A 288,358-nucleotide genomic window follows, 5' to 3' on the forward strand; every position below is an offset into this window, starting at 1 on the left:
CAAAGGTCTAGAAAGAAAGATGATAAGATCCATAGACACCACCCTGTGCTATTTAACATCTGGAAAATCAAACAGTTTCAGAGTCTTACAGCTTTTTCTTGATCAATAGAAACAATCCTCACTTTACGACCAAACAGCTTAGAGATTTCTTAGTCAATATTATCAGAAATCAACATATCATGGAGGCTGTAGGTCTAGTTAGCATGAACATCCCAGGTTACGTATATAGTCGGAAAATGCTCCTGTGTGCCCATTGTTACATATGTAGCCTGGGACGTTCCCCTTAGGGAACTCACACTGCTTCGGAGAGCACTTTGGGAATGAGAATGCCCACACCCCCATACTGACAAATGCCTGTCTAGTCTGAAATCATGGCAAGCACAGCTAAGACAGATGCACCGGAGAGTCTGTAGTGGTACCATACTTCTCCTGGCCTCTCAGAATGAAAGAAACATGTACCAACGGGTTTTGCCCCCATTGACTGACTACTCAAAGGGACGTGATAAGCTCACCGGCTCGATGCAACATGTAAAAACACAGAATAACTCATGATAATCAGTAGTCGTATCCCTATTGGATGCAACAAATGTCTCATTTGTAATGGGTTTTATTGTTTTTCTCTTGTTCCACTGGTGTTCAAACCGGGATACGCATCACAGTATGGCAAGGGGAGTAATATTTCCGTCACATGCTTGAGGCATTTGGCCAATCACAAAGCATTAGATAGCTAGCCAATCAGAGCACACGTCACTTTCATACCGATGAGCTTTGTAAAAGACAACGTGTTTCAGAAAGGCGGGGCATAGACGAGAAACATTAGTGTACCCTGTACAGAATGTGAAAAATAATGTTTTTTTTTTTTGTTTTTTTACCTTAAAATGCATAAAACACATTTCATTACACCAAATACACAAAATAAAGTTATTTTAGCAACATCATATGACCCATTTAAAACAGCAGTTTCCAGGCCTGGAAAAGTTTTCGAAAAATAAATAAACACAGAAAGTTTTGGAAAGGTCATGAAATTCTATTTCATAATTCTCTGTATAATGGAATTATGTTTAATCATGTCCTGAATTTGAATGTTGGATTGCACATATTTCGCATTATGACTGCCCCCAAGTCCGTGAGGGAGGCATCTGTCGTTAGCGTAAGCAACGACAAGGAGATAAGTGGTTCTCTGTAGTGGAGAAAGCACACTTTCCCCTGGCACTTAGCCTTAACCCCAGCTCTTTCATATGGGCGAGAATGACATCTTAATGCCGAACCACCATACTATACGTATACCACAAAGAGCTTGTATCAACCAAACGTCGACGTCAATTTTTTTTATTTTTAGCTAATCCCATTCCTTCTGTGCAAAAACTTTTTTTTACCAGACAACATGGTATGAGCTCTAACATTAATGCAATGGAAGTAAGAATTATTTCCTTCTAGTTCCTTATGGAGCTTTCCTTATCAGCTGTTGTGCCTTAGCAGTGTGCGGGCAAGGCGTCTGATTTGTTACCTCATTTTCTATGCGGACTGCAAACCTAATTATATTGGTGATTTAAGGAGAGTTTAAGCCTGTGGAAATATTGCTAATTCTGCTCATCTGAATAAGATCACTCACAGTAGTCAACGACAGCCTTCAGCCTAAAAGGAAAAAATGTTGATTTCGTGGGGTTATTCAGACTTCTGCAGCTGTTAAAAGCAACTTGAGAAATACATGACTGGACCAAGGGCACCTTGAGTGGATGTGTGCCAAAGGAGAGGTTCCTCAACATCATCAGGAGCATTTGAGTACAGTATTTAAATGCAATATCCCTGTGAGCCAGCTTTCAGGAGATGGGCAGATTCTAAATGTCATTTTTGTGCCCTTTAAAGGCACTGTGTGAAGGGGAACCTATTTTAAGGATCGTTGGAAAACAAAAGCTAAATGACATGTTCACGAAGAGCCATCCTACAAGGTTTTTAGTGAAATGTATGGACAACAGTCACTTCAAGGTAGTTTCCTTTCTTACATTATCTTATCTTATAAACTAAGGATTATCAGTGAAATATATCACTTACATATTTTTATATTTTCATATTCATATTTCATATATATATATATATATATATATAAAAGGCTCCACACTGTGTTATGCTGCTTTATGTTGCAAACTGGCATTTGTTATCATATTATTTGAATCATAAACACACTGGTTTTTACTGGTTGCTGCACTATAATTTTAGCTATTTATCTACAGCGTCTAATGAATGTTAAGTATATGAAGTAAAATACTGTAGCCCACTGTTGGACTGAAAAATAAAAGGGAAACAGTTTATTGGGAAGTCACTGCACACAGTTGCAATTTAATTTTAAAAAACCATTGAACTGGTACTGGAAACAAAAAGTAAAGCAACTAGTAGCCAGCAATATCCTATAAATTTAGTTGGTATCTGACAGGTAAATATTAGACAGCAGTGCCCTGGACCTTCACTTTAAAGTGCTCAGGCAGAGGTAATGCTCAATTTTGGTTGAAAATCCCCTGATATTTAGGCCTCACTGCAATGTTTTTTTCACTGTAATATTTTATTGGCTTTGGCAAGAAAATAAACTTATTTTGGCTGATAACTTCAACATAACATATGGTCTAAATCAAATTCTACAAATGATTATCTGACCCTGACTGATGTACAGTAAATGACATTGTCTCCTTGAGAAAACATTATGCCAAAACTGACAACTATTTGAGTTTAGGTTTTAAACAGCAACACAGATTTGTTCATATACATTGTCTGGATTAGTAATTTGTGTACAATATATAAATAGTGTATAACTAAAAGCTGTTGCGCTTGTTTTAAAAAAAACGTATGAAATCATCATTATTTATTAATTTTATTGGCTTTAGTTTGCCTCCCTCAGCACTGAGCCCAACCCTGTGGTAGTGTACTGTTTCCGTATAAAATTTCCTCTTGCAGATATTTGTGTAAAATGTATATCTTTGACTTCCAGTAAACAAAACAAAAGTATTGCTGACTCATCTTGCATACAAGGGCAAATATTTTTGTCCAAAAAAAAAATCTTATAAATAAAAGCACCATAAAGGTGCTTTCTCACACTTTTAAAATATACTGATGATGCAACATCAGCTTTTGTTTTACTGAGGTAAAAGCCAACATATAACTATGAGTTGTTTGTTTTATAGTCGTCTATTTAACTGATGGAAAATGTAAAGGAAAACTGATTCCTCTTGTAGTAACACATAACCTTGAATGAAAACTTACTACATTTTAGGATTTTTCAAGATTATTTCCATATACAATTCCAATGTGCTATTCTCATCATATTCAGAACTTAAATATTCCTAAACGCTGTAATATTGCTACATAGCCTACAAATTTGTTTATTTTTCTTCTTCTGAAATTAAATATAACTCATTTATCAATGACAATTGTCTGCACCTTGCTACTTATTACTTTTGGTACTTGGTATGTGTTTTGAATAAGGCATTGTGAATGGAAGAGAGCTGCATAAAGATTCTTCAAAATAAACTGGGTTTTCATGGTTTGGAACAACACCAAGACTTGTAAAATAATAGCATAATGTTGGCTGAACTATTACATTAATTGGGTGATTCTCTGCCAAAGGCTCACCGTAGCCTTCATTTAAGCGCCTGGAAACGATCCGCGGCGATGTATTCAAACCCTCCTCCGAGCGGGAAATTTGCCGCCATCCAACACCAATCTGCGAGTGAGGGAAGGAGGGGGCGGGAATGTTCGTTTGAGGAGGGCAGGCTTTCCAACGTTACTAACGCTCCCCCACTACCTTCATTTCAGCATCAGAGGCAAATACTTCAAAATTCACCCATTGGACATGAAAGAATTCACTGGAAAATAAGTGGAAAGACAGAGGGGGAAATCAGCTGCCAGAGCTTAGAAAGTATCTGAAGTCCGTCGGAAGAAAAAAGGATTTATCTCTCGTGAGGTACATTTCTATTATTATGACTGAATGATGCCTAAAATGCGTGTCTCGTACATATAAAGACAGGGAAACGCCGCTAAAGAGATGTCTTCGTAAAATCCCGCAGTGTTTTATTCACGAGTAAGTGTGTTTTTCAGAGGAGCACGTCATTTGTTTCAAGGTTTAACAGGTCTCCTCTCGCCACAGATACACTGAGGTGAACCTGACCAGGAGCGAGAGCTGATCGCTGGCAAGACTGACGACTGTTACTTTGAGATGATATCACTGAAATATTTTTACAGACATTAATTTTCCCTCTATTCATTAAGATCAATTTTAGTCACGCTGTCGAACGGTAGCTAGTTTATTCACACTGTTGAAATATAGCCTACTGATGCTGCGACATAAAGCTTTTGTTTTGCTGAGGTAAAAGTCAACGTGTAACCATTAGTTGTGCGTTGTATAGTCGTCTATTTTATTTATGGAAAATGTTAAAGACAATCGATTACTCCTGTTGTAGCGCATAACCTTGAATGAAAACTTACTACATTTTAAGATTCTTCAAGATTATTTGTATTATTTCTATAATACGTGGTACTGTCGTCGTATTCGAAACTTAAATATTCTTAAATATTGTTATATTTCAACGAATAATTTCAGTGATCAAGACAAATAAATAATAAAAGAAAATACAGCTTAGCATTGGAAACTCGATCGATCGGATCCCAGTGTCTCAGAGATAACACTTGGATTGCGCGTGCGTTTTCTGTGGTTTGTTCCGTCTGCTGGTTTTCATATCGTGACAAATCATTTCAGTCAATAGATAGCCTATTATGGTCTTCATGGAGTTACTTTATTTATGAGCTCAACAGTAAAGCGCTTGCTTTCAAATGGGTGGAAGACGTCTGACTGTTTATTAAAAGAGAGCGAGAGAGAGAAAAGGGGGGTTTAGTGCGCAAACAAGCGCCTTGGGTATGTATGAATACACTTTTATCATGTAGCTGCTGGAGGTCCTGCATTTACACGGTGCTTATAAAAAATGGTTGCTGCTTGCATCAAAAAATGTTAAAGGAACATTTACCCCAAAATAAAAATGGTCATTATTTAATCATCATGATGTCACTCCTAAATAGCCATCCACCCATCTAACCCTATAGTACAAGAGGTTTGGAAAATGGATGAATGGATGTTGTACCATTTATTTATTTATTATTATTTTTATCTGATGTCCATGCAGTATATTTCAAATATCATAGTTATAATAGTAATATCATATATTTTTGTGAGGGACAGAATGGAAATGTTAAATTCTTCCTGTTTGCAGTTATTATTATTTTTTATTTGTATTTCTTTTTTTTAATCTTATTCACACTTGTGAGTCAAGAAAGTTTCATTGTGAATGTTCATTAGACGTTAAAACCAATCAGCTCTGCAATGGATGTGTTTTACAATGCCATGTTTGACAAAAGTGAGATTTATTTATTTATGGGTCCTCTGGCTTTTGATAGGAAAGTGTCAAATTTACAGAGATTGGAAAAATTTAATCTCAGGTCCACATACATTATCATTCCATGAAATTGCAGTGCATGTGCATTACATGAGAGTTTGGTGGGACGTTTGGAGAAGAGGTTAATTGAAAAAATATATATTCACATTTAAATCTTTAGAGCTCAAATGGCCTTGTTCCCATTCACATGTATTACAGCGGCATGATATTTTTTTAATTTTTTTATTTATTTTTCAAACATCTGCTTCTTACAGAAGAAAGAAAACAATATGGGTTTGTAACTAGAAGGTAACCTCATGATACACTTTGACAAAACATTTGTCATGATTCAATATATTTTTATGGAGAATTATACCATAATTTGACACCAATAGGATGTTCAAGAAAGATAGCGAAATTAAGCTAGACAGACACGTTAATAGAAGAAAGACCTGGCCACATAAATGTGACTGCAAAACGAATATAAAATCAATAGAGTTCACATCACTGAAAGCATCAGATGTCCTGCATTTTTTTATTGTCAGCTAATTTCAAGATCAAAGGCTGCAAGATGAAAGAAAGCGACAACAGCACTGGTGACAGAATTGAGTGTTTACCACTTTTAACAAAAATGACTGTGTGTTGAGCTCCAGGATGTGATGCAGAACGCTGAGTTTAATTTGCGACAGTTTGCACATCTGCTTGCCGAGGAGAGATGCTCATCTCCAGCAGGCCTTACCTGTGGAAATGCTTGTTGTAGCAGCACTGTGGCAGTTGAGTTGACTATGCCTTAAATAAACTACCTTTTAGAAGAAAAGAAAATATGTTTAAACTTTTTTATATGAAAAGTTTATGCTAAAGGTTGAACAGTAGGATAAATTAACTCATCTAGCATTGCTTTTGGTGTATATCCCAACCCTTGAGAGACATGGCGTACAGCTGTAAAATGGCCGGGAACAGATTGAAAGCCACATTAGATGTGGAGACCATAGCCCAGATATATTGGCAAGACCATGGTAATGAGGGCAGTGGTAGATAAGAAACATGTCAGGTTAAGTGCTGAAAGCTGAAGGTCTGAGAGCTCCAGAAGATTTCTCCCTCAAGGGAGCCATTTTCAGCTAGCCTGTGAGCTTGGCTCAGGCCAGAGTTACAATTATAGCTCCAAATGCAGTGCTCAAAGCAAGAAAATAAACCTACTTTCAGCACTTCTGCAAAACTGAGAGGAGTGGGCAACAGTTAATGTCTGCTCTCTCTCTCTCTCTCTCTCTCTCTCTCTCTCACTCACTCTCTCTCTCTCTTACTCTCTCTAGCTTTAGTTCCACTAACTTCAAGAAAAGATTAATGTTGTACATTAGCATTTCACTTTAAAGGAATGGTGCCAGAGTGATTAAAGTTACTGCGAGGAATTATTAGTTTGTGCTGTTGTTCGTCACAACCATCCATTATTCCTAACTTTTAAAACTGGCTTCTGTCCTCAAGATATCAAAGCTTGCTTGTTCTTTTTCAGGCAACTGAAATTTGCATATTGAAATTGAATTAATTTTTATATATTTATTTATTCATAAGGTTTGAGGGAGGCAATGATATTCTAGAATTGTATACCCTCTTCGACTCTCTGACATTTGACCACCTGTTTTAATCTAAATGAGCCGTGACTCATCTACCGTGGAGTTGCAGGGTTTTGCTATTAACCTTGCCCTACCCTTTACACCTTGTTTTCAATATCACATAGGCAGAGCGAGGCATATAACAAGATGACTTCTTAACTGTGACTGTCTCTAAACAGACTTTTCACCGTTACTTCAACCTTTCAAGTGCTTGAAAGTGCAGAGCCTCTTTTTTAGTGGGTGGCTATGCTGGAAAGAAGTGAAAAATCCAGATTTACACGTCAAACTGGGATGGCTGAAGAAAAGCACTGCCTTTTTTCTAATGCAGAAAAATGTGTCTGAGCTCTCCAAATCCTTAGTATTTGGTATTCCTAGATAACTCAGCAGTTTTTACACCTCTGAAGTAGGATTATTTGACAATCCCCACTGACATTTGCATGTGGTCAGCATGCAGGAGGAAAACACAAAGGAGAACGTGCCAGCTAGATGGTCACATTTATGTGTTGTCTCATGTCAGACCGGGCCTGGTTGCGACTGACTGAAATGCTAGCATGGGTCAGAATGGTGTTTTTTTTTGTGGCAGATTTTCACACATTCTGCTCACTTTAAGAAATGTATACAATTGACTTGTAAAATTTTTGTCAGTGCATTTGTTTGTTTATTTTAACACACTTTCAGAAACACAAGACAGAAGACACAATGCTTTTGAAAACCAAGACAAATCATAACCCAAACTATTAGCATATAGTAAAATAGATCGGTTTACTTTAGTGTGATTGTTTTAGAGATGTCTGCTTGAGCTTAAATCACTGTCCCTTCAGCCGCATAACCAGAAAGGAAAAGTAGAGCTGGGGTTAATCAGTTCTGACAGGAGGTAAACTAGGTGAGCCTTTTTAATGGCAAGAAGACTCCAACGGGGTCAGTCAAGAGCTTGTCACTCACTACTACAAGCAGTGAGTAGACAGAGATATGTGAAAGGAGAAATGAGAGTTAGCCTAGAGCACTCATGACTCACTGATTCAGCTCATGAACCCTAAAGAGCTGTAAAAGCCAATGAAAATCTTATTTGCATCTATTTAATGTATTTGTGAAATTTAGAAAGACCACTTAACATGTAAATATCGTATATATGTGAAAGAAAATTCTGTGCAATTCACCTGTGAAGACTTTTTATGATAAGAATACAAATTTATTAGTTCAGTTAGTTTAGATCAAATAAATAAAATAAGGTAATTTACTCCCTGCCAGTAGGATTTACACTTCAACACTCTTCATCCTCTAAAGGTAGGTGTCACACATTTTAGCATGCATATAATGTTCATTAAGTAGCTTAAAGGGTACTTGGACTTCATTTGATTCTTAGTCAAAACTGCTTCAAATAAATATCGATACACAGTGTTTGATAAGGCAAGTTTGAAGGCAACATGCATTTATTAAATTAGTCCTTTTTTTTGTTAAATTTTTTTTGACAGCTGAACTTGGAAGTTGAAGAGACGAAAGGGAAAACAGAAGACTTGCAAAGTCAAAGATAAGGACGGAATTAATTTTAGGTTAAAAAAAATCCAGGTCACAGCCTCACATTCTCCCAATAGCTTAACTGCTTATCTTCTTCACAGACTTTTTGGTGGCTGCCTGCTCAAAGGCATAATGACCTGGACTCGTCCATAAAAATTCAGCCCATTAGCCATATTGGGCTTCAGGCACAGATTGGGACAATTACTCAAACCTTGGTCATTTCCCTGCTTTTCATTAGTTTTGTCCTGTGGATGCACTCGTCTCATTAACTATGTGTTGACTGCATCACACTAATTTTCTCCTGCCTGCCAGAACACCCCAGTCAACTTTTTACTTTCCATTTCTTTCCTATTAATCATTTCCCCACTCATTATTCCATGTAGAGTCAGTTGGGATTGGTGGTGAGGCAGATAACGATAACGCTATTATGATTTCAGTTGGCATTAATCAGTATGATGGATAGAGTTTCAGATTTCATTAGCTACTGATCAAACCCGAGGCATCAAATGCAGTTGGTCAATGGGAGGGCAGCAGGTTATTAAATTTAGGTATCTGGAAATGACATGATATCACTAAACTGTTGGCTAACAGATATGTTGTTTACATAGTGCATGCAAGTGAGGGCAGAGAGCTTAAAACCTGTCACATCTGTCGGGCCAAAGTGCTTTGGTAGGAGAGATAATGCACAGTGACGCACATGGCACTTGACTGATGGTATTGATAAGTCAGGAGTCCCACCAGAGCGCAGGCATCTTGCAGTTTGTTTACCCTTTAGGTGACAGTCATCTGTGAGGCAAAACGTTAGAGCGGCTTTCTTCTTCAGTGGCGGTTACACCTGACGGATTCCACAAAATGTTCCTCCTCCAGTAGGATTTATAAGAGGGAACACTCTAGTCTTGATAATCTAGGAGGAGACAGCCAAGCTCCAAATTGACTAGGAATGTGCAAAACTACATTCCATTCCAACCTCTGACTGAAATACTGGAATTTTGTTGCCTGGGGACACTTTTAGAAAATGCAGTGATGACTTGATGTTACTTAATTATTGTTTGGTTTTAAAATGTGCATTAATTCATTTAATTTTCAAGATTTTTAAGTAATATTTGAAACGTATGCACAACTGCACACCAGCAAAACATTATAACCAAAAAGAATGTCCACATTCAGGTTCAAACAGAATGTGTGTTCTGTGTTAAAGGGGTCATGACATGGATTTCTTTTATTAATAGGTTCATTGCGGGTTACTTATAATATTAATAAAGTTTGTTGCACAAACAAACGAATACATTTGTGGGAAAATTACTATTTTCATCCCTCATTCTGACCCGCTTAACTAATGCATGCACTCATAGACTTACATCAGTGCTTTAGAGCCAAAGGAATGCAAGAATGTGCTCTGTAGGAATGGACCTTCTCACATTATTATAATAATAATATTATTAAGCCTGAAGTGTAGATCTTTTATTTCATTATAATGATATTCATTATTTGCATCATTATATGTTTAATTGCTATGCTTAATTGCTAAGAAAGCAGCAAAATTATAATTCTCAAAAAACCCAAACTGTAGCAGAGGATCACTGATGACCTTGTGACATGTGAATATGACCCCGAGGACTGTGATTATCCCTGGGCTAGTTGATGGGTTGTCTGAAAAACTAGTTGCCCTTGAAGAAGCCCTGTATGATAATGCTGGTTTCGGATCGTGTCCAAGAGCTAGATGGAACACAAAAGAATAAAATCATACTGGAGTATCCATGTTTTTAAAAACCCTCTTAGAGAGCACATTCTTAACAAACATATCACATTGTCAGCATACTAAAGCCCTTTCTAAGAAATTGCTGTGAAATGCATCACCTTTAAAGCTCTGCTTCTAAAAAAAAATTGCCAAAAGAAAGTAGGTTATGGCTAATTGACATCTTCAAACTGTATGAATCTTTCAGGTAGCTTTTCAGCGTTTACATATATTGACAGCCATCAATTCGAAATGGATCATCAAGAATGCATTTCATATTCATATGATTATATATTGCTTAATTAAAAAAAAAACCATCATAAAATGATGCATTGCTGTATCGCATCTGATCATTGGTTTGACAGTGAGCTGTTCTCCATGCGTATATAAATAAGACAAGATGTGCAGGTGTGACAGAAACATTTATTTGGAGTCTCTGGACTGGAGTGAATGAGTATATTTACTCAATCAGAGTGCCAAAAAAGGAGGGTCAACAGTTTGCACAAGAGACTTGGCACCATTTTTCTTCAGAATATTGAGAATAAAATGCATTTTTTTTTCTCAGAAACTAATCCTTGTAGTTGCTGTCTGAGAGATATAGCATACTTTATTGTGTCCTCCACATCTTCATATTATTCAAAGATATGTTTTCAAGACTGGTTGTTAAACCTTGGGTTCCACTTCCATTTCTGTGGACATTTCTGTCTCTTCTTTACCTCGTAACCAACCTAGATGTTTCTTTAGCGTTGCGTTCAAGCAATCACTTCATTCAGAGTTTTCACATGGATGGAAGGACTTTTCATTATCCATCTTACTGGAACCTCTTTTGTGTTCCTCCAGCCTTGCCTCAGCACTGATATCTCTTGCCTTGGTTCCTTGGAGAGAGCTTTACTGGAGTCAGTGTATCATACTGTAAATGTGCTTTTTGACATTTGAAGCTAGAAGCTTTAAAACCCCATTCGCCCTCAATCCGTCCGCCTGTCATCCCTTGCATGCAACACACATGAAGCAGTGCTGATGCAGCAGGGTTGAAAGGTTGTTTCATGCAGACATGTTCAGACGGGTGTAAATTTATCTTGACACTGTACAAGTTTGAGTTTGTTTTAAAATGAAAGCACTGCACTCTGCAGAACTTTGGCAATGTTGTTTTTTCCTCTTTACAGTGAAATTGCTTTTGCCCTTTTTGTCATCTCCATTTATTAAACTGTGTTTGTACCCTGGAAGAAAGATTTGTATGTGTGTGTCAGTGCTTGTGTGAATGTGTTAGAAAAAGTGAAGAATCTTGACGTTCTGTCAACCGGAACAGTTCAGTTGTAAGAACTGCAAGCAAACAAGTGATGACGTATGTTACGTTATGTTACAGTACAAGATTGTACTGCAGAGACATTGCAAAGAAATTCTTGTATTATGGCAGAAAGAGTTTGCTATGTTACTTAGTGCTATGAGTTTGTTCTCTATTCACTTCTGTATTCAAACTTTCTCAGAAATGTTGAAAATTGTAGGTTTGTTTAATCATGTTTGTTTAAACTGTCATATAGCTTATTCATAGCTAACATGTATAGTTGCCAACTTCTGGTCATAGAACGGTAGCTTAAAAGCTTAACCATTTATATCAGAGGTAGTTAAACAAACAAAATCACCAGGTAATATCTATCTTTTTTCTGTGTATAAAGTGAAATTTTCCCTGATCATTTTAAATGTTGCAATACCTTAATGGTGTGCCATAATTAATCAGTTTGAATGAGCATATGTGCATGTGAATTTTTTATTTTTTTGGCTAATGGCTGCTTGTCATTAGATTTCTTAAAGGAGTCATATGATGTTAGTAAAAAGCTTGTGCTGCAGGTGAAATGTGATATGAGATTTTTGTATAACTTTGTATTTTTATTTTTGTTTCATGCTGATAAATCTCAGGAGGATTGGCTACCTAATACTATGTATTACTATGTATTATTCACTCAATAGCATTGATAGTTAACTTATTTTATCTGTTTAATATTTGGTTGTATAAAAATAAAAAATAAAAAGTTTTTGCTATGATACTAAAATTGGTACAGAGAACTAGATAATATTTTCCGTTGCTGATAACAATTACTGAAATTTTGCTACATTTTGAACATTGATTCATTGTTCATCCATTAATTCTCCAAATGGCTTGTCCTATGTTGAACAACGGGATGCTGGAGCCCATCCCAGCATTTCCTGCTCATATTTTATGTAAAGATATAGGGCCCTATAATACACCCGGCGCAATGCGACGCAAGGCAAGTGTGTTTGCTAGTTTCAGTCCGGCGCCCGTTCGCATTTTCCAGTCCAGCACCATATCGTTTAATTAGCAAATGCATTTGCGCTCATTCTTGTGCCCATGGGCGTGCTGGTCAAAAAAAGAGGTGTGTTGAGGCGCATTGCTAGCGCAATGCTATTTTAAGGAGCTGAAAATAGACTGCGCCATAGACCAACTCAAACCTGGTCTAAAGTCTGGCGCAATGTTTTTTCTTTGTTATTTAAAGAGCGTACACACTGCAGCACAGCAGCACACAAACATGCCAAATATTAAAAATTAAAGGATTGCAATGCATAAGATTTTTTTGTAGGCTAAATAACTAAATAAATACACACACACACACACACACATATATATATATATATATATATATACTTGCCCAATTCCGCCGTGTAAATAGCAAATCCGTCATGGCACGAGTGCAACTGGCTCTTAAATGGAATGGAAGATGAGACTCTGATTGGTTTGTTGCATGTTACGCCCAAAAAACACCCATTTCTCATTAAGAGAATAGGGGCAATCCGTTTAGACCATGCGCCCGGGCGCACCAACCATTTTCCCGTCATTAAAATAGCAAAAGTGGATTTGGACACGCTCTGAGTGCACCTGCGCCGTGCGCTTTACACTTTGTGTTTAGATCGTTAAAATAGGGCCCATAAAGACTGTTAGAATGGTCTCTTGTTTGCTGCAGAAGGAGAGCTACACGTGTAAACAATAAAAATTTGGCTGTAAAAGCTGTGCCATTTAATCAGAGCATAGACAAACATTCTACAATAAACTCAGCTGTTCATGTTGTTTCAGACTCTCATGAATGGACTTCTGGTGTGACAATCATTATTCCTAAACAACAGCAAAATGCACAACAAGGATTCGATTTCCCAGTGTTATTCCCAGCTATCCTGATGAAGTGTGTGCTCAGAGTCAACAGCATTAGTTGGTAGCGGAGCTCATGTATAGAGATTGAGTGATGAATTGTGAGCCATTCTGAACTAACACACAGAAAACACAATTTTTAATGAGATTCCTTCCTTCCCCTTCTTGTCTGCAGCGATCAGTAGAGATGCCTTGTTTATGTTCAGCTCCAGTAGGCACTTCTAATGTTTTTCAGTCTGGAGACCAAAAACAAACCACCATAAAGTGCTGTTTTCTTCAAATAACAAAAGCTTTCAAACTGAACTTGAGGTGTTTTGGTTTCAGTGCACTTCACAGTTTTCTTTTTGTTGCCTTTGAGTCTATAATATAATGGCATCCTAACATGATATAATACTGTATATCAAACATCCAAATTTTGCATGCATTTGCAAGATACTACAATTGGTCCCCCTTGAGTAATACGTTCTGATTGTCTAAGTTACACCTTTAAATACAGAGGATGGTGACACTAAAGATTAAAAAAGGACAATGAAATTTGTGTTAAACTGTGTCCTAACTACAGGCGACACAACGCAGCGTCACACAATAAAAGCTATCTTTTCAATGTTAATCAGAGTTTTTGTCCTATCTAGCCCCGACTGTGGCACGCAACATTTCTATTTTAGAAACGGTTTTTATTTCTGTGACATAACAGCTGGAACAGTAACATACAAACTAATGACAGTGAAAATCTCAGGTACAGATTATGTGCTTTATTCAGTGTTAAAAGTGTCTAATGTGAGTTTGATTATAGTATTGCGTAGCAATTATAGCCACACTTACCAACAACAGACAGTTTACCTCAGATCTTAAAAATAAATTAAAGCAAAGATGTACGTTAAAGATGTACGTATCAGTCACTCAGTATGTACATTCAATAACATTAAAAATGTTTAATATTTATAAATTAGATTATAAACACCCATCACATGCTTCTGATTGGCTGTATATTTGATTGATTCTGTCACGTCAAGTGTGGACACCTAGATTGCTTGTTGCTTGTAGTTAGGAGACGTTGTTATGTTTCATGTGTAAGAAGGTTTGTTTCCCAAGCATCTATTAGAAAGCGTTGAGCTATTTTAGACCTAAAGCTACAGATTAACATGAATAATTATCTATCAATTAATATAGCACACAAACTGTACAAATCATTTTATGTCGCTTTCATGGTACTATATAGTCATTTTTGTAGCTTGACAGTATGGCTCGCCAACCACATTTACAAGAGCATCTTGAACATTTAACAAATCATCTTTTTTCTTTTTTTTCTGCACACAAGAAATAAATCCATGTCATCTATCTAAAATGACATTAGAGAGAGTAAATGAACAAAATGTTCATTTTTGGGAGAGTCTTTATTTATTCTGTTGGGGCTGCAATAATTGGTGGTTTATATATCCAGTTATCTCCATTAAACCTAGCATCATTTATTGACAGAGAGTAATCACTTGTCTCCCAATGAGGATTTGCTACCTAGACAACCACTACTAGATATGCAGGCACCCATGACAACCTATTGATAATTCTCATTATTAGTACCTTCAGAGAGCTCTCACGTGCAACTGAAATTAGCTGTGTGCTTTCAGTGGACCACAGCCTGTACAACACCACTGTTTATGTTGTGTGTGTGGGTGACAAATGTGTGGTCACAGAGCATATAACCAGATAAGAGTGCTTAGCGACAAGCACAGGTGGCAGTGGCATAGTGTAGCATTTTATCTTCAGAACAGAGCAGTAATGCATTAGGACATGTTTCACCCACTAGACGTGCTGGCACTGCACTTGCAGATGGTCTCAATTGTAATGACGAACATTATCATCGTTATCAGCTATGTGTGACCAGTCATAGCAGCATGCTCTAGTGATCCTAATTGCCACATACTTTCGCATAATTAGTGGTGCTTGCCAAGGCAGAGATCACTGTTAATATTACTCATAGTAATGGTAATTAATTTTAATAAACCCCTTACATTAAATGTGAAACTTCAGCACTAAAGTTTAATACTGTAAAATTATATCTCAAAGCACTTTCTAGAGTAGTTCTAATGTTTTTTTTTTTTTTTAATGATTAAATTTAGTGCATAACACATGATAAAATGGGTAAAAAAGACTCTTGATTAAGATATTGATGGAGTGCCTGAATCTTATTTAGAGACCATATCAGTAAGACTTAGGGGTGGGCTCTTTTGACTTGACCAATAAACAACCACCCTGAACACCCTACTTAACTTCTTATTAAGCCCTATTCACACAGGACTAGTATTACCTGGCGACCTCCAGTCATGTGTAATAATTGTGGAGGTTGCCTGTGATCTGAATCCCGTGTGAATTGGCCATGTCTGTAATCTGTAAGGTAAAAATTTCACAGCAAATGACCTACCATATTTCGCAAAACACAGAGGTCCTATGATAATAATAATCGCCATTCCTGTTATTTGGCCAGCATTTGGCGGGTTGTATATCATTTTTCAAGGTTTTTGTTTCCAGTGTGCCTTTTTATCCATCTGTCATGAAGAATGGAGCTGTGTTGGAGTGTTTGATAGTATTTTGTGTGCTGTCATATCACTACACCATACAATTTGCAGAAAGAGAAAGCTGAAAAGTTTTTTAGGATTAATACAGTATGTTACAAATAAATCAAGCATAAAGCTTGATATATTAACCTGGTGAAATGTAGATGACACAGGGCACGAAACTATTATTTTTTTTTTTTTTATCCATCTAACCGGACCACGGAACAGGACTCTCAAAGCCTTGACATTGTATCTGGGAGATGAGTCAGTAAATTCGAGTAAAATCACAGGCTTCACTAATCCTATGATTCGCACCACATGAAATTCAGAAATTCAGATGTTGGGGGGCGGGTGTTGGGGGTTATTTAAAAATCACACAAGATCCCCAGATAATACTAATCCTGTGCGAATAGGGCTTAACTTCAACTTTTTCTGCTTCTTAAAAAAAACAACCCATTTTGTTATTCCATGCCTTCTGCATCTTGACCCAAAGGCTTTACAATAGATCTGTCTAGTTTATTTTCCAACTCGCCCTAAATTCGCTTGATGGGGTTGAGGTCTGGACTTTGAGGGGGCCAGTCCATCATTTAAATCATTTCAGAAGATTTAAAACCGAACTGTGCTATAATCAACGTTTGTCTTTCCTCCTTAGCCAGAAATTCAGAAAACCATACGAAAGATTGAGTATCTTGACAATATCTAGACTGTATTCAGACATTACATTTTCATCACCAAATGCTATCTATATAGCTGCTATGAGTCAGGCATTTCAGAAGTAATGATTAATGGATCCCTTATTTCAGCAAAATGAAAAAAGAACCTATAATCCCAGTTGTTTACTGCAATGATTTTTTTTATTATTATTATTTTTCTTCCATTTTTACGAAAGAACAAATTATGGAGAAAAAGAGAAATGTTGGAGAAAGAAAAACACAAATATACACCCCGTGTTTCTTGCAGCTCAACTCTATTTCCTGGCCTCCTGGTCATGGGTATGGTGTTCTGACATATAATGTCTGATGTACTCCAAATGATTAATGGGCTGCTGTGGTGGTGGTAGATGTTCATTTATCAATCAGTATGCCAACAAAGCCTTCCCCGTCATTGGTATGACACTACATTCCCCCTCCTCCACTACTTCTGGCTGTCAATGTATTTTTGCCAGAGGAGAGGCAGGTACTGCTTTGAAGTGCTTCATATAGCCTCAAGAACATAGACAGTCCACCCTGGAACCCACTTCAGCTCCCAACATGCAAATTAGTTCTTAAGGGAACCGAGGTCGCCTGCAGACTCATTATTTGTTGTCAGCTGCCTGCACCTGTTTGGCCGGAGTGTGTGTGTGTGGCTCTTGTCTTATTGCTATCCGGTTATCAGTTCTTTCCTCTTTAGATGAAATACCAGAGATGGCAGCGCTGTGTGTGCTGCCTGATCCCGGGACCTGTTCATGTGAATAGGAGCAGGGGGCATTTAAGAGGACACTGTTACCATGCTGCTAGTCTGACAGAGGTGTTGGCTGTGCCATAATGGTGACTTAGCACTAATGCCAGCTTGAGTTGCAGTAGCAGGTGTTTTTTTGCTGTGTTTGTACTAGGGATGTCTAAAATGATAGAAGGGCTACATGTACAAATTGAGATTGTTTTGGGGTTTATCTGACCATGACCGAATGTGTTGCTTAGAGGTAATTTCTTAATTTGAGATTCTCAATTTGTCATGTTGTCCCAAAAAAATGTCACGTTTGGGGTGGGACACTCAAAAAAAATGGCTGCAAGGTGTTTGGGGTGAGCCAAGATATAGCACTGGAGCTATAAAGGAGATTATTTAAAAATCCAACTTAATGGTACCCGATGTTTTTCCAGTTCAGACTGTTAACCCCCTAAAGCAAGTACAGTATTTATAGATTGTTTTATGTGCTCATGTTGCATAAAATGTGACTGCATGCATGTAGCAGCACTAGTCACCAGTTTGACCTCTGTTGGTGAAATGCAACTGGCTACATGACTACATGTCTAATGCCAGCTTCAAATATTAAAATATAAGAAATGATCACTGTTAATAACCTGAAATATGCTGTTTAATAACCCAGTTCCCTTCCAGCTTATATATGCAAGATATTAAGAGCTAAAATAAAACAACACCATAAATCGTACTCGGTTACCAAACGTAACCTCGGTTCTCTCTAGAAGAGCGAACGAGTACTGCGTCTTAGCTAAGACGCTACGGGAAAAGTCTCTTTTCACGAAATACTGAAGCAAAAAATTATCCTTAATTTTGTATTTTTGTAAAGCGCATTTGCAGCAGCACACAGCCATAGGCGAGACGGCTCGTTCGCTCATTGGCTTGTTCTGCGGCAACTGCACAGCCTATCGAGCGCAGGCTGATGCAACATCAGACCAATAAGGTCGCACCCTTCTTGCCACTTCCCGCCGAAACGGGTGTGGCCCAACCTATAAAAGGAGCTCGAAAAGGCTGACTCACCTGATTTATTTAATCGCCGAAGCGAACCAGAGTGAATCAGAGTGAAGCAGAAGGCGCGAGATCCTCAGAGCTCGCCCAGCCCTCACTGCCCGAAGCTAGCAGAGAGCGCGTGTCCTCTTCCCCCGACGCGGCCCTGAGATCGACTTCCTCGGGCGACACCGGGAAGCGATGCAGGGGGGGGGGGGGGGGGGGGGTGTGTGAAGCAGGGCGAACCGGCGAACTCGGTTGAGCTGAAGACGGTTCCGGAATCCGCTTTTACGGCGCCTGAGCGCAGCGGAGAATGCAGGCTCAGAGAAAAAGGCCAGGCGAGTCCTCAGAGTCAACATAGCAACAGCTCGCAGTGAGGGCATCCGCCGTCAGCGAGCGCGAGCGCTGCATGATCTTCACCCAGGCAGGAGACACAGATGACGTACCGGTCTCCCTCGCTGAGTGGGGCTCTGACGAGCCGCAGGAAGGCATCTTAAAAAAGACGCGAGCTCTTTTACGAGTGTGTGTCGCAGGGCGAACAAACACACACACATAAAGAACAGCTTGGATATAACAGAATTGAAAGGATATAGGCGCCGGATAGCGCAGCAGGAACGGCAGTGGAAGGTGGCGAAGGCCAGCAGCTTCAGAATGGCTCGTCCTGCTGATGTGCTTTCTCAGACGGTGCTTGCTTCCTCCGTGATCCAGCGATGCGTGAGCTTCGCTGAAGAGATGAAAAATCAGGTGAGTCAGCCTTTTCGAGCTCCTTTAATAGGTTGGGCCACACCCGTTTCGGCGGGAAGTGGCAAGAAGGGCGCACCACTGGTCTGATGTTGCATCAGCCTGCGCTCAAAAGGCTATGCAGTTGCCACAGAACAAGCCAATGAACGAACGAGCCGTCTCGCCTATGGCTGTGTACTGCTGCAAATGCGCTTTACAAAAATACAAAATTAAGGATAATTTTTTGCTTCAGTATTTCGTGAAAAGAGACTTTTACCGTAGCGTCTTAGCTAAGACGCAGTACGAGAGAGCTCTCGTAAGAGAACATTCATTCATGATGGCCAGCAAATGCTTACTGTCATTAGTACATACACTCTTACTTTATCTCTAAATGTTCTGTTATTATGTGAACTCCTTGTAACTGTTGTAACATCCATTAAATCTGTGTGGATTCCTTCCATGTGACGCTTTATCATTGACATTAAGAGCTGTTAAGAGAGAAAGATTTGATGTAATGACCAGCATATAAGCTAGACTTTGTTAACTATAGATGTGGAGGAATATAGCAATATAGTCTGTCATTACTGACCATGGAAATGTTATTTCTGACTCTTGAAAAAGACAGGCATCCCACAGCTTTTATTGCTCACATAACATCTCTACTAATGATGCAGAATTGGTTGTAATGGAGGCTCATTAATAATAACATGAAATAAACGAATAAATAAATAAGTGAATAAACTGATGCTAATCTGGCTGTATAAAGTAGTACATTATTGTAGCACTCAGTTAAACCACAGTGTTTTTCAGTTCAGACTGTACTAGGGTTGTCATAGGACATGGAATATATTAGGGCTGGGTTATATGGCAATCAATCATTTTCTTTATTAACCATCTAGTTAAAGAAAGTTCTATCCCAAGTGCACCACACATGAATGAAATTGATGGTATAAATATAAAAATCACTTAAGTATCTTTACAGAAAAGATGCATGATACTAAATATCATATGTCCAGAAATAATAATAATAATAATAATAATAATAATAATAATAAAAAAACAATCTCAAAAGCCATGGTAATTCTAAAATTATAACACCAGTATATTTAATAGTGAATGAATGGCCAACTCAGTGGTTCAAGTCTCTGCAATGTTAAAAGCTTTCACAGGGAATCTTCTGGGATCAGATCAAGCTGCAAGGTTTTGCTTATCTGGTTAACAAAAACAAACAAACAAACAAATCTACTGAACATTTCAGACTCTATTTAGTAAATGAGTTTTGAGATTATAAATCACTGATTTTTTAAAATATTTTTTTAAAATTATAATAAGGACGCTTACACTAACACAGCATTGTTGATTATGTTATTAGAACAGCGGCCTTCAGAATTTCCCATTTAGATGAACTGCTTTTAAATTATTCAGTATCCTCCATGCTGGCAATGCTCCTGAGGCCATGTGTATTTAATGGTCTTCAATTAGCCAGGCACACACCAGACTTTTGTTTGTGTGTGTGTGTGTGTGTGTGAGAGAGAGAGAGAGAGAGAGAGAGAGAGTCTTTGGAGGACAGTGACAGACAGGCAAACTATCAGCACAGAATTACTGACACAGCTTGGCATGTACTTTAGGTTGGTCAAAGTCTTTTGACCTTTTGCTGATGCTTTGACAGTTCTCAGCAGCTACACATAACTTTCTTTTGACTGATTGTTTTTTCTTGGACTTGTGAGTAGCTGCATCAGCCAGTCTTTGGCATAGGAACTTTTTTACTTTGTCAATGGTGTCATGAAGCACAGCAGCTATGGATTTGTGGATTTCTTTTTGAAGAGACCCATGACAGGAAGTAAGTTTGCAGTTTAAAAAGAAAAGTTCATACAAAAGATGAGAAAACATAGTCTTTTTTTTTTAAGAAAAATGTATCCATAAAAGGCAAAAATCAGGCCCAAAGTACTTTAAATGACTATATCTCATTCAAATGTATCCATCACCTGAAAAAAGGTGTGTAGCAATCAGGGAGAAAGCAGGCAAATGTGAAACTTATCTCATAACGCTTCTTGAGGTGACAAATTTAGAATTTTTAACGAGTGCAGGATTTGACAGTTAAATCAGGATGGAACCGTGCACAGGGTGTTATCAACAACCCTCTGCATTGTAGAGAAATGTTCGGTTCAGAGCTACAATAAAAATAAGTACAAATATGCTATATATTCACGAGACTGACAGTTAAGTAGAGACAGTTAAGTCAAACGGTCAATATCTAACTAAATATTTATTTAACATTTAACATTATATTTAATCTGCAGCAACATTCTGAACTTTTATAAGGATATGGATAAGACAATAGCAAACATGTACGTTTGGACACTGTAAAAAAACATGATTTATTTTTTCAGATCTTTAGTAGAAGACCTGTTTCAAGACCTGAAGTGTATGGCTCAGGAAAGTGAGACATTCATAATGTACTTGCCCCTATGCCACCAGCAGCAGGGGTCGGAAATAATGGAATATACTTAAGAGTATTTTAGTGAACTATTTCTGCATTGTACCTGTGCTGTAGATGGAATATAATGTTTAAGGGTGCCACAGCTTTGAGAAACGAAAGCCAGATCAATAGGGGAGATGAAGGACTTATTTGCCATGCTGCCCTTGTGCTTCTACTGTTCTACTGTGTATGTCTGGCAGCAGACTATAAAATCAAGGGTAGAACTGCTGCAAAGCCTGCAAGCACCTTGGAACTTAATGTATTTTCACCTTTAATTTAAGATAAGCCACAGGAGCAGGCCAACGTGGGATGCTGGCATGGGCAATATATCTAATTTCTCCTCGTTGTAGATCGCGGATCAGTCAAAGGTGCTGAGACTTCAATTCAGCTCTTTCTTTTTTCTTGAATCAAAATATGCAAGGTTGTGTATGTGTGTGAGAGAGTTTTATTAATCCTTTGAAATGTATTCAGCATATACACAGAAGTTGCCACTTGGAACATAGCAATAATGGCTTTGCAAATGCTAGCAGAAAAAAATACACCCTACTCTGAATGCAATTGCCTACTGCAGATAAACTTTTGTTAAATAAATTACTTTGTGTTTGTTGAGTTCAAGTGCTGCTTTGCAAAGGGATTGCATTTCTGTTTTGGGCTCTTTGCAATTAGATTGAAGTCCACTCCTAATTCTCTGTGCACTTAGTGGAACTCTAATGCAGCTTGCATATAAATGTTCATATTAATCTCCCTCTCAATATTCTACAAGAGAAAACACTTTCAAGCCTCCTATCAGAGGCACATTTACCCCTAGCAGCTGTAGATACAGATACATATCCATAACAATTCTCCAGAAGTTAACAGAGAAAATGTGACTGTAGGCTGCATTTCGCAGGCTATCATTGCAAAGAATCTCCAGACAGTTTAATCAAATTCTCGCAGCACTGCTCTGCACAGTAGTTTCCAGCAAACACTTGTCACAAACAGGTTGCATTCTCATACATTGACAAGTCTAGGGATTTATCCGATACAGCTTCATACATTCTTTCACACTGAGACAGTTCTTACCAAATACTAAATGACACACAACACAATTCACTGCTTTTCTTCAAACAAACAAACAAATAAATAAATACATATTGGTGATTAGCTATAGTGTCCTGTATTTGAATATTATTAGTAATATTAGTGATGTTAGAAGGTCAAGTTTTGTCATATTTCTTATTTGAATGATGGATTCAAGACAAAACAGTCTTACATTCTAGATTATTAAAAAAAAACATGTATTTGTATTTATTTTTATATGTTAGATTATAATTATACTTAATCCAAGTACTAAATAATCATTTTAACTTCAAAGGGCCTTCTTATGCTTTAAATACCTAAGAATGTTTCAGGCATGTTTTAGAAATTCAAATATTATTTCTATTATTATGCTTTTATAGGCAGACAGACAAAATAATCTATGGTATTGTTCTGAAAATAAGACGACTCCCCCTTTTCAAGGGTTGGAGTTAACTCCACAGGACAGTGGCCCTCCAGGACTGAAGTTGCCCATCCCTGCTCTATATCATTGTTGTTGAACATTGTTTCAAATCGTAGATTTAACAAAAGTTATCATGAGCATTGTAATTTTTGAGGCAGGATTCATAACAATTGTCAAGTTGACCAGGATTTGTATTTTTTTTATTATGAGTGGTTTATTCATTTTGTACAACTGCATGTTCACGTTATGAAAATTCAAACACAATACAGAAGACAAATGTGTGCAGTGCTGAAAAGGGGCGAAGCTGCATAATGTCTATAATGAAGTGATGTACAGTGCGCTGCTGCATTAGTACGTGCAATTGTAATGAAAGTTCTTTATTATGAGGTGAAAGAGACTTTATTTCATACATTTAAGCTGTGCAATTTACGTTAGAATAATGACACTGACATATAATTTTAAAAATCATTTCTGACTGCAGATACTAAATCAGGACAGTTTGTTTTTCTCTGGCACATCTGACAGAAGTTTGTCTTTCATTTTGTCATATATATATATATAATACTTCCTAAAAATATCTGTACTTTTACTAAGTCACAAAAAATGTAATCCTACGCACATTTATTTTGATGTTTGGACAAATAAAATGTCCGCATCATTGGGAGGCAGCTGAGTAGCACCTTTCATATTTGACTTTCAGAACTGGTGCAGGTGACTGGGCTTGAAGTTCTCCACTTTGCTAATTTGCTTGTTCTCACCCTCATTTCCTTCTTCTTTCTACAGGCGTTCAGAACTCAGAGGGATATGGCTGGCATTCTCCACAAGCTCACAGCATGCATCCCATGTGTGTGGATTTTCCTCATGCTTTTCAACCCCAGCTTGCAAACCAGGTGGGATGACTCATCAACCCTCCCTTTCTAGCCACTTTCTACCTTTTCTCTGTTACCCATGTTGCAGGCTCTAGGGATGCATTGCAGCTAATACATTCATTAATAAGGTTGTATTACTGTGCAGGGGCTTTTACGATCAGCAAAATGCCATTGGAGCCAATCGTAGCTGGCTGTAAATTGCTCGCACAAACTGCCATGAATTGGATTTTTGGTGGTGGAGCGGGCTTGGTTACAAGTGTGACTCAATAAACCTGGAAAGAAACTCACGCTGGAAGAACCTGTGGGATTCCAAAACGAGTTTAGCCTAGATTGCGTTGCCGTAATGGCAGTTGGTTTTCACTGCTCATTAGCCCACTCATACATGTCAGAGTTGTGAATGTACATAAAGAAAGAGATTTGGGGGAAAAGGGGATTATGAGTTTGCAATCAAGTGCCAGAGCTAGTGGTCTTCTAAAAACTAAATACAGCATTAAATCATAAAATAGGATCCCTTTCATGACACACGTCTTTCCTGAACCATTCTCACCGTGTCTTAAGCTTGTATTCATAAAGGCCCCAAGCGAAATCAAAGAATGAACTGGAATGATTACATTTTGAACAAAATTTGGGCAAAGCGAAGTTCATTTAGATTTGGCCAAATGAGTTTTTTTGTTCAGCCTGTTGGGTTGAGACACAGGGCCAGAGCCAAGGAGGGGTGTGATTGTGCATCACCCCCTTAACCAGGTTGTCCTTCCCCAGTAGACAAGATGATTGTGAAGAGGTATTTTAATAATTTAAAAAAAATCAGTTGCATTGGCCTTCTAGCATTAAAGTAGTGTAGGTGATTTTGGAGAGGCTAGCAATAGAAAGCTAACTTTGAAGCATAAGATCGCACCCTCCCTACAAATCACATGAATGCGCTTAGGCAGACCATGAGGCTAACCAGCGACACTATAAGAGATGGCTTTGGTTGAATGCAACGCTGTCAGATTACCTCATGTCTCATTCACTGGTGAGAAAAAAAAACATTACAATACAAAGTGCATAATATTACAATAATATCGGCTTCCACCCTTGCTCGCAGGGCTCTTAACCGGTTCAAGGAATGAAAAAGAAAACTGGAAAAACAAACAAAATTTTAGAACCAGAAACTAAATCAAATTTTATAGTTTCGAACAGAATCGAAAATTTTAAATGGCCATTAACCAGTTAATAACATTATTTTATCGTTCCATTTAATATTTGAAATTTGCTGTCAACCAATCACAAATTCCAGCAGTACAGCATATGCAAATGTGACACTGAAGCCAACGAGTGAAATGTCCGCTCAACTGTGAACTCATCATGGGCAAGTCTCAGTGGCAATGCACCGCCTTCAGGGCCGGATTAAAAACAAATTGGGCCGGATGCTGCAGCGCAAAAATGGCCTATTTTTCTCAGACTTAGTGCATGTGCATTCGACATTCAATGCCAGCATGCTGTCAGGGATCTGGGAAGGAGGACCCAATTGCAGGACCCTATTAACCTCAAAATAATTCTTAGAATGAAATTTGGAGTCCGACTATCGGATGCATATACAGCGTTACTTATTATACATTAACTATTATTCTATATTCATTGCACTGTGACGTTACTGACTAGGGATGTTAATTTCAGTTATTTTTCCTTAACTGATTATTAACTGTTTACCGACAAGATTATTTTAAGTAATAATAATTGAAAGTACGAACACTATATAATAAATAAGATTTTAGCATCCAGATACGTCGGGAACATGGAAACATTTGGATTCATGCTGAATGAGAGAGGTATCAGCTTCACCATAAATTAATTTGTTTTTGTATTGACGTTTTCATAGCCTAAACTTTAGAGGATTTGTTTTGGAGAGAAACTAATTACTGTTTTTATAATGTTTGTAAACATTTTGCTTTAGACTACAGGCATTTTAGCCTTCATTAGATTTCGGAAAGTAATAGGGCTTATAAAATGCAATGTGAGCCGCGACTTTTTTTCACTCTCAAAACGCAATTTTATAAAGTGTTTTTTTTTGTTTTTTTTTACAATGCAGCAAACATTTTTTAATATCTTAAAAATAGATTTATAGATAGATTTTTTAGCTTACATTTGGCCAAAATCTGGAGAAGATGATGCTGCATTGGCTGTGACTAAGTGTTAGATCTCTATTTTTTCCTTTTCTTTTTGATTAAAGGAAACACTATACCAGTGGTTCTCAACCTGTGGGCCGCCAATTATTATTAAAAGAAATAATAATGTTGTTAATATATGTAAAATGTCTAAGTCATAACATAATAACATCATTTCATATAATTAAATAACAAAAAATAAATATTAAACTGTAATTTTGCTTCCACTATTTGAGCTCGCTGATTGGTTTAAGAATAAACCGCCAATTTATCTGAATAAATAGTACCACAATAGTGTGGTCAGTTAATTTTTTTCAGTGGGCCGTGCAAACATATGTGTTTGGTTGTGTGGGCCGCGAGTTGAAAAAGGTTGGGAACCACTGCGCTATACTTTATTATTATTATATTATTATAATTAATAGGCAAATTATAGGCAAAGAATATTGTTTTTTTTTTAAAATAACGTTATTAACCAGTATTTCTTCCACCGAACCGGTTTCGGAATGGTAATAATATCAGAGGAACACAGAACAGAAATGTTAAAATATCGATTCTGCTCTGAGTGAACAGAATGAATTTTTTTTTAGTTTTCAAGCCCTGCTTGCTCGGTCTGCAATACCAAGTGTATTGTGGAGGTATGCAAAAACATATGTTGACAGGTAGGTAGGACAACCTATCGTTGCCCTCGTACTGAGTGATATGATTGGAGGAACATTTTATGGTCAATACCTTGCACAGACGATATAATACATATGAATACATTTAGACCACTTAACTTGGTGATTGCTGTCTGGATGAGAAGTACTGTAACTTTCAACCTGCATAACAAATAAAAAAAAAAAAAAGGGCCCTAGCCCTTTGGTTGCCCTAGGCGAGATTGAGTTTTGCACCCCCCAGGCTGAGTATCCCTGGTCTCAGTGGTCTGTGTTTCACTGGGGCCTGGAATGCTAGATGTGGCCCCTTCACCTGCAACAGCCAGATCCGTGGTGTTAAATTAAATTGTAACCATGTAGGTTATCAGTGAAGTTACGTTTGCTAGTAATACGTACAGTGCTTAATTTGTAAATTGCGAGGTATACCGGAACAAAGCGGGGCAATGGATCCGGCACGCGATTACAGAAGGGACAGGTAATGGAGCACTCGCGCTATCACATTGGTGGACCAGTTTAGGGATTAAGAGCGTGCATCAGTTGCTTTTATAGGGTCTGTAAGGTCATGAATAACATGGAAATGCAATGCGATTTTAAAACAACAATTTCCAGGCCTAAAAAGTTTTCTGAGGGGGACTATGTGTCGCATGGTTTTAATAAATCTCGCAGCTTTCAAGTTTAGAATAAGGGAAATTCCTGCATTTATTCAACATAGCGTGTAGGTTTGAATAATAAAATAAATCCACACAAAGTCTAAGATTAAATCAGTCATTTGAATCCATGAACTCTCTCAGAGCGCGCTTCTCATCAGCGCATCAGTGACCTGCACGCTGCGATACAAGACTTACTCGCATTTCAGGACAGCTGACAGAACTGTCACTTGACTAATAGGGTCATTGTTGCATTTTGACAAAAATGTATAATAATTTGCACACCTTTTTAAGAATTTTAAGCCATTTGGTACTCACGCCTATTTAAAAATTTGTTTCGCCGATTTTGGAGATGATCAGCTCCACGCAATCAGCGGGAGCTCAGTTCTCATGTTACCGATGAGAGCACTCTCAACTCGGCTAGTCCTTCAGAAATTTGCTGCTGGCTCTGATGTCTCTTTAGTGACTAAACATAAAATATAATTTGTTTTCCCTTACGAAAAAGTAGTATACTTCAAGTTTATTTTACTAAGTATACTTTATGTAGCTAGTATACACATATTAGTGTTCTAGTAGTATACTTGTAAGTGTACTGTTTCAATACTCCTTGGGACTAAATTGGCCCACTCTCTAGTATATATATATAAAAAAGTATATAAATATATACTTTTAAGTATACTTTAAGTATAACAGTAGCAAACTTTGAGTACACTGCTAGTTTACCTCTATGTTTGTAGTTTGTACTACAATTATAGTAAACGTGAACTTATAGGTATACTGATAGTTTACTAAATAAATAATTTGTACACTTTGAAGTATAGTCTCAGTAAACTACTATTTTAGTAGTTTTATACTGCAAGTATATTCATAACCTTTCTTTAAGTGAACTTTACATCATACTTTAAGTATACTACTATGTCCCTATTTAGGTTTTAATGCATATATATTTTGTTACATGACTATCTGAACAAACAAAACATCTAAAGAAAGAACAAAGAAATCTGCTTGTAAACAAAAACATTTTATTCAAGCTTCATGCATTCTTTTTTTAAAACACTTTAAAGTGTTAATACAATTTTAAACAAAAAGCAGAAAAAAGACTATGAATTGGATTCAGAATGATAATCAAAATGTAGATGGAGTCCATCAACACCCCAAAGCTTGACTGTAATTATTACCTCTTCATCTGTAATTTTATTCCATAACATTACAGTTTTGATGCTGTTTCATGTCAGATTACATCTGTTAGTATCTGGTGTTTCTTTTTTCTTCTTCACTTGTGTTTTTTTTTTTGGAAATTCTGTACAGAAGATGTGTACTAGCGCCTTCTACATTGTAATAATGAAAACACGGATTCTAGGTGTATAGCTCAAATATATTTATAATTTTTGTAAGTATATGTCAAATATAATTAAATGTAATTTTAAGTATATTTCTGAGGAGTACATAAAGCCCATTTCTGAGAAGTATATAAAAAGTAAACCTTTTAAAAAACTTAAAAAAAAAAAGTTTGATATATATATTTTTTCATTGTAATGCAGGATATATAGGCCTACACATTTCCTTTAACTACATTTCTGCTGCTATTTAATATGTTTAAATGAAAACTAAAGGAGGCAGTGGTGTTATTTGTTCAAGTTTAGATTGTAATAGTTTTCAAATGATAAATGGAGCCACTGTTTCTATAAAAGTATGAATGTGTATAGGAACCGGGGTAGGTGGATTAATACGTGAATAAAACACGGGTTTAATTTTGGACACATTGAAGGCGGGATGTATCCTCCTGTACGCTGGAGGTAGTTTGAGGCGGACTGTCACCGGACTGTCACCGGACTAATGATCTTGGTGATAGTAAACGGGCCAATGAATTTGGGAGCTAATTTGTTAGAAACGGAACGGAGAGGAATATTGTTCGTAGAAACCCACACCATTTGACCCACGATGTAAACGAGAGGCTTTGACCAGTGGTGATCGGCCTTGGCCTTAGTGCGCTACCTCATCCGGAGCAGAGTATAGCAGGCTCTGGTCCAGGTGCGGTGTCACCTCTGGACAAATGCGTGAGCGGAGGGGACCGCGACTTCAGATTCCAGACTAGGAAAAGCTGGTGGCTGGTAACCTAAGCTGCACTGAAATGGAGAGAGGCCTGTGGCTGATACTGATAACGAATTGTGAGCGTACTCCACCATAGAGAGTTGTTGGCTCCAGGAAGAAGGATTCTTGGAGACCAAACATCGCAACGTTCTCTCTAAATCTTGGTTGGCTCGCTCAGACTGCCTTTTACTCTGGGGATGATAACCCGAAGACAGGCTAACCGTCACTCCTAGCAACTTACAAAATTCTTTCCAAAATTTGGATATGAATTGGGATCCCCTGTCAGAAACCACGTCTACCGGGAGGCCATGTAACCAAAAGACGTGATTTAGGACAGTGACCGCTGTCTCCTTGGCTGTCTGAAATTTGGGCAAGGGAATGAAATGTGCCGCCTTCAAGAACCGGTCCACTACGGTCAAAACGACCGTCATGCCATTAGAGGGCGGGAGGGCGGTAACAAAATCTAGTGCGATATGTGACCAGGGTCTCGAAGGGACAGACAGCGGTTGAAGAAGCCCATCAGGAGGCCGGTTAGACCACTTACCACTGGCGCAAACTGAGCAAGCCAAAACAAAATCGTGGACGTCACGAGCCATAAGTGGCCACCAGAATCGTTGTTTAACTAACCCCTTGGTTCAGCTTATCCCTGGATGACAAGCAACGTTAGAGCAGTGACCCCACTGAATAACTTTGAACCGTAACTCTTCCGGCACAAATAAACGATTCGGTGGGCAACCGGGCAGAGGCGTTACCCCTTCTAAGGCCGTCTTGACCTTCGATTCGACCTCCCATACGAGTGCTGAGATGACTATTTTCTCAGGTAAAATACACTCAGGAGTCACCGGGCGGGTGGAGGGATCAAAAAGACGTGAAGTCGGGTTTGACATTTTTGGAACTGGGGCGGTACGACAGAGTAGAATCAAAACGACCGAAAAAAAGTGTCCACCGAGCCTGCCTGGAATTGAGTCTTTTGGCAGTTCTAATGTACTCTAAATTCTTGTGATCGGTCCAAACAATGAAAGGTACCCCTGAACCTTCCAACCAGTGACGCCACTCCTCTAAAGCTAATTTGACGGCCAACAATTCTCTGTTACCAATGTCATAATTGCATTCAGCAGGAGATAACCGATGAGAGAAAAACGCGCAGGGATGCATCTTATCGTCCGAGGCAGCACGTTGGGAAAGAACTGCTCCTACCCCCACCTCTGATTCGTCGACCTCCACCACGAACTGCCATGTGGGATCAGGGGCTACAAGGATGGGAGCCGAAACGAAGCGGCTCTTGAGGTTGGTAAATGCAGTTTCGGCTGCATCCGACCACCTGAACGGAGTACTGGGGGAGGTCAAGGCCGTCAGAGGTGTGACTAGTTGGTTGAAATTATGAATGAAACGTCGATAGAAATTGGCGAACCCCAGAAACCGCTGTAGGGCCTTACGGGAATCTGGAGATGGCCAATCTATCACAGCTTTAACTTTGTCAGGATCCATAAGTATTCCCTTGGACAAGACGATATACCCTAGGAAGGGAACAGACTGTGCATGGAATACGCATTTCTCCGCCTTGACAAAAAGCCAATTCTCGAATAATCTCTGGAGCACTCGTCTGACATGTTGAACATGTTCCTGGAGAGATGAAGAAAAAATCAGTATGTCATCCATGTAAACATATATAAACTGATCTACCATGTCTCTCAATACATCATTAACGAGTGATAGGAAAAACCCTGGCGAGTTGGAGAGCCCGAACGGCATCACCAAATATTCAAAGTGCCCTCTAGGGGTGTTAAAGGCGGTTTTCCATTCATCCCCCTTCCTGATGCGGACCAAATGATAAGCGTTACGTAAATCCAATTTTGTGAATACGGATGCTCCCTGTAACCTCTCGAAAGCTGAAGACATCAACGGTAACGGACAGGTGTTCTTTATTGTGATGTTGTTCAGCTCTCGGTAGTCAATACAAGGACGCAGAGAACTATCCTTCTTACCCACAAAAAAGAATCCTGCCCCTGCTGGAGAAGAGGAAGGCCGGATGAACCTCGATGCCAAGGAATCAGAAATTTATTTCTCCATGGCCTCCCTCTCCGGAATAGAAAGAGAGTAAAGTTTGCCTTTAGGCGGAGACTTACCTGGCACTAAATCTATAGCACAGTCATAGGGACGATGCGGAGGAAGAGAAGCAGCACGGGACAACAGGACAAGCAGAAACCAGACAAGACTCATGACAACTTTCACTCCACAAGGTGACAGTGTTGGAACCCCAATCCACTCGTGGATTACGTTTGATTAACCAGGGGTGACCTAAAACAATGGGAGCTACAGGGGAGTCCATGAGGTAAAAGGATATGGTTTCACTGTGGTTGCCTGAGGTGAGCAGAGTGATGGGTTCAGTGTATAGGGTGACGTGTGGCAGTTCCTGGCCATTGAGTGCGGTGACATGGATGGGATGAGACACAGGAAGGACAGGAAGGTTCAGGTGACGTGCAAGAAGAGAGAGTCAATGAAATTACCTTCGGCCCCAGAGTCCAGAAGGGTGTGACAGTCGTGATTGTGGTTCTCCCACCGCAGTTTCACTGGAAGGAGAGTCGATGATGTGGTTGAGGACTTCCCGGCAGAGATCCCACCCGATAGTAGCCTCAAACTTACTACCGGGCTGGCTCTTTTACCGGGCATGAATGGATGGAATGCTCCGAGCCACCGCAATATAAACACAGTCCTTGGGACCTCCGCTGCTCTCTCTCCCTCCGAGAAAGCCAAGCTCTACCCACCTGCATGGGTTCATGATCGTAGACAGGACCGACCATGTTCTCTTGACTCGAGCGGCCCCTTTCCGGAGAGACGTAATGGCGTGTAGGACTGACTTGTCTACCCAGGTGGTTAATCCGAGTGTCCACCCGAAGGGCCAGGTCGATTAGGCCGTTGGGGGTGCGGAACTGAATGGAATAGTCCACCACTGATGATTTTCCTTGTTTCAGGTCCGAGAGCTGGTGAGCGGCCTCCCTGCCGGCCATGGCTCGATCGAAGACCCATTTCATCTCTTCGGAGAGGGAGTGGAACGAGGCGCAACACGGATGTTGATTCTCCAACACCGCCATCCCCCATAAGGCGGCCCTGGCAGAGAGAAGGGTAAGAGCAAATGCAACCTTGGACTCCTCTGTCGTGAAGGTGGGGGGCTGCAATGCAAAATGCATGGAAAATTTGTTAAGGAAACTCTTGCAAAAGTTTGGCTCACCGGATAACTCTCTGGCGCCGGAAGTCGTGGCTCTGGCCGGAAGTGGTCCTGGGAGGTCTCCCGGGGGACGGGCAGCGCAGGCGGGAGAGGTGGGAGAGGTGAGTTGATGAATCTGCTGGGTGAGCTCGGACACCTGTGTCACCAGCGCTTGGATCGCACGTCCGGTGTTCACGATGCTCTCCTGCTGCTGATCCATGCGGTTGATGCTGTGGTGAATGAATTCAGACAGTGAAGTGGTGCTCGCTGCTTTCATGGTTGGTGAGAGCGTTCTGTAACGACTGGGTGAAGGACACAAATAACGCTGGGAGGAATGCACAGTCCAAGGTGGTGGTGAGGAATGACGAATCCAGAAGGCGGAGGTGAGTGGGCAGCAGGAGAGGGTGACACAGGAACTGCGGGGAAGCGAGCCGAAGGTAAGTGGTGTTGCTTGGTGGTGGGTTGCGTAGAGTGGACGGGGTTCCGGGGAGACACGGACATCCAACGCAGAAACACACAAGAAAGCAAGGCATAGGTTACAAACATGAAACAATGCTCTCACGAACACAAGACGCTAGACAAGCCAATATATAGGGATGAGTAAAGGAGTGACAGCTGTTGCTGATGACAATTAACGGAGACGCCCACAACCTAATCAGTGCTGACGCGTAACACACAGACTTCACCCACAACGTGCAAAACCCAGAGATCACGGTTTACCAACCGTGACAGTCCTCCATTGTTGTTTCAGATTTCTGCCTCTGCACGCTACGTCATAATCACGGCACTACTAGAGCAAGCTCCTGATTGGTTAACGTGGCGTGAATCATGCGTTACACGTAATTGACGCCACGTCTTTTGCGCAAATCACATCTTTTGCACCGCCTCATTCACACGAATCGCTCTGCAGGATGTCTATTTGCCCCTTTGCATTGACTTATCAACATGTAAATCACTCACGCTTAATGATTCATTCGTTCATTGCGTCTGGTGTGAACACACCATTAGTGAAGCGGTTGCAATGAGCATGTGTTTTATAGTAGTGGTGGTATCATGGTTACTTGTCTGTATTTGTCTGTAATTTTGTGTCTAAGACACACTGTATCTGTAATCTGGTAAGGATGTAGAATCAAATTTTTTAATACATTGTCCTAGGCAGTTTCCCTCAAGTAGGTAACATTATTCAGTACTCTGGCATCTGTTGATTGGTAGCTTTTAATTCCATAGTTGTGGTTCGTTTATAAATAGCTGGGCCACTTCACATATAGCTGAAGATACTTTGTATCACATCATCACCCTCTTTCTTTACTTCAACCATAGACTGTATAAAAATATGGACGTAATGTCCGTGACGTCACCTGTAGACTCCTGAAGTGTTTTTGAAGCCTAAAGTGTGCAGAGCGGGCCGTCGCCATCTTGGCAGAGCATGACCGTGTGACTCTCCCAGATAATCAAAAATGGGCAAAAAGGTGGGAGCTACTTGCTGAAGCCACGCCCACCTAGCACGACGGCAGTGTCAGCAGCGGCAATCCACCTGTCAATCAAGTGACCACGCCCTTAATTATGCAGAACTTTAAGTCTTAATATAATTTAAACGGATGCGTTCTAAAAAAAATTCTCCCCCTCACAGTTGTCATGAAGGGCAAAATTAGCTATTTAGACCAAAATAATTTTTGCACCAGGCTGTAAACATGTTTTTTTCTGCTGTAAAGTTGGGCATTTTAACATGGGGAGTCTATGGGACTGACTCCCTTTTGCAGCCAGCCTCAAGCGGCCAGTCGATGAATTGCAGTTTTAGTCACTTCCTTATTGGCCTCACGAGAGAGAGAGCGGGAGGTTGGGGCTCGACTTCAACGCACATTTTTAGTGCTGCGTTTGCTATCGTGATACACCAGCAAAAACATGAACACGCTGGAGAGCTACTTTATAGTTGCAATTTAAGTTAAGTAAGTAAGTTAAGTAAGTTAAGGAACTTTCATTTTGTAATAGAGTGGAAACATATCCACATTATTGTGTTCAGATGCTTTCTTTACTGCTCTTTTCTCACAGCTGTCATTGTTTGTAGTGGTTTTGTTATCTTATTAATATGGCACATATTAAAATATTATTATCATATTCTTTTTATTAGCATGTGGGTATGCAGCCATGAAGGTGGTGTCGGAATATATGCAAACAGTATAACATTGTTCAGCCATTTGGAACTACTTTTTCCCCCTCAAACAAATAACAAAAATAACACTGCAGTGAGCATATTAGGCCTTAACTGTGGCCTAAATCCAAAGCCATCATACCAGATCATCTCTTGGTAAGTGTTTAATAGAGAATCATTATACTGCAGATTTCTAGCTGCTTAGGAAGATATATTTGGCATGTTTCTTGATAGAGCGTCTGCGAGTGTGTTGCCAGGCATGCTCAGCAGGCATCTATTCATCTGGATCCTCACCATCTTTGTCAGAGTAATTAGTCAAAGAAGAACATTGATTGGAATCTACCAATTCCATCTGGCAGTAACATAAGCAAAAGAGAAACACATGCACAAGAGAGAGATAATAAAAGAGGGAAGAAGGGAACATCTTGAGATGAAAGAGGAAGGATAGCAGCCATTCATTTTAGTGTGCCCCACACTCACACAATATTCAGTAGGGGTCACTGAATGTGAGGTCCTTTCTTTGCAGAAATTCATTTTCCGTTATGTCAGCAGATAGAAAATGTACTGAATTTGATTCAGTGTGACATCACAGCACCAATCTTCTTGAACATCTATCACCCCCCACCACCATTAAAAATATCACCACCTTTTTTCAGAAGATTTTACTGCTCCCTTTGGAGATGATGCTAACGGAATCAGCATTTAACACCATGCTCACTTTAGAATTTTTTTTCAAGTATTATTTATTTATTTTTGCATTTTATTTTATTTTATTTATTTATTTACTTACTTCAAGTGCTGTTCATGCATGCACCACTGATGTTTGCAGAGTGAAACAGCAGGTGTTAGTTGTAAAAAAAAACATTTATTGCAGTTAATGCATTGGTAATTAAAGCCAGTAACTAAACAGTCCATTTTATATTGTAGTAGATCTAAAAATAAAGCTGTAAAATGACCTATTATTTAGCTATGACAACAGTTTTTGATGTACAAATCCTGCAGCTCTGGAAACAGCAATGCATGACAACTAATTATCTATTAAATCTCCTTCTGAGATTTTTTTTTCTCCTAATAATATCCTTGGTATGGCATCTTCCAAATAAGATCTCAGTCCTCAAAGTCAAATATATTTCAATGGAGGGATGCACAGGGATGATGCAGATTTTGCATCTTTTGTTAGATTTTGTTAGATCACAGCTACATTTGCTTACGAATGAGGAAACAATGCAAACTCAAAACTATCCCAGACGTTTAGTTGCCTTTTTTAACATAGGTTTTAAAGGTGCAAGTTTTTCTTAACAAAAGGAAGCTTTGTTCTTTCTCACAGTCTGGTTGTTTCATTATCAATGGCATGAGGTGCAGCTAGGGAACACAATTACATTCAGGTGAACTGAAAGCATTGTTATGCTTGAAAAAGCATTTCACACACATTTTAAAGATTTAATTTATTTGAGTAGGTAATTATAAAATAATACAAGCAGAAGCTGACTGTAGATGATATACAACACAATAAATAATAATAATAATTCATTGCGTTTATATAGCACTTTTCTAAGCACTCAAAGTGCTTTACATTGTCAGGGGGTATCTCCTCATCCACCACCAGTGTGCAGCATCCACCTGGATGATGCGACGGCAGCCATAGTGCGCCAGAACGCTCACCACACATCAGTTTATTGGTGGAGAGGAGACAGAGTGATGAAGCCAATCAGCAGATATGGGGATTGTTAGGAGGCCATGATGGTCAGAGGCCAATGGGCAAATTTAGCTAGGATGCCGAGGTCACACCTCTCTCTAAATGTGGCTGCTAGGTTTGCCAGCCGCTCAGTATAATACGGAATTATCCAGTATTTGAGGCATCAAAGAAGCATTTCATATGAAAGCCATATGGAAGGCAGCTTGTCCTGTATTCCTTAGGCATTTGCACACATGACCACATACAACATATAAATAATATATTCTCAATTTGAAATTAATCAGTCTTTTAGGACAGTCATTGTTTTATTTGTGAACTTCCCATAGGAAAGAAAAATCAAAAGTGAGATCTCTTTAGCATCTCAAATATTTCTCCTAGACAGAAATGAGGTCACTTTAAGATCGAATGGAGATTTTTGCTCGAGTCTCCTGCTTCTCAAACTTTTCTCCTGTGATAAAAACTCTAACAATCTCACAATGGACTCTTTTAAAGCTTTTAAAAGAGATCTCAACTGTGCTGTAAAACATTTTTATAAATGGAGTCTTACAAGAGATTTCAGTGAAAAAATAAAGAGATCTCCCATGTTTCTCATACGTTTCTCTCCCATTGTCATTTTGGATTCCTTTCTTTCAGAACATTCTCATGTCTCAATTGTGTCTACTTGTGTGTCTACTTTTATTTTTTCCTAAGGATATTTAGGAAAAACATCTGAGATACTGTTGAGGCTAAAATGAGGCTAAAATGAGAAGTCTCCTGAGGTCAGAATGAGCAAACACTGAGCAATAAAATATTCCTATAATGCAGCCTTGATATAGATTGCAGCAAGAAAATAAAGAGATATTCTATGTTTCTTTCACCACATTCTCTGTTTTGACTCTAAAATGTTTATCATGCCTCATTTATGTCTACCTCCATTCCTCCTAGGAAATTTTAGAAGAAACATCTGAAATGGTGTTATATATGATATATGAGAATCTAATCTAAGTCTCCTGAGCTTAGGAAAAGCAACCAGTGAGCAATACATTTTTCCTGTGGGTTAGCTATTTGAGGAAGACTTTATGACCTTCATGACATTTTTTTTTATATAGATTTAATTATTTTTAGAATAATTGTACATAAATAGGTTAAGCAAAACAAATGTGATTATTTCTGAGAACCTTTTATACAACTTTTTTTTACATATGCTTAACTGCAGACACGGAAATGAAACACTATACATTACAAATATTTTGAGCGTCCCTTTATTCTGTCCCTTATTTTCCTATAATGAATCACAATTGTCTCTCATTTTCCTTTTCTCCTTAACCCTAGTGGTGGCTGATACAATGATGCATCTCTAATTTCAATATAAATACCACATACTCCAAGCGATTCTATCATTGTTGATCTTGCTGTGCTTGTGAGGAATTTTTTTTTCAAGAGAAACTTATGACCCTCTGAGCAGCCTCAGAGCAATAAAATCTATGCAGTACAGTTCTCTAGGACACTTCAAGTTGTTTCATCAAGAGTTTTGTGTCTGCTTGTAGGTCTGTCTCAGAAATAGGCTCATTATTTGGTTGTAAATAACTGATATAGATTAAAAACAAACAAACAGAGTAAACTAGACTATTAAATGGACAAACCAGGGCCTCATTACAGCATGCTTTATGGTGCTATCTACTTTGTTGTTTGCTGAATACATTTTCTCAGTGAGAGAGAGACTTAAATAGTGCATTTTATTCAGCTGACCCATTTCCTTTACAGTCAGAGAGGTTTCTTTGGTTTTGATAAGCTTTTATTGTGATCCATAGCCCTTTGTTGCTTAGCCTCTTCCAGAGTAAATTTAATTTCAGCCTTCCCAGGCATGTACAAATAAAAACCTTAACCCCCCCCCCCCCCCCCCCCCAAAAAAAATAAATAAATACAGAAAAGTATCCCAGAAATGAGGCACAGCAAAACACTGGAGCAAGGTTGAATGTTAGCATTAAATTTGGTCTTCTATAAAAATAATAATAAAATAAAATAAAAATTCAACATGTCTTAGCAGATTAAATGTGCTTAACCTTATTTAGGTGAGTTTCTGAAAATTGGATCACGCAATTCCACATATTAACAAGCATCAATAATGTTCCAAGCTCTCTTCCAGCAACCCACTGTCTCCATCGTCAAACTCATTCTGCCATACCAGAGACACTGTTGGAGACAACATAATCATAACACAGGCTCTTCATCTTGCGTCCTTACTCGCCCAAGCTTCAAAGAAACTTGTCTGTAAAGCTTTAAGAGATTCACTGAGCTACAAATATGTTGTTAAAGAAGTCTAAATGACTACTGACGCTGACTGCCAGGTCCTTATATTAGTCTATTCTGGATGGCAGATCAAACTAGCTCAAACCCTCAGCGCATACTAACAAGGCGACCTCAATCACACGAATGGCAAGAGCGTAGCTCTTTGACGTTGACCTTGTCGCATGATTCCAGCTTCAAGTAGCTGCTCTTCTTCCCCCATGCTACAGCGGGAAGCAATCCACACGGATGACGCGTATCTGAGGATATTTTGCGTGCCTTCTCGAAAATGCAGCAAGCCCGCAAGAGCCATGACCAAGTTTAGGCATAATCCCTTTAGACTTCAGAGCAGCAGAGTGCTTATACCTCATGAGTATCTCTCCGAATCAGCACAGCTGTCGCTCCACGAGTCCTGCAGGCTCGCTGATGCCCAACGATACTATCACACGACTCTAAATCGGCTTTGCGACAGCACAGGCCAGAGACTTTGCTAATGGATAATGTTGTCACAGACAAATCTCTCATATTAGCTAATGTCGATCCACGCATCACAGCCATCCCTCGCTGCACGCACATGCACCGATAGCCAGCGCTTGATAAAACTATTATTCGCAACAATCCATCTTTTACATATGAATGAGCTGCCTGTGCTTTGCCTCCCCGACAAAGCGCTGCAGAACCTTTTTTCCTTCACACACACACAGACACACACCCCACCCCTGTGTGGTGCAATCTCGAGTTAATGATTGTGGATAGCTCAGACCTCTTTTGTTGTCTGTTTTGTTTGGAATCAGTATCAATGCAACTGTCCAAAGTGACATTAAATCAATTCCCGACAAAGAAGGGGAGAGCGACACTCCTGCGGTCCTTCCATAAGGATCACTTCGAAACTTCTGGCCACTCTCCCACTAACTCAATGCGTATGCATTATTCACAAGCTTTCGAAGGATAGGGTGGCACTCAGAGATGTGACCGAACCGACAAATAACACGCTGTCAGTGACTGTGTCAAGGTTAATGTGTGGCAGGGTTCAGTGAAAGGCAAGTTGAGATGCAGCAGTCCATTTAGTAATTCTCAGCATGCATCACTTACCAAGAGTTTTTACGTTTGCCACCCCCAGCAGGGTAATTTATCAGTTGCATCACTACAGTGAGCATTACGCTGTGTAAAGATATTGTGCTTCATCTCACTGCAGACTCACTTTGTCTTTGTCTGTCACAAGTAGCATATTCAGTACATTTCCAATGTTGTGATAGTCGTGCTAATTAACTAGTATATTCTTCCCTATCTCACTGTTGCATTTCTGCACTTGTTGATAAACTGAGTAATAGTGTTGTCAACATCAGAAACGTTAAGTGGCTGATGGTCTCAGCTGGCTTCGCGGGAATCTGATTACATTCCCTGTTGGCCCAGCAGAGGGTATTTCAAAAGGGCTGCAGGCCAAACGGAGGAAATCAATGTCACCATCCGACTGCATGGAGCAAACGGCTTCTCATTTCAGCCGCAACATGAGCTTTTATGTTGAGGAAGGATATCATGCGTCACATGTTTAGGTTCACACAAGAGGAGAAAGGACAGAAAGGGATGCATGTTTCAACATAAATCCTACTCTGTCAGTGGCTTAGAATATATTTAAAGACCTTTCAAGTACTCTTTAATACATTTTGAGTAGCAAGGTTTGTTTTTTAGGAACATTATTAAAATGTCTTCGATTTGTGGTGCGGTTTCTCCAGGGTGCTCTGCAAGACTTTATAAATGTGCAGCGGAGCTCGGGAAGGCCTGTCAAGATTGGGACATCAGACGTGGATGTTTTAATCCTCCCCGCTGATTTGCTTCTTAATTGCTCTGAGGAAAAATCACAGGTTTAATACAGCAGTGCTGTTTTGAGCGCATTTCCATTTTTTGTTGCGTCTGGCTTTCGTTTGATCACTGACATCAACTTTTATGTATTTTTTAGGAGGGTTTTTTTATTTATTTGTTTTGTTTATTTTTGCATCTTAAAGTCCACAAATGGTCTTAGTGGACTGAGGACAGTACTTCAAATAGTGAATTTTGGAGTGCATCTTAGTATAAAGATAGCAAGAAAATAACAGATTTTCTAATGCTTCTGAATTATCAACATGATCAAAACCTGTATAATCTGCTGCACGCCTTCTGTCATCTAATCACTCTTAATTTTAATGTTGAATTATTTTTTCAGTAAAGTTAAAATTAACTGATAGCTAGCACTTTTTAGCAAGTAAAAGGCCTATTAGAATCATTCCAAAAACATTCACCTTCAGGTCATGGTTCACAAGTCTGACACAACATACATAGTTACTTGATTATCCAAATATTCATTCATTCATTATATATTTATTTATTAGCAAAATGTATATGATACTGTACATCTAGCTTTTGAGAAACGTGCATCACCCTACCATCCATCCATCCATCCATCACCAATCCATCACAACTGCATCTTTTATTTATTTTTTGCTTCCACAATGAAAAGTATGGAGATTTAATAATAAAATAGAATTTAAATATATTGTATAAAAGTAGTCTGCCATACTGCTATAAAGAGATTATTGATGGAATTAGAATTTCATCTTAATTTTTGGCCATGTTAACTATCAGCAACTACACAATATGTCATAGTTTTGCAAAGTTTGGGCCACTGAATAAAACTGCAGTGTTTCTGCTTGTGTCATTGAGTGTGAACTTATATATATTTTATCTTAAGTTTGATAATCTGTACCATTACATAAAAAAATCAATCAATCAATAAGATTGCTATTTCATGTCTTTCAAGGAGAACAAATGCAGTCATGTGTTTTCAAATTGTGACTCACACTAAGCACAAACAAAATACATTATTGTTGCATTACGTGCAGTGAATGTGTTATTCTCTTTTCAAATGTTTTAAGAATAATTTTAAAGTTGACATGAAATTGCATTTGTGTTGCTTAGGGCTGCACGATTAATCGAATGCGATTGTCATGTGCATTTTTTTAGTAAAGCCAGTTCTGTAATCAGCAGTATATCACTTTCACATGCTTTCAGATGGAGCAGCATTTACTACACAGAGCCGTAGTTAACTGACAAGTTATGCAAAAAAATTGTTTGCGATAATGACAGCTGTTTGCGTAGCTTCTCAGTGAACTATGGCTCTTTGTAGTAAATGCTGCTCCATCTGACAGCACGTGAAAATATCACATTTATTAACATTTTTTTTTACTTCAAACTCACTTCATAACGTCAGTCGAGTGTTTGAAATAAATTCTCCTGTGAGATGATGTGGCTTCTTACCCAGAATAAGGCACGCAACCTATTTCATAGTATTCTAAGCAGCGATAATGGCACTGCCTTATAAATATAATTTATTTTAACATAAAATAATAATAATAAGAACTCATAAACCATATATTGTCATGGTTGTTTGTTTATTAGTCATTTTGAATCAATGAAAGCAGTTAAATCTTCTGTTTATTCAGCTACCGCTATATGTATTTCCTGGGTTTCTTCTTCGTGGCATATTTGGATTTTCAGCACGAGAGCGCCCTCTGGTTTTCTGATGGAGATTTACTGCTGATCACAGAACTGTGCTTCACTGAAAGATACGAATTAAAATCGCTGCTTCTGTCGAATCACGATTTTGATTCCATTTCAATAAATTGGTTCAGCCTTAGTGTTGATGTCGATAGCCTCGTGTTTCCAAACTCCAAACTCGCAGACCTTTCCTGATCCCATCAGCCCTCTCTCTCCCAATTTGCTTCCTGTCTCACTACTGTCCTATCAAATAAAGGACAAAAATTATTTTAAACAAATTGCTTTAGCAAACAAATAACTTGCATAGTATTAAAGTGAAAATGTTTGTTGGAAGCTGATTTTATTTATCAGGATGTGGATGCTATGATGAAGGCCAAGTTCACTTTCCAGAGCATCTCAACATATCCTAGTATTGTTGGTTCTTAATTTCACTCATGTATTTATTTTTAATGTACTGATGTATGGTATTATCACATGTTGCATTGACTCGCATTCAAATTATTGAATTACTACTGTCAAGATATTACAAAGGCTAAAACGATGTCTAAAGAGCTCTTTAGCACATTGGTACTTATCCCTTCAACCTTTTAAATTCGAGATCCAGTACAGAGCAGGAGTGCTTAATGTTATGGCATGTTATGACATCTTGTCACTCCGGAGGTCGTGACTGTTTAGAGGGAGGGGGGTGAGTGATGATGAACATGTAGGTTATCATCATGTGAACATCAGTTCACAGTGTTATTGTGTATATTGATTTACTGTTTGTTATGATTTGATGTGTATGGGGACAATGCCATGTGTGTTTAAACTGTATTTTGTAGTTGAGTACTTTGAAGTTTTCATATTTATTTTATTGTGCATATGTTTGTTTAATACATTTCATAGTATAACTTACCTGTCTGGTCCTGTGTTTTGGAGGGGAGTGTTCTGATGATGTGAATATACCAAATTACTCTGTCAGTTAGTGGATGAAATGGTAATTGTATTATTTGGAATGTGTATTGTTTGCATTTGATCAATTATAATATTCATGATTATGATTGTGTGTTTAAATGTGTAGCATTAACCAATAGCCTATAGGTTACATCTACTATACATAAAAAATAAATACATACATACATAAATAAATAAATATTCAGTAAGGTCAGGAATGTGCTTTTATAAAGAGAACAAGATTTTACGTTGATGGTAAAATGCTTCAGTAAGATACAAGTACAGCTACAGAACCTAACCAGTATGTATCCATTAGATGCATTATTGCTTTTTGGTTTTTGATTTTAGACTTTTGTCCTTGTCATTTTGATTATTTTGCTATCCAGATTATAGAACTGTGGAGCAGATAAAAGCTTTTATGTAATAATCTAAAATGCCGTCATTTGTCAAACTATTATACACTTCTCATGATATCATTTTGCTTTGTCTACAGTCACTCACATTAGATGTCACTAGAACATATGTAACATGAACCTAGGCACTGAGAAAACAAGCGATATATGACAAACCTCAAGACCAAGATAACAGGAAATGGAATGGAATTTGAGACTCCAATAAAATACTACACTGCATTCGTGACCTGTCTGCGGCTGGAAGGAAAATCAATGCGCGCTCAGAGTATCTAATGAAAGCTACAAACTGTCTGTAAAATTGGAGGAGGCTGGGAGATACAAAGTGTAAAATGATAATTTAGACATAAATATGCTATTTCTGAGTTCATATATTTGGTGGACTTATAATTAATGGGTGGCCTACGGAATACAGAAGTTTTTAATGATTTCGGAAAAAAAAATTAAACCTTATTTGGATAAGGTTAAAAAAAGTATAATTTCAGAACAATTTCTTCTGAACTACTTCAGAGATTATCCTAAAACCAGAGAGGACTAAATTTAGAAGAGACTAAACAGAGCCTTGAATGCATTTGGCTTCCATAAGTGCTTGCCATGGTTTAGTTAAACGTTTGTGTTTGTGTTTGCAGATGCAGTGCACTGAGTTAACTATTGCTGACAGAATGTAGGGAAGTAAAATGAAAAATTTACTGAACAAGAGCTTTAAGAAGAATTACATAATACAGCCTGTGCCAATGGATAAACAAAGTACCACCCATAGGGGTATTCACTCTGACAACGAAAAAGCAAAAACAAAAGAGAAAACCTTTTCAGCAAATGAACAGTGACACGAAGCACTGATCTACCAATGGTAATGGAGACACAGAAGACATTCATATACAGATGGTTTCTACTCCATGATGTTATTTATTTATTTATTGCTGCAAGATGACAAATTTGTTTTCAAATTTGTCTGACATCTCCTTTTTTCCATCAGTACATTCCATTTCACACCATTGATCAAATGTTCAATAGCTATGGCTAGTTGTACACCAGTAGCATCACGGTAGTCAGCACTAGGAATGCTTACTATAATCCACAATACAACTGCTTACGGCAAACTCCAGTGATGAAATTGCTGTCGGTGTAAACGCACCTTTAAATGGGAGAGATCTGGCCAGTGTGGCATTTTCTTAAAGGTTTTCAAAAGGTTTTCGTCAGTTGCTCTTTACTTAAAGTTTAGAAGTCATGGATATGAAGATGCTCTTTGAAAAAATGAAGGTCACTAGTTAGGTGAGTACATGCTAATAGCATTTTACCAAAATGTGAATCACTTTATATCAGGGATGGGCAAATCTGGTACAAAGTCCAGCAATATTTATCGCAAAGCCATTGATTAGGAGGTAAAAGTAATACACTCACATTAACGTGCTCCATATAGCTTGTGTGCTGTGTGAAGTGTATAAAGTGTCTGAAGCTATACTGTAGGATAGCTTTGTGTGAGGAATAGACTGCTGTTGTTAAAATGTTCATTGCTATTACCAGTGGTGTATAAGTATCTGAAAGATATACTTAAGTAAAAGGACAGATATCTTACCAGAAAATTAATTTGGTAGAAGTTGAAGTCACCATTTAGAATATTACTTGATTAAAAGTCTTAAAGTATGTGATATTTATTGTACTTAAGTACAAAAAGTATTTTTTTAAATCTTAAATTTACTGAAGTATTGAAAGTAAAAGTACTAGTAAATGCTAAATGGAAAATAAAAAAATAAATATAAAAAAAATGTCCAAACACAGCTGGAGTAGCAAGATTGTGTTCGGGTTTAACCCTCTGAGGTCTAAGGTTATTTTTGAGGCCTGGAGAAGTTTTGTCATTTTCAGTTGCTTATACACATCTAAATTGCTAAAGTCTATTCTCACTGTAATCAGCACAAACTGGGCTGTAATATTATGTGAGCAGCATGTATGTACATGATTGTGTTTTTGAGAAAACAATGTTTATGCGTGGTTAGTGTAAAACTAAAAATGTTAAATCACTTGAATAAGGCCATAAGACATACAGAACATTGGTTCCTGGGACTTTTGGGAACTGGAGCTTGTAGTCTAGAATTTTTCTTTCTAAATTATATGAAAATCATCTTGTTTACTTACTCACAGAAAACAATATATTGATTTAAAAGACACTTTTTGTTTGTAAAAGTCATATGCGAGTGGGCATCAAATATCATGAATATCATTGTGATTTACACCTGAGAAGACAAAGGCCTGCATAATGAGCTGCATAATGAGCTGCATAATGAGTCTTTCAGTCAGCTTGTGTCACTGAGAGGGAGGTGTTACAAGAAAGAATGTGAGGAAAAAATAAATTATATAATTTTATGTTTGTAGTTTATTTAGAATATATTTAATTATCCCACAAAATAATTTAATATTCACTTGCGTGTACAGATAAACAGTTTATTATGAACAATCAAAGCTGACTTTCAAAGCTGATTTTTTGCATCGTTACTCCAGTCACACAATCCTTCAGAAATCCTTTTAACAATCTGATTTTCTAAAAAAAAACAAAAAAAAAAAACAATATATATATATTGTTATTGTTATCATTATTATTATTATTATTAATGTTGAAAAGAGCTGAGAATATTTTTTTCTGTTTTTTGGGGGAATAAATTAAAAGAACAGCATTTTTGTTACATTTGTTACATTTACATTTATTTGTTAGACTGTTATTATTTACATCAAGCTTTTGAATGGTATAGTGTATTGTTAACTTCATAATGTTTCACTTGATTTTACACTTATACAAGTCAGGAATTATAGTTTGGAAAAAGTCTAACTAGTAAAATGTTTACACGTTAAGTGAAAACTAGTACAAGTATATAAATAAATACAAAAAAGACTTACTCATGTTTATGATCTCTGCTGAATAAAGCGCTTCATTCTTTTTTTCTGAGGAAATCCAAATCTCAAATCCTCAACCACATCACATCTTTTTGGGGTGAATTATGTCTAATTCCTCTCATCGCGAAGCAAACAGTAAAATAAAAAAACTTGAAGAACAGTCTGGCTGCGTTGTCTTCTGTTGTGTGGGCGTATTCAAGTCGTGCGCTTCAGTTTGAATCTGAATAGGGCGTTCAGCGCGGGGGGTGTGGTCACATTAGAAGATAATGAAGGGAGACGTGAAAAACGGACATCATGTAGTTTTTATATGGATTATTTTATCACAGAATATTTGTTTTCAGTAGCACTTGTTTAGTTTAAAAGTAGATATGTTAAGCTTTCTATAGATATCTCTCTCATGCCTCTTCGTTGAGTATTCACTGAATTACAGTTCATTTTAATAAAGCGTTTGTAAATGAAGATCATCGCAGACAAAGGCTGCAGACAGCGCACCTTGTTTGTTATCTTTATTTTATAAATGCACAAAGTTTTGTTTTTATTATGTCTGTATACAAATAAAAGTAGACCCTTTACAGATTCGATTGATGTATTGCGCTTATCTGTACGATCAAAACCGAAAGTGTAATTTAAGTTCTTTTCGGGGTTACCAGGAGAGAATGCCTTATAACACGTATACGCGTTAATCGACTGCAAAGCGTTAACTATTTCTTCCATTTTGTATTTATGGGTAAGAATAAGAAGCACTTTGTCCATTACTTAGTGTCTTTCATTCCAACATAAGAAAACATTTCTGGAATCTGCATCTGAAATATCATGTATTTACACATTTTATGCATCTCAGAGGGATGCATTTAAACTGCATATACAGATGTATAAATAAGCCTAATGTTTTATTTTTTACATAAAATGTTGAATACTGATATTTAAAATCAATTAAAATGTGAAGAAAAAAAAAGTTGAAATGTGAAATTAAACGGCTGATTCATTCAGAAACAAAGCATTTGACTGCGTTAATGAATGAATCACTGAATCATTTATTCAACAATTCGTGCAAAAAGATGATTCATTCAATAAGTGAACACCGTCCATTGCTAAGAGACGCAAAACAGTGCTGTGATCTGTTTGGAATTATTTTTGTTAGCGAAATGTGTTCATGCATCTGCAGAAAAACTGTACTCTTTGCCTACATTCAATTATATAAATATAAAAAGCATACAGAAGCATTTTTGCCGTATACAATTTAGAATGCCTGGAATTTAGAATTTTAATAGACTAATAAATCAATGTGTGTGCACTCTGTGTATGATTTAGTGATATAGCCTACTTGATAACGTCAGATTGCACATAATTACAATAACGCTTACCATATTATCGCAGACGATGCTGTATCGCACACCCCTGACTTGACTTGAGTGGGAAATGAAATCATCAGCGGTTGTTTGCACATGAGTCAAGGTGTTTTTTAGGAGAGTATAACTTGCAAACGCCAGACCACTGATTCGTCAAACCTTCTTTTTTCTTGCAGTCTGTGTTCTTCAGACTATTTTGTAGTAAGTGACGAATATACTTAGGGGAAATGTATCGGAGTAAAAGTATACATTTTAATTAGGAAATGTAGTGGAGTAAAAGTAAAAGTTGCCTGAAATATAAAAACTCAAGTAAAGTACAGATACTCCCCCAAAAAAACTTAAATACTGAAACAAAGTATTTTTACTTTGTTACATTACACCACTGGTTATTACTCATCTTCCCCATCTGGAGTCTACAGTACATACTGAGATCTGACACGGGTTTAGCCATATACGGCTTTATAATGGCACTTGCCAGCCATTTCGGGTATCAAAACACAACATACAACATAAAGGAGGACGTGTGATATGTAGCCAATCTGTTTACTTCAATTTGGGCAAGAGGTAACACCCCTTGAATTGAATGACAGTGTGAGGATCGCAAAAATTTGAATTTAAGTCTTTTGATGTTTTTAGTTGAATGCCGTATTCATATTTCTTTTAATAAAATGGATTTGGCCTAATTGTTTGGCATAATTGTAATCTACTAGCTTTCGTAGTGTCCAAAACACACCCTTGAATTTTCTCCAGCAAATCTTGCCTTGTCATGCTGTTTGTTGTGTAATGAAAAACTAATTGAAAATGGAGTAAGCAATACTATTAATATCTGTTCTGCTCCAGAAGGTGATTGTATTCCAACAAAATTTCTTGAATTACAAAACACCCTCCATTTTCTGAACTGAACTGTGTGCAAACACATTATACAATATTCAGGATTTCATTTCAACACTGTCTATTTGCGAGGGAAAAGTCCATTTTTTATTTGCAGGGATGATGTGGTTGTAATGAAGAGGGATGAAGCAGCTGCCGCCAGGGCCCATGATCCTCCAGCACTTCAGCCTGACATCTGAGAGAGAAATTCCAATCAGCTCATACACCTCACATAACACCAGATGGGGACACGTATGTCTTGCGTTTGGCTGCACACAGATGATGCATGTTTCCTGTCCAATCTGACTGACCGTTTCACCTCAAATCAAGCAACATTTGGCACATCTATTAATTGAGTTTGTTTGCCTTTTTGGCAGCATTTGTGTACACAAAATATATTAATTTATTTAGAGGCCCCCGGTAGAGAATTACTGTCTTGAAGAAGAATGTCCTAGGAGCTGTTTACACCTGGTCACTTCATGCATTTTATAAATAAATAATATATGAATATATTTGTATTCTTTTATAATTGATATTAATTGTTGAGAGAAGACAAGAAAATGATAGGAGCAGACTTGATTGACTACTTGATCTCCATGTCTCACTAACCACTAGGTCACAAGTGCCAGTGGAAAATTATCCAATGAATTTTTCCTGTAAGCGCGGCCATTTGTATATTGTAAATTTTATATTATCTGGTCTCACGGCATAAATGTACCTGGATGCACTTTTTAGCGAGACGCGAAATACATACCACTGCAGTTTCCAAAATAAATGAACACTAGAGGCAGTAAAACTCTGACACCCGTAGGGCATATTTCAAGACGATAGAGTATTAACTTTTAGCGACAGTCCCCGGATATTTGAATTCTGAACTGCAGCAACAAGTACCAGAAGCAACATCATAAAAACACAGCAGTATGTAGCTATTCCAACATAATAAAAACGTGCCAGGGTTCACGAATTGAACCAGTGTTTTAGCGCCACTCAGTGGACATTTCTTTTTGAAACTGCGGTGAAACGTAGTAAGGTACTTAAAAACGGTGTTGCAGAAAAGTGCACAGAGGTACGTATTTTTATGAGACCAGGTTGATTTTATAGGTTTGGATTTTGGTGTCACCCAGTTCCAGCTTTTTTTAGCTGTACAAAACTGCTTACTTCCGTGTTGAAAAATAAGGTGGGTATAGTTGAAAGTACTTTTTTGAGGTAGACTATAAAGCCTAGAGCCCTAGAATGCATTTAAAGAGAAACTTCTCCAAGGACTGTACTGTAGAGATGCGTGGGCAATGGTACTGTGTAGCTTGTATCATCTTTCTTAAGCTGTATTTTTTTCGTACTTAATACTTCACTTTCACCCTACTGTGCACTCATTCTTATCCTCCTCTGCTTGTTTTAATGGGCTGTAAATTACCTTTAAAGATTCGTCTTCACAGGGTTACGTAAACCTGCTGGAGAGGCTGGCAAACAAACGCAAAGGAGGACTTGTATCGCAGCCTCATGAATCCCACTAATAAACCTCTGGTTTGAGTTCACTGAATGGCCATCTTCACAGGATGAACGTCTCTGGCAAGTAACAGCCATTCATTAGCTTCAATTCAGTAATACAAAAAATTGCAATGTGCAGACACACCATGAAGAGCTGCAATGTTCAGCCCGTCTCCCCAGTTAATCAGGCATTAGCTCATTTTATCTCCTCGACACAGACAACGGAAGGTACGGCCATAGACAGTTTTCATTGTTCTTTCACGTACACTGTGAGCTGCTGAATAGAGCAGCCATGTTTCTGTAAACGGAAAGAGGCTGCATGATCTACTGCTGATTAATATCAAAGAGCCGACATTCAAAGGAGCAGCAAAGAAAATGACATGAGGCAGGATGCAGTTTCTGCATACAAACGGTTCTCTTGAGTGTCACTAAAAAAAACCAGCAATTTGTCATCTGGGTGGCTTTCTTGAAATCAGTAAATTATCAGAACCCCTTCACCACAACACAATGGGAAGATCATCAGCTTCCAAAATGTCACGTCACTGACAGGACTGGTTGATCCCTCACTGGCCGGCTGACACACACACAGATCAGTCACATGGTATGTCGTTAGGATGTGGGAGAAATACAAAGAGCCCCTTATCAGTCAGTCGTTGCAGTGCTTTCGGCTAAGCCCCTCCACACTCAGGTGAGACAGAGTTTTCCTGCAAGGAGGTGTAAACCCAAAGAAAATTAATTAACACTGGACAGAGGCTGGTCTACCTTTGCTGTCGGCTGAACGCAGCCGTTCCGCCATGTTTACCTCTCCGTGCTGCTGCATTTTCAGCTCCACAATAAAGTCGACAGCCTCTTGAGATGATTCAGAACAAAATATGCCAGAGTACTTTGACGGAGAAATACAGCTCTCTTAAACACACTTTGGCACTACAGAAATGCTTTTTTTTTTTTTATTTTTTTTTTTTTTGTAGCTTTTATTATTTGCTGCAACACTAAAAGGGATTTTGCTCATGTTTCGGTGTGATGATCTCTGTAATAGGCTCTTGTGACTGTTTTCGAAAGTGCAAAGAGGAGAATCATTCATTCCAACCTCTTTAACCTCCTTTACAAATAAACAACATTTTGTTGATGCTACTCGTTACATATTAAGTAGCAAACTGTTAATTCTGCTTTTCTGTTGGAGGGAGCTAAGTAATATTCAGTGTCCAGTCCAGTTAACTGGATTTAAGCACATGAATTATGAGAGTATTTCTTTTTGACCAGTGCTGCGAGATAAAAGCAAGTACAGCACATTTGCTGACTACTGCATTTAAAAATGTGAGCTAATAGGTGTATGAAATAAAATATGAATAAGATAATAATTAATAAAACATGCTCATCCCTTCATTTTATTTTATTACATGTATATGTTTAGTTTGCATTTATATTGACAAAATGCAGTATAAGTAGCATAAGTAGTGAGTAAAACTAATGCACAATGTACAATATTTAATAATTATTTCCTGGAGCAGCGAGTTAATTTTATCATAACTACTGTATGTCAAGATAGTTTGATTATAACACAATGTAAAAAAAAAATAATAATAATGACTTAAAGTTTTATAATTCTTCTGTAATTCCATGGTACTAATTATCATTGTATTGTTTATTTTCACGTAGCATCAATATTTAAATGTAAATATTTAGGTCAGGCCAGAATTTTTTAGAATTTCTAGCATGAATCATGAAATCATGTGTGATCATGGTTTAGTACAGATAAGTTTTGTGTACTAATTGTGCATGTTTTGAAAATAAATTATGCTTCTGAAAGGATGGGAACATTCTAGAAGTCTCTGTAACAATCTGGAATATTCTACTGCTTTGTGGAACATTCCAGAACATTTTAGGACTAGTCATAATAGACAAAAATCATCCAACAGACACATTTTGGGGATCTGGGAACACTTCAAAGTTTTGGATGACTCACTTTTAGTAACTGTTTATTGATTTTTATATTCACAATGACAAACTTCATAAAGAAACATTATAAATAATAGTGAAACTAAACTTTAATAAAAATTACTTTTATTTAAAAAAAATATATATATATATATATATATATATATTCTTTTTTTTTTTTTTAATTGATTGATTTTGTTTTTCATAACAGTAATATTCTGTAATGAGAAATTCGCAGTGCTTTCTCTGTGTCAGTGGTGTGAAGCATCATTCCTCCCACAAATGACTACTCAGTGTTGTGCAGAATGATAAGAAAATCTAAAACAAGTTTATTCAGCAATGTGGTCTTGTTTTTGCTGCCACAAGAGGACTAAACAAAGTCTTATGAAGCATTGTGACATGCAATGCATGTGTTTTTTGAAAAACCTCTTGTTTTGCATGCTATTTTAAGGCCTTTAAAGGTCAGCATGTAATTGGTGCAAGGTCGCTTCGAGCACAGCCCTTGATTGAGGACAACACTCATTATCTCGTCAGCTTTCTGTCTATCACGCCCTCCATCGTGCCACTGCATTGTTCATGGGGGAATCACAGCCCCAGCCAGACATAATTATTCTGCATATTTCAGGTAATTAAAGAACCAGGGGTCTGCTGAATATTCAAGAATGCATTTGCAACTTTTGGGATATAAAGCAGCCAAATACCAGAGCTGGGATTTCTGCAAATCCATATTCAGTTGTGTGACAGGTTTCACTAATCCACTTGGAGTTCCATTAGTTCTATCACTCCTCTGCTCTGTCAATCTGCCTGTTTTGTATTTATTTATTTATTTTTGTCACTTTAACTCATTTTTCTACTGACTTTGTGTACATGTTGTTCAGACAGGTCTATACACAGCAATGGTATTCAAGTAAGAAATACTACAGAAACTAAATGATCACATGTAAAAAAAAAAAAAAAAAAAAAAAAAAATTAAATGCTGCACTATTATAATTGAGAAATAAAAGGCATTTCTACCCTGATTTTAGCCAAATTTTAGTTTAAAGGGGCATGTGACATTAAGACTTCAATGTAAACATCCACTGCTATGATTGGTTTACATATTTGCATATGAAATAAGTATTACACGTGGAACTCTTTTAACCAGTTATGAAAAGTATTGATTATAGAATTATATTTAGATCTACTCTCAATAGCAGTGAGCTTGATCACAGCCACATTGCAACTTGATTTCTGCACTCTCACAAATAATTTTATCGTAACTAACACAATGCAAATGAGTAATTAATTGTATAGTGTAGACAGTGTCATTGATTATAATGGAAGTGTTGCCGACAGTGCTGAACCGAATCACCGTTAACTTCTGCTGAACTGAGGAGATTGACAGCTCCAGTGATTATAAAGGTGGTGTTCTTTCATTCCCAACGGAAATAACACATGATTTTCATGCTATTATGAGGAACAATGTGAAGGTGACTGTTTAGTCACTAGCTTGGTTTACTAATGCACAAACGGAAATAAACTATTTTGCAGCAGAGAATGTATGACCGTACATGAGTCCTTACATATCTAAAATCACTTATGCAAATGTATAAATAGGTTACTGGCCTAAAATGGACCAGGCTTCATTCCGATAGTCTAAATGCAAGTCTTTAAGTTAAACCATACTTAATTAATTCATATAATTCAATGTATTAACAAATTCATAAATAATTAAATAAAAATAGGCTTATTTTTAATTGGCGAATTAACTTTTTCTTTTCTTTTTAATTTATTTTGTAACTAGAGATTGCTTCACAGCTTATTAAAAAAAATAAAAAATCATCAATCAATCAATCAATCGACCATTCAACCAACCAATCAGTCAACTCCTAGAAGAAGCTTCATTTTAAGGTTTGTGCATTGTGTCAGCTGAGTCAAGGAAAATCAGGAATTTGGGTCTGTGGTAGAAAGAGCTAGAATCCATTTCATGCTTTAGTTTTTTGATCGATTTATTTTATAGCTGATGTTTTCGTTGTAGGACCTGTCCTGGCCCCAATCATAATGACTGCATCTCCTACCCTTCTATCACAACATCAATCTCTCTTCTTCTCTATCCATCCTTCTGTTTATGACTTCGGACTCATATTGCTCAGTGGCCTTCTTTCTATCTTTTTTTTTGGCCTATTTGCTTCTTTTCAAAGCATCCTTACTATCTTTATGAGACCTGAATCTCTTTTTTCTTCTCCACAGGGCTGTAACAGGTCACAGAGAACCCATTCCCGATGACAGCAAAGACAACATCACCATCTTCACCCGGATCTTGGACCGCTTGCTGGATGGTTACGACAACAGATTGCGTCCCGGACTAGGAGGTAGATAAATGCGTATACACATTTCCTTCCTCATTGTCTCCAGTGTCTACAAGCTGGCCTTACTGTTGGCTTGCAGATGGCGCATGTTTTTCATCAGTCTGTCTTTCATATATTACACTTCTTAGCACAAGTCTCACACCTCTGAGATCCATGACAGATTGTGTTTTGGAACAGTGAATTACTCATCTTCTCTCAGCACTGTAATGTTTATCAATAGCAAAATCTGTCACAGAACGGCGCTCTCCTGAGATCGCTTACAAATCCTAAGCTTAAGGAGCCCCAGGAGCCTCATGAGTTGAAGACGGCTGATGAAAATAAAGAAAAGTCTTGACAGCTGCTGTGATGGTGCACCCACAGATTGCTCATGTAATCATAATGAAGAAGCTGATCGGATCCCCTGGTCATTCTTGATTCAGAGCACATTAAATGCTGAGCATCGATGCACTATATTCTACGTCCCAATGACATTTATAGAAATCTCCCACAGATGTCCATTAGACCATATCCCTCTGGGTATATTTTTTATCCTCCACAGGAATCTGAATCCCTAGTGACCTCTAAAAGTACAGACCCTAAATTGTGAGCTCAGCTGTGGGCAGTCAAAAATCAAGATGTATGCTTTTGATAAATAAGCTAAGTCACATTGGTGCACTGAGAGCTGCGGGCTGATACTGTGGATCTGGAAGGCTTCCATCGCCTGGCTCCCGTCCAGTCACCCCTTTCAAGCTCCATCAAATCTTTCCATTTCCACCCTGCTTTACATAGAGTAGTTGCTGATGTGTAGTACAGTACTCATCACATCAAAGTTGCTAACTGGAACATGATGACTTACTTCAGATGGTTAAAGGCCTAGAGTGTGCCACACACATGACATTTTTTAAGTGCCCATATTATAGGCATTTAAAAGTTCACAATTTTATTTTTGGGGTCTGCTTACAAGTTTTAAAGTTTATTTTTCTCATAATATAAATTTCTATGTTACCTATTTTCACCCTCTGCCTGAAACACTCTGTTTTAAGTCCTGTCTCTTTAATGTAAAAGGCTTAGTAGTAATTAGCCTTTCGCCGAGCCCCGACCCCCTTAGTTACTGTTGCTACTTCCGACAAACAAATGGTCAAACACGTCCAGCGCGACAGATTGCCATGACGGGAAGAGGTATACCCGTGCGTGTCAGTGACCTTTTTTGGAGTACTACCTCCGCGATATCCTCCAGATCGAGGAAAAAGGGGTTTCAGTATGCCGTGGAGGGAAAAAAAGCGAAATCTGAGAAACACCATGACCTGTACCTCAAATGCAACCAGCACAGCCTTGTGTACCAGTCATGCTCTTGCACTGCCGGGAAAGTTCTCTTTCATATGTTATGGTCTATTATTGTCTATTGCGAGTTGCTATTTTTATTATTATCTTGGTGAGTAAAGGTTTTAAAAATGATAACTAAATACTAATTGAGTCTTAAATGCATAATGTAGACATATAGGCTAGCCTATATAGGCTAATGTTGGCATTATTCTTTTAGTAAATTTCGGCTGCTATGGCGAAGCAAATAAGGCAGAGTCTTTATCTTAATTAATTTCATTATTGCCAAATACCCATCTTAATTTAGAATTTATCTTAAGTAAAATTTTTAAGAAAGACTCATTTTTATTGGTGCGTTGGCCTATTTATAGGCTAAATGAGTCTATACCTAGGGCTATTTAGAGTTCTGAGATCGTGTGATGTCACAGAGAACTTATTTTATTTCTTTGTTCAAACTTCCAAGTGGCCTTTTACGTTAGTCATGTATAAATTATGTTAAAACTTGTATAAATGACTCATTCTTGACAAAAGAGCTGTGTGCGTGCGTACATTTGAATAATGTCGGGCTGTAAACGGGTTCGGGCTTTTAAAAAGCTGTCAATCAAAATGTACTTGTCTGGCTCGGACCGAAATCTGTCGAGCTCGGGTCCTGTCAGGCCTAACTTTTAAGGCCCGATTACAGCTCTATTTTAGTGTCCGATTTACAAACGCCGTGGGCGCACCGCTTCACCATCTTGCTTGGAGTCAAAGTTTGTCGGAACTGCCTCACATAGTAACGGTTGCTATGATGTGTGATTGGACAATGGCCGTTTTGGGGGAGGGGCCGGCGAAAGGCTAATTGGTCAACTGTTTGTGTCAGAAATGTAATGCCAATTACCATTAGTTTTCATCCCCCAAGGCATTGTGAGCAGCTGTAAAAGGTGGTGCTGTATTGCAACTCCATATAATATTTTTTCTCTCACAGTGAAAAAAATCAGTATCTCATCGACATAACAAAATTATTTTCCCAAATGTTTTCTGAAGTTGGGCAAAAGCAGCCAGTAGGTGGGAATTATGCAAATGTGTAACATGGTGACATACGTAGACACAGAAATATTGGCAGTAGTACAAAGTGTTTCAGGCCAGTTTTTTGCTGGAAAGAATGAAGGGGTCATGGACTGAGAAATCTAAAATTTTAATAGGTCATTGTTACAAAAAAAAAAAAAAAAATGGAAAAAAAATCTGCCAAAATGAACCCGCCTCTGCAGAAGATCAACGCCTGCTTCTACATCGTTGCCTGTTTAGCCACGCCCACTGATTTGCATGTGTAATAGGCAAATAATAAGTGAGGTAAACAAAGGTCTTTGCTGAAATCAAACAATATACTTAAAGTATTTTATGAAGATCCAGGACACATCAGTAAGCACTTGATCCTTTGTTTACTACATTTTAGTGCGGATTCCTTTACAAAAAAAAAAACAAATTCGACGCATGTTTTTCAGAAAGATTGAAACTAAAAGATGATGCTGTGCCGAATATTTTGGATTCGATGGTAATGTCACAACACACAAGTGTGAGTAACTGTTTTTATTATGTGGTCACTATTGCTTTGTCTGTTATAGCAGATCGTTGATATGTACTGAGCAGAGGTGGAAAGAGTACAAAAATATTCTACTCAAGTAAAAGGACCATTACATTAATTAAGTTTTACTTAAGTACAAGTAAAAGTACCAGTCTAAAAATCTACTCAAGTAAAAGTAAAAAGTATCTCATTTAAAATCTACTCAGAGTAAAAATTACATAGTTACATTTTAACAGAGGGAGGCAAAAAAAAAATGGGATAGGCAAAGAGCGATAATTAAACACATCTGATTCAGCTAAACTAATCATATATACATAACTGATAGCCAATCGTAGCAGTCCAAGTCTACAATTCTCCATGCCTATTCAAACAGAGCGTTCTGATGAGGACAAAAAACTTCTAAATCATGATGCGAGGCATAGCTCCCTATCTTTCTTCTAACCCACTCTAAAAATCGGCAAATCTGCTGTCAGCCCTCTTAAAATCAGTAATTTTGTGATCTTTATGAATGCTTGCTGAAACCAGGAGCTGCAGTGAGCCAAGTGAATTATTTGACTTTAAATCCCAATTAACAACTTTAAAGTTCATTACATAAAGTATTGTCCTTCCCTCTAGTCAGTGGTGAACCCAGTCATAGACGACATCAGGGTGACAATGTGTCTTAAATTTCTCATTCAGACAATCTCTGTTCCAGTGAATTCTTGAAATAAACAACCAAATACACCACAATAAAGGACAATATACATCTACTAACAAATAGGTGCTTTTTTGAGTTTGCTCAGTAAGGTTAGTTGCTGCAATTGTAACAGAAATTGGGGTATTAAAATTAATAACATGGCAACAATAAAAACACCTAGCTAGGTTGTTAAAAGTCTTAGGTTACCTACAATAAAACTTGCTATCAGTTCATACTGCTGTCAAGCTGATGCGATGAGACCTGTTTATCAGTTTGGTCAGGTGATATTAGACATATATCTCATTGTCTTTACAGATTTATAACTTTAAAATGAATTTACATATTTGCTCTTACACATACTCTTTCTTTGTCTTTTTGTCCAATCAGAAAGTGTGACTGAGGTGAGGACAAACATCTATGTGACAAGCTTCGGGCCAGTGTCAGACACCGATATGGTAAACATGATCTTAATATTGTTTAAAGTTTTTATACAGATTAGGTTTATGTGAGGATTGAATTTTTTCTTTCATTCTTTCTGTTTAAATTTTCATATTCGCTTATGTTAATATTTTTCTGTTCCTCATATTTATTGCTTTTTTAAGTAATATTTTATGCTTCATCCAGGTATGGTTACATGTAATTAATGGCAGATTACCACATGGGAATAGTGAGATGTTTTCTTTGCTGTTGAATTTAAAAAGATTTGTTTGTCAAATTTGCCATAGAGGAAGACATAGTACCATCCTTTATTTCCCTTTGTCCCAGTGAATGTGTGAAGCCATGTTCCTTCATGGGCTCATTTAATAGAGAAGATAATTGGTTGCGAGAATGCAAGGAGAAATGCATGTGTCTTAATCATACACACAATTGGCTGTGGTTTGCAAGATGAATCACCACAGCCATGCGGCAGCACTTTGTATTTTGTCTGAAACATAATTCTCTAATTTTCTAATCGTGAGAAGAAAAACATCACAATCTGTCAAATTATACAGAGCATGAAACGATACTCAAATTACACAGCAATAATCATCAAGGTTAATATTTACATAATCAATCTATAAAATTTATGAAAAAAATTCTGCATTTCTAAATATGTCTTATGTATTGCTCCACTTCAAAAAGTAGAACTGCTATTATGAAATTAGTAGGAAATTACACGATATCTGTTACACAGAGGACTGTGGGAAAGTTTATCACAGAATCTAAGTTTCTGTAGTCCACAACTACAGCTCTTTTTCAAGATGTTTGTGAATACAAAAAATAGAAATGTCACAATGCCCTACAGTAGGCCTAGATACAGTATGTTCTGTAAGTGTTACCAACCCAAAATGTGGCTGTGAAGTACCCAGAAGACTACAAATCACAAGCTTGCTATAATTGGCTGCTGTTGCGATAAGGAAAAACTCATTATCTTTGATCTATGCCTTGAAGTGAGAATATCACATTCTGCATGAGAGCCCAAGTATGTTTTCATGACTTATCTTCAGCCTACTCTGCAATGGTGTCAAGACCGAATTAGAAGACCGAGGCACAACCAAAGCTGTCAGTTTCAGGATGGACAGTGAATTTGGTCGTTAAACCCAGACAGCAGGTTCTGAATTGTTTGGCCATTGCATCGTCATGCAATGACAGGAGATGTGGTGTAACAAGCAATGCTGAAGAAATGCTTTCGGAAGGTGAAGCACTGTGACTGTCTCGCCAGCTACCTGGAGGACAAAGAAGTCCAGGACTTTTGTGCTCCAGCCAATTGGATCAAAAGTCTGGCATTGACACACACCAGCTTCTGTCACCTGATGGAATTTGGGTTCCTTACCACTGTCACCTTTGGATTGTGTAGTTTGTCTTTAAAGCTATCCAGGCCAATACCTATGTTTCTGCAAAACTCAAAAAGTGTACCTATACATAGAAATCCCTGCCGTTTCCAATTGGAATTAACACTAGAGACAGATGTACTCCAACAACGGATTTTTTTCTTTTTCTTTTATTCTTTCTATTTAAATCCAGTCACAAATATTGTGTAATGACTTAAAAAAATTGCTGAGAGATTTGAAGACTGATGTTTTTAGTGTTATCATCACATACACAGCTTCATATGTGTATGGGTTTTCTAATGCTCAGTAGCTCAAATGACACAGTGTTGCACTTGTGAGAGGTTAGAAAAAAACAACTCAAATCCACGCATAAGTTAAAATAGCAAGGTTGTATCAGTGGATGCATTTTTTTAATCACTTTTGCATTCACTAACATTATCGGGTAGGTTTAGGGTTGGGTTTGCTGTAGAGTTATGTTGTTTTCCAACACGATAGAGCATTAACCTTTTAGCGACTCTCCCTGGACATTTGATTTCTAAACCACTGTAATACATATTTGGAGCAACGTAGTAAAAACGCGCCACAGTCACATATAGAATGCCTGTTTTAGCTCCAGCCTGGGTTAATTTAAAAACACTTAATATTCAGTCATTTTTATTGATTTGACACCATTGACACTACTGAGTGTGAATAAAAAGTAAACTGAATTGAGCTGAATAATGGCACTATTGTATTCTGTAGAGCTGCTTTATAGCTGAAACTGAAGTTGTTTCATAACTGATGAACTTTGAAACACTGACACTACTTTTGAGCTGAATAATGACATTATTTGCCTGTTAGAGCTGCTTTAAAGCAGACATTTTAATTTGTCTCATGAAGTTTACATTACTGCTTTGAAAAAAAGATAACTTGACTTGATACTATCATCTTCTACTATGGAACTGCTCCCTACACTGCCCACCACATCGACTCCTTTGACAGAATAAGTGCCCTTAATGGACTTCCCCAAAAATCCAGTTCCACACAACCTCTATCTCCCCATAATCATGGGCATCCTCATAGGTATCTGCAGAGGTGTTGTCTTTTTGGATGTAGAGACAGCTAGTGTGCCCTCTTGTATTATATGGGGCGCCATTTGTAAAGCGGCTCACGCTGAAAATAACAGCAACATTTAGTCACATTTAGCTTCAAACAATGTTTAAAAAACTGGTATGAATTTTTGACGGTCACTTTTTAGCACATTTACAACAATATTTGTCAACTTAGAGATATTTTAAATAGTTCAATATAAATATGAAATGTTACACCTAAATGTTAAATGTTAAATCTAAATGTTTAATCTAAATCTAAATGTTAAACCTAAATGTAAAAGTTAAATCTAAATGTTAAATCTAAATCTAAATGTAAATGTAAAATCTAAATGTTAAATATAAATCTACATGCTAAATCTAAATTTAAATCTAAATGTTAAATATAAATCTAAATGTTAAATCTCAATGCTAAATCTAAATCTAAATGTTAAATCTAAATATAAATGTTAAATCTAAATGCTAAATCTAAATGTTAAATCTAAATGCTAAATATAAATCTAAATGTTAAATCTAAATGTTAAATCTAAATCTAAATGTTAAATCTAAATGTTAAATATAAATCAAAATGTTGAATCTAAATGTTTAGTTTGAAGCTAAATATTTAGCTAATATGCAAATTCAAAATGGCAATAACCGGAAGTGCCAAAATAAAAGCTTGATGATGTCAGTGTGTGTTTATAGCATCGTGTCAAATAAGTAACGAATAAAAACCATCTCATCCGAGGAAATTGACTCTTGGACATGGATGATCTTGATAATGACTACCTAAAATAATAAACACGTTTGGAGAAACTGTATTTGAAGAGTAGGCTAGTGTCACTTTTATGAAAATGTCCGTATGCTTAAACGCCACCAAGAGCCTATGTTCTCTGCTAACGCCGATTCGTTGGACATTTTGAACGACAGTAGCGTCAATAGTTACCGTACCTGGTCTCCAAACGTGTTTATTATTTTAGGTAGTCATTATCATGATAATCCATGTCCAAGAGTCAATTTCCTGGGATGAGATGTTTTTTATTCGTTACTTATTTGACACGATGCACACACACACTGACCTCATCGAGCTTTTATTTTGGCACTTCCAGCATTTTTAATTTGCATATTAGCTAAATATTTAGTTTCACCCGAAACATTTAGATTCAACATTTAGATTTAGATTTAACATTTATATTTATATTTATATTTAACATTTATATTTAACATTTAGATTTAAATTTAACATTTATATTTAAATTTATGTTTACCATTTAAATTTATATTTATATTTAACATTTAGATTTTATATTTAAATTTATATTTAGATTTAACATTTAGATTTAACATTTAGATTTAGCATTTAGATTTAACATTTAGGTTTAACATTTAATATTTATGTTTAACTATTTAAAATATCTCTAAGTTGACAAAAATTGTTGTAAATGTGTTAAAAAGGGACCATCAAAAATTCATACTGGTTTTTTAAACATTGTTTGAAGCTAAATGTGACTAAATGTTGCTGTTATTTTCAGCATGAGCCGCTTTACAAACGGTGCCCCATAGTATTATAGCACATATCAATGGGTAAAACCCAACAGTCTGTGAGGTTAGGCATTTGAAAATTTGGAGAAGTGTTTATTAATGATATATCATAGATAGTTGTGTTATATTGAGGCTACAGTTTATGTGACGATTGGTAACATAAACCTTGTTTGGTGGAAATCTGTAATTTCTTCATGCATACAGAGAATGAGTAAACATTCATCTCAGACTGTTGTTATGCCATCACAAGAGTTATTTTCATCGTGCTGAAAATAACCGTCCATAATAAGTGATCTAGTGTCTCTATGTGACGTCTCATCAACCCCCCATGATTCCAAGTCATTGGTTTTGCATATGGGAACATCAGTGCTGAGTCTAACAACGTCACAAGTCTAAAATGAAAGATTCACAGAAACTGATAGAATATGCAGGCTTTGCGACACAATTCTGTGGGGAGAATGATCAGTCAGGTAGCGGAAGATAGCAGTGGTAAAATTTCTCAAGAAAAAATACTGAACCAATGTATAAAGTCAAAGCTTTTGGCTGCTCTAGGCTATGACTGTGGTTACAGTCACTAATCTTTGTGGTGGCCTGGCAATGTCACATTATACCTTGAGGAATGCTGCGTTGAATGCTGTTAGAGTTATGTTACTAATGACTTACCTCATGCAATATCGGCCATTCATTACCCATCTAATCCATATTGCAAACAAAACTGGCAAGAACTTTCCGAAAAGGCATGCTCTGGTCTGATAGTACTGACTCTCTTCATTTTGTGAGAGTTAGAATGTACAAGCTTTCATTAGTCAACCAGGAAAAAAGTTAGAAAAGTTACAAAAGTGTCAGTTCCAAACAAGCAGGTCATTACTTTCACTGGAAAAGTGCCCTCTCAAAGAGTTTGCCAGATCATTATACTCTTGGTAGAGTGTTCTAGCAGCTATTGGTGTTCTCTATAATGATTGGTGTTCTCTATAATATAGACTCTATAATGCCCCTGCATTATAGAGTCTAAGTTGTAGACACTAGTATATCCATGTGCTATATTAAAGGACACATGTCCAGTTTGTAATGTTAGTCTTGTGATCTTTCATCACAGGCCTCAGGAGTAAGCTGAGAGAAATGAGCCCATGTTGTCTGCACCTGAGGTCAAAGTACAGGTGCTTCATATAGTCTACTATTCAGCTTGCCATCTTTTTATATTCCCATACTAACTCAACCTAAATAGTATTTTTGGTCTTTCCACATTGTACAACGTCAGGTATAGTTCTTTTAGTTGTAACTTTCTCATTACTTGAAGATCTCAGAGGAAACACTTCCCTGTGACATTTAAAAAATGCACTGCATCAGCTTCATCAGCATCTTCTAATGCACAATATGTAGTTCTTTTGACATTGGCTTTATTACCAAAATCACATTTAGGCTTTTTTTTTTTTTTTTACCCTGAGCCTGCATTTTTGGAAATGTCTCAGCCTTTTTAGAGTTCATCTTTTGTCCTTCCTGAAGGGATTGTCAGAGACTTACTTCATTGTGAGCCTTAAAGAAATTCTTCTTAATTCACTGCAAGATTAAGCTGGATAGAATCCTTATATCAGATCAAAAGCGCTGTATAATAATCTCTGAAGTTACACATGAGATACTAGTACAGGTTAGTTATAGTCTAGAACAAGCTAGCAGCAAACTATTTGCTTAGAACCGTCTAGCAAAGTTATGACGTTACTGTATATTTACACTCTATTTTGGTTGTTTATGTCATGTTCCTTATTTTAATTTGAAGTAGTTCAAGTCGTGGTTCCCAGTTTGCATACTGAGAGCTTTTTCAACAGCTTGTGCAAATGTCAGATTTGCTTCAGATAACAGTATGTGTTGTCAGGCTTTGTAGCAAATCTCTGTTATGATCCTGTTCATGCTTATTCAGATTTGTCGCAGACTCATTGTTCACATCACTTTGTAGGGATTTCATACCGAAGTGGGTCGCAGAATTTGCACTTCTCCTGCTTGGATGTGCTTCTTATATTACCTCAAGACATTATTACATATAACCCAGATTATATTTCATCTCTTGGCAGCACCCAGTTAGACTTTATACTTTATGTCTATGGATGGATGCTTTATGCTTGTTTAGTAAATGCTGCTGTTTTATTTTATTAATATAGTTTTTTTCAGTGCTGTTCATCTTTTTTGTTTCATCTATTTTTCTTCATATATCATCAACAACAACAACAACAATAATCATAATAATAGTGTTTAAATCCTGGACAACTTGATCATATTTTAAAAAAAAAAAAAGAAGTGCTTTGAATTGCTAGTGCTTCAAGGCAGATTTCATAAAAACTAGTTAGTGTGTGGTAACACTAATATAACAGCAATGATATTATTAAATTATTTAATGTTATTATTAAATTGTATTGCCGGTTTGTATAATATTCTGAGTTTGCATTTGACTGATTGTATTCATTTTGAGGAATTCTGAATGTGTTTTTGTGCAGGTGAGATGAGTAAATACATGTTCATATTAAGTCTAGAACTACAGTAACATCATGTTCACACAGCATAAACAACGCTGAAAAAGTAACTCAGATATTTTCTTCTGAAATAAAAAGTAATTTGTTACCTTAAAAGTAATCTGATTATATAACTTATAATTATAATAGTGTTATATAGTTATTATATAACTTATATAATTATAGTGTAGCTCAATTGGTTGAGCATTGCCTATCAAGCGCAAGGTTGGGGGTTTGAAACACATGATAGGTAAAAATTGATAGCCTGAATGCACTGTAAGTCGCTTTGGATAAAAGCGTCTGCTAAATGCAAAAATTTAATTAAATTTAATTTAATATAACTTGTGTTACTTGCAATGTGTTGCCCCTAACACTGCTGTTTTATATAGTAATATCTCAGAAAGCAGGACATTTTACCAAGAAGCACATTTGAGAGAAGACTGCAGAAGATTGCTATTTTTTTATATGTATTGGTATTATTATGTTCTCAATATAGATTTGGTAATGCAGTACCAGTAGTTTTTACATGTTTGTACCTCTTTTTACTCATATTTGTCAAAAGTGCTGTTGATCTGATTGTCTGAAACTAATAAGGAAAAAGTAATGTTGAGGGCACCTTGAAGTTGTGTTCTTGGAATCAAAGAACTTTATGTATTTGATGCCTTCATTATATTCTGACAAGTCTCAATGTAAGTTGTCAGTTTATCACCTATTCTGTTCCCATTCCCATTTCACAAGCATTACTGTGGTGTAATGACCTCATAAAATGACTTTTTTTTTCTTTTTTTCTTTTTCCCTAATCATCCTCATCAAAAGGGACAAAAATAGCACAGTGTCAAAATTATTCTAAATATACTATGCCATTGAACAGATGCATGGTCTTAAAAGTTCCCGGGGCAAAAACAGCATCTATGCTTCCTACAGGCCTAACATTAGTGCAATTATATCACCGCAGCCTTGACCGAGTGCCTGAGCTGTCAGTCATGACATTACACTATTATGGAAGAAATGAGGGAAAGACATTAAGTGAAACAAGGTCAAGAAATAGCTTATGAGACCGGTAAAGAGCAGAGCACTTATGTGATGGCCTCGTCTGCAGATTACGACAGACATTTCTTTCACTTAGTTCTTTCACTTTACAAAGCCATCCATAGAGTCATTATCTCTAGGTTATTTCTGCAGTTTTAAGTATAGCAGATGTCATCGTCTTTTACACTGTAACCATTTTTCCTTTTACCTCCACCCTAGATCATCTTCTTCATCATCCTTCATCCATCCTTCAGTTTTTTTTTTTTTAATTTCTCCTACCAAGCCTTTTAGCTTCTATTTTTGTTTCTGACTAATGCTTCTTTTTCCACCTGTCTTGTGAAAGATTGCTTTGCTCTGTAAGATTTGTTTGCTCGTCTGCACTGTCATTGCCCATTCCTTCCTTTCTCTATCTTGGGTTTCATCTGACAAGTCGTCTGTTTTGAAATTTAGGCCAGGCTAATTCGCCCCAGGTGATGTGTCGAGCCTTGTGCAAACTGAGGATGACATGGTTAGTCGGGAGTTTGTCCTGTAGCATGAAAAGTCCTCATCTCATTTCAAGTGGAACTCAGGAAACCACTGGCATCTGCCACACAATGCCTAACTTAGCTCTTAAATGTTTTTTGTTGTTGTTGTTGTTGTTCAGGTAAAAGTTAGGCTTTTATACATATATTTTAACACATTTAATTGGATAGTTCAACAAAAAAATTACAATTCACCCTCATTTCGTTCTAAACCCGTAAGACCTTTGTTCATCTTTGAAACACAAATTAAGATATTTTTGATGAAATCCGAGAGATCTTTGAATTTCCATAGACAGCAAGGGTACTACCACGGTTAAGGCACAGAAACATAGTAAGGACATCGTTAAAATAGTCCATGTGACATCAGCTGGTCAACCGTGATTTTATGAAGCCACACAAAAATGTATTGTGTACGAAGAAAACCAGAACAAATACTTTTATTCAGCAATTCTTCATCTTAGCGACACCCTCAGGCGCCATTTTGGGGAGTATCACAACGAATGTGTTGTTTACGTGCAGGAAAAGCACGAACATGCATTGTGCTACTTTACAAAATGGTGCTAGGGTGATGCAGAAGAATTCACCTCATAATGCAGCCTATTAGAATATGTTTAGAATGCCACTACAATTCAAGTTATATATTCAAATATAATAGCTATAATTTTGCATAATTCAGCGAAAATAGTTCCAAACAAAGCCAGCATGTCTCAGAGCTACACTGTGTGGTGTTTTGTTTCTGAATAAATCAGATTTTGAATGTATCAATCATTTAATGATCCATTCATGAAGCCACTTGCTTCGCTTCTAAAGTAATCAGCAATATTGAATGAAATGTTTGAATGAGTTATTCAATGAATCACTCATTAAAGCAGGGACTTACTGCCACCTACTGGCGATTTTAGTGTCACATTTATTTATCCATGACAGGCCTAAACCTGACAATGACCAGCACAAAAACACACGCAGCATAATATTGGTTAATTAACATTATTGAAAAATATCTCCCAAAATATTGAGAATTTTGTTAATATTGCACACCACTACTCTCTTTACCATTTATGTTTTGCAATGATTAAACATTGTAACCAATCATAAACTTGATTGTGTCCGTGAATGCAGTTCTGAATCAGGATAGGCCTATCTGTAATGCCAACCAGTTCTAATAAAAGCACTTTTCTTTTTGGCTTTTGTCACTGAAAGTATACTGGCTACTGGTTAAAGTCAAAGGGATAGTTCACCCAAAAATGAAATGAATGGACCATTGACACTCTATCTACAATCTCAATTGGAAGTGTCAATGGTCCATTTGAGAGATAGGTTGCAGTAATGCACTTATAAGTCTGCAATCCACAGTACACCTCACGCACAGTATCCCAAGGCGACTCATGCACCGGCTGAAGAAGAAGATGCGAATGCGCTCAGGAAAGTTCAGACATTAAAGTGAAAAAAAAACCCGATATAAATTCTGTTCAGTTTCTTGCACAGACTGATCGTTTTGAGTCTTTACACATCAATGTATCGTTACGAGCCACAGCATTTAATTTGGTTTTGATTGTATATGTTTTATGATTCTCAAAGCCGTGATTCCCATCCACTGACATTATAGGACCAACAGACTGCAACGGTTTGAGTTAAAAATCTCAGTTTGTGTTCGACTGAAGAAACAAAGTCACCTACATCTTAGATGCCCTGGGGGTAAGCAGATAATCATCAGATTTTCATTTTTGGGTGAACTATCCCTTTAAGGAGAGTGAATGTGTCCTCCAGTAACTGCAAACTCACATTCATGTTGCCATTCTGATATCGAACACCCACTTTTCCCATTCAGTTTCCAAAAGATTTACATAAAGGTCATTCAATGTTGCTGAAGATAGACTCAGAAATACATCAACAAGGCTGCAAATGTGGTTTCATACTGAGCATCTCTCAGTGTGATATTTCTTAGTCTGTGCTCATTCTTGTTTTTACCCAGTGTCATTGTAAATATGTGCCTCTACCTATGTTTCTGCAAAACTCAAAAAATGTACATTTACCTACAAATCGTTACAATTTCAAATATACCAATTATGATTTACAGCGTGAGAGTTTTGATTAAGAAAGCCTGATGAAGTTCCTTGCACAATGTTATGTTATGACTTAAAAACTAATGGTTCGACAAAATAACTCAAACCCATGTATAAGGAAATTCAAATATCATGGTTGCATCAGCAAATCACTTTTGCATTTTTTTCAGGTAGGTTTAGGGTTGGGTTTGGAGTAGAGTATATTGTTTTCCAATAAGACAGAGCATTACATTTTAGCGACACTCCCCAGACATTTGAATTCGGAACCACCACAATGCTTATCTGAAGCAACATAATAAAAACACAGCAATACGTACCTGTACGAATGTTGTACTTATGGCTTTTAAGGTGCTGTACCTTTTATATATACATACATTTTTGGTCAATCAAGTATGCAGTGGCCGTTTTCTGTTGGTTGATAACCTGAAACAGAAGGTCTGAAAAAGGAGTTTTAGTTCACCACTTTCCAAATGATATATTAGACTAATTAAAAATTATGTAATTTTATACTGACCTTCATGTTTGCTGCAGCTCTTTTTATCAGCATAGTGACCCCATCAGTCAGACTCTAAAAGAAGCGTAAAAAACTGGTAAAAGTCATTATTTAGCAAACATATTTAAACATTACCACAATGCTAAGTCGTTTATTAATGTGTTGTGCTGCCAAGGTTGCTGTGTGTGGGCTGCCCGTATCAGTCACAGTGTGTCCTTGCTCAAGGGGAAGCAATAACCAAATTAGGACTCAGAGAAAGATCGGGTAGAAGTTAAGTGAGATGTGCAGTTATTGTTTACAAGATTTCAAAAACTTTGTTTTTTATATAAATGTACCAGTCAAATGCTGAGTATGTCATTACAGTATATAATACTGATTGATAACATATCACGATACATAGATTGTAATACGATATATTGTGATACAATGTGATACTGTAACTAAAGCTTATTTATATTGGGATAATTCTTATTTTAGGAATATGATATATTGCAAGGTAAGCTGTCATTAAGAACACACCACAATATATAAACCTTAGCAATAAATAAATAATAAAAATGATTTAACCAGAACATAGCGGGATCTGCATTTGCAATAATTAGTCCCTGTAACATTCAACGTTATTGAAACACTTTTTATGCAGGATGAGTAAAGGAGGATACATAGAGTGCTTGCAGGATCCTTCAGTTAAATGAATAATATGTATAAAATGTATTTTATAAAAAGACCATATATATTTTTGGACCCTGCTCTAAAGGTTCACAGTTTAAAGGGTTAGTTCACTGAAAATTATGTCATTAATGACTCACCCTCATGTCGTTCCAAACCCGTGAGACCTCCGTTTATCTTCTGAACACAGTTTAAGATATTTTAGATTTAGTCCGAGAGCTCTTAGTCCCTCCATCGAAACTGTGTGTACGGTCTACTGTCCATGTCCAGAAAGGTAAGAAAAACATTATCAAAGTAGTCCATGTGACATCAGAGGGTCAGTTAGAATTTGTTGAAGCATCGAAAATGCATTTTGGTCCAAAAATAGCAAAAACTATGCGACCCTATGCGACCTCACACGGGAAGCGGCGGAACCAAGGGAACAGTGGACGTTACCACAAAAGCCCAAATGATGCCACACTTCAGCTTTGTACACTGAAACATGAACTGGAACAATCCTTTCACCCTCCATTACCAGCAGCAAACTACATTAATGCTAACATTAGTGACGTGCTCTAATCCTAGTATTTCCTGTCACTCAGGATTTATTCAGAGATGAAGACTGCCATCTAGCGGTCAGGAAATAAACTTAAAACGAAACAACTCAATAATATATCATATAATATTGATATTACGTTTTTAAGAATCGATAAATTATTCCCAAACAAAATATCGTGATACTCAAGTGTATCGATATTTTCTTACACTCCTAGTATATAAAAGTAATGAATTTTGCTCCTAGCATATTGACTTGTGAGTGTGTTAAGGCTGTTGTGTTAAAAGCTTCTTGGGCAGGGTATACAAGAGGACAATTTGCATCCTTAATGGGTGGCATCCATGAGCGCTGGTATTGTGTTTCCATAGCTACAAGACGTTATGCGGTTTGCACAAATCCATGCTGTGTAATTGCAAGGCAATGTAAGAATCTCAGTTTCCCAAGTCTCAGTCTAGATGTTCTCTCTCAGATTAGTTTATTGCCATTACCCAATGTCGGATCTCTAATGAGCTTTCAGTCGGATGGGTGTGATAACATTTTTGTTTGATTGCAATCAGGACTTTGAATTATGAGTGCTTCATGATTTAATAACACGCTTTGACTTTGCAAGTTAGGCTTATGAATGAGTATAACTTTGTCATTTTCCCTTGGTCCAGGGAAACAGAATCACACAAAACTTTTTTTGACCTTGAAATATGTGCAACGTAACCACCAAAGCACTGGACTCAAGATTTAATCAGACATGTCACAAAATCAATAATAATTATAATTGGGGATTAGATGCTGAGGTAGTAGGTCTTACTGAAATCACAAAATTAATATAACTGTTCATGCACCAGTTCATTTGGATCTGTTTGTGTCAACTTTAATACTTCACTTTACGTTTAAACATTACTATGATAATAATAATAAAAGAAATATTCATATGACAGGCATTCTGTCTCCTAAAAAACTTCCAATACCTGCCTTTTTGGGTTCACAGTCATGTGATGTGTTAAATGTGTGATAGTGTTCTTATGTAAGAGTTGACATACTTGATTATGTACTTGTTATTGCCACAGGCAATATCTGAACCATGCATTCTGTGTTGAAATGTCTGTTTTTGCTTTGGAATATATGTTTATGTTTTGTGATTGTGCAACTGCTATTTACTGCTATTGACACCCTGAGATGCAAGTTCTGGAAAACATAATGTACTGGTGCCATGGAAACCAGCAAACAAACTGGGTCAGCATTAGGGATGTCAGTGATTAATCGATTAATGGTTAATTGTCGATAAGCGATGCAATCGATTAAAGCTATTGATGGAAGCGCAAAACACGTGTGAGCGGCTGTGAGTGACGATGACGGTATATAAATGCATCATCATTCATTCATAATGTACAAAAAAGAAACAACACAAGGTTCGTCAACATGGAAAGCAATAGAAATGTTGTAACTAAGTAATTTCACCAGATAATTATATCATATTGCACGCTTTGCAGGGCTGTGGGACACAGTGACAGGACAGTTAGTCTATTCATTCCTGCAACTTGTTAATTCGTTCCTACGACTTAATAATTTGTGGCAACTGTTCATGTTTCATTAATTTTGTTCCTTAAATGACCCATGATTTCAGGAATTGAGGGAAAACATTTATAAATTGTAACAAATTGGGAAAAAATGGGATGCTTTAAAAAAAAAAGCATAAGTAATAGGCCTAAAATAAAAATAAAAATTTGTTTTCATTAAAAAAATATATAAATGTGAAATATGTCTGACTTAATTAAGATAACAAATTTAAAACACAAAACAAAATAAACAAAAATAAATAAACAAGTTCACAGAAAGATAAGGATGACAATGCACATTCTGCATTTGTTTGCTTTATTTTACAAGAGCAAAAATCTACTGTTTTTATTGTGAGTGTGCACAAATAAAAACACATTTGTGGAATAGATCTTACTCCCAAATTGTTTATTTATTTATTTATTTATAAATGTTTTTATGTCTCAGCTGTTCAGGATTTGTGCCGAATGAGACGTGAGCAATAATCTCCAAATACATCCTGCAAAACCCGCGCTCACTCCATCCTCGTTTGCAGGCACGCACAGTCATCATCTAATGCACTGTAAATGCGGATTTTTAAAAACAAATAGACCTACTAGAATACAAAAATCTGATATTTTCTGGAACAGGATCCAGCAGGATCAAACTATGTACTGGTCATAATAGCCTACTCACACAAAAATGTTTGATGTGAGAAACTGCAACAGCACCGATGGAAGCGGTTCTCTGACTGCGCAGCACAGCCAAATGAGCCACAGTTACATTTGGGATAATTTTATTTTAAATGCCATAATGTCAGCTGAAAACATTGAAACAAAACCATTTCAAGAGGTACGTTTAGCGGTCTCCATGCCGGGAAACCCAAAGTAAAGTTATCTCAATCATACTCTCTTCATTTTATCAAATGATTATAATCACATCTATTAATTGTATAATCCTGCTACTAAATCGCTGCCCTTCACCAGGCTCCCGACTGGAGTGGGTGTGTGAGAGGAGGGGCGCTGGAAGAGTCAGGGCTGGCGGCGTGTGATGGGGCACACCTGAAGGAAATGGAGCCTCATCACCGCCGCTGTTTAAAAGCCCAACGCGCCTCTCCTCGAGAGACCGGTCTCTTCCCCGTGCATGCACACTGGTGTCCTCGTGGGTCCAGGAAGGGTGCGGTGAGGGACTCCCGCGCCACTGGAGATGTGAGCTGCCGGACACGCGATCCGGATGGGAACCGCACCCGTTTGCACGGCCGACGGGCCAGGATGCTGGGCGGTCCATCCCCTACCAGCGCCGCGGCCAACGAGAGAGATGCGGCCGCTAGAGGAAGCCGCCGCCCCTCGCGCCCCGGACCGAGGAGGGGAGCGCGTGCGGCCGCCGGACTCCGCCCCTTACCTGGACCCTTCCTCCACGAACACAGCCCGACCCACACGAACCCCGCAGCACGACGAGGACACCAGATTCCCTGTTGCTTTGGACACTCTTCCCCTTTGGCCACCTTTTATCCCTTGTTTCATTTGATTTCTGTTAATAAAAGCCTCTCCGAGGCCTGACGCCACGCCCACTGTGTCTGTCTTGGGCTCCTCCCGTGACTATATATATATATATATTTATTTTTTTTTATACTTTTTTTTTTTTTTTTTTATGAGTGGGTTTTGCTCATCCTGTCATACTGGTTTTTTGGTTAACCTTAATATTTTGCAGCATTAAGGTTAACCGATTAATTGATTGTAATTTAAATGACTATCAAACATGGAAATGATCGAAAATTGACATCCCTAGTCAGCATCCATCTAAAAAGCTCTATTACTAGAGCAATATTAAAAAGCAGATAAATTAACACATTAACTTACACTGTAAGGCTCGTTGCCTAACATTCGCTGAGTTTCCATTCAAGGTAGCAAATTTAAGTTATATGCAAAATTGGAATATTTCATAAAACATCTAAGCACTGATTTCATCCAGTGAGTCAAAAAGAACAAAATTGTCACTTCCTAAAAAAACTGGCACTAAATACCACTAAGAAAAAGCAGGAGTAGCAACTTTCTGTAATGATTTTAATGTAATATAAATTACTCACGCCTCAGAATTAGCAAACAAAACACAATAAATGCGCATTCATTGCTTTCGGAGGTGGATGCCTGCTGTTTGGGATTTTTTTGGCATTTCCATCACTTATTTCTGATGCGATACTTCAAAATGTGCATAAAAAACAGGGTAATGGAAACATACTGCATCCTACATTTGGCAACCCACATGAGCGGGGGAGGGGGAAACAATGCACTCCAATATTTTGAATTTATACTGCAGTACTCATTTTAGCCACTAGCTGTCAATATTCCAAAATGCATTTTTAATGACAACATTTTTTCTGGTCCTAGACAAGCTCAACACCATCACAACAACCCCCCCCCCCCCCCCCCCCCCCCCCCGATAATTAGATAACAGTACTGACCTGTGCCACAATGAATTCCTGCTTCTCCTCCTCCCTTTAAACTAATGCTTTCTCATGGTTTTGCCAAATGTGTTTTGTCCTGCAGTCAAATGCTGAAAACCCACAGTGGCAATGGCTGTAATGGATGAATGACAGCCAATCATGTACTGACCGGTCAGATTGCCAGCAGAGAAGAGAGAGCTTTGAAAAGATGCTTTAGAAGGTTAGATAGAGAAAACAGAGAGGGAGAAATACAGAATCACACAATACAGTAAGTGGGAAACAGAGATGACAGAAAAATAACAGACAAGCTTATTTGTCCCCATTACTCAATGGCCCATTTCCCTTTGTCTCCTGTGAATAGAGAGATTTCAGATCTCTCATAGCTTTCAGTGTGCACATTTTCTTTATTATGGAAGGTGATTGTAACCAGCACCAGGGCTTGGTTGTCTGCAATACGTGCAGGTAATTTTTCTGAAATAATCAGCAATCAGGCTGATGAGACAGCCTGTTTAAATGTCCCTTTTCTCTGTGTGGTTGCTTTCATTATCATATCTGTTCAATAATCAGAGTGATGCATGAATGTGAAGAACACACAAAAGGCTTTAAGACAGGAAACAGGTGGGTTTCAAAATGGTTGTATTGTGCATGATTCTATGGCATTGTTTAAATGTATTTTCTTTTTGGCAGACATCACCTACTCTCTCTTAAAAAATTTTTTTATTTTTTTGCTTGGTAATAAGTCAAATATACAGTCGTGGCCAAAAGTTTTGAAAATTACATAAATATTAGTTTTCAAAAAGTTTGCTGCTAAACTGCTTTTAGATCTTTGTTTCAGTTGTTTCTGTGATGTACTGAAATATAATTACAAGCACTTCATACATTTCAAGGGCTTTTATCGACAATTACATGACATTTATGCAAAGAGTCAGTATTTGCAGTGTTGGCCCTTCTTTTTCAGGTCCTCTGCAATTCGACTGGGCATGCTCTTAATCAACCTCTGGGCCAAAGTGAGGTGACATTCAGCCAAGTATGGTGACCCATACTCAGAATTTGTGCTCTGTATTTAACCCATCCGAAGTGCACACACACAGAGCAGTGAACACACACTACACACCCGGAGCAGTGGGCAGCCATTTTTGCTGCGGCACCCGGGGAGCAGTTGGGGGTTCGATGCCTTGCTCAAGGACACCTAAGTCGTGGTACTCCCCCCACCTACAATTCCTGCCGGCCCGAGACTCGAACTCATAACCCTTCGATTGTGAGTCTGATTCGCTAACCACTAGGCCACGACTTCCCCGTAAAGTAAATCCTGACTGATAGCAACCCATTCTTTCATAATTACTTCTTGGAGTTTGTCAGAATTAGTGGGTTTTTGTTTGTCCACCCGCCACTTGAGGATTGACCACAAGTTCTCAATGGGATTAAGATCTGGGGAGTTTCCAGGCCATGGACCCAAAATTTCAACATTCTGGTCCCCAAGCCACTTAGTTATCACTTTTGCCTTTTGCCTTGATGGTGCTCCATCGTGCTGGAAAATGCATTGTTCTTCACCAAACTGTTGTTGGAGGGTGTTTGGTACCATTCTTTATTCATGGTGCGTTTTTGGGTAGAATTGTGAGTGAGCCCACTCCCTTGGATGAGAAGCAACCCCACACATGAATGGTGTCAGGATGCTTTACTGTTGGCATGACACAGGACTGATGGTAGCGCTCACCTTTTCTTCTCCGGACAAGGCTTTTTCCAGATGACCCAAACAATCGGAAAGGGGCTTCATCGGAGAATATGACTTTGCCCCAGTCCTCAGCAGTCCATTCACTATACTTTCTGCAGAAGATCAATCTGTCCCTGATGTTTTTTTTGGAGAGAAGTGGCTTCTTTGCTGTCCTTCTTGACACCAGGCCATCTTCCAAAAGTCTTGGCCTCACTGTGCGTGCAGATGCGCTCACACCTGCCTGCTGCCATTCCTGAGCAAGCTCTGCACGGGTGGCACTCCGATCCCGCAGCTCAATCCTCATTAGGAGACGATCCTGGTGCTTGCTGGACTTTCTTGGACGCCCTGAAACCTTCTTTACAAGAATTGAACCTCTTTCCTTGAAGTTCTTGATGATCCTATAAATTGTTGATTTAGGTGCAATCTTAGTAGCCACAATATCCTTGCCTGTGTAGCCATTTTTATACAACGCAATGATGGCTGCACGCATTTCTTTGCAGGTCACCATGGTTAACAATGGAAGAACAATGATTTCAAGCATCACCCTACTTTTAACATGTCAAGTTTGCCATTCTAACCCAATCAGCCTGACATAATGATCTCCAGCCTTGTGCTCGTCAACATTCTCACCTGAGTTAACGAGACGATTACTGAAATGATCTCAGCAGGTCCTTTAATGACAGAAATGAAATGCAGTGGAAAGGTTTTTTGGGGATTAAGTTCATTTTCATGGCAAAGAAGGACTATGCAATTCATCTGATCACTCTTCATAACATTCTGGAGTATATGCAAATTACTATTATAAAAACTTAAGCAGCAACTTTTCCAATTTCCAATATTTATGTAATTCTCAAAACTTTTGGCCACGACTGTATATGTGCTTATATTTCTATATGCATGTAGTTCTGACGTGAGTCATGTGAAATGACTTAAGCCTGATTAATACTGTCCTTGATCATAGATTAAAATAAATGAATACATTAAAAGCATTGCATTCTTGTGACTGACTATTCATTCTCTGTTTGATGTGGGTGGTCGGTTATAGACTTTGAGCTTTACATCTGCTTTGGATTCAAAGAAATGTTGCAGCCACTTTGATGAAGCACTTTTCACCAGAGCTGCTGGTGTAAGAGCTGCTCCGATCTCATGTAGCAGCAGGGAATTAGAAGGCACAGATTGTATTTCAGACCGCTCTTTTGTGACATGGCAATCTATAAGTAATCCACTGCAGGAGACCCAATGCACCAAACCTAATGAAACTGTTAAAAATGATACAGCACAACAGCTGCGTTATCATTCTGCTGTACATGTTAAATGAAAGCTTATAATGTAATCTCATTCATAGTTACACATTTAAAGGGTATAGTGTTTTATAGATACTTCAAAGATTTGATTTTTACAGTTCTGAATGCATATAGAAATGTTACCATGCTTTTTCAGAATTATAGCAATGCAACCCTTAAATCCCAGATTTCACACCCTTTGATTTCTTTTAACTTTTTCCCCACAAATAAAATCTCGATTTGATTGCTTAAGTGGATTAAAGAGGTTGGCTGAACTGCAGTGAATTAAACAGATCATTAGATTGATCGCTTCGTTGGATGTTGTTCCACTCTGAAAACAGTACAAAACTCTCAGCTGTCTGCCTGTTGTCTCCAAGCAAATGTCTGCTGCTTGCCTTTTGAGCATCTAAGCGCATTTTAGGTGAACTTTTTTTTTTCCAGCACAATTTGCGCAGTAGCGTGTGTCCCGTTAGTTGGCATCACGCTTGCTCGTGTCAGACATTCTTGTAGAGCCTGTGTCCTGCAGATAAGCACTTCGATTTGGATGACTTCACGGCTTGCACAAACTGGCTAGCAGCTCAGTGGCTGGGAACATCCTCTTCTGCTGCTTAGACAAAGATATTCAAAGTAGCTTCAATTAGGAGCCAAACTAAGGTGGCCTGCCCACAATCTTACGGTCTCATATCTACGTATCTACAGCAAATGCAGCTTAAAAAGAACCCGTATGCAATTCTGTGAGAGTTTAAGAGCATTTCCAATTATCAAAATGTAAAAATAGTATCCATTTAATAATAAATGGACTTCCTGACTGTTTAAATAGTTCATTATTAGCCATATAAATTTTCGGTAGACCGGAATATAGTAACAAAAGCCTCAGTGATTCATTCATAGTAAGAACATTCAGCAACGACTTGAATCTCACAAGATGCAAGTTATAGTCTTTAAAAATTAGCTTTTCAGTGACCTTAACACACAAACTCTGACCCATTGAGCCATGGTGCTCGTGTAGGTGAAGTGAGTTTGAGTTAGTTTCTGTTCCATTAAAAATAAGTCCTGAAATGGAATAAAACATTAAAAGCGAACTGCAGCATAAATATTCAGACATCTTATAAATCTTTCTCAATCATCACCATCTGAGGGTTTATTTTGTTTTTCTGTTAGAAAGTGGATGTTTTTTTCCCATCATCCCTCTGAAGAGGAGCTCAAGTGGTTACATTGTCCTCTCGCTTGCAGTGCTGCAGTAGGGATAAAAACTAAACCCTCATTTTCACTTCCCACTTAGGTTTAAGGTTCTTTTTTCCTCTGTTTGAAGTGGCTTAGCATTAACAACACCTTTCATTTGGGGTTGACAAATCCCCACACTCCATCTCACAGCTCATTAGCTCAGCATGTTATGCCACAAGCCAGCGGCCACCATTTTTGAGTACGTCAGGCGCATGTTGCTGAAGTGTCTTCAGTAGCATTAGGCCTATAGGTAGAAGTCACTTCTCCTGGGGTCTTCCTTCTTTTCATTTATTCTTCTACTGCTGAAATGTAGGTCAAAACCCAGTGCACCAGCAGGGCAAGTGTAAGAAAAGCCCACAACACTCTTTCTTCTTCTCTTCTGCGACCTTGCATGTATCAACCAGACCTCTGCACAGGGGTTTTGATCTTTAAATTAATCATAATTTGACAATATGCTCGCTTTTTGAAGAGCGGCTCTTGTGTGAATTAGATGAGCATGTTAGCTCACTTATTTCTAATTGTGGATTATGAAATTAATCCTTTAGAGACTGCATATACATGTGGGGAAAAAAAAGGTGATCAGGGCTTATGCATTGTTGATAATGATAATGCCACATCTTACTTTCAAGAAGGAAACTTGCACAAAACGCAAAAGTGTATTATTCTTGATTAAACAAACGTTGATGTTCTCGTTCATTTTTTTTCTTTCACTCTTTTCTTTCCCATCTCTTCAGAATTCTTCTGCCATAATTAACACATTCCATGTGCTATAATTAATAGAGATGACTTAAAGGGGATAAAGTAAATTCTTAAGAGTGTGGAAATGGCTGTGGGAAAAGCAGAAACAGAACGAGGAGAACTGTAATTAAACGGCTGAAGAAAGCCCACTGAAACAGGGTTTTAAAATTAGTGGAATGGCTGAAAACTTCATTGCAAGTCATGTTTCTGGTAAGTTATATGCTCTCCATTGTTTGTGTTCTCAGGGTTGTTATTCTCCACCTGGGAGACTTTGGCAATGAAAGAGTACAAATATTTGAAAGGAGTGTTTCAGATTCCAAGTACAAGTCAAACTCTATGCATATTATCACAGGCATGCTGATGTTTCCTCAGAAAGTTATTTCTACTTGTCACTCAGTTTGTAAAATTGGTAGCAGTAATGCACTTGCAATAAAATAAAATTTGGCAAATGACAGCAGAAATGTGAAGCTCTATTGCTTCTATTAATTCCTTTTAATTTATTTGCCTATTCTATCCAAGAGTGTCTCCAGTGCAAGACATTGATAATCATCACACTATAGGCACTTTCCACAGTCATTTGATGTCTGAAATTTTGCTTTACACTGGATGCGAGTGGTGCTATAAACATGAGTTTACAATGTCATTGAAAAAGATCAACACATTTTCAATTCAATTAAATTCAGTTTATTTGTATAGCGCTTTTTACGATACAAATAATTGCAAAGCATCTTTACAGAAAATGAAGTTTCTACAATATTTAGTAGTAACTTATAAGTGGTGACTGTCAGTTTATGTGCATATGACAGGAATTTTCAGAAAAATGAATACAAGACTGACGAGTGGGGTGTGGCCGAGAGCCGTGGGAACGGAGCCAGGCCGGTGGAGTGATTGGAAATCAGCGACACCTGCGACACTCACCGGTCTTGAGTCCCACGGAGGAGATTGGAAGGATATAAAATAGGAGCGACAACAGTGAAGGACGAGAGAGGACCAGGCCTGGATTTTAGTTGTGTTTGGTTTTTGTTTGTGCGCGGCAGTTGTCCGTGAAGAGCCGCCGCGCTGTTATGTCTTTATTTTATTATTAAAGTCATTGTGATTGTCTGCTGGTTCCCGCCTACTTCTTCCCACGAAAGAACATTGTTACATTGGAGCCGAAGCCCGGGAAGAAGGAGGGACGCGCTGCCGAAGATCCCTCGGTGCTGGGGTGAACCCGCGGTGCCATCGAGCAGGCGTAGCAGTCGGGCGCCGTGGATGCTTGAGGCGGTGGGCTGGAGTGAGTAACCGGGGACGGATGAGCTCGCTCCCAGCCGTGAGGGAGCGGGGGAGTCGTTGCCGTTCGCCAGGGGGCCGGAGCCTGCTGCCATCCTTGATTGAATTCGAGGAGCAGGGAACGGAGGACTCCTGCCGGCTGACCAAACCTGGAGGAGCCGTCGCCATCCACCGGGCGGTGGAGGAGTGTCGTGCCGTCCACCGAGGGCCGTCCAGTGCCACCGCCAGGCACCGCGGAGGAGATTGGAAGGATATAAAATAGGAGTGACGACAGTGAAGGAAGAGAGAGGACCAGGTCTGGATTTTAGTTGTGTTTGGTTTTTGTTTGTGCGCGACAGTCGTCCGTGAGGGGCTGCCGCGCTGTTTTGTCTTTATTTTATTATTAAAGTTATTGTGATTGTCTGCCGGTTCCCGCCTCCTTCTTCCCACGAAAGAACATTGTTACAAAGACATAGTCAACAGCAATTATTATGTGATTGCATAGTAAGTAGCAAGGCTTGTTAGTTCTGTATGTTTCAAGATTAGCATCATCTGAGGTCCTCTGAGGGGTTGGCATCATCTCTTCTCAGGGGTGTTCTGTATCCAGACTGGAGCTTGTGTAAATCCTAGTTACGGCAAAACAGAGAAACAAATAGAGACATAATTAGTATAGCTACTGTTTCAACCAAGTAAAATTAATTAGTTTAACCCAAGATAACGAATAAGAATGCGCATTTGATCAGATACAACTGCAGTCACAAATTATGAGATGCATTATTCGAATGCTTGGCGAAAGAGATATGTTTTTAATGTAGATTTAAACAGAGAGAGTGTGTCTGAACCCCGAACAGTATCAGAAAGGCTATTCCAGAGTTTGGGAGCCAAATGCGAAAAAGCTCTACCTCCAAAAGTCCAGCATTTTGTAAAATTTAGGGAGCGTGATGGATTGTAGCGTGGTATAAGGCTAGTTAGGTACGCAGGAGCTAAACCATTTAGGGCCTTATAGGTAAGTAGTAATAATTTTTAACTGATACAGAATTTAATAGGTAGCCAGTGCAGAGACTAGAATTGGGGTAATATGGTCATACTTTCTTGACCTGGTAAGGACTCTAGCGGCTGCATTTTGGACTACCTGTAGCTTGTTTATTGAAGATACTGGACAACCACCTAGAAGTGCATTACAATAGTCCAGTCTAGAGGTCATGAATGCATGAACTAGCTTTTGTGCATCAGAAGCAGGTAGCACATTTCGTAGCTTGGCAATGTTTCTAAGATGGAAAAATGCTGTTTTTGTAACATGGGAAATATGGTTTTCAAAAGACAAGTTGCTGTCTAATATAACACCCAGATTTTTGACTATAGAGGAAGTAACAGTGCTTCAATCTAGTTGCAAACTGTAGTCTACTATTCTGTGTACTGTTTTTTGGTTCAATAAATAAAATATCTGCAACATGTATATTGAAAATAGAAGAGGACCTAGGACAGATCCTTGTGGCACTCTATATTTTACTGGTGATAAATTAGATGACTCCCCATTTAAATAAACAAAATGGTAGCAATCGGACAGGTAGGATCTAAACCATCTTAGAGCCTGCCCTTGAATACCTGTATAGTTCTGTAATCAATGTCATGGTGTATGGTGTCGAACGCAGCACTAAGATCAAGTAAAACTAGCAATGAGATGCAGCCTTGATCTGAAGTCATTTGTAATTTTAACAAGTACAGTTTCTGTGCTATGGTGGGGCCTGAAACCTGACTGAAATTCTTCATACAGATTTTTTTTTTTTTGCAGAAAGGAGCTCAATTGAGCAGACACAACTTTTTCTAAAATTTTCAAGGACAACACAGAACTTACCCGTAAAGACAAGTGAGACTCTCTCATCCTTATCCTTATTTTTTTTATTGTTAAGCCTGACAAGGCATGCCAGAGATGGCGTCCATAGAGCCGGTCTGAAACTTGAATTAAACCCAGAGCTTTTCTTTATTTATAGAGTCAACAAAGTTACAGGCAATGTCTTGTAAAGATTTACAGTTATACTAATGTGTTTTCTCTGCCAGAGCTAAACTCTGTGTTTGTATGAAACTAAGAGACATTTTAACAAGTAACTATCAAAATAAATGAAAGTGAACAAATTGATAGAAATCATATTTGAAAAGCAGTTAATATGCATCGCTACAGAGCAATCAGGGATGAACTGGGAGTGAACAACAGCTCAGTAGTCAAGACCTTAACAAACTGACTTACCATCTAGTTCATAAATATCCCAAATAGCTTTTTTTAAAACATTACAAAGGCAGTGCGATTAAATTGAACAATAAACAATTAATCCCTTTCCCCTCAGCCCCTATAAAAGCTATGATTATATGATCTGTCTTAATGCTGACTTAAAATAGTGTGTGCATTGTGAGTTACTTCAGGCTATGGGTCCTTCCATTACCAGTCATTAAAACTTTAAAGTTTACATTAAGTAATAAATGTACAAGCACAAATTTTCAATAATTTATATTGCATTAAACATTATCCTTTCAAACTCCAATCAGAATTTTTTATTAATTATATCTTCCAACATTTCAAACTATATTTCACACAAAAGATTTATATAGTTTGCCAAAAAGTTTAACCAGTCTGCAGATTTGGGCCAATCATGTATAAATCATGTGGTGTTTGATAGGCACATACCATAGCTTCAGGCTATTTTTTCATCCAGTCAGAGGAAATCAAACCTGTTCAATATTTTGAGGTGATTTCAGAAAACATGCTTGTTCAGAAAACAAAATCATTTGTCATGTGTCTCCTAGTAACGCAGTGCTAGATTTATGCATTTGTTCATGTCCAGTTCCCTTTCAGTCGGTCACTCTCAACGCCACGTCTGTGACCAACGAATATGGGATATCATTTTGATAGACCAATCTACTTCGAGTGTAAACTAAACGAGCCAATGCACATTGGCATGCAATTATTGCATCCAGCTGCCGCTGATCACTGCGTGAGTATAAGAAGGCAGCAGGTGCAATGCATACCAGCTTTTTGCTTCGGAGCTGGGCGTTAGTATCGCTCTGCTCAACTGTGTCTGCTGTGAACTACGAGTTCAGCATGCTCTCGGAAGCTTCGTGTGTTGGCGAAACGGCGCTTTAGCGGCGGTCATTCCTGTGTCGAGTGGATTGCACACTTCAGGCTGCACTACCCCTGTCATGTTGCAAGCGGCCAATTCCCCTGTGTGCCTCAGCACTAAAAGAGCATTTCCTAAAGAGCAAATTTCTCTAAAAGAGGATATAATATATATAAGGTATATATAAGGATGCCGTTTCACACTTGCGTCTCTGGGTGCGGTTGTTACCTGGCAACGGGTGATGGTCACGATCGCTGCCTCACGTGTCTTGGCGTCGAGCATGCTGAGGTGGCTTTGGTGGATGAGTCATGTTCTCACTGCGGGAATATGACCATCTCGGAGCTGCGAACCAGGCTCCGCTACCTTAAGTGGGGTGGAGTCCCGTTGCCGCTGCCACGATCTTGGGCTCGTTCTGGCGGCCGACAGACGAGAACCACTTCCGGCAGTATCCCCTGACGGTCCAGCTGATTTGGAGGCGGTTTGGAGCCGCTCAGGTAGACCTGTTTGCTTCTCCAGAGACCTCTCACTGCCAGTTGTTCTACTCTCTGACCGAGGGAACTCTCGGCACATACGCACTGGCACACAGCTGGCCGCAGGACCTACACAAGTATGCGTTTCCCCCAGTGAGCCTTCTCGCACAGACACAAATAAAATCTGTGCAAAGTCCGGGAGGACGAGGAGCAAGTCTTGCTAGTAGCGCCGTATTGGCCCACGCAGTCTTGGTTCCCCAAACTAGTGCTCCTTGTGACAGCCCCTCCTTGGCCAATTCCTCTGAGGAAGGATCTACTGACTGATGGGGCACCATTTGGCACCCGTACCCAGATCTTTGGAAACTTCATGTCTGGTCCCTGGATGGGACGCGGAGGTTCTAGGTGACCTACCCCAAAAGGTAGCGAACACCATCACTTTGGCAAGAGCACCGTCTACGAGACACGCTTACGCCTTGAAGTGGAACCTGTTCGTCGAGTGGTGTTCTTCTCGTCGAGAAGACCCACGAAGATGCCCGATTGCGGTCGTGCTGTCCTTTCTGCAGCAAGGGCTGGAGCGAAGGCTGTCTCCTTCCACCCTCAAAGTCCAGGTTGCTGCTATTGCTGTGTACCATGACCCCGTGAATGTGAAGTCTTTGGGTAAGCATGACCTCATCGTCAGGTTCCTTAGAGGGGCCAGGAGGTTAAATCCTTCCCGGCCCCCCTGTATACCCTCTTGGGACCTGTCTCTAGTGCTTAAAACACTACAGCAGGGCCCATTCGAGCCTTTGCATTCAGTTGAGCTAAAGTTTCTTTCATTGAAAACTCTGCTCCTGCTTGCACTGGCCTCCATCAAGAGGGTAGGGGACCTGCATGCATTTTCGGTCGACGATTCATGCCTAGAGTTTGGGCCAGCTGACTCCCAGGTAATCCCGAAACCCCGGCCCGGCTATGTGCCCAAGGTTCCCACTACCCCTTCAAAGACCATGTAGTGAACCTACAAGCACTGCCCCTGGAGGAGGCAGACCCAGCCCTGGCGTTGCTCTGTCCCGTCAGAGCATTGAGATGCTATGTAGACCAGACACAAAGCTTCAGGACCTCAGACTAGCTCTTTGTCTGTTACGGAGGTCTCTAAGCAGAGGATGGCCTACTGGATTGTGGATGCCATAACCCTGGCTTATCAGGCAAAGAGTGTGCCCTGCCCGTTCATGTTGCGAGCTAACTCAGCTAGAAGTGTTGCATCCTCCTGGGCACTGGCTCGTGGCGCCTCACTGGCAGATATTTGTAGAGCTGCGGGCCGGACGACCGTTAACACATTCACTAGGTTCTATAGCCTTCATGTAGAGCCAGTATCCTCATCCTCTAACCTTAAATGGGTAGTGGCACTGAGAGGCCCCGGTAAGTGTCTGCTTGCTAAAACTGCTCCAGACTGTGTCCGGACTGTAGACTCTGTTAAGATCCTCTATCACCTCTATCACCCTTCATGATGAACCCGTGAGAACCATTGAAGGCTGGGTTCCATATTGAGACCTAAGTGGTACTCGTATGTGTATAGTCCACAGTATATCCTTAGAGCCTGTGTTTCCCCGGCAGACTTCTGCCTTCCCAAGAGCGTTTTAATCACCTCAGATTTCTCCATATACACCTAAATGGATACTATATGTGTATTTGCTCCCGAAAACTCCATCGGGAAGGATGGGGCTTCCGCACCATCCCTGTTCCAAGCGGAATGGGTAAGTTTTCCCCAGTGTTATCCAATCTCACCCAGTGAGATAGTGCTTTGACAACGGTGGGTGGAACTACTTGTTCCGAGCCCCGGCCTACACCTAATAGGGGTGCAGGTGGCTCGTACAGGGCACTGGAAGGGGCAGCACCCATGGCGCTTTGGTAGGGATCCCAATTTTGTCAGTCACCGACGTGACATCAAGAGTGACCGACTGAAAGAGAGCGTCTCGGTTACGTATGGTAACCCTCGTTCCCTGAAGGAGGGAATGGAGACGTCACGTTGCCACGGTTTCTGTACCACCGCTGAGCCGTCGGGTCACCGGCTCTGCTCCTCAGTGAAAACCTGGTATGCTTTGCACCTGCAGCCTTATTATACTTACGCTGCGATCAGAAGCAGCTGGATGCAATAATCGCATGCCAATATGCATTGGTTCATTTAGTTTACACTTGAAGTAGATTGGTCTATCAAAGCAATATCCCAATTTCGTCCCAATTTCGTTGGTCACCGACGTGACGTCTCCGTTCACTCCTTCAGGGAACAAGGGTTACCATGCGTAACAGAGACGTTAGTTATGTTTTGAAGGTTTTTTTTCCCCTTAATGGCCGCTTTATTAGGTACACCTTGCTAGTACCGGGTTGGACTCCCTTTTGCCTTCAGAACTGCCTTAATTCTTTGTGGCATATATTCAACAAGGTGTAAAAAAAAATCCTCAGAGATTCTAGTCCATATTGACATGATAGAATCACGCAGATGCTGCAAATTTGATGGCTGCACATCTATGATGCGAATCTCCCGTTATACCACATCCCAAAGCTGCTCTATTAGATTGAGATCTGGTGACTGCGGAGGCCATTTGAGTAAAGTGAACTCATTTTCATGTTCAAGAAACCAGTCTGAGATGATTTGAGCTTTGTGACATTATCCTGCTGGAAGTAGCCATCAGAAGATGGGTACACTGTAGTCTTAAAGGGATGGACATGGTCAGCAGCAATACTCAGGTAGGCTGTGGCAATGCTCAACTGGTACTAAGGGGCCCAAAGTGTGCCAAGAAAATATCCCCCACACCATTACACCACCAACAACCTGAACCACTGAGACACGGCAGGATGGATCCATGCTTTCATGTTCTTTATGCCAAATTCTGACCCTACCATCTGAATGTCGCAGCATAAATCAAGACTCATCAGACCAGGCAATGTTTTTCCAACCTTCTATTGTATAATTTTGGTGAGCCTGTGTGAATTGTAGCCTCTGTTTCCTGATCTTAGCTGACAGGAGCAACACCCGGTGTGGTATTCTGTTGCTGTAGCTCATCTTCTTCAGGGTTTGACATGTTGTGCATTCAGAAATGGAATTATGCATACCTTGGTTGTAACGAGTGGTTATTTGAGTTACTGTTGCCTTTCTAACATCTCTAACCAGCCTGCCCATTCTCCTATAAACTCTGACATCAACAAGGCATTTTCGTCCACACACAACTGCCACTCACTGGATATTTTCTCTTTTTCGGACCATTCTCTGTAAACCCTAGAGATGGTTGTGTGAAAATCCCCGTAGATCAGCAGTTTTTAAAATACTCAGACCAGCCCATCTGGCACCAACAACAATTCCACGTTCAGAGTCACTTAAATCCCCTTTCTTCATAATTCTGATGCTCGGTTTGAACTTCTGCATGCATTGAATTGCTGACATGTGATTGGCTGATTAACAATTTGTGTTACCAAGCATTTGAACAGGTGTACCTACTAAAGTGGCCGGTGTGTGTGTTTATGTATGCATGTATGTGTGTGTGTGTATATATATATATATATATATATGAATGGCGAATGGAGATAATGTGATTATCATGTAATTGTTAATGAATATGCCGTCACTAGTGGGAGCTACTAGAGCACTGGAGCTGCTCTGGAATACTGGGCATGTTAAGACATGTATTTCAGCTTCCAAATTACACTTCTGCTAACAGAGTCTGACAGATGTGCAATTTTCTAGGTATCTGGAATAGTGCTGCATTACAGTCAGGTAATTAAAGCTGAGTGCTGTGACAGTCTCGCAGGCAGTTCACTTCTCATTAGAGACCTTTGCATGGTGTCAGACAGTTAGTCTGACAGTGTTTGCACTCTGTAACTTTAGTCTTCATATCACTACTGATTCCCAACCACTGTACATACTGTGTGCTCATCCTAATGGGCCTTGTAATTTTTTGCAAGAGTTTTTGCCATGTACTTTTTTGAAAATAGCAAGTTAGCTGGAGAAGATATTACAGTTAACTAAAATCAGTATGGTTGGTAAAGGCCATTTTGGTTTCATGATTGACTGAATTTGTTACCTTTTTCACCATAAGATGAGGCTTGAACAATATTCTAATCTGCCTTGCATGTACCAGTCATGTTTATTTGGAAGCCAAATGTGATGATAAATATAATAAAAGTTGTGTATTTCTTTCATGATTAAACACCTTTTGTACTGTGTGAGAAAATTAATCATATCATACAAGTCAACATACTGTTTCTAAAATAAAATAAGTGACTAGGCAAAAAAATAGTGCCTGTTTGAAAATTTGCTTTGATATTGTCAGAGATGCTGGTATTTCAGAAAAATTTATTTTATGCAATATTTAAAACCTTTAACCCACTTGGGAAGATCTACCAATGGCAACAGTTTAAAAGAAGCCAAAATCTGTGTAAAAAAACGTTGACTTGGCAACCCTGCACCAAAAAGAACTGCAGGAGTCAGATTTCACTGATTTCAGCCAGGTCTAGAATAAGGAGAGATGACAGACAAAAACATGCTGGAGGTTTTGTTACTCAACAGATCCTGAGCTCATTGACAAATATTTGATCTTGCAAGATGTACTCCCTTTACACAGAGTGTGTGTGATTGCGATAAAACTGAAAGTAAACAGCACAAATGCTCATTCAAAAGAGATTTACAGTTTTTCTCAGTCGCTTTGGTACATTTCTCGAATCAAACTCACAATTTGCAAAACAGTAAATGCATTTCTCAAAACAACTCGTACAAATAGCAAAACACCATGGATTACCTGCAAAAGCCAGTCTCTTGCTCAAAATCCTTAGTTCATCTCTCAAAAATAAATATCTGTGTCAATGAACATGTCAGTGCCATCGAATGACAAGTCCTTGTGTCATAGTTTACGGATAAGACAGTCAAATCACTTAGTCATGTTGTCAATATAACAGTGTACTCTGGAGAGATGTTCTGATGTAAACTATGGCAACATTTTGGATGACAGTTACTGTATTGAACAGTATGCAATATGCTTATGTATGCCATATATCCATTTCAAAAGTACAAATTTACACATTACTGTATGTGGGATATTGATTGAAAGAGACTGGATAGAATTCCCAGTTACACTTTTACTAGTGGTCTGGCCAAAAAAAAAACCTTTACAATGTCATTGTGATATAGACAAGGAAAAATAAATATGGGCACAAAGATGAAAATAAGTCAATTGTCAGAATGTGTAACTCTTGTGTTGTCCTCTGTCTATACAGTATAAGCTTTCCAACTGAAGATTCATGAGATGAACCTTTGAGCTATTTCAGAGAAATGGTTTATCATTGGTTTATCATCTACATTCTCCTCATTAGTAAATATTCACTTGCACAATTCATGCCAAATTGACAAAAAAAGTGTGCTTGGGAGTTTATGACAACTAGATTAACCATTTTGCATTTAATGACTTATAGGATGAACTAAAGACCCAATGTTTTGGGGGGTAAGACTATTGCACAGAAAACTATATAATAAATTTTGAGCAACATGGCATTAGCAACTGATAATGTAGGAAACAACAGAGAATTGTACATAATCATGTGCATGGATGTACCAAAGCATTTGCAACTTGTTCAAAGAAATGAGAAACTGCTTTTTTGATGTGCACAAGTGACACAATGATGTGAGAATTGAACAGGTAGTTTTGAGAATTTCAATTCTGATCTGAGAAATGTACCAAAGCGACTAAGAAAAACTGTAAATACTCTGAATACTGAGACCCGCTCCCTGATGCAACAAAATTATACATATAAATGAAGAGTTTGGTTCCAAAACGCTATAAATCCAAAATTGTTAAATTGAGACAAAAAGGCATTTTCTTTCCCAAAAGACTGTTTGTATGAAAACTGTTATTTTCTGTTTCAAACTGTAATATATCATTATGAGTTTGTAATAACATAAAAAAATCAAATCCATATTTTGATTTTAAACATTTATTAAACAAAGACATTTTTTTTTCTCCAAAATGCAATATATCCATAACACGTTTTTCCCCAAAATGCTACAAATCCATTTCATCAACAAAAACTCACTTTCTGTATGAAATTGAGCAAAGACATAACAATAAATAACAAGGAAAGGCTGTCTATACATATGACAAACCCCAAAACTTGAACAACATCACTTATATTAAGCCATTAAACCAATTTTTAAAAGTACATTCATCTCGCTGCCTTTTTCAGATTGCATTCATTTCAGTCTGATATTAATGCTGTTAATAGCAACATTTCAAATTCATCCTGAACTCATATGTAACATTAGAGCAAAATTTTGTTTCTGTTGCATTCATCTTGTTATTCTGTACACTACATTCATTAAATTTTCAAAACAATGTACGAAGCTGTACAATTATTAAGTTAAATAGTATTAAATAGTAAGTTATCTATACAAGTCCCAAACTTGGACAACAGATTTCAAAAAAATACATCCATCACAATGCTTCATAAAAACATGTTCATAAAAACAATATTTCTGTGTCATTAAAAAACATAACAATATTTCTGTGCAAAATATAACTTTAAATAAACAATACATCTGTGTGAGATTGTGCAACATAACTAGGCTATAAGCAACCATGACAGTCGATTTACATAATGCCAACTTGAACAAATTTCTTATAGTGGAACACAGATATATGAAATACATTAATCATGTTGTAGTGCAAGTTATTTATTTATTTATTTATTTATTTATTTATTTATCTATTTATTTATTTATTTATTTATCTATATATCAATTTATCTATTTATCTATCTATTTATCTATTTATTATGGACAACTACAATTCAGTGCCATTGTGAAGTGCCATTATCTAGACACACCCAACCACACACAGACTTTCTCCGCACTCACTTAACTCCTCTTCCTGTTTGCTCAGGTCTTTCTCACACACACGTTCACACACACATAATATGCACTGAAACAGTGAACTCAAAAGGCACAATCGGCAGAATTATTCTTCAGGGCTGTCACGGTCGGCATCATTTACAATGAGTGCTCCATCATAGAAGGCACGCACAGTGTCACTGGCACCAATTTCAGCAAGCAAGTTAAGCACATCTTTTCTTTTTGCATCCTTCACTGTGCTTACATTTGGGAGCTGACTCGGCTTGAAGTTTGCCCAGTTCTGTCCTTGCTTCAAAACCGAGTGATAGCAGAAGTCACTGTTGTACACAGTCTTGAATCCAAGTTTGTCATTCCTGAGTTCCAGCATTCTAGCATCACTGAGCTTGAATGACTTCTGTGGCTTTACAAAAACCTGTGTTGCCGTCTTGAAATCATAAGCTTGCCAGTCCTGGCCGTAGACATGGACATGTCCATGGTTCCTCAAAATGTCATAGTACTCTTCTGGCATGAGGATGGTATTGTGCTTTCGAATCTGCTGCTCAATCCTCCCGAAAATGCGGTCAACAGGAAGGAAACTGTGTCCCCTGATGGGAAACACATATTCCGTGATCATATTAGGACAATTCTGCTTTGTTAAAGCAAACAGCATTGACAGAACATTCACATTTTTGTTTTGTCCAAAACAGGAATCACTGAATAATCTCAACTTCTGAACATTGCAAAGTGCAACATTCAATGGCTGCCGAAAACAGTGGTTCAGAGCAGAAGCAGTCAAATTACTGTCTTTTCTATTCTCGTGTTCCATCCATGTGTAAAGATGGATGTCATCCTTGCTTTGCTTGCTGCCTTTCCCAGCATGGACAACAACACCAAAGATGTACATGTAGAGCTGGCGGGAGTAGTACGCCTGACCAATGGGGGTTTTTGGGAGTACCAGATTCTGCATCATGTCGAAGCAGACTGTCAATGCTGCATTGTCACTTTGCCCAAGCAAATCATAAAACACCCTTGCTCGTCTGCGATGCAAAATGAAAGATGCTGATGCTGTACGCTTCTCCTCTTCGGGCAAACTGGGGTTCTTTACTGTGAGATGAAACTTTGCACATGTAGAACATGCGTCGGTGGCTGGATGTCCAAATGCAAGGTTGAAACTGTATCGGAAAACACTGTAATAGAGAGAGTAGCTAACAGCATCATGATTTTGCTGCTTGAACAAATCATGCATTTTTTTTACGCTGAGGTCACTGGGAAGGTATTTCCGCCCAGGTGCTCCTCTTCTGCCATAGTGGCTTGCCCTACAAGTGAATGTTTGAATGTGATCCATCACAAGTTTCTTCTTTTCTTCATGTTCTTTAACTTTGCGAGCACCACCCCTACGTTCTGGTCTTGCCTCAGCATTCTCTGCATAATATTTTGCCACTCGAGCTACTCTATCTTTGCCAATACCTGCAACAACAAAAGTTAAAATAACATTTTATTTCTTTGTTAAGAGGAAACTGAGATAGCATAGGCTAATGGCTCATCAGAATATACAGTGGCAGTCAACCACAAACCCATTTCAGCCTGAAATGGGTTGGCCTATAAAACCAATAACTTGAATAACTTTTTACATAATATCTCACTTTTAGCATGTTATATATTTATCTATTTGTGTATTTATCTATCTGTTTATTCATCTATCTATCTATCTATCTATCTATCTATCTATCTATTTATTTATTTATTCAGGAACAAAACTATTAAGTAGCCTATCAAGCTACTTTTGACAGTTTGTAACTTAGCTTGCTACACTTTTATGGGTGGTAGCTTCTGTGTAGTGAAGCTGCATTTATTGTAGAGTAGCTGGTAGCTGAGCTCACTACACATATCAAGTAGCTTGCCTATCACTGACTATTAAGGCAGTGATCTAGTGTCATGAAATAAAACAAATAAACTCACCCAGCGCTGCACAGAAAGTTGCCTTGCAGACAGGAACCTTCGTGAGATGATCCTTGGAGAGCAAGTAGTAATCGTTCGTGACCTCCCTCTCCTTCTGTGCATCTTCAATTGCCACCTTGGGACGTCTTCGCTGTACCCGTTTTACTGTTATCAGGCGTAAAATTGCTTGGTCTTGTTCGGCCTTCGTGGTATGACAGTAGAGAGTGTCGAAGTTTTTTATAAGATCGTCAGCTGTCAGTTTGTCGGCATGACAAAAGTTTTTTGATTCACTGTGAGAACAAGCAATCGCCGGTATTTTGCCACCGCCTGAGTTTCTGACTCTCTTTCTGACTTCCCTTTCGTGGTTGTCTTTTGACGGCTTCCGCTTCTTTCCCACAGACGACACGACCACTGGCTCCTCAATACCATCAAAGTTATTCATTTTATTACCTATATAAAAACTTAAAAGTCTGAGGCGAGTGTTTACCGGCTTCTACTGACAGGGTGCCGCCATGACAGTTTGCGTCATGGAATGGTGCGCGGTGATTGGTCGAATGGAACTGTAGGGCTTTGCGGAAAAACAGGACTGGCGTTTGTCTCTGTTTGAGAAAAAAGGGAAGAAACAGGGCAGCGAAACACGGCGGATATCGCGTTTTGTTAAAAACTGATTATCGAACTTTGAATAGAGAGTCAATGGGGAGCTTGTTTTGGCGGTAACTCGTTTTTTTCAAAATTGGCGTTTATCGCGTTTTGGAACCAAACTCTTCAAATATTATAATGTTTAAAATAGTGGACAGGAAAATCATGTGAGCAAAACACATTTTGTGGGAGCAGGCGGCAATTGACAGAAATTTACGAGAATACCCACGCCGCCATGCTTGAAAAATGTCTGGACCCCTAAGGTTGTGCAGGTGTGCTATCATACCACAAGAAGGCCTCAGACATTAGCTGGTGATGTTGACTCAGGGACTTGAGAGCCTGGAGTAGCATGGACATCCAAATTATAACATCTTCTGAATGTGTGCGGAGAGGACCAACCTGCCGCATCACAAACCTGTTGTAAGGTGGCACCCCTTATTGCCATGAGAAACACCATTTTAGAGTCAGGAGTCTTATCAGACGCTGATTCTAACATTTCAAAGGGGGTTTCAACTCTGTCTGGTGGACTAGACAGCACTAAGCACTAAGAATGGTATTAATAACATCTGGCGAAAGCCCTGTGTTCCTCAATTGGTACCCTTCAGGGGCCAAACATGAAGATTCCACAGGTCGGGCCTGGGATGGAATATCTTGCCCCCTTCTTGAGACAGAAGGTCCCTCCTCTCCGGAATCGCCATGGCGAGCCGTCGAGGAGAGATATTATCCCCGAGAACCATATTCTGTTTGGCCAACATGGTGCTATCAGCAAGAGGCAAGACTTTTGTTGGCGAACTCTGGCTAGGACTCCCAGGAGCAGGGAGACTGGAGGAAACGCATACAGGCGCATTTTGGGCCATGTGTGTGCCATTGCATCCAGACCCAAGAGGGGGCGGGAGGGCTGGGTGACTCAGAGAGAAGTAGAGGGGACATTGCGCTGTCTGATGGGAGGTGACGAGGTCCACCTCTGCTTCGTAAAAAATTTTCCAAATCTGTTTCACTACCTCTGGATGGAGTTTCCATTCCCCCATCGGTAGTGTCTGTTCAAACGCCCTGGAATGTAACCTGGTGTTACCCGTACTAGGACATGACAGCCCCTCAAATGATGTTGAGGTCTCTCTCTCCTACCACCCGACAGAAACCTATCCTCCAGCTTACTACGTTTGGGGGTCTCTTGTTCACGTGGCCAGTCAAGCTGCAATCTGCAGTTGCTCTACCTATTTCCTCTCGCGAGAGGAACGCTCAGAGGCGGACTGCTCATGGTCCGAAGACCCAAGAGATATATCATCCTCCTGAACCGGAGAAGCACTGGAGCGTGCTTCGAGACCACGAGAGAGGATGTGCGGATCTGGTGACACCGCAAGCGAAAGGGACGAGCCCGTCGCTCGTTCGTCATGCAAATCCGCACGAGAGCCCTCCGATGAAAAGGTGGGTGCAGTCTGAAAATAGTTCAGACGAGCACGAAGCATCTTCACTGGGAGCAGTACAATGCTTGCACTCACCCGTCTCTAAAGCCAGAACCGCGTTTTCTTCCCCCAAACAAACAAAAATAGTAAACGTGTATCCAGCTCATACATAGGATGAGAGCATGGAGGAACACAACACTTACCATTTCGTTGACTCATCCTACGAAGATCTGTAGCCGACAAGAATAATCTTCCTGACGCACACATGCACAGAATGATCTGAAGACAAAAGACCTGTTGATGCACCTGTGGCGTATCTATTTAAAGCCCTGTGTTGCGGGCGTGCGCCCGATGACGTCATCAACCGAGGCTATATTACCACCAGGTCAATTCTATCGACGTGTTACACACATTATTCACAGCTGGTCACGAATAAGACGTTTACCAATGCGTTGAGCAGTGCAGCATCGACTGAAGCTTTCGAAAGGGAACAAGCAAATCCCAGACGTTTTGGGCAATTAAAAAATCCCAGCCAAATGAATTTTTTAGGTCCAAAAAGAGAACATGTCCTGGGAAAAGAGAACATAGTCACTCTAATATCTGTCATGCTACGTTGTTCAGGGAGCACACTGGAGGCACGAGGAAACATTTAACAGTCTTTAATCAAGGAAACACTGGAAATTACCCACAGCAGATGCTTGAGGAACAAACCTAGAAAACAAGCTGACCCAACAAACACTGAATGCAAAGGCAGAGACTTAAGTACAAAGCATAATTGAGGAAACACAGGTGCATAGTCAAGTCAAGTCACCTTTATTTATATAGCGCTTTAAACAAAATACATTGCGTCAAAGCAACTGAACAACATTCATTAGGAAAACAGTGTGTCAATAATGCAAAATGAAAGTTAAAGGCAGTTCATCATTGAATTCAGTGATGTCATCTCCGTTCAGTTAAATAGTGTCTGTGCATTTATTTGCAATCAAGTCAACGATATCGCTGTAGATGAAGTGACCCCAACTAAGCAAGCCAGAGGCGACAGCGGCAAGGAACCGAAACTCCATCGGTGACAGAATGGAGAAAAAAAAAACCTTCGGAGAAACCAGGCTCAGTTGGGGGGCCTCTGAAAACCATGTTTTCACCCTGTTTGCGTTCCATCTTCTTTTTTTATTGACGATTGGTTGTCACCTGGTGTTTTTCGCTCGATATTTGCATAAATTTGAGTAATGTCCAAAATTTTTGATGCTCTTGGCTGCTTTTAACAATTTATTTGCATCACATTCAATCACATAATGAACTGTGTGGGTGTTTAAGCTCAACTTCTATAGGAATTCATTGAGAATTATCACTCCGCTGTGCTTTCTACGTAAGATGCAACCAAAAACTACACCGAGCGGCACTGTCATCAGAAATCACCTGTAACAGATGAAAGGATTCTTCAGCAGACATTCAAACTAATGTTTTATCGTGAATATGAGATGGACCTGAAGAATGAATGTTTTATCAGATGCAGTTAATCACACTTGCACAGTCAGGCTCTCTTATAATACTCTACATAATAAAATAAGCATTTAACTTCAGTAAAGCAACTCTGCGTTCCTCTACATTCTATTTCTAAAGTGACACTTTGAATTCGTAACAGAGGCTTTGGCTCATTTGTTAAACTGTCAACTTGAGATTTGAATCTGTGGTGGAAGGAAGTAGTTCCACACACTTGTGCTGTCGAACTGTTGTTCTATATCAGCAGACCTGTGATTACAGAATATACACATCAGGTCATGTGCACTAACATCTAGTGCTTTATCTGTATGACACGTGTTTGTCCTTTGTCTGACCAAAACAACAGCTCTCTGTACAGCTCTCAGAAATAGCTTTAAGCAAATTACCCTTATTGGGTTGTAATGCGGGAACATCCATGCTTGTCCGATCACATTTCGATCACATTTCTGTTCTTCACCAAACACCTTGTCACAATCCTCCTCATTAACAGTAAACTTCTGTTTCTTGTCCCATTCCAATCTGCCTTGAAGCTATAGGCCTGTATTTATTTTCACTTTATGAAACCATGTTAGTGCTGACTCGTAAGTTAACATGCAGGGAACATCAGTATTGTAGGTACTCTCTATGAACAAATATTATTACAAAATATATGCAAATATACATATTGAGCAGAAGTGGCGGTGTACTACACCATCTATCAAAGTGTCATGTGTGATGGATTCAAAGCAGCATGCCTTTGCAATATTTAGCCTAAATTGTACAATATTTTATAATGGTTTTTATACTGTGCAAACCATATTTTCTATCACCCTACACCAACCCTACACCTACACCTACCCATCACAGGAAACTGTATGTATTTTTTTTTTCTCATGAAAACTCATTCCGTATGATTTATAAGCTTTTGTACCCATGGGGGCCTCAGTTTAGGTCCACATCGTGACAAAAGTCCCCATGAGTCTGTGTGTATTTAGGCTTAAGTCCCAACAAGGATGTATAAGCCTGTACACACACACACACACACACTACACTGCACTGCATTGCACTATACTGCACTACACTTAATGATTCCACTCAATTGGCATGTACTCTGAAGGAGTCAGCATACGTAATGCATTTACGAAAAATAAATTTTATTTAAAAAAAAAATAGGAAAAAAGGAAAGAAAGAAACAGACCTGCAAGTTTTACAGTTTGCATTACTTTAAACGTTGCATTAAATATCCCATTAGATACTGTACTGTAGGTTTTTAGGGGTGAGTAAAATAAAATAAAAATAAATAAATGAACATTCTCAGATGCATCCAAATGTTCTCTTCAACAATTCTGATTAGATTTTGAACATTTTAATTCAAATCTTGAAACTCACTTATTGACAGATGGCGGATTCCAAACACTCATGTCTGTATTGTATGTGTTCGTTTTGATGCTTACTCAAAGCTGCAGCTGTGCATAACTCTTTGTAAGTGAATAAATGACTTGCAAATCAAAATGCTTTTATGATGTGAAATTAATGTAAACACAGTTATTTCTTAAAGGACAGGACGAAACATCTGAATTTATTTGGATCATGAGGTGCCTAAAGATTCCCACCCCTACAGGTTTTCACCTAATTATTATAACTAACTTTAACTTTTCACTTCAAAATAGAAACAGCATTTTTTTCCCCATACAAATCTAAATAAATAACAACACACCCCTGACCAAATAAATTTGAATGAATTTCTAGGCTACAAGCACTTCTACCTTAAACAGTATTAAAAATGTAAAATGAACTAATATTTAAAGAAGTAAAATGTCTTAAATAACTTAAATAGTTTAATTATATTAACCCTTTGAAGAGTTCTTAAATTTGAGGATGGAAAGAAGATGATTAAGCTAGATTTACTCTACTGAGTGAAGTGTGTGTGAGTGTAGTGGAGTGAAGCAACAGTAATTTTCCCTCCTCGCTCAAAGCATTCTGTAATCAGTCCGCTGAATTGAATTGTGAAAACCCTGCTTAAACTCACTCCTGTGCTTTCTGATGTAGATGTCATTTGGTGTCAGCTTTCACTTCTGATGGTATAAAGACCTTCTTGGGAACTGGAGTACCCGCAGAATTTGAATCTGAAACAACTTCAGATTGAAGTCTGGAGCTTACTAAATAAATGATGTACACCAGCATGCACATGACAAGCATACACGCTTTAATGCTGAAAACTAAACCCGTCATTCACTGAGATGCAGCCAGTATGATTTCCTGCCATCGTGGCAAAACCTTCTGCTGAAGGCTGGAATGCATTTGTAATGAGTGGTTTTATCTGACTTGTTTTCTGCCTTTGTGCAAGAGCTTCTTGACATTTCTGATTGACTGAGCAACATATATTTCCATCTGTTGCTTCCCAAATATCTTCCCAGCAAATTGTACCTTGTGAAGCATGACAAAAAGCTTATAGTTTTCGCTTGTAATGCAGAACATAAAGCAAAAAAGAGACATGTCCTGTAATTGTCTGCTGTCACATACTCCGATACAAGATTCAGTTACAGATCCCACTCAATGTGGCGTTCGAAAGATTTCAACATTCATTTTTAACCCCAGAAGAACTTTGCCACTATTTTTATTCATGGCATTGGATGACTTATGAAATGTAAGCAGATAAGATTTCTTTTGATGTTTGTTCCCAAAGAGAACCTGAAGAGTATTGCCTCATCAATAATGGAAGTCTTAAAACATGAGTGATACTCATCACTGTAGAAGACGTGGATTTGAGACAATTCCTATTCCCAGCTCAGCGGAGGTTCACCGAGGACAGTGTCCCCTGTTCCATGTTAGCAATATGGTCAGAGAGATAATTCTCGGAAAAAGCTTGTTTTATCCCTCCAGCGACAGCTGTGAAAACGCAATCATTCGAGTTTGAACTTTTGAAGGAGCCTTAAGGATCTTACACCAACAAGGCTGCATCTCTCCTTAAAGTGCGATGAATTATTGAAGTGTACAACTGAAAAAAGCATCTCGACCAATCAAGGGCAACCGAACAGGAAAATCTGTTAAATGTGAAGTCTGAGGAAAAAGTCTGAATCTTTTTCCCATTTTAGAGTCATTTGCCAAGATTGGAGAAAAGCTTTGCATGCTAGCACAGGCTTTCTCTCTAAGAGGACATTAGATCAGAGGAACGGGGAAACTTGGGGGTGAAGTGAAGTTTAAAAAGGGCTGTCAGAAAGTCTTGAGTAATTCTGTTTTTTCTCCTTCAGGAATACACGATTGATGTGTTCTTCCGGCAAAGTTGGCGGGATGAGAGACTGAAGTTTGATGGGCCTATGCAGGTTCTCCCACTTAACAACTTGCTCGCCAGCAAGATCTGGACTCCAGATACTTTCTTCCACAATGGCAAGAAGTCAGTAGCCCACAATATGACTACACCCAATAAACTCCTGCGGCTGGTAGACAACGGAACTCTTCTCTACACAATGAGGTATGACTTGATAGTCTCTATGATGGCCTTGATGCATGTTGTGCAACTTCAATTAATGTTTTGCAAAGTTTCTGCTTCCAGTCTTCGATGCAAGCAAGCAATCTAGTTTTGCCATACGTTTCACCTGAACTTGTGCATTATACAAGTATTCTCCTATCTGGCTTCTTGAAGATATGCTTTGGTGCGAGGTTGTCAAACTAAAAACAAATTCTGCCTGATTTCTCCAGCCTTTTCAGAGGCAGAGGCAGACTAATGCCTTCTTATCATTGGCGGACTCCGGATGAACAGTACGATGGGGAGCTGGCCCAGTCTGTGACCCAAACACCCCAAGTGCTTGATAAATGAGTCAGGGAATTGAATTGTGACTAGCTTGGCCAGGAGCTGTCCAGAGCAATGTGTTCAGCTGCCATAGACAGAGTAGGCCAATTCCACCAGCCATTTTGACACAGCACCTGGGCTGCTCATGCACAGTCACTATGAGAGATTGCTCATCTGTATCTCAGAGCTAGGATGGGTTCTATCTTTTAAAATCTTTAGCTTCATCCCGAATGTAATAAATGGCCATCAACTTACAGGAAAAAGTTATTACATCATCATATTACCACTAATTTATCTGACCGCCATAACCTTGAGGTTTCCCATAATATAAAAAGAAAAAGCTTTTTATAGAAAAAGTTTGAGGAATTGAGATTCTTGAAGCGCTGCAGAAATGGTTGTGAGAAACTATGATATGCTTAAAAAAAGATTCCAAGATCTATGCTATATGTTGATCTGTGCCCTGTGAAACTGCATGCAATTGATTAAAACAGATAAGTTCTTGCTGACTCTGCTGTGTTCGGAGTTTGACTGTAACACACCTCATGCATTAAACATACATGAATTTCACATTTGCAATATGTACATATCTTAAAGATATTCATGAAATCCTTTTACCCGAGGTAAGAGACTGCACTTGCCGGGGAGCCAGTAACGTAGCACAGTAACACTGGGTAATTCATCATACGCAATAGTCTGGATACATCGCATCTTATCCATGCAAGATACAGTACTGTCTCGAAAACGTCCCTTTTAAAAATTATTTTCTCATCACAAGTTAATACACTGTTTTCTGTTAGCGCTTTTTCCCTCACATAAGGTGTTAAATCTCAGCAAACATGAATTTAGTCACTTATTCACCAGTCTGTCAACTCGAGCATTTGAATTACATGATACATAAGGTTTAATCAGAACTGCAAATCTAAGCATTTTCCAATTTATAATAGTGCTTGTCCACAGGGTTTATGGCGATAATGAAGGTGGCTCATGAAATAGACCCTGTGTGGTGGCGCACTAGATATGGATGGGAGATGCTGCTCCATTCTCTTCTAGGCCCTGTCTCATATGAATTCATTTAATATGGCTTCAGTGCTCCCCAGGCTAAGAATAACATTTGAATTTGGAAGCTTTAATGAAGGCTTGTCACTCTCATTGTGTTTGCCCCCGGGGATAGCGTGTTGCAAAAAAGTTGTTAACTAGAGCTCCTAGGGACAAGAACACTGATGTTTCTGGACAATTATGGGCAAGGACATAATTGCATTGTATAAGTGTTTGGTTTATTTGGAGATGTCTGTTATGCGTTTTCAGAATTTCACACAGAGGCTAATTCACAAAAAAAGTATGTGGTTTGATCTTAAGGCATGGTAATTGTCTCTGATTATCTTTTGCAATTGAACATAGCATGTAAATGTCCTAGCCAAGTAGTTGTTTTTTTCTGCATTCAGTGAGTTATCTCCCAAACTTTTTTGTTATTTGGTTTAGGGGTGAGCGATATTGACAAAAATGTGTATCTCGATATATTTTTTTCAATATCTCGATATCGATATTCAGATGATATTTTTCCTTTAATCCTTTAAAGAAATATGTCCAAATTGGCAAAGAAGGTCCAGTTGTTTTTTTTACTTGCTGCATTTGACCGATTATTGTATAGAATTACTAGTACATAAAGATATGAGACATTTTTGATTTAAACATGAACCAAGTTACTGTACTAAATATTTATTTTAATAAAATACAATATATGTACGTAATAAATTAACTTTGTGCTTAGCAAACAGTACTCTATTAGTAATAGACTAACAACAATCTCTTTTAAAAAAAGTTTTGTTTTGCAAAATGTAAACATTAGAACACAACACAATATAACATTTTTGCACAATATATTAATATAAAAGATGAGGATAAAAAAGACAAAAGGAACAAAATAAATAACAGACAATGCTCTGCAGTACGGCTCTGAGGTTCTGCTGGACCACAGATCGTAGGTTGTGGCATAATAGGTGACCTTCTGCAATTTATGGGACAGCGTTTGTCGACAAGACTTGAACAGTTTTCGTAGAGCTGTTTCACTGAAATATCTCCTTGAAGGCAGATTATTTCTGGATTCTAAAGTCTTTTAGAGAGACATTTCTTAAAACTCATCCTTCTCGACTGATTGAATTGGCAACATAGACCTTGCAATAAAAGTTTTCCACTTTTCGCTTTTTTTGTCATATGGCGTTTTCTTTGTGAATGTTTCTGCCAAGGTCTGTTGTGTGTGTTCTTTTTTTTTTTTTTGTACCGTGTTTGTAGTAGCAGTGCTGTTTTGTTAAGCACAAAGCCTTTCATACTCTTCAAACTGTGTTTTGTGCGTTGTACGGAGATGATGGAATAGGTTGGTTGTAGCGCTATACGGCGATCTGCTTGCGACAAATTCTACAGATGGGCGACTTTTGTTGCTCGTCTTTTTTGTCAAATCCAAACCATCTCTAGGTTAAAGAAGCTGACCCACGTCTCGCTGTTACCTCTCCTGGCACTGGTTTTGAGGATGACTGTGTATTTTTTTTTTTTTTGCTTTCTTCACTCATTTTTGTGTTTTGTTGCACTCGAAGCTAGATAACAAGTGACTGAATAACATACGCACGGCACACTGTAATGACGTAAGACGTCAGGGGCACAGAGGCGTTATAGACAGTTCACTGTATTAATAAAAATGTTTTAGTTTTTACAAAAAAAAAACTTTTTTCTAGAAGTTAAAAGAAGCCGTTCGTGTTTGGAGGCTATTCCGGTGGATCTCTTGGGAAAATATATTCCATCTTTTGGACTCATCCTTATACAACGCAATTTTCTAATGATGCAATCACGAAGCTCGCTACTTGAGGACACCACAGACATTTAAGAAAAACTTTTTAACTTCAGACTTCAGTTTTCCGCAAACAACGCATATTTTGCCTTTTCTAGCAGCTATTTTATTAATCGTATATCGGCTTTACTCTTTTACGTTTTTGGATCATAACACACAGGTACAGTAAGTAGCCATTCAAAAGGCCCTTTTTACCGCCGCGAGTACTGCCGCTGCGGCGTTTGTAAAGTGCATTTGTAGCTTTTGACCGCTGAGTTGCACTTTAACCACAAGTTATCAAACAAGCGCATCAAAGCACATTTTCGCAAATAGACGTCAGTTTTGCCTCGCTGATGTGTTACATTTGACTGCTTCAGTCACGGAAAATGAAAGAAAAACACTATAGTTTAAATATTTAATATATTTAATATTCACAGATGAAAGTTTGGTATTTATGAAGTTATGTGCATTTCTTAAAACGAATTCAAGTAGGAAAAATGTCAAGCCTGTGCCTGAGTCTGTGCTTATATTTTCTAAGCTACATGGTATTAAACCATATTTTAGATTTGACACATTTAAAAGGTGTGCAGTAATATTTATATTATATTAATTATGCGTTATATTATTCAAAAGAAATTGTGGTTTACTTTGCATCGGAGCATTAAAAGTGGTAGCCTATTTTAGGGGGGTAGGCTACATGGATTAATATGCAAAATGTCAATATTTTCATACATTATGCCTATATTTTAATTTATATTTTAAATATAAATATATTTTTCCTTTAATAAAACAACATGCATTTTTGTTATTCGTTACCTGTCCTTTATTTTGACATAACTTATTGGGAAAAAGACATTTGTCAGTAAACTGATTAAGAAATTGTTGCATGTTTAAATGTGAAGCACTGTATAATTTCGTTCCCATTATTTAGGCCTAATTTGCCTAAAACAAGAAACGAATAAAATTAAACCGGCACGATTAAATCTTTGAAACTCTAAAGAATGGACGGATTAATACCATGATTAAACTCAAGTTCTCTCATTATAATCAACAAAATTTACACGATGTAAAAAAAAGCTTTAGTAATTGACAACCTAAGTGATTTTAAAGGGAACCTTCTTTACTTGCTTTAAAAGTAGGGCAATATCATAAGGCCTAAAAAAAAATCCCAGTTTTTTTTTATTTTAGAAAAGAAATCTGATTTATGATTTAAACTGATTTTTAAATCAATATTCAAATGACGAAGAAATTTTACAAAACAAGTTTTAATAAAGTTCTTTATCATTCATTTAGCAGTCAAATTTATAACTGCAACAAGATGATTAAAAAAAACAGTAATGTTATTACCTTAATGCTGGAAAGACCTTTATTTTTATTTATTTATTTATTTATTTATTTTTTAATACTAGCCCATCATGCATCTAACCATCCACTCAGCTTTAAGAGCTGTTCAGATTAAAACTGCCAGCTCCGCAGTGAGTCAGTGTCATGGACGGAGGACCTGTTAATATATTTTCTAGTTTATATTTCCATCTCGTTATGCCGCTGGTTTAGTTTTTCTTTTTTCTTTTTTTTTAGAACTTATTTGTAAATAGAGCAGACACTTTCTTTGTTTCTACACCGGACGCGAGAGTCGTAATCCGTGCCCCACAGCGAAAAGTGTGTCTAAACTTGATGACATCACACTATAGTGTCAAATCATCTGAACACAGTGTCAGAACATTTTGTCATAAACAGAACGAGCATCAGTTCACTGATGGGGATCGTGTCCAGTGCATCCATCGCTGTGTTCTGTTGTCTTTTGTTGGATCGCTCCACTTGTGTCCGGTGTAGACCTGGCGTGCATTTTTTATTGCTTTATTTTACAGCCCTGCTTGTTTTAATGTTTTTATTAAATATCTGTATTGATTGCATGGTCATATTATCGAGTTATTTACTGCCATGCAACCTACAAAAGTAAAGCTTGGAGAGTCGATCAACGAGCATTGCTGCAGGTTGATTTTTGGTGGATGTGCTGTGCTTGCATTCCCGCGGTCATCTTCATTTCATCGGGTGAAACATCTCTCTCACTCCGCAGCAGAGTCTGTGAGCAGCAACAACTTCCCCTCCACGCGCACTGATACCAGAAACACACTCCGCCTTCACTCCGTGAATAAAGTATTTCAGTATGTTTGAAATGTTATGTTCATAACGTAGCATATAAAATTATAATAAAAAAAAAAATAAAAAAAATAACAGGAGAGTTTCAAAGTGGCTTAAGCTATTTTGTGTTAAATTTTTTCCCTATATCACATGCCAAACTAATAACATTGTAAGCATTACATCTTTAATTGCTGCTTTCTGCTGTGAAAATTTTGTTTGTGATGAAAATAACAGTATATTTTTGTCAGTTATTTTATCTAAACAGATTGATTAACTTCTTCAAGAATTCAAAATCAGATAGCATACTGATAATGTAGTAGCACTGTAAGATTACATTTGTTTGAATGCATTATTGCGAAAGCGATTGAGTGTGAATCTGTTTAAGTCATGCTTTAACCCGAAAATAATCAGTAAAAGAAACAGACAAACTCTTAACATCCCACTGTACTCTTGCAGTCATTGTAACCTTCTGATCAAGCTATAGCTAAATATGTTTAACATGAATTCTTGCTGAATATGCAGTTATATTATGGGCTGTTGGCATGAATTGTACTCGTGATGGAGTGCTTTTGGAGCGGGTGAAAACCCACGAAGCTCATATTCAAGTGTTTGTGCAAAAATTATTAATGTGCATTAATGACAGGGAGGCGCCGTCTCATCACTTAAATTTTTTCCTGATAATGAATTTATCAGGAAACCTTTATCTCGACCCCCACAAGCCATGCATAACTACCCAAAACCCAACCCCCTCCAGCTGAACTCTGAGTCTGTGTTTTGGCTCTGAAGAACGGTATGTTACTGGGCTGAAACATGCCTGCAGTCAGCAGCACTACTCTTTGTATTCGTAATTTTCTCACAGCCCATATTATTATTTTCACAAGACCATAATGATAATAACAAACCATCAATTAATAATTAATCATTATTTTACGAAAATCATTGTTATTTGTGATTGTGGGTGTTTGCAGAAGGCTATATATATATATAAGCTAAATGTTTTAATCTCATTTTGATTTCGGTTCATTCTTGGTTTAAAAAAAAACTATATATATACATAGGCCTTATATTTATTTACTGTTTAATAAAAATAGCATGCATATGACCCTTTGTGTAAAGGTCTTCTTTTAATTTTTGTTTAGTAGACTGTAGCCTAAGACTATCCTACATTTTAAAAATTAACAAATTGTAAATTTTTTAATGTTTTTTTTTAAATGTTACAATGTTATATCATAATGTTATTGTTGTTTTACTTCCTTCTTTTATCTCATTTTACAATTACATTCATTTCACAATCCGTCCCTTTGCGCCACCTGGCGGTAGTTTCGTGAATGATTTTAACACGCGACTGAATTACAGTTACCGCGGCGGCGGTACGCGCAGCGGTAAGGCCCAGATAGGCTGGCAACCTACTGTAAGAACTCCGTGGTTGTATTGCAAATTAGTAGCAGCTTAATCTCATGCAGTTGAGAAACGATCGTGATTTTGTACCAAAAATAAATAAATAAATAAATAAATAAATAAAATAAAATACAGTCAAACAAACCCCTACTACATAATTAAAATCGCTACATATAATTGTTTAGAAAGTTATAGTGTGCATTAATTGTTTTCTCTTTTTTATTTCTTTCAGCTCTTTTCATGTTTGGGGGGTCGGATTGTACAAATTATGAAATATTCGATATCCCAATTTTGCATATCGTCAAGACAACAATTTGGATATTATCTTCTAAACGATATATTGCCCACCTCTAATTTGGTTTGTGACTTAGCCTGACCATACACATTTACATTGATGCATTTTGCAGACACTTTTATCTAAAGTACCTTACATTGCATTCAAGGTTCACACATTATGCTTGTGCCTGTGTTCCCTGGGAATCAAACTATGACCATGCTGTTGCAAGCTCTGTTTGTGACTGGTTGAGCTACAGGAATGCCTTCAGGCCTTCTAGCCTTTCCACTTTATCACCATGTTGTAAGAAAAAATATGGCATCTTTGCTCCTTTTGCGTTATCATCAAATCTTACCATGTACCATGTGTAGCACTTGCTAATGTTATAGTTTGAAAACTGGAAGTTTGTTGATACAGCTTTTAAAATGTCCTATCTTGTCATGTTTCGTGTAGCGCATTGTAAAGTTTCACTTGTGCCTTTGTGTTGAGTTATAAAAAAAGAGAGAAGCTAAATTATTAATCATGTTTTATTGCTTTCTTACTGCAGCAAGTCTGTTTTGGGCTTTTTGTTGTGGTAGTCTTTTCAAGTGAAGTCAGTGTCAACGCTTTTCTTTTTTTACACAATCTACAATGTGTTTTTATGCATTCATGTAAAAGTCGGTCCAGGGTCATGCTGTAGAAACTGTGGAAAAGAGAATCTCTTAAGGATTCATTATTTCATTATTTAAAACCTTATATTAAAACACACACACACACACACACAGACACACACACACATATATAAAATATATATTATGGCTGTCAAAATTAATGGGTTAATAAGGCGTTAAAGAGAACAAATTTTAATGGTGCTAATTTTATTAATGCGCGATTTTTGAGGTTGAGGTTTTGCGTCTGCTCGGTTCAGCGAGCAGCTGAAAGGAGCAGCACTTTTAGTTAAACCAGGGCTGCGTTTCCAGAACGCTGCATAAGCTTATGTTGATCATAGCTCCACTGGTTTCAATGGGTGTACTATGTACTTAAGCTTACAATGCTTTTGTAAAACGCAGGTCGTTACTACTCTAATTTAACATGTATGTATAGTTGAAATCACAACACAGCTATTGTCTTTATCTTATGTGTATTTAATTTCATCAGACAATGGCTCAATTCTAAATCAGATTTTTTTCGTGCAGATTAACATCTTGGAAGGAAGAGCTGGTGTAGTCTTAATGGGTCGCCTTTCAGTCACTATTTCAAATTAATTTGGTTTTCTAACAACAGAAACAGTAAAATATAACAAGGAAAACCTTTTTATTGAGAATTTGGCTGCATCAAATTACAGTATGTGGGCTACAGAGAGGCAAACAAATGAAGTAATAAATAATACATTTACATTTTGCATGTTCAGAAGTGAGCTGCCATGTCCTGCAAATAATGTAAACAGGCTTGTGTACATTGCTCAATGCAAAGAAAGAGAAGTAATGGGAACCTGGTATTCCTGTTGTGTCAAATAGACATGAACAAGTTATTTGAAAACCGTCTATGACTTATAAAACATGTCTAGTCTTCTTGCTCTATGTTGTCTATGGTTTCACTAATAATAAACATACATTTGCATAAAGAATCCATATTTGTTCATGCCCATGTTGATTTGAATTTTAAAAACTTAGAAAGTTAAAAATGTCTGATTAAGCTGCCATTATATATATGTGTGTGTGTGTGTGTGTGTGTGTGTGTGTGTGTGTGTGTGTGTGTGTGTGTGTGTGTGTGTGTGTGTAAAATAGTGTTGTCAAAATCAGCACATTAAAGCAGCTGATTACCGAATAATTTTTCCAGTTTAATAATCGTGGAAATGATACAGAGGAGAGGACAAGGAAGCTTCAGTGGCACAGCAGTGAATTGTGGTCAGATGAGATGTTGTCAGGCCATATGTCAGTAAAAAATAATTTTCCTATCCTGTTGGCCGTTATACTGTGCTCGTTGTGCATGCTTTTCAGTTGCATGCATAAATACAGTGGCACACACTGTAGCCTGTATCATTTCATATTAAAGCATTAATAAAACTACGAGCATGCATGTCAGATCTGCATCACATTTAGCAGTGGCAGTAAAGTATTAGCAGCCAAATTACCTCATAACCCAGATGCTTAGTTGTCTGTTATTCAAGGAACAACACCAACAAAAACGTCTCAAGGTTACGTATGTAACCCTAGTTCCTTGAAGGAACGAGACGCTGCGTCGAAACTCTTTTGGGGAACGTCCCTGACGAGACCGACTCTGAATATCGTGTGCAATCAGTCCATCGGAAAGGCGTGACGTCACGGGCGGGGTGACGTAGCGACCAGGAAGCTATAAAAGCATATGCCGTGCAGCTGGCTTCAGCTTCGAGTAGGGAAGCAAGCGCCGGCAGGGGTGCCGGGAGTATGGCTCTGCGACGCAGCGTCTCGTTCCTTCAAGGAACTAGGGTTACATACGTAACCTTGAGACGTTCCTTTTCAGGAACTCGAGCTGCGTCGAAACGCTTTTGGGGAACGATGTGCCCACGCTGCCAGACTTCCAAATCCCTGCCTAGTGTGTAGTCAAAAGAGCACAGCTAAGACGAGAGAACAGAAGAGCCCGGCGTGGCTCGCATGTCAAGATCGTAAAATCGGACAAATGTGGAGGGTGTGGACCACCCCGCAGCGTTGCAGATGTCCAAGAGGGACACACCTGCTGAGAAGGCCTTGGAGGCCGCCATACCCCGAGTAGAGTGAGCCTTGGCCCCCAAAGGAGGGGGAAGACCAGAGGACTCATAGGAGACGTTGATAGCCTCGACTATCCAACGACTAAGGGTCTGCTTGGTGGCAGGAGAACCCTTGTTAGAAGGACCGTAGCAAACAAGCAATTGGTCTGATTTTCTCCACAGGGCAGCTCTGTGGACGTATGCGTCCAGTGCTCGTACTGGACACATACAGTTTAGCTTCTCTTGGTCTGGCTCCCGAAAGGGAGGAGGACAGAAGGCCTGCAGTACGATAGGTTGTGGTGTAACAGAGGGAACCTTCGGAACATAACCCGCTCGAGGGTATAAGAATGCTTTGGCCATACCAGGGGCAAAGTCTAAGTAAGTAGGGGCCACCGAAAGGGCCTGAAGATCTCCAACTCTCTTTAGTGAGGTGATTGCCAGTAACAGGGCAGTTTTAAGTGTCAGATGTCTATCTGAGATATCTTGTATTGGCTCGAATGGAGCTTTACAAAGAGCCTCTAGAACCACAACCAAATCCCAGGGGGGAACACGGGATCGTACTGGAGGTCTCAGCCTCAGCGCACCGTGGAGGAAACGTGTAACTAGGGGGTGTCTACCCACTGACTGACCATTGAAAGGGACATGGAAAGCAGCTATGGCCGCCACGTAAACCTTTAAGGTGGAGTGGGATAACCCCGCAGAGAGCCTGGCTTGCAAAAACTCCAGAACTGTACCAACTGGGCAGTCTGCTGGGTCAAGCTGGCGGTCTCTGCACCATGAAGTGAAGAGCTTCCACTTCAGGGTGTACAGTTTCCTCGTAGAGGGAGCTCTGGATTGGAGTAGGGTCTCAACAACCTCGGTTGAGAGACCAGCTGCTAACAGCTGTGCCCCCTCAGGGGCCACACCCACAGCTTCCACAACTCCGGGCGAGGGTGAATTATCGTGCCCTGCGCCTGTGAGAGTAGGTCTGTCCGGATCGGTATCTCCCACGGAGAGCCGTCGAGGAGCGAGACTAGATCTGAGAACCATACTCGGCCCGGCCAGAACGGGGCTACTAGTAGTAGACGGGCCCCGTCCCGGCGTACTCTCGCCAGAACTCCCGGGAGCAGAGCGATAGTGGGAAAAGCGTACAGACGAAGCCTCGGCCAGGTCTGTACCATAGCGTCCAGTCCCAGAGGAGCTGGATGAACTAGAGAGAACCAGAGGGGACATTGCGATGTCTCCTGAGTCGCAAAGAGGTCCACCTGGGCTGTGCCAAATACTCTCCATATCTGCTTCACCACCTCGGGGTGAAGCATCCATTCCCCGGGCCTCGGCCCCTGTCTCGACAGTATGTCTGCTCCCACATTCAATCTCCCAGGAATATACACTGCTCTGATCGAGAGGAGTTTGCCCTGGGACCACAGAAGGATCTGGTGTGCCAGCTTGTACAAGGGGCGCGAACACAGACCCCCCTGGTGATTGATATAAGAGACCACTGATGTGTTGTCGGTGCGCACCAACACATGGTGACCTCTCAGGTCTGGGAGGAAATATTTCAATGCTCGATAGACCGCTAGTATCTCTAGGCAATTGATGTGCCATGTTAGATGGCGACCACTCCACAGACCGCGGGCAGGGTGGCCACTCATGACTGCACCCCGACCGGTGAGGGACGCATCTGTCGCTAGCGTTACACGGCGACAAGGAACTCCCAGCACCGGGCCCTGATTCAAGAACCAAGGTTTCCTCCACATGTCTAAGGCACGAAGGCACCGCCGCGTGACCTTGATAACTCGAAGTGGATTTCCCCTCGGGGAAAAGCCCTTGGACTTGAGCCACCACTGTAGGGGTCTGCAGCTGCCATCAGCCCTAACAATCTCTGAAATTGTTTGACAGTGAGTGACTGGCCTTCTTTGACTCTCTCGACTGATGTGAGGATCGACTCGATCCGAGCAGGAGACAAGCGTGCCTGCATCGTGGTCGAATTCCACACTACGCCTAGATAGGTGGTTCTCTGAACTGGAGAAAGTACACTCTTCTTGGCGTTTAGTCTCAAACCCAGCTCCCCCATGTGTGCGAGGACGACATCTCGATGTCGAACCACCATCTGCTCTGATTGAGCTAGAATCAACCAATCGTCGATATAGTTCAGAATGCGGATGCCCTGCATACGGAGGGATACCAGAGCCGCATCTACACATTTCGTGAACGTGCGGGGTGAGAGTGCGAGGCCAAAGGGAAGTACTCAGTATTGGTAGGCTTTGCCCCCAAAAGCGAACCTCAGAAACTTCCTGTGTTGTGGAAGGATGGATATGGAAGTATGCGTCTTGAGATCTATTGTGACAAACCAGTCCTCGGATCTGATTTGAGCTGCAATCTGTTTGACAGTGAGCATTTTGAACTTCAGTGACATTACTGAGAGGTTTAGATGACATAAGTCTAAGATCGAACGCAACTCCCCATCCTTCTTTGGAACTATGAAATACCGGCTATAAAACCCGGACTCCCTGACTAGAGGAGGGACCACCTCGATGGCCTCCTTCCTAAAAAGGGTATTCACTTTTTTGTTCCATAACCAGAGCCTGCAGGAGGCCGACTATTGTCTTTCCACTGTGCGCAGGACCCATTGAGATACATTGGCAGTAGTTTCCACGCTGCTAGCTAATGTACTAAGGGAATCAGTCTCTCGAGACTGATCTCTGGAGTAAGAGGCCCCCGAAGGGGAGGCGAGCATCCCAGCTCCGCTACGCTCACGGGCGGAAATAACTGAGTAGTGCTCGCTGGAGGCCGCTGCACCCTGAAACTCCGGCAGGGTTGGCAGACCCACCTCCCGAGGGCACTGAGGTGAGACGGGCACCGTGTAATGAGGTGGACACCACTCTACCCGAGTAGGGGCTGCCCTCTGTAGTCGTGACTGTTTGTACGCGGAGGGGGCTGCTCCCACCCAGCAGTCCCTCCAGTACATCTAACTTCATGAGTCAAATAACTGTCATTATATTCCTCAGAATTTAATGAAATCAAGCAATCAGACAAGTAAATACGGTCTGGATTGTGATACAATACACATTGAAGTGATATATTGAACTTCTCGAAGTTAGATAACAGTCATTAGATTCCTCAGAATCTAATGCAATCCAAATTCCTCAGAATTTAGTGAAATCAAACAATCAGACAAGTAAACACGGTCTAGATTGTGATAAAGTACACATATAGTGATATATTGACTTCTCAGAGTCATATTCCTCAGAATTTAAAAATAATCAAACAATCAGACAAGTAAACACGGTCTAGATTGTGATAAAGTACACATTGAAGTGCTAGAACCAACTCCTGCTTATTAAATGGAGTTAAAATAACCAGACACGCGGTCGGGTATGGAAAAATTCACATCAAAACTGAAAATGATGTAATACACGCGTTGCCTCGACAGCGCGTGAATAGCTTAGTCACACAAACAATATTAATCCCCTCGGAGATTAAATAGCTGCTCACTAACGCTGCCCGTATAATGACACTGTTTGTTTTATACTGTGCTTATGCAACTTTGTTTGTGCAACTACAAGCTCGCCGACGCCCTCCGTGTCAATCTCCTCGGAGAAAGAAAGGCAGAGCGTCAAGCCCGACGCTCGGGGGGAAGAGCCGAAGCTCGGGCTTCCAAACCCCGGAATCAGGCAGATCTGGTGGGAACGTAGGAGATAAGGACGTGCCCGTCTCCATACCTTCCAGCAGATCGATATGCGAACCCAACGAATGCCGGCGCGGCTTCGCCTCGGCGAAAGCGGAACCGGCATCGCGAGGAACGCTTGCGAAGGCTCACTTCTCGAAGAGAGCCCTGCGGGATCGAAGCGTCCGCATTGGCATTCGTTCACAATGCGGGCAGTCGGCCCCCTCGAGAGCCGACTCAGCGTGCTTCGATCCCAGGCAAGCCACGCACAAACTGTGTGTATCCCCACTCGTAATGTAGCGAGGGCAGGGAGGAACACACAATGGGGAACACACAAGGGACAGACAACAATAAATAGGACCAACAGGACAGACTTTGACATGCACACACAGAGCGCTTGCTGACAGATTCGAAGCTGAAGCCAGCTGCACGGCACGTGCTTTTATAGCTTCCTGGTCGCTACGTCACCCCGCCCGTGACGTCACGCCTTTCCGATGGACTGATTGCACACGATATTCAGAGTCGGTCTCGTCAGGGACGTTCCCCAAAAGCGTTTCGACGCAGCTCGAGTTCCTGAAAAGGAACTATATTTAACTATATTTAATTTAGAAATTAGTGTTTGATAGCTTTATACAATTTCTGTATATTTCCCACTTGCTCAAGGGCACAGGTAAATATGACCTTTATAATAATGGGTTTATGTGAAGTTAAATTAGAAGTTGTTATTTTTAAAGTCTAATAAATATTAAAATTGATAGCTCCCAATTATACTGTCATGATGAATGGCTATAGTCAATGGTAAAATGTAAAAAAAATAACAATAAAAATAACAGTTTCCTTGAGACAGTAGTATTGTTATCAGTGATACTCTCTTTCAGTCATAAAAAAGAAGCAATTTAACAAATATTTATGTCAACATAAATTTTAAGATTTAATAATATAAAAGTATATTTAAAAACTTTAATGTTAGGAGGGATTAATCATAGTTAATCATGATTAATTGTGATTAATTTCAGTTTTTGTTTTAATTTATAATTGAATAAATATAACAAATATAACAATAAGTGGATAAAAACAAAATACTAAATGACAATACATATAGATAGATAGATAGATAGATAGATAGATAGATAGATAGATAGATAGATAGATAGATAGATAGATAGATAGATAGATTTTTTTTCTGAAACCGATGGCAGCAGTTATAATCACATATTTCAGATTGCCAAGGTGAAAAGGACCATGAAATCAAAATGACAGTAGTGAAATTTTCAGGTATTCTGTTCATTTAAAATCTGTTATTGTATTAAAGCATGTCACAATAAATGCGAACACGTCAGCTTTTCTGCCACACTGTAGATTTGCTTTGGCTATTTTATGTCATAATGAACTGGTTCTAGGGCAAAGCTGTATTCAGCTGTACGTTTAGTGCTGATCTGTATTCAGTAAGTTAGATGTTGTAGAGCTGACTCCAAATATATGAGCACAGGGAGCAAATCAAATGCAAAGTAATGTATAAAGTTTAAAAGTATTTGTACTTTGTAAAGTTTATAAAGAGCAAAAATTCCCTTCAATTGTGTTGCTGTGATAAGACAATTCAGTTTAAAATACAATGGCAACCTCAAACAGGATTTTCCGGTTACTCTATATTTTGTGTCCTTGTTACAGTGCTATTATACATTTAATTACTGAGTAATATTAATTAACTACATGTACTGTACTTACTCCATGGTTAAAGTTAAGTTTAGGGTTTGGCTTAGGGTTTCTTGCATGTAATTATGCATAATTAATTGTTAATAAGATAATGTGTGTAACAAGGACACCTTAAAATATAGTGTTACTGATTTTGCTTACACTTTAAGAGAGTTGTATTGTAATGTAGAATGTAACATTCACAACTGTAAAATAATCTGCAAATATGTAACTGAATTCAACATGATAAAAATTTACATATGGCTGCATACAATATATCAGTGTCTATACAATATTCAACAACTTTGAATGCAAAATGAATAGTGCCCCGCTAAGTGGTTAGCCAATCATAATATAACTTATTTATTAAAGTTTTAAAGGTACAGTGGCAATTGACCTCTAACACTGTGGCTACACTAGACACAATAGTTGTCACGCCACAGTAAAAATCTGTCTACACTGGACGCGACAAAGCTACCATTGAAAATCATTTGAAATTTGTGTCAATACATCATAAATAGAACGCAGCAGTTTTTTGTTGGGGATGTTGTGTTGAACCGCGTCACATCCAGTGTAGACAGCATCACAGATTATAATTAATGTTTTGTCGTGCCGCTCGCGTCCGGTGTAGACTAGGGCTGTCACTTTTTATTCGATATTCGAATATGCATTCGAACATGAAGTGAAATATCCGTAATCGAAATATAAATAAAATGCCATGTGTAGCGCATTTTTTACAGTCTATGATTAGACCGTTTTTTTTTTTATTTTATTCTTTGCCATCTTATCCAGTAGAGGGCACTCTAGACGTATTGTAGCGTAGGCCCATGACCAAATCACGCGAATAGAAGCTAGTAGCCAGGCACGTCTGTGCTCTCCAAACGTGTGTTTTCCACCGCGGGGAACATTGTAAATAAAAAGAGAGCATTGCATGATATTCGAATGATATTCGAATACATCGAATACATTGCATGATATTTGATATCCATTCGAATTAGATTTTTCTCAAAAGTGACGGCCCTAGTGTAGACACTGTGTAAGGAAAATGGGCCACAGTGGTGCAACATTTTAAATGAACTCCAATGACTTCTACATGCAAAATATATAAATCTTACCTCTGCTGAAAAAGCTTTCCAGATTTTAAACCAAATACTTTTCTTCTGGCTTTGGAAAGCGTATATTACTGTGACTGTTCCAGTGTCCTGGAGGGATAATGGAATGTTGCATGTCTGTTTGCTTTAGAGTTAGAAACACAGAATGCCAGCAGTGCTCTTTAATCTTTTAATTCCATAAATGAGTTGTTAATTGAAACATGAGGGTTTTGCAGCTGTTTTGGCCCAGAGCATTCTGTTTAAGTGATCATAAGCTACTGTGGAACATAATGAATGAGAATCAAATAGATATTAAACTGTTAAATTTGTACTGAAACTGACTTATAAACTTCCACCCCACCCAGTGAGCTCTGTGGCCTCGAATCAGTTGGAATCCTATTAACACATTGCAGTCTGGTGCCTTCTTTTAAGTTGTTATTGTTGTTATTTTTAGTTGTTATTGTTGAAGATAATGATAGAGTCCCTTAGGCATAACAGCCTATCAAATAGATTTGAACATGTTTTCATTTAATTGCAGAATGTGCAGCTGTAAGCTCTTCTCTTGGACAGCAAACGGGAAATATGTGGCAAGAAAATCAATATGCCAGGACAAAAAAAGAACAAGCAGTTTGATTGTTTTGTCTTCTGCGACAGACATTGTGCCACAATCTCATTAAATCTGGGGCCAGCATTGCTCTTGTGATGATGTGCCGACCTCCAACATGCCACTGAAAGTATCTATTTTGCCTGGAATGGCAGTGCAAGGTTAAACACTGAAAGACATCTTGAGGTTACTCATTCGTTGTCTATGCCTTCTGTTCTGAACCTGCGGCACCAATATTGAATAAAAACAGAATAAGCCATCCTGCTTAGCTCATTTTATGAGCACAGCTTGAATGGGTGAATAAAACTGTCAAGATATGGCCAGGTCATAACTCACTAAAAAATAAAAACAAATAAAAAAATGATATATTTGTCTACAAAAAAAGGGGAAAAAGAGAAAAGAAATAGAAGCCTGGTTTGTAGAACACCATCACACTATTGTTATGACAATAAAGCAATGCAGTGATAAAGCTCATATACATTACTACAAAGTGAATCATGATCTGGATAGAAGAGCTAACTGGATAATTGTTAGAGTGTACATACAATTGTTTTACTGCAAAATCAACACTAGTTAAAATTAAATATATATATATATATAATTATAGGGTCAGACTTTTCATTAAAGGGGTCATATGATGTTGCTAAATAGAACATTATTATGTGTGTTTGGTGTAATGAAATATGTTTATGCAGTTTAAGGTTAAATAAATACATTATTTTCCACATACTGTACATTATTGTTTCTCTTCTATGCCCTGCCTTTCTAAAACACATAGTTTTTTACAAAGTTCATTGGTCTGAAAAGCGAGGTGTATGCTGATTGGCCAGCTATCCAGTGCATTGTGGTTGGACGAATACCTCAAGCATGTTACGGAAATGTTACGCCCCTCATCATACTCATTGTGATGACGTGTCCCGGCACGACAAGACAAAAACAATAAAACCCATTACAAATAAAGGATTTGTTGCATCCAGTGGGGACGTAAATACTGATTATAATGACTTGCACAGTCTAATTACATGTTGTGTTTCGCTGCGTATCATGCTGCGTAAGCATAAAATCATGTCTGCTTTTGTGACTTGAGAAACAACAAGCTCTACTCTACACTGCTCAAAAATCGTGTTTGAATCTTCAGTGGCAAATCCTTTACATATAAAAACGTACTTGCAGACTGTGCAAGTGGGCAGCGGTGGGCAGCGCCCGCTGTTTGCCGGCACGTCGTCCGAGGAAGTCGATCTCAGGGCCGCGTCGGGGGAAGAGGAAATGCGCTCTCTGCTAGCTTCGGGCAGTGAGGGCTGGGCGAGCTCCGAGGATCTCGCGCCTTCTGCTCAGAAGCCCAGCAGACGAGCTGACATCGAGAAGGAGCCGGGGCGAATGCTCGTGTTGGCCGCGATGAGTCTCGGCCGCGAGTGGTTTGCACCAGCGCCCCCCCTCTCGTTCCCGGCTGGATGGTATTTCCCTTTCGGATGAGCGTACTTCTCAAAGCCCGCCTCATTTCTTCCTAAGCTTCACGAAGAGGTGGCGAAGGCTTGGAACGCTCCATATTCAGCGCGAACTCGTTCGTCTGTCTCACTAGTATTCTCCACACTGATGATGCTAAAAACAGGAACTACCACTCACTTCCGCCGGTGGAACAGGCGATAGCGACGCACCTTTGTCCGCCCTCTGCTGGACGGCGGCAAAAGCGGTGTTGCCATCTAAAGCCTGCTGTGTGACGCTGCATCGGCACTACTAACGATGGCTGCTTCATCGAAGCGCAGGTGTACGAGTTCCGCTGTGGCCGAGCTCTCACCCAAGCGCGCCGCTGTTTCAGTTCCAGGAATTGTGACTGTCTCAGCGTTTTCTGCAATGCGCAAGCCTGCACAGTTGCCCGCTTGCCTGCACACAAAAGCCGTTATCACAACAGCTTCAGCAACGCAGCTCGAGACCCCCGTTCTCGCTCTACCGGCCGTCGCCCTGCGCCGCGGGGACCGCGGCAAAGGATTACGGTGAGGCCGGGAGCCCCGAAGCCATCCTAGGAAAGCCATCTACGCATGCTGCATCACGCTGCGTCGGCACTACACACGATGGCTGCTTCATCGAAGCGCCGGTGTACGAGTTCCGCTGTGGCCGGGCTCTCACCTAAGCGCGCCGCTGTTTCAGTTCCAGAGATTGTGACTGTTTCAGCGTTTTTTGCAATGCGCAAGCCTGTACGGTTGCCCGCTTGCCTGCACACGAAAACCGTTATCACGGCTACCCAGATATTTCCCGAAAAAGGTGTAATTTCTGGTGTCCCGGCCACGGCCGATGGTGCTATAAATGTAGTGACGATGCCCACTGCTCTGTGCCCATCTCCACATATAAGCTCAGCCCTTCACACAGGGCTCGCGCCCATAAAAGCGACTCAAGTCGATCACGCGCACTACATAGTAGACGTGCCCACTCCTCAGTGCCCACAATCACTATGTCACACGCGTCATGTGGTTTCTGTAAAAACGAAACCCGTGCATGTTCGTCCGGCCACGGCCGATGGTGCTATAAATGTAGTGACGATGCCCACTCCTCAGTGCCCATCTCCACATGTAAGCACAGCCCTGCACACAGGGCCTGCGCCCATAAAAGTGACTCAAGTCGATCGCGCACACTGCATAGTAAGCGTGCCCACCCCTCAGTGCCCACAATTACTATGTCACACGCGTCATGTGGTTTCTGTAAAAAACAAAACCCGTGCACGCTCGTCCGGCCACGGCCGATGGTGCTATAAATGCAGTGACGATGCCCACTCCTCAGTGCCCATCTCCACATGTAAGCACAGCCCTGCACACAGGGCTCGCGTACATAAGATTGACACAGATCGGTCGAGCGCGCCGCATTGTAAACGTGCCCACTCCCCAGTGCCCACATACACTATGTCACATACGGCGCGTGGCTTCTGTAAAAACGAGGCCCGTGCACGTACGCTCTGCACAGGCAGACAGCGAGTTGAAAGTGGTAAATGTGCACATATGCAGCCCACAGTTACTCGCAGACATATCGAGTCCCATGGGACCTGCTCAGCCTTCCCCCAGTCGGTTAAGCGCCGGGACGGGGTCGAGGAGGAGTGATCTGCCCGCTGTGATCAGCTCGCTCCCCGCCTCAAATGCGCAGCACACCCGAGCGCCGCCGTTGCCCGGTCAACAGAGCGCGCTTCGCATCCAGCCCTTAGCCATTCATGCAGATGCATGGTCAGCGCTTCCAGGGGTTTCGGATTGGGTGCTAGGCATTATAAAGAGAGGCTACTCGCTACAGTTTTTTTCGACGCCCTCCGCGCTTTTCAGCGCGCATTGAAACTACGGTCAAAACAGAAGTAGCACACATACTTCGGGCCGAAATATCAAAACTGTTGAGCAAAGGGGCTGTAGAGCCTGTGTCTCAAGCTCAAAGCGAGGTGGGGGCTGTACAGCAGATACTTTCTGGTGCCCAGGAGAGACGGGGGTCTCAGGCCCATACTGGATCTAAGACAGCTGAACAAGGCATTGATGAAACGCAGTTTCAAAATGCTTACGACCAGGAAACTCCTTGCGCAGATTCGCAGAGGGGACTGGTTCATGTCAATAGATCTGAGGGACGCGTATTTTCAAATACAGATAGCGTCAAACCACTGGCGATATTTGAGATTCGCCTTCGAGGGCCAGGCATACCAGTTTACAGTCCTCCGTGGCTCCTCGTACGTTTACGAGGTGCATGGATGCAGCGCTCGCTCCTCTCAGACTCAGAGGCATACGAGTGCTGAATTATTTGGACGACTGGCTGGTTCTGGCCCGATCACGAGCAGAGCTCGTGGACCACAGGGCCGTTTTACTCGATCACCTCGAGAAGCTCGACCTCAGTGTCAATTGGGCGAAGAGTTCGCTGAACCCCAGTCAGACGATCCTGTTTCTGGGTATAGTTCTGAACTCGTGTTCCATGACGGCGCGGCTGTCACCACAGCGCGCGATGGGCATTCAGCGCGCAGCGAGTTCTTTCCGCTGCGGCGCGACCGTGTCGCTCAAACACTGTCAAAAGATGCTGGGTCTCATGGCCTCAGCATCTCCGGTTCTGCGGCTGGGCCTGCTCCGCATGCGCCCCCTGCAGTTCTGGCTGAAGGCTCGGGTGCCGCGCAGAGCGTGGGCGTCTGGCCGGCTGCATTTCAAGGTCGATCAGAGCTGTGTTGCGGCTCTAGCACCTTGGACAGTGAACGGCTGGTACCGATCAGGTGTAAGCCTGGGGACTTCCCCGAGTGTGAAAATGGTGTCGACGGACGCCTCCACTTCAGGATGGGGAGCGCTGCTCGAAGGCAGACCGTCCTTTGCCTATGGTCAGAACGGGAAAAGCTCCATCATATCAACTGCCTGGAAATGCTGGCAGTGGAGAACGCGCTGACGCGCTTTTGTCCCCATTTCAAGGATCACCACGTCGTAGTCCGTGCGGACAACATGTCCGTGGTGTCCTACATAAATCGCCAGGGCGGTCTCGGGTCCCGAAACCTGTGCAGGCTGATGGAAAGCCTCCTGGTTTGGGCTCAGCGCAACGTGCGCTCGCTGAGAGTAGTGCATGTGCCTGGACTGCAGAATCTGGGTCCAGACAGGCTGTCCAGAGGCAATGTTCCTACGGGCGAATGGTCTCTACACCCGCAAACAGTCCGGCTGTTGTGGGAGAGATTTGGCATGGCGGAGGTGGACCTCTTTGCGTCCCACGAAAACGCTCACTGACGAGATGTTCAATACTGCTTGTACCAACCATGGTTCCCAGATTTGATGCAGTTAGCAGATGTCGCCCCGTGGCCGGTACCGTTGAGGAGGGACCTCCTCTCGCAGGCCAGGGGCTCGATTTGGCACCCTCAACCGGAGTTGTGGTCCCTCCATGTGTGGGCGCTCAACGCTTACCCTCTGATCTCGCAGTGGGAGTGCTAAATACCATCACTCAGGCTAGAGCTCCGTCGACACGACGTCTGTATGCCTCGAAGTGGTCGGTGTTCTCCAGCTGGTGCACAGCTCGAGGTTATTCACCCCTTAGTTGTGAGGTGACGGAGGTCCTCTCCTTCCTACAGGAGCTGTTGGATAAGGGCAGAGCCCCATCCACGCTCAAAGTTTATGTGGCGGCCATCGCGGCGTTTTCTGAAACGGCGTCCGGTCAGTCAATAGGAAGGAGCGATTTAGTCATCCGGTTCCTCAGAGGAGCTAGGAGGCTGAATCCTCCCAGACCTCCGTCAGTCCCTATGTGGGACCTCGCGGCGGTTTTGGAGGCCTTGAAGGGTCCCCCTTTTGAGCCTATCCAATCGGTTAGCCTTCAGCATCTGTCGTTCAAGACAGTATTCTTGTTGGCTCTCGCTTCTGTGAAGCGTGTGGGTGATTTGCACGCGCTCTCAGTGAGCCAGTCGTGCTTGGAGTTTGGGCCCAATGACTCAAGGGTCATACTCAAACCTAGGCACGGTTATGTGCCGAAATCCCTCAACACACCGTTTCGGGCTCAGGTTATTGCCCTGTCTGCCCTGCCGGTGTCAGGGGAGGATGGAGACTCGAGTCTTCTTTGCCCTGTCAGGGTTTTAAGAGCTTATGTGTCTCGCTCTGCTGCCTTTCGGCAGACGGAGCAGCTGTTTGTCTCGTTCGGTGGACGTTCCAAGGGAATGCCTGTTTCGAGACAGACTCTATCCAGATGGATAGTTGACGCCATAGCGTTAGCTTACGCTTCCAGGGGCCTTCAGTGCCCGTTGGGCGTCAGAGCACACTCCACAAGAGGCGTCGCCTCGTCGTGGGCGTGGTCTACTGGGATCTCCTTGCAGGATATATCTATGGCGGCAGGTTGGGCCTCGCCGTCTACATTTATCAGGTTCTATAACCTGAAGGTCCTCGCCTTGGAAGCAAGGCTGTTGTCGGTATAGTCGAATCAGGGCCCTGAGGGGAATTCTGAGTTTACGAGCGCTATGCGCTGCCGACTGTTATATGGGCAGTATTGCGTAAGACCCGCATTGCCACATTGTTCAGGCCTTGCCTCGGCTCTATGATGTCATATTGCCGCATCTACGGATGCTGCTAGATATAGGACGGAGGGCTTTTTCCCTTTTCTGTCCTGGACTCTCTGTGAGTCCCTCAGGTGACTGTGCACTGTAAATCCTGGGCGTTGCTTCAGGTTTATTGGTGTATGATCCCTGCGCGCACGGCGTTTTACATTGGGTTCCCGTAGCGTCTTAGCTAAGAAGCAGTACGAGAGAGCTCTCGTAAGAGAACGTACTCTGTTACTAAACGTAACCTCGGTTCTCTCTAGAAGAGCGAACGAGTACTGCGTTCTCTGCCGTGCGCACAATTCACTCTGGTTCGCTTCGGCGATGAAATAAATCAGGTGAGTCAGCCTTTTCGAGCTCCTTTTATAGGTTGGGCCACACCCATTTCGGCGGGAAGTGGCAAGAAGGGCGCGAAGCGCCCTTATTGGTCTGATGTTGCATCAGCCCGCGCTCGATAGGCTGTGCAGTTGCCGCAGAACAAGCCAATGAGCGAACGAGCCGTCTCGCCTATGGCTGTGTACTGCTGCAAATGCGCTTTACAAAAATACAAAATTAAGCATAATTTTTTGCTTCAGTATTTCGTGAAAAGAGACTTTTCCCCGTAGCGTCTTAGCTAAGACGGAGTACTCGTTCGCTCTTCTAGAGAGAACCGAGGTTACGTTTAGTAACCGAGTACGATCTTCTTTATGCACCAAGAGCTTGTAACACTCCAATGAAAAAAGGAAAACTTGAAATTGCATCATACTGTATGACATCTTTAATAAAGATGGATTTTCTTTGCCTTTCAAGGTAACAAAATAAAAAGAATGGCATATATTTAGGCCAAATTGGGTGAAGATAAAAATTTTTGTCATTATTTTATCTTTGTTATTTATAAAATAGGATATATATTTATAATAATTACAACTATACATAATATACTAATAAAACAAGCAGTGCTTTATTTTCAGGTGCAATAGGTGTATTTAGCAGGAGCATTCAAGAAACTGAATGAACAAATATAAAAATAGACTTATTCCCTAAGCAACTATATTTAAGTTCCTTAGTCAAGAATAGTGAGTGATTTTTCTCTTTGCATTTTGTTGTTTTATTAACATTAAAGGTGCTCTAAGCGATGCCGGGAGTCGTAACTTCTTGTTGACGTTCAAATTGTTGTCAAACAAAACGGAGGCTAGCTAGACCCTCCCTCCTCCTCATCCGTGCACTAACCCCCCAAACCCCACCCCCAAATCTTTCTTGTCGATTATTGGCTGAAGCAGTTTGTTATGTTTTGTGGTGCTGGTGAGCCCAGTTTGTTTTTCTTGTTGTTTGTGGAGCCTGTGGTGTTTAGAGAGACCCCGTTTTTTTACAGTGTGTTCAGGGGACAAGCAGCTAGCGGATAGTGAGGAGATGTTTGCTGGATGTGACAAAAAATGTTTTGGCCTAAAAAATGTGTGATATCACTTAGAGCACCTTTAAACAAATAAGAATATTTTATACCATCATTTACTGACAAAAACAAAAAACCTGAATGAGTTTCTTTCTTCTGCTGAACGTAAAAGTTATTTTGAAGAACGTGAAATCCAAACAGCTACTGGTCCACAGTGACTTCCATAATATTTTTATCAAACTTGGACCGGCAACTGTTTGGTTACCCACATTCTTCAAAATATCTTACTTTGTATTCAGCACAAGATAGAAATTGATACAGGTTGAGGACGACATGTGAGTGAGTAAATAATGATAGAAGTTAAATTTTATGGTGAGCTATTCCTTTAATGACAGTCTGCTGCATGTTTAATACTCTCCCTTTAAGCCCTGCATGCATCTAATATACAGGCACATATCTGTTTTTCTGAACTGTTGAGTTTTTAGACATATCATGTCATTTTAGACATATCCAACTGCGTCTATATGTAAACCATGTGTGTTTTCACAGTATTAGCATAAAATATAACTTAGTTCAGTAATCAGGTGCTGTTTAACAGGCTTTCTAGTGCACATGCTTCACGTGTACAGGCTCAGAAAAAGCGTGCGTCAGACCATTTCATGAATGAAACATTAAACCGGCTTTGAAGCACATGCAAATAATGTACTTTTTATGACTGTGATAAGTGCAATGTCCTGTGAGAGTACCTCTACCGCTGAGTTAACACTGAAGTGAATGTATTTTGCATTGTACAGTATCCTGAGATGGAGGTACCAGAACTGTAACTGATCAAATGTGCACTGTACCACGGTACTACAATATTTATTCAAAAGCAGATTGTGGAGATATTTTTATCATCCACGATCAAAAATCATCAATATCGCACACCCCTAAGTGGATTATTTCTAGACAAATACATTTTGACATTTACATCACATAACCAGCTCCATATGTATGAATGTTATAATAATGTAAACTTATTAGGTAGCTCATCTGGTACAGTGCTTCACTTGCAATGCTGATCGCTAAGGTATGAATCCCACATAAAAGAAAAGACCTCAAAATTTTGCGGAAGCAAGCTAAAATGGCAAGGTTGCTTCAGCAAATGCATTTTCTTGTCTTAGTTGCTTTTGTTAAAACTATCAGTAGATTTAGGGTGGGATTTAGTACAGGTTGCTTATTTTTTTCACAATTTAGCGCCACTCAACGTATATTTCACTTTTGAAGTATTGATGCATCAAAATCTAAATCAAACCTGAGCACAGGCAGGTGAAAGATTACAGCTTTGTGACTGTGTGAAAGTAATGTCTATATGGTAGATATGTAGAGTTCTAAGATACAGTTCAAATGTTACAGGGTGGGGGGTGCAGGTTATCTCTGCTGTATCCTTAACAAAGTGAAGGGATAATAAGGAGATGGGCTACATGCACAAACATACCGCAGCACTGCAGTGAACACTTTCCAAAAGGCAAATCTGTCCAATGTATCAGCGCCATCTGCATTTACCAGGCTTGTGGGCCTGTAAGATCTGCATGAGAGAGCTTCATCCATTACAGGTGCATGCTAAACTGACAAGGTGAGAAAACACAGGAGGCTGTCCGGTTTTCTAGTTGGCAATACGTTATACTATGCCGTATATGCTGTCACCCCCGCCTCCATTCAAAATTGGATGAGTGACGATTAATTTAAGTTCCCATTTGAATAGTTGGAGCAGTGAAGAGAGACAGAGGTGAGAGTGTTTGATGAAGTGTGGTACTCATGTACAGAAGCCCATGCTGAAAATTAATGAGGGGAGGGATTCATTGCCGAGTGGAGGGAGGTTGATGTCAGATCGCTTCTTGATCCACACATGTTTTCTTGCGAGACAAACACCCAGTAGCAAACCGCATTATTAATGAACTTGTAGCTTTCAAATCTTTACATTTATTAAAAATTACAGCGGAAGTTTTTAAATGTTTCTTGATTATTTTTGACACCAGAAGCCCCTTGATGGGATAGTAGACTCAAAAATGTAGATTCTCTCATCATTTCTTCACTCTAATCTAGTTCTAAACCCATACTACTTTGTGTATTAACTTATGTTCAATCATAAAAAATTGTCCATACAACTTTTCTATATTCCAAGCCTTCTGAAGACAAGTGAAGACAACCGAAGACATTATCCAGTTTATTACACATTTACTCACCAAACAAATATGTAGATGTGAAATACTGATCATTTCATTTTGTCACTTTCCCTGTTTTTTAAAAATGGCAAAATAGAAACACTGGAACAGTATTATCATAATATTAATACTGAAGTCATCTGAGGTAATTTTCAATAAAGTTCAAGTTCAAGTCTGCTTTATTGTCAATTTCCACATGTACAGTACATACATACAGAGAATCGAAATTGCGTTACTCTTAGACCCCGGTGCATACAGATAACATTAACATTAAAGCCTAAAAAATCTAGATCAAATATAAAATGTAGATACAACTATACAATAAGGTAATGTAAAAAAAAGGCATATAATAAAATTAAAAATAAAGTTAAATAAAGCAGCGCAAGGCAAATGACAGATAGAGTGCAAATCAATGAAGTGAACAACAGTGCAGATAAAAGATTTTTATTAAGAATATCTTATTAAGTCTGATTAAAGTGACAAGTGACAAAGGGCTCAAGAGCAGTTATTTTATTTAACTGACTGATGAGGTAGTGGAATGACGTCAGTTCCATGCTGAATTAGGTAGTGAGCAGACCAATGCTGCACAAAGTGACTAGTGCATGCCATCATATAATTAGTGTGGAAGGGGGGGGGGGGGGGGGTCATAGTTCAGTGGTGCCTGGGGCAGAAGAGGGGAGGGGGGGCAAGCTCGGGAGGGAGTTCAGCTTCCTGACAGCCTGGTGGATGAAGCTGTCCTTCAGTCTGCTGGTCCTGGTCTGGAAACTCCGCAGTCTCCTTCCTGATGGCAGCAGACTGAAGAAGCTGAGTGACGGGTGGGTGGGATCACCTGCGATGCAGAGGGTTTTGTGGGTGAGACGTGTTCCATAAATGTCCTGGAGGGAGGGGAGAGAGACACCAATGATCTTCTCAGCTGCTCTCACTATGCGTTGCAGAGTCTTTCGGCAGGACGCGTTGCAGGCACCATACCACACAGTGATGCAGCTCGTCAGAATGCTCTCGATGGTGCCTCTGTAGAAGGTGTACATGATGGGGGCCAAGACTCTGGCTCTGCTCAGTTTGCGGAGGAAGTAGAGACGCTGTTGTGATTTCTTGGCCAGTGCTGCAGTGTTTTCAGTCCAAGTTAATAACTGTATTGCAAAGTGTTGGCAGTAGAGATGCAAGATGGCAGCAATTGTGTTTCTATAAAACATGAGTCTGTGATACAAGAGACATAAAAGTTATGCATGTTCAGTTTACCAGACAAGCCTTTTGACACACATCTGCTCGATAGCATGACTAATCAATCAAGTAATCCAGAAAGTCATGTAATAATCATGGATAATCTTCTCTCCCAGAGGGGGTCTCCCTCAGTAGAAATTACATTCCTAGATAGGGCACCAGGATAGGACAGAAAGGGCACTTTAGCTTTGGCAATTTAAGGGGAAGGGGCTTGAGCTCAATCGCCACAATCCCTCTCCTTCTCTTTCAGCAGGATATTGCACACTGCAAAATTTGTTCAGAAATGATTTGAAGAAAGTAATTAATTGCGCCTGCTTTACTATAACACATGCTCACTGAATCGCATAATATTATGGTGGATTAGAAACAACTGAACTGCTACCAGTAACAAACAACAATGACCAGTTAAAACATGAAGATAGATAGATAGATAGATAGATAGATAGATAGATAGATAGATAGATAGATAGATAGATAGATAGATAGATAGATAGATAGATAGATAGATTGCACATATTGTAGGATAAAGTGTGGGAATGTGCTTAACCAGACAAACAAAGAAAATGTGACTTTGGAAAACAGACTATTGTAGTCGAATTTTAACACTAAGAAGTCAATGCACTTACAGCCCAGGTAAAGGTTTGTCATCCCCTTTAGATGACAATCCTCATATTTATTGCACTAATCACATAAACTACATTTGCTGGTGTTTTGCTTTTTATAGAACCAGCATGCTTGAGGATAAACTTATCAGTAGGTTGCTAGAAATGACAAGGAATAATGGGCAGAAGAGTGGAGAATGAAGTCTGGAAATAACACAAGCCAGACTTGAATGCAGAGTTAACATTCCGGAGGACATGCGCTAATCGCTTTGCTTATTGTGATGATTGTTTTTGGTCAGCCCATTTAATCCATTTCTTCAGTTTCTTTTATACTCTAAATTTATAGAATTATAGAGTTTATTTCTGCCCTCACAGTCAATGTCATCAGTGAGATATTTAAGACACTATCTTCCATATGATCCTGCCCAGAATGAAAAAGAAGATTCTACTTTTCTCCCTGTGGTTGAGTTAACACTTCCTGACCTCACAGTGACATTCACATCTAGCCTGGGAATCCAGCCACGGCAGTTTGTTAGCTTGGGATTAGCCGGCGGATGAGTTCACAGAAAGAAGCCTGCCTCTCCTTCACAGCTTCAGTCCCAACGCTGGCTTCATCCCAGCACTCAATACCAAGCTGCTCAGGTTAGGATTTAATTGCATGTTCAGAGCTATAACAGGTGCTCTCTTTGGAGAGTGTTGGGGGACTGCCATAAGAGAGCCAATACTGATGTCTGACCCCCTGCATTGGGAGGAATGACACTGGGGCACCGTACTGTGTGTTCAGATTGGAAGCAAAAGGAGCAAGAATGGATGTCCCATTACGCATTAGGTGACTTACAATTTTACTCTTGGGGTCTCATGTGCTTCTGGGGGTGTTGGGCTGAACAGAGGGCATACCGTGTGCTTGCTCTTGCACTGTGTGGTTGTCAGTGTTGTTAACAAAACCTATTATTTTGTCACCCGCGCCTGACACCATGAAGAGTTACCATTGCCATCAACTATTGGCTTCAGAAAATACCCAACAACACTCTTTTGGTGTTTTAATGGTGTTCAAACCACACTGTTATAAAAGAGCACATTAACACTGTACAAAGAAAAAATATTTTATGTCCTGTTCATTAGGGGTGGGCGGATCGATCTAAATATCGATAGTATCGATGCCAATTGGTATCGGTATCGATACAATTGTAATTGAATCGATATTTTAATTTAAATATCTCTCATCCACGTTCTTTATACTTTGCTCATGTCTTCTACCTCTACAATCCTGAACAAACGTTGCTGGCCCACTTTGCTACTCCTCCCCCTCCTGCTGCGCTGCTGTGATTCGTTGTTGTGTCGTCACGTGACTCACTGACACAACGCGCCGAGGAGCAGCGAACAGAGTGAGCGAAGCTGATAGCACATAGACCAAGATAAGGAAACTGATCACCTTCAAGAGGCTGGTAGTCAAAGTATACTGGAGTATGAGTGCAGACATAGCCTATATGAAGGATCTTGCTCTTGGATGCGTTAATCCGGAGTTCGGCTTTTCCTGCTCCTCTACCAAACCACACAATATCGTCTGCGAAATCAAAATCCATAAGTCATCCTCAGTCTCATCTCTGTACATTCCATGACGAAATCCATTAGAAAAAATTTAGAATTTTTGTTATTTATTTATTTATTTATTTTTTATGTAAAGTTCTGTCATGAAACTCTAGATGGTGCAAGCTGACATGTTCTAACTCAATAGGAGTTTTTATAAATTATTGTTAACCTAGAGTAATTCTTAAACATATCATTGTTCTTTAATATTTTATCTGGATAGCTTCCCTGTATTCAGATAGTAGTTTTATACCTGTTTGCTATTATGTTGTATTTTTTGTTAAAAAACATCAATGCAGATCCTGACAACTACTGTATACAAACATGTTCACATTGTTGTAAGCTACTGTAGATATTTAGTAACTATCAAGACTAATTTGTGCTTTCAGTCAGCACTAAAATAGTCACAAGCACTTTTTTAGCAAATTTTTTTTCACCTCTCTATATAGAAGTGCAGACACTTAATTGATCTTTAAAGTGCTATTTTACAGACAGAGACTTTTTGACAGGCCAATTATACATCATTCTGTCAGCATCAGTGCAATCGAGAACTAATAGCTATGCAACCATCAGTAACATTTACTTGCATAATTAAATCGTTAACAAACATTACATTACATACTAAACCCATCAGTAGCTGATGTACTTTCATGTATAAGTATAATATATTAATTTGTAATTTTAAATTAGTTAAATGTGCAGTGACAAATAGGCATTTTAAGATGTAATATTGTTAATTTTATTAATGAAACTCTTACCTAGCCTATTTTTTTCAGTGTCCATCTCACGAGACAAAACTTCAACCACATTTTAATGAGCTTTCTAGGTATTAAGCATACAAATTCTATTCATGTTCTAGATATAAAATAGGAAAATCTGTAATGCTTCTTTCAAAGGCCATCACACTCTAGCTAGTCTGCTTTTGAATTGAAATGAAAAAGGGCTCAGGGCATCATTTTAATGATGTTTGTACGCTGTAAACCGAACAGCGGTGGCATTTAAATCACTTTCCATTACTGCAATTAACAATGCCACAGCTGTTTAGATTGATGTTCTAAATTTATAATAAATCTCTGCAGCATGCCTGGTATCATGACCAAACCATAAAGCCATCCAAATTAAATTGCATTGCAGCACATGAGGACTCAAATCAAAGCCAATGTTTAGAATATCAAAGTATTTGGTACTATAGCATCATTTGTTGAACTATGTATGCATAGTGTGCAGTATGCACATATTGTGTATGCAAAAAATAAAGTATAATACATAGTATAAAACAGTGCCACAATGCACAATTCTTTCCAGTTCTTACTTATTAGTTACTTGGAATATCAAATATATTTATTGTCATATGCTGCATAGTGTATCACATGCTATATGCAGTAAATACTGTACAGTGAAGTGTTCCATCTCATTGCTTGCTGCAGAAAACCTATCAGAGATGGGTTTCTATCCATAACACCAGTATAAGCTTATCTGTATCTAGTCTCTCCTGTGTTGACCTGTTCTTTCATTGATGTTCCTGGGAGTGTTTTTGTAAGGTATGGTGTGCCAATGAGGTCTCTGAGTGAGGTGGAGAGCAGAATAGGGAGTCATTATGACGTGGGAGATAAGAGGCAGTGTGTGGATTGTACTGTTTCGTCTCGTGGGGCTGAATGAATGACTGACACTCATTCAGACAAGAGATTCTTACATGCCTAATCAACCCTAAATGAACGTGTCAGGCTATTAGATTTTCAAAAGATTATGAAATAAAATAAAAAAGCAGCAGAGGGCAAATAATGTTATCTGTATTCTTAGCAAGGAGAAACAACCTGTGTGAAATCCAGGCAAGCATATTTTATGATGATGGCTGCATCATTTGTGGACCAAATGCATGGAACAATAATAAGGCTTTCAAATACTTAATTCGCTAGTTCTTTAAAACAAATGAGCAATTTATAAACCAACAGTATTGTGGTATAGATATTGGTATGGTTAACCAGGCTTATGAAACATATATTCCTATTGCCACACTTTTTAAACATCATATTACATTGCTTCTTGCATGTTTAGTGGCAGTTTCAAAGTGAATGAGTGACCTGAACTTATTTATCCATTCTTTATATTGGTTGTGCATGTGCAACTGGTGTTTACCTGATTATGTTGGTTCATTCATTGTGTTAGTTCAGAAATTAAATGTCCGTTAAGTGCCACTAAAAGGTTAATGCCTCGTCACTTTTGAAAGTAACATACTCCCTCCACCATTGCTTCTCAAATCCACTGCACAATTTGTATGTCTCCCTAAGCTAACACACCCGACTCATCAGCTCATTAGTAGACACGGTCAGACTTGAATTGTGTGTGTCCGATAAGGAAGACATGCAGTGGTGGGGGTCTCCCGGACAGACTTGAAAAGCAGTTCCCTACACCAGTGATTCTCAATTCTAGTCTGTCTTATCTAACATGCCTGATTTAGATAATCAACATGATGAGAGAGAGCTCCAACTGAGCTGCATTTGATTGACACCATCCCCATGCAGTGTGTTCACTGCTCCCTATTTCTTGTGCGTGGGATAATATACATAACAATACATATTTTACATATTATAATATACACTATACAATTAATAGTATTGGAACACCCCCTAATGATGGGCTGGTTTGACTATTTTAGCAATTTCCATGAGTACAAATCTTAATATTTAAGTATATAATGATATTCTAGGGAATTGTGTGCTTCTAAATTCATAGCAACAGTTTGGATGGGACCATTTTCTATTCTAGCATGGCATGTCTCTGTGTATAAGGCAAGGTTCAAAAAGAAATAATTTTTTCAGTCAGTGACTGGTCAAGTCCTAAACCCATGCAGTACACCTCTGGTGTGACTTTAAATGCAAACCTTAAGCCTAAAACTCATCACCAAACACCAGTGACTATGCACATATGGGTAAAATCAATTTAGACACTTCCAAAAATGTTGCAATAGAGATGGAAATATGTTTAAATTATGTTTCCATCTTTGTTGTTTTGGAAGTGCCTTTTTCTGTTCTAAAGAAGGGGATGTTCCAATACTTCTGTCCATATAGTGTATGTATTGTGTACGTGTAGCACCCTCTGCCCTCTCGAGAGTTTCAGCTCTCAAGTTCTGTTAGGGTGGAGCACCAGGTTCTGGTTATATGTCTCTCAACTAGTATTATAAACTATTACACGCCTCTGGTATTACTAATATTTACAACCTCACTCCCCTGATCTCAAGAGACGCACTAGCGACTGATGCTAGTGGCTGCATTCATTTAGCCTCCTTGTTAGTGCGTCCACCTCCCATGCGGAGACCCGGGTTCGAGGCCCACTCGGAGCAAGTACTAGGTGTGGCGGTGAGGACCCGGTAGAGAGTGTAAAAAGGTAACAAAATAGACTATACACAGCATCAGTATCCAATGTATCAATGACAAGACTTCAATAAAGGAAACTGCTTACTTAAAATTTACTCTGAGTGAATTATTTCCAATGTATCTCAGCATCTGCAGATGACTACTGGAATTAGTCCCTCTGACTATATACAGCTTGCTGTAAGAGCAACTGGGACAATAACAATAACCGTAAATGGCATTTAAATATCAAATAAAAATTAACAGCATATCATCAACCCCCACCATTGCAGGCCGATGTGGCTGATTAAAACACAAAACTGGCTGCTTCACTCTAACCGAGCAAAATAAAACAATGCAGAGTGCCTCAATGCAGGTGAATGACAAGTGGTTGGGCATGAAGATATTACTTCACTCAAGCCCTCTCTTGCACGGATGGCGATCGTGAACTCTCCCTCGATGCAGTTTATCCAGTGATGCCAGAGAAACTCTGAATTCTCTCTTGGAATCAGAGCACTATCTGGGTTGCAACACCTCTCTATCGATGCCGGAGAAACTTGTAATACACACCAATCAGCACTCTTGTAGTCTGTCGTCCAGTCATGTCCTCTACACTTTATAAAAAAAATAGCAGGTTTAAGACACTTTAACAATTGCGGATCAAACAAAAATGGAGTCTTCTCTCTCTCTTCTCCCTCTCCCAGTCAACGGTTCTCCCCTTAAAAGGATCTTTATCCACCAATCAGAATCCATCAACCAGTTAAGGGGCTGGGACTATTACATTTACAAACTAATCAAAACGCATGATTTTGCTCACCCATATTTGCATATGGAAGGTTATAAATATAGGTGTCCACTCTTAAAAATTAACACATTAACAAACTCAAAGCCCCGTTCACACCAAGAACGATAACTGTAAAGATAACAACATTAGGGTCCACACCAGCAGAGGATATCATCTGTTTATTCTACGAGCATGCATGTCTGCCGCTTAAAATTTTTGAGTTTGTGATAGCAGGATGGATTCTGATTGGCTGTCAATGTTTGTATCATTCATCAGCTGTAAAAGATCGTTCTGGAAGTGATTCCAGAGATATTGTTTCTCTGTGCCTTTATCGTTATAGTTGTAGTGTGGACGATTTTTAGAACTATATATGTATCGTTATCATTATAGTAATCATTCTTGGTGTGAACGGGGCTTAAACGTGAATGAATAAAAATGCACAGGGATTAATCACTCTAAATAATGTAAAGGCCTAATAAACTCAAGTTTACCCAGGGTTACATACATATGCATATATAATGTTTTTTTATTTTTATGCATCAGTGAAAAAACAATAAATATTGCTTTGGCATTTCCATTCAAAGTGAAGTACTGTATGCAAATAATTACAAGAAAACTGTGAATAACACATTAATTGTGACATTTTGAAACTCCAGTAATCTTAGTTTCATTTACAACTGTCCAGAGTGGTTGCTTAATAGGTCAAGTTTAAAATCCCAAGTCTCTTTTTGGTAATACTTTGGAATAAGGTTCCATTAGTTAATGTTAGTTAATGTGTTAATTAACATGAACAAATAATGAACAATAAATGTATTACTGTATTTATTATCTTAATCTTTGTTAATGTAAGTTAATGAAAATACAGTTATTAATTGTTAGTTCATGCTAATTCAAAGTGCATTAACTAATGTTAACAAGCACAACTTTTGATTTGATAATGCATTAGTAAATGTTGAAATGAACATTAACTAATATTAATAAATGCTGTAAGACGATTGTTTTTGCTTACTTCATGTTAACTAAAGTAGTTAAACTAAAGTAGTAATTAACATAACTAACATAACCTTATTCTAAAGTGTTACCCTCTTTTTTCCTGTTTCTTGTTTTCCTTTTTTAATGTCCAATTAGTCTGAAAAAAAAAGAAAAAAAAAGAAAAAAAAAACTTTGGGGTTTGTTCAAATCATGGATTGTAAATGAACAACTCATGGATTAACTCATTTAAAAGCCTGCAATACACTCTCAGCTTTGTGGGGAGCTGCTGAAAGCAAGATTGGCTCCGGGTGCTGATATTTTCTTATTTATTTTTTTTATTTTTTTCTTAATAGAACCCCACTGTAAAAACCATTCATATGGTTTGAGTGGACTAAAAATAAACCTCTTTTCCAGGTTTCCAAGCAACAGGCTTCTGACACAGATAAACACAATGCTCTCCACAGCCCTGAACCCTGATGGCCTCGATCTGTTCCTCCACACGTCCGCCACTCCCCTCTGAAAGCTTGAGAAGTGGAGCGCTGCTGAGTGATTACCATGCTCTCGCCTGTGCCACCTCTTCAGCCGAGCGCTCGCATGAGTTAATGAACATTTTCTGAACGTAAAGGGAAATTAATTGTTTGGTGTGTGGCAGCCTAATACAAAAGCTTTCCCACCAGTCACTTCTAATAATGGTAATTACTAAGATCAGTTTGTGCTAATTACCATGCAGTATTGCAACTACAGAGGGCTTGTTTGTGAGGCCAACCCTCAGCCTTCACTTTAGGAACCAGAGTTTGAAAAAGTCTCACGTCATACTAATGTGTTTCTCATTTTAAAAAGATTTGTTACGTTTGTGTATATTTTATTATTTTATGTACATTTTTGTTATACCTTTACTAATTATCAGTTGTCTTGGCTGAAAAAATTCTGTTTGACTTGCAGGTGTTTTTTGTAAATAGTATTCTTTAATCCTATTCTTTAATAATAATTTATTTTTGACATAGGTCACAGCCTGCAGATGAACAAATTACTTGTCTTTTTTTTTTTCTTTTTTTTTCCAACACCGATAAAACATTTTCATAGGGTCTCTGTAATTTATTTGTTAATATCACCATTCATTATAATATAGATGCAGAAAACACTGGCTCATTGGATTTTATTTTTCTGTTTACTGAAAGTGTGTTCCACAGTGCAGAACAGATGATTATTGTCAGGGAAGAAAAGACAAGACATTTTTCATGAACAGCTTTAATTTGTGTATTCCTCAAATTACAGTGAAATAATTGTTAAGTGTTCTGACCTTTTTTACCACCGGTGTCTGTTGCTTTTGAAGAAGAGTGTGTTAGCGAGCACATTTAGATTCTTTCCATTTCACTTTTTCTCTAAAGTGCAAAAAATGTCATGACACAATCTTTCCATAAAAAAATAAAAAAATTTAAAAAATGGCAATCTCAAGCATGCTGTACACTGACATGGTTGTCTTCTTGATAAACAAGCTGTACTGTAGTACTCAAGTTCGTGGACCAAGTTCCAAGACCATAGCAGAGACCAAGTGGTCCTGATAATATGGTTTTGAACAAGGACTTAAGATGGACTTGCGTATGAGTTGTCTGGACTCAAGTATTACGACACTGCTTGTTTATCAAAGATTAATACTTATACTTGGATTGCCATATTTTAAGATTAAAATTTCTAGCTTTGTGACAAAAAACAAGAACAAAAAAAACAAAGCAATATAAAAGACAAATAGATGCATTTGATTGAAAAACAGTTGCCAGCGATTTTGACGATTTTCACTCAAATTTGATGGACTCCAGTATATTTTGCTGTATGAATATTTGAATATGCAATACACCAAAATAGAGATCAGAGGCTCTACTTTAAAACAAATTGTATTCTAGCTTAGAGCATTCCTTTTTTATCATCACTTGAATATAGGTAGGTACAATTTTTGGCAGAAAATACATCTGGATAATATTCAGTATGATTATCAAAGCATAAATCCAGTAAATCGCTTTCATCAATACATCCAAAGATTGGACAGACCTATACTACTTCCGGGATCAACATTTTACTCTGTAAAATTATGCAGTTTTCATTTATATGCTGTCTATTGCTGATGATTGCATTATTTTTCGCCAATGACGGGGAGGCGTTGTCTTCTAAATGACCAGAAATTTGTCAATGGCGGGGGAAAGAGTTATTCTCTTTTTTTATATTATGTTTGTATAACATAAAATAGGGAATTAAGATGTCAGAGTGAAATAACCTCATATAGGACAATGAAACATATTACATATGCTGTTTTTAGCATATGTAAAGAGGCATCTAATCACAGATTTTTAACAGTGTTGATGGCTAAACACAAGTTTTTAGGAGAGCTGAGATGAAAAACATGGGGGCTAAAGCACTCTAAACAGGGTTTAGTGACGCTTATGGTTTGCAGTCATTATGTAATGACTGTATCCTTGTCATTCCATGCAAAACTAGTTTGAAATCCCACAGGGTTTGGGGAGGGGCAAATATTTTGTGGTTGTCAAGAGAAGTGACATGACCAAATCCAAGCTAAACTCCTGATTAGCATAATGTAGCACCCAGATGTCAGGCTCTTAAAAGTCACTTTAGCTCGAATGTGACATCTTGTATTCTGACAAACTGTGGCGATCAGGTTCATAAACTCAGTGTGTTCTCATTCAGAGGTTGCTGTGAGTTCTACCTGTCCAGGTGTTGAAACAGTATCGAATGAGTCAGACATCAGTGTATAATAACGCCACGAAAGACAGACAGCCTGGAAATAACACTTGCCAAGGCAATGCTCTCATTCAACCTTGAGCGCATTATGAGGTATAAAGAAATTCTATTTTTGTGTCATCTGTCAGCTCTGCTGGTCCATCGCTCAGCACTCAACCATAGAGCTATATTTGTTTGCTATTTCATTTTTGTTGCCCTTCCTTCAAGGACCCATGGGATGGTCAGTGCTTGTTTTTGTCTGCCTACTCTAAAAGCAGCCAGTCAAAACTAACCTGTAGAAATGCACTTACTAGATTCATCATAAATTGCTTCAGTGCATTCTAAAGCTTATTTATATGTCTAAAGGCAGGGCTGCACACTTAATCAAAATTAGGGTTGCATCGATTCAAAATATCTCAGCCGGTGCAACAGCCGAGTATTTATAACAGTGGTTCATGATCCTGGTCCTCGTGAGCCCCCCACTCTGCATATTTTGCACGTCTCTCTTGTTTAACACACATGATTCAGATAACCAGCTCATTAGAAGAGATCTCCATAAATGAACCCTGTTCTGATTTACATGTTCCTTTTACTGCTCTCCCTGCACTAGGGAAATCGGCTGAAGTTTACTTCACTTAAGAACACAAATTTGCACTACACAACTGCCAGCAGCATCTCCACACACAGACGAAACTTACTCCATAAGTATAGAGGGTTATTTAACCATAATCATGAAATTTGCATAGAGGTCAATGCTTTGCTTTTTGAATGAAATATGTACGTTTCTTCTGAACTGGAGTCACGGCACATAGGTTCATATGGAACAAACCCCTGAAGCGGTAAGAGAAACAAAATGTGCAGAGCAGGGGGTCACAAGGACCAGGATTAAGAACCACGGATTTATAATCATCTGCCGACAAAATTAAGATTTATTTAAACATACTCCTGTCATGACAATGTTAATGTATTTGGTCTTGGCGGATTAGATCTGTTACGCTGCTGCTGCAAGTACTGAGACTTGCTACTACCAATACATCCACAACATGCTACTGTGAGTATGTAAGGAATATTGCTGCTGCACATATAACAGATATGAATAACCCCCATAGCATACATGATCACCCTGTATCAGATCTATACAGGTGGAGCTGGGGAAGGTGGATGGTTTCTGAACTGTGCTGCTACAGCTACAACAAATACTGCCAAATATTTGATTGTTGAGCTGCAAACTCATTGGCTACTGAAACAGGAGAGAACCAATCAGCTGTACCATGTGATAATGATGTCATTTTGTCAAATTGAGTTAGATCTGCCAGACTGCACCATCTAGAGTTTCATTCCAGAACTTTTTATTTATGTCATGACAGCCCTCTAAGAGATTTGCATTGTAATGTACATGACAATGTTACTGTATTTGGTCTTGGTGGAATAGGTGTCCCATGCTGCTGCTGCTGCTGGGGCAGAGCATGTACTGAGACTTGCTGCTACATGCAAAACATGCTTCCACTACATCCAAAACATGCTGCTGTGAGCATGTAAGGAATATTGCTGCTGCACATATAACTCTCATAGCATGACGACCAGTGTTGTAATGTAACAAAGTAAAAATACTTTGTTACAGTTCTTAAGTATTTTTGGGGAGTATCTGTATTTTACTTGAGTTTTTATATTCCAGGCAACTTTTACTTTTACTACATTACATTTTCTTAATTAAAATGTATACTTTTACCGCCAATACATTTCCCCTAAGTATATTCGTTACTTACTACAAAATAGTCAACAGACAGCAGAAAAGCAGGTTTGACAATCAGTGGTCTGCCGTTTGCTAGTTAGACTCCTAAAAATACATTTGCACATGTGAAAACAAGTGCGCGCCGCGCACAACCGCTGATGATTTAGCTTTTCCACAAAAGATGAGTCAGGGGTGTGCAATATACAGCATCGTCTGCAATGATATGGTGTTGTTGAAATTATGTGCAATCTGACATTATCAAGTAGTCTATATCACTTGTAGTGCACAGAGTGCACGCACATTAATTCATTAGTCTATTAAAACTCAATATACCAGACATTCTAAATTGTAGACGGCAATAAATCTTCTGTATACTTTTTATATTTAAATAACTTAATGTAGGCCTAGTTAACATAATATTTATCACATAAAGAGTACTGTTTTTCTGCAGATGCATAATCACATTTTATAATCATTTTATATAAGTTCAGTAAAGCAATAAGTGTATTATTAAGTGTAAATATTTTATACATAATATTGCTTGTTTTTGCTCAATTTTGCCAATGAAAGTAGTTCCAAACAAAGATAACAGCACTGTTTTGTGTCTCTAAGCAATGGACAGTGTTTACTTATTGAATGAATCAGCTTTTTGAATGAATCGGTTGAATAAACGATTCAATGATTCACTCATTAACAAGGTCAAATGCTTTGTTTCTGAATGAATCATCTATTTGAATGAATCGGTTGAATCTCATTGACTCACTCATTAACATTCACTTGCTGTCACCTACTGCCGGTTTGAATTTCACATTTCGACTTTTTTTTTTTCTCCATGTTTTAAATTATTTCAAATATCAGTATTCAACATTTTATGTTAAAAACAAATCATTTAGCCTATTTATGCATTTGTAACTGCAGTTTAAATGAATCCATGTCCCATGTAATTAGTACTAATATATGCCTAATATTCTAGGAATATGCATGTTAATAAACACCTAACTGAACACAATGTTGCTACTCAAGCTGTGTATGAACATTTATATAGTTATATATATATATATATATATATATATATATGCTTCTTTTCCATTTTGCATTTACTTGTACTTTTACTTTCAATACTTAAGTACATTTAAGATTCAAAAAATACTTTTCGTACTTAAGTACAATAAATATCAAAGTCATTTTCTGGTAAGATATTTGTACTTTTACTTGAGTATGACTTTCAGGTACTTTATACATGTAGCCGATCTGACCCGAATCAGACAAATTAAAGAGTCGATCAGAACTGTGGTTGAAACACAAACCGAATTCCTCAGGAAGGCAACCGGAGGTCATAAATCAGTTCTAGTGCCACGAGTCAGAAACAAGTTAACCAACCAACCAACTCTTTCACAGAACAGCTTTCAACATTAACACCACTAGAACAATTATTGACAATTTCAATTCGGAGAAGAGATTGTCAAATTTGGGGCAAGTAATTGAGAAGCAACTCCGGACATCACATGTAAACCCATGAGAGTTATACACAATATCCTTAAACACTTCCTCCACCTAGCAGAACCAGACTGAAATTCCTAAAGGGGACCTTTTAACCTCTGTTCTCCACAGAACATCCCTATGTCAGATAATGGCACAGAAACTGTCTTTTTTTCTTTGTTTTAGAATACTTTAACTTTGTATCTTAGTTTTCCTCTTCTCTGTCTCCAAAATTTAATGATCCTTGCTATCCGTCTGGCTTTTGTTTTTCCCATACGTCTATTCTGTGACTCCAGACTGGTTGGCGAGACCAAGCATCAAAGTCCTCCATCTAGACACTGTCATCATTAAGTACAGCAGAACCAGTGCATTGGGAATCTCGTCCCAGCTTCTGTAAACCTTCATTGATTAACTTCCACGTCCAGGGATATGATGATAAGTGTAACGGACAACTCTGTCCTGATGGTAGATTTGTCACACGTCAAGAACACTATCTGCTTCTCATCAGTGGTTTAAACCTCTCAGGCTAGAGGTCATTGTTGATCCTTTCATTTTTGTTCCTTTCATGAAGAGCATACCTAGACAACAGTAAACCTCAAATGACTGCAAAAACATTGATAGACCGACACCATGGAAGATTCAGAGGCAGAGAACTCCTCATCCAATGGTTTAGAGCAGGGCTATTCAGATCTACACCTGAGCCTGTTAATCAATGTCTTTGGGATCATTAGAAAATCACAGGTAGGTGGGTTTTATCAGGGTTGAAGCTAAACTCTGCAGTGCACTGGTCCTCCAGAGCAAGATTTGAATAGCCCTGGTTTAGAGCAAAGGCAGGTAGGTGATGTGATTTCAGTGCCGCTGGTGGCACCAAAATGGAATTACAAAAATAATATAATCACTCTCAATAAAATAAATGGTAACACTAATGGTAGCAGACCAACAACTTTTGTTCCTTTTCACACAACTTATGATTACAGAGACACTTAATAAACACTACATAGTTTATTTAACAAAACTGTTACGATCTTAAAAGTGTTCTCAATTCCAGCCCTCGCTGCACATTTTGTATGTTTTTGTTTGTTTGTTGTCATGACACTGGACAAAACAGCTCGAATCCTTGTAGAAGCAAGTTAAAAAACTAGTCAGAATCAGAATGAGCTTTATTGCCAACTATTATTACAGAAACGAGGAATTTGTTTTCGTGACAGAAGCTCCGCAGTGCAACAGAATGACAGGTACAGAACAAAATACACATAATAAAAGAATAAAAATAGACTTTTAGGTAAGAAGTAAGTAAGGAATGACAATATACAAATTGACAATTGTATGGCAGGTATATTACAATAAGCAGTTATGTATGTGGGTCAAAGACGTTAAGATGTCCGAATCAAAAGAAATGTACAAAAGTGATTTTGTGTCCATAGAAAGCACATTAAATGTAAGTAAAATGTCTACTTTTAAGGTTTCAAATAAGTTTTTGGAGAATAAAATGTGAATAAAAAAATTTGATTGAAATAATGTTACATTGTCATTCAGTGTAATACAATATTTATGCAAAAATTCAAACAACATGCTTATTCTGACATGTACATATTAAAATATCTAAAAGAATAATGGAGCATACTACATTTTATTGTGTTTTAAATTAGTCAAAAATTCTTACTGACAAATGGGCAAAACCTAGGATAGTGGCAAATGTTAAAAATGTAAAATTACAACTCATTAGTATTTGGGGTGAAAGTAATTAGTCTTTTATTAATATGTCATAAATAGATTTTTGTTGTAAATATGCCTGACAAGATTGTTACACTGAATGACATTTTACTAGGTGTCTTCTGTAAATCATGGGAAAATGTATGATATTTATTTTTTGCTCAGAAAAACAAAAACAAAATTGCAATTAAATGAAACAGAAAACTTTTTGCATTTTTTTGGGGGGGGGGGGGGGGGGGGACTACAACAGTTTAAAGCAGTATTACGCTTTTTTTAATGCCTAAACACTTTTTCATCTTTGACCCATGTACAGGTATATTATGTGCAAAAATCTTAGTGTACATTAAGTATGTGTGTTAGATAAATAAGTGTATATGTATATAAATATAAATAGTGTATTGTGTTCCACAGTTATTATAAAGTGTTCATTAGATGGATTGCCTGAGGGAAGAAACTGTTCCTGTGTCTGGCTGTTCTGCTGCTCAGAGCTCTGTAGCGTAGACTAGTTGGCAGTTCAAAGAAGAAGTGTGCTGGATGTGAGGGGTCCAGAGTGATTTTGCCAGCCCTTTTTCTCACTCTGGATAAGTAGAGTTCTCGAATAGAAGGGAGGGTTGAACCGATGATTCGCTCACCAGTCCGGACTACCCTCTGTAGTCTTCTGAGGTCAGATTTAGAAGCTGAACCAGACAGTTACTGAAGTGCAGAAGATGGATTCAATGATGGTGGAATAGAACTGTTTCAGCAGCTCCTGTGGCAGGTTAAACATCCGCAGCTGGCGAAGGAAGTACAATCTCTGCTGGGCCTTTTTCACAATGACTTCATTGCAGTCACAGTGCTGTTCATGATGGTGAGTGGGGGGAGAGCAGGGGGGTTTATTCTGAAGTCTATGATCATCTCCACTGTTTTGAGCATGTTAAGCTCTAGGTTGTTGAGAGTGCACCAGACAGCCAGCTCTTTAACCTCCTGTCTGTAAGCAGACTCGTCACCGTCCTGAATGAGGCCGATGAGTGTGGTGTCGTCTGCAAACTTCAGGAGCTTGACAGAGGGGTCCTTAGACGTGCAATCATTAGTGTACAGAGAGAAGAGCAGTGGGGAGAGAACACAGCCCTGGGGAGCTCCGGTGCTGATTGTACGGGTGCTGGATGTGTATTTTCCCAGTCTCACTAGCTGCTGCCTGTCTGTCAGGAAGCTGTTGATCCACTGACAGACGGAGGTGGGCACGGAGAGCTGAGTTAGTTTGGGCAGGAGGAGGTTTGGGAGGATCGTGTTAAAGGCCGAGCTGAAGTCCACAAACAGGATGCTCACATAGGTCCCCGGTCTGTCTAGGTGTTGCAGAACATAATGCAGTCCAATGTTTACTGCATCGTCCACAGACCTGTTTGCTTTGTAGGCAAACTAAAGAGGATCCAGCAAGAGTCCAGTCAGGGCTGGACTGGGACAAAAAATCAGCCCTGGACTTCATCCAGACCAGCCCACTATGCATGTAAACATGCGCGCACACACACAAACACACTCAATGTCTATACATACATTAATCTGCATGTAAAATTACTGATTAGAATGTTTTACTATCAAAACCAAGAAAAAAACTATTAAAATAATAAACAAAGAAAATGCAAATGATTTTATCAGGCTTTATTTTAAATATCTAAAGGTCTTAATTTATGTGCTTCTTATTATTCTAATAGAAATATTAATGCTTAGGGTACACAATTTCTGCTGTAACTATTTCATGTGCTGCAACATAACACTTTTTTATATATATATATATTAATTTACACAAATTACCTCGGATCTGTTGGCTGCTTATAGTAGGCTAGTATTAAGACCACTGATCTACAGTAAACGTGATTTATAAAGACCACTGATCGACAATAAAATAAAAGAGTAATTAAGACAAAGAACGTTGTGCAGTGATTTATTTTCTTAACATAATCAAAGGCCTTTAAAAATCATTGAAGTAGACTGGCTTATATATTCAAATGTAGAACTCAATGCTAGGGTTCAAAACTTTACTTGCCCTGCCAAAAATAAATACATAAATATAAATAAAATTGCAGGTACAGATATTGCATAATCAAATGTAAAATACTTCACTTAACACACACACACACACACATACATATACTGTACATATACATAAATACATATATACCTTTGTTAAAGCTGTTATTCAAGAGCAGTGAGTTATTTCTCTTTGTCTTTTGTTCACATTAATGTCACAGACCGACAGTGTATAAGGTGATCTGCCTGGCACTTTAAGGGATTTTTTTCTCAATTGATTACAAATTGAAAAAATATATCTCACATAAATGCTGTAAACATAAACATAAATATAATGCAGTTTTCATCATAATAACAATTATTTAATGACAGGTGAAAATATAATAAATATGTACTATAGTGCACATATTTAGCTAAATACTCCTTTCTTATGGCTATTTTTCTCAACTAACCTGCTATGGTCTTTAAATGGCTTTCTTGAGGTAAATGTAACGTTCTGTGACATAATTGTTCTCCTGCTGATCTGACTGATGAATGATTGATCGATATTATTTATGAGGCATATATACATTTCGGTAAGTTGTACTGTATCTTTAAACAGAAAATAACAGATGATCAGTTTACTTGAACTGAGGCGCTAAAGCGATCTGTCACATCACATTTTCTAACGCCAAAACGGTATTGTCTGAATTTTGTAATAAAATGGACAGAAACTGAGAGCTGAGAATTTTAAATGTCATTTATATAGATCAGTGAGTGGTGGCCTACGTGTATCATTACATTTCTGTCTCACCTCAGCAGTCAAGTCCCGCCCTGCTGACGTCTTCACTTAAGTCTTTTGCCTTCCAGCAAATAATTAATTTATCTTGACACATTTGGTGGCATCTGCCTCAAGTGCTTGTAGTTTTCTCTCTCTCAACTTTCGGCCCCTCCTTTACGCTTTTTTTTTACGATATTTTATTATTTAACATATTGAATTCCGTTGCAGTTGTAAAGCTGCCGCTTTTCAAGGCTAGAACTTGATTCTGGTTGGCCAATGAGCAGTGAGCACTTCACCTGTGCTTATCACAGGTTAGACCTGTCAGTCTCGCAGTGAGCATCAGCATCATGCGGCTTCATGAGAGAGACACATGAGGCCGGAATTGGACTATACAACAATATACTTATGAATATATTTGCAATTAATAATGCTTTAAAAACAAAATACATAACGCACCGGCCCAACCAGACCGCGGCCCACCAGGACTCTCCAGTAGTCCCGATGGCCAGTACATGCCTGGGTCCAGTGATGTCCTTCAGGTGGGCCAGCACCAGTTTTTCAAATGACTTCATGACCACAGATGTTAAATCCACAGGCCTGTAGTCATTAAGTCCTGTAATTTTCAATTTTGGATCAGAACGTCCCAAAGCTGCTCGTGGAACAGAGTGATATGCATCCTTAATTGTGGTAACATTGATCCAATATATTACTGTCTCTGGTGGGACATGTGATGTGATGTGACATGTGACACAGATGTGACATGTCTGTATTTTTCAGTTCACGGGAGAGATTGGCTTTATTAAAGTCCCAGAGAATGATTAAAACAGAGTCCGGGTGTAGTTTTTCTATCTCTGTGATCTGATAAGCAAGTTTCTGTAAAGCCAGACTCATGTGCGCTTGCGGAGGAATGTAAACACTCAACAGAATGAACGAGTGAAACTCCCGCAGCGAATAGAACGGCTTGCAGTTAATGAATAGAGTTCCTAGATCTGAACAGCACATCTTATTTTACATCTGTACTCCACTTTTCGTTGATGTACAAGCATGTTCCACCGCCGCGCAATTTCCCCATTGATTCTGCATAGTGGTCCGCTCTAAATAGCTGAAAGCCCTGCAGATGGAGCGCGCTGTCTGGAATGGTGTCGTTTAGCCAAGTTTCCATGAAACACAGAGCAGCAGAGTATGAGAAATCCTTATTTGTCCGAGAGAGCAGAAGGAGTTTGTCCGTTTTGTTGGGTAGAGAGCGGAGATTTGCCAGATGGATGCTAGGCAACGGTGTTCGAAATCCGCATTTTCTGAGTCTCACAAGCATGCCAGCTCTTTTTCCCCGTCTTCGCATCCTCTTGAAGCGTGTGATCAGCCGACAAGAATGTCCAGCAAAACATCAGAATAGTCGAAAACCGGTGATATATCAGGAGATGTGTGGTACCAAATGTCCAGCAATTCGTCCCTGGTGAAACTGATTGCAGGAATATAACTAAAGACAGGACAAATGAACAAAAACAACTGCAGAGCATGTCACGGAGGCAGCCATCCTGTAACAGTGCCAGCGATGTTTTGTTTGTGATGTCAATAGAATTTTTTTTAAATAATATGCAAATGTTTAATTTATTTTAATTTAAAAAAGTTTATTTGCAGGGCCGATAACATAAAAACTATTATGTGTGCACAACACCCTGAATGTATTTTTTATTTCATAGGGATAGTTCACCCAAAAATTTTAATATGAACAACGTATCTCCACTTCCTTACACTATGAAAAAATGAAGTCAAAACATCCCAGTATGGCAGCTTTCATCTTGCGCCAGTGACGTAATTTGGAGTCCGAGTCTGAGCAGTAGTGATTTATTTAGAGCTTGAGTCTGAGCAGTAGTGATTCATTTGGAGCTCGAGTCTGTTCAGTAGTGAATAATTTAGAGGTTGAGTCTGTGCGGTTGTGATTCATTTGAAGCCTGAAGCTGAGTAGTAGTGATTCATGTGGAGCCTGAGTCTGCACAGTAGTGATTAATTTGGAGCTTGAGTCTGCACAGATCCAATCGCAACTCACAATCATGACACCATATTCTGTTTCAACAGCATCAAATAACTAATAAAAAGCAAACTTTTTAGAAAAACAAGCACTTGAAAATATGTTAGTGATAAGATCTACATAAAATAATGGAAATTATTTTTGATAAAATGTATTTGAAGTGTAATTTATTTATTGTTTATTTATTTAGTTTGGCTTACATCCCATGGAGAGAAAGGGGTTTATAACCTATGCTCCATCCAACAGATAGCGTGTGCGGCACACTTGTTCCAAACCTGTATGAGATTATTTCTTCTGGTCCCCCACACAAAACAAGAGATGTTGAAGAATGTGAGTAATCGAAAAGTCGATGGTCCCTATATATATAGAGAGAGAGAGAGAGAGAGAGAGAAAGAGAGAGAGAGAGAGAGATAGATATAGATATAGATATAGATATATATGAAGAGTTCAGATGCAAAAACCTCTAAATGCTATCTGAAATTTTCATCTAAAATTAGGAATTTTTTTCAGGCTCCTATATTTATGTTCAGTTATTTCACTTTAATAGCCTGGAAAAGGACCTGCACATTGCCATTCAAGTAAAATGACTCAACCTAAGCACAGGAGCTTGATAAAAATCCTAATTTTAGATGAAAATTTCAGATGGCATTTAGAGGTTTTTGCATCTGAACTCTTCATATATAGATATATATAGGGCCTCGTTCAAAAGTTTACTTGAATCTTAATACAGTTTGTCGTTTCCTGGATGATCCATGACTGTTTTTCTGTTTTGTGATAGCTGTTCATGAGTCCTGCATTGTTCCTGAGCAGTTAAGCTGCCTGCATTTCTTCAGAAAAAACGCCCAGCTCCTGCACAATCTTTGGTTTTTCAGCATCTTCTGCATATTTGAACCTTTTCCAAAAGTGACTGTATGATTTTGAGATCCATCTTTTCACACTGAGGATAACTGGGGGACTCATATGCAACTATTACAGAAGGTTCAAATGCTCACCAGAAAGCTGGTGATCCACTGACAGATAGAGCTAGGGACAGAGAGCTGGGTTAGTTTGGTCTGGAGGGCTGTTGGGATGATGGTGTTGAAAGCCGAACTAAAGTCCACAAACAGGATCCTCACATAAGTCCCTGTTTTATCCAGATGTTGCAGGATGAAGTGCAGTCCCATGTTGACTGCATCATCCACAGACCTGTTTGCTCAGTAAGCAAACTGCAGGGGGTCCAGTAAGGGTCCAGTGATGTCCTTCAGATAAACCAGAACCAGTTTTTCAAACGACTTCATGAAGACAGACGTTAGAGCCACAGGTCTGTAGTCGTTAAGTCCTGTTATCTTGGGTTTCTTTGAAACGGGGATGATAGTGGAGTGTTTGAAGCAGGAAGGGACTTCACACAACTCCAGAGATCTGTTGAAGATCAGTGAAATGATGGGGGCCAGCTGGTCAGCACAGGTTTTCAGACAGGCTGGTGTCACACCGTCTGGGCATGGTGCCTTTCTTCTTTTGTTCTTCCTGAAAACCTGGCACACATCGTTCTCACTGATCTGAAGTGCAGGAGGTGGGGAGAAGGGGATTGCAGGAGGTGTTAACGGTTGTGTAGAGAGATGGTCAAAACAGGTGTGGGGGGTTTCAAATCTACAATAAAACTCATTCAGGTCTTCAGCAAGTCGTTGATTCACCTCAGTGCTGGGGGATGATGTCTTGTAGTTTGTGATTGCTTTCAGACCTTTCCACACTGATGCTAAGTCATAGGAAGTAAACTGATCTTCCAACATTTTAGTGTAGTTCCTTTTAGCTGCTCTAATCTCCTTCTGATCTGTCCCCATTTCTGTAGGCATCCTCTTTAGCCTGACAAAGATGTCTGAGTTTTGCTGTAAACCATGGCTTATCATTGTTGAATGTTAAATAAGTCCTGGTAGGAATGCATATGTCCTCATAGAAACAAATATAGGATGTTACAGTCTCTGTGAGTTCATCCAGATTGGTGGTAGCAGCTCCAAAAACACTCCGATCAGTGAGGTCGAAACAGGTTTTTAAAGTCCACTCTGTTTTGCTGGTCCCTCTCTTCACAGTCTTTATTACAGGTTTAGCAGATTTAAGTTTTTGCCTGTAGGTTGGTATAAGATGAACCAGGAAGTGATCAGAGAGCCCCAAAACTGCCTGTGGGACAGAATGATATGCATCCTTTATTTCTGTGTGACAGTGATCCAGTATATTACTGTCTCTGATGGGACATTTAACATCCTGTCTGTATTTTGTCAGTTCACGGGAAAGATTTTCTTTATTAAAGTCCCAGAGAATGATTAAAACAGACTCCAGGTGTTGTTGCTTTGTCTCTGTGATGTGATTAGTGAGTTTTGCAAAGCCAGGCTCATGTGTGCTTGCGGAGGAATGTAAACACTCACAACAAGTGAAATTCCCACGGCAAGTAGAATGGTTTACAGTTAATGAAGAGTGCTTCTAGATCTGGACAGCACATTTTCTTTAACACAGTTACATCTGTACTCCACCCGCCACTGCGCGATTTCTTCATTGATACTGCATCACAATCCGCTCTGAACAGCTGAAAGCTCAGCAGATGTAGCACACTGTCCGGTATGGTGTCATTCAGCCAGGTTTCCGTTAAACACAGAGCAACAATGTGTGAGAAATCCTTATCCCGTTTTGTTGGGTAGAGAACGGAGATTTGCCAGATGGATGCTGATAGATATGTTCGAAATCCACGCTTTTTGAGCTTCATGAGCGTGCCGGCTCACTCCCCCATGCGCGTCCTGAAGTGTTATGTTATGAGCAGCGCAACTGCTCCGGTAGCTGTATTTTACAAAATGTTCAACAGTTCATCCCTGGTGAAACTGATCAACAAAAAGGGGAAAAACTAACAAAATCACTAAAACAACTGAAGAGCTAAGCACCGTGGCTGCCATGTTCAGCGCAATCCTGAAATGTTATTTTATCATTTTGAGCAAATTATAATTATTTCATTACTTTTAAACTGTTAAAGGTGCAAGGAACTTGTAGAAGAAAACTTCATAAAGAACAAGACAGAAAAATTGTTAATGCCATGACTGGGCAAATCTGTCAGCGCTGCAAACTGTGGTACTCAGCGCATGGTCTGCTGCATCTTTTGGGAGCTTAGCTTAGCTGAAATATCACCATCAGCCTTTTTTGTTGTTGTTTTTTTTCTGTTCCTGTACAGCTCACTGCGTCAAACTATATTATGCTACTGGATTTCAGATATGGTAGATCTTGCAAATGTAAAACAGTTTTGTTTGCTCATTTATCATGAACCCAAGCAGCACCAAAGCACAAGGAATAAGCAAGCCTTTAGATCATATTTTTAAATGAGGAAAAAGCTCCATCACTCTTCATTTTGGTTCCACTTTTCACACTAAAAATTACCTGTAAAAGAACATCTCACCCCTGGTGAGCTAGGCTTGACATTTGGTATTGACCTTAAGGTAGAAGCCATATATTAATTCAACTGGAATAAAAATGAGACCTTAAGGCATAGACATGTTCGTACTGAACAAAGACTTTATCCAGAATTCGGTGCTTTCATTTGATTTAAATAAGAAAAAACATAACATAAATTACAGAAAGATAATACAATAATAAATTAAAATATATTCCTAGATTTCTACTACAAATTTCAATTACATATATTACATTACATTTAAAGTACATATAAATTTAAATTATATATAAAGTAACATTACATATATATTACACATCTTATGAATCCTGACAGAGCCTGCCTGCACTTTTACACAGTTCACCAGCTTTTGGCCTTTTTCAGACAGCTCACTTCTCCAGCCCTGGGGTGCAGTTAGCTAGAGGTGTAGGATGGACAGATGGTTTCACTCGTCCTTACAGGCTTTAGGGACCTCTCACCTTTCCCAGATCAACTCACAGGAATGTAGCTAGAGGAAAGACAGCTGTGTTCTAGCTGCAGTGCAACTTTTACAACCAGCATCCTCTTTAAATCAGAGCTAAAACAGATGAGAGTGTTCAATTCTTATGGTTTTAAGATTAAACTGAGAGACACAAATTTGATAGGGGATAAAAGGAGCTCTGTGTGAAACCTTGTAAAGTGGCAAGTGCCCAATGGCAGTAAATATTAGGTCTGCCTGATTTAGTGGTTTGTTGGAGGGTAACCTTCCTTAGGAACTACAAAACAGTACATTTATCCGAGCATTAGAAACCAGCCAAGCTACCTGAAGAGAGTTCTTAAAAACTTTTTCTTCTCTTTTGTTCACTTCTAATCCCTGTTAAAATCCTTTACTGGAAGGGGGGGTGTCTGGCAAAGTCAGAGGTGTAGAAAGTGCACAAAAATTATATTTACGTGAAAGTACAGATATTCAATTAAACTTTTATTCCATTAAGAGTAAGGAGATTCTTGTAATTGCATCGGAAAATAAATTACATAAAATGTTTTGTCAGACATAAAGGTTTGGTTAAAGGAACAAACCAAAACAAAATGCAATGGCACAGGTCAAAATCCTTAAACAGATCCTCCATGCTTTACACCCTCATGCCACCCAATATGTATGATCTCCTTTTTCTTTTCTTTTTTTTCAGAAGAATACAGTTATTGAAACAAATATCATCTTTCTGCTTATAATTCAAATGTACCAGACATCCAAAGATGATGCTTCAAAGTGAACATGACGGTAACCCATATAACCCCAGTTGATGAATCAATGTCTTCTTATGTGAAATGATAGGCAAATCAAGTAATTATTTAGATTAAAAATAATTAATTGACAGCCCTAATTGTTGTAATAATTGTAATAATAAACAGTCCGTATTGTATAACAATACATCTTAATACACAATACCATGAAAACATGAGATGTTTCTTTGCTGCCAGTACATTTAAATTTGGATTATCAGAAGCAGGCTCAGAAATTAACTTGCAGGGTTTAGGGCAAAAATTGCCCCAAAATTGCCCCAACGTCATGGGAGTAAGTAATTAATGTCAAATTTTTAATTTTGGGGTGGAGTATCCTTTTAATGCTTCACTGAAAAAGACTGACTTGCTGCCATCTACTGCTGGATTTATTTCATATTTAAAATATAATTTTGTTTTTAAATCATCATATATTTCCATAATAACAATTTTTTCAACGTTTTAATCTCATAACATTATGCCAGCGGTTCTCAATTCCAGTCATCACGCCCCCCAGATCTGTATATTCTGCACGTCTCTCTTTGTTAACACACCTGATTCAAATAATCAGCTCGTTAATGAATATGATAATGAGCTTAGTGCATGAACCGTGTTCCCATTGACATGGTCCCTACACAGTGTTCATTGCTCCCTACTCCCTGAGCAGGGGAAATCTGTTGAAGTTTAATGTTACCTCTTCGGAACACTCATTCATGGATTTGCACTGTGACATCATATACCTCTGTAAATAAATACAATGTAAATTCACGTCTCACACACTTCAATGCACTTTGAATGGAACATATACGTTTGCTTAAAACAGAATATCCAGTGATGTCTACTTCGCAGAGCACTTACATTCAAATACAACAAACGTCTGAAGCCATAAGAGAAACGTGCAGAGCAGAGGGGCACGAGGACTGGAATTGATAACCGCTGCATTATGCAGTTGTAACTTCACTGTAAATGCATTCATGCTACCTATGAGCTGCATTAAGTAGTCTGTGAAAATCTACCTTAAGGTCACTTCATATGCCGCTACATCTGCAGTGTAGTGATGACTTTTGTTGATACTAATTTATTTTGAATGGTAACAGCCCTATTATGTATTTTGTTTCTTAATTAATTTATTTTATTTATTAATGTAAATTAAAAAAATGTGACATTAGACATATACTTTTAATAAGTTTAGCAAAATTACTCTTAAAAAAGGTAAAAAAAGAAAAGGAAAAAAAAGAAAAAAGGAAATAAAAGTCAAAGAACCTGTTTTGAAAGTACTTTTTTTTTTTTTTTTTTACAAAAAAAGTATAGTTTTATGGTCTGTATGAATATTTATGGAAGGTAAATTTTCTCAATTCAAGCAGTTGAACCAAATGGTATTATGAACCCAGCTTATATGTCTGAATGCCCAGGGTAGAGACTTTTGAAAGCAAATCCCTGCCGTAGGCTGTGGCAGAACTGCTTCGGGAACAGGTAATGTACTTTGGATCTTTGGGTCAATATGTTATTGAGGAGATGAGAGGCGCAGAAGCTTGGAGAGCCTGAGACATGGCGCAAAGCTGGGGGAAAAGCCCAGGGGGACCTGCCTACCCAGGAGGGCAATAACGTTCACTGACCATGAAACTGACAAATGGCCAGTAAAACAGCCCCAGCGGTGTGCATGCGCACTGACAAGCCAGCTGAGCTACGTGACCATAGGCACACATGTGCACACTGAATTAAAGCTGTAATGCTAGCTTCCTGTCACACTCTGTAATGATATGGTATACAAACGCTAGAGGTTTGAAGATGTAAAATAGAAACAAACACTGAGATTTCCTTGCACACATTCACACTCGTGGGCTGCCATGTTTTATAGCTTGCAACACTTCTAATATAGTGACCTTTACTGTTTTACACACTCATACCCTCTGGCACTCAGTAGATCACATACAGCAATGCACAGACACATGCTCTTCTTACTGTCCTCTTCTGGAAAAATGTCACATCCTTTTGAGAGCTGTAGATTGTCAGACATGACGGGCACAAATTCTGCCTCCGGTTTCACAGCCACGGCCTTGGAGAAAGTCAAGGAGGAACAAAACGAATTCAGACGATGCTACATCAATCTGCAGAGAGGAACAGAATGAATTACACTACCACCTGTGGTTCTCCACAGACATGAACAAGAAGAACCTCAAAGCCATTAAACTGTCTGAGAGATGACTTTGACTCACCTTAATGGATCAGGCCTCAATACTCACTAATTAAAATCTTCAGTGATCTATTTATAGGTCAATTTATCCGACGCCATACAAGCTGTCTGCTTGTGACTCAGCTAATTTCAAGCAATGACTCATGCTGTGTACAGTACACACACAGGACAATTCCCACTAGTTTTCAATGCTTCACCACGGTTAAAGAATATGTTTTTAGCAGTTATCCTTTATTCATTCATCTTAGTGCGAGATTAACAATCTGCTCTGTTCGATTTTTCTTCCGTCTTCTGTCTTAAATTTAAATTACGAACTGAGATTCTTCAGTGGATTAAATAAAATATATAATTGAGTGTTTGATGTAGCAGTTCTTGATAATTGCCCAATCTTCTGTTTTGAAGTCAGTATATAGTCTTATGAAACCTATTTGCTTTCTTAATACATGTTTGTGGTCTTACTGAGAACAATTTATCAGTTTGCATTATAACAAAGATAAATATTCTTTGTAATTAAAATAAAATGTAATAACTTCTTAAAGTCTCAAAAAGGTTTTACTTTTCGCCTGACATTATCTAGGCCACAGGATTTAGCAATTAGCTGACTGTTTTTTATAGTCAAATACTGTAGCCACTCTACAGGCATTGTTTGGCTTGTTGGCTTGTTAAACTACTGTTGTTGATAATGCAACTATTCTAAAACATCACCTATAGTTACAGCTGGTGACGCCATTATTAAAAATTGAATGTGATAAAGATTACAGCAGTAGGAAGTACGGTAATGCAAACTCACAGTCAAGTCTGGCTCTGTTTTAATATGTACTGTGACACCCACTTTTCATGATCCCAACAGATGAAATAAAATTATTTCTGGTTGAATATCTTGTTTTACTTTTAAATACATTACATTACAAAAGTTGCAAATACTCTTTCATGCTGAATTGAAAGCTCTGTCTCTGTTCTTATCTACATAGATTAACCATCCATGCTGAGTGTCCTATGCATCTGGAGGATTTTCCTATGGATGCCCATGCCTGCCCGCTAAAGTTTGGAAGCTGTAAGTAATTCTCTGTTGTCATCATTTAGCTTTTTTAGATTGCGTAACTGACAGCTGCTCAGATTCTCTGGAGTATTTTATATACATGTTGCCTTGTGCGCATGTACACTGAGCTTGACATCGAAATCTGTGGAACATACTGAACTGGATTAAGTGGGTGTAGGTTGAACATCTAACTGCCTGTGTCTACAGACAGACTCTTGTTTGTCTTAAAGACAGTCTAGATCAGAAAATTCTTAGCAGCTTATCTTCTAGACACAGCTCAGAGCACCCAATAACATAGTGTCTTTCTCCCCACAACTCAGAATGGCACATAATGTCACACCTGATGCTCATTACCGATCTGTGATTGCTTCTTACAATAAACAACATCTATCCAAGTCAGCATTGTCATAAGAATATAACATAAAACCCCAAAGGCAGACCGAAAAATACAGACCTTGTTTTTCCTGTGTGTAGTCACCAGTCCTAAAACAAACAAACGTGTTTCGTAATTCCCCTCCTGTGCAGAGCCTTAGATTAATAGCCTAGCCAATGACACCAAAGGTCACCATGATGCAGCAGTCACACCGCTATGAATAAAACATCCCACTGGGCAATAAAACAAAAGTCCTTTGCTCATACATTTTCAGTAGTGCCTTTCCCCCCATACTACCTCTTTTTGACAGATGCAGAATGGTGATCCCTCACTGGATCTGTGATTCATGCAGCAGAAATCACCAAAGAATTGGCTCTTTAGCAAGACATCGTACAGTGGGCTGCATCATTAGGGGCTTTTTAAAAACCGTCAATTATAAGCACTGTTCCCTCAATCCCCACTCAACCCGTTTACTTGCTTTTATGTTGTTCTGTTCTTTATTGCTCGCCTTATATTGCTTTTACAGAGTTGTCTGTTTGTTTATCTTTTTAAATATTTGTCATGTTTCAAGGCACATTTTCCCCCTTCTGTTTAAAGACCTGAGAAATAGTAGAAAAGTGCTCATTTGGGTTGATTTTGGTTTTGTTTTTGTAATCTGGAGAAATGTTATCATTAATTTTAATAACAGCTTTTTTATTATCTTTAAAGCAAGCTGAGCGCATCTTAAGCTATAATAAACTTGATATGATGAATAGTTCAAAACATCTTTTTCTTCCCCTTCTTTTTTGTCACATACACTGTGATTTTATGGTGCTAATGAATCTGGTAACTGTCAAAATATCCACTTAGGTATTACATTGCCAGAAGTGCCCTTTAAGCATAATTATTATGCGTTACTCTGGAATGAGATTCTAATTGGTCAGTTGTGGCAACCAATGTTTCTTGTACCACTCTCTTATTAGTAATTAATATGTTTAAAACTTACATTATGTCTTTTTGTTTATGTCTTTTTATTTAGATTTAGGATTTAGTTTTGTGCGCAAACATCAATAAAAAAGACATTCCTCTTCAGGAACTCGAGCTGCGTCGAACAACGTTTTGGGGAACGCGCTTAGCGTGAGCGACTCTGAATATCGTGTGTAATCAGTCCAATGGAAGAGCGTGATGCCACAGCCGGGGTGACGTAAGCGACCAGGAAGCTATAAAAGCACGTGCCGCGCAGCTGGCGTCAGCTTCACGTCTTTCAGCAAGCACTCTGTGTGTGAATGTCACTTGTTTGTCTTGTGAGTCTTATTTACTGTTGTATGTCCAGTTAGAGCTCCAAGTCATGCCGAAGAGCAAGGCAAAATCCAAGCATACTGATGGCGATTCCAAATCACGTTATAGGTTGTGTGTTCCTCCCTGCCCGCGATATATAACGGGTGGGGATACACACAGCTTATGCATGGTTTGCCTGGGAGCGAAGCACGCTGAGTCGGCTCTCGAGGGGGCCGACTGTCCGCACTGTGAACGTATGTCGGTGTGGCTGCTTCTTTCCCGGTAGGCCCTCTTCGAGGAGGGGGCCTTCGCCAGCGTTCCCCGCGGTGCTGGTCCCGCTTCTGCCGAGGCAGAACGGCGGCTGCACTCGTGGGGTTCGCAAGTGGATTTGGTGGAGGGGATGGAGACGGGCCAGTCCCTATCTCCTTCAACTACCGCCAGATCCGGCGCCCAATCCCTGGAGTCGGAAGCACGCTATGCGGTTCCTTCCACCCAGAGAGAGGGATCGATGCTCTGCCTCTCTTCCTCCGAGGAGGTCGATGTGGAGTCGGTCGACAGGGATTCGCCACCCCATTCGCCGCAATATGAGGAGCTCTTGGAGGTGTTTACACGCGCGGTGGCCAAATTAAGCATTGAGTGGCCCACCGAAAAAAACGACCGAACAGCAGCGAAGCAAGCTCGATGAACGCTTCCTGCGCGCGAGTCAGCCACCTCCCAGCCGGGGCCTTCCATTCTTTCCCGACCTGCATGATGAGATCACCAGGTCGTGCAAACGCCCATTTTCAGCCCGCCTCTACATCCCCTCGCCTGACTACTTTGCAATGTAGTGGGGATGGGAGAGCACAGCTATAGAGCGATGCCCCGGGTGGAACAGACGCCCTCAAAGCCACTCAGAACAACATCAGCTTTGGTGGGCAAAGGGTATACGGCTGCAGGTCAGGCTGGTGCTTGTCTGCACACCATGGTGGTGCTACAGGCGTACCAAGCCGACCTGCTTAAAGAGCTAGATGAGGGAGAGGAGATCAAGTCTCATGATATATCAGAACTAAGAAGGACCGCTGATCTCTCCCTCCGCGCCACCAAGGAGACCGCCCGAGCAATTGGGCAGTCCATGGCAGCTATGGTGGCCGCTGAGAGGCACTTATGGTTGACCCTGTCCGATATGAAAGAGCGGGACAGGATCTGCCTCATGGACGCCCCAATTCAGCCGACTGGCCTGTTCGGCGGCGCAGTCAATTCTGTCGTCGACAGGTTTCAGGAGGCCCGCAAACAAGTGGTGGTGTTCCATAAGTTCCTCCCTTGTCGCTCTCTCGGGGCATCTGGGCGGGAGATGCCCCAGCCGCACCATAGCTCCAGAAACAGAGCGTCGCCTCTCGTTTTCCTCCGCATCGGGAACGAGAGTCCCCGCTTTCGGCCGAGGTCTTCTAAGCCTAAACAAGATCTTAGGGCAGTCACAGAAGCTAAAAAGTCCTCGGCCAAGAAACCCTGACGCCAAAAGCCCAGGGTTTCAGAGGGCAGCCTCTGCTGGGGTAGAGCGGTACACACCGCAGTACACGGTGCCTGTCTCGCCTCAACGCCCTCTGGGGGCCGATCTGCCAACCCTGCCAGTGTTCCAGGGCGCAGCAGTCCCCAGCGAGCATCGGTCTCAGTATCTTCCGCCCGTACGCGTAGCGGGGCTGAGACGCTCGTCGCCCCTGCGGGGGCCTCTTACACCAGAAGTCAGTCTCGAGGGACTGATTCCCTTAGTCGATTATTTAGCAGCGTGGAAACTACTGCCAAATTTATCTCAATGGGTCCTGCACACAGTAGAAAAAGGCTACCGTATTCAGTTTGGCTCTGCGCCGCCAATATTCAACGGGGTCATCCCGAAGATAGTTGGCCCCAGGCAGGGTCTTCTTATGGAAAAGGAAGTGAAAACCCTATTAGAGAAGGAGGTCCCTCCTCAAGACAGGGAGTCCGGATTTTACAGCCGGTATTTCATAGTTCCAAAGAAGGATGGGGGGTTGCATCCGACTATAGACTTGAGGGTCTTAAATCGTTCAGTTATGAGATTGAAGTTCAAAATGCTCACAATCAAGCATGTTGTAGCTCAGATCAGGTCCGAGGACTGGTTTGTCACAATAGATCTTAAAGATGCATACTTCCACATATCCATCCTTCCACAACACAGGAAGTTTCTGAGGTTCGCTTTCGGGGGCGAAGCTTACCAATATCGAGTACTTGCCTTCGGCCTTGCACTCTCACCCCGCACGTTCACAAAATGTGTAGACGCGGCTCTGGTCCCCCTGCGCATGCAGGGCATCCGCATTCTTAACTATATCGACGATTGGTTGATTTTAGCTCAGTCAGAGCAGGTTGTGGCTCGGCATCGAGATGTCGTTCTCGCACATATGGGGGAGCTGGGTTTGAGACTGAACGCCAAGAAGAGTGTACTTTCTCCGGTTCAGAGAACCACCTATCTAGGCGTAGTATGGGATTCGACCGCGATGCAAGCACGATTGTCCCCTGTGCGTATCGAGTCGATCCTCATCTCATTCGAGAGAATCAGAGAAGGCCAGCTACTTACTGTCAAACAATTTCAGAGATTGTTGGGTCTGATGGCAGCTGCGTCCAACGTGATACCTCTTGGCCTGCTGTACATGAGACCCCTACAGTGGTGGCTCAAGACCAAGGGATCAATGTACTTCGCTCTATCAAGGTCACGTGGCGCTGCCTCTGTGCCTTAGACATGTGGAAGAAACCTTTGTTCTTGAATCAGGGCCCGGTGCTGGGAGCTCTTTGTCGCCGTGTAATACTAGCGACGGACGCATCTCTCACCGGCTGGGGTGCAGTCATGAGTGGCCACCCTGCCCGTGGTCTGTGGAGTTTTCGCCATTTAACATGGCATATCAATTGTCTAGAAATCCTAGCAGTTTATCGTGCACTGAAGCACTTCCTCCCAGACCTAAGGGGTCACCATGTGTTGGTGCGCACCGACAACACATCGGTGGTCTGTTACATCAACCACCATGGAGGTCTGCGTTCACGCCCTTTGTACAAGCTGGCGCACCAGATTCTGGTGTGGTCCCAAAGCAAACTCCTCTCATTAAGAGCAGTATATATTCCTGGGAAACTGAATATGGTAGCAGACATACTGTCGAGGCAGGGGCAGAGGCCCGGGGAATGGAGGCTTCACCCAGAGGTGGGGAAGCAGATATGGAGAGTGTTTGGCAGGGCTCAAGTAGACCTTTTTGCGACTCAAGAGACATCACAATGTCCCCTTTGGTTCTCTCTAGTTCATCCAGCTCCTCTGGGACTGGACGCTATGGTACAGACCTGTCTCCATGGAAGATACCGATTAGGACAGACCTACTCTCACAGGCGCAGGGCACGAAAATTCACCCTCGCCCGGAGTTGTGGAAGCTGTGGGTGTGGCCCCTGAGGGGGCACAACTATTAGCAGCTGGTCTCTCAACCGAGGTTGTTGAGACCCTCCTCCAATCCAGAGCTCCCTCAATGAGGAAACTGTATGCCCTGAGGTGGAAACTCTTCACCTCATGGTGCAGAGACAGCCAGCTAGACCCAGCAAACTGCCCAGTTGGTACATTTCTGGAGTTCCTACAGTCCAGGCTCTCAGCAGGGTTGACCCACTCCACGCTGAAGGTTTACGTGGCGGCCATTGTGTCCTACCATGCCATTCTCGATGGCCAGTCTTTGAGAAGACACCCCCTAGTTACACGTTTTCTCCGTGGTGCGCTGAGGCTGAGACCTCCAGTACGGTCCCGTATTCCCCCGTGGTGTTAGAGGCAATGTGCAAACCCCCGTTTGAACCCATTCAAGATATTTCAGACAGATATTTCAGGCCCTCTCTGTGGCCCCCACTTATCTTGAGTTTGCACCTGGCATGACCAAAGCGTTCATATACCCTCGAGCGGGATATGTTCCTAAGGTTCCCAAGGCTCACTCTACTCGGGGTATATGGCGGCCTCTAAGGCCTTCCTAGCAGGTGTATCCATGCTGGAAATCTGCAATGCTGCGGGGTGGTCCACGCCTTCTACGTTTGTTAAATTCTATGGCCTAGACATGCCAGTCACTCCAGGCGCTTCTGTCCTCTTGTCCTAAGCTGTGCTCTTCGGATACACACTAGGCAGGGGTTTGGTAGTCTGCCGGCGTTGGTACTCGTTCCCCAAAGCGTTGTTCAACGCAGCTCAAGTTCCTGGAGAGGAACGTCTATAGGTTACGTATGTAACCCTAGTTCCTCGAGGGAACGTGACGCTGTGTCTCGGAGCCATACCCCCGGCACCCCTGCCGGCGCTTGCTGGTACTCGAAGCTGACGCCAGCTGCACGGCACGTGCTTTTATAGCTTCCTGGTCGCTTACGTCACCCCGCCTGTGACGTCACGCTCTTCCATTGGACTGATTACACACGATATTCAGAGTCGCCCACGCTAAGCGTTCCCCAAAGCGTTTTTCGACGCAGCGTCTCGTTCCCTCGAGGAACTAGGGTTACATACGTAACCTATAGACGTTCCTCTCCAGGAAGACGTTTTCTATTTACTTTCTTCACTTTTTTTAAGCATTGCATGATTTATTTTGCTTATAGTTTGGTATTCTGCCTGCACTGGCAAAAGAATTGCAGACATTCAAGGACCATTAACACTAAACTAAAAAATCATCTTGATTCTCGACCGTATTCTATTTTTCTACTTCTTATTTCTTTTCCATTATTTGGTCTGGTAAACAGGTAAAAGGTTCATTTCACACCAGCAGAATGACTGTCCGGCTTTTATATGACTGCCAGCCATGATGATTTATAATTGAGGCTAATGCATAACGGCCAACAGAGTAGAGAGCTAATGACACACAAGCTCCTCATTCCCTCGTTAACCAGCTGCTCATTTTAAATGCTCATTTTACAATAAACAACCATTTGAGGTGTGCAGTAATATGTAAGATTCTACTGAGACTTAGAAACTATTATTGGACTGTTAATCAAATTATAGCAAGGTCATTCACATGAAAATAGTGTTATAAAGTGATATTTGATCAAATATGTCCTTCTCCAATCCAATTTGAATTGCTTCTAATTCATCCTCTCATGTTCTATTCTCTTTCTCACTCCCATCCCCTTATTAATTGAGCTTTAACTGAGACACTAAATTTAAGACTTGTCTTGTAATGTGCTGAAAGTCTTTGACAGTGTTGAACTTTTCAGCCTATAGCCATTTCTCCAGGCCAGACTAAATAAGAAACGATGCCAGTCGTATAATTTAAATATTTTTTTAAACATGGAACAATAATGCACTTCATTATCAATTACTATTCACAATGGCTGAAGTGGCATTAAACTTGATGTGTTTAGCTTTTGATTAATGACCTTCCAACATAATAAAACAATAAGGTTTCTATGTGGCCATCAAAATTTAATTAGCAATCCTCAGCCTGCTGTGTGAATTATGTTTTCTAGTGTTAAGCCTGCCAGCTTTTCTCCCGCTTACTTGCTCAGGGTCATGTGGGCGCACATGTGTCTGAATGTGTATGTGTGTTGTTTGTTCTGCGTATGGACCCCAAGATAATTGTTTTTCATGCTCTTTTGCAAAGTTTGTCCTTGTGTTACATTTCCCCGTTATATACATTAGATTCAAGGAAGCTGCTAATCGGAGGGAGCAGTTGACCCATGGTTAGTCAGCTTTTATTAAAGTTGCATTCCAATTGCCCTCACTGAGATGCATTTATTCATTTTACTGCCCACTTTTTTATCATGAGCTCTGTTTTGTTCTAAAGTCAGAATTTTCAGTTGGTGCTTTTCCAGTATTTTTAGTGGTGTTTTAATCTTCTCAGAGGGCAAACAGACAGAGGAGTCGTGCCCATTTAAAGTGAGGGGGCACGTGCCCCCTCAGATTTCTGAGCTAAGTGGATTTTAAATGCAGCTTCCAAACGAAAAAAAAAAATTGCAGAATAATATTTTTTATATATTTGATACAATCACAGCGGTGTGATTAGATCGTTCAGTGCACAGCATCAGCTGCTAAATTCAAATCTGGCTGGCGCTGAGCCAGAGACAGACGCGTTCGTACAACGCTTCATGATAACCAATCAGAAACTATTCTGTTGCGCTTATGGATGCAATGGCCAATGAGAGACGTCCAGAAGAGTCATCACTGAAACGCGGTGTTTTGTTCACTTGCTCGCTGACTGAATTATTTAGCGAATTCTCTCATCAGAAACAACAAAAAGTGCAGATGTGCATACGAATGTAAGTAAGATATTCGTTTCATAATGTAAAGTGCTTCAGTGATTTTAATGGGAGTTTTTGAGAGTGCCTGAACTCTGGCTAGACTGAATGAAAATATTTTTTGATAATGTAAATGTTCTTTACTCTCTGTAAAATGAAAGTGTTAAAATAAGTATCTTACAATATTGTTATTAAAATTTACATTAAATGCAAATTCATTCGTATTAAAAATATTTTATGGCATGATATGGCACTTAAGTAAAAAGTCAGGTTTTTATGTGTAGTTAATAGATTACACTACATTTCCATATATTGATCAAATAACAATCTATAAAGGTGCAAAACGCGTTTACCTACACATATTTGAGAAACGAGATATTTCCTGATATATTAAGCATGTTTGGAATTGTTTTGAATAAAAAGGAAAAAAAATAATAAAAAAAATAAGCCTAGTGCTTTCGTAGAATGAATATACTTTGAACTGGTAATCAGCACATCTTAAATTTACACACTTTTTAGTTTTGTAAAACAGGCTGTACAATAACTTATTTATACACTACATGTTTTAATGAGCAAAGAAGTACCACTAGCCATAACAAAATACAAATATTTGTTTGGCCACCTAATTGTTTAAACCTCTTATCTGAGTTATTTTTAAAACTTTTTTTGATCATATCATCTGAGCAAAAGCGTGTGGTAACACTTTATTTTAAGGTGTCCTTTTTACACATGTTCCTTACTATTATAATAACAATTAATTATGCATAACTTCATGCAAGTGACCCTAAGTCAAAACTTACTACTAACCCTATAGTAAGTAAATGATGTTAATTATTATTACTCAGCATACATATAATTGCACTGAGAAAAGGACACCTTAAAATAAAGTGCAACCAAATATGTTAATATATGTATACAGCATAATGCATTCTAACATCGCTTAGGAAGGTGAACAATTAAACAAATAACTATAGACTTGTTTGATGTAAAAATCACACAAAGTCCCTAAAATACACTAGTGATGGATAATTCATGAACAATTTTTTCATTGCATTTCTCACATGACAAATAAACAAAAAACTCAGGAGGTAATCATTTCTCTTCATAAATTATCTTTGGCTGCAAGATATTAATTTCCTAATCCATAAAATGATCAAGATTGTGTAGGTGGACATGTTCCATCAATATTATTGACCTTAGTCAGGTTAGACACTATATAAAATTTCACACAGATGAAAATAAAGCAGTCTGAATTAATGTGTGAAAACTTATCCCAGAGTGCTAATTAATGCATTTACTGACAATCATGCACTAACATGTAGTCAAGGGTGTCGTTATTCACATATGAATAACACACATATGATTTATGTAAGGTTAGTTCTTGATTATTATATGCCTTAACTTCTCATTAGTATATATTAAAGTATTTTTTTAATGTAGGTATTAGTCCATGATTGTTCATTGTAAATGGCTGCTAAAATTATTTAGTCAAAAGTGTTCATTTTTATAAAGACTGCATATATATAAAGAATGCTGACATGAAATTACAAACCCGGTTCCAAAAACGTTGGGACAGGCCGGAAAAGTTAAATGTACATATTAGGAACAGCTGGAGGACCAATTTGCAACTTATTAGGTCAATTGGCAAAATGATTTGGTATAAAAAGAGCCTCTCAGAGTGGCCGTGTAAACATAAAGTTGCAAAGGGCAAACCTAATATTTATTGCTTTTTCAACTAGCCAGTCAGTCTAGAAGTATTATTTTATGTGCATTATCGTCACCACACTTATATGTAGATATAGAAAAAAAGGCCCATGCAGTAAATGCTAAAAGTGAACAGCATTTGGTCCGAATAAACCAGTACTGCTGTGGTTTGTCTTTCTAAGATGCCTACACCAACAACGAGGTTGTCTACATCTGGACAGCAGATGATGAGAAATCTGTTTCTGTGGCTCCTGATGGTTCTAGACTCAACCAGTATGACCTGTTGGGACATGTCATTGGCAAAGAGACCATCAGCTCCAGTACAGGTAAGTACTTTTCTATTCTGATTATATAGTGAAGTTAAAGCAGATCAAAAGTGCTGGTTATGATCTAGGCAAATGGTAGCGAATGAAGAAGGGAGAATATAACATTGTTTTAATGTTATTATTTTATTTATTTTATCATTGCATGATTCCTATTGCACTTAAATAGTTCTAATGCATTATTTAATATTATTCCCCAATGCAGAAAAATCCATGTATATCACATCATCTTTATTGTCAACGACAATAAAGAGTGCATTATCAGTTACTAAAACCAGCATTTTCAGAGCTGTTTCTATGACATGTTGGACCAGGCAAAAGTGAAACAAGCAAGCAGACTGAGAGTTTCAATAATGATGCAGTTATGATATTGTGATGAATTGATATATGCTTTGCATTTATTGTGTTACAGTACATATTATGGTAATTGTCAATACCTAGCTTATTTTTCATTTTATACAACACCAAATCCTGTGTATTTACACTGAATGCTGCTGTCTGCCTTCCTTTGTTTATCAGTATTTGAGGCATAGTTACAGATTCATGCTGGATAATGAAAACCTCTCTTGCTCTTTAACACAGTTTATTTATATGCATGAGTCTGTAATACTCTTCTGTACATAACCTTCTCTTTATGAAATCTCTCTTTTGCAGCTGACAACCTGAATTAATTATTTTTCCTTGCTTCCCACATGCTTTTCTCCTTTCTTCCAGCTTCAACATACGCTTACAAATTCCATTTTGTCTGTTAGTAAAGTCATTTATCTAACCTGCTCTGCAAGCACCTAGCTTATCGATTGTTCTCTGTCACAGTTATTGGGGTCATACCGCCTCCGTGAAGCAGGAAGAACTCAAACAAGTATGAGTGCACAAGAAAAATGTGTGTGCTCAATAAGACGATGTGCACATGTCAAAATGAGAGATGAAATTGACCTCAAGTCCACATTATTTGTGGCGCACTTCTTCTAGAGCCAGTGAAAGGGAAATTGGTCATAAATGAGTAAGCTTTGATCCAAAGGTATTATATAGATCATAGAAGTCCAGATTCCATATTTCCCTCTCAGCAAAAGTCTGGGTCGCACTTTATATTAGGTGGACTTAACTACTATGCACTTACATCAGGAATAATACAATGTGATGTTTGTGTTCATATTGTTTTTCAAAACACTTTTGCTGCTATTAAGGTGGGATACAGGTAAGGTTAGGAACAGGTTTGGTTGTATGGGTAGGGTGATGGGTTAAGGTGTAAGACAGCGGTTCTCAACCCGTGGCCCGGGTTTTTCATAATATTATTTTCAGACATGAGCAGATTTACTCACATAACATTAAGCATTTAACGAACACATACAAGCGCGCACTTTGGCAGAATTCTATTCAAATAGTCATCAACAGCCATTAGTTCAGGTAAAATTGAGCATCAGAAATGACAAATTTGTTTTTAAGGGAGATAAAAAAATGTAGAGAATGCTAGCGAATGAACACATACAAACAAGAATAGTCGCAGTATCAGTAGTGCCTCACAAATCACTTGAAGAAGTTCAGGCAAATGGAAACACCATATACTACGTAGCAATCCTTAATTGAAGAAATGTGGCAAAACATCTCTGGAGAGAACCTCATATTATGAAATTCGAAAGTGCTTTCCATATTTGGATCAACATAGGCTACATTTGTAAACGCACATTTTCTGCAATGTCGCGCATCAGCTCATGGTCCCGTGCGCGTCTTAAAGACTGCATCTTAAAGCCTATGGACCGCTAGGTAGGCGTGATGTAAAAATCGCCATCGGAGAGTGTGTGCCGAGGCTCTGAGCAGACGACCGCATGGACAGGTGGATGTGGTCAGGCTTCAAAAGCACAACTGCACATGCGCAGGCAGTGTGAAGAAGCCCATTGCTACTCAAACCTGTGCAGTCCTTCAATAAAAGAATGTAAAGACAGCGATGTGCAATAATTATGGGCAATTATTTGTTCACATGTTTGTTGCAGAGCGGACCATCAGCGTACGCTTTCGGAAGTATAAATGGAAGAAGTCCGCGTCCGCGTCCGCGTCCGCGTCCGCGTCCGCGTCCGCGTTGGCTGTGTCCGCTTCTGGATTGCTCATGCGGAAAGTATAACACAGTCTTTACAATCGCAACTTGTTTGTGCTGTTACTCCTTTCGAGCCGAATTTCATGAAATTGGTCAGCTCCTGACAGCATCAGGTGTTTTATTTATGGGGAGTATAATTATTTATTTATTTCGAATGAATGTAATCGATTAGATATCATAATATTTAGGCTACAATATTATAAATCAGGTTGTTTTGTATTGGTGACGTAATATGTAAATTATATTACCCGCGTAATAATATATATATTATAATATAATTATATTATATTAAATTATATATAGCCCGCGAGACTTGCATTTGGACCATAGTGCGGCCCGCTGGAAAAAAAGGTTGAGAACCACTGGTGTAAGAGATGGGTCAACATTGTATTTATAAATGTAATTACAGAAATGAATTACATATGTAATAACATTCGGGTATTTTTTTGAATACCGTATAAGTACAATATAAAACAAAAACAAACATGTATGTACAAAATAAGTTCATTGTATCAACTGATTAATAAGTAAATAGTAGTTAAGGGCACCTAATATAAAGTGGGACCAAAGTCTGAATCAAGAGCTAATTCTTGCTTATGTTTGTTAATTTCTAGGAATATGTGAATAATTGTTGCATTAATGATACTTTTTTAAAACTGGCAGACAGGGAAAAATATAAAATGCTTTTACACATGAGCAAGAACTATATAATGTAACTAACAGAATGAAATACACAAGATTTATGTTTTTCTTCTTTCCTTTTCTTTTAAATGGCCACATTTTTGTCATCTGTGTGATGTAGTTCCTGGATCTGTTGCCTCTTGGGCCTCGCAAATAACAAGCAGGGGTTAATCTACATTTCAGACCCATTAAAGGACTGGGGGCTTGAGCTCCAGTGAAATAACACTGTTCCATGCAACGTGTAAAAATAGCAAAAATGAAAAAATAAAAGTCAGAACTGAAGTCAGATAAAACTGACTAAATGAATGAATATGAGTGTAAAGTACATTATCATCGAAAGACAAAATCTATGAATAAAATATTTAGATAAAAATTAACATGGGCAGACTGGCAGCTACAATGGGTTGTTAAAGTGAGAAATAAAATCCTAAATAGACAAAATATTCATTTCACAATCTTAGGACTTAGGGATGTCACTTAGGGCAGTGATTTCCTGCATAGTTTAGCCCTAACACAAATCAAATACACCTGAGTTTGCTAATCAGTGTCTTCAGGGTCATTAAAAAATCACAGGTAGGTTTGTTTGATTAGGTTTGGAGCTAAACTCGGCTGGAAAGTGGATGCCGCGAGTCAGATTTAAGGATCACTGACTTAGGGTTAGGGTTATTTATAGAACTATATTATAGGGCTTTTTTGTGATTGCAATTGAGATTGTTGTATAATAAATATATAATGTATTGAAAGACCTGGTTGCATCAGATGCAGCTTCTATGTAATCTTAGTTGTGTAAAGACTGCTTAAAAATAGAGCAACAATTCTATCTATAAATATATTTGAGCTGTCCATTTAATTTAGTGTTGAATTATATTAAAAAAATAATGCATTTGATCATGCTTCCTCATTCATACGTAAAATGAGGATTTTCCTTTCTTCTGAGCAACTCAAGCTTGAAATACCACCTAATTGCAGTTCCCACAGAATGCATTCTAGCATTCAAAAACAGCTGGATGGAGTGCAGCAGAGTGGATCAGAATTTGAGAATCTGACACATTATATGAGGACATTCCATAGGCGTATGGTTTTTATTCTGCATAAACTTTATTTTCTATCCCCTTACCCTAAACCTACCCCTCACACAAAACTACAGGCGTTTTTAGTCTTTTAAAATGTTCTGTTTGATTTACAAGCTGTTTTCCTCATGAGGATCATAAATAAATAAATAAATTTCCCACAAGATCTAAACTTGTGATTACTATCCCTGTGGGGACATTTGGTCCCCATAATGTAAGGAATACCAGGACCCCACACACAAATTGGTGTGTCACTATTAAGACACGTTTAAAAAAAAGCTCTGGTTGTTTGTCAGTGCTGGAGAAAGGGCTTGTACTTGCTTCCAGATGAGACACCTATTTTATTGTCCCCCCTCAGCTGAAATGGAAAAGACAAATGTTCCAGTGTTTGTTTTTAAAGCACCAGAAGCATCTGTTTATTTTTCATTTTGTCATTTTAATTGTCCTCCACTCTGCCTCCCAGTACAGGGAGAAAATGCTAACTCGGTCGAAAATTGCTTTTCCCACAGAGATTAGTATTTCAACCTCAGGTCTTGTTCAACTAATATTTTATTCACATAAAAATGAAAATTCTGTCATTAAAAGAGAATATACTTTAGAGAATGCCTGGGGTTTTCTTTTCTAGAATGAGGGCTGATAATGAACAAATACAGTCCATATCACTATATGTGTTATATTACAAATCGCTCACTTTTGCACATTGCCAAATTTGTTTCCGAAGTGTCTTGTAAATGAAAGCGCAAGCACAGTTTCAAAATACAAAGATACATTTCAAATCAGCTTTGTTGCTTAATTACAGATGTAATAGTTATATAGCCTACATCTGTCACATTATAAAATGCACTTATATAACTTACATTATCGACGAATTCCAGAATATTTTTCTATACTATACAATGTGCTCTTAAAGGTTTACTAAAGATATTTTAAGGTCCAATTATCACTATTAACAAACTATTCACTATGACTTTTGCCTCAATAGACTATTAATTTGCTTATATAAATAGTTAGCATGGTAGTTGTTAAGTTTAGCTATGGTGTAGAATTAGGAATGTAGAATATGATCATGCAGAATATGCTTAATAGTACTAATAAACAAACAATATGTTATGATTAGGCATGCTAATAAGCAACTAGTTGATAGTGAGAATTGGTCCCTATACTAAACTGTTATTAACATGGCCATGAGGCTTTGTGCTAGAACAAAATATGACTGATGAGTCTATGCTGTTGCAAAGAAGTAATGGAAAGAAAATGTAGACTTTTGCATGAGTCTCCTACTTACGATATACGATATCCGATTACGATCATATACGATAGACCAGCCACTAAAAAATAGGATTTCCTTTCATTTGATTTTTATGGAAATTTTGAACCAAAATTAAATGACCTTTGCAGTGTAATTTGGTCATCTGACCTCTGATTTTAAAGACATAATTGCAGTCCCTTATGCTCTGTCAGAACTTCAGAGAGAACAAAATTGCAGAGCTTTCAGATTGACCAATTGTCTGTCACTTCCTTCTCACTGTTGAGGTTAGAACATCCAATCTGCCCCAGCCATGCTGGGATAACAACTCGAATCATCTGCCCTTGGTGCTGTGATCTACAAGAAGCAATCAGTTAAACCTCCTCTTGAACACAAGACCCCTACCTCCTACCTCTCAGTTGCTCTTCCTGCATGATCATCCATAAATAAAATTCTGAATATTTTAGTCTGTGTTGTCTCATCAATAATTCATCCTTCTTATGGTCTCTCTCTTCTCTTTTCTAATTTCTCATATAGGAGAATATGTGGTGATGACAACGTATTTCCATTTGAAAAGGAAAATTGGCTACTTCGTGATCCAAACATATCTCCCTTGCATAATGACCGTCATTCTGTCTCAGGTCTCCTTCTGGTTGAACCGGGAGTCCGTTCCAGCACGTACCGTCTTCGGTGAGCTTTTCTTCTGTTTGTTTACTAATGCACAGATGTACTCTGCGAGTAATCCGGCAAATAATATGTCCAGGATAGAACTGCTGTTTACATTATGAGACTACATCAAAACATACTGTGCATTATATTTGTAGAGATGCTTTTGTTTTTATCTGCCATTATGAAACAACAGGATGCATTCAGTAAACAAGAACACCAGGGATTATTTGAAAAGTTTGTATTCTGTGTAAAAGTTTTTCAGAGAAGTCCTAAACCTGGATAGTGATGGAATTTGTTTTGAAATGCTGTAATTACCACAGCCACCACACAAGCACCTAATTCATTACAGATTAGATGAACCTAAACCTGGAATCAAATGAACTAAAAAAAAAAAAAAAAGGAATGCTGACAGGACAGAAAAGGAAAAGATAAACACAAGAGTATTGCAGCTGTATCTCCTTCAGCAGCCTGTTCGCACAGGATCTTTAAGAAAGCTGAAGTTAAGAGATTATAGCTTATTGAGCTCACATCCACTTTGGCATGGTGTCTGACTTCATCTGCGGTTTGCTTTTTAATGAGGGCCGGAGCATCAGGTGCAAAGAAGTGCTCATTCTGCCAGAATTACTGTGGAGGATGTTACTGATGAGAAAGTTTCTGCAAATCAGCTATAGAATAAATGCATTTCTGACACTTCTCACAACCATTCTTGATTCACTCAAGCTGCACACTGCATGATTTTCAGGGGCCACACATTAGGCAACTTTTCAATAGGAAGAATCGCTGTCATTTACATTTAGTCATTTTGCAGATTCTTTTATCCAAAACGACTTACAATTGGGGGAAACATAAAGCGATTCTTCTTAAAGAGGCAAACCGTGCTTGTAATACCAAGTTTTAGGTATTGTTCAAATCAGTTAAAACTAGAAAGAGAAGGAATAAATAAAGGGGAAGGTTTTTTTTTTTTTAGGCGGGTGCTGAGCCTGAGGCTGTTCTATATACAAGCATCAATGTCTTGAACTTGATGCGAGCCACAACTGGAAGCCAGTGCAAGGAGATAAAGAGAGTTGTAACATGGGCTTTTTGGGCTCATTGAAAACCAGTCTTGCTGCTGCATTCTGAATCATTTGTAGAGGTTTGATTGTGCTTGATGGAAGTCCAGCCAGAAGTGCATTGCAGTAGTCCAGCTTAGAAATTACAAGGGCCTGGACAAGAAGTTGTGCAGCATGCTCCGTTAAAAAGGGCCTGATATTTCTGATGTTGTGCAAAGTCAACCTGTAAGATCAAGCAGTCTTTTCAATGTGGTATTTGACGGCATTGCACTGTTAAAATGTTATTGAAGCCCAGGTTGCTTAGATAGCGGCCTTCAGCTCCTCTGTATTGCTTGTCAGATGTTACTTATCTTCCTCTTCACAATACCCCATAGATTCTCTGTGAGGTTCAGGTCAGGCATGTTGGCTGGCCAATCAAGCACAGTAATTTTATGGTCATCAAACCACTTGGAAGTGGTTTTGGCACTGTGGGCAAGTGCTAAAGTCCTGCTGCAAAATGAAATCAGCATCTCCATAAAGCTTGTCAGCAGATGGAAGCATAAAGTGCTCCAAAATCTCCTGGTAGATGGCTGCATTGACTTTGGACTTGATAAAACACAATGGACTGACACCAGCAGATGTCACGGCACCCCAAATCATCACTGACTTCAGAAACTTCACACTGGACTTTGGATTCTGTGCCTCTCCAATCTTCCTCCAGACTCCAGACCTTGATTTCCAAATGAAATGCTAAATTTACGTTCAACTGAAAAGAGGACTTTGGATCACTGAGCAACAGTCCAGTTCTTTTTCTCCTTACCCCAGGTGAAATGCTTCTGACATTTTTTTCTGGTTCAGGATTGGCTTGGTTCTAGGAATGTGAAAGCTGTAGCCCTTTTGGTCTATGTGGTAATATATAGTACATTGAGCAGGACATCCATATGCTCACCTAACATTCATCGACCTCAAATATGGCTTATCATCTGAGATATGTATAGTAGCAACTTTACATGGCAGCTCAATCTAATGTTAGCCTATAATAATTTTAGCATTTTTGTGCACAGTGTGGAAGCTAAACAGTAGTGCATTTGAGATCCTGCAGCACAGATGAAATTGCTGCCCGCCCTTTTGGGCATTTACTGGCGATTTCCACAAAACTATTGGAGTGAAAAATAGGGCTAAATTGTGCAGTGTGAACCCAAAAGAGGATATTCTAGATGCAGGACAACTTGAACTAAAACATTAGCATCTATTCACTAAAACATGATAAGATCATAGGAATCACTGGGGTTTAAATCCAAAATATATTACAGTATGAAACAAGGAACAGGTCAAAGTGATAAGTTGCTTTAGCGGACAACTATGGACTAATGAAGCAAGGCAATCATAAGTAAAACCATGAGAGCAGGAACTACATATCAAAATTCTACTGTTTCTAAATAAGAACCAACCACTTTAAACAACATAATTAAATTATAACGTATTACTGTATGTAAAGAAGACAGTCCCATGAGAAGACCAGAGGGGAAAAATTAGTTGTTGTCTATAAGTTGTCATTTCTATTAAGATGTTAGCTGCATATGCAAGCAGTGTAAAGCAAGTCATTGGTACGAACACAGTTTTGAGTGCTGTAGTAAACATGGTTCCTTTTTATATCTTCGCTTAATAATATGGCAGTAACTGTAGCACTAAAGACTAATGTAATTAAAAGATAAAGAACTAACCAGTAGAATAAAAACTAGAATGATTAAAAATAAAAACAAAGCAAAGGACAAGAGTAACACACTCAAGAAGACTATGAAAATAGCTACAGAACTTACTGAAAGTAAAAAGTAAATGAGAACACTAGATAAATAATTAAAGCAAGAAAAAAAGTGGAGAATGTAGCACAACAAAGTGTGTACATATGGCACAAAACAAACCAGTGAAGACAGTAGCCAGGTTTCCATCCAAAGCTGCAAATTTAACATGTGTGCAAAATTGGAATATTGCATAAAACATAAGCATCATTTCCATCCAATGAGTCAAAGAGAACAAAATACACTCTAACTGATAAACTGGCATTAATATCACTGAGAAAAGTAGGAGTAGGCACTAATTATAATAAATAATATAATAAATTATATGCACCTCAGAACCAGCAGATGAAATACTATAAGTCAAGTTGTGCCATCACATAGCGCAGTCACATCACATTTTTGATGCGAATGGAGAAATTTATTCGCAAAGTGCATTTCCATCTCCCTTCAATGCATTAACCCTTTTTCACACAAGAAACCAAACCTCCAGCAAGCGTAAATAACTTTGTGTAAATTGTGGTGTGGTTCATTGCCTTTTTTTTTTTTTCTTTTTTTTTTTTGCAGTTTCTGTCATTCGTTTCTGATGCAATACTACAAAATGTGCAAAATAAAAAGAAAATGAAAGTAAATAGAGAGGAAAGCAAGGACTAGACAACGACTAAATGAGAGGGCGTGATAATGGGGAAACAAGGAGCAGGACAAGGAGAGCACATGACCAACATAAATAAGATGAACCCGTGTGCTTACACACAGAACAAACATAGAAACATTAAATAAACAAGGACAAAATAAACAGAGCTGCCAGGACAGAGCCCTGCTAATTCCAGTCCTGTCATCTTCTTGTTTTCTTCTCCATCTGTCCCTTTCAAAGTCCCCAATGTTTCCACACCTCAAGTTAGTTTTTCCCTTCAGTAAAAATTGAATCATGCCGCTTAGGTTCTTGTACTGCCACTGTTACCATTGTATGTGTTTTATCATTCCCTCTCATCTCTTTGTTCTTTCTAAAGCCTATTTTGCCTATTCATTGTTGTCTTTTATCTTGTGCTAACTGTATAATTTTCAAGCTAAAACTAATACATGCAGTGCAGCTTACTCAGGTGTATAGTCATATTTCATCTTCACCATCTTATTCTTTGCAGCCCACCATCACCATTATCCTTTGCACACCCACAACCTTTAAGACAGGCTCCTTAGAATTGTTCTTCAGCCCACACAGGCTTAGATATTCATTCATGTTTTAATATTGAGTGGTTTTCTTAAGCATGCATCACTGTTTCTTTTGTTTGTACTATTTTTTTTGTCCAATAATCTATTAATTTATTTAAAAAAATAAAAATAAATAAATAAAAAACAGAAAATGTAACTTGAATGCATTCGCTTAGATTTTAACTCTTAAATGCATGAACATTTCACCAACTATTTATACATATTTGGGACTTTAGGTCTAGGTAAAACCTTTTAAAAATACTTGATCTTAAATAGTAATCCTGGTCTGACTATGTAAAGCGGATTTTTAATAATGTGTTCTGATATACGAGACTACATTTATTCATTAGTTATATGTAATCTAGATTGTTTATAACTAGGCCAAGCAGACAGGAGTAATTCAGAATAGAACATTGTTTTCAGAATATAACATCACATTGAGTTGAGTTGTATTAAAGCGTTTGACTGCTAAGTTAATCAAGAAGAAACAGCTAGGAGACAAGCAGAAAAAAGGCTGTTAATTTCCTTGTGTCAAAAGAATAAAAAGCTGTGAGTGCTCTGAATGCTGCATTAATTAGTACCCTATCATACATCTTTCATAAAGACAAGTGGGAGGTTGTATCTGACTAATTTCCCATTACCCAAGTTGAGTCCATAAACGTGACTAATCAGAAATCACACTCTGGGTAAGAATTGCATCACTAACTGGTTGCCACACTGCTATGAAGAAGCCCCACTAGGCATGCTCTTCACCTCCGTAAGAAATGCTACTCCATCTTTTGCGACTTTAACTTCTAGTTTACTTCTGCTATTAACATTCACCCCTGGTTATCTTGTCCAGAGGAGAGGTGTTGAAAAGTGTGCAACAGAAACCCCAGGTGTCTCACACAAAGCGAATGTGCCAAAGCTAATCAGTGATCTGAAGCCTGCTGGTTTCTAGAGTGCAAACACATGACCGGAAGGAGTAATTTAAATGTTTCTTCCTGTTTTTTGAAGCGAACTTTCATGGAGTTGTCTTGGTTGTGTGAAATCATAAATATTATTAATATTATATATATATATATATATATATATATATATATATATATATATATACAGTACTGTGCTAAAGTCTTAGGCCACTAGTATTTTCAGCAACAAAAATTGCTTTTAAGTCAGTTGTTTCTATGTTTTGCTGTTGTGTGTCAGTAGGAAATACCAATTTACATTTCCAAACATAATTTTTGCCAATTAATGTAATAATCCAATGAGATTTTTGTTTGCACAATGAGTCTGACAGCAGCCAGTGCTCCACACAGAGATCTGATCTCACCTGAGTTAACAAGACAATTACTAAAATGATCTCAGCAGGTCCTTTAATGACAGCAATGAAATGCAGTGGAAAGGTTTTTTTGGGATTAAGTTAATTTTCATGGCAAAGAAGGACTATGCAATTCATCTGATCACTCTTCATAACATTCTGGAGTATATACAAATTGCTATTATAAAAACGTAAGCAGCAACTTTTCCAATTTCCAATATTTATGTAATTCTCAAAACTTTTGGCCACGACTGTACATCTAATGATGGTAATCTAATCTACATCTACAGCTATATCGTTGACTTGATTGCAAATAAATGCACAGACACTATTTAACTGAACAGAGATGACATCACTGAATTCAATGATGAACTGCCTTTAACCGTCATTTTGCATTATTGACACACTGTTTTCCTAATGAATGTTGTTCAGTTGCTCTGACGCTATGTATTTTGTTTAAAGCGCTATATAAATAAAGGTGACTTGACTTGATTTAATCTATGTTAATAAACATAAGTTTAATAAAAGCGCATGTACTTTACAATATACAGCTTTTATTTTGCACTATTTTGTATATATCACTTCACTGTGGTTATCTTTATTGAGATTTATGTAATGCTATTATATCATATATAGCATAAAGATTTATTCTGTTGTATACTGTACTATTTAATGTACTATTTTATTTGTGCTGAAACCCACTGTAGTTATGCTGGTAGGCTCCATTCGAGAGGTACTAATGAGGTGTAGAGCGGACCCTTATTGATATTCCACAAGGTTCACACAGCTATGTCTGCAGACGTGATGAAACAGCACAGAATCAGGCTGCTGGCTGGATCTTGAAGTAATGGAGAAGCCAGGTTGGTAGACAGCCATTGCTAAATGTAGTGTTTTCCAAGGTGCCTGGAGGTTGTACTGTGTAGGTCTTCAAAGCCAGCTCCCCTAAGTGCTAAACCTCAGCAGCTTTAGCACACCAATCTGCCATCTGACTGCTGCCCATAGATTTGCCAGTAATCATAAATGGCTGTTTTCTGTTGTCAACTATTTTTGCCACAGGAGTTAGTTCTTGCTGAGATGTTACCCACTCTTCTACCAAGGCACTTGCATATTCTTGAACACGTCCGGGGGGACGCATGGTTATACATGGTTTGCTACTGCATGGATGAACACCTGCCCTTCCTGTTATCACCCTGTAGCATTGACTTGGGCTTAGATTAAAGACATTGCAGTTTATTTCTCTTGCTATATCTGCAGTCCGCATGCCTCCTGCAGCAGGTCTATGGCATGTCCATGCAGGTGAGCAGGGAACCCAGGATTCTGATGTTTTTCATAGTCAATTGAAAGGTGTACGTATTTGCTGTCTTCAGTTATTATAACTGTGAACATAATTGTCTACTGCCCATAAGCCTTAAGTGTCTTAAGGGTGCAATAGGTGATTGTCTTCAGAAACATTTTTTGTTATGCTGGTTCAAAGTCTTTTCCAGTGGTGTCAAAAGTATTCACATTCATTACTCAAGTAGAAGTATAGATACTAGGGTTTAAAAAGACTTTTGTAGAAGTTGAAGTATCAACTCAAGCTTTTTACTCAAGTAAAAGTGTAAAAGTACTGGTTTAAAAAACTACTTAAAAGTATAAAAGTAAAAAAGTAATGTAAGGGGAAAAAAATGCCATTAAGAACAAAAGCTTAGGCCGCACCACAGGGGCCTATTGTGCACTACCCCACCTCCTCAAAAAAACATTTTTCTAAAGGCCATAATGACTATAATGTTATAATGACTATAATGACTATAATGTGTAAAAATTTGGGATGCACTAGGCTACCTGTTTCTGCCGCATATATGCCCATTGAAAATGAACGCGCTTTAGTACAATGCAAATACATTAAAGGACTAGAGATATAATGACTAGTTGCCTATAAGTATTGTTATGGTATGCAATGGTATGCAAAAAGTCATACTTCAGAGGCATGTCATCAATAACCTTTAATGGAATGTAAATGTACATCCAAGCTTAGCTGAAGGAATCTGCGAGGGCAATGGACAAGAACATTGGTGCAGGCTTAGTAACAATTACCCTTGTATGGTTGCCTATATACAATAAACATTATAGTGCTGTCAAAATGAATGATTAATCCAAGTGAATAATCAAAAACTAAAAATGAAAAATAACTCATAATCCTGATACCTTCTTGATTGATAGCTTCCTGTATTCGGTACATACGTCTGCTATGTCCAGTGTGTGTTTGTGTGGGGGGGGGGGTAACAAAGTTGGTATAGCCTACTTATCACAACATTGTCAATCGCAAACGATAATTTATTCAAACTTCTCGCTACCGAACTACCTACAGTAGCTTAATTTGTGGAGGACGAAGAGAAAGCACCCAAGTTGTACTTCCCTTAATCTAAGGCTAATAAATGTATTTCACAATCTGGGTCATTATTTAAAACAAAACCACACATAATGTTTCTACTGTATCTCTGTCACTCACTCTGATATTTAGTTAAAATGAGTGCCGTCTGTCACTCTCTTTAATCAGTTCTGTGAATTACTGTATGGTCATTCTTTATAAAGTAGCAACAATGTCGTTTGTAAAGTACAGTACTGTGCAAAAGTCTTAGGCACATTAGTATTTTCACCCCAAAAAAGGGTTTTAAGCCAGTTATTTATATATTTTGCTGTAGTGTGTCAGAAGGAAATATCAGTTTGCCATTCATTTTAATAATAATCTAGTGCGATTTTGAATGCACAAGCAGTCTGACAACGGCAAAATGAATGTTTTGGAAATGTAAACTGATATTTTATACTGACACACTACAGCAAAATATATAAGTAACTGGCCGAACACCATTCTTTTAAGTGAAAATACTAACGTGCCTAAGACTTTTGTACAGTAGTGTATGCATAAAGTATGTATGAATAAATTAAGTATATTTAAATAAGTGTAATTAAAGTATGTGTTCGTTCATATGTGTTAAGGGCTAGATTTTCGCTGGGGGAAACAGCTGTTTAGTAATGAGCGGAGAACGCAGCGAAAACTACAGTAGATGAGAAACCAACTGCTCCCTCGTGACCTTTTGTAAACTGTATTGTAAACTGTATTTATGACAAAGAACTGCACAGATACGGATATTCTAACAATCTATCGATAAACACATACCTTGTGTCCTCTGTTTGTGCTTGAGTCGCTCGCGCTGCTCCACCGCGGTCTGCGGGTTGAATAGCGCACTGAAAGATGGAGAGGAGACCGGTCTGACGCCGGTTTCATATGAAATTTAAGGGGACTGACTCTCAGGCGATCGCGAATTTGTGTACAGTTTATGGAGCTAAATGCTACAGCCCTACTAAAAAAGGCCTAGCGACGCCCGTGCATCTTGTGTACATTTCGGAGAACCAGGACAAATTTCAATCGATCGCTCAGGCATTTAAAAGGCACCGAAATCTGCTTGCTCTTATTCGGTTCGGTGCATACCGGTTCCATACCCAACCCTCCTTTTAAGAAATATATTTTTTGATAAACGAACCCAAAACTGGCTATGTCCATAATGGAGTGTGATGTGATTTGTGTCATGTGCTGGTGCGATGGATCGCATACAAACCAATAGGGTGTCGGAATGGTATATGTTTATACTTCTCATCCAACCACAATCAAATTCACTTCATCCGGATGGCGCGATTTATCTGGATAGGTTTTGTTTTTTTTTGTTTTTTTTTGAATGACAACAAGACGAAATTAAATAGCAGTAATGAAGCTATTTTTTAAATAAGGAGTAGAAAGTACAGATACTTGCGTGAAAATGTAAGGAGTAGAAGTAAAAAGTCGGCTGAAAAATAATTACTCAAGTAAAGTATAGATACCCCAAATTTCTGCTTAAGTAATGTAATGAAGTATTTGTACTTCGTTACTTGACACCTCTGGTCTTTTCACATTCCATTAGCAATCATTAAGTGATGTAAATGTATTTATCTGTATTTATATATTCTGTGGAAGGCGTAGGACCAAGAAATGTTCGTCCAATCAAAACGCTCGGTTCAAGTGTTTTAATTGGCTTTCCAACCTGCCTGTCAACATATATATCTGCATACCTCTGTGCACCCAGTTCGGGCAGACAGGATACGTCATCAGCGCATTCACCCACCCTATGCAAAATGCAAACATCAACAACCTGATCTTCCTTCCTGGAATTGTAGTAAATTTAAAGTTTTTTTATTGATAAATGACACATGATGTAGCCCAGCAGTTCCCAGTTCCAGTCCTTGCATATATTGCGTAATATTTCGCCTGTTTTGTCTCGCTTGGTTAACAAACCCGATTCAGATAACCAGCTCATTAGAAGTGAGCTAAGTGCACTGAACCGTTTTCCGATCGATATGATCCCTACACAGTGTTCATTGCTCCCTAATGAAATCCATTGAAGTTTACTTCATTTCGAAACATTCACTCACAGATTTGCACTGCTCAGCATCTTCACACACAGACGAAACTTACAAGAAAAAAGTTTGAATTGTGAAATAATATACCTCTATAAATAAATACTATTTAAATGGTGGGGTGCGAGGACTGGAATTGGGAACCACTGGTGTAGCCTATTGTAGTAATGTTGTCTTTGGTATTCTGGTCTGTGTGTGCATTCATGTGTTCAGGGGGCGTGGCTTTAGACAGCAATTGCAGGGAGGTTGGCCACTATGCTCATCAGAAAATGCTGCTTGTAGTCATCATTTAAGCAAGTGTTTGCTTTTCCATATCAAATCAATCAAATGTCAAATCAAATCTTGTACCTCAGGTGGACTCTAATCAAAGAGTTGAACGATGCCAAAAAGACATGAAATGCACATGAACTATATCATATATATATGATCATATTTACATTTAGGATGCAAGGTTGTATGTTAAAAATCTGAATCCACATTTTCCAATATTTAAAGAATTATGAAACAAGGTTTCAGGAAAATGACCTTGGAATTGATCACTGTTCAAATTATGCACTGAAGAAACCATCTCATCCACCACACTAAAAAGCAAAGCCTGTGTCAGTATTTCTAGGCTTATGCATCATCTCACAAACATCGTCTCTGGATAGCTGCCAGTTTCTAAGATCTCCTCTGATGGGTCTAACCTGACATTTCACTCAGATAATCCCTATTTTGTAATTTTCTTCACAGCTCCACAGTGTAATGTGTAATTTATGGTTTCGACACACGGGGCATATAATAGACAACTGTCTCTGCAGAGACAATAGCAACTTGTGTGACATTCTTTCTAATGTTCCCATTGCTTTTCACTCCATTTCCAGATGGAGATAATGCCTAATGAAAAGTTTAATGAGAATCTTCTTTGCCATTCGACTTTTTGACACTCTACAGATCCTCATCAGCCATAGATTTCAGTTTAATTGTCAGCCACTGACATTTATGGGAGCAAACAGTGCTCAGTATTCATTTGAATTGCAGCCTCTTTTCAACAGCACACCATATATTGCACATTATATAGCTATGTTTTATTTATGTTGTTTTATTTGCACTGAAGTCAGAATGCCCCCCTGGTAATAATATACCAGCATCTTCCATCTGCATTCTCTTCTAAGTCAGTGGGCAGTAACAGACCGAAACACTATTGCATCTATTCAGAGCCATTTGCTTTTTATGCTCTTTTTTTAATCATCAAATTTAATTCTGCAGAATTGAAGGGCCATGATTTAATAGCACAACCAATTTATCTTGTCAGTTAATTTAGTTAAATTTAGATTCACCAGATTGTTATTGTCACCAGAGCATTAGTCTCCTGGATCCAGACATCAACAATGGTCCATGTGGAAGCATATTCCAAGAATCCAGTCCATTCCATGGCCAAGAATCACCCAATTTATGCAGGAAGGGGCCTGTATGAAATGCAATTTTAATTGGATTTACTGCCTTCAGCAGTCTATTGCCAAATGGCGAGTCATTCCAAAAGATCAGATATCACAAATCAGAAATTCATATGCACATTATGCCCTCTATTAAGATTGTTTATACACAAAATTGTACAAATGTTTATACACATAATTAAAAACACAATATTATTTACATAAGGTTGAAGTACACATAACACAGTTTTGGTTCTTTGTTCACTTCAAGTTTCACTTGATGAAATAACTTTCAGTTCAGTAAAAGAGTGGAACCACTTTATGTTTCTTTTTTTTTCAATTGCTTACAATTTCTGAAACTATGACTCCTTTTCTCTCAATTCTACACACAAAAGATTCACACAACATGCCAAACATTATGCATCTCTTGCAAAGGCAAACACTTCTTTTGAAACAATTTTAACGTATAAATTTGCATAGTAAATCTACACAGAAACATCAAATGATTACCTACAGTATATACACACCAAACACCACACGAATGCGACCAATGTAAAACACTACTATCTTGTGTCTTTTGCTTGTTCAGTCTGCAGTGGAGATTGTGTATGTGTTTAAGAAACATAAAAAACACCATGAACACCTGCAGTGATGTTTCTTATTTAGCATATCTGACAAATTAATAAATTAGACAGCATGCCTAGTTAAAGAAGTCACCACTCCTCACTGATATATGCAGCAATCTAAGGCCCATAATAATTTTTTATAAACGTTATTGTGGTGTAAGAGCAACGCATTTCCCATGTTTACTCCCATTTCCTTTAAAAGCTTCCATCACTTATAAGGATACTTCTTTTTAGCCTATGACACCCTGTGCATTGGCATGAATCCCAGTGCTGAGAGCTTTCATTTGGTGAAATCAACTAAAACACTTCACAAAGTAAAGTGGTATATATTATAAAAGCACCTGTCCTTGAAACAGTCACAAATGTTTGGGTTAACTTTCTAATCACAGTTGATTAGATGTTTCAAGACCATAGACCACCATTGTATTTTTTTTTTTTGGTCCCACTTTATATTAGGTGTCCCTAACTACTATGTACTTACATCAAAAAATAAGTAAAATGTACTTATTATGTTCATATTGTATTGCAAAACACTTCTGCTGCTATTGAGGTGGGATACGGGTAAGGTTAGGGATAGGTTTGGTGGTATGGGTAGGTTTAAGGGAGGGTTAAGGTATAAAGGGATGGGTCAACATTCCAATATAATACAAATTATATTTGTATTATAAATATAATTACAGAAATTATTTACAGATATATTTACATGCAGGTATTTAAAAATATATAAGTACCAATGTAAAAACATGTATTTATGCTATAAGTGCATTGTATTAAATGATTAATTTAAATGTAAATACATAATAGTTAAGGGCACCTAATATAAAATTAGATTAGATTAGATTAGATTAGATTAGATTAGATTAGATTAGATTAGATTAGATTAGATTAGATTCAACTTTATTGTCAATGCACATGTAAGGTAAAAGTAAACTAAATGCAGTTAGCATCTAACCAGAAGTGCAATAAGCAGTAAGTACAGGATATACAGATATACAGTGTCTACAATATGTTACAAATGTATAATAAAAATACAGATAAGGACATATATTACAGATGTTTAAATACTATCTGCATGATATACAGATAGGTATACTATGAACATACTATACAGATGGATTATGTAATAAGTGTATGCACACTATAAGCAAAACTATGAACATATAAACACCATTTACACAGTGCAATGGACAGTAAAAAAGTGCATAGAAAAATATTCCAATGTGCAAACGGATTATTCAGTATTCTGGATGAACAGACAGTAGTGCAAGTAATGACAAGTGAGAGTTTTTTTTGTTTGTTTGTAAACCAGATGTAGTGTTGAGGAGGGTTGAAAAATGTGTGTGTTGGGGAGTGAGGAGTGTCCGAGGGCAGAATTGAGTAAGGAGATGGAAAGGAAAAAGGCTGTAGGGAAAAAGCTGATCCTGAGTCTGCTGGTCCTTGTCCTGAGGCTCCTGAAGCACCTGCCGGAGGGCAGGAGGTTAAACAGTCTATGGTCAAGGTGAGAGGAGTCCTTAAGAATGCTGCGAGCTCGACAAAGAAAGCGTTTTCTTATTAGTATTGTTTCGATTAATCTTTTTCCTTCTTGTTTCATTTCTGTTTCAGTTTTTTTTTTTTTATGTTTATAACCTAATCTTACTATGTGTTTCCAGATCCCTACTATCACTACCACTCGCAAACCACACATCACACAATGTAGACAGCGCAATCTTAACAACCTGCACACTTTGCCTATATCTGCTAATACACTACTTTCTTTTTCTATTGGTCTCTGGAATTGCCAGTCTGCTGTAAACAAAGCCGATTTCATTACTTCTATTATTAGTCATTCAAAGCTTAATCTCATGGCCCTCACTCTTAACCTCAACATGGTCCCTGACACTTCACTTACCCCTCCACATGTCATCTTTCGACGTAACCTACGCACACTTTCACCCTCCCAGCTTTCTGCAATGGTTTCATTTTCTCTTCCTTCCCCTAAACTGTTTGCATCTTTGGATGCTAACAGTGCTACTGATACTTTCTGCTCCATTCTAACATCTTGTTTAGACACTGTTTGCCCCTTATCTTCCAGGCCAGCCTGTAACACCCCTTCTGCCCCTTGGTTATCTGATGTTCTACGCGAACACCGTTCTAAGCTTAGAGCTGCTGAAAGGGTGTGGCGCAAATCCAGAAATACTACTGACCTTAATATGTATCAGCCATTCCTATCTTCTTTCTCTGCTAATGTCTCCACTGAAAAAATTACATACTACCATAACAAAATTAACAATTCGTCTAACTCTCGAATGCTTTTTAAAACATTTTCCTCACTTCTTTGTCCTCCTCCTCCCCCTTCATCTCTAATAGCTGACGACTTTGCAACGTTTTTCATTAATAAAATTAAACACATTAGTGCACAATTTTCCACACCACAATCAGTCAAGCTCATATTACCAGCAAACTTACACTCATTTACATCCTTCTCTTCACTCTCTGAGGCAGAAGTCTCAAAACTCATCCTTTCTAATCACCCTACAACTTGCCCGCTTGATCCTATTCCCTCTCATCTCCTTCAAGCCATTTCTCCTGCAGTTGTACCTGCACTCACTCACATCATCAACACATCCCTCCACACTGGTGTTTTTCCCTCATCATTTAGACAGGCACATATAACTCCACTACTTAAAAAACCCAACCTCAATCCATCTCTTTTAGAGAACTACAGACCAGTTTCCCTTCTTCCTTTCATTGCAAAAACACTTGAACGAGCTGTGTTCAACCAAGTCTCTACATTTCTCACACACAACAACCTCCTTGACAGCAAACAATCTGGCTTCAGAAGTGGACATTCAACTGAGACTGCCTTGCTCTCAGTTGTTGAAGCTCTAAGACTGGCAAGAGCGGAATCCAAATCTTCAGTACTTATCTTGCTGTTACAAACACGCCAGGTTCCACCTCCACACAATCACAACGCACACCCTCACCGGAGTTCTAAATCACATCCACCTGATCCTCATCACCAGCCTATCACCGCAGCACCATAAAAGCTACACACACGCACTCAAACATTGTCCGGTCGCGTTCGCGACAAGATCATTCCTGTATGCTTACTATAAGGACTAACTCCTCTTCTACTCTCTCCAGCGATTCCCTCCGAAGACCCAGCTCCCCAAGTGTACGTGTGTGTGGCTCACCGTCCCTCCAAGAAGTCTTCACCCTACCTTCACGGATCCATCCTCATTGTTATCATCCTCATCACTACCTGCTCCTCTGCTTGTGTCTGTGTACAATAAACATCTTCATTCTGTTACTCCTCAGCTTCCCGACTGATCCGTAACACCTGCTTGATCTGTCCGCTGCTTTTGACACGGTTAACCACCAGATCCTCCTATCAACCCTACTGGCAAAAGGCATCTCAGGAACCACACTTCAATGGTTTGAGTCTTACCTATCAGATAGGTCCTTCAAAGTATCTTGGAGAGGTGAGGTGTCCAAGTCACAACATCTAACTACTGGGGTGCCTCAGGGCTCAGTTCTTGGACCACTTCTCTTCTCTGTCTACATGGCATCATTAGGTTCTGTCATTCAGAAACATGGCTTTTTATACCACTGCTATGCTGATGACACTCAACTCTACCTCTCATTCCATCCTGATGATCCGACGGTAGCTATTCGCATCTCAGCTTGTCTAACAGACATTTCTTCCTGGATGATGGACCATCACCTTCAACTCAACCTTGCCAAGACAGAACTGCTTGTGATTCCAGCAAACCCATAGTTTCATCACAATTTCACCATCAAGTTAGGCACATCAACCATAACTCCTTCAAAAACAGCTAGAAGCCTTGGAGTTTTGATTGATGATCAGCTGACTTTCTCAGACAACATTGCTAAAACTGTCAAATCCTGCAGATTTGCTTTATTCAACATCAAGAAGATCAAGCACTTTCTTTCGGAACATGCTGCACAACTCCTTGTTCAAGCTCTTGTTCTGTCCAGGCTGGACTATTGCAATGCCCTCTTGGCAGGTCTTCCAGCCAATTCCATCAAACCTTTACAATTAATTCAGAACGCGGCAGCAAGATTAATTTTTAATGAGCCAAAAAGAATACGTCACACCTCTGTTTATCAATTTGCACTGGCTTCCAATAGCTGCTCGTATAAAATTCAAGGCATTGATGTTTGCCTACAAAACTACCGCTGGCTCTGCACCCATTTACCTAAATTTGTTACTTCAGACTTATGTGCCCTCTAGAAGCTTGCGTTCTGCAAGTGAACGTCGCTTGATTGTGCCATCCCAAAGAAGCACAAAGTCACTTTTACAGACTTTTAAATTAAATGTTCCCTCCTGGTGGAATGACCTCCCCAACTCTATCCGGACAGCTGAGTCCTTAGCCATCTTCAAGAATAGGCTTAAAACACATCTCTTCCATCTTTATTTGACCCTTTTACTTTAACACAGAGCAGTGAACACACACACTGTGAGCACACAGCCAGAGCAGTGGGCAGCCATTTATGCTGCAGCACCCGGGGAGCAGTTGGGGGTTCGATGCCTTGCTCAAGGGCACCTAAGTCGTGGTATTGAAGGTGGAGAGAGAACTGTACATGCACTCCCCCCACCCACAATTCCTGCCGGCCCGGGACTCAAACTCACAACCTTTCGATTGGGAGTCCGACTCTCTAACCATTAGGCCACGACTTCCCTTCCGTATGTGTGTGTGTATGTGTAAAGACCTCTAACACTAGCTAGCTCTATTCTTTTTTTATTCTATCTGTTTTCTTTATATTATATTATTTAAAATCCCATGCTAGGTGTATTGTGTTAACCTAACTGAGACTTGTTATAGCACTTATATATCATTGCTCTTTTTGTTGTTTTTGATTGCTTACACTGTCCTCATCTGTAAGTCGCTTTGGATAAAAGCGTCTGCTAAATGAATAAATATAATGTAATGTAATGTTTTCTGTGGATGTCCTCAATAGCAGGAAGTGGTGTCCCTGTGATGCGTTGGACAGTTTTCACCACCCTCTGCAATGCCTTGAGGTCAGCAACTGAGCAGTTCCCATACCAGACTGTGATGCAACTGGTCAGATGCTCTCAATCGCACACTGGTAGAAGTTCACTAGGATGGCTGATATAGCTGGTTCTTCTTCAGTCTCCTGAGGAAGAAGAGGCACTGGTGAACCTTCTCAACCAGGCTAGAGGTGTTTGTGGTCTAGGACAGGTCCTCCGAGATAGTGGTTCCCAGGAACTTGAAGCTGGAGACACGTTCAACAACCATCTTGTTAATGTGGATGGGGTCATGCGAGCTTCCTACCTTTCTTTCTGAAGTCCACAATGAGCTCCTTTATCTTAATGGTGTTGAGGAGCAGGTTGTTGTCAGCGCACCATGCGGCCAGGTGCCGTCTCTGATGAGGTCAATCACCATGGTGTCATCTGCAAACTTAATGATGGTGTTGGATTCATGCACAGGGTTGCAGTAGTGGGTGTAGAGGAATGAGCTCAGCACACAGCCCTGTGGTACGCCGGTGTTGTGTGATGGTGCAGGTGTGGCCTGACCTAACATGCTGAGGTTTGTTGGTCAGAAAGTCCATAATCCATGGATTGGAAGGCAGGGTGGAAGGCAGTCTAAAGTGAAGTGACATTCAGCCAAGTATGGTGACCCATACTCAGAATTCGTGCTCTGCATTTTAACCCATCCGAAGTGCACACACACAGAGCAGTGAACACACACACACACTGTGAACACACACCCAGAGCAGTGGGCAGCCATTTATGCTGCAGCGCCCAGGGAGCAGTTGGGGGTTCAGTGCCTTGCTCAAGGGCACCTAAGTCGTGGTATTGAAGGTGGAGAGAGAACTGTACATGCACTCCCCCCACCTACAATTCCTGCCGGCCCGAGACTCGAACTCACAACCTTTCGATTGCCAGTCTGACTCTCTAACCATTAGGCCACGACTTCCCCACGTCTTTGAGGTGTGCTAGGACCAGTTGCTCATAGAATTTCATAATGATGGGTGTGAGTGCTGCAGGGCAGTAGTCATTTAGGCACATCGGGGAGGAGTGTTGATGTGGACTTAAAGCAGGTTGGCACAGTTGCTTGGGTGAGGGACAGGTTGAAAATTTCTGTGAAGACCCCTGCAAGCTGCACTGCACATGCCCTAAGCACACGTTGATCTGGCTCAGTGCAGAGTGGACATCTGTGGAGGTGAGTTTGAGAGGTTGGTGGTCTGCTAAGGATGTGATCTTGGTGGCTGTCTCCTTGGTGTTGCTGTTGAAGTGAGGATAAAAGTAATTTAGCTCGTTAAGGAAGGAGGCGTCTGTGACCATTGGAATACAGTTGCTTTGCTTGTAGTCAATGATGACCTGGATGCCCTGCCAAATGCTTCAGGGGTCAGAGTTGGAAAAGTGTTCCTCTACCTTTAACTTGTATCAGTACTTGCCATTTTTGATGCCCCTCCTCAGGGTAGCCCTGGATTTCATTGTTGCGGGCTTTCAGCAAGAGTCGCTCTTCCTTGTTCATCCATGGCTTCTGATTAGGGTAAATTATGATCTTTTTTTCTGTTGTGACACTGTCAATTGTGGGGTTGATGTAATCCAGTACAGAGGAGGTATAGATATCAATGTCTGTGTGAGAGCCACAGGCAGCCTGAGAAGCAAACATACTCCAGTACGTGCATTGAAACCTGTCCTGAAGTAAAGAGTCTGCTCCAGTTGGCCACACTTTGATGGTGAATACTTAGGGGTGAGAAACAAAGAAAGGTGATCAGGCTGTAGTCTCCAGCTAGCTCAATAGCATTATTGGCTATGTCACTGTGTAGCCATGTTTCTGTGAAAACGATGACATTGCAATCCAAAAGTCTCTTAGTGTGGGTGATGTGAAGTTGTAACTCATCCATTCTGTTCACAAGTGACCGCACATTAGTGAGGAAAATGCTGGGTAAAGAGAGCTGGAGCAAGAACTTCCACCCAGCCGGGTAGAGTGCATGGCATCGGTTGTTCTGGATATCTCAGGGATGAGTCGAGGATTGGGGATAAAACTGTTGGAAAAGTGTATCCAATATCCAAAAGCTTCTGTCTGGTTTACGATGTTTAGGTAAAGCTGTTCAGTATGAACAGACCCGAGATGAGCAGGAAAAATACTTTTGTGTACGCGGCGCCATCTTGGTCTATATAAAAAATATGAAGTGGGACCATTTTTTTTTGTTCTCCTTAAGCTATGATAGAAACCAGGGTGGCATGTTGACTAAGTGAATAGTACCATCACCTCACAGCATGAATGTTCTGGTTCAAGACCTTTCTGTTTGGAGCTTGATTTTACTTGATTTTCATTTAAGGTGGAATTATTCTTTCACATCATTTCTTAATCACTACTGGTTAAATACATTGGCTAAATCAACTAAAACAGCAACAGACATTGCAAAAAATACAAAAATTAAATTACTCCACATTATCTATTATCTTGACTATGACATCTAAAACTTTTAATCATTTCTGTTTTTAGGTGTCACAACTGTCCTGACCATGACGACACTGAGCATAAGTGCCCGGAACTCACTTCCCAAGGTGGCCTATGCCACAGCTATGGACTGGTTTATGGCAGTGTGCTATGCTTTTGTCTTCTCTGCTCTCATTGAGTTTGCCACTGTCAACTACTTCACAAAGCGCAGCTGGGCCTGGGATGGTCAGAAGGAGGCTCAGGAGATGCGGGTAAGATAGATCTGGTTTAATACACTAGAAGTAGGCTGTCCAGAGCTGCTGTGAAATAACAGTTATAACTGTACAGTTGTGTACAGTGCTTATATTATATAAGACCATGTCATAGAGATAATGGATGTACTATCATTTGAAAAAAAAATTAAAAGAAGTTGCTTTTTATTTATTTTTCTGAAAATGCAGAATGCATTATTAAAGCCGGTGTAATTTTAGTGTGTTACCCTGTGTTATCAATCACTGTTTCATTTTCCAGTATCGATTTGTTTTTACAAAGTTACTTCCCACAATAAGCAATAAATATTCAGCCTATAAATCCTAAACTAACATGGGCTTGCTTGCTAGCAAGCTTGTCACTATTGAGGTTGTTCCTGTTCAATAAGTCTGAGGCTGCCAATCGTCTCTCTCTTGCTCTCCCCACTACTTTTGCTTGCTCTTGATTATTGCCACCCTCTGTCCTGGCCCTGGTAACCTCTGAAAAAAAATGTGCTCAGAGCTAATGGATTGGAATTTCCACAGAGAAAGCTCGACGAGTTGCCGTTTTGCTCACAATATAAGGAGATATTGTACGAGTAAACCGGTAATATAAATTCCTGTTTCATACTATTGTTCTTCCTCAAATATACTTCTTTATTACATTTTCAATAGAATGGATTATTTATTATTTAAATCATGTGTTTCTGAGGAAAGTATTGAGAGCAGCTGCAGAGTCTCTCACAAGACAGTACAATGCAAATCTGATAGCACATTTAGACTTGGACATGATAGTTAAAGTTGCTGTTAAAAATGCCAAAATTAAACTTAAAAGGTGAAAATTCTTTAAAATAAAAGTTAATAAACAATTTAGTTTTAAATATGCTAGATGCATACATGTGAATACAATGATATACTTAATATAGGCTAATTGTTACGGAGTAAACAGAGGAAGCGTGCAAATCTATATGCAAAGCTTTACTCAAAGACGTGGTCAAAACAGGCTATGGTCAATTGCAACAACAAGTATGGAACAGGCAAGATGAAAGGGTAATCCAAAAACAGGTGAGGGTCAATTGACAGCGAATGTAATCCAGAGGGCAAAGCACACAGGTAATCCACAAACAAGAAATAGTTCTGGCGAGGTGCAAACACAGCCTGAAACAGCCAGACAAAGAGATAATCCAAGACAGACTAAAGTCCAAGGCAGGCAGAGAGCAGACAGGACAAGTTAAGCAGGCTAGGATAAAGACACGGATTACTCAGGCAATGAACAGAACTAGGCTAGACTAAAGGTCATTTTACACACGTTGAAAAATAAATACCTCACGTTGTGTCAATCATGTTTACATACTGCCTCCAAAACTTTCATCCATCATAGAAAAAATTTGGATCAGGTTCGATTTTCTGAGTTTTTGCATGGTAACATACATTTTGATAGGAAAGGATGGTGAATAAGAAAAAAAAATGGAAAAACGCATGCAAAAGAACATTTTGGTGTGCAAAGAACTTTAAAATTCAGAATGGCTCTGTAAAGTAGCTATAACTAGGAGAGTGATAATCGCTAAACAATACTTAGAGAGCTGAGAAGGGTCTAAGTGGGTGTTATATAGTATGTGTGATTGGCTACAGGTGAGGGTGTAATCAATTAAATGGAACATGTGAAATGTAGTCAGGGGTGACATGTAACAGTCTGTGTAATGGGAGAGTCAATGGAATGTAATGGAGTGTAATGGAAGGGTGACCTCTGGTGGGAATCGGATGGAAGGCCACGGACAGGATTCGTGACACTAAGTGGTAACCAAAATAAAAAATGCACTGGATAAATAAGTTCAGGTAACTCATTTGCATACCAACATGGTTGAGAGCTGTTAATGTACAATCACTGTTTCCAACTAACTGTAATGGTGAATAAGATTTCCATTTAAACTGAAAGCACAGGCTACTGTATGTGCTGCAATTTTACTCAAAGTAAAACGCAAAACTGTGACACTTCATTCACTGACGTGTTTCACTTAATAGTGTTAAAACAGCAGTGCATATACTTACTTGCCAGTGAAAATGATAACAATTAATTTTTTTTTTTGATAAATAAAATAAGAAATTGAAAGTGAGATATTTGTGTTGTATTTAAGTGTGCTATAAAATAAGTGTATTTTTTATTTAATACTCACTTTTTATTTTAAAATAGTATTGTCGAACTGTATTTGTTTTATTAAAAAAAGCTATATAAATAAAGTTTAATAATACTATTATTAATAATTCATTTGTATAGGTATATTTAATGGGTTATACTATGTACAGTGTGAGGGCCAGACCAAATCTCCAGTTGCTTTCATGAGAACCATAACTGAAAAATGTGCATCCCTATTAATGGAGTTTAATTAAAGCAGTTGACACATATGCATGAATTAAGAACATTTTCATTAAAAAAAATACATTTACAAACAGTTTTTGCACATTCTTTGAAAACATTTGAAAGCAGAAAGTGTGTATTATCATCAAACTTACTTTGCCAAATGGATTCTGTCACTATATTGTGTGGCTGTGCTTGTGGTCTCATGCTTCATAAATCAAGTGAAGATACTGATAATTGGTTATGTGCAACAGGCTTCACTACACTTCTGTAATGATGGGTAGGTTCTTGGCCTTTTGTGCCACTGTTACACCCAAAGGAAAGCTGTTGGCTGCTTTGAGACAGTTTAAAATTGCTGGACCTTTGAGATAGAAGAGAACTGAATGGCTATTAAAGCCCAAAAGAGAAAGATCGAAAACAGAAGAAAGCACGCAGATGAAATATAAATTGAAAACAGGCTCACTGTTTACTGGTGAGCAAGTGGTGTGATAGCAAGAACGTGAGAGATGACTAACTGCAGATGTTATCTAAGAGAACTCTCTTTATACTGGATAATGGTTACTGTACTCATTCCTGAGTGTAATTCGGATCGAGTTGTACACTGACCTTGGTGCTCTCTAAGATTCACCTGTCTTTGAAGCACAGATTGGCATTACAGATCCGGGTTGGTGTGATTTACCTTAGTGGGGAGAAGATTCTTCACCGGGTGTTTGCTCTTTTAAAGTTTCACCACTATTGGCACTGATTACATGATATCACTACTGTAGCAAACTTAAAAAAAAAAAAAAAAAAAACGAATATTGTTGCAAAAAAATTTTTGTAGTCTTCAAATTTTTAGTAGTCACTGCTCATATTTAGTTCATAAAAAAGGTTTTATTCAGAAAATACAGTTCTATATTATTATTGCTAATTTAATGGTCATTGTAATGTGGAGTACAATGTTACTATGGTAATAATTGTGCAGTATCACAAAGACATTACTAAAAATGTTTTGTGTTCCGGGGGGAACAGATAATGGATGAGTAAATTATGACAGATTTAATTAGTTGGTCTAGGATGGTTGTGTGGTGATAAGCCAAGAATCCTTTTGCCATGGCAAGTGCTAATATGACTGTTGCAGCTATGCTAATGCTTAAATATTTTCAGAGTATATTTGTAATAGTATATGTGGGGAGGGAACTAAGTGGAACAATCGTGCAGCTGCTGACAGACAGGATGTAACATGGAGGCCCATAATGACAAAATGTCTCAGGGTTACGTATGTTACCTGGTTCCCTGAGATGCATCTTGATGTTGATGCTATGAGAACACCTTCATTGTGTGCTGGTGTATGAAGCATGTGTAAAGACACAGCAGCACATCACCAAGGAACGAAGGTGTCTGTGCATAAATTGATCAAGTGCAATGGGTTTCCCTGCCTCGGGCAATCAGATTTGTGTTTATTCATGTGCTTCAAACACTGACACATGCCAAAAACATTCCCATACCATCAACACCTTACTGCAGAGTTAAAGTTCCCTCAAAAGTAAACGCTGTGATCTTGTGCTTTTTAAGCAACGCTCAAATGTTTATATAACTTCAAGCATGCGCCTGGACGCAAACAAAGTCTCACATACAACCTGCTTTAAAATATATAAAATGCAAAATCATAGAAGTAATAAATACTGCCCAAATGATTGTCCTCAGAAAATGATCTGTTATCTTATGTGTGCCTCCTTTGGATTTTCTGAAGAGGTCTTAACTCAGTGTCTCATGCTTTGTTATGCCAAGATTTGTAAGATATTTCATAATGAAGTGAAACAAATTTTTCAACCATTTATTTTCAAGACCGAACAGGTCTGTAAAATGATTTTATGTCAGCACTTTGCCATTTGTTTTTCTTCTATTTCTCCCAAGTAATTTGAAGAGAAGCATTCACAACAAAATTGGTCCTTCAATTAATCAAAGAGTAATAACATTCTTCTGGGCAAACACACTCCATTCATGTACTAATTAGACTATTTGAGAGTTTTAGAATTTTCTGATTAGTTGTATAAATCAAAAGGGAATTCTAAGGTGATAACAGCTTAATATATTAGACAAGATATTGTTTATTTCCATTTCTGGCCAAACCATCAAGATTTGAAATTAAAATAAAATGCTTCACTGCTTTGTGATATTCCAGTCAGTGACCATCAAAACTCTTAGAAATGAAGATGACAGAAATGGGTATTAAATGGCAAATTAAATATTTAACCTACCTTGGTTATATCAAGTATTACATTCTTCCTAAATATGGCTTCCTTAAGGTTTGCTGAGGTTGAAGTTCTCCACATAATTACAATTGACCATTGCATATCACCATCTCAGTATTATATAAAAATTTTATAATTACCCAATGGCTGTTTATCGGTTATATTGTTAGATATTACATAGATCTTAAGAATTATTTTCAGCTGCTCCAGTAGCCTTGCAGATGAGGTCTCCACATGAGGAGTTTAGTAGATGCACACTGAAATTGAGGATATTACTTTGCACAGCAGGAATTCAGAGTCTTTCTCCTTTGATCGGAGTATGTCCTCAGGAAAAAAACTGAGATAGTCAAAACAGAAAAGAATATATATCGCATTTGGATAATTTATGAACCACATGGTTCCATCCATTCTCCAAAACGCTTGTCCTGTGTAGGGGATGCTGGAGCCTATCCCAAGGGACTTTTTGAAGCCTGTAGTTTTATGATACAAAAAGGCTGTTAATGTAACACTCACCAGGGTCACTTTTGCATTAGATTATGGAAATGCAGCAGCCATTGTCATTGCTCTGATGAGACAGGAATTCTTTGTTGGAGAAAGGAGCCACAGAGGAAGTGGTTTTAAAATCCAGGTTTTACAGTGGTATATTCTTGTGCCGAAAAAGTACCATGGTTTGTGGCAGAGGTGGAAAAAGTACAAAAATATTCTACTCAAGTAAAAGTATCATTACATTAATGAAATTTTACTTATGTACAAGTAAAAGTACCAGTCTAAAAATCTACTCAAGTAAATGTAAAAAGTAGCTCTTAAAATTTACTCAAGAGTAAAAATTACTTGGTTACATTTTAACAGTGGGAGGGAGGCAAAAATTGGACAGGCCAAGGGTGTTGAATTCAGTTCCTGGGGGGCCACAGTCCTGCACAGTTTAGATATAACCCTAATTAAACACACCTGATCCAGCTAATCTAATCATTTAGGCTTATTTGAAAACTACATGATATGTGTTAGAACTAAACTCTGCAGGGCTATGGCCCTCCAGTAACTGAGTTTGACACCCCTGGGATAGGCCTATTAATCTCAAACTAGTTGTTTTTAATTAAAGGAATCAGTTATTTAAAATAATACAACATTTGGGCTGTTACCAGGCAAATCAGTATCAACAAACTCATCTTTTCAATGCAGACGAAATGCAGAAGTTTCATCGGAAGTGGCATTTTGATGTATTTACACACTGTTTAGTGCAGGACAAGAATTAATTTAACCTGCAGTTACAAATGCATGAATAATGTTTTGATATACAAGACATAAAATGTTGAATACTCATTTGAAATTATAAGAAATTAATTATAAAAAAAATCAAAAGATACTTTAAATGTGAAATTAAAATGGCCAGTATGTGTCAGAAAGTCACTGTTAATAAGTGAGTCATTGCGATTGAACTGAATCATTTAAACGGTTGATTTATTCAGAACAAAACAACGCAAAACTGTGCTTTGGTGGCTGTGTTTGGAATAATTCTTTGTTGTAGAAATAGAGCAAAAACAGGCAATATGGTGTCTAAAATGCAAGTCTCTTAATTAACTTGTTTACTGACCTGTGGGAAATATATATATATTTCCAACAGGTCAGTAAACAAGTATACTGATATATATATATATATATAATCATGATGATTTTTGGAGGAAAAGATGACATTCTTTGTGTGATTTTGATTTACTATATGAAACTATATAAATGTGTAAATTTTCTGCCCCTATATCTTCAATTTTGTGATCATTCTAAATGCATTTTAGCAGACTGAATCACACAGTGAAAGAATGCACTATAAATGCGCACGCACATCATTAAAACAACAATTATGATATTATCGCAGGCGATATATTGCACACTCCGCACCACTGTCTTTTTGGCTAATTTGTGCAAGACCTCTTGCTAAAATGTCATAGCTTCATTTTAACCACCAATGCAACGATGCAATTATTTAGCTTACCTCTACATGCTTGCGAAGGGTTGATGACTTGTCCAGATTTTATAAGATGCTAGTTTGGTCTACCTAGGTAAGCACAGCTTACACTGCATAATAAAGCATAAATATGGCCAGGGGTTCAATTCATTTCCTTCGAGTTCAACTTCAGAATATGACGGGGTTTCGTTTTCAGCGGTGTCTGCACCACTAATGCATGTTTTGTCCGTCTGCATCTTTCTTGTGATTTTAGCGCCAGTTTGCCCTCCTGCCCATTATTTACTGCAGTAGTTTCCAGGGAGCAATTTTTTTTTTTTACTCAGTTCATGTTTAGGACACACACTCTCAAAATGTTGATGCTGAAACATATTTGTATCTGATTCAAACAAGATTGGTTCATAATTATTGATCTGAAAAAAAGGCATTTTCAGAGCGGTAATTTCCAACCACGTTCCTGGAGTTCCCTAACAAAAGTTTTACTCGATTCTGCATTTCACTAAAGAGAATATTCTTTGTTCCAGGGGTTTTCAACCTTTTATTACATGCTGCCTACTAAGTTTGCTAATTTCACTCATGCCCCCCCAACATCCAACATCAACCCAACCTAACTTCAGATGTGTGCAGTGCGCATAGAAACGCTCTGTAACTGCACGTGAGTATCGTGCACGTGAGTATTACATTAATGTTTAAACTGACAAGACCTAAAACACTTGAGAATTAAAAACTTTCTTGAGGAAGCAGCACTGGCCTGATTGTTAAGATAGTTTTGGGGGGCTAAGGTGACAGATAGGGGAGCTGAAACTTACCTAAAAAGGGTTAAGAGCCGCCCCTAGTATAGCGTGTGTAATTATACTGAAACATAAATATATAACCAGTTTTACCCGATTCAATGTGATGGCTGAGCGTGTTTCTGAGATAACAACATGCCAATCCGAGGTTGGATTTCCGGCAAATGTGAGCACCGCAGTTCACTTCCTATCCACATGCTTCCTGTTAGGCTCATTTTCTCTCACGACGGAATGAGGTGCAGCATGCTCATTAAGATCGTGTTTTGATCTTGCTGAGCCTTAAGAGCAATCTTGATAACACCATTTTGAGCAATTATAGACCAATATCTAATCTTCCTTTTATAGGCAAAATTATAGAAAAGGTAGTTTTAATCAGCTGAACAAATACTTAAACTCAAATGGATACCTGGACAATTTTCAATCTGGTTTCTGACCCCATCACAGCACAGAGACAGCACAGCACTCATTAAGATAATAAATGATATTCGCTTAAATTCTGACTCTGGCAAAATATTAGTGCTGATATATTGCTAGATCTCAGTGCTGCATTTGACACTGTCGATCATAACATACTACTAGAGAGACTGGAAAACTTGGTCGGGCTTTCTGGGATGGTACTCAAATGTTTCAGGTCATACTTAGAAGGTAGAGGCTATTATGTGAGCCTAGGAGAGCATAAGTCTACGTGGACGTCCATGACATGCGGAGTCCCACAAGGCTCAATTCTTGCACCGCTCTTGTTTAGCCTGTATTTGCTCCCACTAAGTCAAATAATGAGAAAGAACCAAATTGCCTATCACAGCTATGCTGATGATACCCAGATTTACCTAGCCTTTTCTCCAAATGACTACAGCCCCATTGACTCCCTCTGCCAATGTATTGATGAAATTAATAGTTGGATGTACCAGAACTTTCTTCAGTTAAACAAGGAAAAAACTGAAGTTATTGCATTTGGAAACAAAGATGAAGTTTTCAAGGTGAATGCGTACCTTAACAAACTAAAAATCAAGTCAGGAATCTTGGTGTGATTCTGGAAACAGACCTTAGTTTTAGTAGTCATGTCAAAGCAGTAACTAAATCAGCATACTATCATCTAAAAAACATTGTAAGAATTAGATGTTTTGTTTCCAGTCAAGACTTGGAGAAACTTGTTCATTTCATCACCAGCAGGGTGGACTATTGTAATGGTCTCCTCACCGGCCTTCCCAAGAAGACCATTAGACAACTGCAGCTCATCCAGAATGCTGCTGCCAGGATTCTGACTAGAACCAGAAAATCTGAGCATATCACACAAGTCCTCAGGTCCTTACACTGGCTTCCAGTTAAATTTAGGATTGATTTTAAAGTACTTTTACTGATACCACTGCAGTTGTGGATCAAAGATTTGGATTTCATCTAAGGGCCAGTCCCCAGAGGCATATAAGGGTTACACGCTTCATACAAGCTTCATACCTACTCTATGTGGTTCAGACCCCAGTTTCTGACTTTGGGTCCCAGTCTAGGAATGTGCTAACCAGACAAGCTGGGAAACACAGGGATTGGAAACTCCACCCCAAGGTAGTCAGACATTTTTTCAAAGTGGAGGTGGACCTCTTTGCTTCACAGGAAATAGCACAATGTCCCCTCTACTTCTCTCTGACTTCTCCAGCTCCCATAGATCTGGATGTAATGGGCCATATGTGGCCCAGAGTGCGCCTTTACGCATTTCCCCTGATTGCTCTGCTCTGATTGTCCTGGCCTAGGTCCGTCAACAAAGGTCTCGACTCTTACTGATAGCACCCCATTGGCTGACCAGAGTATGGTTCTCAGATCTTATATCCCTCCTCGACAGCTCACCATGGGCGATTCCAGTCAGGAGAGATCTTTTATCTCAGGCACAGGGGAAATTTTTTTCATCCCCGGCAGGAGCTCTGGAACCTTCATATCTGTCCCGTGCAGGGGACCAACAAGAGATGCTTTGCTTGCAGCCGATGTAGTACAGACTATTCTGAGTGCTAGGTTTTCCTCCACTACAAGAAGTTATGCCCTCAGATGGTGCTTTTTCGAAAGTTGCTGTATGACACATCATGCAGACCCAGATCACTGCCGGGTTGTTTCAGTGCTGGAGTTCCTGCCTGAACAGGCCGATAATCCTCAGACACATGTCTTGGTACTTTCAGAGTCTATGTGGCTGCCGGTTTGGCCTGCCACATAGATTGCTCCGATTTATGGGGTTTCTGTGGGAAAGCACCTTCTATTCACCCGCATCATTTGTAAAGCCCAGCGGTTGAGGCCGCCAACCAGAGCGACAGTCCCTTCGTGAGATTTAGCCGTAGTGCTTAAAAGATCTGGTTGGGACCCCTTTTGAACCACTAGAGTTGGTGCCTTGTATATTTCATTTTACATTGACGACTATTCAGTGCTATTTTACATTTAATTATTTGATTTCTGTACCTGGACACCTACAAACTTGAAAAAAACTTAAACATTGTGTAAATAGCACAAATAAATAAAAATGAACAAACATACAAATTAAACCATTTCAAACAGGGCCCACTGGTACAACCTTCACCGGGGCCCCGCAAACGTACTCGGTTACTAAACGTAACCTCGGTTCTCTCTAGAAGAGCAAACGAGTACTGCGTCTTAGCTAAGATGCTACGGGAAAAGTCTCTTTTCACGAAATACTGAAGCAAAACATTTTCCTTAATTTTGTATTTTTGTAAAGCGCATTTGCAGCAGTACACAGCCATAGGCGAGACGGCTCGTTCGCTCATTGGCTTGTTCTGCGGCAACTGCACAGCCTATCGAGCGCGGGCTGATGCAACATCAGACCTTCTTCGCTTCGCGCCCTTCTTGCCACTTCCCGCCGAAACGGGTGTGGCCCAACCTATAAAAGGAGCTCGAAAAGGCTGACTCTCTGACTTTATTTCATCGCCGAAGCAAACCAGAGTGAATCGTGCGCACGGCAGAGAACGCAGTACTCGTTCGCTCTTCTAGAGAGAACCGAGGTTACGTTTAGTAACCGAGTACGTTCTCTTACGAGAGCTCTCTCGTACTGCGTCTTAGCTAAGACGCTACGGGAACCCAATGTAAAACGCCGTGCGCGCAGGGATCACACACCAATAAACCTGAAGCAACGCCCAGGATTTACAGTGCACAGTCACCTGAGGGACTCACAGGGAATCAAGGACAGAAAAGGGAAAAAGCCCTCCGTCCTATATCTAGCAGCATCCGTAGATGCGGCAATATGACATCACACAGCCGAGGCAAGGCCTGACCAATGTGGCAATGCGGGTCTTACGCAATACTGCCCATATAACAGTCGGCAGCGCATAGCGCTCGTGAACTCAGAATTCCCCTCTGGGCCCTGATTCGACTATACCGACAACAGCCCTGCTTGCAAGGCGGGGACCTCCAGGTTATAGAACCTGATAAATGTAGACAGCGAGGCCCAACCTGCCGCCATACATCTATCCTGCAAGGAGATCCCAGTAGACCACGCCCACGACGAGGCAACGTCTCTTGTGGAGTGTGCTCTGACGCCCAACGGGCACTGAAGGCCCCTGGAAGCGTAAGCTAACGCCATGGCGTCAACTATCCATCTGGATAGAGTCTGTCTCGAAACAGCCATTCCCTTGGAACGTCCACCGAACGAGACAAACAGCTGCTCCGTCTGCCGAAAGGCAGCAGAGCGAGACACATAAGCTCTTAAAACCCTGACAGGGCAAAGAAGACTCGAGTCTCCATCCTCCCCTGACACCGGCAGGGCAGACAGGGCAATAACCTGAGCCCGAAACGGTGTGTTGAGGGATTTCGGCACATAACCGTGCCTAGGTTTGAGTATGACCCTTGAGTCATTGGGCCCAAACTCCAAGCACGACTGGCTCACCGAGAGCGCGTGCAAATCACCCACACGCTTCACAGAAGCGAGAGCCAACAAGAATACTGTCTTGAACGACAGATGCTGAAGGCTAACCGATTGGATAGGCTCAAAAGGGGGACCCTTCGTGGCCTCCAAAACCGCCGCGAGGTCCCACATAGGGACTGATGGAGGTCTGGGAGGATTCAGCCTCCTAGCTCCTCTGAGGAACCGGATGACTAAATCGTTCCTTCCTATTGACTGACCGGACGCCGTTTCAGAAAATGCCGCGATGGCCGCCACATAAACTTTGAGCGTGGATGGGGCTCTGCCCTTATCCAACTGCTCCTGTAGGAAGGAGAGGACCTCCGTCACCTCACAACTAAGGGGTGAATAACCTCGAGCTGTGCACCAGCTGGAGAACACCGACCACTTCGAGGCATACAGACGTCGTGTCGACGGAGCTCTAGCCTGAGTGATGGTATTTAGCACTCCCACTGCGAGATCAGCGGGTAACCGTTGAGCGCCCACACATGGAGGGACCACAACTCCGGTCTGATCGACCTTGAAATGCAGCCGGCCAGACGCCCACGCTCTGCGCGGCACCCGAGCCTTCAGCCAGAACTGCAGGGGGCGCATGCGGAGCAGGCCCAGCCGCAGAACCGGAGACGCTGAGGCCATGAGACCCAGCATCTTTTCACAGTGTTTGAGCGACACGGTTGCGCCGCAGCGGAAAGAACTCGCTGCGCGCTGAATGCCCATCGCGCGCTGTGGTGACAGCCGCGCCGTCATGGAACACGAGTTCAGAACTATACCCAGAAACAGGATCGTCTGACTGGGGTTCAGCGAACTCTTTGCCCAATTGACACTGAGGCCGAGCTTCTCGAGGTGATCGAGTAAAACGGCCCTGTGGTCCACGAGCTCCGCTCGTGATCGGGCCAGAACCAGCCAGTCGTCCAAATAATTCAGCACTCGTATGCCTCTGAGTCTGAGAGGAGCGAGCGCTGCATCCATGCACCTCGTAAACGTACGAGGAGCCACGGAGGACTGTAAACTGGTATGCCTGGCCTTCAAAGGCGAATCTCAAATATCGCCTGTGGTTTGACGCTATCTGTTTTTGAAAATACGCGTCCCTCAGATCTATTGACATGAACCAGTCCCCTGTGCGAATCTGCGCGAGGAGTTTCCTGGTCGTAAGCATTTTGAAACTGCGTTTCATCAATGACTTGTTCAGCTGTCTTAGATCCAGTATGGGCATGAGAAAGTATCTGCTGTACAGCCCCCCCTTCGCTTTGAGCTTGAGACACAGGCTCTACAGCCCCTTTGCTCAACAGTTTTGATATTTCGGCCCGAAGTATGTGTGCTACTTCTGTTTTGACCGTAGTTTCGACGCGCGCTGAAAAGCGCGGAGGGCGTCGAAAAAAAAAACTGTAGAGAGTAGCCTCTCTTTATAATGCCTAGCACCCAATCCGAAACCCCTGGAAGCGCTGACCATGCATCTGCATGAATGGCTAAGGGCTGGATGCGAAGCGCACTCTGTTGACCGGGCAACGGCGGCGCTCGGGTGTGCTGCGCATTTGAGGCGGGGAGCGCGCTGATCACAGCGGGCAGATCGCTCCTCCTCGACCCCGTCCCGGCACTTAACCGACTAGGGGAAGGCTGAGCAGGTCCCTTGGGACTCGATATGTCTGCGAGTAACAGTGGGCTGCATATGTGCACATTTACCACTTTCAACTCGCTGTCTGCCTGTGCAGAGCGTACGTGCACGGGCCTCGTTTTTACAGAAGCCACGCGCCGTATGTGACATAGTGTATGTGGGCACTGGGGAGTGGGCACGCTTACTATGCAGTGTGCGCGATCGACTTAAGTCGCTTTTATGGGCGCAGGCCCTGTGTGCAGGGCTGTGCTTACATGTGGAGATGGGCACTGAGGAGTGGGCATCGTCACTACATTTATAGCACCATCGGCCGTGGCCGGACGAACGTGCACGGGTTTTGTTTTTTACAGAAACCACATGACGCGTGTGACATAGTGATTGTGGGCACTGAGGAGTGGGCACGTCTACTATGTAGTGCGTGTGATCGACTTGAGTCGCTTTTATGGGCGCGAGCCCTGTGTGAAGGGCTGTGCTTATATGTGGAGATGGGCACTGAGCAGTGGGCATCGTCACTACATTTATAGCACCATCGGCCGTGGCCGGGACACCAGAAATTACACCTTTTTCGGGAAATATCTGGGTAGCCGTGATAACGGTTTTCGTGTGCAGGCAAGCGGGCAACCGTACAGGCTTGCGCATTGCAAAAAACGCTGAAACAGTCACAATCTCTGAAACTGAAACAGCGGCGCACTTAGGTGAGAGCCCGGCCACAGCGGAACTCGTACACCGGCGCTTCGATGAAGCAGCCATCATGTGTAGTGCCGACGCAGCGTCATGCAGCATGCATAGATGGCTTTCCTAGGATGGCTTCGGGGCTCCCGGCCTCACCGTAATCCTTTGCCGCGGTCCCCGCGGCGCGGGGCGACGACTGAAAGAGCGAGAACGGGGGTCTCGAGCTGCGTTGCTGAAGCTGTTGTGATAACGGCTTTTGTGTGCAGGCAAGCGGGCAACTGTGCAGGCTTGCGCATTGCAGAAAACGCTGAGACAGTCACAATTCCTGGAACTGAAACAGCGGCGCGCTTGGGTGAGAGCTCGGCCACAGCGGAACTCGTACACCTGCGCTTCGATGAAGCAGCCATCGTTAGTAGTGCCGACGCAGAGTGGTAGTTCCTGTTTTTAGCATCATCAGTGTGGAGAATGCTAGTGAGACAGACGAACGAGTTTGTGCTGAATATGGAGCGTTCCAAGCCTTCGCTACCTCTTCGTGAAGCTCAGGAAGAAATGAGGCGGGCTTTGAGAAGTACGCTCATCCAAAAGGGAAATACCATCCAGCCGGGAACGAGAGGGGGGGCGCTGGTGCAAACCACTCGCGGCCGAGACTCATCGCGGCCAACACGAGCATTCGCCCCGGCTCCTTCTCGATGTCAGCTCTTCTGCTGGGCTTCTGAGCAGAAGGGGCGAGATCCTCGGAGCTCGCCCAGCCCTCACTGCCCGAAGCTAGCAGAGAGCGCGTGTCCTCTTCCCCCGACGCGGCCCTGAGATCGACTTCCTCGGACGACACGCCGGCAAACAGCGGGCGCTGCCCACCGGGAGGCGATGCAGGGGGGGGGGGGGGGCGGTGAAGCAGGGCGAACCGGCGAGCTCGGTTGAGCTGAAGACGGTTCCGGAATCCGCTGGAAGCGATGCTTTTACGGCGCCTCAGCGCAGCGGAGAATGCAGGCTCAGAGAAAAAGGCCAGGCGAGTCCTCAGAGTCACCATGGCAACAGCTCGCAGTGGGGGCATCCGCCATCAGCGAGCGCGAGCGCTGCATGATCTTAACCCAGGCAGGAGACACAGATGACATACCGGTCTCCCTCGCTGAGTGGGGCTCTGACGAGCCGCAGGAAGGCATCTTTTACGAGTGTGTGTCGCAGGGCGAACACACACACACACACATAAAGAACAGCTTGGATATAACAGGATTGAAAGGATATAGGCGCCGGATAGCGCAGCAGGAACGGCAGTGGAAGGCAGCGATGCCAGCAGCTTCAGAATGGCTCGTCCTGCTGATGTGCTTTCTCAGACGGCGCTTGCTTCCTCCGTGATCCAGCGATGCGTGAGCTTCGCTGAAGAGATGAAAAATCAGGTGAGTCAGCCTTTTCGAGCTCCTTTTATAGGTTGGGCCACACCCGTTTCGGCGGGAAGTGGCAAGAAGGGCGCGAAGCGCCCTTATTGGTCTGATGTTGCATCAGCCCGCGCTCGATAGGCTGTGCAGTTGCCGCAGAACAAGCCAATGAGCGAACGAGCCATCTCGCCTATGGCTGTGTACTGCTGCAAATGCGATTTACATAAATACAAAATTAAGGATAATTTTTTGCTTCAGTATTTCGTGAAAAGAGACATTTCCCGTAGCGTCTTAGCTAAGACGCAGTACGAGAGAGCTCTCGTAAGAGAACCCCAGCTACGGCCCTGTATCTATGCTAATATATTAACTTACAGTTTGCGTCAGTCACTTTGAAACATTTCTCAGAACACAAGTGAGCAAACTTTGATGTGTTCTCTGTTGAATAGTTTTACCACACAAAAAAAAAAGAAAAAAAAAGTGTATTGCATAAGTCATAAAAAGCAAAATAGTTGTACCAGTTGTCTGTCAAACTAATTTTCAGTTTTTGTTAATTTCTTGAATTGATAAATTGCTCTCAGGAGAGTATTTATTGTAATTTGTTAACAGATCAATTGTGAAAGTGAATCCAGTTCAATCTCTTGCAATCGATAGCCCACATATAGTTTTGTGCACAGTAGAAATTGATATATGGCATACAGAAAAAGTGCAGACATGCATTTTCTGTAACTGTTATCAGAACGGTATTTACATCAGGGAATACAGACAGAGTATACCGTTGACAAACATCTTGTTTGTGAACAATGACACAAGGATTTGTCATTCTGATGGCACTGAAACATTCACTGATAAATTACTTAATTTTGAGAGATGAACTAAGGATTTTGAGCAAGTTACAGGCCTTTGCAGGTCATTTTTTTATTATATCCCTCCACTATGTTATTTTCTTAAATTCAGTTATCACCTGAACTTCATATGTGATTAGGTTGTATGTTTTTTTTTCAACATGTACTTTGTTTGCTATTAAATGCAGTAGATTTACTTTTAATATAATGTTGGGTGTTTTTAAATCTTCAAGGCATGTTTACAATTCAGAGAATCATCATCATCATCTCTCTCTCTCTCTCTCTCTCTATTTCAATTTAAGTGTGGTTTATTTTCATGACAAAAATGTCTCTAGGTTACGCATGTAACCATGGTTCCTCGAGGGAACTTGGCTCCCAACAGCGGGGGAAGACCAGAGGACTCATAGGTGGCATTGATAGCCTCGACTATCCAACGACTGAGAGTCTAATTAGATGTAGGAAAGCCCCTTTTGGGGGGACCATAGCACACTAGCAATTGGTCTGTTTTCTCCACAGGGTAGCTCTGTGGATGTATGTGTCCAGCGCTCGAACTGGCCGCAATGGCCGCCATGTAAACCTTCATCGTGGAGTTGGTCAAACCTGCAGAGAATCTGGCTTGCAGAAACTCCAGAACTGTACCAACTGTGCAGTTAGCTGGGTCAAGCTGACGGTCTCTGCACCATGAGGTGAAGAGTTTCCACCTCAGGGCATACAGTTTTCTTGTTGAGGGAGCTCTGGATTGGAGGATGGTCTCAACAACCTCACTGGAGAGACCGGATGCTATGAGTTGTGCCCCCTCAGGGGCCACACCCATAGCTTCCACAACTCTGGGCAAGGGTGAATTATTGTGCCCTGCGCCTGTGAGAGTAGGTCTGTCCTGATTGGTATATCCCATGGAGAGCCATCGAGGAGCGAGACCAGATCTGAGAACCATACTCGGCCCAGCCAGAATGGGGCTACTAACAACAGACGGTCCCCGTCCCTTCGTACTCTCGCCAGAACTCCCGGGAGCAGAGCAATAAGGGGAAATGCGTACAGACAAAGCCTCAGCCAGGTCTGTACCATAGCGTCCAGTCCTAGGGGAACTGGATAAACTAGAGAGAACCAGGGGGAACATTGCGATGTCTCTCAAGTCGCAAAGAAGTCCACTTGAGCTTTGCCAAAAATTCTCCATATCTGCTTCACTACCTCGGGGTGAAGCCCATTCCCCGGGCCTCTGCCCCTGCCTCGACAGTATGTCTGCTCCCACATTTAATTTCCCAGGAATATACACTGCTCTGAGTGAGAGGAGTTTGCCCTGGGACCACAGAAGGATCTGGTGCACCAGCTTGTACAAGGGGCGCGAACACAGACCTCCCTGGTGGTTAATATAAGAGACCACCGATGTGTTGTCGGTGCGCACCAACACATGGTGACCCCTCAGGTCTGAGAGGAAGTATTTTAGTGCTAGATAAACAACTAGCATCTCTAGACAATTGATATGCCATGTCAGATGGTGACCGCTCCACAGACCACGGCCAGGGTGGTCACTCATGACCGCATCCCAACCAGTGAGGGATGCATCCGTCGCTAGCGTTACACGGCGACAAAGGAGCTTCCAGCACCGGGCCCTGATTCAAGAACCAAGGTTTTTTTCACATGTCTAAGGCATGGAGGCATCGCCGCGTGACCTTGATAGCTCGAAGTGGATTCCCGCTCGGGGAAAATCCCTTGGTCTTGAGCCACCACTGTAGGGGTCTCATGTACAGCAGGCCAAAAGGTATCACGTTGGACGTAGCTGCCATCAGACCCAACATCTCTGAAATTGTTTGACAGTGAGTGACTGGCCTTCTTTGACTCTTTACGAGCAGGGGACAGATGTGCCTGCGTTGTGGTCAAATCCCACACTACACCTAAATAGGTGGTTCTCTGAACTGGAGAAAGTACACTCTTCTTGGCGTTTAGTCTCAAACCCAGCTCCCCCACATGTGCGAGAACGACATCTCGATGTCGAACCGCCATCTGCTCTGATTGAGCTAGAATCAACCAATCGTCGATATAATTGAGAATGCGGATGCCCTGCATATGCAGAGAAACCAGAGCCGCATCTACACATTTTGTGAACGTGCGGGGTGAGAGTGCAAGGCCAAATGGAAGTACTCGATATTGGTAAGCTTGCCCCTGAAAGTGAACCTCAATGAACTTCCTGTGTTGTGGAAGGATGGAGATGTGGAAGTATGCATCTTTGAGATCTATGGTGACAAATCAGTCCTCGGATCTGATTTGGGCTACAACATGCATGATTGTGAGCATTTTGAACTTCAGTGTCATAAATGATCTATTTAAAATACCGTCTGTAAAACTGACACCCTGTCTTGAGGAGGGACCATCTTGATGGCCTCTCCTTCATTAATAGGGTATTGACTTCTTGTTCCATAACCAGAGCCTGCTTGGGGCCGACTAGGGAGAAACCCCATTGAATCTCAGCGGTGGCGAGCGAACTGAATACAGTAGCCTTTCTCTACTGTGCACAGGACCCATTGAGATACATTTGGCAGTAGCTCCCCGGTGCTAAATAATCTACTAAGGGAATCAGTCTCTCGAGACTGATCTCTGGTGTTACTGAAACAGCCAGATTGGTGTTTCTTTGATCTGGCCATTTTTAAGACCTCTGAAGGGGTGGCAAGCCTCTCAGATCCGCTACGCACGCGGGGGGGGGAAATACTGAGAGCGGCGCTCGCTGGAAGCCGCTGCGCTCTGGAACTCTGACAGGGTTGGCAGACTGACCTCCCGAGGGCACTGAAGCGAGTTGGGAACCGTGTAATGCGATGTACCCTGCTCTACCCAAGCAGGGGCTGCCCTCTGAAGCCCTGAACCCCTGGCGTCAGGACTTCTTGGCCGAGGACTTCTTAGCTTCGAACACTGCCCTAAGATCTTGTTTGGAAGTAGAAGTCCCAGACCGAGAGCTCTCGTTCCTGATGTGGAGGAGCACGAGAGGCGATGCTGTGTTTTTGAGCCTCTCTATATGAGGAGCTGGCAGGCGGCTGGGGCATCTCCTGCCCAGATGCCCCAATAGAGCGACGAGGTAGGAACATTTTTTAAACACCGCCGCTTGTTTTCGTGCCTCTTGAAACCTGTCGACGACTGAGTTGACAGCATCGCTGAACAGGCCTGAAGGCTGGCCCGGGGCCTCCATAAGGCAGACCCTGTCCTTCTCCTTCATTTCGGACAGGGTCAACCATAAATGTCTCTCCACAGCCACCAAAGCAGCCATAGACCGCCCAATCGCTCGGGCGGTCTAATTGTTGGCGCGGAGGGAGAGATCAGCGGTCTGTCTTAACTCTGATATATTTTTGGACTTGAACTCCTCTCCCTCATCTAGCTCTTTTAGCTGGTCGGCTTGGTATGCCTGTAAAGGTGCCATGGTGTGCAGAAACGCACCAGCCTGACCTGCTGCCGCATACCCTTCAGTGATGCGCGGGTCATTGTATTAATAACCCGCACCCGAGCGACGTTTTCAACTAACCAGCCCACAACTCGGACCGCAAAAAAATAAAAATAAAATATTGTACCCGACCCGCTTCCTGACCTGCATTTTTAAAAAGCAATAAATGCTCATCGTAGCGTCATTGGGCCATAGGAACGTAGGCAAAACTAGGCAAAATAATTTACATAAAAAAATAACAACAACAACAACAAAACTTAATATATTATAATTTTGTCAAGACCTATAAAAAAATCGTCAGTAAGCTCATAATTTGTATTAAATAGTCTAGTCTGGCTATGTCTATTTTTATGTTTCTGCAAGGTCAGCAGACATTGAGGCTCGGGTTTGTTCCGATCAGAGCTCGTGAGCGGAGAGCGCATTTCTAAATATCCAGATCCGCTCGCTCATTCCTTGGAGCCTCGCTCAACCCAGAATGGCCTGCTGGTTCGAAAATATGCAAGGAGTCATTTGTTTAGTAATAAACTGGTCTTTTCTGTGTCGCTGCAAAGATGAAGTTGACGATGCGGACTCGCCATGAACGCCAGAGAGAAATGCACATTTCATATGGATTACATCATCAGAGAGTAGCCCATTCATTTTGGTTTGAATATTTTAGTTTCAAAGAAGACATTTCAAGCTTTCTGTAATATATAGCCTATATTTCTCAAATCTGTGAGGCACACGCTGAGTTTCGGCACCCTCCAGTTCACATGCAATGCAAGTGATCGTGCCGGCGCCTTATTACATTGTCTGCTAGGCTATATATTTGCTTCTTATTTATTAAATACTAGCAACTGATTAATAAAACATTGATCAAAATTAAGATACAATTTATACAAAACGAAAATCTTTTAAAAAGAGTTTTCTATAAAACAAAACTTAATGAAGTCATCAAAATCATGTTTTACCAAAAATAGCGACGTTGCTCCCCATGCAGTCTTCTTTGCTGCCTCCATATCTACGTGCAGACTGAGCTCGTGCGTCATCTTCATGCCAGTTATTCAGCCAATAAAGTGTAGGCCTATGTATTTCAAAAATGTGTCTAGTACTATATAATTGACAAAGGTTTAATTGGCATTTTTATTTCAAACGACCCGACCGACCGCAACCCGAATATCATTAAAAATATTTTTGCATGACTCGTAACCATGGGTGACCACAGGCACCCGCTCATTTTGGATCAACCCGCACATCACTGATACCCTTTGCCCAGCAAAGCCGAAGTTGTTCTAAGCAGCTTGGAGGGCAACGCCGGGGCCTTCAGAGATGATGCAGCCCTGGGAGACAGATAGCTCATGAGCATCTGTTCCACCCGTGGCATCGCTCTATAGCCACGCTCTCCCATCCCCACTATGTTGCCATAATAATCAGATGAGGGGATGTAGAGGCAGGCTGAAAATGGGCGTTTCCAAGATCTGGTTATTTCTTTGTGCAGATTGGGAAATCTAATTGTGATGGAGGGGTGATGAGCCAGGTGCACATTGGGCAGGTGAGCAGATCTTATGGAGATGTCAGTATTGACTTTCCAGATGGTGTCTGAGTGAATGTCTCTGCGGCGTAGGAGGGCAGATATGGTGATATTTGTGTTGGGGTAGGTCACTGTAGCCTTCTCTGGTACTCTGCAGATCTCTACGCAGATCTCTATGCTATGCTGCCCAACTCTATCCTGTTCCCTTCTCAGGTCACTGGTGCCTGTGTGTATGATGATATGTTAGGGTGTGCCAAAACTGGAGTCAAAAATTATTCTGAGGGCATCACCTGTTTTGGGGCACCAGAGTTTTGTTGTTTTATGGCCTGGAAACAGTTTTCCCCTTGTAGGAACTTCCAATTGGAGTACATGAGGATGGCAAGGCCAGCCTCTGTTTTCACTGGCCATTTATCAGCTGGGGTTGTAGCTGTAGTGTTTTTCTGAGGTTTAATCTCTGGGTTTCTGGGGGCTGCCAGTGTTTTTGCTTCTCTTTGGCTGTTGCTGTGATGGTTTAGTGAATGCCAGAGATGTGCTGCTGGAGCTTGGGAGGGTAGGGAGACACCTCATCTGTGTTGTTAGGGTATCTATCTGTCTGTCCATCTGTTTTAGCTCAACTTTGAAGCATGTGTGCTCTTTCCCATATAGTCTTTTGTTTCTGAAAGTACCTTCTCCGTGATCTTGTTTTCAGCTGGTATCCGGTCCAGCTGTTCTCTGAGTTGTTCAGTGTCTTTATTCGTCAGGCTGTGGATATGCTCACTCAGTTCCACTATTTCCACTTCTAGCAGTGTGAAGCTGTGCTGTAGTTGAACAACTGTGTTGTGTTGTGTAGTGCTGTGCTTGGGGGAAGGCTGGAGTGGTCATATTTTCTGTATTTTTATAGGTTGAGGACTCATTTTGATCAGTGTCTTCTGATGTGTCTGTATGGTTCTGCTTGCAGAGATTTGCTTCAACTCTTTCCACCGTATCTGTTAAGCAGTAGAAGGCCTTCTCAAAGTTTGTGAGGGTGGCATTGTTTCCCTGTACCATTACAGTTCAATTTTGATAGAAGTTTAATGTCAGGTGTTTGTTCTTTGGGTCTTTTTCTGAGTCCTCGTAAATGATATGGGAACAGTGTATAGGAAGCTGTGTGCCATGGAGTCAGGTGTTCTGTGTAGAAGAGCAGGTTTGTGTTGATGGTTTTGCCCCTACTGTTTGAAGTATCTTTAAACAGTGTTCCTTAATCTGGGTTCCTTTTCAGGAACTCGAGCTGCGTCGAGCGCTTTGGGGAACGTCCCTGACCAGACCGACTCTGAATATCATGTGCAATCTGTCCAACGGAAGGGCGTGATGTCACGGGCCAGGAAGCTATAAAAGCACATGCCGTGCAGCTGGCTTCAGCTGTTGGTCCTATTTATTGTAGTCTGTCTCTAAAAGCATTAAAATATCGCTAGAACAGCTCAATATGCCAAAAGTAAAGGCAAAGACCAAGCATGTGAGGGGCGAATCCAAGCCACGTTACAGATTGTGTGTTCCTCCCTGCCATCGCTACATCACGGGTGGGGATACACACAATTTGTGCATGGCTTGCCTGGGATCGAAGCATGCTGAGTCGGCTCTCGAGGGGGCCAACTGTCCGCATTGTGAACGATTGCCAATGCGGATGCTTCGATCCTGGAGGGCTCTCTTCGAGGAAGGAGCCTTCACCAGCGTTCCCCGCGGTGCTGGCCCTGCTTCTGCCGAGGTAGAACGGCTGCTGCACTCGTGGGGTTCACAGGTGGATCTGTCAGAGGGAATAGAGACAGGCCAGTCCTTATCTCCTTCCTCATCTGCCAGATCCGGCGCCCAAACCCTGGGTTTGGAAGCAAACTCGTCGGTTTCTTCCCCCCAAGGTGAGGGATCAGCTCTTCACCTCTCTTCCTCCGAGGAGGTCGATGTGGAGACTGTTGCTGGGGATTCGCCACCCCTGTCGCCCCAATATGAGGAGCTTTTGGAGGTGGTTATGCACGCAGTCGATAAATTAAAAATCGAATGGCCTGCTGAGAAACATTCTGAGCCGCAGAGAAGCAAGTTAGATGAACGCTTTCTCCGGCTGAGGCAACCACCTCCATGTCGGAGCCTACCATTCTTTCCGATCTCCACGACGAAGTATCGAGATCGTGGAATCATCCATATTCGACCCGCCTCTTCGGCCCCGATTCACTATACTATGGCAACGTGATGGGGCTGGGAGAGCGGGGTTATAGAGCAGTGCCACGGGTCGAACAGACGCTCGCGGGCTATCTGTCGCCCGGGTCGGCATCGTCTATAAAGGCTCCAACGTTGCCCACCAAGCCTCTTAGAGTGACATCTTCGCTGGTGGGCAAAGGTTATGTGGCAGCAGGTCAGGCTGGGGCTTGCCTTCACACCATGGCAGTCCTGCAAGCATATCAGGCCAACCTGCTGTGAGATATCGACGAGGGGGAGGGGATCAAGTCTGAAGATATTGAAGAGCTTAGAAAGACCGCTGATCTCTCCTTCCGCGCCACTAAAGAGACCGCTCGCGCGATTGGGCGGTCTATTGCAGCCTTAGTGGCCGCGGAGAGGCATTTATGGCTGACCCTGTCAGAAACTAAAGAAAGAGACAGGGTCTGCCTCCTGGACGCCCCGCTTCAGCCTTCTGGCCTGTTTGGCGACACAGTCAATACTGTCGTCGACAGGTTCCAGGAGGCACGGAAACAGGCGGCGGTGTTCCAGAATTTCCTCCCTCATCGCTCTCGTGGTACATCTGGGCGGGAGATGACCACGCCACATGCCGGCTCCTCATATCGAGAGGCTCAAAAACAGAGTGTCGCCGCTCGTGTTCCCCCACGTCGGGACCGAGGGCCTCAGCGACGCTCTGAGTCAGGGACTTCCAAATCCAAGTCCACCTCATTATACAGTGCCCGCCTCACCTCAGTGCCCTCAGGAGGTCGGTCTGCCAACCCTGCCAGAGTTTCAGGGCACAGCGGCCTCCAGTGAGCACGGCTCCCAGTTATTTCCGCCCACGAGCGTAGCGGAGCTGGGATGCTCGCCGCCCCTTCGGGGGCCTCTTACACCAGAGGTCAGTCTCGAGAGACTGATTCCCTTAGTAGATTATTTAGCAGCGTGGAAACTACTGCCAAATGTATCTCATTGGGTCCTGCGTACAATAGAAAAAGGCTACTGCATTCAGTTCGGTCATCCACCACCAAAGTTCAACGGGGTTACACCGACAGTAGTCGGCCCCCGGCAGGCTCTGGTTATGGAACAAGAAGTGAATACCCTATTAAGGAAGGAGGCCATCGAGGTGGTCCCTCCTCTAGACAGGGAAAACGGGTTTTACAGCCGGTATTTCATAGTTCCAAAGAAGGAAGGAGGGTTGCGTCCGATCTTAGACTTACGTCACCTGAACCGCTCAGTTATGCCACTGAAGTTCAAAATGCTCACTGTCAAGCAGGTTGTAGCTCAAATCAGATCCAAGGACTGGTTTGTCACAATAGATCTCAAAGACACATACTTCCACATATCCATCCTTCCACAACACAGGAAGTTTCTGAGGTTCACTGAGGTTGCAAATTTTATCAATATCGAGTACTTTCCTTCGGCCTTGCACTCTCACCCCGCACGTTCACGAAATGTGTGGATGCGGCTCTGGTATCCCTCCGTATGCAGGGCATCCGCATTCTAAATTATATCGACGATTGGTTGATTCTAGCTCAATCAGAGCAGATGGTGGTTCGACATTTAGATGTCGTTCTCGCACATATGGGGGAGCCGGGTTTGAGACTAAACGCCAAGAAGAGTGTACTTTCTCCAGTTCAGAGAACCACCTCTCTAGGCGTAGTGTGGAATTCGACCACGATGCAGGCACATCTGTCTCCTGCTTGGATCGAGTCGATCCTCACATAAGTCGAGAGAGTCAAAGAAGGCCAGTCACTCACTGTCAAACAATTTCAGAGATTGTTAAGTCTGATGGCAGCCGCCTCCAACGTGATACCTTTTGGCCTGCTGTACATGAGACCCCTGCAGTGGTGGCTTAAGTCCAAGGGCTTTTCCCCGAGGGGGAATCCATTTCGAGTTATCAAGGTCACGCGGCGATGCCTTCGTGCCTTAGACATGTGGAAGAAACCTTGATTCTTGAATCAGTGCCTGGTGCTTGGAGCTCTTTGTCGCCGTGTAACGCTAGCGACAGACGCGACCCTCACCGGTTGGGGTGCGGTCATGAGTGGCCACCCTGCCCGCGGTCTGTGGAGTGGCAGCCATCTGACATGGCACATCAATTGCCTAGAGATGCTAGCAGTCTATCGAGCATTGAAACATTTCCTCCCAGACCTGAGAGGTCACCATGTGTTGGTGCGCACCGACAACACATCAGTGGTCTCTTATATCAATCACCAGGGGGGTCTGCGTTCACGCCCCTTGTACAAGCTGGCACACCAGATCCTTCTGTGGTCCCAGGGCAAACTCCTCTCGCTCAGAGCAGTGTATATTCCTGGGAGATTGAATGTGGAAGCAGACTGTCGAGGCAGGGGCCGAGGCCCGGGGAATGGAAACTTCACCCCGAGGTGGTGAAGCAGATATGGAGAGTGTTTGGCACAGCCCAGGTGGACCTCTTTGCGACTCAGGTTGACATCGCAATGTCCCCTCTGGTTCTCTCTAGTTCATCCAGCTCCTCTGGGACTGGACGCTATGGTACAGACCTGGCCGAGGCTTCGTCTGTACGCATTTCCCCCTATCGCTCTGCTCCCGGGAGTTCTGGCGAGAGTACGCCGGGACGGGGTCCGTCTGTTATTAGTAGCCCCGTTCTGGCCGGGCCGAGTATGGTTCGCAGATCTAGTCTCGCTCCTCAATGGCTCTCCGTGGGAGATACCGATCAGGTAATCAGTGAGTGGGTAGACACCCCCTAGTTACACGTTTCCTCAGCGGTGCGCTGAGGCTGAGACCTACGATCCCGTGTTCCCCCCTGGGATTTGGTTTTAGAGACTCTTTGTAAAGCTCCATTCGAGCCAATACAAGACATCTCAGATAGACATCTGAGGCTTAAAACTGCCCTGTTACTGGCAATCACCTCGCTAAAGAGAGTTGGAGATCTTCAGGCCCTTTCGGTGGCCCCTACTTACCTAGACTTTGCCCCTGGTATGGCCAAAGCATTCTTATACCCTCGAGCGGGTTATGTTCCGAAGGTTCCCTCTGTTACACCACAACCTATCGTACTGCAGGCCTTCTGCCCTCCTTCCTTTCGGGAGCCAGACCAGGAAAAGCTCAATTGTATGTGTCCAGTGCGAGCATACGTCCACAGAGCTGCCCTGTGGAGAAAATCAGACCAATGGCTTGTTTGCCATGGTCCTCCTAAAAAGGGGTCTCCTACCTCCAAGCAGACCCTAAGTCGTTGGATAGTCGAGGCTATCAACGTCTCCTATGAGTCCTCTGGTCTTCCCCTTCCTTTGGGAGCCAAGACTCACTCCACTCAGGGTATGGCGGCCTCTAAGGCCTTCTCAGCAGGTGTGTCCCTCTTGGACATCTGCAACGCTGCGGGGTGGTCCACGCCCTCTACATTTGTCAGATTTTATGACCTTGATATGCGAGCCACTCCGGGCTCTTCTGTTATCTCGCCTTAGCTGTGCTCTTCGGATACACACTAGGCAGGGATTTGGAAGTCTGGCAGCGTGGGCACATCGTTCCCCAAAGTGCACACGATATTCAGAGTCGGTCCCGTCAGGGACGTTCCCCAAAGCGCTCGACGCAGCGTCTCGTTCCTTCAAGGAACCAGGGTTACATTCGTAACCTTGAGACGTTTTCCTTTTGTGTTTTGAGTTGTTGTCTGCTCTCCTCAGACTGGATGTCAGGGGGGTAGGAAAACGTATGAGCTCCAGTCCCCTTTGCTGTTGTTGCCATGGTGATGTCATTTACAGGTCTTTGGTACTAATAATGATGGCTTAATTACAAACCCAATTCCAAAAAGGTAGGGACACTGTACAAATTGTGAATAAAAACAGAATTCAATGATGTGGAAGTTTCAGATTTCAATATTTGAGATATGAGCTGTCATATCAAATGTTTAAACTGAGAAAACTTATAATTTAAAGGGAAAATAAGTTGATTTTAAATTTCAAGGCATCAACACATCTCAAAAAAGTTCGGACAAGGCCATGTTTACCACTGTGTAGCATCGCCTCTTCTTTTTACAACAGTCTGCAAATGTCTGGGGACTGAGGAGACAAGTTGCTCAAGTTTAGGAATAGGAATGTTGTCCCATTCTTGACTAATACAGGCTTCTAGTTGCTCAACTGTCTTAGGTCTTCTTTGTAGCATCTTCCTCTTTATGGTGCGTCAAATGTTTTTTTTTTTACATGGAGTCTTTTAAATTGCAGTGGTGTTATTGTAATATCCTCTGTATTGTAATTGAGGGAGAATTCATTTTTTTAAATGTTACTAATTTGTAGTTGTTTCTATATATGATTCAGTGTTTTGTTTGGTAAAATAAAGTTGTTTCTAAAAATCAAACCTCTCTCTCTATGTACTTTGTACTGTTGTAGTGTTGATCACACTGATTCTCTTCTAAGTATTTTCTCTGTGAACTCCAGGAGCTTATCTTGCCAAAACTCAATGCAAATGAGACCTAAGCTAAAATTAAGAGTTGTATCAGTGTGATTCATGATGAGCTTGTAGTTGGCATCCTTTACTAATGTTGGCATAAGCCTAGACTGTGATTTAGAGACTCAGGTGCTGGTGTAGTAGCAGGGATCAATGGTCTGTGATTGGGAAGCAGCATGCAGCAGTCCCTATTGTGAAATCCCTAGCACAGATATTAGCATCAGAAAACAGGGCCAACGGTCTGGCGTCTCCCAGTGCAGAACTCTGAGCTGAGGGTTTTCTGTTTGTGGTGATGTCAGTAGTTCCTTTGCTCTTCTTGTACCACAATGCATCGTAGTTTCTACATTAATTGCTTTGTTTTTCTTTACCTAGTCAATCCTGGTAAAACTGTGACAGTATGTGCAACAAAGATGAATATTTATGCTTTGGGGTGGTCAATACACAAGCACATTTAGTAACTAGGGCTGGCAATGGAGGTACACAAAGGGATTGAGTCCAGGGAGGAAATTTCGAAAGGGAGGGAGACGCATTAAGATTCAAACTGATTATATTTACTAGTATACTATTATACTGATTACATTTACTAGGGTAGATGAAGAGGATTTCTATCACTGATCTACTCAATACTCTATGAAAGTTATTTAAGTTTCAGACATAAATGTAGTGGGATGTATGTAAGAGAGAGGAATTCATATTGTTTCTATTCTTTATAATATGTATATAAGGGAAAAGCCTTGTCCATACCAGCCATGTCCACCAATATTTATACACATTATGATACATATACAACCCGAATTCCGGAAAAGTTGGGACGTTTTTTAAATTTTAATAAAATGAAAACTAAAAGACTTTCAAATCACATGAGCCAATATTTTATTCACAATAGAACATAGATAACATAGCAAATGTTTAAACTGAGAAAGTTTACAATTTTATGCACAAAATGAGCTCATTTCAATTTTGATTTCTGCTACAGGTCTCAAAATAGTTGGGACGGGGCATGTTTACCATGGTGTAGCATCTCCTTTTCTTTTCAAAACAGTTTGAAGACGTCTGGGCATTGAGGCTATGAGTTGCTGGAGTTTTGCTGTTGGAATTTGGTCCCATTCTTGCCTTATATAGATTTCCAGCTGCTGAAGAGTTTGTGGTCGTCTTTGACGTATTTTTCGTTTAATGATGCGCCAAATGTTCTCTATAGGTGAAAGATCTGGACTGCAGGCAGGCCAGGTTAGCACCCGGACTCTTCTACGACGAAGCCATGCTGTTGTTATAGCTGCAGTATGTGGTTTTGCATTGTCCTGCTGAAATAAACAAGGCCTTCCCTGAAATAGACGTTGTTTGGAGGGAAGCATATGTTGCTCTAAAACCTTTATATACCTTTCAGCATTCACAGAGCCTTCCAAAACATGCAAGCTGCCCATACCGTATGCACTTATGCACCCCCATACCATCAGAGATGCTGGCTTTTGAACTGAACGCTGATAACATGCTGGAAGGTCTCCCTCCTCTTTAGCCCGGAGGACACGGCGTCCGTGATTTCCAACAAGAATGTCAAATTTGGACTCGTCTGACCATTTAAACACTATTCCACTTTGAAATAGTCCATTTTAAATGAGCCTTGGCCCACAGGACACGACGGCGCTTCTGGACCATGTTTATGTTCATATGGCTTCCTTTTTGCATGATAGAGCTTTAGTTGGCATCTGCTGATGGCACGGCGGATTGTGTTTACCGACAGTGGTTTCTGAAAGTATTCCTGGGCCCATTTAGTAATGTCATTGACACAATCATGCCGATGAGTGATGCAGTGTCGTCTGAGAGCCCGAAGACCACGGGCATCCAATAAAGGTCTCCAGCCTTGTCCCTTACACACAGAGATTTCTCCAGTTTCTCTGAATCTTTTGATGATGTTATGCACTGTAGATGATGAGATTTGCAAAGCCTTTGCAATTTGACGTTGAGGAACATTGTTTTTAAAGTTTTCCACAATTTTTTTACGCAGTCTTTCACAGATTGGAGAGCCTCTGCCCATCTTTACTTCTGAGAGACTCTGCTTCTCTAAGACAAAGCTTTTATAGCTAATCATGTTACAGACCTGATATCAATTAACTTAATTAATCACTAAATGTTCTCCCAGCTGAATCTTTTCAAAACTGCTTGCTTTTTTAGCCATTTGTTGCCCCCGTGCCAACTTTTTTGAGACCTGTAGCAGGTATTAAATTTTAAATGAGCTAATTAAGTGGATAAAAGTGTAAAATTTCTCAGTTTAAACATTTGCTACGTTATCTATGTTCTATTGTGAATAAAACATTGGCTCATGTGATTTGAAATTCCTTTAGTTTTCATTTTATTAAAATTTAAAAAAACGTCCCAACTTTTCCGGAATTCGGGTTGTAGAATTGTTTAACACTTTAGACTAAACAATGGCTTAAGGCTGATTTATACTTCTGCATCGGACCTACGCCATAGTCTATATACCGTAGGCTATGCGTCAGTTTTCTTTTATACTTCTGCATCATTGTCCACATTGACGTGGAGTACACATGCAAACCGCTAGTCTGCAGTGCCCACAGGCATGTTGCTGGTGTAACATGCAGTACCACGACAAAAGCCGTAGAAGATGCGGCTCATCTTAAAAGCATTATAGCCGCAACGGCAGCAAATAAATATCTGTCACGCTGTCTTGTCTCTGTTTCCCTGGGTGTCCACTAGTGGGCTCACTTCCCCTTAGGCACTTCACCGTAGGCACTAGTATTCCACTAGTCTGGTCCTGTCATCACAGTAATTGCACTCCTGCTAATTGCACCAGGTGCATTCACTTAATTGTCATTAGCCTCCCTATAACTACCTGTCTTTTCATGTTGTCTGTATGGAGTCCTTACCCTTCGTTTTATCAGCCTTCTCGTCCTCCGAGATTCTCCTTTGTCTTCTCGTCCTCCGAGATCCCTCGTTTTTCGAGTTCCCTTTCCTGTCTCTTTCCTTTGTTTGTTTTGGACTGCTTGTTTGGTTTTTACCTTGGATTGTTTTCGACCACGATTTTGGATTACCCTTTAACAATAAACATCTGCAATTGGATCTACTCTCTCCTGTGTCTCACTGAACACGATCGTCATAATATCAAATCATTAAATCATTATTTAAAACTACAAAAGAGATAACAAGGGAACAGGAAAAGATGGCATTCTTTTTATCTCCACAAGGACTTGTATCACGGCAGATCAACATTGTTTGTCGCGGACAACTGCTGATGTATAATGCTATGTAGTATAATAAATGATAAGACATTGATCTTTGCTTTATTTTATTTTATATAAGAAGGTGTAACATTAAAATATATTAAAGTGCACATAAACACACACAAAACTCAAGTACATACAGAAGGAAGGGTGATTGCAGACCAATCTGCTTGCTGTCCACATAGAATTTACATGCTGTTAGAATTTTGGAGAGTCGCATGTCAAGTTACACCTAAGCCTGAAAGTATTACGCACAAACTACGGCATAGGTTCAACACAGAAGTATGAATCAACCTTTAGTAAACACCCAGAATACATTAACAACCACTTAAGAAATCTTTAAAAATACCTTCATAACCAAATAGCACTGTGACGGTGAGTCTTGTGCTGGCAAGCACCACTTGAATGTAGTTTATTCTTATAACTGTCAAACAAGCAGATTTTGGTAGCCCACTTCATCAAAATCACTCATGTCCTATAAAGCTGACTCTGCACATTAAATCATAGATGATCATAGAGGATTACACTCCTGTTATCCACTGTACATTATCAGCCTTATTTCTGAACAGTTGATCAGAGGTCTAACTAAAAGTGAAAATGTTTGCACAAAGTTACAAAGTAATGAGTAAGGATTATAGCGTCTGATAGCATTATATCAAATTATTACATGTGCTGCAAAATCCTCAGTGTGAAACGTAATGACACATTTACAGATTCTTATTTTCTTCTACTTATTAAGGAAGTGAAAATCTTTGAAACCAGCCAAGAATCAGCTTATTGTGTGATTCTTATCAAAGTTTAGACTGAAGTAGTTTGCCCAAAGGTTATTCTATGATACTTTTATTTTAAGAGCTTGACAGTACCCATTGTAATTCAACATTAGTGACTGGGAAAGAGAGATTTTCTGCCACGTTTATCCTTTTGTGTGCCACTGAAGAAAGACAGTCATACATATTTAAAATGGAGTGTTAGTTAAAAACATTATTGTGAGTGAATTATTCCTTTAGAAGAATTTTGAAATATAAAATAACAGGAACATCATATGCAATCTGTTTACAGTAAATGCATGTAATAAAGCATTGTAGATTATTGTGGTTAGACACCATTAGACAGTTCCTATGTTTCTCATATTTTAAGCCTGCTAACAGAGGCTCTGTTTGTTTACTTGCATACAATGTTTCCTGCTGTGCCATTCCTCCTATGATTGTGACTAAAGGATGAAGCCTGGTTAGATATTCCTATAGAGACCTGGAAGCTACTACTAGACCACCTCTGTCTGAGTGTGTCTGTCTGTGAGTGTGGTCCAAACTTATAAATCATACAGAATGTGTATGTTTTTTTTTTTTTTTAAATAGCCGAAAGGTTTGTGCAGGTTTAGAGTAAGGGGATAGAAAATACAGCTTGTACATTATAAAAACCATTATGCCTACAGGAAGTCCACATAAAACATGGAAATCCAACATGGATGTGTGTGTGTGTGTGTGTGTGTGTGTGTGTGTGTGTGTGTGTGTGTGTGTGTGTGTGTGTGTGTGTGTGTGTGTGTGTGTGTGTGTGTATGTGTGTGTGTACCCGGTATTCCCTACATTATAGCGTCCAAATTTCCCAATAAGCACAAGGATAGTAATACCAGTCAATTGTGACCTAGTGGGGACATATTTCTGGTCCCCATGAGGAAAACAGCTTAAAAAATCGTACAGAACTTTATAGCTGCAAGCTTCCAGGGCTTATTTTCCTTATTGTCATTGCAACTTCTTCAGCTGTGACTTATTCACAATACAGCATTGAGTACCTTTTATAGGTTGTATAAAATGGATATCGCACAATACAAATATTAAAACCAAAAAAATGTATGTATTGGTACTTTTTTTTAATTGCATTAATTAAATGCTTTCCTTCTGCTAATAAAGAGTTCATGACAATGACCGTAAATGGCAAGAGAATGTTCCGGTGTAACATGCCTCATCTTATGGAGCTCAAATAAAAACAGAGAAAAGGAGTTGTTCATCTCATTTATTTTTTAACAGTGTATATGATATTTTCTCACATATATCTGCTTATCACTCAGCATGACAAAATGCCTGATGTCCCACATAAAAAGAGTGTTTTTTTTTTATGAGGGATCAGAATAAAGTACTGAAACAAACTGATGCTACATCAGTGTAGAAAGCACCTGATTAAACTGTGGCATGAATGCTTTATGAACACAATGTATAATATCACACACAAAAGACACAAGTGTTTAGTGAATTTGCCCTTCACACTACAAAATGTTCTCTATAGCCATGGCCACTTTCTGTCATGGTGCAATGTAAACCGCTGACTGTTTTGCATGTAGCAAGGCTCAGTGATTGCTTTAAGAATCTCTTTGTTCTAATTTATGTATTAATATATACACAATTGATGCAGATTGCTTGAAGCTATTTCCTTTGTTTTTTTACAAAATCCCTGATATTTTGTTTCGGGGCTGAGGAAGTCCCTGAGATGCATCCCACAAGAGCCTTGGAAATTAATCATAGCACTTGTCTTAAGCAAACTTCAAAAGCCTATTTATCAGCCTTCAGTCATAACAGTGTACCCAGATATTTGGATGTATATGAACGAGCATGTCCCAATTTGTGCTAAAATGCACTGAAATTTTGCTGCATCTATCAACTAAATATGGGAAATGCAATGCGTTAAATACATTTAGCACAGATTTTGTGGACATGTTTGAACCAGTGCACCTGATTCTATAATTATTTGATTAAAATGAGTGCTAAATCTATGCAGATGGTATTATGCATGCTATATTCTGGCTTATTATAGTAATATAATACATTATTATATTATATTACTATAGTTTATACATTATTGCAGATGAATTCAATTGCCAAAATGTCATTACATTAAATTTGTCAACAGGACAAAGAATAAGAATTTGGAATTACCTTTAAAATGAGTTCTGTCATGACAACTCTCAGAGGGATTGACATGTTAATGTATTTGGTCTTGGCGGAATAGTTCTGCTACGTTACTGCTGCGTAAGAGCATTTACCAAGACTTGCTACTGCCAATACATCCAAAAACATGCTGCAATGTAAATTTTATAGCTGCAAATATAACATACATGAAAAACCCAATAGCATACATGAATCACCTCGTAGCAGATCTATACATGTGGAGCTGGGGAAGGTGGAGGGTTTCTGAAGCAAGCTGCACTGCTACAGCAAGCTCTAGTCATATATTTGAATGCTGAGCAGCGTGCCCATTGGCTAACAATACAGGAGAGAACCAATCAGCTGTGCCATGTGATAATGATGTTATTACCTCAGATTGAGTTAGACCTATCAGACTGCATCATCTAGAGTTTCATGCCAGAACTCTGTATTATATATGCTGTCATGAATACACAGTTTCTCTTACTGCATAAAGAGACAAAAAATAATACAAGTATATAACAAATTGTGCAGTAAGTGAAAACAGGGATTTACTAGAGAGTCCATTAGGAAGATGAATGCTTCACTTTTGCTCAAGATAAGGTGTTTTTATTGCTCTATTTTTTTTTTCCTTTTGGCTCTTTCACAGAGGCGAGAGTCGACTTCCTTCTCCAAGAAGAGCAACAACACTTTCAACATTGTGGGAACCACCTACAGCATGAGTGTAACCAAAGATCCCGGACTGACAACCGTCTCCAAGAGTGCCACATCCACATCCACCCCATCACAGCCGGTCCGAGAGATACGGCTGCCCAAAATGGATGGTGAATATGTGCCAGAGGGAAGGAAGTCCTACAATCGTGTCAGCAAAGTGGACAAGATCTCTCGTATCATCTTTCCAGTGCTCTTCTTCATCTTCAACCTGGCTTACTGGGCCACTTACGTCAACAGAAAGCCAACCATCAACCGGTCCAGCCCACAGAAATGAAACTGGAAACCAGAAACAAATAAATAAACTGCCAGTCCAGTCTTAATTAGCAACATGATGCTACTGCTACTGTGTTCATTTTCTTTTTTTAAGCAACCATGTAGATACACAACTAGTTAGTAATTTGTTTGTTTGTTAGTATGTTTGTTGTTTGTTTGTTTGTTTGTTTGTTTGTTTGTTTTTTACGTGTCATTTTATGTGTTGCATGAGTAAAGTATGACAGTATTGCTGGTCTTGTACAGATGGCCATTATGAACCCACTAAACCCCTCCCCCACTCCGAACTCTGTCTATCATCAGAAGAAAAACATCAGTCACTATTGACTTTCAGTCACCATTGGCAAGAACCTGCAGCCTTTCAGCAGTCAGTAGTGATGTCCTTAGGTGCATCATTACTGACTGTCTGTTCTTTGACTCTTGGCAAACCCAGAGTATTATGTCAGTAGTGTCATCTAGATATGTTTACATCCCCATGGGTCTATCAGTGCATTTTTTGTCTAGTGACTCTTATTGTTTAAACAGCCTGAGCAGGCTCCAAGAAAAAGAAACTGTGTGCCTTTTTAAACACTCGCCGTAGAGATGAATAGTTTGGCACATGCTGACATTGTCTTTAAGTTTACGCCTGCCTAAAGAAAACGTCAGTGTTGATTGAACTCTCACAGGGTGGTATTAAACTCAGAGCTGTCCTGCATGTGAGTTGATTTAGTGCTGACGGCTGACTGTAAGGCACTGAGCCAGACAACGCTTCTTTGTTTGAGGCCAGTATGAGCAGTGTGGATCAGAACCTCATCTGAGGATATGAAATGCTAAGAAACATTTCAGCTGTGGAGAATATAAAGGCTGCATTTGAGATTTGGGCCAATGCCACACAGGATAAACTTGCATTTCCATTACATCACGCTGAAGTGTTGGTGATTTTGGTAGATCATTACACTGGTGTGTGTGTGTGTGTGTGTGTGTGTGTGTGTGTGTGTGTGTTGGAAAATACAGTATTCATGTTTGTGAATGCACTATTTCTATTAATATTGATATTTTGGCAATTGCAAGCCAATTTCATAATTTCCTGTGTGTAAAATTTCATGCAAAATTCAGTATGTTTTTAAACATATATTTAAGATAATATGAGAACATGCACTCAACATGGATGTGTGCATATTTATGTGTTGTTATCACCATTGTTCCCTTTTTTATTATTTATTTATTTGTTCTCATAGTGTGTTAAATTTTATTATGCATCTCGTTTTGAAAAAATAATCTTTTTTGCATTCACTTAGAGAGTGCCAGGTTTACATGTGAATTTAAATAGAGACATTTTTGTAGATAAACTTAAAAGTTGCGTAAAGTATGTACTTATGTGACAGCAAGCTATATTAAGCAAAAAAACATTACCTTTGCCATTTCATCAGTTCATTTCAAGAACAGTGTACACTAACAATTGTTGTTGCTTTTTTGTTTGTTTTTTTCATCAAATGCTATGACTGAATTCTCAATACTTGGGTCACTTTTTCTAAACTCTTCACACAATTCTGCTAACCAGCTTTCTGCCTGTAACATTAGCAAATTTCACATCCAAAATGCAGTAAAAATACCAAAAAACATCATGCATGTCTCAAATCCTTTCATTTTTACATAAATCCTTCAAAGGTTGACATCCAACCAACACACTTAGTCACTCATAAAAATACAATGTCCATGTTTACAGTTTTTCAGTATTGTATTTTGTGCCAAGCAATGAAAAAATTACCCACATTTTAGCCCACAGACTGCTGTTGTGTTTACTGTGTGAAAAGTGATTTAAGTATGGAGAAATTGGTCCTAGCGATTATATATATATATATATAATTTGAATATCATCAAAAAGTTGATTTATTTCACTAATTCCATTCAAAAAGTGAAACTTGTATATTATATTCATTCATTACACACAGACTGATATATTTCAAGTGTTTATTTAGAACTAAGGAAAATCCAAAAAATTAGAATATTACTTAAGACCAATACAAAGAAAGGATTTTTAGAAATCTTGGCCAACTGAAAAGTATGAACATGAAAAGTATGAGCATGTACAGCACTCAATACTTAGTTGGGGCTCCTTTTGCCTGAATTACTGCAGCAATGCGGCGTGGCATGGAGTCGATCAGTCTGTGGCACTGCTCAGGTGTAATGAGAGCCCAGGTTTCTCTGATAGTGGCCTTCAGCTCTTCTGCATTCTTGGGTCTGGCATATCGTATCTTCCTCTTCAAAATATCACATAGATTTTCTTTTGAATTAAGAACAGGGGTACCATGGTCCTTAAACCAGGTACTGGTAGCTTTGGCACTGTGCGTCCTGTTGGAAACTGAAATCTGCATCTCCATAAAGTTGGTCAGCAGCAGGAAGCATGAAGTGCTCTAAAACTTCCTGGTATACGGCTGTGTTGACCTTGGACATCAGAAAACACAGTGGGCCAACACCAGCAGATGACATGGCACCGCAAACCATCTCTGACTGTGAAAACTTTACACTGGACCTCAAGCAACGTGGATTGTGTGTCTCTCCTCTCTTCCTCCAGACTCTGGGACCCGGATTTTCAAAGGAAATGCAAAATTTACTTTCATCAGAGAGCATAACTTTGGACCACTCAGCAGTAGTCCAGTCCTTTTTGTCTTTAGAAGCTTCTGATGCTGTCTGTTGTTCAAGAGAACTTGACACAAGGAATGCAACAGCTGAAACCCATGTCTTGCAGACGTCTGTGCTTAGTGGTTCTTGAAGCACTGACTCCAGCTGCAGTCCACTCTTTGTGAATCTCCCCCAGATTTTTTAATGGGTTTTGTTTCTCAACCCTCTCCAGGGTGCAGTTATCCCTATTGCTTATACAGTTTTTTCTACCACATGTTTTCCTTCCCTTCGGCTCTATATATTTGTGCTTGGATACAGAGCTCTGTGAACAGCCAGCCTCTTTTGCAATGACCTTTTGTGTCTTGCCCTCCTTGTGCAAGGTGTCAATGGTCGTCTTTTGGACAAATGTCAAGTCAGCAGTCTTCCTCATGATTGTGTAGCCTACAGAACTAGACTGAGAGACCATTTAAAAGCCTTTGCAGGAGTTTTGAGTTGATTAGCTGATTAGAGTGTGGCACCAGGTGTCTTCAATATTGAACCTTTTCACAATATAAATATTTTCTGAGATACTGATATCGGGATTTTCCTTAGCTGTCAGGTATAATCATCAAAATTAAAAGAAATTAACATTTGAAATATATCAGTTTGTGTGTAATGAATGAATATAATATACACGTTTCACTTTTTGAATGGAATTAGTAAAATAAATCACTTTTTTGATGATATTCTAATTATATGACCAGCACTTTGTTGATCAGTAGCTTCAGACACAAGACATTACATTGTATAGTTTTAATCAGTGGATATATAAGCAAATGAATAGAACTCATGTTCATTTTAATATTCTAAATAATAATAAGATTGTTTTTCTCATACATTAGGATGTGTTAAAAATAAATGAATGCATGACAATCTATTCATTAGTTACATCACCACATATGCTGTTGTGTTATCAGGAGACTTTGTTTTTGTATCTCATAATGGCCCTTCAAATAGCCATATACAGTATCTGGAGTGCATATCCATATGCTCCATACAATCTCATCTGAGCTATAGTAGGGCTAGATCAACTGATGTTGGTATTGATTGTTGACACAAATAGAACAAATCATAAATAAAATCACATGTAAGAAGTATATTTATATAGAAATTTAAATCTATTTATGCTAACTACATATCTGATAGCATACATGATCTATGTTTTTTACAGTACACAGTATAACCCTTATAGCATCAGTACAGATGTGCAAAAACATCATTGTGTATAACTAACCCAGATGGCACACATACATCTCTAACACGTATTAAAGAGTTCTTCATTTGGAAACATCTAACATCTGCTAAACATCTTCTAAAAAGCAGTTTTACAATTATTTAAAATCATAAACATCATAAATCAACTGTAAAACAGTTGCATACAGTTGCTTTGAGGACATGTGTAAATGTATCACAGATGAGCAAACTAAAAAAATAGATCTTCCAGGTGAAAATGTGCACATTAAATTAACGTCTCCATGATGTATTCTACTTGTGCTATCAGGGTAGTGGCATGATAGTTTATTCAAATGTAAGAACAAGTAAAAGTTGTCAGCACACTTGACATAGGATACTTGGGAAACGTAGTCATGTTGATTCCCATAAGCATTACTTCTATAAACTTTGTCGGCAAATGTACAGCACTACAAATGCTCATTGGTAAAGTTATCGCTGATGAATTCTGACAGAAAAAACTTTCCAAATGTTGCTGATTAACTGCTTAAACTATTTCTTTAAAGCTTGATTACACATTTGTGACCCTGGACCACAAAACCAGTCTTTAGTCGCTGAGGTATATTTTTAGCAATAGCCAAAAAAAAAACATTGTATGGGTCAAAATTATAGATTTTTCCTTTATGCCAAAAATCATTAGGATATTAGTGAAGATCATCTTCCATGAAGATATTTTGTGAATTTCCTACCGTAAATATATGAAAACGTAATTTTTGATTAATGATATGCATTGCTAAGAATTCATTTGGACAAATTTGAAGGCGATTTTCTCAGTATCTAGATTTTTTTTATTTAATTTTTTTGCACCCTCAAATTCCATCCAGATATCCAAATAGTTGTATCTCGACCAAATATTGTTCAATCCTTATAAACCATACGTCAATGGAAAGCTTATTTATTCAGCTTAAATCTCAGTTTTGTGGTGCAGGGTCACATTTGAAATCCCCCTTGTGTATTTTTCAGGTCTAAAATTTCTGAATCATGGTGAATGGTTAGCATCTTGGCTACTAACACTAGCCTTATGCTAGCTTTGCTAGATGTACCACCTTGTGTGCATTTTTATAAATGTTTAATGTACAATCTGATGTACAATATGCCAGGCCCCTGTATATACTGTATAAAAAAAAAAAAAAAAAAATGAATCCAGCAATTTCCTGCATGTCCAAAGCATCTGACACAACCGTGTGGTTTAGTGGAACTGGTAGATGTAATTTTATTGAGTTTTCTGGTTTATTTTCACAATTATCTGGGTTTGACTTGTTCTTTACAAAATGCCTTATTCTTGTTATGGTATGAGAAACAGAAGTAGGAAAGCTCAAGGAAATCATAGGTGCACATTTCAGGCTTCTATTATTGTAATAGTATAAGATGAAAATTATCTTCTTCTATTTTCTTTGTTTTTGGACAACATCAATCTTGTTCCTCCTGGTGGTTCTTCACGTCATACTTGTTGTACTCATGCTACACATGCTAGATATTTTATGTCGTATTACACTGTGATTCAATACCAAAAGGTTGATAGAACAAGGACGTAGGCGACAAACAGTAGGCTGTGTCATAGGGAATGACTAAATCTTGTTAGGGCGGCACTTTTTGACTGGTCATTTTAGTCATCTTAAGCACAGAAAACAGTTTTTTCTGACTTACTGATTCAATGTCCTCTGTATTAGTGCATTTTTGACAATCTTCTACTGTCTCACAGTTACTAAGATGTGCATCATGGATATATGTTTGCAATAAAAGTCATACTGTAACTGTCAGTGCAGAAAAGAAAGTCAAAATTTGTCTGAAGTAAAGTGCTGTGCTGGAGAACCTGCCTCAATGTATATGACTATGAGACTGCCTCGGCCATGGAACATGATTATAACCAAATTATAAGTTGTGCCAAATGAAAAGTGCAGGGGTAATGATTTGCCCACGGATAATGCATAATGTTGTATGTATTTATATAAATACCTATAAGCATACATATATACATATTTACTTTGATGTTAAGCTTCTTGCACAAAAATATCAAGGGAGCATTTGTGATGGGTCAATTCAAGAAACAATGTTTTTTGTATTTTTATTTTATTTTTTGTAATTGTTGTAACGATAGGTTGTTGTTCTGCCACATCTTAATAAAACTGTTCAAAACTCTACACAAATATGTGAACATAACCACTTCTAGTGGTGCAAGTGTGATGCATGACATTGCAGTGCAATCCATAATACAATGCTAGTATCTGTCGTATTCTCAACATTGCCACAAGAGGCGCTAGATAGTGGGCGTTAATGTAAATTACTTTTCTTTTTTTCTTTTTAATGGCTAGCTGAATAATATCCTGTTTAGTTTAATGCACATTTAAGGATAGCACCACCTTAGAGTATTAGGTTTGTTATCTTAAAATGTAACACAAGAATGCATTTACAATAGGACACCTGTAACACACACTGAGTATTTGAATCTGCGTTTACCAACTTATGTTAAATATGACTCTAAGATTTTTTTGTGCACTTTGCTGCCCTTATGATCCTCTTGCTTACATGTTCGGTCAGCCTAGCCAGTACATTCTGCAGCTTATTCTGTTGGTTGGTTCTGGATTTGAGACCAAACAATAAGGATTACATGTTATATACTGAGAAGAAAGATTTACGTTTTACTTTTTCAAGCTCCTGGTGGACTTGACTTACTCTGTAACATGCATGTTGCAATAGATTTCAAGTGGAACTGTTGTCAAACACAACTGAAACCCAAGATTCTTCAGTGAACCTTGGGTAATTACATATAATTGTGAGGTTATGTTACTTGGATTAAGATTTATGTGAGGTGTATAAAATGTATGGACTTTAATATTTGCAGTGTCTTAATGTATGGCCAACTAGTGTGAAATTATTGGAGCTAATTTGGTTAAACTGAAAAGGTTTGTTTGGTTATTTGACCCACGACCCTCCCTGCCACTGTGTATCTCTAAGAAAGACCGTCAGAAATTTTATTTCTGTTAAATCTTGACTTTAAGGTGTTTCGCTCTTATTTTTGTTGTGAAAGTTTGTTTGTGGAGCTAATAACAGTATTATTGTGTTGTTTTCTATCTTTATGTGTCCTGGTTTGCTATTCTTTGCGTTGAATAAATATATTTAGTCCTTTCATTTCCTTGTCATTGCTGCTGTCTTGTCACATTAGCTATGATTAGGTGTGTGTGTGTGTGTGTGTGTGTGTGTGTGTGTGTGTGTGTGTGTGTGTGTGTGTGTGTGTGTGTGTGTGTGTGTGTGTGTGTGTGTGTGTGTGTGTGTGTGTTTCTATGACCTTGGCCCTCTCCTTTGCATGGTTTCCATCTGGACACTCCACAAATATCACACATACATTAACATTTTCTTTGTGACACTCCCAGTGTGAGCAAATAGAATACTGAATGGACCTCCCAAACCTAATTCAGGCTTCACATATTTACAGTCTCGTACAGCTGCTCTGTCTTTAAAGGTGAGGTATATTTTTTGCCCTCAAAAAAGCTATCTATCTGTCTGCATACACACGCACACACACATATAGCTTTATATATTATTCAAACAACTAAACTGCCCTTATCCCCTACTGATCACATAAGTGTGCTATCTCTTCATTTTAAAGTGGAAAAGCATCAACTATAGAGCTTTAACAGATGTTCTTACAGATGTAGATAACATCTGTAATGCAATTTATATAAACAAGAACAGATGCTGAAGTTAAACATTGACGTCCTTAAAGAATGCACCATGATTATTTTGATTTCATCAGACAATTTGTCAGATGTTTCTATCTTGCCATACATCAAGTACAGCAGACAGCACAAGCGGCAGCACAAGTTTAATAAAAGTCAGCAACTCCTGTTTAATAATCTGTCAAAAGTCTTATGCAGAACCATGAAAATGTGATCATATTTAGAGGGACATTTTAGCCATTAGTTCACAGATTATCTGAGGCTTCACTGAGAGTGAAAATGTTTGCACATAGTCATTCTGCCATGAACAATGGTTATAGCATTTTAAATAACTGCAACCCATCAAATTCTCATTTTGAAGCAGCAAAATTCTCAGTGTATGATCTTATGACACATTTAGAGATCTTTATTTTACCACATTTACGGGGGAAATGAAACAGAAGCAGAACTATTTTCCCAGGGACCTTTTGTCATGGTAAAGCAGGCAGGGATACGAATAACATCAGAGACAATAATCATCCAAATGGAAATACAGTATTTGCCTTGTATCACCTGTGTGGGGGTGATGTGAATGAGGAGAACGGATAGATGCCTGTGACGAGCCAGACAGAGTATCAAGGCGTATGGAGGCTGAAGCTGAGGAAGTCTACTAGGGAGAAAAGATCAAGAAATATTTACATTTATGACACCCAGGTCAGCCTGCACAACGACAGTACAGCTTTGTCCCATCACACACAGGTAAGGTAAGATAAGAAAGGTAAGAAAGACAGGAATTTATATAGAAACCATTAAAATGTAACTATTTGCACTACTACAATGCATTGTGATTGTAAACCTAATTGTTATTCATAAACCAGTTTGAAGACTTGTTGTTTTCCTTTAAATACGATGTTCACACTAACGTGACAAAAAGTAATTTAGGTATGCTCCAGTGGTCATTATGTTTATTTTATAGAATTACACTATACATTTTCAGTAAAAAAATAACGAGGGGGGGGGCTCACGTTAGATAGTTATTACATGGCATACAGTTGAAGCTCAGTCTGTGAACGTGCTTGGGGAGCTTGCTGGTCACGTGATCAGACAGGAAAAAAAGCATGGAAAGCCTGTGAATCTGTGTACATTCATTATAAATCCACTCCTGAGAGGAATAAGGTGAACTGAAGTAAAGTTAAATACTGTCACAACTCGCTGCTGGAGTGTCCATGTCAGCCCCCGCAGGGCACTCCTTTTGGATTGTAAAATGCAGCAGCTAGAGTCCTTCCCAGGGGCCTCATTTATAACCGTTGCATATGCACAAAAACAGCCCTGAAATAGGGGTACGCCACTTCCTGCGCAAAAGGTGGGATTTATAAAAACAAACTTGACGGGAAAATATGCGCACCTGCATGTAAACTCTGACCCATGCATACAGATGTTTTTCCTGGAGTGAGAAAATTAATTAAACAATTAAACAATGATTTTAAGCTCTGTTTTCCTGTCGATATATACATTTACATTAAATATTCCACTCCCATATGGAGATAAGGACTGAAATTAAATAGTCATTACGCAGAATTTAAACCAAAATTATTTGAATTTAGACCTATTTGTAGTGGATGCGCTTGACCACTTTTCCTCTTTTATTGTTAGCGAGGAATGCTATAGGTGCACAATAATTCAGCTTTAAACTGAAGTGCAGAACTCATGTTATGAGAAGATATTTTTAGCAAGAACAATTATCAAGAACGCGCACTTAGTTCGATATTATGCAGACACGGCAGACACTGCTGTATTCAGTGGTCGAACAGTCCATTATCCAGTATTTTTGGGGGGTTCCTCTATGGATTACTTTTTGCTTATGTTTTTCTGTTTTTGCCACAATGCGGACTACTTTTTGGACTCTATAAAAAAAGCTGCAACTGGATCTATCTTGTTTTTCATGACAAATACTGTACAAGCACATATGCAATTAATATGCATAAACACACTAAATCTCATGTGGGTGAACATGAATATTGCTGCTAACAAAAAGGTTCTACTGAGTATTTAAATGTTAACTACAGAGGGTAAAAATGAAGAATTGTGACAAAAGAGATTACAATATAGGATTTATTCTGATGTTGGTGACACTAATGTGAAGTACTAATAAGAGAACCACAGACAAATGATTGTGATGCTTTAGAAGCAATATTTGTATTTGAAGTTGACTGATTGTGCATTAAATAAATATTACATCAGCCAAAGAGCTGTGAAGCACCACACATGACTCTCCTCTTCTTTTAACTTTATCCTGTTTTACAGGTAACACTAATCTGTCGGCTGGGTCTCTTGAACTGGGGAATGTGACAAATGGAGAAGCATTACATTTAATTAAATAATACTATTTTCAAAGCTTTATGAAGCTGTGTTTCAAAAGCGACCATCACTACTTTTAGCAGCCTTGTGTCCTAGCTAAACTCAGTTGTTGAAGTTGAACCCACAACTTTCTGCATTTTTCATTGTTATTATTATTATTAATATAACTAGAGCTAAAAGCTCTGGGCTTTTTCCTCCAAAATCCTTATCTATCTCAGTATTCACATATCAGCACCCCCGTCCTGGAGTCTTTGAGGTACCCAAAGTTAAACTCTTTGCTCTAAATTTCCTCTTTTTTTTCTCACTGAAAGTACCTGGCTTAATGCCATTCACCCTGCCCCATTCAAACCCTCTTCCCTGCCACTGGAAGTGTACTAGCTCATTTTTGGCCTTGCCTTCATGAAATATGTATTATTGTGATGTTCTATTCTTTTTGAGTACCACAAGCTGGCAGCTTGTGGAAAATGAAGGGGGCAGCGTGTATATATGGATAATGTATCCATGATTTACAGTACTTCAGACTTGTCAGCCCACAACACCAAGATCAAAGAGACGCCGACTAACATGAAAGCCATGGCCATTCAAGCGATAGTGGGAAATCAATATTACACACACAAACAGAAGTTGAACATCTTCATCTGATTTAACTGTTGATACTGGTGAATTCAAGGAGATGTGAAGTGAGATAAGCTAATGTGAATTTTTCTAATGTGATTGATGCTTGTTTTTGGTGGTTGAACAAAATACTGTAAGAATTAGGGCTGTTAACATGTTAATTTACAATTAATACAAATACAAAAGTAACACATTTAACCATGTCCTGGGTCTGTAGATGCTATAATTTCTTTGTTTGAAAAACCTGGAAAAATCTAGATAGTAGTTGATTCCAGAAATAGTACTTTTACTCAAGTATATTTTTTCACTACTCATTCCACCACTAGAGTTAGCTTGAAAAAAAACTGCACTATGGTTAGACATTGGCAAGTCAACTTTTTTATATTGCACTTTACACTACATTGTTCCAAAGCAGCTATAACAGAGCATTTTGCAGTACTAATATCTTAATTTCACATTACCTTTTTTTATATTTTGAATTTGAGAAACAGCAACAACAAACATGGCTATTTAAATTGTATTTAGTAATGACAAGCAGCATGTAAGTGGGACTGAACAGGTTTTTCCATATCGCTGTAAACATCTTAATCCACATAATGTATTACTGTGATTATTACTCAAAGGCAGATCCAGTAATTACAGTATAATGAAATATAGCAGACTTGATGGCTTAAAGTGTAACTATGGTGTCACAGACACGCCAGGCTCCTCTGTCACCAAAACTGAACGAGCACAGTAACCCGAATACTAATCACCTGCACTTATTCACAGTTAATCAGCGCACATGTCCCTGATCTTCACCATAATCAAGTCATGCACAAAAGCACACCCCTTAAACTCAGCCATCCTCAGTTAGTCACCAGTTATTATTTTATTTTATTTACTGCAGTGCGAGTGATTGGTTTTATATTAAGACTGAGGCAAAGAACAAAAGCGTGTCTTGCATACCCAGGTAACACAGCAGGCGTAGTGCTGTGGAAAGCCAACCATACATGCCCTAATACCTACACCACTGTTGAAGCTCACAGACAGGAGGAAATATGGAACAAGATGGATGCACTGACAGTACTAATATTCACACAAGTGTTCTTGAAACTTCATCAAAAACTGATGCTAGTCACCACACAAGCATTTTGATAGAGATCTGGTAATCATTCACACGCACAAACACACATACTTGCACTTCCCTTGCCCTGAAGGAGGTTGTTGAATGAATTGGATTAATAGGCGAGAAAGAAAAAGACAGATTAAGGTTATAGAGTTTGATCGAATCTGATGTAATAAAATCTACTCCAAACTCAATGACTGCAGCCGGCTTGGTGGGGAACGTGAATAAGGAGCCACAAAAACACACACAACCCTGCTTTCAAATGAAATATAAAGCTCCAAACTGCATCCAGCAGTCTCCAGGAAATAGATTTTTTTTGTATTTAGATTTGTTTTTCCTATTGCTCTAAAATCAATTTCAGTACAGACCATGGAAAAATCTCAGTGCTTTCTCTATTCCTTAGCTCAGGGCCACAGTGTAGGCATAAATATCTGCTGAAACGTCTCAAACACCACCGTTATCATTTACTGTACTATTGTGCTATTTGTCATTAGCCAAAAGAAATATATAATAAATAGAAATAGAAATAATACATAGAAATAAATGAACATCTGACAAGTTTTAGATCGGTGTTTTATATAATGCTTCTAGAGTAACACAACACTGCACATTTTGTATGTCTTTGACACCCAACAGAAAACCATCCATACACCCACAACGGACAAGATTTGACAACCAGCACAGGAAACACTGGGCTGTAAATACACATGGTGACAAGGGCTTGACAAGGAAAAGATTTAGGTAATGAATCGCTATGGCAACAAACAAGGATAGGATTACAAAGGGATTACAAAACTAGATACAAAAAATGAAACAGCCAAACAATGGGAATAGAAAATATACTTCAAAATAAAAGCCCTAAAACCCAATTTGACAGGAATTATAACACCCCTGAACTGACTGAACACCGTATATTTTTGCAACATTTATAATACAGCATTTATAAATACATATACATTTTATGTTGTAGCCTGCTTTAAAGTTGGCATTAAAGGAAAATTCCATATTTCTAAAAGTATGTTATAGATCAGTGGTTTCAACCCTGTCCTGCAGCAGGGCCGGCCCGCGGCATAGGCGGTATAGGCAAATGCTAAGGGCGCCACTCATCCATAGGGGCGCCAGAATGAGTGAACGAGTGAATTTTTTTTTTTTTTTTTTTTACATATTTTTTTTTATAATAGGCTACTATTTTAAAACCATTAATTCGAAATACTACCAAATAAAGCAAAGAAAAAAAAAAGTCCGGCTCTTCAATCTTCCCCCGCCCATCGAGTGCTTGAAGTGCGTCAGAAACAGAGCGCGCGCGATCAGTTGTTGGTAATTTGTTGTGTAGCGTGCCCAACGCCGCATCCAATGTAGACAGCACTGCTTTTGTTAACACACAGCTCGTAGAAACGGGCCTGGCAGCTCGCGCCAGTTCTAGACACGGTGAAAGTTTCCTGATTGTGACGGAAGGCCGAGTTTACATGACACATTATAAATGAGCATAGTCTGCGATAGATCCAGTGCCAAAAAGAAGAGAAGAGGATAAAGACAGAGGTAAAGAGATGTAGTGAAAGAACAATTTATTGCATAGGAGTAAGATACTATAATTTCATGGCAGTTATTTTTACCTTAAACTTAATGTTAGCAGTTGTTCTGAGTTCTGAGTCCCCAGACTGTGATTTTGTACAATCATGTCAGTTTTAAGACGCATTTTTTATTATCACTTTTTTATTAATGTTTTACTCTACAGTTGTGCAGTTTTGGGGGGATACATTACAGGCCAAAAGTTTGGAAACATTACTATTTTTAATGTTTTTGAAAGAAGTTTCTTCTGTTCATCAAGCCTGCATTTATTTGATAAAAAAAAAAACAGAAAAAATTTAATATTGTGATATATTATTACAATTTAAAATAATTTGTTTTCAATTTATTATACTTTAAATTATAATTTATTTCTGTGATGCAAAGCTGAATTTTCAGCATCATTACTCCATTCTTCAGTGTCACATGTGACATCCGGTCTATCACATGATCCTTTAGAAATCATTCTAATATGATGATTTATTATGAGTGTTGGAAACAGTTCTGCTGTAATGTGTGTGTGTGTGTGTGTGTGTGTGTGTATATATATATATATGCTAAATCATGAACACAATGACAGGGTGAAATGGGCTGTGATGCATGGGGCGCCAGGTAAAATCTTGCCTAGGGCAGCAAATTGGTCAGGGCCGGCCCTGCCTACAGCACCCACAGCACTGCACATTTTGTATGTCTCCCTTATATGACACACCCATTCTCTATGCATTCACTATTAATGAGCTAATGAGTTAAATCAGGTGTGTTAGATTAGGGAGACATGCAAAATGTGCAGTGCTGGTGATGCTCTAGAACAGGCTTGAAAACCACTGTTATAGGTCATATTCAAAATTTGGAAATTAAGCCCACTGCTAATATTGTGTAACAGAAAAATAATAGATGAACACTAATCATAATAATGCTAAAAATGTTATGTATTCTGAAAACAATGTGGGTATTACTAGTACATATCAAAAGATCTGTATCAGACAAAACATTGTTACTCGCACTTGTGTGTTGCAACATTACTGTCAGATCTAATGTAGTCTGCAGTGCATCATCTTTTATTTTCAGTCTCTCTGAAAAGAAACTGCTGCGCTCACCAAGCAGCTGCCAAAACTTGAACCAGGTGAGGGAGGTAGCACTGGAACACTGCAGTTTGCTTCTTTGCCTCCTGGAACCTCTCGACATCGGTGTTAATGGCATCACCAAAGGAGCCAAAAGGTGAAAGCAGAATTGTCCCTTTACTTCAGGTCAGATAAATTTAACTAGCCACAATTCTCAGTAGCCACCAGGGCTGCCATAGACGGTTGATGGTTTGGTGCATCTCTGAAAATTGCAAATCAAAAGTCAGCACTGAAAATAGAAAACCGTTTCTTTCGGACGCGTCCGATTTGAGAACCGATGAACTGATGATACTGCGCATGTGTGTAATTTTTTAAGTATTTTGTTAAACATAGGAAAGTGTGATAAAATAACTATATTTTATTTTGCTTTTTTTTTTTTTTAAGATGAATGTTTCAATCTGTAGTATATTGTAGATAATGTATAGGCCAAAGGGGTTTTCAGGGAAGTTGGACAATAATTAAGACTCAATGTTTAATAGGAATAAGGGATGATTTATGTAATATCTGTCACAGAGCGTCTGAACTGAAATGGTTCTTTTGGTGATTGATTCTGAATGGATTCTGTGCTAATGTTATGAGCGCGGCGGGCTTGGATGAAGGGCAATCTGGCGAAACGTAAGTTCATTTAATAACAAATATATCGCAATGGATTATGTATAGTAAGTGGATCATATATATATATATATATGATATAAATATATATATATATATTTGATAGACGTGACGCCATTACGTCATGGGCTGAATGTCACGTCATGTCATCGCCAATGACGTCATTACGTCGAGCGTAAAAGAACCGCTGAACCGTTTTTTTCAACCGGTTCATTGAATCGAACCGTCCGAAAGAACCGGTTCGCGGAAAAGAATCGGAACTTCCCATCACTAGCTCTGCTACTAAATTTTTTATTTAAAAATGAGTATCTTTGTACATCAATGATCAGCTGTTCCTCTGTCTTGGCTGAGCTTTCAGTGTTGTATTGGAAAGGGTAAAGCTAGCTGATTGGTTGCTTCTTGTCACTTGTGGCATTCTGAAAAGTTGAAATATTTTTGTCTTGCCATGACGTAGATGTGCCTGGAAAAAAAAGCATGTTGCAGTGCATGAGCTTCTATTATGAGCGCGCTTATTGTGTGTCTACATTTGAACTTGAGCATGCAAAAGACACAACATGTCAATGACCCCATACCCATTCTGCTTCAATCCACTTATATTTCAGTAATTAGTGACTTGGGGACTGAAGAGCCGGGCTGACAGCAGTCTCTTGACACCTCGGTGTGGAGATCAGGAGAAACAGCATGCCCCGAAATGGAGGTTGTGATTTTACTGGCAGGAAACATTCATCCAATTTACTTTCAGGACAAACATCCTTCCTCTTAACTGGCCAGTCAATGTTTCACTCAGCCACAGCATGAGTAACAACCACCACCATCTCCTCATTAGCAAGAGATAAGTGGCGAGTCCTCAATGCTGAGCACATCCACCTCCTCATTTGCAATCCCCACAATCTCAGCTGCCACTGTACCTCAGCAACAGCAGGCCATGAACCGTGAGGACCGCAAGCCTCAGCTCCCTTTTGTAGAACAGCTTATAACGGAATTGAACTCACTTCAAATTGATGATTGTTACACTGTTATTGATCTCAACTGAACCTACACTGAACTGATTTGAGCTAATGATACTATTATTTCAAGCAGAAGGAACTGGATGAATTTTCAGAAATATATAGCAGTCCACAATTCTGATTTGGAATTAAACCACACAATGTTGGTTCATCTTACCAGAGAAGAATATCAGTAGGAAAAAAAATGCACTTCTATAATGTACTTAAAATGCTCTATATTCGCACACTAATTTTGTACTTGTATTTTATACAAAAAAATATATTTTTTTTAATATACTTTCTCTGTATTATTATGATTATTTAATATTATTATTTTTTCTTATATTTAGTTACCACTTTTAGTACACTTGAACCCATCTCTCATAAACTAGTGGTTTCTAAATACTTTTTTTTTTAAAGAGATAGTATGGTAAAAGCTATTTTTATTTCATACTCATGGTGTCCCAAAATAGCACATTTGAGTACAATTAGATGCCCTTTAGATTATCTTAAGTACTAGTAACTGTCACTCACATTTTTGAACATAGACTTTATAGTGCACGATTCAAACTTACATTTTTATAATTCATGAATGAAAACATTTTGTAACATGATATTGATGTATCATTTACAAGGTAATGCAATGTCTGATTTAAAAATGGGTTTTAAAGGATGAATTTTGAGATATATAATTTCTGATGATTTCTAAAATGTGATGGCAATGAAGAAGTTTTAACAAAAAACAGTGGTAAAATATATATTTGGGAGTCTTAGACCTTTCAGTTCAGTTGCTCTCTCTGCCTTCACAGACTCAGAGTTGTATCATTGTTATATCTGTTAATGCCTGCTATCACAAGAGCTGAGACTCAGAAGCGTGGAATCTGTTATTGTCTCTTTCTTCACAGGTCTCAGAACATGGATATATCTGTTAATGTTGCTTCTCTCATGGGCCAGAGGCTCGGATCATTGTATCTGTTATTTTCTGACAGGCTTCTATCTCTTTCTAGTGATGAGGAGATTGGCATCACTTAATCAAAAGTGTGCACAACTAGAACAGCATCTTATAAGTCTCTTAACTGTATTAGAAGTAGTATTAGTAGTATTTTGCTATTATTATTTCATTTCATCATCATCATTTCATTATTATATCATTATTTTTATTTTTAAATCGTTTTTACAGTTGGATTAAATTGTTGCAGTACTTTTTGGGACTTCTTTCTCTATGAATACCTTAATTTATTATTTATAAAACAATAATTGCAGGTATTGTTTAAAGCAGCATAATAAGCAGCATAATGTTGATGCCTACCTTGTGAAACAGCTTTTGTATCAGTCTATGATGCCTTAAAATGCTATTGTCATTGTAGGCAGATCTTTGTAGGCAGTTTTGAAATTGAGCCATAAAATCACAAACAGTGAGGAAGTAAAGCAATCTCATTGGGCCCATGGGTCGCCACACAGCGCTGATGAGAGCACACTGTCAGCTTGTGCCCTTGACTCACCGAAGGACATATCATTTGGAAATGACTGCTTAAGTGAGAAGAAAACATACTGACTCAACACTCCTTCCTGCACATCCCATCACCTTTACATACAGAAGAATGTTTTCATTGTGGTGCATCTAAACGTTAATTATTTAAATCATCACTGGGCACGGGACTGCTATCTGAGCCCAGCAAATTGAGACAGGGACTGGACAAAATTGGTAAAAAACAAAAACAAAAGGTAATACAAAATAATCAAGGAAAATGATGCTGCTTTTGCTGCTGCTTTCTGGTATGTGCATGATATCTACAGTATATTAGGGACACTGACATGGATTGGGGATTCAAAACACAAAACAGTATCTTACTACAACTCATCCACTATCGGGCCAAACGTGGTTGTCCTATTGTGTTCAAGGGCCTGTTATTTCAACTGTCACTTCCAGAGACTGATCAAGCCTCCTCAAGGCCAACTGCCAAGGGCTTTTTGCCCAGCCAAATACCTTGGTCCAAAGTGGGCCAACTGGGGCTTGAGTTGTCTCATATGGACAAAGGCAGAGTCAAAAGAGAGTCAGTGTCCCAGCTCATTTGTGTTTATCGTATAAGTATACTATTTATAGATTTGGCGGAATGCTAAAGGTTACATATGTTAACTAATGGCCTAATAAATAAACATTATTCTTATAAAAAATATCAGAGGCCGTTTGAGGAACGTAGACAAATTATCTTATCATAATTGTGTGTGTTTAGTTGATTTTATATTACTATTAGTACCTCTGTCTGAAAATGCTGATGTTAGCTAGGCTAGCTACAATAAATGATGGTCCCAATTTATATTAGGTGACCTTAACTACTATGTACTAACAAAAAAAATAAGTACAATGTACATATTGTGTTCATAATGTATTCCAAATCACTTTTGCTCCTATTGAGGTGGGATACGGGTAAGGTTTGGTGGTATGGGTAGGTTTAAGGGTCGGTTAAGATGTAAGGGATGGGTCAACAGTGTATTTAAAAATTACTGTTATAAATTAAATAATTGCCTAAGATGTAATAACATGCAGGTATTTAAAAAATATATACGTCAATTGTAAAAGCATGTGTGTTCACAATAAGTGCATTATATCAAATTATTAATTTAAATGCAAGAACACAGTAGTTAAGGCCACCTAATATAAAGTGGGACCTAAATTACAAAATAGTAAATAAGCAGCAGTACTAACCCTCTCCGGACTCATCTTTGTCCATGACCACACCTTAAGCCCCACTGGGAATCTGTGCCCCTCAATTAAAACTTGATCCATGCTTAATCAAAACTATCTCTGTGGAACTCTTAATGGGGACTTCTAAAAATCCTTCCAGCTACCACCTTGTAAAGGTGTTGGTCCAGCTGTTAAGGGCTACTTTACAGCTGTTCAGTTTGTCGCCTTGCCAGCACCAGTCTTAATTTGGTAACTGTCACTGTCAACTGTCAGAATAGTTTTCTCTATTCCAGAGACTACACAAAGAAGATCCTCATTCACAAACGGTATATTCCAATTTATTTTAATCATTCACAAATTAGTTGCCTTGTTTAGTGCTGCATCTCAGATTAAATCGGACTAAAATCTGACTAAATCAGACAAAAACAACCCTAGTTAAACACATCTGAACTAGCTAACCTAAGTATTTCAGATTACTAGAGACTCCCAGGCTGGTGTGCTGAAGCAGCTTTAACCCTTTGGAGTCGATTAACGCATATACGCTAAATTCTGCAGGACATTGACCTTCTCGGAGCAGAATTGGACATCCCTAGAGTTAGTAAAAATGCAACTACATTTGCTAGACTGCTAAACTATGAACTGAATATGAACATATAGATGGACAAGGTGTCATTGTCAGAAGCATATGCCAGTTTTGAGTTACAAATGTTTTTTTTGGCAGATCCTGCAGTCTATATATCTACCTCAACAGTCAAATATTTTTTAAACATGTGACCCTGGACCACAAATGATGCTTAGTCACTGGACTCGCTGCTCGTGATGGAGATGAAGATCGCCGAATAAAGGCTTGAATTTGGGTCTGTTCCTCGCAATCATTGGATTCTGAAGATTTGGATTATAGCGCACAAATAAAATAGTTTTATTTCGTAATTATGCATTTTTAGTTCTATTGTCAGTCACAGCATCTCAGAGAAAACGCCTTTTGTGGCTCATGGCAAACAAAGTGAACATTACATGACAAGTAAAGGTCAAACAATTGCAGAAATATTATTTATTTTAAGGGTTAAAAGTAAAGTCTTGTTTAATATATTATGTAGGCCTATTCTTGGGAACGAGCTGGCAGCAGAAATCACAGAACATAACAAAATGTTATAATTTTATATTGAGTAAACGAGTAAACGGTTTAATAATGCATTTGAAAACAATGTCATTGATAATGACAACTGAAAACAACAATAATGATCAAATTAATGCAGCGATTTCAATATTAATAAGGATTAATCAATTTGTCCATTTTGTATGTTTAAATGCTGAAAATATGTAAGTATTTGTACGTTTAGATGCTGAAAATACGCCAGTATTGTACATTTTTGTGCCTGCAAAAACATTAAGTAAATCTAAGTTTTATCGAACCACATTTTACATAAAATACATACAAGTTATCATGAGATCACATTGTTCTGTCATACAGAGGGAAGCTTCACGTTGTTGGCTGTTATTTCATTACCCTTGGTATTGGATGTCCTGACCAGAGTGGCATTCAGTAATGGAATTTATTTTCCTGGGAATGCATATCTTCTGGGGCTAGACAGTACAGGCTATCTCTTGGAATGAGAACGAACAAGCACAGAATTGATATTGCTTACGCATCAAGTGTATGTTAATATACAATTCCTACATGTGCTCCACTACACAACTAATATATCTACACTAGCAGCAAAACATCAACTCTAAATGTGTTCTTCTGGGCTATACTACTCTACGCCAGCAATAATCTAGTTGGCTTGTCAATCAACACTGAGTGCTTGCAGCTGTGTTTTGTTGGTCCAGCATAAAACCTAAAGCTTTATTTGTGTTAAAGATTTGTGAAGTAATGGTCTGCAGACATATTCAAAGCAAGCATTAAAGTGAAAAAAAAGGTCATGAAATAGTTAATATAACTGAAGCAGATGATGAAAGACAGGAGGATGCACGCATGCCAAGATTTACCCAAATAACCATATTTGGTTTCCAGAACATTTTGTTTAGAAGTTTACGTTAAAAAATAAAAAATAAAACTGGAAATTGTCTTAATTTTTCTATTGGCTTGACTAAATTAATTTTGGACACAGATGAAAATTACACCACATGTGTCCCTCTATTATATGATTATGTGTCAGAGCTGTAGTTGGTTTGTTATGCCTGATGCCTGGTTGGAGATCCCAGAAAAGTGCTGAACAACTTTATTCCAGAGAGAAAGATTTACATGAAAAATAAACCTAAGAAAAGATATGACAATGTAGATCTTAATGTTTGCCGCAGCCTTTGTCTGTAATCGCTACAAGCTCATGCGCACAGCAAGCGCTGCATTCAATGCTAAGAAACTGTATAGCAGTGCCGTCTTGCTTATGTTTCACGTGTTGCGTATAATGGCTTCAGTGATGGTGTCAAGTCATTGACATCTAACTCTACAAACTTTTCCCCTATTGTGGCTTCTGGCTCTGGCACTCCTGATGTGTTCATTCATGCTTCCCCCGGCTGTCAGCACAGTGAGCAGCAGGTACTGTGGAGATTCACAGGTCATGTGCATTGGAATTGAGACTTGTTTACTTGAATTTTTTGGTTGGCAGGAAACAACCCCTCTAAAATTGTTTTGTTGTTCCTCTAAGCTAATCTGTCCATTGTGCCAAAGTAAACAGCCTTTGTTTAATTTTCTGCATGAGATGAAAATTATTTGTTCCAAGAGAGTACAGATATTATTCACAATGGCCTGTCTTTCAACATCTGCTTAAAGACTGTGAATGTGCTTCTCCCTACTCATGGGTGAAATTTGATGTGCTAGGAAACACCCCATTATGGTGTGGCGGCTGCATTTGCATGTCCCTGCTGAACAACAGGATCCAATATGCATGTTTGCTAACAGCTCTCTTTTGCTAACTTCAAACTGAACTGACACATAAAATGAGGACAGCCAAACTTGTAGGAAGCAGGATTCTAAGGGGAAAATGCATATTTCATGTCTTGCCTCTGATATCAGTGGCAAATGTGATGCCCCATATATTTGAAAAATGGAAGAACTGGTGGAAAGTACAAGTGCACCTTAATCTTACAGAAACTTTGTCAGTGCCAAAACCCTTGGCCTCTGAGAGCTTCCATATTTTCAAGATGTAGCTAACCTTGATCCTTCATGGTAGTGGAACTTACCTGCAAATAATTTCTCAGGACTCAGCAGGAGCTCAATTACAGAGAATCACTTTTACCTTCTTCATGTAATAGCCCTCCCAGAAGAGTTATTTTTTATTATTAGCAGCATGCCAAACCATGTGGTGAGGAGAGAAAAAAAGCAGCCATAAAAGAGCAAATCATGTAATATTTTTACTTTCTACTGATTTTTTTCATCTATCCTTTCAATATAATACATGTGGTTCATCTTCATTCTAGTACCCGAGTGATTGATGGAGAGAGATGTGTGAGCATAGGATGAAAGGTTACACCACACACTGACATTTTCTCTATCATGTTGAGTTGTAAAAGGCAAGTCTCTCCCAGGCACTAATGAGATCCTCAGCATGACATGGGTCTAGCTGCAGACTTGTACTCGCATTCTTTGACTTGTTTTCTCTGACTTGTATTTACCACTTGCATTCACCAAATTATATATAAAATAAACTCTCAACAAGATGTATATTTTTCATAAATAAAGCCATAAAAAATACAGTATACTAAATTGAAAAAGCATTTTAAAAAAAACACTCAAAGACATTCATTAAACAATATGCTTCAAAGGTCGGGGGGAACAGATGGGTCTTGAGATGAGACCCATCTTGCATGTAACCTGGGAACAATAAAGAACAATTGATTGTCTGATCTCAGGGACATTTGAGAATGAATACTACTGGTATAAGCAGCTACAATTCCATGTTAAGCTTGAAAAATTGGCCAATAGCCAAATATAGGCATTAATCAAAAAAAATTACATAAATGCATGTATTAATTATTCAAGGATATGCAAATGACACAATATGTTTAAATTTTGCAACGACTGTGAGATGGAAGAAACCACTCTTCACAACAGGTTTGATATGCTAATCACATTTGAGCTCAGAATCAAAAATCACTCCCAGATTTCAAGTTTCAGTTTATTTTTTTTTCAAAAAGCCCTGGAGGAATAGGTTCAGATAATCCAATCAATCAGCATTAGAAAAAGCCTATATATAGCCCTCTCTTACCTCCATTCTGCAACGGTTTTCTGGAATTTGGCCCTGCTTTAAGTGGATATCATATCTGAAATAGTTAAGACACGTCCTGATTAATGCAGATATTTAGATCTCACATAGACTGATAAAGCTCAACTATACAACCTGTATGATTCTCTGTATGATCCTCAGGTTGACCTGATTAAACCAACATATTGTTTGACTAAGATTGTGTAAAGACCACCCATTGACCCAGTTATGGAATTCAATGGCATGGGTGATGGTAAAATGCTTTGTGATGTTTTATTAACAAATTGGTAGGAGCACGCGCAGATAATTAACACAGCCAATTTATAATCATTACTCACATCCATCTATCCAATCTATCCAATCAGCTCAAGAGAGAACCCCTGTAAATAATCAAAGCAGTTCTACCTTCATTATTTCTAGACCCAATTCCCGTCTAGTGAAGAGAACTATACAGGGGATTTTTTTTTCAGATCTGCTGCAATTTGCCTGCCCCATGATCACTCCTACCCCGCCAGACACTGCCGCTGAGCACCAGGCGTCATCGCTGTGACCAGTAGACCATGCAAAGCCCCGAGCTTGCTTCGCTTGACACCGATATTGTCCCGCACAAGACCCGGCTCTCCTCGAGCGCTAGGTCGCAGCAGCAACAGGCCTTCAATGAGCCTGAGCCACACCCCAGATCTCACCGCAGCAAAGCCTCACTCACTTCTCGCTGCGTCTCAGCCTTTCACCGCAGCTCTTCCGGCCAGGCTACTTCTGCTAGGCCTGGCCGTGTGTTGCAAATTAATTAATTTTCAGGTGAAGTCACTAAATGCAGGTTTTCGCAGCTAAAGTTTGTTAAATGATGTTATGACCTAATTATGTCGGATGTTGATGCCATTTTTTTTTTACCATGAAGCAAACAAGTTTTTTTTTCCAAAGTTTATCATCCACACTGAAATGTCGCTAAACCTTCTACTTTCCCGCGGCCTAGAGCTAAAGCATCCGAAGCAAGCATGAAGCTGCTTCTACATGCAACACAGGCCAGCACATCTCCATATTTCCATCGTATTACTTCTAACCCCCTTTTTTCCTTTCAGTGGCCTCCAGCTCGTGTAGCACGAGACGTTAGCATTTGGCTGCCTCTGCTAGAAGTGCAGCCTACACAGGCTCTTCAGGACATCGGATACCTACCTTCCCACAGCCTACAGCTACAGCAGCTGAAGCAAACGTGAGGCTGCCTCCATTTGTGACACATGCCCACATCTCTTCCGCTCCCTCATTCTACTGATAACTATTTTTCTAACTATTTATCTATTTTCAGCAGCCTCCAGCTCCCATAGCAAATGCTTGTGTGAGGCTGTTAGCAGTGCAGGTTGCACGCAGGGTCTTCAGGACTCCCTTCTCATGGCCTAAAGCAGCGTGAAGCTGCTTCCGCTTGAAGCACAGGCCCTCACATCTCTTTATCTTTTCTCCTGCTACTTCTTTCCCCTTTTTTTCCTTTTCAGTGGCCTCCAGCTCCCATAGCAGATGCTAGCATGAGCACGCCTCTGCTAGTGGTGCAGACAAATCCACACCCCTTTCTTACAAACCTCCTCCCCTACCCATGGCCTGCAGCCCAACAGTCTAACACTAGCGTGAGGCTGCCTCCGCTAATGGGCTAGACCCCGATGCCTGCCATTCCCCTTCTCTTCCCCTCCTTTTCTCCTGCTCCCAGAGCCATCCCTAGTGTGAGCATACCTCAACTAATGGTGCAGGCCACAACGCCCGCCATTCCAGTGCCCACTCCCGCAAGAGCTCTTCCATATCACCCCATCACCGCAGCAGTGCACGCTCCCGCAGGAACATTTTCTGTATTTCTCTACTGCCGCACCAGTGTCTGCTCCCGCTGGAGCCTTTTCTATATTTCCCCACTGCCACTGCAGTTCCTGCAGGAGCTCTTCCATAAATCTCCCCACTGCCTTAGCAAGGCCCGCTCCCACAGGAGCCTTTTCCGAATTCCCCACTGCCGCAGCAGTGCCCGCTTCCGCAGAAACCTTTTCTGTATTTACCCCTCTCCCCAGACAGGGGGGTACCCCGATCCAATCAGCACAAGAGAGAACCCCTTTTTGGAGAAATCCATTTCACTTTAGACTCAAGGCATGATCATGTTCATCATATTTTTTGAGGTGTTGAGTTAAAGGAGAGCTCTTTGTGGAGTTGAATTTTCACACCACTCTCCGGAAACAAATGTCATGGTGTGTCACCGGCTGTCATCTAATAGTCCCTGGTATTGGTGATTGATTCCACTGCACCTGCTGAGATGACGGTTTCATTTTATTGAACCGTCTCAAGAAGGATCCTCAGAGAGATAAAAAGTTTTGACCACTTAGCTTATTTGACTTCCCCATTTCAATAAATGTTTTAAACTTCATTCCCAGTTGTATTTTTATTCATTCAATGTTTCGCCACTTGTAGTATGTAAAAGAGGTTAAAAAGTGATGCTGAGGGATCCTGACCAAGTGTCAATAGGTGATGAGTTGGGAGTGAGAATGTGTTGGATTCACCGTAACACTACACACCTGGTTCACTCTGTACACCTGTTGCATCCACTCACTCACATACACACACACAGCTGTTCCCCATTTGTTCATTAGTATATATTCTTGTCTCACCCACCACTCTGGCTGGCTGTATTGTTTAATGTTTAGTGTCATTACGGATGTTTGGTGTCTTGCATTTTGGCTGCGACTGACTTGTTTCTGTTTAGTTTTTGCAGTGTTGGCCTTTATGTTCTCTGTTATAATTAAAGATATTTCCCTGCATTTGGACCCTGTCCTTGTTCTTTCCACGCCGCTGTCTCTACCACGCCGTGACAATATTCACGGTAGAGACAGCGCTGTGACAATATTCTTAACTGCGCATGGTAAATTTTCATTTGGCCCCAAACTTATGTTTAATAATAGACACCGTGCAGGAAATGTATGTTTAAATGGTTTGATTTTAGTTCTAACACATACACAACATTACATTTCTGTAAATACTACAATCATACCATGTATAAGGGATACTGGAGCAACAAAAATGACTTTTTAATATGATAGGTGGCTTGTTCCTTTAGCTTTTGGTCATTTTTGGCTGTTTTTGCAAACTCCATGAACAGTATAGTAATGAGTTTTTCCTGCTACTACGCAACTCTGGAACGGGCACTGTGACCCTTTGGCGGCATTCCCTGTGCAGTTATCTGTTTGGAATACTGCTGTAAACTGAGGACAGGTATCCAAGCTGAAAGGTGTGAGGAAGAGGGGGAGATTGGGGTGGATTGCATCAGAGGCCATCATTGAATACCTCTCCTTGCCATCACGTTGGCTAATGTTCAGTCACTCTGTAAAAAACTGGACAAACTTGGAGGCTATATTGTTAAGAATTGTGCGAAACAATCTGCAGATATTTTTCGTTTCATTTCTAGGTTGTAATTGCACCTTCTTAAGATTCCAAATAATTAAAATAAGTATAAGCCTGGAGCACTTACCTCTCTGATTATGAAATCATTGGAGAGGATTGTGAAAGATGTGCTGTTGGACATAAAGCAGGCAAAAATAAATTCTCTTCAGTTTGCCTGCAGGACCGGCAGGGTTGTTGATGATGCAAAGAGTGCTCTATTAAATATGATTTTAGCACATCTTGAATGTGCAAAGACTTTTGTGTGTTTAGTTCTTATTGATTTTTCATCAGCTTTGAACTGTATGAAGTTGCATGTCTCAGCAGAAAGGCTAGAGAGTGAACATTGATCCTGGTGTTATATGTTGGCTGATGGATTTTTTAACTCAAAGGTCTTAACATATGAAGGTTGTTTTATCTGATGCATTAATTTCTACCAGGACGGTGTGTTCTTTTATTTGTGCTTTATAGTAAGTGTCATACACAACTAGAGGCATCTTATCATTAAGTTTGTGGGTGATTCAGTGATCGTTTCTCTTCTCAGCAATGATGATCCTGACCATGGTTCAGTAATGGCAGATTTTATCGACTACTGCAATCCGTCCTTTTTTGACATAAATTATCAAGAGATAGTAATAGATCTCAGGAAGAATCCTACACTCAACTCCCCTGTAGAAATTAAAGATCAAGCTGTTGAGGTTGTACATCAGTATAAGTACCTTGGTACTGTAATTTATGAAAATTGACTTTGAGGCTCAGAATGTCACTTTAAATCCAACCAGCAATGCCATTTGTATTCTCGCTCACAACAGAAGCATGCAAAATATGACAAAAATGCTCTTTTTAAAAATAAAATTATTAACAAAATATGTTATGTATATACACAGTATGAAGTCAACATACTAAACCTATAGGAGACACGAAAGGATACCATTGCTCATTTGGAATTGTCAAGTCAAGTCACCTTTATTTATATAGCGCTTTAAACAAAAAAGATTGTGTCAAAGCAACTGAACAACATTAATTAGGAATACAGTGTGTAAATAATACAAAATGACAGTTAAAGGCAGTTCATCATTGAATTCAGTGATGTCATCATTCTCAGTTCAGTTTAAATAGTATCTGTGAAATAATTAGCAATCAAGTCAATTCCAGGCTGCAGCAAAGTCAGATTGTGCAGAAGAATCATCTGCTTCCTGTGGTCTTGTCCTGGTGGTCCTCTGAGACAAGGTCTTTACAGGGGATCTGTATCTGGGGCTCTAGTTGTCCTGGTCTCCGCTGTCTTTCAGGGATGTAAAGGTCCTTTCTAGGTGCTGATCCACCATCTGGTCTGGATACGTACTGGATCCGGGTGACTGCAGTGACCCTCTGATCTGGATACAGACTGGATCTGGTGGCTACGCTGACCTCGGAATAAAAGAGGAACAGCCTAATATTAGTGTAGTTGCCATTCTTCTAATGATGTAGCAAGTACATCGGGTGGTATGGGAAGTGTTCCCGGTTCCAGTTTACCTAATTAATGCAGCCTAAAAATCCTTTAACAGATTTGGATATTAAAAGCATATTAGTGTGTTATGTGTAAGCTAAAGAGATGGGTCTTTAATCTAGATTTAAACAAGTGATATGGCCGGCAGCCATATCACCCTGGAGCCCAAGACCGGTTTCCCACTGAAGCTAAGCAGGGCTGAGCCTGGTCAGTACCTGGATGGGAGACCTCCTGAGGAAACTAGGTTGCTGCTGGAAGAGGTGCTAGTGAGGCAGGCAGGGGGTGCTCACCCTATGGTCTGAGTGGGTCCTAGCGCCCCAGTGTAGTGATGTGGACACTATACTGTCAACAAGCACCATCCTTCGGATGAGACGTTAAACCGAGGTCCTGACTCTCTGTGGTCATTAAAAATCCCAGGATGTCTTTCGAAAAGAGTAAAGGTGTGACCTCGGCATCCTGGCTAAATTCGCCCATTGGCCTCTGACCATCATGGCCTCCTAACAATCCCCATATCTGCTGATTGGCTTCATCACTCTGTCTCCTCTCCACCAGTAAGCTGGTGTGTGGTGGGCGTTCTGGCGCACTATGGCTGCCGTCGCATCATCCAGGTGGATGCTGCACACTGGTGGTGGATGAGGAGATACCCCCTGACAATGTAAGCGCTTTGAGTGCCTAGAAAAGCGCTATATAAATGTAATGAATTATTATTATTATTATTATTATTATTAAACTGACAGAATGTGTCTGGCTCCTGAACAATGTTAGGTAGGTTATTCCAGAGTTTAGGCTCTAAATAGGAAAATAATCTGCCATCTGCAGTTGATTTTGATATTCTAGGTATTATCAAATTGCCTGAGTTTTGATAATGCAGCGGATGTGGAGTGAGTTTGTTTATTAAGCATGCATAACAACCACCCAATAAAGCATTACAATAATCTAACCTTGAGGTCATAAATGCATGGATGAACATTTCTGCCTTTGACATTGAGAGCATAGGCCCTAATTTAGATATATTTTTGATGGGAAAACGCAGTTTTGAAACTTAAATTTAATAATTGAATGTCTTTTTCTGACACCTCTATTGCCATGCTACAGAATGTAATATCCTTCATTTTTATGCAATTGTTGATATTTTTTTTATTAAATAGTTAATTTGTTTGCAAATGTGATAAATGCAATAATTTGTTCCAAAAGTCAGTCTCTGGCATCAAAGAGTACAGACTCTCGTTTGTAACTTACATGATCTCCTTTGTTGATCTTATTTGATGATATAGTGGTTAATATTGAATACAACTTTCAAGATTATGGTGTGTGTGAAAGTCTACTTACAGCTGTGTGTGTGTGTGGTCATCAATAAATGCCTGAGTTTGGGTTCCAACTTTCTAGCCAACTATCCCTTTATTTAATTTTTTGGCTGAACTATCGTTTTAATAATCAAATTTTCATACACTGAGGAGATCCACACATCACAGGAGGCAGACCAGGGGATTGAATCCGCTGTTCATCTTCCTAGCTACAAAGTGCATATTTGAGAGTTTTCATGCATGTATTCTGGCAGCCCATCCATCTTCTTTGTGTAGCTTTTGCAAACCCACTGCAATAAAGAAAGCTGCTGGAGGTTCAGCCAAAGCTGAAACCTAATGTAACCTCGTGTCTTGTATTGTGCTTGAATTGAAAGCCCAAAATATTCTCCCTAAGCAGTTAGTATTTCAATTCAAGACAGCTTTAAGGAGAAAGTCTGAGTTGTCACAGCATTTAGAAAAAAAAAATTGTGGCAATCAAAAGCATACAAATTACTCTAGCTAGTGGTAGTACACTGGGAGGTGAATAGCTGTAGTGCAGGTATTGTGTATCTCTTGAATCGGAAAATGCATGGCTGTGTCTGATGGCTGAACATCTGATTAAAGTCTCCTTCCTGATTCCTCATACATTAAGATCTGTCAGCACAAGCCAGAATTTCCAATTTCCCCAAAATGTATTGTCTCTTCTGATGACTGCCTCTGCCCCTCTGCTGTCATTGCACTACAGAAACTGATAGAGAGGAGAAAAGCTTGTTTTTTTAAATCACTGCTGAAAGAGAAACATGTATGTGTCAATGGGCAATGAGTGAATTGTGGCTACTGCAGATCAAATTTGCTATTTTGAACATTCAAGAAATGTATCTAGTGCAAAAAAAAAAAGCTAACTGATGTAACTGTGAAAAATGTCTATTATACGTAAATATGCTATTATTCCTTCTTTATGTAACTACAGCCTATCCCAGATTATCCAGCGGCCCACGGGGAAATCTACTGGTTGATCTCCAGAGGACCAGTCCGCCTCTGATCTGAGTTAACGTAAAGCCTGATTTAATATAGGAGACCCAAGGAAAACAAAAGAAAAAAAAACATATGAAAAGAGCATATGCTAAAGGATAATGCCAAAAGCATACTTTAAAATCCTCGCAATAACAAGATTTGTCAAAATGTGCACCCCAAAAGTTGTGAACAACCTTCTTTGGGATATCTCTTATATATGGCAATCAAAAAACCTTGTAGATATGGACATTTGTGTCCTTAGAAAGGAAGGATGGGATCTTGCAATTTGCATTATAAAAGTGCATTGTTGCTGGTAACCTACTGTATGTGACCAATATTACAATGGAGGGATTTAAAATCTATAAAAATCTATAAGAATCTATAAAACAAAGCTGATTGTTATTGAATATGTTCACTTAACATTTACTATAGGCCTACACTATATTTGATGTAAAAGTCATTAAAGATATCTTTAGAATATTAAATACATTTTGGGCGTATTTGAAATGCATTCCATTAACTCATGCTATCGATTAAATACTGCTGTAGACAATTAACTAGTAAGTAGATTAAGCTAAATCATTTACAAACTGTATAAAACATCATTTTAAACTCAGTATTAGTAAATAATTTAAGTAGGCCTACAACTGTTGACCATTTGCTCAGGATGTGATTACCCTAAATGGTGCAGGGTGTATAATATATTATAATTGGGTGCTTACTGAGATACACATTTGTATAAAGAGCTAAACTCTGCAGGACAGTGGCCCATCACCCCTGTCCTACTGAGAAACAAGAGTATGGGTTGATTCAGTTAATGGCATAAAGGATAACAATGATTGGAGGAGGGGTTGTGGAGGATATCTTTTTTTCCCTAGGAGGATAATATTTTATTCTATGATTTTTATATGAATAATATATATGCTTTTTAAAGATAAGATAGATGCAAATGGAGGGAACAGGGGCTTGATTAGTGGTTCCCATCACCTCTCCCGGAGTCCCCCATTACTGTGCATTTTGCATCTCCATCTCCATGACCTGAAATGGGTGTGTCAGGCAAAGAGGTAAAATGTTGGGAAGGCTCAAGGAATGTGGTTGGGAACCACTGGGCTAGACAGTTGTCTGAATTTTATATTTAACTTGTTAAAACAACAAGCTGAATTACATTTTTCAAAATTTATTTCAAAATGCTTGTTGCACATAACCCCAAATGCCATGTTGTTCCCACATGTTTCAAAACTACCACCATCGTTCCAGTTCCGAAGAAGCCATCTCCATCCTGCTTCAATGACTGCCGTCCTGTTGCACTTACCCCCATCCTCATGAAGTTCTTTGAACGGCTAGTCATGCACCACATCAAGTCTGCCCTCCCCCCCTCCCTACAACCCTTCCAGTTTGCATATCGGTCCAACCGGTCGACCGATGATGCCATCGCCACTACTCTCCACTCAGCACTCACACATCTGGACAAAAAGGACTCATACGTCAGAATGCTGTTCATAGACTTCAGTTCAGCATTTAACACAATCATCCCTCAACAGCTCATTTACAAACTGATTCAGCTGGGGCTCAACACATTTACAAACTGATTCAACTGGGGCTCAACACTACAACACGCTGTGCAACTGGCTGTTGGACTTTCTGACTGGAAGACCTCAGCCAGTACGGGTCGGCAGCAACACATCCAGCACCATCACACTGAGCACTGGGGCCCCCCAAGGATGTGTGCTGAGCCCCCTCCTCTTCACTCTGCTGACCCATGACTGCACACCATCACACAACTCCAACCTCTTTATTAAGTTTGCAGATGACACGACTGTGGTGGGTCTCATTAGCAACAAAGATGAGACAAACTACAGGAGTGAGGTGAGCTGCCTGGCCAAGTGGTGCAGTGACAACAATCTCTCTCTGAACGTGGAGAAGACAAAGGAGATTGTTGTAGACTTCAGGAGAGCACACACTCTGCATGTTCCTCTGACCATCAATGGTGCGACTGTGGAGAGAGTGAGCAGCACCAAGTTCCTGGGTGTGCACATCACAGAGGACCTCTCCTGGACTGAAAACACCGCAGCACTGGCCAAGAAATCACAACAGCGTCTCTACTTCCTCCGCAAACTGAGGAGAGCCAGAGCCCCGCCCCCCATCATGTACACCTTCTACAGAGGCACCATCGAGAGCATCCTGATGAGCTGCATCACTGTGTGGTATGGCGCCTGCAACGCATCCTGCCGAAAGACTCTGCAACGCATAGTGAGAGCAGCTGAGAAGATCATTGGTGTCTCTCTCCCCTCCCTCCAGGACATTTATGGAACCCGTCTCACCCGCAAAGCCCTCTGCATCACAGGTGATCCCACCCAACCGTCACTCAGCTTCTTCAGTCTGCTGCCATCAGGGAGGAGACTGCGGAGTCTCCAGGCCAGGACCAGCAGACTGAAGGACAGCTTGATCCACCAGGCTGTCAGAAAGCTGAACTCCCTCCTGAACTTGCCCCCCATCCCCTCTTCTGCCCCAGGCACCACTGAACTATGACCCCAGTGAAGGCAGTGAAGACAGTGATGCCATCTGGGCCTTTCTTTCCTATGAGAAGCAACTCTAAAAATAGACCTGTCAGTCACTATTTCAAATGACACAATCCGGAACGCAAACCAGAAATGAGAGAAAGCATTTGCTAACAAGGCTTAGAATGAGCCTGGCACCTGTTTTAAACAGCTACACCAGACCTGCATCAGCTGCCGTCCTACATATCACCTAGAGATTATCATCAACTTGCCTTTCTCTGATCCATAGACTTTTTTTTTGTTTGTTTTTTGTTGTTGTTTTTTTTTAAAGAAATTGTTCCCAGACATGTTCCTGGAGTCTCCTCAGCAGAGCATGTCTGCCTAATCAAACACAACTGATCAACTCATTAGTATAGACCAGTGGTTCCCAAATCTATTCTCACCCCACCTTCTCCATATTGTGTAAATCCTTCTGTAACACATGCAATTCAGATCATCAGCTCATTAGGAAAGATCTCTATAAATGAACTGAGCTTTGTTTCGATTGACAGGGTCCAATGCATAGGAGTTACTGTTCCCTATTCCCTGAGCACATTCCCTTGCAATGCATTCAATTGGAACACCCTCATCATACACAAGAAACTCATTACAGTAGAGAAGCTTACGTTATGCAGATTCTCCAAAAGTCAGTTCCACTTTGGATATTTTTAACATCCAACAAAATCAAATGAAACCACTAATAAGATCTTGATAGGGCCCGACTGGTAGGGATCCTGACAGTACAACTGTACTGAAAGTACAGAAATAGTGTACATTTAATGATCTATAAGTATATCACAGATTTCAATGTTTTAATTTTTATAGCCCCCAATTAAACATATTTTCAAGTTGCCAGATACTATTAAATTATTTCAAGATAATATAAATATAAATATTAAAACAAATAAAATTAATAAAACACTTAAATTGCAAGCATAAATTAGGGTAAACATAATGATAGAAATAAATGCCAAAGATTTTCAAAACCTTAGGATTTATCCTTGAGATTAAGTTTTAAACTGTAAATTATCTCTTTGCATTCATTTAAAATTGACATCATATGATAAAAGTGAGTATTAATTGTCTTACATTTTAGACACAATATGATTTTATTTGAGTCTGTTTTTGCTCTATATGAAAATAGTTCCAAATAAATCCAGAACATCTTTGTTTTCCTGTTTTCATACTTGCTGAAGGACCTGAGCTAAAAGTAGTTTGACCAGTAACATGCATGCATTATACATAATTGACCAATCGTGGCACGTGAGGAAGTGGGATCTACAGACATCGGTCAAAGTGATGCAAATATTGCAGATATCTAATATTGACATCAAATATTTTCTTGTAACATGATATGCAGTTTAGTTAAAATATGAATTATTATGAACCTATAGCACTCTTCACTGTAATTTAAAACATAACATGCCACTCGAAAAGTGGCATCCGCTACAAATTGTCTAATAGGCTCATTTTGGTTTAACTTCTGCGTAATGACTTTATGTTATTTCAGTGCTTATCTCCATTAATGAGAGTGGAATATTTAATATAAATGTTTATACTGACATGAAAACAGAGTTTAAAATCATTATTTACTTCATAAGTTTTCTCACTCCAGGAAGAGTTTGTATGCATGGTTCAGGGTTTGCATGCAGGTGCGCAAATTTTCCAGTCAAGTTTGTTTTTATAAATCCCACCTTTTGCGTAAGAAGTGGTGTACGCCTCTTTCAGGGTAAATACACAGCACTAAATACAGAGGTCACAGTAAAATCTCAGTTAGTATATGAAATGACAACCAGTGTTAATTCAAACATTGTTTTGAAAACTAATCATGTCTAAACAGTATTATGGGTGGAGAAAGAGCCAACGAACAAAATTTCTAGCATGATGTATCAAGAATCAAAAACAATATACTATTGGGAATGCCAAAGAACTTACCATTTTACTGATGTTTTACTATTTAATTAATTTAAGTCATCACACCAAACCGGGTATTACATCAATTTAACATCATATTTCTTTAGGGGTGATGTGCATCATGTTTAGCCGCTGAAGTGACACTAAATGGATTAGCCTGTCAGTCTCAGCCAGGTTCACTGAAAACCTTAAATCAAATCAATGATGCCAATTCCATTTAGAGCAATCCATACAATCTACTAAGAGATAACTTAAAATCCATGCTGGCAGCCATTTTAAAATACAGACAGCCTCTGATTTGTATAAAGTTATCCTATAGGAAACATGTCTAAATCAGTCGTACCAATGTGCAAGGAAGTGTCACAATTCTCCTAAGTGTCCATCAAATGTCTTGTTTAGGGTTAAATTCATACATGAATCTCTGAATCCTGAAAATACAGATTGTAAAGATGTTTTTTGTTGTAATGTAGATTAATAAATTAGGCAGTTTTAAAAACAAGTAGAAAGCAAGACCTTGAGACATAGAGGTTTGACTGTCAGTGAGACTAGTCTAATCAAGTTTACTCTCTAGGGACCTCATTGTATGATGTGAGTCTTGTGTAAATAATAATTACAGCTGAGTCCAATCATATTAAATTTCATGGGCGAACAGGGCATCCTGTTTGCATTTCATAATGACAAAAATGTCCTTTTTCAAGTTTACTTGCCAAGTCTTAATAATTAAAGCCATTCTCATCTTTATGCCATGAGAACAGAGACACGTTTTGTAATATAAACCGAACTAAAAATGCTCAGTCAAGCATTCACGATTCAAGAATTGTCTAGCTTGAAAAGCACTTATTAGGATCAATTTGAGACCAGGATGTTTTAGGAAGCCTTTTCTGAATTTTAAGTGCTCATGGCCAAATGTAAAGCAGCTTCTTTGAGAAACTGGGTCAAAATTGCCAGTAATTCATTTGTTTGTTTAAAAGATTTGTGCCCTATTTGTTAATCTTGGTCTTATTGTTTATGCGTACACTCTCAGAAAAAAGGTACAAAAGTTGTCACTGGGTTGGTACCTTTTCAAAAGGTACACTTTTGTACCTTTTAGGTACTAATATGTACCTTTATGGTACCAATATAGACTCTCTGGGTACAAAGGCATGCCTTTTGAAAGGTACCGCCCCAGTGACAGCTTTTGTACCTTTTTTTCTGAGAGTGTAAGTATTAGTGTGTTATATTGTTATATTTTATACATACATTTTGATAAATGCTGAAATGTACAATTTTGTATAATTTGACACATCTAAAAATTTAAACATTATGTATTTTCAGCTAAAGAAACTAAAAATATTTATCTTTATCATCATAGATACACTGCTAGAATTTTATCAATAAATTATTTCGAATTTTATATCCATCAACCCATCCACCGAACCTAAACCTTTACCATTTTATAGAGAATATAATCTATAAAAAGTAATACACAGAAACCTGCAGGGGGGAAATAGGCCTACAATTTAGTAAAAAAATACAAAAATAAAAAGATATGAGATGCTAATTCCACTCCTACATCCAAACCTTAACCTTCCAAATATGCACCAATCATATGATTAACCAAAAGAGAGACCACCAAACAAATGAATAGCCCTTATTTATATCATGAGTTTGTCACCACTAATTGCACTATTGTTTAAAAAGTATTATTTCCACAGATACATATACAACCCGAATTCCGGAAAAGTTGGGACGTTTTTTAAATTTTAATAAAATGAAAACTAAAAGACTTTCAAATCACATGAGCCAATATTTTATTCACAATAGAACATAGATAACATAGCAAATGTTTAAACTGAGAAAGTTTACAATTTTATGCACAAAATGAGCTCATTTCAATTTTGATTTCTGCTACAGGTCTCAAAATAGTTGGGACGGGGCATGTTTACCATGGTGTAGCATCTCCTTTTCTTTTCAAAACAGTTTGAAGACGTCTGGGCATTGAGGCTATGAGTTGCTGGAGTTTTGCTGTTGGAATTTGGTCCCATTCTTGCCTTATATAGATTTCCAGCTGCTGAAGAGTTCGTGGTCGTCTTTGACGTATTTTTCGTTTAATGATGCGCCAAATGTTCTCTATAGGTGAAAGATCTGGACTGCAGGCAGGCCAGGTTAGCACCCGGACTCTTCTATGACGAAGCCATGCTGTTGTTATAGCTGCAGTATGTGGTTTTGCATTGTCCTGCTGAAATAAACAAGGCCTTCCCTGAAATAGACGTTGTTTGGAGGGAAGCATATGTTGCTCTAAAACCTTTATATACCTTTCAGCATTCACAGAGCCTTCCAAAACATGCAAGCTGCCCATACCGTATGCACTTATGCACCCCCATACCATCAGAGATGCTGGCTTTTGAACTGAACGCTGATAACATGCTGGAAGGTCTCCCTCCTCTTTAGCCCGGAGGACACGGCGTCCGTGATTTCCAACAAGAATGTCAAATTTGGACTCGTCTGACCATAAAACACTATTCCACTTTGAAATAGTCCATTTTAAATGAGCCTTGGCCCACAGGACACGACGGCGCTTCTGGACCATGTTCACATATGGCTTCCTTTTTGCATGATAGAGCTTTAGTTGGCATCTGCTGATGGCACGGCGGATTGTGTTTACCGACAGTGGTTTCTGAAAGTATTCCTGGGCCCATTTAGTAATGTCATTGACACAATCATGCCGATGAGAAATGCAGTGTCGTCTGAGAGCCCGAAGACCACGGGCATCCAATAAAGGTCTCCGGCCTTGTCCCTTACGCACAGAGATTTCTCCAGTTTCTCTGAATCTTTTGATGATGTTATGCACTGTAGATGATGAGATTTGCAAAGCCTTTGCAATTTGACGTTGAGGAACATTGTTTTTAAAGTTTTCCACAATTTTTTTACGCAGTCTTTCACAGATTGGAGAGCCTCTGCCCATCTTTACTTCTGAGAGACTCTGCTTCTCTAAGACAAAGCTTTTATAGCTAATCATGTTACAGACCTGATATCAATTAACTTAATTTATCACTAGATGTTCTCCCAGCTGAATCTTTTCAAAACTGCTTGCTTTTTTAGCCATTTGTTGCCCCCGTGCCAACTTTTTTGAGACCTGTAGCAGGCATTAAATTTTAAATGAGCTAGTTAAGTGGATAAAAGTGTAAAATTTCTCAGTTTAAACATTTGCTATGTTATCTATGTTCTATTGTGAATAAAATATTGGCTCATGTGATTTGAAAATCCTTTAGTTTTCATTTTATTAAAATTTTAAAAACGTCCCAACTTTTCCGGAATTCGGGTTGTATATGCATATTTTCAAACATTTTCATGTACAGTACATATGTATGTACACATTATTTACATTGGTAGATATCATGTAATCCGATTTGTATTAACTCTTACTGGTTTATTTCAAGTATGAATCTTCTCTTTATTTATTTATTTTTTCATCTGCTAATTTAAATAAAATCCCTTTGTGGAAACTTCTAAAACACAAAGCTATTGGGAACACCAATATATAACACCAATACCAGACTTCCTGTGAAACACGTGAGCAGCTCCTCCAGTCCTGATTGGTGCTGCGTCATTCTGTGATGTTACAGCGTACCACAGAAGTTATAAGTGATACCTGGAATAAAGCAGCACTAGCTCTGCCTTTCAGCAAGTGCTCTGTGTCAAACTGTCCGTCTTTTGGTATTGTTTGTCAAAGAAAAAGAAACGTATAAGGTTTATAATGGTGAGTATAAGAAAAACCAGTTTAGATCAAGTGTGTCTCCCTCCCCACATTACATTACAGTTGACACACACCATCTCAGTCAGTTCTAGTCAGTTCTTGGTCAGTTACTCGTTTGGGTAGAATTGGAGGAGTTGCTAATGTGTTTCAAACACAGTCAAGAGAGGCGTTCCCCATAGCATCATCATTTGGATGCAGCGTGTTAACAGTCATACCCTGAGATGTTTTCTGCGTTTAAAGTCTTTTATACTGATTAAAACCTATGTGCCTGAACACTTTGGCAAAATAAACGAGATATTGTTACTAGTTTTATAATTTGATTCTTACATTTCTCCATTGCACAAGTGTTGCTCTTGTTTTTGTGCTAACTGGTCGTGTCACAAGGATGAGAAATTGTTGCTAGAGGAAATTTGTCTTATTGGTGACCTCTCATTAACAACCTGTCCTCTGTGATATCAAACTAGTAAATCTGTTCTAAAATGTCTTTTCTTTAAGGGTTTAGAAATATCTTTGAGTCCCTTGTTCAATGACATGATGCTAGTGATTGTACCAAACCTCTGTCAGACCTGTCTTTCCACTTATTTGTGAGCCACATGCTGTAATGATGAAACAGACTAATTAACTACCTAACCTACCCAAAAAAAACAAAAAAAAACATCCCACATCACATTTCTTTTTTGCCAATTATTTCTGAAAAGATATAGCAATATTGGCTTTGGCACAAGGGATTAAACTGGTTAATTTCAGCAGACAGATTCTGCCATAACAGAAGTCTTTATCTACATAATATTATATGGAAATCTTTCTCCATTGATGGCCATACAAATTTAGCCATGTACTATAAAGATTTTTTTTGTTGTTGTTGTTGATAACATGCATAACTTCTTTGCTTTCCTTAATTTATCTCTAACTTGTTAGGTGTGTTTGACTTGAAGCATTGCTCTGCGGACCGATTTGTATGACATCAAAGTCCTGTGAGAGCGATTCGAAAGCATATGTAGCCGTCTGCTCTCTATAGCTCTCACGGTACTTTGATGTCACACGCCGATCAGTCTACACAAATTAGTCACAATACATAAGGGCTCTCAGTGTGTTAATTTCCCATATGCTGATGAAGGCTTGCTAGCCGTGATGTGTGGGTGTGCGGCATTAGTACTTGTTTTTAATATTTCTAGCCGTGATAGAAATGATAAAGACTTTTTAAACAATTTTTGGACTTAACTGCCTTGGCTTAAAAAAGGGTGCAATTGATTATCCCATATCGAACGAGCACCAGAAGATATTGATATTTGCACCTAATTAGAACTCTCTGCATTCTTTTTAATAATTTATTTATTTTGGTCAGCTCAAGATATTAATTCTGCTCTAGACTAATTACTGTATATGGCATTCAGGTTGTGTACTTCCGTTGACACTGAGCAAATGGAATTGAGATTAAATGAGAATGCTATTGGATAGCTGTTTCCAGACCATCTAGAACATCTTGGTTAAAAACTATATGGAAAATATATGAGCCAGATTGGATACTGGTACCTGGTCGTTCCAAAGTGGCTCTGTGTGCTTTTACTCCTCAAAACTTGCTGTTTCAAATAGAGACTTTTGTGTGAAATATTACTTAAATCTCAGCCTTTATGAGTGGACATTTCATAATATAATAGTAGATCTAACAGGTCTACTATAGTCTACAATTACTATAATGATCTTGATTTTAATTAATTACTAAATTAGTTAATATTATAAGCTCTATACTGCGATTTCAAAGTTTCTCTAAAGCACTCTGTGTTGCACACACTGTTCTTTTGGTTTCTCTGCAGCTCCCCCTTACGTCTCACTACTTAACACAGGAATACCTAAGGCCCCTGCCTGCAGCATTAGCCCAGGAATTCTCCACAAGCAAAGTACATTTACAAGACTGGGTCTTAGTGACCTAGATTTGTCAGGTCGGATTCATCAAGTCACTTGCATTACAGCCGCCCTGTCAAGAAGTGATACTCATATTCACAACATGACAACTCATTTTAGAGCAAGTTGTGCAGATTCATACTCTGTCTCGGATTGGAGGAGGCATGAACGGGTCATAGTTAAGAACGTGGGCTAGTGAACATCGAAAAGTGACGGATATGTTATCTGTGGCCTGCGGCGTATTCAATTCACTGTCACACCCATAGCGCTTCACATCTTAAACCCAGTATGTCAAGAAAGCTCAGTCGTATTGGTTTTTACTGCACTACTTTTTGAGTGCAAAATGGTACTCTCTTTCTGTTGCTCTCTCTTCCATTTCTTATTGTACCTTGACACAACTTTTTATTCGTCCCTGGTGGCGTGGGGCATATTTCCACAGAAACAGAGGCCAAAACAGTGGATGACAAATTGCTCCAAGGTGCTGTATATTCACTCTCTTGCTTTTACAGCAATTCCAGCCAATTATTTTGAAGTCTGACACTTAAAGCGCAATCAGTGGTGGATCATTATCTGGCGGGAGTGATAGCCAGCAGCCTCCTTCCCTGGTTTGCCCAATTTGGCAGGGAGATTGCAATTAAGGGTGCACAACTCTTCCCTGTCTCAAACTTTCTTCACGCAGTTATCGCTCTTGAAATGTTGACTGTCCCTTACAACTTCTCGGCAGAGAAGAGAATTTGTTTGAAAGCAGATAAAGCAGCCTGGAATTTATAACCAATCTATCCTGATGACATGCACAGTTGAGACATCTGATTTCTGGCAGTGTTTGATGTTCTCTCGGTGTAATTTACGAGGTTACGCTGATGTTCAGACCAGTCACAGGTGAGAAGGGAGAAAAATTCAGACCACGCAAGATGGTCTTTCCACAGTGTCACCCAGCTTGTAGAGATAGCATTGGACCTTGGATTATTTGTGCAGCAAAAACCTCAGGCATCCCGCTGCTGAGACAGGTGTCCCTCGTGGAGCAAATTCCAACAGCTGCGCAATGTCCTTGTGATGAGAGAAGTCAGGAGAGGGAGGAGCATACCTGAATAAACAACCAATGAATATTCACTATTGTTTCGTCAATGTCATGCTCTCCCGTCATTCGGTAAACACACACAAAGAGCCCATTTGTATTATGTTATAGACATTTATATTCTACCGATGAGTGAACAACTTTTGCACTTCCAGGAGTAAAATTTTAAAACACATTTGTTTTGCAAAATATTCATAATATTCATATATATTTGTTTGCACCCACTGAGGCTCTTAAAATTTCTCAGATTATAGGAAGTCATCAAGCACAGATTTCCCATAAAACCCGCTTCCAGCAGTCTAAACAGAAAACTAATTTCTCTCACAACTGCCACACACATTACTAATTACTTATCAGATCATTAGCCAATTGTCAGAGCTGAATAAAGATTTTGATATTACAGATTAAACTTAGTAAGAGAAACTCAACTTCTAATGATGACAGCCTGCTGGTAGAAGTAGCATGGCATGTATTGTTGAAGTTATTCCTGTACAGTTGTCTTTCCTTACGTCTTCCTTCAGCAATAGCATGCATGATTCTGCTACATGAGTGCTTTGGATACATGACTGATGTTTAGCTGACTATCCTTGAGTAATTCCTGAAAAACTTTTTTAACTTGGCAAGTTGTGGTTGCCCACAGGTGTCCAACTTTACTGTGGGCCTCAGAGAGAGTAAATTAGGATTTTGTTTATACCTTTATACATAAAAAAGTCCAAAGGAACTATGAACATCTACTTTCGAGTCTTAACACCCTGTCAAATCAAAGCTAATAAAAACATTTAGCAAGGTCTTGGATGTGTAACAAGGAAACGCTTGATGCACCAAAGCAATTTTATCTAGGTAAGAGGGGACCAGAAAGAAGACGCTTGAACAGAAGTCTACAAATACAACACAGAGCAATAGCAGCATCTTCTGGTAGGATGTACCTATAGCTATAAAACAGCACTGAGAGAAAATGACATTAAAAAAAAGATAAAGATTTACAACTTCAGGGACTAAATGCAAATACTGAAGCACTCAATCATCAATCAAAATGCAACAGCAGATCATTAGCTAAATCTTCATAATTATTGTCACAGAGGAAGAAAACTTTTAAGGTCTGAAATGTTTCTCCTAGACATGAATATCAAGTCTTTTCTAAACTTGCCTTGTAAAAATAGAAAGAAAGAACTAAAACAGTTAGTATATATATATATATATATATATATATATATCACGTTTCTCACTCTACATTCTTATTTTGACTCTTTTCTGCTCAGAACTTTCTTATGAAATGTGTGTGTACTCCTCAAGGAGAATTTTAGAAGAAACTGTCAAGACACTGCTGAAACTAAAGTGAGTGATACAGTATCTGAAAATCACCTCTGAACAATAAATATTTACTGTGAGGTGCCATGTTTTTGGGAAACCAATAAGTAAAATATAAGAGTTATAAGAGAATATAAGAGATCAAAAATCACAATCCACAGGACTATGATACCTTAACTAACTTAAAAATTAACAAATTGAATAACAGGATGGAATTAAAGACATTAAATTAGCTACTGCTCACTAAGAGATCATGTAGGTTTCAGAAGATGATTTTTAAATTTCTTTAATTGTGTTTGGTAATTCTGTGTCGATTTGTTTCTGTGCTTACCCCTCTATGTCACACTGACAGCCACCATAACTTGTTTCACATCTCATGCATCCAACCAGCAGAGGGAGCCCTCTCTGGAATATTGACTGAACCCGTCTCTCTTCTGTTTACAGCATGGCTGCATCCGGAAACTGAAAAATGCTGTCTTCGGAGGACGCATTCCAAGGTAGGAAGGCACCACGTCCGAATTCAATTTTAGCTTTAGTTCCTGTCTCCAGAGATGCCTTCATCTGGCCGATTTTTTAAGGCAGCATAGATGTATCCTTCGCTGCATTTGATATCCCACAATCCTGTGCGTTCCATTCTGTGATAGTTAAAGGGGGGTTCATATATTCAGAGTTGTTTACAGTGTTGAAGAGATGGATTCACATGCTAACCATGGCCAAAGTTAAATATATATATATATATATATATCTTGGACGAATAACGGAGAAGTTCTGTGCCGAAAATCTTACTTCGGGGTTGTTACAAGTTTCGGCTGGTGTTTTTCTATCGTGGATCAAATGACGTAGACGAGAGCCGGAACACCTTATATGAGCATCTTTTGGAAAAGCGCGCCTGCGCACACATTGAACAGAGGAGAGCGAGACCGCGCACATCATCATCGGCAGCGCTGCATAGGATTTGTTTGAGAATGTCTCCAAAAAAGTGTGTTTTTGGATGTGAGGGAAAGTTTACCGTGTTCAGCTTCCCAAAGAACCCAGTGTTACAGCAACAGTGGATGCAGTTTGTTTTTCCGGGGCAGCAACGGAGTGAAGCAAGTTTGTTTGTGTGTTCTCGTCATTTCAGTGACGAATGTTTTATAAACAAGGCCCAGGTCGATGCTGGATTTGCAAATCGTTTGCTATTAAAACGTGGAGCGGTCCCAGTGATAAAAGACACCATTCGTGTAAGTACAATTGGATCAGATTTCTGTCTTCTGCTGGAAATCAGCAAATAAGTGAATATATGTAAATGGAAAAAACAGAAACATGAGTATTTTTTAGTCTATTGATTGTAGTCTATCAAGGTGATTGTGAAAGTCCTGTTACAACTGAATAATTAATTATTTTATTGATTTATTAGAGCACATCTACTACCAGAGAATACGTGCCTTCAGTAAAGCACACAGAATGCCAAACAGAACACAGACCTACTGTGTCTGCTAAAGTGCAAGCCAGCCCACTAAAGAGATCTGTAGGCATTCAGTGTACCTTTGCTCCATCTCAAAAGACCGTTGCCACACAGTTCTCCTTCTCTAAACAGACAGGACATGTACGTAACAAAGGTATGTAATATGTGAAATGTTTCTTACTACCTTAACCTCCTGTATCATTTTTTTTTAGGTTTTGTTTTATCTACCTATTTTTGCAGTAAGAGCAGGCATAATGTGTCTGGCTTCTGGTCTCATTCGTGTTCAGATGTCTTCAGTTGTACAAAACTGATTGTTTTTCTGCTTAATATTTTAAACTGGTGTGTCCTACCACATTATTTTAATTTACTGACTTAATTATGAACACTGTGGTTTGTAGTGGCAACAGTTTTAATGTTTACTGCACTTTGTTAAACTTCACGTTATAGTCCTACGGCAGCTTATGAACCAGAAGCCCACACATTACCAGAATAACGCTTGCTTTGAGGAAAAAAAATGGATAGTAAGGGTTACCTAAATCAAATATTCCATTTTGTTTTTCCTCGGTCAGGCACGCAGGCAACAGTTTTAAGTGCAAGGGTTAGTACTGAGACCACACAAGTTGAAACATGGAGGCATTTGTCATCTACACCAGTAAAGGCATCCACATCTGGACATGGAGCAACACCTGCTAAAAGGCCCCGTATGGAACTGCTGGAGGAGAAGGATGAGGATGAAGGAAACTTTACAGACTTTCTGCAACCTAATCATTCCACATATGAGCCCGTTGATTCTTATGCAAAGGCTTCTGAACTTCGGTAATGTTGTGCAAATGTACATTGTTAAATTTGTTATTCGTTGTATTTGTTTGCTTTTTCCCAGTCTTATTTTATGTTTTGTACTTCCTTTTAGTGGGATGGAGGTCTCTTGTGATTATGCAGATGCAAAGTTCATTGTTTTTGAAAGCTCTCTCAGGGAGCTTTTCGAAACATGTCCTTTGTGCAAGCATAACTGCAATGTCCAGCGATGTCGGCTTGGGACATTTGTGTCTTTTAGTATGGTCTGCGGCCATTGTCAATATGCTAAAAAATGGCAGAGCCAGCCTATGAGAGGAAGCACCCCGGTCGGAAATCTTCAAATGTCAGCGGCAGTTTACTTCACTGGTGGATCATTCATTCAGATGAATAAGGTATTTTTCAGATTGTGTGCACAAATTTTGCAGATTGTGTGCACTAAAAAAAAATCACTAATGATAAACACCATCAATGCGTCTCTGCTATGTTTCCAGATTTGCAGAGCTATGAATCTGCAAATACACCATTACAGCACATTCAGAGGGCATGCTCGTATGTTTCTGGAACCTTCCATATTTCACAAGTGGAAGATGGATCAACAGGCCATGTTCCAGCAACTACAACCACAGGGCAAAATTGCTCTGAGTGGTGACATGCGTGCTAATTCTCCAGGTGAAATATTTTTTCTTCTTTGTTGGCCAAAATTGCTAATGTGGATAATGTACAATTAAATATGTTTGGTTACACACACTGTTGTGTTAACTTTCACATGTTTTCTATATGTAGGACACTCAGCCAAATATAGCAGCTATACTTTAATGCACCTGGAAAGCAATAAAATTCTGGATATTCAACTGGTACAGGTAACTCTCTCTTTCAGAACATAGTAAAGCTTTATATTTTTTTTTTATTGATTTTGCATATAGTAAGATTTTGATTTGTCAGAGCAACGAAGCTGGAGGCATTGCACACATGGAGAAGGAAGGACTCAGAAGAGGTCTGGATCTTCTAGAGTCCAACAACTTAAATGTGGAATACATTGTGACCGATCGGCACACAAAGGTGCAAAAGTATCTGAGGGAGAGAGCTGTAAAACAGTACTATGACGTTTGGCACATCGAGAAGGGTAAATGGAAATCTACATTAATGTTATAGTTGTTTACAATTTTTTTACATTATTTCGAAGTAGTATTGTACATACATGGTAATTTTAGGTTACACTTTACTTGAAGGGGTGTGTGTAAGACTGACGTGACACCTTCACCTTATGCATGTTTATGACAACTGTCATTAAGTGTCATTCACTCAGTTATGTAGTGTTTAATGCAAAGATTACATTGTTTTAGATGTCTTTGTTATGGGCTAGGGTAAGGATAGTGGTAGGTCAAATAATGTCATCTTTGCATTAAAAACTACATAACTGAGTGAATAACAGTTAATGACAGTTGTCATAAACATGCATAAAACCTCTTTCATATTCATGACATGTCATGAATATGAAGGTGTCATGTCAGTCTTACACACCCCTTCAAATAAAGTGTAACCTAATTTTATTTAATGCAAAAAATGTATTATGCAACAGTTTGATTTCTGCAGATTCTCATTTTGTTCGATTTAAGACTTTTTTAATTTATTATTATTATTTTTTTTAATCATCCAGGGCTATCGAAAAAATTGGAAAAACTGTCCAGAAACAAAGAGTGCCAGGTGCTGCGCAAGTGGTTGCCAGGTATAAAAAACCACATGTACTGGTCAGCCATGTCTTCCAAGGCAGGACCTGAGAAAGTTTCTAAATGGAAGAGTTTATTCAACCACATTCAGAATGTCCACACTCATGACAGCCCAGAATTTCCTAAGTGTGCTCATGCAGATAAAGTTTCTACAGCCCGTAATAAATGGTTAAAACCAGGTTTGTGACCATTATTTATTTTGAGTAACTGACCTACTTTTGGTCTTAATTTAAAACAATAACTGGAAACTCAGAATTTGTGAAACTGCCCATTTTCTGTTGTAACAGGTACCATGCTCCTGTATAAAGTTGAGAAGCTGCTCCTAAACAAAAGACTCCTTAAAGATGTGAAAAAGCTGAGCCACCAGTATCAAACGTTGGCTCTTGGGGCATTCCACAGTGTCATTCTGAGATTTGCTCCAAAGAATGTGGTATTTCCTTATATTGGAAAGTTATGCAGGTAATAATTGAGCACAAAAACATTATTAACAATAGTGTTTAATTGCAAACATTTCATACATTTATTCATACACCCCCATATTATGTTCAGGCTCTATCTTGCTGCAATGCATTTCAATGAGAATGCTGATCGTGAACAGGCAGTGAACTTGGAGGGCACAGCTGTCTATAAGATAATGTATCCTAAATCTAAGAAGGGGCAACCTACAGCACAGACAGTGAAAACAGAGCCCACTTGTGGTATGTTCTGAAATGTGACATTTATTATAAATGTTTCATGTTACCAAATATAATTATTTTCAAATATTTCATAAACATTTTTAAACAATATATCATATTTCAAAAATGTAACCGTATTATAACACGAAAAAGTGCATCAACTTTTTTTTTTTTTTTTTTTTTTAAGAGTACGTCAATGACCTGATGAGGCTGCTCTTTACAGAGGTGTTTGACAACCCTGCCACCTTTGTTGAAGAAATTTTAAAGCTTTCCATTCCAGCGGACCTATCAGCAGAGTACGACAGGCCAGCAAAGGAGGATGTCATCGCCAGAAATGTGGCAAGGTTCAATCCAGTGTACCCAACGTAGTTCCCACCAGCATCAGGAAACTCCAGCCGAACCCGCAGGACAACACATGATGGAATGACCACGTGCACATGTCTGCCCAGATATCACCAGCACCAGCTGACAAAACTCTGACAGGCAAGATACCTGTAACGTCTGGCAGAGAGAGTCAGTCAGATCAGTGGTGTCAAGCTCAATTCCTGGAGGGCAACAGTTCTGCAGAGTTTAGCTCCAAAAAAGGACATCAAAATGTATACTTTTAGAATTGTATGCTGTCATAAGTCTTACACATACAAATTTGCATAAGTTATGTACATATTTAAACAGCATTATTAACGTTACTGGTTCTATTTCTTGGCAGAAAATGTTTTCTGCCTCGTTTGGCATTGTCCTACAATTCCCACATGTGCACCTTTTAAAATGGGCAAATACAAAAAAAAATGACAACAACATTATTACAGGCAACTTAGAAGTTTTTCAATAGCCGCTAATTAAATGAGTTGTTACTTACCATATAGACACGTCCTGCTGTAGTCGTATTTCCTGTTGTTCCATTTCAGACTCTGAATCCGATTCTGAATCAAATATGTATGGCTGGATCTGCCTGTCACTCATACTTAATTTAAGATATATATATAATATATAAATATATACAGCAATATCGCACCATGATCGATAATAAGTAAACCTGCGCACGCTCCCGCTTTACTCTATAGCTCCGCCCACGGCACACCTCCAGGAACTCTACTTTAGTAGAGTTTTAGGGTGCTTCTCAATATCCCTCCTCGTCTCCTCGCTCCTCCGTCCTCCATCCTATGACCCGGAAACCATGAGGAGCGATGAGCGAGGATACACAGGTGTATCCTATGCGGAAGTCTTTTATCGACTTAACGTGACGTACGTATAAATTCTCCTCCCCTTCACATCTTTTGTAATTATTTTTATTTATATTTTACCTTTTCACTTCAAATAAACCATGCAAGTCATATATTTCAAACAGGGCATCTTGCTTTATTAATATTTATTATGAATGTCTTAATTAACAAACTTTAACAACATAAGGGCAGATCCCTTTAATCACAGCTGATGACACTCTGAAGTAACGCTGAAGGGAGTGAGGATAAATCATTTCTCTTGATTCAAGTCCTCCATCCTCACGTATTTTCCTTGCATCCTTCCCTCACATCCTGAAGAGGTGGAGCTAAGACAAGAGGAAAGGAAACGAGGATGCACAAATAAGAATTGAGAAGCACCCTTAGTAATCCCGAAAACACTGATTGCCTTGTTCAGGTGTGTTTAATTAGGGTTGGAGCTAGAGGTCTTCACAGTGCACCCGAGATCCGTCGACCTGGGACCCGACCCGGGACCCGTACGGGTTCGGGTCTATATTTTAAATGATCAGCCGGGTCAGGGTCGGGTCCGAATCTATTACTTCGGGTCCCGGGTCTGTTTAACATTGTGTGTAATACCCGTGCGATCGGAGTAATCGGACTCGGAGAACACCTGGCCCTGATCAGACACTGCTTGTGTTTTTTGTAACTTGCAACTTGTAAACTAACTAAAAAAAAAGAACAGCGATCTCTCTCTCTCTCTCTCTCTCTCTCTCTCTCTCTCTCTCTCTCTCTCTCTCTCTCTCTCTCTCTCTCTCTCTGCCGTTAGAAGCAGAGCGCGCAGAATGCAAGTGCATGCACGGTAATAATTGCAGACTTGACACACTCATATTTAATATATTTCAAATCAACAACAAAATCGGAGGTGAACTGTCACATGAATGTTTTCTATGACGCTCAAATTGCGTTAAATCATATTTTAGGATGATCCAGCTAACACGCATGTGCAGTCTCGAGCGCGTGTCATGTTTCTATGGCAACCAGTGAGGGACAAACCGCGCTTTACATTTTCTCCCATTTTTATACTAATATAAATAAACCGTTTAATCTTAAAGTTTTAGTGGTCAGATTCAGACTCGACGCAGAGCAGAGAGCACAGAGATGATAGCTTAAACGGCCATGACACTGAAGGAGCGTCCGTTATTATAGTTCAAAAGGGCAAACAGTCGAAGTTATTATGCGAATTAACTCGAGTCAGAATGTTCATGTGCACAGATGCATTTGTCATCCGTCACAGTGACATCAAGTGGAACTTTGAAGCTGAAATAATGAGTGGATTAAGCTTGGACTTGGAATAACGAGCGGAATAACATGGATAACTTTCTTGTCTGTGGATCATAATGCATCACAGGCAGTCAGGTACTCCTTAATGTGATTATAATGCATCACAAACTACGGCTCCTTAAATTAAGATATAGGGTTTTTTTTCGCAACATGTTTATTGACTTTATAATAATAGCAATTTAAAGTGGAATATGTGACAATCGGGTCAAGTCGGGTCTGTGTCTTCCCGGCGGGTTCGGGTCCAGCTTTCAAATAATATACGGGTCGGGTCCGGGTAGGCATTTCTCAGATCTACACGGGTCCGGGTCTAGCTTTTGAAATATTAGACGGGTCCGGGTCGGTTAGTTGTAATACATTACGGGTCTCTTTCGGGTTCGGGCACGAATTTTTGGACCCGTGAAGACCTCTAGTTGGAGCTAAACTCTGCAGGACAATGGCCCTCCAGGTCAGGACCGAAGTTGCCTATCCAGTGTTGTCACGGTACCAAAATTTCAGTATTCGGTACCGATACCAGTGAAAATCCACGGTTCTCGGTACCAATTTCAGTACCAAAGCAAAACACAAAAATATGCTAATTTAAAATAAAAAACTTTTTAGCACTAAAAATAAAACCAATGCCATTCTTTATACTTATTTACAATTGTGTTTAAAGTTTTTCTACAAGTTATATAATTATGAAAAACAGTAAACAAGTTTCACCCAAATTTAATTTGTCTTTTAATTTATGAAATTTAAACATTTTATTTCTGGTAAAGGGATTTTCTATTAAAATTAAAACATGGAAAATATTGTGATTTATTTCTTTAAAAAAATAATAATATTAATATTTCTAGCACAATGCCTTTATGTAAAAATTAACTTTTAGGCCTAATGAATGCATATTTGTCATTTTAACTGAACTTAAGACTGGTGGTGATGCTTAAGATATTTTTGGTCATTGATGGTTTCTGTAAAAAAAAAAATAGTAATAGATCATATTAATTATTATTAAAAGATAATACTACTACTAATTCTACTATCATACTAATGTATATCCAAGGCACTATGAATTGATGAGCTGCTGGGTTCATGAATTTTAAATCACGTTGTCTGCGTTCGGTCAAACTGATTTGCTGAAATCAAAACAGGGACGGTACTAAATCAGCGCCAGCCAATGAAATTGCCATTTGCGCATTAGCTCCGCCCACTACCGGAGAAGCCGGTATGTCTTCTGCTTGTTCAAAAATGAATATGAATAATTCTAAATGAACTCCATTACAGGAAAAGACAATAAAGAATAGTTTTCTTATAGCGTGTCGATTCAGCGTGGTAAGACTCTCGCTCTCTCTCTCTAGCATGTGTGAGAAACTGAAAAGTAGTACCGAGGTCCCGTTCAAACCCGGTTCAGCGCTATGATTTCCGCGAAGCAGAAAACGAGGACGGAATCTCAAAATCCAGTCATGAAAATGAAACTTACATTTTAATATGGACAGCAGTGGCGGCTTGTCCATAGGGGGCGCTGGGGCGCCGCCCCCTTCAACATTTCAGAAATTAACATCTGTAAAAACATTATATTAAAATGAAAAAAAAATGAAAAAAATAGTTTACTCATGTGCCGGCTGGTAGTGAGAGCCTCAGAATTTAATAAAAACTGTCTTTAATCGAATAACTATTTACTATGTTTTTCAATACGTTTCATGGGCGAGGGACGCCGGACACATGGGTGTCTATGTGAGTACACAAATTCTCGGGCAGTATGTGACCTGAAGCTGGTCTCTGATTGGTTTCTTAAAGATCCTCCTCGGGGCGCAAGTCGTTGCATCCCTGGCCAATCATAATTGGATACATGTTATTTTATCCAATCTGATTGGTTCTCGTCAACTGTACGTGGCGGGAAATAACCTTTTCACTTTTCACAACACGTGTACTAAAACGGCACAGGACAGCAAACACTGGGAGACTAAGTAGGGCAGGTAATGAGGGAGATACAGGTGGAACCACTGAAACAATAATGAGGTAACAAGATGGGAGGGGTCAGACAATAGACAGGAGAGTGTGTGGCACAAACAAACACACAACAAGCCATGTGCTCACACCTACAGTCTATGGCTCACACATAAGACACAGTGTCCTCTGCTGGTCATTTAGTGCACACCGGCTGAAGACTAACAGAAAACCGTTTTTTTTGTTTTTTTTCTGATGTGTTCTGGTGTGCATACATTTATGAATTATATGGACTCATATAATTTGGTGAATAGCCTGTAACATGCTCTGAAGCCCCAAGCACAAAGACATGATTTAGCACATGCTATAGATTTCCATACTGGATTTTTATGACCGATAAACCATGATGCATTGAAACCAGTATTGTCTATAAAACCAGGTGCTATAAAATCTGCTCATCTCAGTGAACTAAAATAAATAAAATTAATTAATTTATTATGCTTCATTGAGGGCGTCACTACAGGGTTAAAAATCAACAGTGATTTGAACGTGCCAAACAGGAGTCAACTACAACACAATTGATGTTGCGAACCGAATGTGCTGCTTCAATGTACAGTGGACATGTTTAAAGGGTTTGACTCAGAACCAGGCAAAACTGAGCTTCTCCTTTCAGCACGCTAGCAGCAAAGCACTTGAGCTGAAATTGCAATAACCGGCAAAGCCCTTGAGCAAGATGGCAAGACATGCTGAAATAGTTCTCAGTGAAAGCCACATTTACAGTTTAAATGCTGAATATGGCACATCAAACAGGGTAAACTGAAGCTCTATTGTATTTGCGTGATGGAAGAAAACAATCCTCATTGGTTCTTACGGAAGCTCAAACTTGTTTGCAAGCACACACAAGCATGCATTTTTGAGCTTTTTGTTTACCATATTTGAAGTGCTACAAGTATGTGCATCGATAAATGTGCAAACCTTGAATTAAATGTTTTAATATATTTAAATCATATAAAGTTATTGTGTCTCTTCAGAAGACTTGGATTTAAATTACTTTTTACATTACATTACTTTTACAATGTTTTTATATACATGCTGAAACTTGACAATTTTGGTTGCATGGATTTTCGAACTGATGGACAAAAATATAAGAGAATATTAAAATATATTTATTCGTGTCCATAAGTCTTAAAGGTTTGCAGTGCTATGTGGCTGTGGAAGTTCAGCACATACAGTATTAGATACATCAGCATTCTGATCCTCTTATCCAGTGACTCTCAACATTTTTAAGTTTTAAATGCACAGATACAAAATAAACTCTCTTTACAGTGATTTTCACCTCAGGGCTCGACATTAACGCAGAATTGTACTTGCCCTACCAGACAAGTAAACTGATTAATTTTAAAAACACACAATAATTAGGGCAGCACCAAAACTTTGGTGAGAATGATACGATTTTATTACTTTCAGTGTAAACGGTGACTAATAATGGATAATGTATTGACGGTATCAAGGTCGCGTCAGTTGAGGTTCGTGCAGCCAGTCTGACTCGCGGAGAAATCAACACTGTAAGTGCAACAGTACACAGAAGGAAACATGAACAAACATACAGTTGTACATGTTTTCCTTACTTTCAGCACAAGTAATATTAACTGACTCACATTGTAGATGCATTATTGATCATTTTAGCTCCATTTCGCTAACAAAAATAGTTCTAAGCAAAGCCACAGCAGAACAGTTGTGCATCTCCGAGCAACACACAACAGTCTTTCGTTACTGAATGATTCAGCATGTTTGAAGTCAATGATTTAGGGAGCCATTCATAAAGACAGTAACTTGATTCAGTTATTGAATGAATCAGCTGTTTGAACGAATCGGTTGAATCAATGACTCACTCATTAAGACAGTGACTTGCCACCACCTACTAGTGGTTTAATTTCATATTTTAAAGTATCATTGCATTTTTCCAACATTTCATATTTGTATGTAAAAAAGTAAAACAAAAATCTAATAACATTATTTATGCATTTGCAATTTTGAGTAAATTGATTTATGGAACTTATCTCCATTAAACAGTCTGAGTAAATCTAAATGGCACTTTTAATGCAGAAAGATGGAGTTTGTTACTGATTTCATTTGAATAGTAACAACCATATAGTGTCTTATTATTCTAACTTAATGTATCTGTAAATTTCAGAATTTGACATAAATGGTCACATGTATATTTAATCAGGTTAGGAAAATAATGTTCTTCATAAAGTTAAAAAAGTGTAACAGCAATCAATTTAAGACAAATATCACAAATATGCTGAATAAAGTAATACCTGATAGAGCACTGATGAGACTATTGCTTCAGAATAAATTACATTTGCATCAAAAAAGAAAAAATAATAATAAAAAAAATTTGTTCCACCCGACAAGTAACGTTTTTACTCTGAATGACCGATTTACTTGTCCGAAGGCCAAGCACATGTCAAAGCTTAAAGGTTTAGACAGTTTTAAAGTCGTAGTTTTTTGCAATATTAGAATTATTATTTTTTGCCTTCTCTTGGTGGTTTAAACTACATTTATTCAAACATGTTTATAATATGAGGGATTTGCAAATACTTATAAAGATGCACATAAGTAAATACCTTGACATTTTAAATGCTGTTGATATGGCCATAATTTGACTGTATGTTTGAGAGTCTATGCAAAAAAAAAAAAAAAACGTTTATGTACATAAACGGCATGTATGAGTAGTTCACATATGAGAGGCTGGACAGGTTTACATGGTAAGGTGACCTATCTTGGTGCCAACTTCATGTTTGGTAAGCTCATAATAAATCATATAGTGACAAACATGATTTTAAGAAAGAAGTGCTATAAAAATAGATTTTGATGTTAAAGAGAGTGGTATAGGGACAAGCTTGAAATATTTATTTCATCGGACATGTACATTTACAGTTCAGTGTCATAAATCTGTTCTAAAGCTGTCAATCATTTCAGATATGCAATTCCCTGGGTGTTTCAATTAACATCACTATGCAGGGTGGGAGCCCTCATTGCTCATGTCAAGCCTGCTCCTTATCCACTCCTCCTTACCCCCCACACTTGGAGAGTATTTACATCTTCAATTCTGCTCCAAGATTTATTTGCCTAATACAAAGAGTTCTTATTTTGGTGATTGTAAAAGCTGATTCCGAGGAATCACAGAATACATCACCACCCCAGTGCCCTTCTGTGTAATAACCTGTGCTGATTCAATAAATCATAGTATGCAAGGGTACAAAAATGATGAATGTGACAGTTATAGACAAGAGACGCAGTTACACAGGTGGGAGGGTGGGTTTGGCAGTGAGTAGTACTGAATCTTGATTGGCTAATTGTTGTTGGCTAGTGTTGCTGGGGCAGCTTTTCTTTTGGGGTCATTTAATAGAGTTGTTGATTCTATGTTCAATACATCCTAATGCAGAATTCTGAACAAATCAATGCACAAGCCAATGCGTGTGTCCAGTCCTTTTAGTGTGTCTGAGGACACTGACTGTTAGTAGCCGGCGCTTCCAACAGCAGATGCAGATGCAGTGAAGTGATGACTTTACCAATAGACCATTTGGGAGAACGCATCACAGTTAGATCACTGCAGTACTGCACACACTATCGTGGAAGACAAACAATGGTACAGGTGGAAGAAAATGAGAGATTCACTGAATAAGAAAAAAAACTGTGTTGGATATCAAAATCAGAATGCCAAAAAAGATGGGTGCAAATGCACTTATTGTAATTTTTTTTTTTTATTCTACTTCTTTCTATTTTTTTCCACCATTGAATCTATGGCAGCCCATAGAACCACAGGAACGTTTTAAAATTTGGCACACAGATGGAGAACAGTCTGTTCATTACACACCACAAATTTGTGGTCTTTAAGTTAAACCCTCTAGTGCCCAAAAATTGCTATTCATGTTTATGCAAATAACCTTTGAACCACAAGGGCTAGAAACAAAATAATTGTGTCCACTTATTGGCTCATGACGAATTGACTCTGTGTCACTTTGCCATCATAAACATTTTCCCGCCATTTTAGATTTTCAGAAAAACCTACTTTTTTAAAACTTGTCCAAGAAGGTTTGTCTGGTTTTCACCAAAATTGGCTCAGAACATCTTCAACCTTTTCCAAAACTTCAAAAAGTTATGAAAAGATTTTCAATAGACCAAACAGATTGCATATAGCGCATCAACAAATGTGACAAAGAGCAAACACTATAATGGACATTAGGCTGTATCTCTGCAAGGCTTTAGCATACTTAGACCAAACTTGGTAACCATTATAACAACCTTAATCTGAGGGTACATAAGCAGTTTTTTGGCATAGCGCCACCTACTGGTTAAGATGTTAAAATGAACACGGTTACATGTTGTTGCATGAAGTCTGTTTGGAAAGATTACATCAAAGTACGAATGCAAGTGGAAAAATTCCCTCATGGTCAAAATTTTACTAAAATAAAACATGGGAATAAAATAGTACACAGTGTAGCCACAATTTAATTAAACTAGGGAACAAATGAACAAGTCATGCAACAATTCTTAATTTGTGACAACGTGGTCTTAAATTTTTTCCATTGTATGTCATGTCCAGGGCTCTGTAGGATCCTTTGAAAGGTAATGTTATTTTTAGTCCAGTGTTGTAATTTCTGTCAGTCCATATAACATGTCAGTGGGTGTGGTTTAAAGAGCAAAAAGGAACAGAGAACTGCAGTTAATAGATAATACAGATGATACACTCCTTTCCACTTTTTATGTCCTTCTCTCACTACCTTCCTTTCATGTTCTGGACTTGGATGAAAATGATTGCTTACACTGCGTGACTGGCAGAACCTTTGCAATTGGTTGAACTGGAAGTTCTAAGTCCTTGATCACTTTTAATACGCAATGGAGCAGATTTATTATTTACATTTTTCTCTTAAGAATTAGTTTGATGCATTTTATATGCCTATAGGTATGCTTGGGACATTCTATTAAATATACTGTACAGGTTACGGTATCAACAGGTTACGGTATGAGGTTAAATCTCAAAATAATAAATAAATATCAAAAACATCAATCACTAAAGTTGTGTTAGGTGGGGGTTATTAAACATTAAACATGGTCTGCGGTTACAGGGGTTTACAAATGATGTACAATTATTGGTTTATAGTATACAAATAAAATGCATTTACCAAAATAATGTTGCAGTTGACAGCACAATGCACCATTAATGTAGCCCAGTAATACTGATGATAGTCAATGCACAGTACACATATTGATCCTTTTTGGTGTTTTTGTATGAGCACCTTCAGTGGGTTCCATGGGGGAAGCAGCAGCCGCATAAAAATTAATTTTACAATGAGTGAAAGGAAGGATGGTCTGGCAGACTATTCTCAGGTTCAGTTGTTCATGTAAGAAGGTGCTTTACCATGCAAGCAGATAAATACAAGATGTTTTGCTGTATCAGGCATTTTTGACAAATTAAATTCAATAAAGCAGAACGCCCCATCTCGAGGAACCGTCTGTTCCCGTGGTGACGTTGTGGAGCAAAGAATTGCTGAGTGATGCCATTGATTTATTTCACCGGATTACTAAGATGCTGCTACACTTATGAAGGAAGAGTTATCAGGCTTTGATTTACTTGTGCAGAGTGTTATAGTGAGCAGTGTGTTACTGATAGACATTATAAATATTTTTAAACATAATTGAGAATTGCTCTCATCAAGGGTTGTATTCTGTTTATAATAGATTTTTAAAGATGTATTGAAGAACATAATGATACACCAGCTGCAATAGTATACTGTACAATACGGCCATCATTATCTCAAAGTAAAGCTTGTCAGCATGAGCCAGACCAGGGTTATACATGTATACCAAATAAATTTACAAGAACAAGAAATAATGATTTGAGTTACTATGCTAATGCTGCAACAATATTACATTTATATACATACAATCATTTATAAACTTTATTCTTAATAATCATAATAAACATTCAACATTTATTTTTCTATTGACAAGTTAGTTTACATATTTATCTAAAATAAAACATCTCTCTCATCCACCTCTTGTTTCTTATGGTACTTGTTCTTCTGAGACATATTTACTTTCTTGTCTTGTTTCTTGTCATCTGTTAAAGGCTTCATGCTCACTATATTCTGTAAATTAAAATTATTAGTGTACTCCAAGGCCAGTTATACTATGGTTAGTAACTATAGGTTCCAGTGGCACACAGTGTTCTGGAATGAGGAGGCAAAGTCTTCAATAACCTAACTATTTATTTAAACCAATCACAGTTCTTCTCATGCTGGCGCCTTTTAAGCATTTTTACATTTATTGCAAATTAACAATCATAAAAACACAGTAACTAATTTCAAGTTGTTTTTCAAGCCATTTCAGATTTGATTCTGGTGAAACATAAAGCAGTGATATCTAAGTGCATGAGTTGTTTATTTACTTTTTAATTTGTCTTCATATTAACATTTATTTTTTTCATTCTGACAGATTATTGGGCGTTTGAATCATGTGAATGGAGTAATAGGCCAATCAAAGCATGATGGATGTATTGTCTCCACTCATGTGACTTTCATTCTCATTACCCCCCACCAAACCCTGGCACGCTTTAGGGGGTCTATTAAAACTCAATGTATTAAAGGGAGGCAAGAAGCACTGGTGTTGGACAATGTCTTTTTAGATGAACTAGTGATTTATACACTTTTTAATGCCATATTTCAAAATACTTTCATCTTCATATTTTCATACTGTGGATTATTTTCTTATCCAATATTTGAGGAGGGTCTCCCTTGTCTCATCTGATATTAATCAGTTATTAATTACTTCATAAGAAAGCAGTAGGGCAGGAATCTCCATCCCTGCTCCAACACACCCTGAACACCTTTATTAGCTGGTTCAAGTGTGTTTTTATTAGATTCGGAGCTGAAATATGAAATGTACATACAAAATATATGAAATAAGCAACAGTATGTCAGAAACCAGGATAAAAAAAATATTTACCTATTAGTGCTATAGTTGAACAATTAGAAAACAAAAGTATAACCTGAATGCACTAAGTCGCTTTGGATAAAAGCGTCTGCTTAATGCATACATGTAAATGTAATATGTAATATGACTGATAAGAATGAGGGTGCTGTTTTTTCAATGGTGGGTAGGATTACAGGACAGGTGGATTTTAAGGTCCCCTAATGCTTCGTAAGTTAGCATTTTTGTCATTGCAGAAGTAAAATCACATGACAGCCACAAAGCTTCTTGAAAAAAATAGGAAAAATAAATTGATCAGCAGGCAGGGGTTTTTTTCATGGCGGTCGGAGGATCTGCTGGCTGAGGCCGTGTCCGCACTAATACGTTTTCATGCAGTGTATTGTGGACTGTGAAAATGGTGGCTTTAGATGATGCATGTTTAGTCATGTGACACATATTATAACGATATAGCCTATATATATTTATTTATACTGGTATTATGCCTGTTACATGGTCTTTACTTTTATGCTATTGCTACAGATTTATTACTTTGTACACTCTTCATATTGCAGTCTTGCAAAGATGACAGAAAATGTACTTGCGATTGCTGTTTGCAGCAAAACACGAGGGCAGTTGACTTTTTAGATCAGACATACAATCGTGAGTGAATGCAGCCTGAACGTGTGGGTTGATGGTGAGATATATACTTAAATAAAATGATTCTGCCAGAAGAATTGCATGAAAACATATCATGTCTGCTCCATCTGTATTTCTCATTGAGTTTTTTTAGGCTTTATGCATGCGCAATAAAATGAATTTGATGTTTTCTGACATTTCAGTGTCGATTAGAATCTTTTGGAAAATGCTTGAAAACAGTGGTGTGGATGGAGAGCGTTTTCAAATGTACTGTATCTGGATTAAGACATAGTCTGACATGAGCGAGGATTGACAGTTTGTGTCTGCTGTGGTCGAGATAAACTAGTTTGTGACTAGATCAGGATGTGGCAGTTAAGGAAGATGATGATAATGGAATTTGATGATTGAAAATCAGTTTGTAGTTGGAAAGGATGAGAAAAAAGACAAAGTATATTAAATGAAGGAAACATTATTTTGGATGTTTCAATAAACCTATTTTTTGAAGCAAATTGTATGGTGTTGACTTTGGCTTTGCTTCTAATCAGGTCTTAAGGCCCTTTCAGGAATTGAAACAGTGTTATAATCTTCCTGGATATTCCTATTTTTTGTATTTAAAGTTTAGAAGGACAATTAATAGAGTATGGAGTGCCTTGAAAGTTAACCTGGTCTCTCACTCATTAATGGACTGTGTGAATTTCTCTCAAGAACTATGTCATTTATCTATAACAGATTACTCAATCATGCCTCTAGCACACTTCACTGCGACTGGATATTGGAAAGTATACCTATAATTTTTATTAAAATCCTGCCTATCAACTTTTATTTTTATGTTACTACATGTGTTCCACAAAATGACTTCTGTCTACTCCTTTTTTTTTCTATGATTGCCAAATCATTCACAAATTTTGGGATGTAAGTTATGTGAGAGGGTTATTTCTAGACAGCCCAGTCTTTGTTTGTTGAACGATGATGCTGACCTAAATTTGAATGCTAATCATCATAGGATTTTTCACACTGTACTAACTGCTGCCAATTTTGGGCAGACAAAATATGGCTTTTAGAAGTCAAAAATATTGCACTGTTAGGGGGATCAACAGTGAGATTTAACAAAGAAAAAACAGAAACAATTAAAGGAATCATTGAATCTGATTAGACCATTACAATCTTGCTCAAAAATGACCAAAGATTTTAAATATTTTTCCTATTTAAAACTTGACTCTTCTGTAGTTACATCGTGTACTAAGACCGACAGAAAATTAAAAGTTGCGATTTTCTAGGCCGATGCGAAGGAGTTGGAAAATGAGCCTATTTTCAAAAATAGTGGAGTGTTCCTTTATGGTATGGTCAGAATTTATTGAGATTTGTAATTCTGCAAACCTTGGATTTGCATATAGTTTATGCATGTCATATAGTGCAATAAAAAATAATCTTGTTAAAAAATATTGGTAAAATATACACTGAAAAATATCAGACCTCCCCAATTGAAAATTTTCTAGTGATTCATTTTTTTTGGCCAAGTTGAAATTACAGCAAGTTGATTTTTCTTTTCAAATGTTTTTAACATTGGCTCAATGAAAAATAATATTTTGAGCCAATTAGAAGAACATTAAATCTACCAAACAATGACATTGGCCCAATTAAATATTTTAAATAGTACTAGTATACATTTTTTTGTTTTCCCTAATCTAAAAGGTATATTGGCAAATTTATATTGGCAAAGCAACCTTACTGTATTGTTTATTCCCTGTCATGCCAAAAGAAATTGCAAAAAAAAAAAAAAAAAACATTTAATGATCATACACTGAACACTGACTCGTTTTAATATTTTTTTTTAAATCAGATCTACAACAATATTGTAAAAATACCATACAATGACAAATACACTGAAATTTTCTACACAAGTGAACCTTACAAAATCATGCATTTTAATTCTCATAAGATACACAAAGTGTCAGGGACCTGGCAAGCCTCTCTCACGTACTCTTGAGTGAAATAAACACTGTGTTGAATTCACCTACCTCTGCCTCCAGTGTGTATCCTGACACAAAGCTGATGAATTGCACATTAATACATTCAGAATCATAAAAAAAAATCACCATAAAATTTAATAATTTATCTGAGGTTACCTGAATGTCACCTGAATATTACCCTTCTCAGAAAAGGTACTCTGAGCTCATGAAACTTCATCTTCAAATGTTTGCCAAAAAAAAAAAAAAATTCTCATAAGAGGTACTTTGAACATGAAGGGTTAGTTCACCTAAAAATTACAATTCTTTAATTACCCTTATTTCATTCCACATCTGTAAGACCTTTGTTCATCTTCAGAACACAAATGAAGATATTTTTAATGAGATCTGAGAGCTTTACGTCCCTCAAAGCTACAGTATGCAGCTTACAAATTTAAGGTCCAGAACAGTAGGAAAGACATAATTAGAGTAATCAACGTGACTCCAATGATTTAAACCTCAATTTTAGAAAGAACGCGAGTGCTTTGATTGTGCAAAAATAAATAAATAACCAACTTCCTCCAGTTTCACAGACAAGGCTTAAACCTAGTCCTAGACTAAAATGTAAGTCTTAGCTGTTTCAACTGAAATAAACTTGATCTGACTGATCTTAAAATATATCAGTGCCTTTGTTTTGTCTCAAGATGCAACCCATTGATGTTTTTTTTTTTCTAAGCATGTTTATCAAAAATGATTTAAATGTCCTAATTGAATTATGGCCTAATCCTGGCTTAATCTAAGCCCTGTCTGTGAAACCGGGCCATTATTTACTAAAACATTGATCTGCAACCCAATAAAGGAAGCACCACCACACTTTGGGTATTATTTTGTAAATATTTTATTTTTCCTGTAAGCAAAATCTTAAGTTGCTTCATAAAATGTATGTTAAACCACTGGACACTGAATACTTCAATGTCTTTCCTACTGTTCTGGAACTTGAATGTAAGCTGCATAGCTTCCCACGGAGGGCCAGAGAGCTCTCAAATTAATCTTTCTTCCTCTCACGCATTCGCAGAACGCACATGTTAGTTTGCTGTCGGCTGTAGTCTGTGCGGTGTGTTCAAACACAGCTTTCTGGTCCCACGCTGCCAACACGAGGCGATCACCTAGTTCTTTGAAGTGGGCTTGGTGTGTCCCAGCCTTAATGCACACGTGCACTAGTCTAACCTTCATCACGTAATGTATGCCGCCACTTTGTATCAGTGTTTTGTTCGGTTTATGCGATATAACATTAATGTTACTCTTAATGTAAAACTCAACAATGTCAAAGCAACAATTACGATATTATCGCAGACCATGTATAGGCTATTATCGCACACCTTTACGTTACCAAGAGATCAGTATTAGTAAGTTAAACTAGGTTATTATGCCAACATGACACAAGTAAAGGTGTGAATTCACTGTTACTCTGCAAAATACAATGTTATTTATATAAAATTTGTTTAGTGAATACTTATCGGAGGTGGTAATGTAATGTAATGTACTGTAGTTCCTTCCGGTTTGTAGACAACCTACATGAACCACTGCGCCACTGCCGCCCCTGTTTAACTTAAACATGAGTTAATAAATACAAAGTTCAGTACTCACCATAACTTTAATAATTGAAAATCCATCTGGAAATTATGTTTATCGCTCCTCAGCATCAGCTCCCCATTCTCGCACACAGGAATTTGAATGCACCAATGGTTTCTCTCAGGCGCATGCGTACACAGGTTTTTTGCTGCACGGCTTGTTGTAGTCTCGAGTAACCAGACCTTCAGACTGACGGCTAAAGTTCTGGAAACATGGCAGCTTTCATTGGCTGAAGCCCGCCCATGAGGCTATTTGACCGACATTTCAGGGCGTGGAAATGTTGCCACAATAACATACCGGTGTATAAAACTCTTGGACAAATTTGAAAGATTTTATGCCGCAACCTTTAAATATTTCACATAATTTTGAAGCTCCAATGCTTATCCTGAAAGGCGCTCATCGTCACAGTTGTAAACACTATGGCTTTCTTCTTTGGTGACAGGGGTTGGCATCATGGCATCTTTGTTTCCGGACAGAATGTTAAAGAACGTGACACACATCTCCCAGAAATCCTGTAGAATTCAACCAATCCGATAATGACTTCAACACTCCTGAAGGGTTTCCCCTTTTGTGTCCCATATGCATCAGAAGTTTTGCCAATGGTACGTGGGCATGACATGGCTGAGACTAGGCTTGTTTGACCAACTTAGATTTTTCACTTCTGCTTGATAGTTGAGGCGGGCATAATGTTTGGTGAATATATATTTTTAGACCTTCAGCTAAAATTAGTACAGTGTATTTGTATTGTGTGTGTGTGGGGGGGGGGGTAATTTTTGGGAAGCAATTTGTTGAGTCAATGTTTATTTGTCAGTTTGCACAATTTTTCAAAATATAGTTTTTTAAAATGTATCAATTATTTGGTGATATTTGTAGAATTTAAAATACTATTTGTCACCATGGTTGTGGATTAAAATGTAAAATCAGCCATTTATTTTCAGGTTTGTCAGATGTCCTGAAATGCAATTAATTACCATAATTTGTGTAAAATCACTAATTTGTGCTAATCCACTGATCCAGAGGGCCTTAAAACAGAAGTTTAAATCAGCTCTGTTCTGCCTGAAGAATTCAGAGTTACGGTCACCAATAGCAAAAACATTAAGCCAATAAATCTTCCCCGAAATCACAGTGAATACTAAACGGATAATAAAATGCTAGAGTTAGCTGTAAAACCGACAAAGCAGAATCATTCCCAAAGTCGTGCATATA

General features: G+C 39.4%; 2 protein-coding genes across 3 annotated transcripts; both read left to right on the forward strand.

The window, feature by feature from the left end:
• Positions 1-3,784: 3,784 nt before the first annotated feature.
• On the forward strand, positions 3,785-224,585 carry LOC132117502 (gamma-aminobutyric acid receptor subunit alpha-3-like). Its single transcript, XM_059526826.1, has 10 exons — positions 3,785-3,947; positions 23,885-23,991; positions 54,449-54,570; positions 58,491-58,558; positions 99,646-99,866; positions 154,916-154,998; positions 164,713-164,856; positions 170,477-170,629; positions 189,895-190,100; positions 224,104-224,585. The coding sequence occupies exons 2-10, from the start codon at positions 23,906-23,908 to the stop codon at positions 224,440-224,442; spliced, it is 1,422 nt and encodes a 473-aa protein (XP_059382809.1). The 5' UTR covers positions 3,785-3,947; positions 23,885-23,905; the 3' UTR covers positions 224,443-224,585.
• A 43,029-nt stretch (positions 224,586-267,614) lies between these two features.
• Positions 267,615-272,567, forward strand: LOC132117503 (uncharacterized). 2 transcript variants are annotated; one of them, XM_059526829.1, is made up of 11 exons: positions 267,615-268,095; positions 268,272-268,473; positions 268,889-269,135; positions 269,230-269,506; positions 269,606-269,783; positions 269,898-269,968; positions 270,057-270,237; positions 270,772-271,020; positions 271,129-271,300; positions 271,391-271,539; positions 271,706-272,567. In XM_059526829.1, the coding sequence occupies exons 1-11, from the start codon at positions 267,841-267,843 to the stop codon at positions 271,885-271,887; spliced, it is 2,163 nt and encodes a 720-aa protein (XP_059382812.1). In that variant the 5' UTR covers positions 267,615-267,840; the 3' UTR covers positions 271,888-272,567. The 2 variants fall into 2 exon arrangements, with proteins under 2 accessions (XP_059382812.1, XP_059382811.1); XM_059526828.1 differs by having other exon boundaries at positions 267,616-268,095; positions 269,898-269,974; positions 271,706-272,566.
• Positions 272,568-288,358: the final 15,791 nt, after the last annotated feature.

The sequence above is a fragment of the Carassius carassius genome, chromosome 36 (assembly GCF_963082965.1).
Source record: "Carassius carassius chromosome 36, fCarCar2.1, whole genome shotgun sequence".
Taxonomy (NCBI): Eukaryota; Metazoa; Chordata; class Actinopteri; order Cypriniformes; family Cyprinidae; genus Carassius; species Carassius carassius.

Coding starts and splice junctions, on each gene's coding strand:
- LOC132117502 (XM_059526826.1), top strand. CDS start 23,906: ATGGCTGGCATTCTCCACAAGCTCACAGCATGCATCCCATGTGTGTGG. Junction 164,857..170,476: donor GACCATCAGCTCCAGTACAG/GTAAGTACTTTT, acceptor TTTCTCATATAG/GAGAATATGTGGTGATGACA. Junction 190,101..224,103: donor AGGAGGCTCAGGAGATGCGG/GTAAGATAGATC, acceptor GCTCTTTCACAG/AGGCGAGAGTCGACTTCCTT.
- LOC132117503 (XM_059526828.1), top strand. CDS start 267,841: ATGTCTCCAAAAAAGTGTGTTTTTGGATGTGAGGGAAAGTTTACCGTG. Junction 269,507..269,605: donor CATTCATTCAGATGAATAAG/GTATTTTTCAGA, acceptor CTATGTTTCCAG/ATTTGCAGAGCTATGAATCT. Junction 270,238..270,771: donor CGTTTGGCACATCGAGAAGG/GTAAATGGAAAT, acceptor TTAATCATCCAG/GGCTATCGAAAAAATTGGAA.